At 38.5% G+C, this 203310-nt stretch overlaps 3 protein-coding genes across 8 annotated transcripts; all 3 read left to right on the top strand.

The window, feature by feature from the left end:
- Positions 1 to 1093: 1093 nt before the first annotated feature.
- On the top strand, positions 1094 to 162690 carry pitpnm3 (PITPNM family member 3). Of its 5 annotated transcripts, none has more exons than XR_013195945.1 (20): positions 1095 to 1403; positions 18923 to 19018; positions 30741 to 30845; positions 58423 to 58490; positions 58581 to 58801; positions 70583 to 70772; positions 72096 to 72203; positions 73700 to 73872; positions 76322 to 76479; positions 76620 to 76790; positions 148297 to 148497; positions 148967 to 149115; positions 151604 to 151720; positions 154559 to 154675; positions 155437 to 155585; positions 155819 to 155968; positions 156311 to 156494; positions 157758 to 157886; positions 157992 to 158380; positions 159961 to 162690. XR_013195945.1 is itself a non-coding variant. In XM_077208299.1 (19 exons), exons 1-19 carry the CDS (start codon positions 1379 to 1381, stop codon positions 158310 to 158312), a joined length of 2829 nt encoding a protein of 942 aa, XP_077064414.1. In that variant the 5' UTR covers positions 1094 to 1378; the 3' UTR covers positions 158313 to 158972. The 5 variants fall into 5 exon arrangements, 2 of the variants coding, with proteins under 2 accessions (XP_077064414.1, XP_077064413.1); XR_013195946.1 differs by having other exon boundaries at positions 160387 to 162690; XR_013195947.1 differs by having other exon boundaries at positions 58584 to 58801.
- Positions 162691 to 176079: 13389 nt separating this feature from the next.
- slc47a5 (solute carrier family 47 member 5) lies at positions 176080 to 185949 on the top strand. 2 transcript variants are annotated; one of them, XM_077208310.1, is made up of 17 exons: positions 176080 to 176316; positions 176532 to 176633; positions 176859 to 176927; positions 177196 to 177344; positions 179496 to 179538; positions 179675 to 179719; positions 179976 to 180073; positions 180854 to 180951; positions 181055 to 181168; positions 182427 to 182494; positions 183148 to 183256; positions 183353 to 183428; positions 183525 to 183594; positions 183897 to 184029; positions 184314 to 184408; positions 185402 to 185473; positions 185549 to 185949. In XM_077208310.1, the coding sequence occupies exons 1-17, from the start codon at positions 176176 to 176178 to the stop codon at positions 185828 to 185830; spliced, it is 1764 nt and encodes a 587-aa protein (XP_077064425.1). In that variant the 5' UTR covers positions 176080 to 176175; the 3' UTR covers positions 185831 to 185949. The 2 variants fall into 2 exon arrangements, with proteins under 2 accessions (XP_077064425.1, XP_077064426.1); XM_077208311.1 differs by having other exon boundaries at positions 176188 to 176316; positions 176519 to 176633.
- A 2221-nt stretch (positions 185950 to 188170) lies between these two features.
- Positions 188171 to 199751, top strand: slc47a4 (solute carrier family 47 member 4). The gene is made up of 17 exons (XM_077208308.1): positions 188171 to 188682; positions 189187 to 189288; positions 189416 to 189484; positions 189868 to 190016; positions 190145 to 190187; positions 190311 to 190355; positions 190451 to 190548; positions 190642 to 190739; positions 195431 to 195544; positions 195951 to 196018; positions 196121 to 196229; positions 196334 to 196409; positions 196577 to 196646; positions 197310 to 197442; positions 197558 to 197652; positions 197765 to 197860; positions 198736 to 199751. Exons 1-17 carry the CDS (start codon positions 188542 to 188544, stop codon positions 199036 to 199038), a joined length of 1809 nt encoding a protein of 602 aa, XP_077064423.1. The 5' UTR covers positions 188171 to 188541; the 3' UTR covers positions 199039 to 199751.
- The last annotated feature ends 3559 nt before the right edge of the window (positions 199752 to 203310 follow it).

The following is a 203310-nucleotide window of genomic DNA, read 5'->3' on the forward strand; positions in this document are numbered from 1 at the left end:
AGATTATGTATGTGCTTGTGTCACACTGAGCGCCTTCTAGCCGCTCTGTATTTTTCCCACATATAAAGCTCGCCTCTGCCGGCTAGTTGGATGATAACTTTGCTTTTCAGCTCACGCACCTGCCTCTGGCTATCATAAGGCGAAGTTCAGCACGCACGGCGTTTTGCATGGTGTTCCCATAGCGTAAGCTACTTACGCAATAGGAGAGACCTCTCGAAAGGGAACGACTCGGTTACTAACGTAACCTCGGTTCCCTGAGAGGAGGGAACGAGTATTGCGTAAGCTGCCGTGCTTGTGCTTGGTTAGTTTGCTTCAGTCGTTTTAACCTAAAGAACTCTCATGACGAGGCGCCCAATAAATAGCTCTTGGCCACGCCCATCTTGGCGGGCTCTGACGCGCGCGGGCGCGAAGCACGCTCATTGGTCGCGCATTCAGAGTCGCCCCGTCATTGGTTCGAGCAAGTTGCCGCAGCACAGCCAATGACCGAGCTTCCTTCGTTCATTGCTGTCAGCTGTGCAGCTGCAATGCGTTTTACATAAAGACTTCAATATTCTCGAGAAAAGGAGTTTTCCCCATAGCGTAAGCTACTTACGCAATACTCGTTCCCTCCTCTCAGGGAACCGAGGTTACGTTAGTAACCGAGTCGTTTTCATTAATAGGTGTTCATTTTTTATTATACCGTTTTATAGGGATACATATATACTTTTCAGCATTAACATCATCAAGCCTGCATTTATTTGATATTTTAAAGTAGGCCTATATTCAAATAAATAAATAAAAAACGTTATTTTAAATTGCAATAACATTACTGTTATTACTGTTTTTTTCTGTAGCCTATTTTTGATCAAATAAATGCAGGCTTGATGAGTATAAGCGAGTTTTCAAAAACATTGTCCTGATGTTTCCAAACTTTTGACCGGTATTCATATGGCTATATATAACTGTGAAACATACTTAAGGATGCGCTAGACAAATTATTATTATTATTATTATTTCTTATCTAAATACGTTCATGAATAATAAATAACTATCTACCATATGAAGGCGGGTGTTTCTGAAACCTGCATTAATGCGCTTGGCGGTTTCCAAGTGGACTGCATCTCGCGCAGAGCCACTGGAGGCAGTCGAACATCACACGAGCTCAACAGGAGAGGAGGACAACAGCAAAGTCTGCACACATGCAAACAGCCCCAAGTCCGCGCTTACTTCAACACAAGGATTTCTCTCAGCGTTAATGGATACTCTCACCTTCGCATGTCATTTCCACTGCATCTTAGAACATGAAACGCGCATAGACTTTAAATCGCTTGTTCCGCGCGCAGACAAGGACAGAGGGAAGAGACGTGCGTACTGTCCAAACTAACTGCAAAGACGCAGGATGGCTAAAGAGACCAGAGGGAAAGGTGAGAGATGTCTGTGTGCTGCATGTATGTGATGTGACATCTCCGGGATTGACGTGTAGCTGCGGTATCACAGCAGAAAGAGTGGACAGTCAGTTTGCTCTCTTCACTTTCCGCGTCAATCTGTTGGAATGCGTGAGATGATCTAGGTCTGTGTTTCAAAACCTAGTCTGCTGCCTACCTAGACAGCGTTTTTTGGGCGTCATGGGCTCATTCCAATGCTTATGGTTTTGAGAACCAGTCCAAACGTTGACGTTTTCTTATCTTCATCTTAGCATGTTCTCTCAACAAATTTGCCTTTTTCTGAAATGTAGAATGTTTTTAGGATATAGGCAGGAGTTGCCACCCATATCTGAGCCAGGGACCCTTACCCAGACTTTCAGGCAATCCAGGGAGCACTAATACGATATAGATTCTAGGTTTTATTGGTAACGCTGAATAATAACTTTTAGAAACCGATTTGTATTTTCATGACTTCTATATTAGCCTACTAATATGACTATTCTAATTAGTTTTTGGTTGCTCTTTTACATAATAATAATACCATAAATCATTAAATAACATTCTTTTACATATTATTATTATTATTATTATTATTATATTTTATTATTAACAACAATAGAGTTATAATTATATTGATAAACAATTAAGTTAAGTTAAGTGATGCTGTTTTTTTCTGACTTGAAAATGATTATCTTTAAAATGAACTTTTTATTCAAGCAAAAGTTATTTACTTGTGAACAACACTTTCATGTTAAAGGCACAGAGGTGTTAGTATGTTGGGGCCTATAGAGACACACTGATTTATTTGTAGACCTGATATTAAAGGGGACACGTTATGCTCCTTTTTACAAGATGTAATAGTAAAGTCTCAGGTGTTCCCAGAATGTGTCTTTGAATTCATTTTTGAGTAGAAGGAAAAACATGCCATTTTTGTGCATGTATCTTTAAATGCAAATTAGGTGCTGCTCCCACCCTGCTTTCCATAAGAGGGCGGAGCCTGTATGGATACTCTGCCAAAAACTAAAACATCTGTTTGGTTTTGATTATCATCTCTATTGCGGTCACGCTCACGTGACATTTAAGTTCTTCATCATCATGAAAGTTTATTATCTGCATGTGTTTTAAAGCCATATAAGTCTAAACTTCTGATATGGTTTTATAAAAGCACACATCCAAAGCAGTATTAAACTAAGTTCTCTTTCACATCTTATTGCGCTTAAACTTTCAAATACACTGAAGGTTAGGGCTGGGACGGTTACTACATTACCGCAATACTGCGGTCATGTGACTCCGACCGCGGGTCGGAGCTTTTCACCGTCATCACTGCAAAAAAAACACACACAAAAAAAACACATTGGCCTGCACATGTTTGCGCGTTGTGTCTAATGACTTGGATTCATTGATTCTAATGACATGGATTCATTGATTCTAATGACAGGGATTAGCCTATGTCTAATGATATTGTGTCTTACATGGATTCTAGGTTTTCTAAACAAAACTTATCATCAAAAGATGGAGCAAATCCGACCTTTCGCGAGCTGAGGAGCGCAATGTTCCATGACACATAATAACATTCCATTCGTATTAGAGATGCGCGGATGGGCTATTATTATTTCATTCGCAACCGCATCACAAAACTCATCATCTGTCCGCCATCTACCCGGACCAACGTTTTTTGATCAATTTTTCGAAACCGCATCCGCTGACTGTTTTAAGGTCTATGAGCAATGCGAGGCGCTGCTGCCGCGAGGCTAGAAAGATCTTGGCTGTTCTAGAAAGAACACTGATCCAATGCAGCAAAGATATTTAAAGGCTAAAGTCCCTAGTATATTGGCTAAGTTGTATCAGCAGTGAACTCCGTCTCCGATCGGCGCACAGGGATAAATATAAATAAGTAAATAGCCTATAACGCACATCGGCAAACCTGACCTTACCTGACTAGGCTACTGTAGCCTAAAATTTTATCATTTTGTTTTGAATTTTGTTTAAAAGTAGACATTTAGGCCTAGCCTACGCCGAGTTTCGGTTCATTAATGAGACGAGCTCCAGTTCACGCGCAAGAGACCGCACCGGCGCTTCCACGTCCTCCTGATTATATGTCTGCTATATTTGCTTCTTATTTATTAATTCCAGGCAATTAGTTAATGAAACAGTGATTAAAATTAAGGTACAATTTATACAAAACGAAATTTAATTTAAAGTAAGGCTTTCTACAAAACAAAACTTAATAAAGTGGTCAAAATCGTGTCTGACCCATCTTATGATCCTATCCTACTCATGCTGTTCACTTTTCATATAATCGACATAGATTAAATAAAAAATAACATATTTAATATTGGGGATATTTAAAGCGGTTTACCGCCATATCGCAGGAAAATCTTGCTTTTCAACCGCGGTTACAAAAAATCCATACCGCCCCAGCCCTACTGAAGGTTATGTCAAAAACACATGAAAAACTCACAGTCGGTTATGTCTGTGAACGTGAACAGCAAGTAAAGAAATCCCATGTGTATATTAGATCTGTGTATTAAGGTGAAAGCAGCATAATATAATGTACCCAGTGCTATGCTGTTAATAAGAATCAAACAACAAAATAAAAACAGAAAATCACTCACTGCTCTTAATTGAATAGCTTTAGTAGCTTTAATAAGAATGCATTTCTTACTTGAAAGATGCTGCTAAATGCTCTGGCGAGGAGATAAACATGTGTACAGCTTACTCAGGGCGGGGTCTATGCTAATCGGGCAGAGTCCGTCAGCAGTCGTGGATAATATTTTGCATAATAGGTCCAATTCAGAACCGATTAAGTAGAAAAATCTGAATATCGGTAAAAAGATATCAGTCAAATTCTCTTTGGTCCATCTATAATAACTTTCCTTCCTTGACATTAACAAATATCAAGTTTAAAGTTTCTTTGTTTTGTATTTCAGCTTACAGACCCCTGCAGTAACTTTATGGACCCCCAGTAGATCTAGCAAATAATATATTTGGGTTTTTATGAATAGTGTCGTAAAATAGTGTAAGGAACAAAAATAAAGCTTACAAGGAAATTAATTTTTGACATAATAAGAACCCAGCTGGAGAGTGATGATCCATTGGTCAGCCTTTTTCCTACTCCAATATGCTTTAATCAGGGCCATTTAATAAAAACACTGTTGCACTGAACATCTCAACATACATACATCCAATGGCAGCACATTCAGTCCAGCATGTCAGAGCAATTATTGATCTGAAAGAAAACTTACCCTTTGCATTTTATGATTCTAAATGTCAGGTAATGTGGTGCTTTGCATTTCTATAAGTTTATTGATTATGTGATTCACATTGGCTGCTGAGGTATATATGCAAGCAGAGATTTGTTTTGAGGAATCTAATTGTATTATTTTTTAATACGTATTTTTTTCCATAGCAACCTAGCTTAAAGGGCACCTATTATGCCCCTTTTTACAAGATGTAATATTGGTCCCGGGTGTCCCCAGAATGTATTTGTGAAGTTTCAGCACAAAATACCCCACAGTTAATTTATTATAACCATTTGAAAATGTCATTTTTTGGGCTTGTTTTAAAAAGAGCTTCTTTTGGTGTGTACCAACCTTAAATGTAAATGAGCTGCATATCCCCGCCCTGCCTTTGGATGAGGGCGTAACTTGCAAACCTATGGCAATAAACCTGCAATAAACAGTCGGTAGAAGCAGAATGGCTGAGAGTGAGTGAGAGACCCGCTGTTTTGTATGGCATTCAGCCATACATGTTTGAACTGGAATCAGACCCAGATGAGGAAGAGACCCTGGCAGAAGAAACACAAATGAGAATGGACCAGGACGTCTCGGAATGGTTATTTGATACAGTTATGTACTTATAGAGTTGTAATCACGTCCCCTTTGCAATTATGGATGTGCCACACACACACAGACACACACAAACTGTGATAACATTGGCACAATTTTTTGAAACTACAAACACAAATACTGTGATAACGTTTGCTACGTACAAACGAAATTACATTTATGTGATGTTACTGTCTGCACGCCAATATCCCTCGTTCTACAGCTTCGTGTCGATGTGTTGGCCTTTGTATAAACATAGCAATTTTAATGTCTTGTCTTTACAGAAAACATGCACAGTTTTTAATACAATATCTTTAAAAAATGTATTTGTACCGTGTGGTTGGTTACACACTATACAAACAAGGTTCAAATTATATACAGGTACACAGACATCCTACGACGACATTGGCTGACATCGACTGATTTGCTCAAAAATCATAAAATACATCTACTGGAGGTGACGTTGGATCGCGAACAGTAGGCAATGATCCACACTTGAGGATTAACTTCAACTGCTTTGAATTGACCCTCGTCCACAAAACAGTCTGTCAGAAAATGATTTGCGCAAACATAAATGTATTTTGGAAGTTTAAGTGGCGCCTTTCCTTCCTAAATAAAATCCATCCACTGTGTTTTCAGTGGCTCTGATGTCAGAAGTAAGTGAAAACTGCTATGAACATTATTACATCCCACAACAGAACAGTTATGTTTCTTAGGAGACATTTTCGACAAGGCAGCACAAATCGTTAGAACAAAAATGATAATTTACTCTCCCTCATGTTGTTCCAAAACTGTATGACTTCTATGATGACTTCTGTGAAAACATACAAGAAGAAAAATTCTTCAAAATATATTATTCTGTTCATCAGAGGAACGTAAGGCGTATACAGGTTTGGATTGGAATGACTTGAGGGCGAGTAAATCATGGCAGGATTCTTATTTTTGGTAGAACTATACCTTTAATATGCAGAGACAACTATAAGTATCATCAACAAATGGTGTGATTTTTTTGGGGGGGAGGCGGGACTATCTGTTTTATGACCAATGTCAGTTGAGGGGAGTGTTCAAGAAAACCTGTTTAAAAACAAAATTTAGCACAAAAAAAAATGGTGAAGCTGGTGGTCCAAAAATGACACTTCTGCTTTTATTCAATAACAATTTTACAAGGGATTTTTTTTTAAACAAGAATATGTAGATCACTGATCAGTCTCTTGGGATCAGGAAACCGGTGGAGAGAACGTCAGTTCTTCTTAGCCTCGAGTTATCCTGTCAATATGTTTTGTAGCTTATGATCATTAGCCTTTTTTACCGTTTTAAGTGGTTGGTTAGGATGTGAAGCTCATAGCATGTGTCATCTGTTGTTTTGAATTTGAAGCTCTATGAATCTCTCTGGGATATTGATGTGACTGCCTGTCATCCATGTTGTATTTAATTTAAGTGGAAGAGTTTCCGTTTTAAGTTGAGTAGCGGTAATGACTAGACTGCTAATAAGCTGCCATAGGCATCTTATTACTCCTCAGGCATGTTTCTAAATCAGCCAAAAAGTTCTCCTCTCTCTGTCATATAGGTAGTCAAGGTATATTTGGTTTTGTAAATGGGGATGTGCTATTTTACAGACTCCTTTGGTTTGGTTACAAAATTTACCACAACATTTCAAGATTCTAGTTACTGAATCAGTGTTGTTGGCAGTGTGACGGATGGTGGGAAAGTCGACTACATATTATTGCCATTGCATCAAAGTGCTCACTGTATTTTTGAACAAGCAGAAATTCATCACTGGAGCAAATTTAGTTCCTTTACATTTGTCAGAACTGGTTGCCAATCAGCAAACACTTGGCACTATTTGGTTGGCTTCATAAATAGCAAGGATTCTTCATGGATGCCTTAAGGATTTAGATTTTTTTCTTCAAGATTTTTATATGCATATTTTTCCAAAGTCAAAACTCATTAACAGATCAATCAGTTAATCTGTTATGTTACTATACTGTAGATCAAAGATCACAAATTAGTCCCCAGTTAGCATCCAAATGTAAAAAAAAATAAAAAAAATAAAACCAGACAAAAAATAGTAACATATATATATACCACAAAAAAGAGCATGTCACAATGTACACTGTTATCTTAATCTAAGAAACAGTGAATCGGTTCTGTCGATTGCTTATTCGCATTCACAGCGGAGAGAAAACGTGCTGAATATCATGACAGCTACACAGTGTAGAGACCTTTAGAGATTTTTACCGTAGTTTCTCATATCGATCAGACTCACTTAAACTGGAATGCACATGCGTGGTAAAAATAAACGATGTACAGCAGAAAACTTGGAGGTAAGCGCTTTTAAATACCAACATATTTGGCATATTTGAGGGGAGAGGGACACGTTTACTTACTGAAAGAGGATTTTTCTCCATCTTTGGTAAAATCATGATGATAAGTGTGTTCATTAATTATTTGTGGTGCAACCATGAGCGTCGAAAGCAAAAAAAAAAAAGTTGGTTGGTCCTAGTAGTAGATGTCATTTCCTGTATTCTGGTGCCTTTTAGTGACAGCACTCAGAAAAGTGAACAGACATATGGGCTGAATTAGAGACGGTAAAAGTGAATGGGTCCAATATCATTGGTCTTAAAAAGTGGGAGGGGGTTGTCCCAGTCCCACCCAGATACAATGGTTCCGACGCCCCGCTTTTTACTTTATTTTGGCATCTTTGATTGTTCAAACCAATGTTGGGAGGAACGTGTGGAGGTTGGACCTCTTCCAACAGTGTGTACCCCTGTTATATATTTTGTAGTTGATGCTCATTCACTACCATCCAGAATACAGACCACTAAAATAATTATTAGCATTTATTCTGTTATTTAGAAGTCACAGTGGTATTCCCTCAGCAAAAGAGCCCCAGTATGCATCAAAGGCGGTTTCAGTGAGTCAAACCATCATGTCATGTTTGTCTTTAAGTCTAGCTCTGCATGATCTCAAAGCTTCAAAAGGGTTCGATTTCCCTCTGCACAAAATTCATTTCATTGTGTGCACAATCCATCTATGTTGCATTTCTTGGGAAAAAAGAAGGCTTTCTGGAAAAAGAGATCTAAGAACTCATTGCTACTAGGAATTCAGGTCTCGAAATACACTTTCAGATACTACAGGTAGATGTTTCTTCACATTATTTATTGAGTAAAGCTCTAATGTGCTGTTGCATTATGTTTCATATGTACATATGGGGGTCATAGTGGATGTTCCAGTGTTACTGTATACATTTAATCATGGGCACAAAGGAAGTGACCTTTTAGTGGCAGATAAGCAAGTAGTATTTCTGTGTCCGTTCTCAAAAATTAATTTTGCTTGACTTTGGTTGAGAATAAAAACAGGGAATACTGAATGTGTTCTTTAGAGCACCAAGATTGAATTGCAAAGTTGGTTTGTTTTTGCCAAACCAATTAACGTGCACCTCAGTCTATGAGTTTTCCTGTGGCGTCCTGTGATGTACATTCAAATGAGAAACACTTTGCTTCCATTTGTTTTTCTTCCTTTTTTGTTTGGTTTTGTTTCCCGCTGAACTGTTTTTATACTGTTTTTTTTTATTGAAGGCATTGTGACACTATATCTGTGTAATGGCATTTCAGTCAATAGCAGTTTCTATATCTGTGGCTGTCAGACTGCGAGACTCAGATGATCTATTATTATCTCTCAGCAAACAGAATGTTTCACTTTTATTTTGTTTCTTGCTTATTTTTTGTCACTGAGAAAATGAAATTCTATTTTTATCCACACCCAATAATTCAGCACTTGCTGCACCCACGCAGTATAGTGCGAAATGACTGTTATTCCTGTTAAATACATCAAGGACGTTTTTACTTGATGACAACTCGTGAATCTATGTAACTGCGAAAAGCATAATAGATCATCAAGCATCTTGTAGACCATCGGATACAATTTTATTAAAATTTTAGTTTATATCTCTCTTATTTTCTTTTCTGTTCACATTTTTTAGATGCAGCTCTTAAAAGGTTCCTTCAGATCTACAAGGGACTGATATAGGGTTGCCATGCTTTACTATGATGTACTATATTCTACTACATGCTTTACTGTGTGTGCTACAATTTGGCAATACACATAGCTCAAAAGACGATGCATGATATTGTGTTCATGAGAATGAGACAAGACAATATTTTAACACTATTTTTAAGAAATCTTCAATTACGAAATATATGACTGGAAAAGTAGTCTTTTAATCGACTGAAAGTCACAAAATACAAAACTATGCAGGACAGGTACATTTTGAAAATTTTTAATCATCTTTTAATGAATTTAACCAGTTTCTACTTTCTGAGTATGAATCATCAAATGCAGTAAATGACAGAACAATATAATACAAGCACTGTAAATGCCACAAATTACTCAAAATAAAAATGTCACCTTGACGAGAAATATCGTCACGTTTTAATATCACGAGACCTCGTGACATCCCAAACAACTACCATTCAACTACCAATATGCTCAAAGATGGCTGTAAAAAAAAATCGGCATCGTTTATCATTTTGATCTTTCATTAAAAAAAAATCGCAAAAATCTAACCTTTCATTGAAGCAAAAGAATGAAAAGTAGGGGGGAAATCACATTAGATAAATGTTTTTCTCCAAAACATCATGGCCACAATTATTAGCACCCCTAGATTTTTTTATGAGTAAAATATACCTGAAGTATTTTCCCCATTAATACAAATTTTTTTTTTTAAGCACACCAGGGTGACTAGGAACATGATATTGTCTAGCTGTGACTTCTTCTTTCACAGGAGTAAATAAGGAAACACAAAGGCCACATTCCCTTAATCATCCATCACAATGGACCTGGTTCTATGGTCAGATGAAACTAAAAAAATAGCTTTTTGGCAGCAAATCCACCAGATGGGTTAAAAATCAGGCAAACTCATCAGGCATTATAGGAGAAAACTCGAAGCTGTTATCTTGGCAAAAGGAGGTTGCATTTAATAAAAGGGTGACAAAGATTATTGCCAACATGTTTTGGACCCCCCTACTTACAATTCTTTTACATCAATGAAAGGTAGACTTTTGCCATGGTGTGCATGTTCTCTTCATTGGAAGTTGTGAAACTATGGCATTGGCAAGTGATGGCAGGTTTGTCTTGGGTGGGTCAGCCTTCTAGAACATGCGTATCAACAAGTAGAAACCTTAAACCTGCCTGATATCTGCAAAAATTGTTTCCCTTGCTGAAATGAGAAAAACTAAATGTTTCAGTCCCATTTTTCTCATGCTCTTTAGCTGTTAATAAAATGCTTAGGAGCTACCTGACACCTCATTATAAACGGAGCAGTTCAGGGCAGATTCAGGTTTCCTTAGTAATAATGTTCTAGCAAACTTGCACAATGATTTAGGTTGAGCACGGACCACAGTGCTAAAAATAGCCTTGCACAAGAGGAAGTGACAGACTCACTGCTACCCTGTGGTCCTGTGAGAGAAAGAGAGAGTGACAGCCTTTCATGATCGTCTGTAGTACTGCAGTCTTTTGGGTGTTTACAGGCATTTCAGGTCTCTATTTTTTCATTGTTACTTTGATGCAATGTTTTTATAAGATGTCAGACTATAGCGTAAGACTGGAAAAACTTGCGCAACTCTCTGAGAGAAGCAATTTAACATTTGAATTTCTCTCTTGTGCACCATTCAAGAGCGTCTCGCAAGTCTCACCTAAGCAATCCTAATCTACATCTTTTCCCTTGACCCCCCATTCTCCCCCCACTCCTCCTCCCTCATGCTGAGATCACCTGAAATTCACCCAAGAATCTATATAGTTTAATGTGAATAATTATCATACAGTATCACACGTTTGATATTATTTGAAATGTCTCAGTGCGACTGGTACAAAGGTCTCATTCTCAAATGGCTCGTTTCCACTGAGCGGTACGGTACGGTACAGTTCGGTACGGTATGCAATTATTTGCGTTTCCACTGTCAAAAGTTGTGAATGGTACCAAAAAGCCGAACCGTACCGTACCACTTTTTGGGTACCCTTCCGTTGGGGTACCAAGCACAGTGGTACGGTACTAAAGGGAGGAGCTAGACTCACTGCAGAACGCTGATTGGTTGACAGAGTATCGTCACTTGCGCGAGCTACAAGGGGAATGGCAACATAAGAAGCGCCATTTTTTAATATACAGTTGGAATATAATACTACCGTTATTCTTTCACGAAATGTAGTTTTAAGAGTTTTTGAGGCGAGAATGTAGTTGTTTAAAGCTCCAATCTGCGGTTTATTTATAATGATTTATGATAATTTGATCCATTCCAGGCGATTAGCCGGGCGCTCGGCGCTCATGTTCCCCACCTGGAACAGCCTTTCCTCGGCTAGTCGTTCTGACGTTTGCCGCTGACTCTGTAGTGGTAATTCGTCTTGTGTATATCTAACGGGTGATCTTTGGTCTCGTGAATCAATAATTCGTTTCCTGGCCAATCGTTTTTGCTGAGGGCTAAGTGAAGTTTCATACATTTAGGCTATAACTTTTCCGTTGTAAAGTTAACGTTAGACTAGCGCTGAATTTGTATATTTGACTGAATTGTTTGCTTTATTTCTTATTGTATAGCTTCTTGTAACGTTACCTTTTACTTAAACTTGTATAATGGCTATTATTGATAGAACTGAAATTTAACAAGAGATAGGGTTGAGTTTTGTCATTTTTTATTACAAGATTATCACTGTAATGTTGTTTATTGCAACATTTGTACAAATGCACATATTGCCTGGAATATGTTTAATATTTTTTTTAAATTTAAACGAGCTGTGCAGGGTTGTGTTTTATATTTCGTTTTGTTATAAATAGGCTAACGTTAAACATGTATATAATCAGGTCTATACATTGCCTGAACCACATTTGTGTGCCTATAATGTTTACAATTTATTTAAATGAAAACGAAAAGAGGCAGAGTGGTGTTTTATAACATATTTCGTTTTATTGTTGCCTAAAATGTACATGCAGAGCGAGCTGAGTGATGCTTTCAAGAACACGCTGTTCCATTTGGAGAATTACCGGACTCGCGTCCTCAGGAGTCCTTCTGCTGAGAACTTTACATACTTGGTATTGAGAAATGCCTAATGTCGGCGCTTGTCTTCTTGTGACAAACATGCCGAGAAGCAAGGACAAGATCTGCTGTATGCCATCCAATGGTGTTTATTTTGTCGCTTTCTTCTTCGCGCGAAAATGACGTTGATCGCTTCTTTCCGGCAAACACCACGCCTATCAAGTAGGGTACTGTTGGCGGTGGAAACGCTAGCTGGATCATGGTTTACTGACCCGACCCGACCCGTACTGTACCGTACCGTACTGCTCAGTGGAAACGAGCCAAAAGAAGTAAACCAGAAGGTAATAAGGTATTTAAGAATTTAGAAATAATTCACATACATAGGAGGATGTGTCTTCCAGGCATATGGCCTCATGTTCTCAGGTGTTAACTCAAATTACATTCCCACTGTTAGCAAATGGGTGAATCAACTTCTGCCCACAGTAAGTCTGTGATGGTGATTAACATGAATTCCCACTGTGAACTTATGTTTACATATGAAATGAGGTCTGTCTATAATGAAATGCTACTAGAGCTCAGCGCGTTTTCTGTAATCAGATTAGCCTGTGATGCGAAGTGCACCAAAACACTTCGCATCATGTCGTTTTTATAATGTTAAGGTATTGCATCTTCTCTCTTTACTCTAGAGCATTTGATGTTTGTATCTATTATCTTTGAACTGATTATGTAATTGGTGTGATACATTTACTTTACATAATAAACTGTAAAAACATTTGATTTTATTCTAATCGACTCGGATATTATTTTAGGCTGTTTAAAACTAGTCTCATAGTCTTTCATAGTTCAACTATAGATGTTTTAACTAGATGAGTTTGGTTGTTTTAGACAGTTCTTCTAAAACATCTGCTTTAATAAATATAAAGAAATAAATCTCTTTTTAATTTAATTCATTATCAAACAGTGTTGCTTTTGGCAGTGGCAGTGGCAGCATTTTTGTATAGGGGGATTTAATGGAAAAAGATAAGAAAGAAAATGTCCATTTTTATTTTAAAAAATGAAATGAAATACATGTACAAATAACAAGGAAGTTTGGGTGGAATTTTTGTTCTCAAAATATAGTATGACAAAGGCATTTTGTTTTATTTTGGGGTCCACTATGATATTGCTCCTGCAAAGTGCTATTGTAAATTATTGATTTGGATTTGGTTTTGGATTTGTTGTATATTCTTTATAATTAAAAAAGCAGGCTACTTAATACATATTTTTCAACCGAGAAGAAAGCATTATATATTTAATAAATAGTAGAAAAAATGATTGAAGATTCTAACTTAATAGTCATCATTGAACAGTACAGAAAAAACATGCCATTTTTGTGGTTCAAATGAGGGTGTTAACAAAAACAAATTATCATAACTGTATTTATTTATGCATGCCACTGAGTTGATGGTGAAACATTTATGTTATACAACAACATGATCAAAAAGGAATAAGATGATGACATTTCAGAGAGCACTTTTACACATAATGCCGTGTCAAACAAACACTTCCTTTCGCTGTGTGCAGATGTGCTTTATTGAACAGTCTCACCACAGTAGAAATGTGACAAAAGAAGGTGATAAAAACTGATCACGAATCGGAAGCCAAACGACAGCACTGTCTTGTTAACAGTGTCTCGATTTTGTGTTTGTATACATAACCGGGTTATGTAAAGGCACAATTAACGTCCATCAGAGCGAGCTTCAGTCTTCAGCTGAGCTTTGGCAGGCGGAGGAGGCGGCTCTCGAGTAACCCAGTCAAGTGGCTCTGTTCCCTGCAGTTTACTCACAATCCCCTCTTGATGTTGTGACCCTGATGAGATTTGCCCACTGTATTCTGCCCTGTTGCAAAGATTTTACACTCACTTTTGCATGTTGTTAATCATATACAAAGTCCTAAAATCATTGATGTTGCATAGTCTCCCTCGGCTTTTACCCAAGATGTGACAAGCAGCAATCGTAAAGGACGGAAAAGATTGCACAGTGGGATTTAACCTGAACTGTCTGGAAACACCTTTGTCAGTATTTGCATCGTCTGGCAGCATCAGCTTTTGCGTTTGTGGTCTTAGGCTTGCAGTATCACAGTTCTGCTTCGTAATGCAAAGTTATTTATCGCACTAGTGTTTATTGTGGCATATGTGCCGTTTCACAGCATGTGCACTGCTGCTTTGAGCTGCCAAACGGAGGTGTTTACAAGCTGTACGGCACATATGCTGCAAGCGCACATACTTTCTTTGGTAGTGCAGGCTTAAAGACGAGAGTATTCCTCTGGGTAATTTAATGCAACAACTGATTGAGAACTGGTGTTATTTTGTGCTGTTTCTCTCTCTCAAAAAAAAAGTATAAATGTCTCTAAGGTTTAAGTGTTAAGTGTGCAACGGAAAAGAATACTGCTGGTATAATTTACCTCCTTGGTGAGCATAAGATACTTCTTTCAAAAATATGTAAAAAAAAAATCAAGTTTCCAAAATTTTGACAGCTATTGTATATATGTATATACACACACACACACACACACACACACACACACACACACACACACACACACACACACACACACGCACACACACACACACACACACACACACGTGTATGTGTGTGTGTATACATATATATAATAACTGTCAGTGTCAACATTTTGGAAACTTGAATTTTAATTAATATTTTTGAAAGAAGTATCTATATATATATATATATATATATATATATATATATATTTAAATAATTTGATTCACATTTATGTATTTGGCAGATGTTTTTATCTATGGTGACTGATGTTGCATTCAAGTTACACTTTTTATCATTTTATGCATTCTCGGAGAATTCAACCTGTGACTTCTCATTATACATATAAAAAAGCTGATGTTTGATGTTAACCATCACTTGAAAACAGCACAGCTTTTTGATTTTCATAGTAATCCATGCCAGCCCCTCTAATCAAACCTCCAGACCTTGCAACCACAAAATAATGTTATTTTCCAACAAGTGTGTCATTATGGCCTTTGTTTATTTTCTTGCTCCTTTCAACAACAACAACAAAAAGAAAAACATACATGCACACAACCTTAAAACCAGTGCCGTGAGCCTATGGAATCCTTCTGATGCCATAATGGCCTTTACCTCAGCACATTTCTCTAATGCTGGGGGCTTTAACATGAGGCAGATGAGCAAATTAGTAGAAATGGTGGAGGAGCTTTTTGAGTGCGTGGGTGACAGGGTGAGGCTGAAGAAGAAGGAGAGGAAGAGGGAAAAAGTGCAAAATGGAGGTTGAGGAAAGCAGCTGCTATCTAGCAGTTATTATGTTTTTGATTAAGAGCGAGGCTCTCAGTGAGTCGTATCATGAGTGCTCAGGAGAAAATGCCATTTTTGTACTGTGCTGTCATCCAACCCAGATATCGACCCTAATCACGATCCCTAATCCAGAACCCATAACAAACTCTAAAATTAGATTAATTAGTTATATTGGTTATGGAGCATGCATACTGAAAAATTTGTTTAAATGGGTTTTATACAACAGTTCCATAAACAAGAAATGAATGTCAAGTAAGTTACATTTTTAGCAACACACAGTAGTGGTGTTCGTTCTTGAATGAATCAGTGCTTTTGAACGAAGTGGTTGAGTGAATGATTCAGTAATGGGTTTCAGTTTGGAGGGCTTTATTGGATTGACAAATATCTTTACATTCATAAAGCTTTTGCAGCACTGCCTGGAAATTCAACGCATGGTGAGAGATGTTGTAGTTGCTTAAAGGTTGTTAAGTCTTGTATGGGACTAGTATCAGTTTGATAAGTATTAGAATCTCCTTGTATAAGAAATCTTGGGATACATACACACACATAGGTAGCTACCTGAATAATAGCACTTCCGGTTTACTAGTGCAGATATCTGAAGGTAAAGTTAAAGTATGAATTGTCCTGAAATGAATTGTGGCTTTTTCAGCATGCATTCAATTTCATTTAATTACCATTTAAAGCGCACATGATATCCTGGCCTTGAAGAAGCTGGCCAAATTATTTGTTATTGTATAGATTTGGTTTTCATTAAATGTATCATTGAGACCATTTCAATTTCATGGATGAAGTACATCCTCTTCTCAGCCAGATTTATCGTGTTGCTGTTTTAGTGCAAAAGCATCACCTGCATGACTTGCTAGACTGAAGCCTGGCAAACGATGAAATTCATATCAGTTCAGCTATGCAGTGGTTTATAATATTTCTTTGATTATAGCTTGCGAAACCATGACCATCTCTGTTACTGGTTGAAAACATTCATGTTTTTTAATGCGGTTTTCCTTTCCCTTTCATCCCAGGTTGAATTATGGATGAATGTGATTAGAAATGTGAAAATGGGAATGCTGAATAGAGATGCTTTAGTGCAGGAGCTGAGGTTATATCCACCCTCCTGTCTCTGAAGACAGCCCTCACTGGACTCCCTAATTCTAATCTGCACCTCTTTATCTCCTCTGTAAATCTATTTACCAAGCTTTAAAAGCCATTTCTCAATGTTTAGACTGCATTAATGAAACAGTCCCAATGGAAAAAGCATTTCATCTCCATCAAAGTATTTACAAGAAAATACTGTATGTCTTTGTTCACTCTACGACTAACCGTAACTTATGTAAGATAGTTAGTTCAGTATTTATACGGTTACTGTATGATTGCAAAGCGGAATTTTAGGCCAATTATTAAATGTATAATCTCTTTCATCTTAAATCTTAATGAGATATTATAAATCTTATATATGTAGTTGGATCGAACATGTGGACACTTAATTTGGACATCATATTTTAAAATGTTATTGCATTAGATAAGAAAATATTAGTTTGAACAAAAATGTTTGGTTTTAAATGATAATAAAAAAAAACATTAAGTAAATGCTACAAAAAGTAAAGATGCCACTCATTTTGATATTGTAAGCAGTTTGTTATATAGAGATTGTCTGGCGGGATTTGGAAGGTGATACGGTCTCAGTAGGGTCCAGATAAAGGCCCCAGGAATGAAAAAGCTGATTGCTGTTAATGCTGCTGTCAAATGTGATGTGTGTGTTAATAGTGCACAACTTTTGACCTACTGGCTTTGTGGGAGAGATGAAAAGCTCATTAATTCCTGCATGGTGATGTGGGGTTCAGCTGTCACAGGAAGAGAATGAAAACCTTGGCGCTACATTCAGCACCAGTAATGGAAGGTGAGACGTTATTGTTGAGCAGGATCATGTGGAGGTCCAGACTCAAGACAGCAGGGGGAAGAAAACTCGACAGCTTAGGTGACACTTTTTGAGAAATCATTTACTGTTGCCCTGCTGATAATAGTTCTCCATTATTAATCTCTTGTGGTTGTATTTTTCTTCATTTGTAATGCTTATCTGCTAACAGAATCAATATAAATGAAATTCTCTCAGTCATTACAGTTGGTTTTCTTTGTTGTGTTTGTTTCAGTGTGCTTTGATTTTAAGCCATATGAATGCAGTGATCTTGCTAAGCCTGGCTGGATGAATTTCTGGATTTACATTACTTGTAATACAAAATGTTTTAATGCTTTGAGTAAAGAGGCAATTTGCTGAGCTATAAAGCGTCAAAAATCCCCATCGCTATATGTTCTCTCACAATGAAGCAGATCTATAATTATTAAATCATGGCCCACTTAATATGATTTGGAGAGGATAACTTTCGTTTGACTTACACTGATTTGTAATTTGCATTATTGCCGCTATCTTTCATTAGATTAGAAAGTTATTAACTTTAGATTTAAACAGCCCAGGGCTCCAATGATTATTAGAACGCGTTGTTCCAAAAGGCCCAGATTATTGTGACTATGCTTTGTGAGCATGTCATTAGTTGGAAATAATTTTAGCAACAAAAAGAAGTCATGTCACATACCAACATAACACAGAGTTGACAAGTACTAGTGTATGTCTTCAGCCATCAAATGGATGAATTTTCTAAAAGAGTTTTTGTATTTAAAGATTTTGAAGATCAGGGATGAGATACTGTACCTCAAGGTGCTTTTCAACAGCATAATGCCTATCATTCGTTGTCTATAATCATTGTAATACTATTTGCCACATTTTAGTCATCAAAACTATGTCCTCTCCAACATTATCTAATTTATATGTATATGGTTATGTGTGTGTATCTGTGTGTGTGTGTGTGTGTATATATATATATATATATATATACACACACACATGTGCAAATGTATAAATGTAAATAAATTAAAGTTTTAAGTATAAGTTTATTAATTTGTTGAAAATATGAAACTATAAATAAAATAGAATATTATATATTTACACAATTTTTATTTGTGTTACTAATTTCAAACATTTAAGTATAAACTTTTAAATCAAGAGGTTTTTAAGATAATTAGAAACAACCTTTTGACAAGTCATCTTAAGCATGTGCTGCACTCTCATTTAGATTCCCTGCATCTAGGATTTTACACTTTGATTTCCACGTTAGCCAGTCATACTTTCAATTAATTCCCGACCGCTGCATTCCTTTGAACGTCTTCACTTCGTAATATTAAATAACACTATCATCATGCATGTCTAATTATGTAGTCACACAATGCTCAGTAATTGCATGCAGAACTTGTAACCTTTGGTTTGATTGTATCTTTTTCATGTTCTCTCCCCTTAGCGACCCTGCGCAAACACAGCGCTTCTCACTGGCGCATGCAGAACATCGCACAGGAATCTGTTGACAGCTCGGATGATGAGTTTTTTGATGCTCGAGGTAAGTGTCACTTATTTTCTACCCTTTGTAATAACCTGATGGCTTCAGCTCTTCAGCACCTGTGCCCTACTCTCTTTCTCTTTTTTATGTCCATCATATATTCTGTCTATTACAGGAATCTCCTCACATTATGTGTGCACTAAAACAGCTGTAAATTTGTATACAGTAGATTTGTAGGCCTTTTTCATTCTGAACACAAATGCTAAACTGTGGCATTCTGTTATTGTGATGTGGATTGTTGCTATGTGACATAATTGAACAGCGTGGTGTTCCCTCCAAATTAGCACGTACCAGTCCTTGATATAACATTTGCATGCTTTTGTTTGTAATGGGGTCCAAATAACAAGCCTTTAAATCACAATGATGAAAACTGGAAAAACTGCTTGTCAGCTCATAAGTGTCCCTGCACCAGCGAGCCAGTTGAGGCCCATACAATAAATAGCTGAAGATTTGCATCTTCAGCAAAATGCCATGATTAAACAAAATCCTCTATATAAATGGACTGGGCTTCAATTTGCCTTTGTCAGCATTGCACCTCCATTATCTTTTTCCAAAATGTACAGCAACTTGAGGATATGTTTCATTCTCAAGCAACCCATTGCTACCCATTTTATTTCCTTTTGTGACTTATTTCCATACTGGATGTTTAACAAAACAAATGTATAGCAGGATGTTTTTCTTTGGAATACCGTTAACGCATACTTATATAATGTTGAGGAACACGTATTTGGCACATAAATAGGGTCAACATCGAATGGAGCATGTAAATAAGCAGATGAATAGATACAGGGAGTTTCCTGCTAGTTTATTGCACAATACTGTGTGCTTTTCAAATCTGTAGCAGTCGAGTTCTAGAGCAGCCACTTACATTTGGTCAAAGGATTTCCATAGATCCCTTATTAGCGGCTGTTTCTATGGGCCATGATACACATGTCATCCGCCATATTGGAATGGTCAAAGCTGCTCCGTGAACACTTAAGATCGATAAGACTGTGTGTCTGCTACCGTAGTTAGACGCATGGATGATTATATACAGTATATCTGCAATGGACTTCAGCAGATGATTTGCTAAACTAACACAAAAAAACAAGACGAAGGCGTTAGCTAACACAACATTAAAAAGTTACCATAGTTTAAAAACCTGTAATGGTGAGTTAATACATATAAAAACACAAACCAACAAATTCTCACCTGTGACCGATTATCCCAATTCTTTGGGAATTTAGATCTCTAAAGCTGTGAGTGACGTTGGCAGTTGACGTGACTGGAGGGGTCAAATGTGTCATCTACAAATAGATATCTATAAGTGAAGAAAGGTGAATCAAACGGGTGATTCTCCATTAGAGATGCGAACAAGATCACATTGTCTCTTGAGTTGCATCTTCAAATGAGTTACTTTGTTTTTTGTGTTGAAAATGAAACTAGCTTTATTTAGCGCTATAATTCATTCACATTGTCTATATGAGCTGTTGTGTTTGTCTCCCACACATTAGTAAAAAATTAGTTAAAGAATGGGTTGAAGCAGTGTATAATGCAATTGGTAACCTGTATGTTTCCACATCTGTCTTTCATGAGACACATTTCTCATTCATTCTTAATGAGCCCCCCGCTTAGCTACACCGCACAGAACCTCAATTAAAGTCCAGATGTTAGAGTGGCATGGATTGGGGAACATGCCAAATAGCTCCTTAATATGTCTTTGGCGGTTTTTTGTATTATATTTTTGTTTAGCCAAACAGCATTTTAGTAATATACACTACTGTTCAAAAGTTTGGGGTCAGTAATTTTTTTTGTAAAGAAATTCATTATGCAAGAATGCATTAAATTGATCAAAATTGACAGTAAAGATTTCTATTTCAAATAAATGCTGTTATTTTTCGATTCATCAAAAAATATGAAACAGCACAACTGTTTTCAACTTCAACTGCTTTTCCACCATCGGGTTCTAAGAACTGTAACGAATGGTTCCAGTTATATTTCCATTCGAGGTTGGTTCGGCTCAACACGATTACAAACCGTTCTCAGCCCAGAATTCTCAGCACGGTTGGCTAACTAGTAACACACAGGATTGGTCACTTGTCTGTTGTCTGGCTACCAGTTTCTCTGTTGCTGGCCAAGCACGCTATATGAGTGAAGTAAACACAAGTTAAAGGGGCATTCGGAAACCCTAGCTATTTCTTCGCTGATTTTCACGTTTGTTGTCGCATGTTTTTTCAACGAGCTCCCTCTACAGCTGTGAGGCGAATATTTCATAACAATGTCGTTAAAAAAAACCTCACTTGCGGCACCCTCCTCCCCCTTTCTACCACTGCTCATGTGCATTTGTTATTATCGGAGCCGGCCAACTTTATCATGTGGAGCTATGTCTACCGAGGTGGGTAATACCAAAGATTTTCTAATAGAAAGAGAATTGGCACTGTCTGGTTACTTCCGGTTTCTGGATTGGCTGCAGTAACACGTCTCTGTCCATGCGGGGGCGCTCGCAGGCGAGTGCAGAATGAATGGGAGTCTATGGGGTTTCAACCCCAGAAATCCACTTTTCCAGGGTGTAATTTTTTGTCGGGGCTAAGATAATACACTCAGCTGAAAATTGCTTTTTTAAGTTCACTTATCTGTTCTAAAAATCCGTTCAAAAATGTGATGACGTCACATAATAGCAGAATGCGAGCGTGTTCCGGCCAACAACGACCTAACCTGTAAGAAATCAAAAGGACATAAGTACTCGTTCATTCGACTTTTGGTCTATAATCTATATTGAACTTGCGGAATCAACAATAAAATCTTCGTTGATTCAACGACAAGCAAGAGAAAGGGATACATTTAGCCGTCTAGCTCCATAGACTCGCATTCATTCTGCACTCCCCCGCGATCACCTCCAGTGGAATTCTAATGGAACTATAACCAAGATGATATACAATTGGGCTAATAAGAAGTGCCAAGGCTCTCCGTTAGAAGGGCTCTGGTAATACATCATACACATTGAGGGCGGCGTGTGTGTTTATGTCGAATTGCCATAAAGCAGTTTGTGTTTCTCGCTCGTTCTCGCTTCTCACGAGACTTCCTATTTCCGATTTCCCGGGAAGTTAATCCTCATGTTGCAAGGTTGGTTTTCCGCCTAGGAACGTTGGGGGGAGCGGGGAAAGTCACCATTCTCACCAGAACAGGTTATTAAACCGTCCAAATGATTTCTAAACGGGTTTATTAAGCTGGAAGAGTTGCCGAATGCCCCTTTAATATAGCCTGGCTAACGCCAGACCCAATCTCGTTGAGAATTGGGTCTGGGAACCACATGCGCAATTTCTCGTATTTGAGGCGTGGTTTCAGAATGCCCGTCGCAGTTTATTGGGTGCTAAGAATGTCTATCAAATATGCCTGTACGTAGCTCATAGCCAATCGTTTCGATTATACCAGATGACGTATGTAGAGCGACAGAAATTAGACAAGGAAGAAGTCTACAGACATAATGACAATAAGATATTAATAAATACCACTTACCATTTATATGTTAAATGGACTTCATCTACAACGATGCCTATCAGGTTGGTTCTATAGAACTCCGTGGCTAACATGTCTTGCCACTTTGCGCTCATCCAGGCCTCGGGACTGCCGAACAGAAGTTGGTATCGACCATTTTTAATCGCATTTTCTTTATCAGGACTCAGCTGAGTGGCAGAAATTCCAAGCTTAACAGCCTCCTGTACCTGGTCATCCATTAAGGCGATTAATGGCGAAACAACTATGACGACTGGGGTCTCGCGAAGCCCCATTGCCTTAGCCACTAACGGGGCTAGTTGATATATCAGACTTTTTCCAAAGCCTGTTGGTAGCAGGGCAAAAACATCATTCTTGTTTAAGAAATGGTTTAACGCCGAAAGCTGTTCTTTTTTCAAAATGAACTTGCATTCTAAACTACTTAGACATTGTTCTAAGGCTGCATCAAAGAGTAGCTTCGCGTCTTCAGCCATGTTAAATCGATATAAACAAACTGTTTCCGTGTGTCGCATAGATGTCGTCATCGTCTAGCTGCTCCCTCCCCGTTCTGTGATTGGTTCCCTAAATGAGGCGAAAAATCTGGCCATGGTATCCAGACTGCCTTTCAGCGTGAATTGAATCGCGCTGCGGTAATGCAGTTTGGGGAAACCCAGGCTACCTTTAATAATAATAAATAATAAAATGAAAAGAAATATCTGATCATAATTCCCCATTACATGGTCGCTATTTACATCTCATAAATCTTTTAACTCTTGTGTTACTGGGCAAGGACTGAGACATATGTATTACATTCCAAAGAGCTGTGTGATCAGCCCCACAGTGGGAAAAGAAACCACCAGTCGGCACGGAATGGAATTATTTAAGACAGTGGAAATGGACAATTCCTGTAGGGCGACCGCAGAGGAAAAGTTCCTTGGTGTTGCTTTAAAGAACGTAGACGCAGCCTGATCATTTCCAAAATATCAACATAATCTACCTAGAGCAGAGCAAATTAACGTCTGGTCTAAGACGTGCTTTTTTTGGGTGGTAAATAATGGCGCTAAAACCAGTAAATTGACCAGCGCAAACTAGAGATGCACCGATTGATCGGCTGGTGACCGGAATTGGCTGATTTTCACGTGATCAGCCATGTCAGTCTGACATATGCCGATTTTAGGCCGGTCAAATGCACTCTGGCGCCGCATGATTAACATCGCGCAACATCAGCATCACACGTGCACACGGTACGCACATGTAGGAAACCTTGTGAATTACGGCCGTTTCACACCGCAAGCGTGAGCAGCACGTATTTTGTTCGCGTGCATGTTAATCAATGAGTGCATTCACACCGGGAGCAGGAGCAGCCCGTGAGCGTCGAGCAGGAGTTTCGCGTGAGGAGCAGTGAAGCGTGGGTTTTGGCGCAGAGTCTATTTTTGCTGCACTGCTGACGCTCAATTAAAGTGAAAGCACACTTTTGATGGACAAAAAAAAAGGATATTAAATAGTGATTACTGTTCAAAAATATTCTATGCAAAATGTAAAATGTTCTACTAAAGAAAAGAGAGAAAAGAAATATTTGTGTGTTCTGTAAAGTGGTTAGAAAAAATGAAATCGGAATATGTTAAAATCGGTATCGGCAGGTCAAACTCAATGAAAAATTGGAATCGGCCTAAAAATTGTAATCGCTAGCGTCTGAAAGGGAAATTCCTACAAATATGCAGGAGTATGTTAGTAGGCTAAATCTGGCCCTAAAATAGAAAACAGGTTCTTTTAAATAATATTTTACAATATTACTGTTTTTACTGTTGTTTTTTGATCAACTAAATGCAGCCTTTTTAAATAAAAAAAACCTTACCAACCCCAAATGTTTGAACAGTAGGCCTAGTATATATGATCTTGATTGATGTAAAGGGTTTTCTTACTATAGCAATTTGTCTGAACTTAGAGAAGAGTTAGCATGAAACTTGAATGAATCATTACTCAAGATGACTGCTGACTGAAAGGACTTTCCCTAAAGGGACTGTGAAGAAATGTATTATACTGCCATGTTGCATTATAGGTAATAACCGAGGTTGGTGGCACAGAGGGACCAACAGTATACAAAGCATTCTTATATTAATAAATCAATTTAAATCCTTACTTTGTGTGGGGGGAGTAGAGCGCAGTCTTGCAAGTACCCCCCGGCCTGCGAGGGGCGATGGGGGTTATGTGGCGAGCAGGACAAGGCCGAGGGATTTGAGAGAACGGCGCGAGGCCGGTGGTGTGAGTGTTAATGAATGACACCTGTGAGACGCACCGGTCTCGCATCTCTCACGGAGGAGCATAAGCATAAAAGGAGGAGCGACGACGCTGAAGATCGAGAGAGGAACAGGCCTGATTTTATGTTGTGTTTTGTTTCTCTTTTGTGTAGCCAGCAGTCGTCCGCCAGGGGCTGCTGGCTTATACTTTTGTTTTTGTTTTTGTTTTATTTTATATTAATGTGTTGAATGTTCGCCGGTTCCCGCCTCCTTCTTCCCATAACAACAAACCCTGTTACAACATCTTACCGACCGGTAGTTTAAACCGTACTGTAGTTGGACCAATGAGAATCCACTCTTGGTAGGGCCATCCAAAGAAGTTAACTTGTCAGTTTCATGATTAAAAGCATTGCAGATAATTGTCTCCACTGAGTGTTATTTTCAGACTTGTTTTGACTTGAGAACTCTATCAGAAACGACAAAAGAAATATGCACACTTAAATGTTGTTTTCTTGTGGCTGAGTGTTTGTTTAGCAATCTTTCTTGTCAGGAGAGCCACTGTCAAGTGTTTTGGCTCAGACTTGGGAGTGCAAACTTAATTGCTTTTTGTGTGAGTGACACCGCAAAGGTGTCTTTGTGAAATCACAGAGGTTGTGTCGTGTGTTTCTGTGGGTCTGTGTAGATACTTTCTGTGACTGGCTGTTGTTGACTCCTCTTCTCTGACCTGTGAGATTGACCCCTGTCAGTCAGTGTGTGCTACAGATGATATGAGCAGCAGAGAAATTGAGGCTCACCACGGTTCCAGCTTTGTCAGCCTGCCTTCTCCTCCATGACACTTGAGCCCCTTTCACGCATGTCAGACTCTCACTTGCCCTATTCATGCCTCTCATATCCGCTGGGTTGATCTCCTTCAAGCGGCATCATGGAGTGTCTCTCTAGAGGATATAGGGATGCGATTTTTCTGCATTTATTCTTTGCCATTACAGGAATAAAGTACGGAAATACAAAAAGTATTATTATTTCACTATATTACTGATTTTATTGTATTTGTAATCAAATAAATGCAGCCTTGATAAGCATAAGACTAAAAATCTTACTGACCTTAAACTTTTTGAATGATAGTTAAACATTTTTTTTAGTAAAAAGCACAATTTCATTAATTTATAATGAATATTAATTCATTAGCATTATTAACAATAATTAGTTTGGTCCAATTTTTTTTTAAAGTATTTAAAAATATAATTATAAACTTTTAAATACTTTACTTATACTTACACACACACACACACACACACACACACACACACACACACACACACACACACACACACACACACACACACACACACACACACACACACACACACACACATATATATACAAATGGCCTTTTTTGTCTTTATTTATTGAAACAGTGTAGAGCAGATAAGGGAGCAATGGGAGGAGGAGAGAGGGGAACAGGATCGGGAAAGGACCTCGTGCCAGACTCAAACTCTGGTCGCTCAAAGCTGTACTGTGCTATATTTTGGTGTTTTGAACTTCATGTTTTAATAGGAAAAACGTCAACACAACAGAGAAAAAACTGTACTTGTTAAGTGTTGTCATGGGGTCTTTAAGAATAAGGCCCTTGATTATAAATGAGGGCGTTTAAGATAATTTTTAACTGACATGTTGGCAAATGTCTAAGGAGGTTAATTCAGGTCTGTTATTGGAGTGAGTGTGTGCATTTGAGTAATGAGATTTGTCAGAGTGTGCCTAAACAGATCCCATTTGTACAACCTGCAATAAGATCGGACCCTCATTTAATACTGTGTAAATTTGAGCTGGAGACAGATTGCTGTATGTATTCGTATTCATTCATTGTGACTCTTAATGCTAATTGATTAGCATTACCTACCCAGGCTTTGCTTTTTGAGCTGAAGTGTTTTTCTGTTGCATTGATTGTTCTCTGCAGTCGGGTAGCCCTGGGCCGTTCGCACACAAGATTCATCTGCACTGACAAATCAACTAGGAAGTAGGCTATTTATAACTTCTATTAGATTAAAATGCATCTCTTAAATTTTGTTGCCTTAGATTTTTAATATAAAGACCGTGTTTCTTTGAAAATAGCATCTTAGCATTAGTTCTAGTTGCATGATTTGCATAAAGAGATTGTATGAATTTCATAAGCCATCTAAGACCTTGTCTTTTATTTTAATTTAGGCAATTTAAATGCATATAGCTCACAGTAATTGTCTTTTAAATGTTAAATTGTGACATACAAAAACATGTCCAAGTTAAAGTTTTTTTTCTCATTATTAAAGACTGTCACGGCCGATCACATAAGGCAAATCCATTTCTTCTTAGTGTTTGTGTTGAGGTTTTAAATCCGTGTTTTAACTCTGTATTAAGAAGGTCAAGGCGTATGATTGTCATAACCAAATATGGGCCTTCATTTGGAAGATTTTCCATGAAAAGCCTTTTTTCCTGAAACTGTGTCAGACAGACAATGCAGTCTTATGTTATTTGCCTCTACACAGTCACAGGCATCTACATTCATATTCTGGTCATGGAAAAAATATTAGTCAAACAAAATAAGCGCAAAATGACGATTGTGCACACAGTAAATGCTGCTGATTTTCCTACTTTTGACTTTTATTGAAGCTGACTATAGTTTTACACCTTTTTCCATACAGTGAAAGTGAATTGGGACTGAGGCTGTTATTTTGTGTTCCATTGAAAAAAGAAAATCACATGGTTTGGGTGTAAAACAACATGATCTTGCACATAAATCTAGTCATGGAGAAAAAAAAAATATGGTCCTTGTAAGTTTGTGTTGCAGATTTGGTTCATATGCTGAAGGTATTATTTCAGCCCACATGGACATGTCCTTTGACTCTAATCTCTGTCTGTAGCCCTCTCTATTTAAGAGAAAGATGAGTTGAAGAATGTTAATGGATAAACCCTGTGCCTCCATGAACTCATTACCTCCAGCCATTTCTACGATTCCATGAAATTGAGTTTCAGATCTCTCATTTTATTATTTAAAAAAAAAACTATTTTAAGAAATAAACTTGTTTCTTCACCTTGCTAGTCTTTTTTTGTTTACTCCAATCAATAACTGTTTCATGCACTTTTTAGAGAAAGTATTTTGAGTTTCTCACTCAAGGAAGAACGGGAAAGGAAGGAAAGAAAGAAAGGAAAACTGCCCCACCATTGTTCAGGGAATTTTTCATTCACTATCATTCACATTAAGGATGGGACAGGAAGTTTGATTAGTAAGTTCAACTAATTTATGTGGATTTAGATGGATAGGGTGCTAAGCCTTTTAGGAGGGTCTGATCATCCTTCCCCAGCATTTTAAAAAAATTTGTCATATATATATATGTATGAGAGAGAGCGAGGCTTAGCACCCTATCCATCTATTCATTAATTTCTAGTGACATCTCTGCTAAATACACATTACTTAGAGGAATTGATTAGAAAAAAGCAACAAATGAGTACAAAAGAAATGTAATCGTAATCTGTGACAAAAATATTAGTTTTAAAAAGTAAACAAGTTTAAAAAATCTAAACATTTAGCAAAAAAAAATGTATTGAGGGAAAATGTAAAAAGTGAATGTAAGTGAAGTGCTAAATATGTTAATAAAAACAAATTACTTTTTGTATTATAAAATGAATGAAATACAATTTCTAGACAAATGCTATAAAATAAGCATTTGTGTGGGCCCAGCTTTTTAGTGGGCCAACAAAATATGATAGATATGACAGAACAAGGTTATTAATAATCTTTCAGTGCGCAAAATTATAATAATATGAAAGGCTCCGATACAGAGCGGCATATAGCTACATTGCTTACAAGCATCGCGGGTGCAGAATGAAATACTTAAAGCAACATCACAGTGCTGCGGGCATAATGAGAAGAGATATTATGTGCACAACTCTTAGTGTACCACTATATATTTGTTCAGAAGTTTATTGAGTCTTATTTCTTCAGTTTTGAATTCCAGTCACTGTGCGTGTGATGCCAATTCATGGTCCTCTCTACTCCAGTGTTGTGATCTAGCAGACACCTGGTGTAGAATATCACATCCTTCAGCAATAAACTCGGGCAAGAAAAATCCTTTTTATGCAAATCCACATACTTTTATCTACAGATCAAGTATAATAACGGGAGCATTAAATAATCTTAGAGAATACCAATACTGAATATCGGATTGGTGCATCCCTATTAGTACAGGAGTGCAAGCCAGATTACTCTGCATTTAGACCTTCAAAGATTAAACGGGTCATGAACACTTTGCAAACGAAGCATTGCGATGTAACGCACAACAATAGATGATTGAATGCCATAAAACATCATTATGCTCCCAGTGCAGATACGTTGGATGGGTTTACTAGAAGCGAGGCACCTACTCAATTGTGACTGCTTTTACAGCCTCATTATGCTTATAATTGTGCTCTTACAGACTATTCTAACTTAAACTTCTGGGAAAACATCTTTTTTTTAGAAAAACTGTCGGAAGTTTAGTGATGGGGACGTTAAAAATTGTGGGACCATAGAGTTGCTCGTTTATAGCCTACCCTACCTTTTGCTTTTTACTTCTGGCGACTACATTCAGGCTACAAAATTCATAAAAGTTGTGTTCATCTCTGAAAATGACCAAACGTGTAAGTAGCATAAACTTTTGTTGATCACAAAGCTTGTTTTTTGCTTTAATCCAAAAGTCTATGGAAAAATCCTATTGGGTTTTTTTTGTCGAGGGGACCAATGTGATGCTATCTGCCGGTTGGCCTACAAAGTGTCATCTGTGATCTGTGTTGTGGTAGGTGCAACACACGAAAGGGCCGTTTACAAGGTTATTTGAAAATATGCTTTATTTTTGTAATTCTGCTAGGTGCCACTAGTGTTGCAGAAATTGCATAAGTTAATCTTACTTTGATAGTTCAAAAAATACTTTTCACAAAGTCTTCGTTTTCCCTCAAATTGTATGCAAACCCTTGTTTAGGCAATCCACTGACTAGTCGGGCATAAAAATAAAATATATTTAGCTTTGAACTAGTATACAGTCTAATTCAATATAGATTGCATGAGTGTTTTTCATAATGATGCAGATTACACTGAATACTTTCAAAGGAATTCTTCTGCTAAGCTCATCCCCTCAATGCATGTTCCAACATTTTTACATCGTTCGTTTTTATCTCTATTTCTCCTTTTAACTCCCACTTTTTATAGTCATCCTTTCACAGTGAGCCTCGCCGACAGACCCTTGTGCGTTAGCAGTTTGTTTCTTTTATTTACTGAAATAGGTGGTTGTCTCTCCTTCAGGAGCCGAGCTGCTGTTGTTGCTCTTCTTTATGCTAAGCACATTTCACACTTCAGAAGATCTATGTTCTTCCTGCTCTCTCTAAGCGCTGTTCCATTTGACACAACTCAGTAACTGCCAGTATTTGGATTATGATTTAAAACCCTTCGTCTCTCAACTCTGAGCTTCCCTCGCATTGTTTCTGTGAGCATGCACATGTTTGTTTGTCTACCTTTGTGTGAACCAAGTCAAAAAACAGTTCAATTGACAGTCTGGCAGATAGCATGCGACAAACGGCGACCGATCGGCTCAAGTGGGTGATGCAGACGAGCAGGCCTGACGGAGGCCTGTCACAACCTCTCTTCCACACTGAAATATCGCCCGGCGAGATCCGACACGGCAGAGGGCTTGCAGCTCACTGTCACACACTGTGAAGCGCGTGGCTGAGTCCTCCATCAAACACTCTGGCTGTCTCCCAAGGACCAGCAGAGTGGCTGATCGCTCACTCTGTGCTTATTAGTTGGACATCACTTTATGGCTTGAGCTGTATTTAAAGATAACTCGATGAATCCTAATAGTCTTTGATGTACTGCTGCATTCCATGTGATTTTTCTTAGCTGAAATGAACATAACATTATCTGTGTTTTCTTGATGATGAGCTAAATTATTGTCTCATCCTGAACAAATTCCAATCTCACTGAATGTATGTTTGTGTGTGAATTCTTTCAGAGGTTCTGGAAGGGAAGACGGCCATGCTTTTGGGGATGAGTCAGTGGAACTCTAATGATCTGGTTGAACAGATTGAAACCCTGGGCCACATTGACCAGACGCAGGGTAAGAGCTCATAAATGTAAATGTTATGCTTCCAATCAGAAATTGTATGAATATGATACATGATAACACTATAATGTTTTTGTGATTTTACAAAAGTTATTTACATGGTCTGCTGAGCGCACGTGTACCTGAGACTGATGGATCTAATATGAGTTTTGGAACAAATAATAAAAATTGCAGTGTTGCGTTCTTTCTACATTTTATGTTTGTTGGTGCATGCGTTTTTGTGCTTTAAACTGAAACATTTTGATTTCTGTGATGGATTTAGGATTGTTGTTGCAAAATCTGCTGATTTAAATATAGCACAGAGATGACATTGTCTAGCTGGTTTACACAGATGAAATTACTAGTTACTACAGAATTTCTGAATATTCATCATTTAAATGAGCTCCGTTAATGATAATTACAATCCCAGGATTGTTTATACTTTTTTACTCCTTACTCTATTTTTAGTGGAAGCATGTCAACTCAATCAACTCCATTTTGAGTTGCGTTTGTAATACTTTTAATTAATATGTTCATTATATTGAATGGGATGCAATAAAAATGCAGTCTACTGTAAACAAATGTATTTTCTATTGAGGTGCCCTTGCGGGCTGCATGCGAGAAAAACAAACTAGACTTGACAAATGTTGTAAACTTCTTTCTTCTTCAGTGTAGAAAAACTCAGAAGTGAAAACCAGGAGACTTAGGGGTATCTTTTAAGCAGGATTCGTTATTTGCTGTAGTCTGCTTCGTCCAAAATCTTACCCAAGTCAAGTCTAACCTAGGGAAATGTTCCCTTGTAATTTATAAACATTTTAGGGGCAGGGCCATGAACAAAGCATGTAAATGATGTATACCGGTTTAGGAACCGGCCCTATACATGGAGTGTTACCAATTCCAATCCAATCAGCATAACTATTCAAACAGTTAGACTACCAAAGTTTCAGTAATCTGCTTACAAGAGAAACGGGAATAGCCGGTTAGATAGAGAGAGCAGTATTCTGCCAGATACAGAAAAAAGGTTTTGCCGGACTCTCTTGCTGGAAAACTGTTTCACAGCAAATATCATCATCATCATAACCTTAAATGCTGAATTCAGTATGAAACTGTCTCAGTTTATATACTATTGTATTGGAACCTAAATTAAAACTTGAATAAATGACTCTTAATCACCCGTCCTTTTTTGTGGCTACAAAAAGTATAAAAGTAAAATGAAAGCAAATTAATCTTGTGAGTCGGTTCTTTTATTGAAATGTTCAAAAAGTTATTGTATGTTTTGAAACGCTGCCCTGTATATTTGCACTATTAGCAGTGAGGATTTCTTTCATATGAATTTGAATCAAAAGCTTGTGAATCAATGTTGATTAAGGAAACCTATGGATATCCAACCCTACTAGAAAGTATCAATTACATTGTGGTATAAAATCAGTAATGTTTTGCATCGTATACCATATATTCCCACAGAAGTATTTAGGGTATTTATTTGGGTAAAGAAAGCCCCCTCTTGTCAAAATCAACATTCAAAGGGCCCTAATATAAATGGTAACTATGCTGTAATGACTTAAAAACAAAACAAAAAATAAGAAAAAATTATGAGTGGAAGAAATAAAGTAAGTTATACATGTTTGGAGCAGCATAGGGGTCAGTAAATAATGATAGAATTTTAATTTTTGGGTGCACTGTCACTTTAAAGAAAAAATACTAGAATAAAAATAATATTTATAAAACAACTTGCTAAAAGTATCTGTATCATATTTCTGGTGGGGTCAATGAAAATGAAAGCAGGGAGAATAAACATCTGAATAATACCAAAAACAAATTTTAACCTGACATATTTGAAAATACATCGTTCATGATCAGACATTGACAAAAATACAGTGAAACATGATGCAATGACCAAAGACAAAATCTGACACATTTAAACATAGTCTAGCTACCCATCAACCTCACCCGAGTCCTCAAGCAGTCAAAATGACCCAAATGCACATCACTACCTCATCCTCGAAAACAAAGGAGACTGTAATCTGAAATGGCATTTTATAACACATCTCATTATGTTTTACATTAACCACCCATGTCACAAAAATTGTTCAACAGCTGCTTGCCAAACAAATCTGTAATTTTTCATTTCACCATGAAAACAGAGGAAACAGACGTCAGGCTTCATTAAGCAGCATCATGTCTCAGCTGTCTCCATTGATTTTTATGACTCTTTGTTCTTATCTGGTCTTTTCTTGTAATAATAAGAGTTAGCTAGCATGAGTCATTAGCGAAGTAAACATTGGATACTTCGCTTTCTCAGAATTATCTTTTTGAAGTTGCTTTCAGGCTTCGATTTTCATAATGTAGCCGTATTTACTAATATCTTGTGTTTGTGTAAAGGTCCATACATATGTGAAACTTAGAGGCTCTTAGCTTCACGCTAATTCTGCTGAGATGTATTCAGTTTTGCTTGTGTTATATTTAGTTTCTGAAAGCTCTGCTAGCATTTACCATTGTTGAGTGTAACGTGGAAGGAGGATAGTGTACATTTCTGCTGGGATTGCCTGTGAAGTAGCTGATATGTCTGAATTGAATTTATATATAGAATATTTCTCTCTCTCATGATTTATTGCCTGTGGCATATGCAATTACACAGCAATTACATATCGATTTACTTGCCCATATTGAGTCATACCAGTGATGTAAAGCCACCATATAAAAAAACCTCACACACATCCAGATGCTATTTCCATAAAAATGCCTGACATTCCCATATATTATTGAGTTCTCTGAGCTGTTTGTTGTCCTGTATTCCACATATTTTTTGTACCGGTTATAGAAAATGCGTTTTTACCTCAGATTGTACATCAAGATAATTCACCCTTCTTCACCTCAATAATTCAAGTGACCTTTTCTCACATTTTTTTGCCTCCTGTGTGAAATATGATTGCTCTACTGGATGGCACTCAGGGGGATGGAGACTTGAGCTGATGCAGCGGAGCGATAAATGAGCTAAGTGAGAGCCAGGCGTTGACCCCGCCAAGCCCCTATCAGCCTATCAGAAAGTGATGTTAGCTTTAGGCGGTCCCTTTAGTGAAATTGCTCACCATGCATAAATTCTCCTCTCAAGACCATGTGCTGTGATTAATTACTATGACTTAGTCTAAAAGAAATCCACTCATTATGTCGAAAAATATAATATATATTTTAAATGCATCATGCCTTCAGGATATTAGAATAAGTTTGTTAATGCTCAGTCTATTGAATATTCTTCAATTCCATGTATAATCTGAATTTTGACTACTTGAGGATTGTGTTGGCATTAGTACTAAACTGATGCATACTAGAGCTGGGTGAAATTTCGAATATTCACTATATTTTTGATTGTTTTGTTGGCAGTACAACTTTAAGCAACATTGTAATGATTTTTTATGTGTTTTATTTGGCCATTTTCTGAAAGATCATGTCATTAGACTAGTTTTGCAAAGATGCAAAAATTGCACCATTAAATCTATTTTTTCTTTTATTAAAATGTTTTAGAAAAAATCTATGTGGGGGAAATAGTAAAAATATATTTAGGTAAATATAAACATTGAAACTGTATTAAAATGTTGGATGAAATTGTACAAATATATTTAGTTAGAGGAAGCTGAAATTTTTACTTTGGGCTTCAATGACTGTTTAAATCTGGTTAACACTTCTAATTATATAATATATTTCACATCAAATTTATACTGATTCTGTGTTAAAAAAATATTTCTTATCACAGCTAAAATGGTAATTCTGCTAAACATTTTTTGTGGAAACGGATAATTTTTCAGAATTTTTTGATGAATAAAGTTCAAAAGAACAGTATTTATTTGAATAGATTGAAATCTTTTGTAGTGTTTTTAATGTCTTTACTGTCATTTTTGATTCATTATTTGCCACAAACTTTTGAATGGTATTCTATATATATTAGATGGATAGATTGATTCATCAAAATAACATTGACATCAACTATAACATTCAGCCTTATGAATCTCTTCATCAAGTGGGAATTTTCTATTTCTAAACTTTTTTATTGAATTATATAATTATATACTTTTTGAATCCCAGTTATTTCCCCATAGTCCATTATATTTGAGACATTTTATTGAAAGGAGTAAGTGTTGGAGGTACCCTGACAACTATAGACACTTAAAGGTACAATAAAGATTTTTGTAACAAAATATCCAAAAATCGCTTGCACAGTGTGGTATATTTCCCGGAGTTGTGTACTTACAATACCCCAAAAGTTCCCCAAAAATTTTTATTCCAGAGAAATTCCAATTTTAAATAATGGCTCGTCCCTGGTCATTGTCGCCTGTCAATGACGTAATATCCGTGTTATCCCTGGTTTCCGCTTGTACTGCCATAGTAACCATGGCGACAGACGTGGACAACTGCGTTCCGTCTAGCGGCACACTCACGCTGTTGTTGTTTCGTTTAAACATTATGGACCATGGCAAGCAGACTTTGGGACAAAAGGACAACTAAAATGAGGATCAATATCAGTGTGGCGTTTTCGAGATGCCGAGAGCACCACGTCCATGACAAACTTCGACTTGACAGAGATACTTTATTAGACAGGTTTGCAAATGTACATAAAACAAATCAATGTTATATAGCTCAACATGATGAAATGTTAGAATATGATCAGTATGTTATTCTAGTGTTGATCAAGCTTACTGCTAGTCTCATACAGCCAACAAACTAACACATATAATAACATTATAACTTTCAACACACTCAAATGCAGTTTAGTGTGATAGTGTAACATTAGACCAAGTGAAACAGCGCTGCGTTACCTCACAAGTTTCATTCGTCTAATAAACTGACCTGTGTGTGTAGTAATTCAGCACTTACGTGTAGTTCGGTAGAATCAAATGTCTTTATTGCTTTATATCCGCGGGACTCGCGTGTGGCGCTGATATCTGTCTCTCATTAGCAATCTCGCCCTGCTTCATACCACAGTCATGTTAAAGCATCAATGTATTCATTCATCCATAAACATTTTGTATAGCATGACAACAAGTTCCATAATTCTGCTTATGCGTCATCAAACTACGCCTTTGTTATTGTAAGAGGTTAGCGACCCCTAGCGGTGAAAAAAATTACATATTGTAGCTTTAAGGTTTCAGATTAATTAGCCTGTCAAATAGAGGGGTTTCTACCTGGTGTGCTAAAGACTGATGTTAATTAGAAAACAGTGCTGATCTACTTTCACATGCAGCTAGCGGGGGTCCTCCCATCCATTTTCCAGCCAGCTTGATCTCAGTGATGCTGTCTGAGTCTGTCGTGGAGTAAAATAGCGGGTTTCTTGATTGATCCGTGTACAATACTGAAACACTTGAATGACAGCAGTATGTTCCAGCCTGTAGCGTCCATCCTTCAAATATTACAATAACCTATCAGAACATTTGACATTTGTCTAACCTTTCTATGTAGGCAACATTTTGAGGCATTATGGATTCGCTCCATTCGTGAAAATTTTCACATTCTTATGACAGCATTACATTTAAACTTCACGGAGAAGACAATTCCAGAATGCACTGCAAAGGGCACAGTGGAAGGAGGCCTGAGAAATGTTGATTATAAGTAAACTTGTATTTCATTCATATTTTAATTGTTGCAGTGTAATGTAATTAAAATTGGATTATTAATTCATATACATTTTATTTGTTTCTTATTTGTATTTATTTTATTTTCTATAAATATTTGTGCTATGCATATTTTATGCTTTTTAACATGCTTAGCAAACTTCTATTGTCAAATTTATTTTTAAACCATTGTGTCATGTCTCCCATGTGGAGCGCAATTTGTTTGGCATGCAAAGTCGTTGTCTGAGTAGTGCGTTCAATGTCTTTGACTAAATGATGGATACTGTATTTATTTTATCTTTCACTGCATTAAAGGTAAGCTAGAGCTATTTTGATTGTCCTCTATATCAAGTCCATTGATGTCAAATCTAGTAAAATCAGCGATACTGCCAGTTAGATAAGCAGGAGACATGTTTCTCTTTTCTCTCTCTTAATGGTGCCTGTAGCTTTTATTCTTTGTTTCTGAATACAGTCTGGCTTTCCATCAGTCAAGCTTTGTTTCCTGCTGTACTTGACTGGGGTCTTAACTCATAGAGGTTGAGGGATTGCTTTTATTCCATCGACTTCACTTGATGTGAAAGCAGTAGTTACTTTTTAAAATCTGACTTATGCATTATCCATGCTACCATTTTTTTAATTTTCATAGCAAGATGATAATGATTCTATAAATCAATTTAATGGGGGCTCATTAGGACTTTTAAAGCAGACACTCCAGTTAATTGCAGTTCCTCCCAGGTAGAATTCTCATCAATCTTTGACCTATAGGATCTGGATTACCTTCCCTAAGGCCTACCAGATTGACTATCTAATTGACGACCTGATTATTTAAGGAATCACATGCGTGACTGATAGCTGGAGCCACATCAGACAGTTTAGGGATTTGGAGACTTTTGTGACGCTCTCTCAATTTATAAACTTGCGTCTTGGGTATGTCCAGGTATGTCTGGGCTGTGGTTTTGTTTTTGCTCATTTGCTATTTCAAGTAATTACTTTTCAGTCAGTGGCATGCCTAATCATCTTGATTACATGTGTACTGTATTAGCGAGGTGAGGGCGTTGTGCGGGCAGTGATTGTTTATTTATTTATTGCTCCATGGTAAAACACAAAACATTTAATTTTCTTCTTTACATAATTTAACTTCCCATGTGCAAAAGGGAGCAGAAAGAAGATAAAATCTTATAATATCTGTCCCCTATTCCAAAATACAAAATAACTTTCTTAAGCAGCTTACAGCCAAATTACAATGACAAAAAACAATGTTGGTTTAAATAACAGCAATTCATACAGTATAAAAAATCAGGCAATGCCCAGACAGCAAAACAAGTAATCCAATACATATAGAGAAAAACAAAACAAGTCAACAACATGGATTTCACCATATCAATACTAACCGAATTTACTTTGCTTATATCTCTGCTTATATCCTCATATTTTCATGTTTTTCAAGACTGATTCAATGAATCAGTGGACAGAAAAGGTACAAAGAGGTGCAGGGGGAAATTGGGGATCCAGAGACAGGAGGTGGCTGGCTTCTGTCTGGTGCTTCTCTTTGAGGCATCATCAGGCTGTTGCAATGGCTCTGCCAATGGGCACCCAAACCTCTTGGCTCCACAGGGATTCTGTGCCAACTTCCATCTGTGCTTACATAAACAATGTTTGTACAAACCTCTTTGTACCTTTTCTGTCCACTGATTGAATCCAATCACTGTACATATGATGTACTCCAGTAAGTTAGTACTTGAGATTTAAAGTTTGACCTTTTCTTAATTTATGCACTTTTATCATGATTATAAATCTGTGACACACATTTATGCTGCTTCTATGTAATTTGAAGCTTAGATGTGCCAATTACAGTGGCTCTCAACCAGGGGCCAAGGTCCACCTGGAGCCCACCTCACCAAACTTCCATCTAAAATTATTTATTATTAAAATTAGTTATTATATAACTGTTTTTTTTTTCTTTGAAGAACCAACAGTCTTGAAAAACATGAAAATATGAGGATGTATCATTTTAAAAGTGTGAATTCTAAACCTAGAAAACTCTAAATTAATAAAATCTTATTACGTCATGGTATTTTTATAATGAATATATTTTATTGGGTCAAAATTGTGAGTAAAAAATACTTCGCAAAAACAATCTTTATCTTTAATCTGTAAGGCACGCCCAGTCGGCCCAAATATGGTTTCCAATAGAGAGGGTGAAGGTTTCCTGCGTCTTTTCAGTATGTAAAATATTTTTATTCCAATTAAATTAGATCTGTATACACTTGAATTAAACAACACTATCTCTAGTCAGAGGTCACAGAGGTTACCACTACTACAGATATAAGCCAACCAACATTACTTATAGTAGTAATTATTACTTACTGATAGTAGCTATGGTTTGATCATGGCATGGTTTCCCATGTACACTTAGCTAGAGAAATATTACAATAAATGAAGTAAGGCTCATCCTATTTAGGTTGGTCGAGCAACATACTGTTGTCCTAAACGGAAGTTCCCTTTATTAGCTTTACAGTCTAAGTAAGTACACTTGAATCAGTGCCAAGTGTTAGCCGGAACTAAAATATCAGTTGGCATTCCCTATGCTCCACTCAAAACTGGACTTTAGTCCGTTACTAACCTGATGGAGATTTGCTGTAACAATGGATACAATGTAATCTACTAAAGTAAATAATTTCAGAGTAAGCCAGAATAAATTCAAATGCAACAATTTATTATTAGTCAGGTAAATTGATCATGCCAATTACATAATACATTTAAAGAATCAATACAAAACAACAAATGCTCTGAAATAAAGAGTAAAAGACGCATAACTGACCTCAGACAAATGCATTACCGGCTGATCTGACTTCAAATTGGGGGCATAGATCTTCTAGAGAGTTTGCACCTTTTTGAGGAACAGGAGGTAATTTGGAAGGAGATCCTGGGAAAGGATCCATCCTCCTCCATAAGCAAGATACCTCTAAAGTGGTTGAAATGGATACTGCAGTCCAAATTCAAAATATTGGAGAGAGTAGTTTCCCCCGCTCCCTCCTTCTCAGACTCAACACTCACGCGTGTTGCATGATTGAGCATGAGTTTGACAAGTTGATAGATGAATGTGGAGTGTTTTTATGTCAGGTAGAATCTGCGATCTCTGACCCAATTGCAATACGCTGTGTTGTAATACGCTGCTGTGTTTTCTGCCAACTGACAACCCAGGGTGACAAAATACTATAGGGTAATTTGACAGTGGGCGGGATTACACAGACCAAAACAAAAACAGACATTCTGACCTGGAACGCACATTTCAAAGTAGAATAACCGGCTGTAGCATTGTTTTTCAGTGAAACTTAGCATGTTTACTAAACATCTGCAAACATGTTATAGTATGTTTATGTTTTAGTACAGTCGAAATTTTTTTTACATACAGCACCTTAAACGATAATAATCCTGAAGTAAGATAAGAAAAGAGGATAATTTCATATTCTTGTTAGCAGTTTCATGTGATCATTTTTGACCAATGCAATTTATTTACTGGCACTTTCCCATCTAGAATGTGTATTTTTTTATCAGAAAGAGAATGGATTATTAAAGCTACAATATGTAATTTTTTTCGCTGCTAGGGGTCGCCAACCTCTTACATTAACAAAGGCGTAGGTTGATGACACATAAGCGGAATTATGGAACTTGTTCTCATGAGTGAACACATTGATGTTTTAACATGACTGTGGTATGAAGCAGGGCGCGATTGCTAATGAGAGACAGATATCAGCGCCACACGCGAGTCCCGCGGATATAAAGGAATAAGGACATTTGATTCTACCAAACTACCCGCAAGTGCAGAATTATTACTCACACAGGTCAGTTTATTAGACAAATAAAATTTGTGAGGTAACGCAGCACTGTTTCACTTGGTCTACACTATCACACTAATCTGCATTTGAGTGTGTTGAAAGTTATACTGTTATTCTATGTGTTAGTTTGTCTGTATGAGATTAGCAGTAAGCTTGATCAACCTTAGAATAACATACTGATCATATTCTAACATTTCATCATGTTGAGCTATATAACATTGATTTGTTTTATGTACATTTGCTAACCTGTCTATTAAAGTATCTCTGTCAAGTCAAAGTTTGTCACGGACGTGGAGCTCTCGGAATCTCGACAACGCCACACTGATATTGATATTGCTAGTTTTAAATTATTTTCCCCTCATATATTATCAGATCTTCCAAAGCCGTGGAAAGTTGTGCAGCCGGCAACAACAATATAGCCACCAGGGAACCGATAAAACTAATTGAAAAAAAAACTTGCTCTTGAGCTTATTGATCTCAACTTTTTTGACTGTTGATTCAGCCAGCATCTTAGGGTCCCAGAGTGTTTGTCTGGCACTATAACAGAAATGTACCGTCTGTTTCACTCCCCTTTAATATTTAATCCAGTTTTCAAATGTAAATCACCTAGTCGGCGGCATTGCGACAAGAGCAAACTCTGTGCAGTTCAGGTTCTGATTAGACCTCAAGCTCTGGCTGAATACATTTGAAAAGATTACTAATTAATGCAGAAAATAAGAGCCCTAGCCTCTTTTGGCTGATCGAATCACACACGTTATCGGCTCAGCTTATCTGACAGGCTCACGTCGCTTCTGGTTGCTCGCAGACACGGCCCCTCCGTGCCTTACCGCGGCCAGACACTCGAACATGCCTCATCTGTATTCTCCCCCTCGCGAGCCTCTGTCAAGTCGTTTTTTAAACATATGTCTCTTGTAGCCACAAATCTCCCTCACACACTAATTCCCATTTAATTACTTTTTCTTTCCTTTTCCTTTGCACGTTTAACCACATAATGCCCCAAGCAGGGAAAACTGAAGACACACAAAGCTAGGAACAATAAGATGACTCCACAGAGAGAAAGAATGAGAGAGAAGGTAGGAAAAGAACCATAATGATGTGATGATGGAGCGTAATGGCACAAAAGGAGAGCTCACGATTGTTGCATTGACTCGTATGTATCTGGCAGCACTGAAGGACACTGATTCCAGACTGTGACATATTCTGCTGTTCAGAGAATGATGTGCTCAGGGTCCAAAATTAACACTTGCCAAGCTCTAAGTCCAAGTAAATATTGTCTTTGACAAGTACAACTGCAACATTACATGGTTTAAAGTGAATGGAAATAATGATGGCCGACCCTTAAGTTAGTCATGCCTGCGAAAATATGTCGCGGCTCAAGCCTCTTTAGTACAAAATTACCCCCATCATAAGTTTATCTCTTAAATTTCCTCTTTATTCAGAGCTCCGTGTGATGACACATACTGTACAGTATGTGGATTATTTATTACATTAAGCCAACAAAATAAAAATACTGAACAAAATCATATTTTCATGTTTTTACTAAATAAATACGATTTGCTTCATCAAGCATTGATCATACCAGAGTATTTGGTATGACTAAAGTCTAATATCACTCATCACATACATTACATAACAGTATTTTATAATACTTAAAATTAAACGAACTTCATCTGTTTTTTAATTCATCCGTAATTTAAGTTTTATTTTATTTGACTATTTTAAAACCCTGCAGTAACACAATGCTTTGTTTTTATATTATTAATCTTTTTTTTATTTTATTTTATTTTGGGTCAAAAACCTACAGTAATTATTTTCATTTAATTTTTTAATTTTAAGTTAAAAACCTGAAGTACCATCCTTACACTGGACGATGGGTGTTAAAACTGATTCACTCCCATTATAATCAACAAAATTGTCTACACTTTAAAGTGAAGAGTAGTTGACCGAATAGACTATAGTTTTGACAAATTTTTAAATTGAAATGTGAATGTACTTAAGTCGAAATGTTACAGCAGAATCTCTAGCGGCTGACACATTTCTATCCTACAATGGGAGATGAATGCTGTTTGATGCATGCCAAAATAAATTGGCTTGTTCAGTGTTAACACCACACACCTGTTGTGATGTGCCCTCCCAGGTTGATGTGTTTCTGTAGTGTGATGGTGTTGGACAGGTGTTAGACCTGGACTCGTCAGTTGTGCTACGAGGGTACCCAGACTTGTCTACTCACAGAATGCCAACATACACACATCAGAGAGTACAGATGCTCTGCAGCAGTAACTTCAATCACATGCTCACATACAAAGACTTGAATTTGGGTGGAATTCAGAATTCAGATTATGTGCTCCTCACAGTGAATTTGTGGCGATATATTTGTTTGTGCGTGAGATTGTATTTTCCCTTCATATTCTCTTATCTGAGAGGGTAAGTGCTGGGGTCAGATTGTAAATGTATTTTCACTGAAAATATTGCTGTCCATAGTAAATTTGACGAGAAGCTGGAATGTGTTATTTTCAACATTCTGCATCTGGGATTTGGTACAGCCAGGTGTGTTCCCTGTCAAGCAGATGATCAGAAATGTCCTCTCTGCTCTTCCTGAAATTGCAACACTTTTCCCATGCGGCTGTGGCCACAACTCATTGCTATGTGTCTCACAGTAAAGTGACAGTATGTAACTATTTCACAAAACATCAATCACACCATGCTGAAGCAATCCATTTAAAGGGGTCCTATTATGCACTTTTACGAAGTCTTAATTTTGTTTTTGTGGTGTACTATGCTTTCATGCTTGATTGTTGAAAAAACAAACATTATTTTTCACATATTTTACAGCACCTATCTCCCCTGTCTGGCTTGAATGTTTCATGTTTCAATGAAGCCCCTCCTTCCGAAATACGAAATGTCCTGTGATTGGTTAGCTGGCCTAGAGGTCTGCACGGGCTTTAAACTGAAGCCCGAACCCGGCCCGTACCCGCGATCATTTAACCCGACCCGACAATTACATTTACATATTAAAGGAGAACTCCGGGCAATTTTTAAGTTAATCTTGATCGTTAGACCTTTGTGAGTACTGACTATAGAAAAAAAAACGAACCGGATTGGTGCTTGCTACGCGGAGCTGCGACCGCGAATGCCCAGAGCTCCGACCCAGCTAAAACGGCAGCTATGGGGGCATCGACAAAAAGAGCGTTTTTGAGCCTCTTAACAGACACAAAATGCAATTAAAATGTCTGTCCAACATGAACAGGGACCCTACATGTGAACAAGATGCGTTTAGCAACTTAGCCATTGTTTCAACTCACCTAATTAGTCTTTTAGACGGCAAGCTGTAGTCTCGCGCTGCAGTCCCGTGCTGTAGCCGGAAAAGGTAAACAATGTCCAGGTGGGAGGAGCGTTGATCATGTGCGACGAGTCTTCGTACATGGAATGGCATTTTTCTTCAAACGGCCCCGCTGTGTTGAGTGTGTGTAGTCATCCTTGTCAAAGTGTTCACTGCAAATGCGGTAATCTTTAGCGCATAGTACTTCTACGGGAGTTTGCACATCAAGTTGAAATACAACTAGCCACAAACTGCAGAATCTCGAGGTCATGGAAAGGAAGACGATGAAAATTTAAGCTCTTATATTTTCGCATTCTGTTGTCACAATTCGGAAAGGCACAAACACGAACCATTTCTTCTTCACTTGTAAGCAACTCTGATCATAACTCGTCGCACATGATCAACGCTCCTCCCACCTGGACATTGTTTAACTTTTCCGGCTACAGCAAGGGACTGCAGCGCGAGACTACAGCTTGCCGTCTAAAAGACTATTTAGGTGAGTTGAAACAATGGCTAAGTTGCTAAACGCATATTGTTCACATGTAGGGTCCCTGTTCATGTTGGACAGACATTTTAATTGCATTTTGTGTCTGTTAAGAGGTTCAAAAACGCTCTTTATGTCGATGCCCCCATAGCTGCCGTTTTAGCTGGGTGGGAGCTCTGGGTATTCGCGGTCGCAGCTCCGCGTAGCAAGCACCAATCCGGTTCGTTTTTTTTTTCTATAGTCAGTACTCACAAAGGTCTAACGATCAAGATTAACTTAAAAATTGCCCGGAGTTCTCCTTTAAGCCCGAACCCGAGGTCCATTCTGTTTCTAACAGCAAATACCATTTTTGCAATATGCAAGGATTCAGCGCCGTCCTCCTCTGATTGAAAGTTAGTCCAGCTGCACTGAATTTCCTCTCGCTGCTGCTGCTACTTGCAGGGATGCTGAGGATACTACGGGCCAGTTTTGACCGTAAGGGGAAACACCGCTGTTGTTTTTTCACCAACCCAAGAGATCCCGCTCTTTTTCCATGTCGTGGTTGCGGCTGGAGTATTGCGTAACTTCATCTGCGGTTTCACCGAGGGGCACGTTCACGCACTCCTCAAACTCTGCCACTATCTATATATATATCATTATCATTATATTTGAGAGAGAGAGCCTGTGTGTCTGACTGTGTGTATGCACATATTACACATCTGCGCACGTATGTACTTTCTCTCTCTCGCATGCCGGTCACCACAACACAGCAAGCAGGCAAAGCACACGGCACGCAAACTATATATAGCCTATTTAGTTTTTCTTAGTTAAACCCGAACCCGACCCGAACCCGAGGCTGTTCATTAAACATTAACCCGAACCCGACCCGAAACCCGAAAACATTTTTCGGGACCCGTCGGGCTCTGGTCGGGTTTAGTTTAATTTAGTTTAGCACAGAGGATGGACTGAGTTGAAGTTCGTCACTCATTTTCACCATCAGTAATTTGCCAGTAATTCCGGGTCACGTTTTTAATTCAGATTCTCAGGAGGGGCTGGATAAGGCTGAGCGCTCCATTACAATGAGAGAAGCTGTCACGCGGGCTTGTCATAAACCAGCTCCAGTCTTCAGACTAAGGTCTCGAGAAACCCAAAGGCCGCACTAACCTGCTTGGTCTAGACACACGAGTGGCAATCCTGGTAGGGTTCAAGGGCAGAGCTTTCATGCCCAAAGACAAAATCCTGCCACTTATCCCCAGAGGAGATTTCAGTCCCGTGGGGGAGCCCAACAGAGAGGTTCAGCCTGTCTTTGGCACCGAGAGTTTTTACTTGAGTGATCTCAGCCTCCCTAGCTCCCCTTTAGCGGCGCGGTTTCAAAATCCTGCCATATCTGGACAATTGGTTAATTTGTGCTCCTTCTCAAGAGCAGGTCATCAGGAACACAGCGGAGGTACTACCTCACATTCAGTCCCTGGGGTTCACGGTGAACTGGAAGAAGAGCAGTCTCCAGCCTCAACAACAGGTGAAATTCCTGGGGCTATATTTCAACTCCATAACAATGGAAGCATGTCTCACTCCCCAGAGAATTGACGGCCTGGAGAAGGCAATAGGTCACTTCCAGAGGGGAAGCTTGTGACAGCCCACAGGGTTCAGAAGCTGGTAAGGACTGATGGCGGTAGCATCAATGGTGATTCCCTTAGGCCTACTGAGGACACACCCGATACAGAGATGGTTCAATTCTTTTCGTCTTCATCCAAAAAAGGACAGAAGTACAAGGCTGTTTGTGACAAAGGCCTGCACAATTAGCCCGAGTAGATGGAGCTCTGGCGTTATTTAGTGTCTCGCGTACCGTTTCATCTAACTGTTTAGGGACGGACTTAGGCCTTACTCCATTGGAGGGACAAGGACTTTCTCCGTAGGGCAATCCCCACTGGGCAATCTCCCTCACAGAAGTACCCACTCAACCAGAAGTGTAGCTACTTCATGGACTGCACGAAAAGGAGTTCCAGTGGGGGAGATTTGTGCTGCAGAATCATGGTCATTCATCATGGTCACCATGTACATTTGCAAAATTTTACAGAGTTGACATAACTGGCACAACGTCTTTTGATGTCTGTTGCCCAGTAAGGTTTGAATAGTTCGGAGTCTGTAGTTCCTCGCGACCCTGTTGACATGAGTCATCCTATTAGACCGTAGTGACTGTCAGAGTGAGGTCGAAACAGATCATAAGTTATGAATACAACTATGGATCTGTGAGACCGAAGAATGTAACTATGGATCTGTGAGACCGAAGAATGACCGTCACTATCCTTGTCGCTCGGAACACTAGGGCGTTCAAGGTAAGAGAACGAGCCAGAAGTTTAACTCTCCTTTTATAACACGTGACGTTCCGCTTCCAGGGCCATGGGCATGACTTTGTTAACATAAGGTCTCTAGAGAAGGCGGAACGAATGTTATCATCCTATTAGACCGTAGTGACGGTCATCCTTCGGTCTCACAGGTCCATAGTTATATTCATAACTTATGTTCTCATACACTTCAGCATCACGGTCACTAGTTTAGACAAACACTGACACGCTGTGATGAAATAATGGCATATTTTTAACAGCAGCAGCTTTCTCAGATCGGCTTGGGTTGAATTAAAACTTCAATGCTGCAACTTGTTCCGATGAGTTTGGAAAATTCTGCACACAGTAAACATCGGAATATCCCATCTCCTGTCAATAAAAATGTCAAAAAATTTTAATCGTTTTGCGGTCACTCATTTTAGTTGCCGTTTGTTCAACTTTGTACATTGAATGTAAACATAACCGGAAATAAGTGAGATGTACTATTTCCAAATGGAAGTGCGTCATGAAGCTCAGTACAAGTGGTCCATTCAAGCCTGATTCAGACTTAAGAATGTTAACAAACAAGAGGATTGTCCAGAGTTAATTACATGCACGGACTTTAAAAGTACGTATTTCACTGGATGTTTCAAAGTGGTATGTTCTTTTTTTTTCTTATACATTTTAGATACAATATACACAATCATGATATATTTCATAAACTATGGTAATACAAACAGTAATCGATCACAAAACCATGGTTAATTTTCCTAAGGGGCGGTAAACTTACAAAAGGTACAAGAAACACTATAATCAACACTGATGTTGGCTGACAGGAGAGCAGAGCCAAACAGCTTTCCCTTTGTTTACATCATAGCAACTACATAAAACTTATAATTGGAACTGTCAATAGAAAATACTACTACAAATAATAAGACATACTTATAAGTTGTGATCCATAAATATTTGATTGTCACGACAAAGTGGGAACTGCTCCATTTCGGGAGAAGCTTTTGTGTGTAGCAGGTGTTGTGCTGGATTCTGACCCTCGCCAAATGATTACCCCCCTAGTATTGTTAGGTTTAGGCTTAGTTGTGGGGGAGGGGTTAGGATTAGCCAATCAGGTACTGACTTCAGCGAGGGGGGTAATAATTTGGCAGGGAGTGGAAATTCGACACAACACCTGTTTTGTATCTCTCACGGAGGAGCGGAGGCAGGGTGATTTCTTCATTAGGGCAATTAGGCGACGCACCAATCACATTGCGAAAGGGGCTTCAATCACATTCGCATTCAACCACAGAGTTCACGCTAGCTGTCACTGTTGTTCTGCCTCTGGATATACGGTAGTCCAATCAGCGTCAAGTCACGTACTGTGGAGTACCGCCTCTTTTTGGCCGATTTCACTCTGTCCGTGTTACCATAGACTTCCATACAAAGATTGTTTTTTTCTGAACTGCAGGCACTACAATGCATTCTCTATGGGTTCGGGGAGGGCTCGCACTAACGTGCTTTCGTCATCATATACCTCTATTAATAATCAGATATAGCTCTATTAATAATCTTTAGAAGTGACATCCAATAATTTCCTCAGTGCATAACTTAGATTTCACGGACATATTCTTCATCTGTAAATGTTAGAAAGTCAAAGCAAATATTTCCATTTTGCTGTCAGGAGTGGACGAGCCTTCTGTGAACGAGCGCCACCGCGTGCATGCTCGTCGAACAGACGGAGTGCAATAGAATAGGAGCGCAATAATTCTGACTAAAATATACATTAACGCCAAATTATGAATATATTTTGTTAAAATATTTGTTGGTGGTGAACATAAATGTGCTATAGAATTTCAAACCTGCAAGTGTATTTTTATGATATCAGTTTTCAGGGGCGGCGCCAGATAATTTTAAGGCAGGTGCTGAGGGGGTGCTAGATCATTGACAGGGGGAGCTGCGCAAATATATATATATAGGCTATATATATATGTATATATATATATATATATATATTAGGCTACACACACACACACACACACACACACACACACACACACACACACACACACACACACACACACACACACACACACACACACACACACACACACACACACACACAATTATTTAAATGAGCAAAATTTATGATGAGATGTGCTCCAGTTCACGTGCAATCGCACCGGCGCCTCCATATCATGATCATATTGTCTGCTATATTTGCTTCTTATTTATTATATCCAGGCAATTGGTTGATGATTTTTTTTTTTAAATTAAGATACAATTTATACAAAACGAAATTCACTTTAAAGAAAGGCTTTCTACAAAACAAAACTTAATTTAGTGGTCAAAATCATGTCTGACCCATCATATCTTCCGATATATTGCGAATCTTACTCATGCTGTTCAATTTCCACAATCAGCATAGATGTAAAAAAAAACAAAACATTATAATATTTTAATAAAAATGAAACTAAATGCGCTTATTAAATGACACATATAGTGGGGCTACAGACTCTCTAAATATTGAAATTAACATTAATAATGCTGTAGAAGTGCAGTTTATTAATAGTAAATGTTAAGTGATCTAATTGTCACGATTCCTGTCTTATGTTTTCCTTGTCTTGTGTTGACTTTTGTTATTTCCTGTCCTGTGCCATGTTTTGTAGTCCTTTGTAGTTTTTCTTGTTTATTAGTCTCTCCAGGTGTTTCTAATTAGCCCCGCCCCCTTGTTATCTTGTTGCCTGTGTATTTAAACCCCTGTGCTTCAGTTGTGTTTTGTCGGTCGTTGTTTAATGTTGCTTGTAGTCTGAGTACCTTGTTCCTAGTTCTGAGTTTACCCGGGATTACCTGTTTGTTGGATTATTAAAGTGCTTGCATTTGGATTCACTCTCCGCTTCATTTCTACCACATCGTAACAGAACGACCGACCATAAATATGAATCCAGCAGCACGGATCTCGCCTGATCTACACAGGCTAGACCGGGAGTTCGCTGGACAGATCGCGGCCTTGGGCCTGGAAAGCCTTGATCTGTTCCAGTACACCTGGGGGTTTGTTCCCCTCGCTGCCTCCTGCTCTCTGGGTGATGAGGCGATTAAGATGTGTTACCGGCTGGGGGCTAAGGAGGTCGACCCGAGGGAGCTCCCCGATCTCTCCGGTCTGGACTGGAGAGAGGCACTCTCCAGATGTCTGGAGAGCTTCCTCCCGTGGCACGCCACGTCATCACCTGTTCTTCACGTTCACCAAGACATGTCTGAGCTTCACCACGACATGCCTGAGCTTCACCACGACATGCCTGAGCTTCACCACGACATGCCTGAGCTTCAAGTCAGCCACGTCCGGCCAGAGCTTCACGTCAGCCACGTCCGGCCAGAGCTTCACGTCAGCCACGTCCGGCCAGAGCTTTACGTCAGCCACGTCCAGCCAGAGCTTCACGTCAGCCACTTCCAGCCAGAGCCTTCACCGCTGGTCCCGTCCAGCACAGAGCCTTCACCGCTGGTCCCGTCCAGCACAGATCCTTCACCGCTGGTCCCGTCCAGCACAGATCCTTCACCGCTGGTCCCGTCCAGCACTTCGCCCTCACCGCTGGTCCCGTCCAGCACAGCGCCCTCACCGCTGGTTCCGTCCAGCACAGGGCCCTCACCGCTGGTCCCGTCCAGCACAGCGCCATCACCGCTGGTCCCGTCCAGCACAGCGCCCTCATCGCTGGTTCCGTCCAGCCCAGCGCCCTCTCGCTCTCGGAGACGGAAGAGGAAGAGGACTTCCCGCGTCCCGCAATGCCTGGAAGTCCTCCCTGTACTTCCTGTCAGCCCAGAGTCCTCGCCGCTGGTCCCGTCCGATCCAGAGACTGTTCAAGTCACGTCTGCCGATCCAGAGACTGTTCAAGTCACGTCTGCCGATCCAGAGACTGTTCAAGTCACGTCTGCCGATCCAGAGACTGTTCAAGTCACGTCTGCCGATCCAGAGACTGTTCAAGTCACGTCTGCCGATCCAGAGACTGTTCAAGTCACGTCTGCCGATCCAGAGACTGTTCAAGTCACGTCTGCCGATCCAGAGACTGTTCAAGTCACGTCTGCCGATCCAGAGACTGTTCAAGTCACGTCTGCCGATCCAGAGACTGTTCAAGTCACGTCTGCCGATCCAGAGACTGTTCAAGTCACGTCTGCCGATCCAGAGACTGTTCAAGTCACGTCTGCCGATCCAGAGACTGTTCAAGTCACGTCTGCCGATCCAGAGACTGTTCAAGTCACGTCTGCCGATCCAGAGACTGTTCAAGTCACGTCTGCCGATCCAGAGACTGTTCAAGTCACGTCTGCCGATCCAGAGACCGTTCAAGTCACGTCTGCCGATCCAGAGACCGTTCAAGTCACGTCTGCCGATCCAGAGACCGTTCAAGTCACGTCTGCCGATCCAGAGACCGTTCAAGTCACGTCTGCCGATCCAGAGGCCGTTCAAGTCACGTCTGCCGATCCAGAGGCTGTTCAAGTCACGTCTGCCGATCCAGAGGCCGTTCAAGTCACGTCTGCCGATCCAGAGACTGTTCAACTCACGTCTGCCGATCCAGAGACTGTTCAAGTCACGTCTGCCGATTCAGAGACTGTTCAAGTCACGCCTGAACCTGATCGCTCTATGTTTGTTTCTGTGTTTACGCCTGTCCTTGTGGCTGTTTCTGTTCTGGTGTCTGTTCCAGAACCGGAGCCAGTGTCTGTTCCCGAGCCATTCTGTGTGTTGTCTGTTCCCGAGCCAGTGTGTGTGTTGTCTGTTCCCGAGCCAGTGTGTGTGTGGTCTGTTCCCGAGCCCGAGTGTGTGTTGTCTGTTCCCGAGCCAGAGCCAGTGTTTGTGTTGTCTGTTCCCGAGCCAGAGCCAGTGTGTGTGTTGTCTGTTCCCGAGCCAGTGTGTGTGTTGTCTGTTCCCGAGCCAGTGTGTGTGTTGTCTGTTCCCGAGCCAGTGTGTGTGTTGTCTGTTCCCGAGCCCGAGCCAGAGCGTGTGTTGTCTGTTCCCGAGCCAGTGTGTGTGTGGTCTGTTCCCGAGCCCGAGTGTGTGTTGTCTGTTCCCGAGCCCAAGCCAGTGTGTGTGTTGTCTGTTCCCGAGCCAGAGCCAGTGTTTGTGTTGTTTGTGCCCGAACCAGTGTGTGTGTTGTCTGTTCCTGAGCCCAAGCCAGTGTGTGTGTTGTCTGTTCCTGAGCCCGAGCCAGTGTGTGTGTTGTCTGTTCCTGAGCCCGAGCCAGTGTGTGTGTTGTCTGTTCCTGAGCCTGAGCCAGTGTGTGTGTTGTCTGTTCCCGAGCCAGTGTGTGTGTGGTCTGTTCCCGAGCCCGAGTGTGTGTTGTCTGTTCCCGAGCCCAAGCCAGTGTTTGTGTTGTCTGTTCCCGAGCCAGAGCCAGTGTTTGTGTTGTTTGTGCCCGAGCCAGTGTGTGTGTTGTCTGTTCCTGAGCCCGAGCCAGTGTGTGTGTTGTCTGTTCCTGAGCCTGAGCCAGTGTGTGTGTTGTCTGTTCCCGAGCCAGTGTGTGTGTGGTCTGTTCCCGAGCCAGTGTGTGTGTGGTCTGTTCCCGAGCCAGAGCCAGTGTGTGTGTTGTCTGTTCCCGAGCCAGTGTGTGTGTTGTCTGTTCCCGAGCCAGTGTGTGTGTTGTCTGTTCCTGAGCCCGAGCCAGTGTGTGTGTCTGCTGTTCCTGAGCCGGTGTCTGCTGTTCCTGAGCCGGTGTCTGCTGTTCTGCTTCGCCCTGGCCGCCCGATGGGTCGTCTGCTTCGCCCTGGCCGCCCGATGGATCGTCTGCTTCGCCCTGGCCGCCCGATGGGTCGTCTGCTTCGCCCTGGCCGCCCGATGGGTCGTCTGCTTCGCCCTGGCCGCCTGAACTGCCTGCTCCGCCCTGGCCGCCTGAACTGCCTGCTCCACCCTGGCCGCCTGCACATCCTGCTCCACCCTGGCCTTCCGTCCTGCCGCAGTCTCAAGGTCCTCTTCCGCTCCATGGGCTTGGCCCTCCATCCCGCCCCCGGGTCCGCCTCTGCTCCACCTCCCTCCTGGACTGTTCATGAGGAGCGTCTGGAATCCGCTCCTTAAGTGGGGGCTATGTCACGATTCCTGTCTTATGTTTTCCTTGTCTTGTGTTGACTTTTGTTATTTCCTGTCTTGTGCCATGTTTTGTAGTCCTTTGTAGTTTTTCTTGTTTTATTAGTCTCTCCAGGTGTTTCTAATTAGCCCCGCCCCCTTGTTATCTTGTTTGCCTGTGTATTTAAACCCCTGTGCTTCAGTTGTGTTTTGTCGGTCGTTGTTTAATGTTGCTTGTAGTCTGAGTACCTTGTTCCTAGTTCTGAGTTTACCCGGGATTACCTGTTTGTTGGATTATTAAAGTGCTTGCATTTGGATTCACTCACCTCTCATTTCTACCACATCGTAACACTAATTAAGTTACCGATTTTTTATTCACCGATTCAGAGGTCGGGTGAGTTCAGTGTTGGACAGTACAGTTGTTTTAACTATTCATTAAGGTGAATGGTTAAAATGAGTTGTTTGCGTATCGGACGTGTCATAGTGGACGTCCAGCCTACAGCACGCTTGTGTGATTATCTCGACAGTTTAGGACGATTTGCGTCAATACAGAAAACATTTAATCACTGGACTGGATAGGTTTTTTCGTTTAGTGAAATGTGGTTTATGTCAGCTGAATGGGCGGAACGCTTTTTAGAGAAGATAGGGCAACATGTTTTTTTCACACACCGCGGTAATTCAGGAGAAAAAAAATCTCCAAATGCTCCACGTGAAACTGCGGTCTTCCGACCTTTTACTATCGTGTCAATTGATTTTGATTAATATGCGCGAGGGAGAGAGAGCAACACAGCGCTCTTGAGAGTGAGCGCGCGCGGCAGGTCCGCTCTCTCTCTCTCTCTTTCTCTCTCTCTCTCTCTCTCTGCTCGTTTGCGCCCTGTCAAGAGCAGCAGTCATTCTATTCTACATCACTCACCGATCAAAAAAGGCTTTGCGGCACAAAAATTTGCTTTGGCAACCGCCAAAAAAATTCAATGCAGGAAAACCCCTGTTATTATGTCGAAATAAGGAGATATTATATTGAAATAACGACTTAATATCTCGAAATAACAAGATAAGTTTTCTTTTTTCTTCACCATGCGGCTTGCATAGAATACAGCCTGAATATAATTGATTCCAGACATTATGTTTGGGGGTGCTATCGGGGTGCTTTGGTCTTTCTTGGGGGTTTCTTAGGCACCTGCTAGCCCCTCCCTAGCGCCGCCCATGTCAGTTTTGTTTTTATTTATTTTCATTTTAAGTTTAGTGAATTTAACTACTTCTTTAACAGCATTATTTTGTTTTTAGATTGTATTGTTGTAATGTTTGAATGTAATGTGAGTTGACTCCTGTGATTACCCAGTGATTAGACTGCAAGATAGATAGACTGCAAGGTTACATTCACTAGGTTTGTTTTCATAACCTTCAATATGAACATTGTTTGCAGGCCAATATTGATCAGAATATATAATTAAAATTAAATACAGATTTTTTAAAATTCAAATAGAAAAAATCGCCATATAGCCCAAAAATTCTGATTTTTTTGGGGCAATTGGCTATTGCCCAACCCTACCTTATGGCATGCTTTAAATGCAGAATTTTCCATTTTTAGCTAAGCAGCAATTGGCAGTGGCTCAGTGGTTCATGTAGCTTTTCTACAAACTGGAAGGTTGGTCCATCCCCGGTTCAACCTGACCAAGTGTCGAGGTGTCCATGAGCAAGACACCTAACCCCAGCTGCTCCCAACGAGCTGGATGGAGCCTTGCATGGCTGACACCGCCGACGGTGTATGAATGAGTGAATGAATGGGTGAATGTGAGGCAATATGTAAAGTGATTTGGTGGCCATGGGTCTGTTCAAAGCGCTATCTAAATGCAGTCCATTTACCATTCAGTTCTGCATTAATAATTCAGTTTGTTTGAACCCTCCCAAATTTTTGTAGCACCAGCCGCTACTGAGCGGAGGCATATAAGGAGGAGCGTCTATCGTGTAGGACGAGAGAGGACCAGGCCTGGACTGTTTTATTTGATGTTTTGTTTTATTCTGTGTGGCGACATTCATCCGTGAGGGGCTGCCATCTTTACTTTCATTTCTGCCTCCTTCTTGCCATAACAAATAACCTTGCTACATTGGGGTTTTAATGTTCAGGAACAGTGTTTAAAATCAATTTTAACCACTCAAGTTCGTCAGCTTTAGGAAGGTCAAACAAATTAATTTTGGAAACGGGGTGGAAAGCGGCGTCTCTTTGACATAGCAACAAAACTGTCTTCTCTAATGCAGCTCAACCAGGCCTCGCACCTTTTTTTGCATATTCCATGGGCGGAAATTATTTAAATGAGTAACATTGTGACTTCATAAAGCCCAGAATAGCACGTTGTAGTCCTAACGAGTTGTTCGTTGTGGCTCTTGGAAAGTAGATTCTGTTAAATAAAATATCTTCCTTTCGAGTGGACTTCGAGCTTTGTAACCTTGCAGATCTTTTTTATGCTCAAACAGCAACATTACCCACTAACTAAAGTTGAAAAGTGAAAAAGCATAATAGGACCCCTTTATTATTGGGTAGAATGCCATACATCACTGGTTTGGGGTGTGTTTTTGTAAATGTTTTGAATGTTTTTCAAAGGCCCCCCTGTTATCCAACACAATTTTCAAAGCTCAGTTTTTAACCAAAATACAACATAAAAATATAAAATAAAAGCCCTCTTACTCTAGCATTTTTAAATAAAATAAAAGCACTTTAATATTTTCAGTATTTCTAATATTTCTCCTGTAAATATGACAAAACTTTTGCAGACTATTTTTTTATGAACAGAAACTGGGAGTATTGATATATTCAATTAATAAGTTCCAGAAGTGCCAAGATCTGTGTGTTCTTCAATAAATATGCACGCTATATGCATATATATGCAAATATGCATATGTTAATAAATAGTAACATTTAAAATCTGAATTAAATAATGTATAGCCTACATGGTTTAAGCACTGTATCCACCATAAACTCCAGCATTATCAACTAAGCAATAGGTATTTTTACATCTAATCTGCATAAGTTCTGCATTTCCAAGCATCCGCACCGTTGTCAATTCAGTTTTGGTATGTCTGTTTTTGGTTCTCTACACTATAGCATGTGATCAGAACAAAATTTCATTGATATCATCTCTAGCTCTCTTCAGTTGAGATATACTCGTAACTTCTCTGTTGAGACTCTGCGTGAGCTCAACATGGATCACCTGCAGCCACTGTCAACCTCGTGATATTTTTGGCAACACGTTCATGTTTATCTCCACTATAAATGCATATCTGCACTCTGAACAGTCCTCTTTCTATCTCTTTCAATCTCATTCTATTTCATCTGTCGCTTCTTTTCTTTTGTTGCTCATTCATTCTCTCTCTCCTTGATCCCTTTTTCTTTATATCTCTCTGTCTTGACATGCTTTAAAAACATTATAGACCAATCCTACTGTACCTTAGCAGCTGTTGCCTTCCATCAAATTATGAGACTTTATCTTTATCTAAGCTTTTGCTCTTTCCTAATGAGAGTCTATAGAGGTCATTTGTGATTGAAAAGTTTTACACAAAATTTTCCTGAATTGATAAAAAATATTGTAAATGTTCTCATTGGTGGACACAAGATAGTGATATTTTCTTCCTATCCAAATATTTCCATCCGGAATTTTAATTTAAAAATCTCCGTCCCCTTTATTATTTTAATATTTGTCTAAATAAGACCAAATATTTATGTGCAAAATAAGAGTATTATTTTATTTCAATATTATTTATTTGTATGACATTCTTGTATATTGTAAATATGACGTTTTTACATGAAAGTAGGTAAAGATTGATTTTAGTTTAATAGTTTTCAAGCTTACAAATGTGCATTTTAATGTTGCTGCTTGTAAAAATAACAAAAACCACGCTGAAGTTTTTAGATTCATTTTTAATCAAAATAACTGATTCAATCTATAATTCAGACTGTGCTTTTCAGGCTGGGTCTGTTTTGACAGGCGGGAGGGATGTCCTCACTGTAGTGTTATCCTGGCTCAGGTTTCCCTGGCAGAGATCCGTTTTGTTAAACTATATGATTGTGGAATCAAAAGGAGGAATGAGCTCAGTCAATACACATTTGACCCAGGTCCAACTTGTTGGTAGTGTTTTCTTCCTTTCTCTTTCTTCTTCCCTTCTACTTCCTTTCTCTGTCGCATTCTTCACTGTCTGTATCTCTCTCTCTCTAATTGCTCGGTCTCTCTCCCTGTCCATTGATTCTGTATTTCTCTACAGGATGCTATACATTTGCAGGGGTAGAGCTGGGTGTCTGGGCTGTTGTATGAAACAGAGGACATGAGCTAAAGCAACTCAAGAGCAGAGTGAATAAGAACAAAATGTCCCCATTGTCCCCCACCTTGTCATTTCGTTCTCCTGTCCTTTTTGCTTGTTATCCTTTTCTCTCCATCTCTTTGCCATCACTTTCTCACCTTTAGAGCCCAATTGAAAGTAAACTGTGGGAGTTCTCAGCGTTTCCCGCTCTGCCGCTCTGGCCGAGCATTAAATTCCTACTGTGGAATTTCATTAACCCACAAAGCTCATCTTCTGTCTGTCTGTCTGTCTGTTTGTCTGTCTGTCGATCCATATATATGGCTCATTACATAAGCTGAATTTGCTTGTGTCTTACATGCATCTGGGGATGTAGTCAGATAGGCTATAGTAAGAAAGTGGCACTGAGCCTGAAAATGCTGCGGCTTATTTGGCAGCATGCAATGTAAAGCACAGGAGAGAACACAGCTCTGCTCTTTGACTGTTTTCCTTATGGTGCGGCTGTGAATGAAAGCCTGCAGCTGGGATGAGCACAGGCTCTCACTATTGGGAGGGTTTTCTGCAGTCGGGTACAGCTTTTCAATGAACACAATTGCTCCTTGGAGACCTAGTGATTTAGAAGTGAATGAATATGCCATAAGAGAAGTAGTCTGGTCTTTCATCGGCTCAGTCTGTTTGATGTTACAGCAGCTCAGAGTTGTCATGACATCATCTTGATGGTCAAAATACATGCCGTTTCCCACACTTGTCTGCGAAAGGATGGATTATGAATCAGTCCAGTGCTTGTTTGTATAACTCTTAACTGGCTTTGTTTTTCAGATAATGCTGTCTCATTACATACCGATGGGATTGGATTTCAATAACTGTTGCAGATTAGATCATTGAAAAAACACCTGGAATTTGACAATAATGAGAGGGGCACTGAGTAATATGGGAAAAGAAAAGAAAACCAGACATTATTATGCATAAGTTCGCCATTGACAAATATCCAACTGGTTTTTAAAGGCATGTTGTAAATATGTGTAATCTTACCTTGAACAAACACTTGGGAATTGAATTCCTTGAAGTTTCACCTTGTGGGGTGTGAGTTTTCAACATTTCCCTCCTAAAAGCACATAGACTAATAAAAGGCATTGAGATGGCATTCGCAACAAGCTCCATGCTGTCAGAATGACTGGAAGCCAGCCAGATCAGGAACTAGATCATGAGAGTGTAAGAATGAGATGGCAAAACGGAGCGGGAAGCTACAAATGAAAAAAAAAAAAAATAGAGCATGCAATGGTGAAGGTGAGGTATAATGACTTTGGCTAAAGGCCAGCAGTCTTATTTGGAGATTCGGAGACACCAAAAAGCTTTTTGTTGGTCCTGTTCACTTCCTCTTGTGTGTAATTTGTTATTTTTTATGACACCAGCTGACATCAAAATGAAAGAGTTTGCCTTAAACAAATCCAACGCTCTGTCTGTTTCTTATTGACCTGTTTTAAAATATGATGGTACCAGTATGGTGTTTTGATGACAACACTACATTTTCTGTGTCGTACTATGAAGATAATAAATAGAAGGTAAAATCGTTAATGAGAGTCGTATGAGTGTGCTTTGAAGGATCAATAATCATTTGTGGTTTTGTTTTCTGTGCATCTGTGCAAAGGGGCTATAATCAACCTCTTTCTCTTTTTTTATATGTATCCCATCCATCCATCTCATGCTCTTTCCTTAATGGGCTCAGAGAGTCTGTACCGTGTAAGGAGGCAGAAATGTGTCCCTCAGACTAGCATTGATGGAGAGGAAGCTGAGGTAAGATTGTCCTTTTTAAATATTCAGTATTCCACTGATTTCTTTTCTATAATATTGTGCTGTGACTTTTCCATGTCCTTTGTCCACCAGAAGAAATGTCAAACACATCTGCTGGTGCTGGTGGTTCACGGGGGGAACATACTGGACACGGTGGGCGGAGAGCCAGGTGCAAAGACTGCAGATGTAAACACCTTGTCCTCAGTTTTGGAGAAAGTATCTCAAGCTCATTTCCAAGCTGCAGCTCAGCATGTCGTCATCAAGTTGGTGCCGTGCCCAGCTATATGCGCAGAGGCCTTCTGCCTTGTGTCCAAGTAAGCAGCTATTACTGAAAGCAATTTTAAATGACCATGTTTTTTGGGGAAATATGCCATGGTATTCTTTGAAGTAAATACCATTGTGTTTATAGGCTATCATCTATTACCATTACGGTTTCCTTTCAACGGTACTGTTTTGTAACTGGTTGGACTGCCTTCCTTTTCTGGTATGGAGGGTTTTGATCCGTTGCGCAAATACACTATGAAATGAGATCCCACATACATACAAGTCATGGGAACAGCCTTAGGTGAAACTGGCCGAATGCACAAAACTAATTTTATGGTAAAATGCTGACAGATTCATATACCAACAGTATATATATGTGTGTGTGTATATACCTGTATATATATATATATATATATATATATATATATATATATCATTTATATATATATAATTTATATTTATTTTACTTATTATTTGATAAATTACAAATAAATCGCTTGGAAATTATTTAAATAGAAACAGACTTATACTTAAGATGGCAACTTCACATAATTCACATTAATCCCATTTCAGTATTTCACAAATAAAGAAATTGTTGAAAAATATGAATACAAAGAAAGTAAACTGTAACCAACAGGGCACTATGTAGTCTGGTGCACTGGAATCATATTTTTTCAAATAAAGGCAAGGTAAATCTAACTTCTCTTACTCTTACTTCAAAATAACACAAATATGACATTGAACAACTATATATAGCTCAGCATAGTTTGAAATCAAGAAGTTAAAGTTTGTCGATCGTTCGTCTCCAGTAAAGGTTTGTGAAATTAAATGTTTAACAGATTTGTTTACTTCATTTATTTGACATTCCATTACCCGACAAAGCTGATTGAACATGTTAAAAGCATTGCTGAACTTTATTGAAAACAAGCACTGACTAACACTGTCAGATGCCGAACAAGCTGATCCAATAAAACTCGACGAAGTGTCTGTTGCTGTTGGTCGCTGTCTGTCGGTGCAGTGTGAATTGGCCTTAAAAGTCGAACACGCTATCGAAATAAATGTCCCTCTTCCGACAAATTGATTAAACAGAAAAACTGTTTTTTTGGCACCGGTGCTACTGCTCTCAAATGTTAGTCTGGAGCCCTGCCATTGCCCCCCTGGTGCAGAGAGACTATACCGATCAAACATTTGAAGTTGTTAATATTGTTTTTGCCATCATCTCAGCCTGTTTCCCTTTTTCCTAAAAGACTTTTACGTTGAAGTGTTTTATGTCCCCACTGGTCCTGTGTTCATTTCCTGTTTGTCTTCTGCCTTGCTTGTTTCCATAGTAACCCTGATTAGGTCCTGATTGTTTCCCAGGTGTGTCTTGTTTGCTCATCACCCCTTGTCCATTTATACCCCAGTGCTTCTCTTGTTCTTTGAATTGCCTTGCCTATACGCGTGATTTTTTTTCCCCAAACCACTTCAGTGGAAATCCCGCCCTGCAGCCGATTCTAAAGTTTTCATTGGTCATGTCAATCACTGTACTCATTGTCTACACCAAACACTGATCCCTAAACCTACCCCTCACTGTAACCTAAACCAATGAAATCGGCTGCAGGGCGGGATTTCCGCTGAAGTAGTTTGGGGGAAAAAATCACGATGCCTATACATGGTTTTATTGTGTGCGTTTGTTGTAGCGTCACATTCACATCTTTTTGATTGAGTTATTTCAGTTGTCCTGTTTCAATAAATTTTTATTGCACTTGGATCCAACGCCTAACAGCAGCCACGTTCCAGATTTAATTTTTTGAAAAGGAGAATCTTATGCTTACCAAGGCTGCATTTACAGTAAAAATGTTAATATAGCAAATTACAATTTAAAATAACTGCTCCATTCTTCAGTGTCACATGATCCCTCAGAAATCATTCTAAAATGCTGATTTGGTGCTCAAGAAACATTATTTATTATAATCATTGTTAAAAAATAGTAGTGCTGCTTAAAGTGGATGTCTAATGCTATTTCATGCATTCTGACTTATTTGCACTGTTAAAGAGTTGGCTTCTCATGCTAAACATGGCCAAAGTATGACAGTATTTCTGTGCCAAATACACTCCAAGAAAAGGTGCTAACACCAATTCTCGCCCAGGACAACTGGAAGCTGCTAGGGACTGGAAGATGCTGGCTGATCTTGATCAACGGCTTATTTTTCCACCTGAGATTGCCACCACTAACCTACGACCAGATATTGTTTTGTTGTCTGGATCAGCACGCATTGTTCAACTGATAGAGTTAACAGTGCCATGGGAGGATGCGGTAGATGAGGCATATGAGAGGAAGAAACTGCGGTATGCTCATCTGGCCACTGAAGCAGAACAGCGAGGATGGAGAGTCCAGGTTTATCCAGTGGAAGTGGGTTGTCGAGGTTTTATGGCACACTCTACAACCCGGTTCCTTAGAGACGTCGGATTCAGTGGCAAAGAGTTGCGTCGCACAGTAAAGAACTTATCTGAAGCAGCAGAAATGAGCAGCAACTGGCTGTGGTTGAGACGGAAAGATTCTAGCTGGCTGTGTACAGGCCGCCATGATACGGTTTCATAGATTTCTTTAAAACTTGAAGAGTCTGTTGGTTTATTTGTATAGGTTGTATAGTATTTACAGTCATTACGTTCCTGTGTATATTGCGTGAATGACGGGTGGTTGGGCAAATATAGTGTTTTGCGGTAGGTGGTATGCCATACGGAACCGTTGCCACTGAAACTGCATATTAACGCACCAGTGGGGCTCGACAGCCTTAGTCAAACGGGTTGGCGCGTATGGTTGGGTTGCGGAGAGATTGTGAGATTGTGGTTAGGTCTCAGCAGCAAGAGGGAAGTAGAGGTCAGTAAGCTGGGCTGAGTTGAGTGGGGGACGGAGGGGGGTGACTCTGGGACACCAGAGTCACTGTCAAGCCCTCTTGAGGTGTCGTGGGCTAGTCGACGAAACACTGAGGACGGTAGGTGCCCACTTGAAGACCCTAGAGATGTTCCCTCCGCTCAATCCAGAGGGTTGTTATGGGGGGACCGCACTGTGGTTGCAGCCGTTGTGTGTGCTGACGCGCAATACACTGCAGCTATTAACACCAGACAGAAGGAGATTCACGTCACCAGATGGAAAGAAGCGTAAATGGATGGAGAAGCATAGGTTACTGTAAAGCTACGTCTTAGTTGGTGTTTATCTTGGCGAAAGCCGAGTACAAATCAGCATGAAGTTTTGACACCTACTCTCGTGAAATGGAAATCTTCAAGATTCGTATAAGTTTCAGAAAGTTTTTTTCGAGTATGGCCCTGTGTGACGTCCTAAAGGGTGGAATTCCTTGTATGGATTCCTTCCTATGTAAGAGCGTGCGCACACATCAACCAAAGCGAAAGCAAGAGCGAGCCCATCAACGTGCAAGTTCAGGTTACGGAAGCCGTCTGCAGTTCTGCACGGCACCCCACCAGGAGCTCGACTGTTTTCGGAAAAACTCGGTACAGCTTATCTGTCTTTTATAAATCTAATAAAACTAAAGACTCTTCAGAGATATGAAGGATGGAATACTACTCTATAGGTACTCAAGATTAACATGAGATTGGCAGTAACTGCGTGTGTTATGTCCCCTTTAATATATTTGTGTTTACTGTGATACATATTTTCCAGGATTCCTCTATGAATAGAAAGTTCAAAAGAACAGCATTTGTTTGACATATTATAAATGTATTTACTGTCACATTTGATCAATTTATTCCATCCTTGTTAAATAAAAGTATAAATTCTTTCCAAAATTGTGAAGAGTTTATTGCAATGTAAATTCACCAACCTTGCGGCCACTGCTCTTATTAATTGTTAATTTTCACTCTGAAAATTCCAGAAGGGATTGCAGTATTTTAAATTATAAAGTTTATATTTTACTTTCAAATTTCCCTCTGAAAAGTCCTGAAAACAATTCCCTAGGTTAGGGAGAATTCATAATAATTCATATTAATTTGCATTGCCTTTTGCTCAGCATCTGTTCATCTCATGCAGGTAGAACAAGAGTTCAAATAAGATACAAAGCTTAGGCTTAGCATGATTTGTTTGCTTGACGGGACATAAGACTTTTTTTGTCGGTCCTCTTTGCCGCTGTTCATTTATAAGGGATGAAGCGAATAAGAATTAGAAGACAGCCCCAAGTAAGCATAAAACGCTAATACTTTCTGTGAGAATCAGCCTTTAAAATGAACAGAGTCCCTTTAAGCCGTGAAAGTGGATCCATCGCTTCAAGGGCTCAGTGGCTCAGGGCCCTTCTGAGTTATTTCTTCTATAGCTTTAGGTCTTTATTGTCGGTTTGTTCTGTCTTTGTCATCACTGGGGTGAAGCAATGAAAATGGAGGAGCTCCATAGAGTTGGAACAAACAGAGCAGAAGAGGATCTTTGATCACATGATCACAATCTCTGCCTGCTCCCATGGCGCACATAGTCTAATAAAAAAATGTCAATCACTGGGGTACCGTGGAGATTAACATGATAAACCCTGTTCATGAGTGACATACAAACTGCATTTGCTCTTTTGCTTGTGATTTTATGGTTCAGTGCTGGAGCTGCAGTGAGTATTAACCAACCTGAGCAAAGGACAAATGGATAGATGCAGAAACCATGACCAGTTTTATGCCTATCTGTCTGCATTTGTCCAGTACTGAGACAGGGGATATAATAAAAGTGATATAATAAAGAACAACAGCCTGCAGGGAGAAACAGTAGTAATTGTTGCAGGTCACAATCGTGCTCCCTGGATACAGAGTACACATAAACACACTTATACACATGCTTCAGAATCATACAATAGGGTTTTCTTTTCATCAGCACGACTTCCTTTTTCCTTCCCACATGGTTAATGAAGGCATTAGGCGGTCAGTTTACGCCGTTACTTAGCCCGAGATCAGCAAAAACAACATCAGTAGGCTCTGGTGCTCCAGGAAGAGACATGTGGCTGATTTTATCTCCTGCTGGGTCTTGCCTGTTGGACAGCAGCAGCGAGGACTAAACAATGGGGTGAATCTAACGAAACCTGTCGAAACCTGTTTTACAGTTTTTTTTACAGTTTGACATTATTCTTGCAGTTTGGGAATTATACACAGACATCTAATCTATTTGATCTCCTGGTTTTGTGTATTAATCTTCTTTTTTTTATAATATTTGAAAACATATTGGTGCTTGATGGTTTGCCCATATGAAAGTATATTTATTTAATAATTTGTCTCTACTTGTTGCACTCCACTTTGTGACTTCCAACTTTTCTTTTTTTCTGTGAATTTTTTTAATCATATTTTCATTATTGATTATTATTGATTTTATAAATTTGTTGTTTCAGCCCTAATTTATACTCTATAGCAGTATTTTGTACAGTTTTTCCCATTTCATTTATTTCTAAAAGTCATTATAATATAGTTATTGTTTTACAGTAATGAATTTAAAAAAATCCTGTATTGTAGTCAAGATAATCTACTGAGAATCACCATTCAGAATATTGAGAATTGCACAGGAACACTAAAGTAAAACATTTTGGTGATAATTAGAGATAAATCGTGTGAAAAACATAATGGTCTAAAAATCCTAAAAATTGTCCTAAAAATCTATATTTTATAAATTATTTTTAAAAATACATTTGTATAAATTGACATTAAAAAATGCATATTTTTAATATGTCTTTCTTTTTGGTATTAGGGTGAAATATGACCGTGGCATGTTTTTGTGAGAAGCACCCAGTCAAGGCTCACTGTTTTCTCCCCATTGACAGACAGTCCAGACCTTAACGGCTCACTGTCATGTTTAGAGCCCTTTTTATAACGCACACATCGTCTGTCAGTAGAGCTGCCATTGTATGTCCTCAGTTCCTCTGTTTAAGAGCTTTGGGAATTTTCCCGCCAAGCCATCATGGCTGATAACGAGTTCCCTCTCCTAATGAGGTGTGCATACAGATTCAGCTTTAGTGTGTGTGTGTGTGTGTGTGTGTGTGTGTGTGTGTGCGTGTGTGTGTGTGTGTGTGTGTGTGTGTGTGTGTGTGTGTGTGTGTGTGTGTGTGTGTGTGTGTGTGTGTGTGTGTGTGTGTGTGTGTGTGTGTGTGTGTGTGTGTGTGTGTGTGTGTGAAGCAGCGTCTTGCACACAGAAAACACTCAAACATGCATTAGCAAAGGAGGGGCGGAATGTTATGGAGCTTTGTGTTTGCCATCTCCACACTGGATTTCCAATTAGCAACTCTGGTAAAAAAGCTTCCACATTGATTTTCTCTCACCAAAGCACAGTGTGCAAGTCAATTCAATACGTGATTCCTCGAGTAAAACAATTTGGGTTTCTGTCACAGCTCAGTTAGGAAGGAAGTGTACACTGATTCGTCTCTCGAGGACAGCACCACCTGAGCGTTGATGGTGAAAGTCTGCTCCGAATTCCTAATCTGATTTGGGTTACAACTTGTAACTCTTCGTTAGCCTTAGGCCTGAATCTTGGCCACTTTAAACATTTTATTATAGGTCCATTTTATTATCTGTTGCTCGATTTTTGAACGGTCTGTGCATTAGTGGTGGAGATTTGATTGGCTTTTACCTGGTTGCATAAGTAGGTGGAGACAAGTGACTGTCAGTGATCAACTGATTCATTCAAAGATGCTGATTCATACAGGCACGAGTGAGTCTTTGAATTATTCACTCAACTGATTAGTTCAAAAACTTTGATTTGTTTATCAACAAGTGATTCATTGAATCATTCACTCAACCAGTTTGTTGTAACATACTGATTCATTCAGTAATGAGTGAGTCATTCGCTCAACAGATTAATTTATGTATGAGTGAACTATTTAAATATTTAGTTAAATTAAATTGTTTGTAAAAAACAAAAGCTGATTAATTCAGGAACAAGTTATTGAATTATTCACTCAAACGATTCGTTTAAAAACACAGATTCATTCAGAACACCATTACGGTGTGTTGCTTGAAGACGTGTGACATTTTTGCTGTGCATGCTGTGCATTTGTTTGGAACTATTTTCATTGGCAGAGCAAGAACAGACAAAGTAACTGCCAATAATTTGTCTAAAATGTAAGTAACTATATTTACTTTATTGCATAAAATCTGCATCACAAAGCAGGCATTGTTGTTGGTATTGCTTATTAACTTTAGTTTACTGGTAGGACAGTATTTTACAAATTTAAAGCTATTTTTGTTAACTAATGGATTTGTTTGTGGCCGATGCATCTTGTTAGGTCCCTAACATCATGGAAAGGAAGAGGAAATATTTACCATTTAACAGTCTTATGTTGCTTGAGAGATAGAAAGACGTAGCTTTGAGATGCAGATCTTTTATCTGAGCCCTAATGGTCGGAAGAGAGATCCCATTAATGAGAGCTAATGCTTTATAAACATAAATGAGACGTATGACTCCCCTGCAAATTAGATCTTCAGATGACTTTCTTACATGCAGCAGTGTTTGTGAATGTCCGGTCAGATTTCAGCTCCCACTTGTGCATTAGCAAAATGTTTTTTGGCACTCTAAAGGTGGGTTATTGATCAAAACTCCTTCCTCTCACCCTCCTCAGCTGGAGCTGGGTTATTTTGAGACCCAGAAGCCATCGCCTGTGGAGCAGGCTAGCAGGGAGTACAGGGGTCTTCATTTGTTCTGAGTAGGCTTGGAAGGTTTTGTCTTTGAAAGAAAAGGGGTCACTTCCCCTGTGTCAGTTTTACCAACATCGTTAATGAAGGCAGTAGGATTAGTATGCTAGGATTAGTAAGATGTTAGATCGATGGATTGGTAAATGCATGTGTTATTGATTAATGCTTGATATTCATAACAGATAGTTAAATATGTTAATGACTGATTTTATTTGGTAGATTTAAAATGTTGAACTACACTACCATTCAAAAATTATTTTGTAAGATTTATTTGTTTTTGTTTTTTTAAAGAAATGTCTTATGCTCAACAAAGCTGTATTTATAAAAACAGTAAAACATATTTTCTATTTTAATATTTTTTAAATGTATATTTATTTATTTATTCCTGGGATGGCACAGCTGATTTTTTTAGCAGCCATTAATTCAATCTTCATCCTTCAGAAATCTAAAATGCTGATTTGGTTTGGAAACATTTCTTATTATCAACGTTGAAAAAAAAAGTGCTGATAAATATTTTGGTGAAAACCGAGATAAAATTTTTGTTATTTTGGATTTGAATAGTAAGTTCAAAAGAACAGAAGATTGTTTTGTAACATTAAAGATGTCTTTACTGTAACTTTTCATCAATTTAATGCATCCTTGTTGAATAAAAATATAAATTTCTTTAATTACTTTAAAGTCAATTGCTTTGACTTTTGACATCTATAGGCCTTTGCTTTTTTTACTAGTCTGAGCTGGTCATTATCTCATCTGAGTTGGTTATTAGCTCGCCTGAGATAGTTGTTAGCTGGTAGACATCTTGGACAAACAACAAACCAGCTTCAAGCTGATCTCACTACTGTAACTTAATGTGGTCAGGCTGTTTTTTGTAACATAGTAGATGGTTATTCAGCTAATGTCCAACTTGTACCAAATTATGACCAGCTTGGATTAGCTAATGTCCAGTTTAGGCCGACTAGAATCTGGTTACCATGTTAAGATGGATTTTTCAAATTGCCGTCATTAAACTTGCTGATGTAGTGTATATATTAATATTAATAATATAATATATATTAGTGTATATAAAATATATATTTTTAAATCCACAATTGGTAGTAACAAGCTAACATGTTATTTTGTGTACAAGAGTTTAGTATTCACAGCTTAAGGGAGGAAAACTGGATCGTCTAATCAATATTTTATAACAAACAGCAAAGGTCATTGCTTACTCTCTTTCTTGGTCTCTCTGAATTTATATCCCTCTTCCTAACATTTTTTTTTTGTGGTGAGATTTTTTTTGTTGACAAGTTCCCTCAGGTAAAGAGTGTAGGCGACTCAAAGATAAAGACATTTTTGACAGAAAACAGTTCTTAAGATGCTATGGACATGAATAACACCTCAAATCATTCAGCTTACTGAGAGGAGGTGTGCTATTACTTTTCAAAGCAATCTGACTTTAAATTCTCACCTAGCGAAGAAGGGAACTGAGTTTCGCCTGGGCTTAATGGGCTCTTTTGACTGAAGTAACCACCTAGAACACTAGTATCCACCTAGCACACCCTAGCAACAATAACGGCATTTTGAAACTGCTCAGAATACATTAGCAACCGCATAACTAACACTCACAGCACAAAAAATATTTGAACAAATATTCCTGTATCATGTTAGTTTAGCCTAGGCCTAGTGTTTTCTTTATATTACATTTTGTAACATACTTTGTTTTTACAGTTTGTTGTTAATCTGTCTAACTATAGCCATTTGAATTTGTTACATCCATTTGTGATGGACAGCAGACAAAGCTACACTTGAGAGCTACCTATTGAGGGTAAACACTAAAAAGTATCAGAAAGCACAGTCATTACCCTTAAAAATTATGACAGGTTGTTAGACTTCATTACCCAGCCTGGCTTATTCATATTAGTGAGGTAAAACAGCACCTCAGCAACAATGCCAGCTGCTAGCATGCGCCAAATATTAATTACAGACTGTGTAAATAAATAATAAATTCGGTTAGGGGGCATACTGAGTGGTTTGGAGATGCTCCTCTCCTGCTGTGGAGCGCGTCTAATAGGGCTGGCCCCTGGTCTGCAGGCTTGTTACTGTAATGACTGTGTCCTTCTCCAGCTAGGAGAGTTCATGTAAACATGACAGGAACTACTGTTCACACTGGGTCATAGCGCATTAGCCTAGCCTTGTAAGGAGTCAGGGTAAAGATCATTGGCCAGAGCACAGTTTGGAGGAAATTTTTGCATGTTATCAGAAAAATACTACAAGGGATGATAGCAGTAGATCATAAGAGAGGGAGACTAAGGAGAAGCAGACTTTCTCTGTAAATGGACCTGCTTTTGTGGAACATTGGGCAATGTCACCGAAGACTGATTACAATGAGCTTATGGGTTATCATTATAATCAGAGAAGTGACTCCTCTGTCTTCCTTCAGCTACATAATTTCCCCCAGACAACAGGATTATAAAAGGAGCTTGACTACTATTTCAGGTCTCCAGCAGACAGATCCATTTGGGACTTGTTCATTTCCACTTGGAGGCATCACCTTCAACAATCATTTATCACAAGTAGCCTGTGCCACACTTTCCCAAGCAACAGCCTATCAAAACTAACTTTGTTAGTTTTACTTTGTTAACTAGTGGATTTGTTTGTGGCCGATGCATCTTGTTAGGTCCCTAACATCATGGAAAGGAAGAGGAAATATTTACCATTTAACAGTCTTATGTTGCTTGAGAGATAGAAAGACGTAGCTTTGAGATGCAGATCTTTTATCTGAACCCTAATGGTCGGAAGAGAGATCCCATTAATGGGAGCTAATGCTTTATAAACATAAATGAGACAGCCTATCAAAACTACACACTTGGGAAGTTTCAAATCTTCTCTCTGCACATCACTGCTATTTTGTCGTCAGGGTTTTGCACCATTCAGATTAGAATTGAGAATGCATGTTAAATTTCATATTATAGTACTTGAATGTAAATATAATTTGAATTGAGGTAGCAAACAGAATCCAGAAATGCAATTCGAATTTGAATTAAAAGCTTTAAAATTCTAACTATAATTCTTTTAAACTAAGGGCAGTTTTTCAAACCAGATAAAGCCATATTTGCAAGTTTTTACCTCTTAGACCACTGATTGTTTTTTCTCCTCAAACAGGCACAGGTATTTTGGAGCTCTTGCCCCAGTACTGCTGTGTCTCTCTGTCAGAGCCTTCGGGTCACTAATCACTTTGCTTGATCAATTGCTCTGGGGTTAGCACAGCTGTTCAAGGTGACAACGTTGGGCCAGGGCGATCTTTCACTTTTCTCTTTTTTTATGCTGTTGGCTCATTCAGACTCATGCAGTGCAGCATGATAAAGCACCTCGGCTTGCTCAGTGGTACTTGGACAAGCTCTGTAATTCCTCTTGTCGGGTTGCATCATCGTCATCTCTCTGATCTGAGTCATGCTTTTAATCATCTGTGCTGAAAAATCCAACTTTTTGGCGGTTAGCGGTATATTGGAACATGGTAATCTGTTTATAGTTGGTCTGAGCAGGTCATAGCTGGTCTAAGATGGTCATTAGTTGGTCTATAAGGTGATCATTAGCTAGTCAAAGCAGTTCATTAGGTAGTCAAAACTGGTCATCAGCTGATCTAAGATGGTCATTAGCTAGTTCAAGCTGCTCATTATCTGGTACAACTGTTCATGAGCTGGTCTAAGTTAGTCATTAGCTGGCCAAAGCTGGTAATTAGGTAGTATGAGCTATTCCAGCTTGTCTAAAATGGTCATTAGCTAGTCAAAACTGGTCATCAACTAGTCTGAGCTGGTCATTATCTCATCTGAGTTGGTTATTAGCTCGCCTGAGATAGTTGTTAGCTGGTAGACATCTTGGACAAACAACAAACCAGCTTCAAGCTGACCTTACTACTGTAACTTAATGTGGTCAGGCTGTTTTTTGTAACATAGTAGATGGTTATTCAGCTAATGTCCAACTTGTACCAAATTATGACCAGCTTGGATTAGCTAATGTCCAGTTTAGACCGACTAGAATCTGGCTACCATGTTAAGATGGATTTTTCAAATTGCCGTCATTAAACTTGCTGATGTAGTGTTTTTGGAACTAAATCTTTTAAAGTTCGGTAAGGTAGCAAAACAAAAATGTTTTGTGTCAGTTGCTTTGTCACGGGGCCATCAGTATGGACTCTTACATGCTTTTCTCTTCCACAGTCTGAACCCTTATAGCTACGATGAGAGTTGCGTGTCTAGCAGTGTAGACCATCTACCTCTGGCCGCTTTACCGCTACTCGCCATAGCTGCTCCACACTACCAAGATGCCGTCGCGACCGTGATTTCCCGGGCCAACCAGGTGTACCACAGCTTTCTGCAGTCTCCAGAGGGACAGGGGTTCACAGGGCAGGTGAGTTCAGGAGCGCCCAACTATATTAAGTTGCTTATTAGCCATGGGCAAAAGGTCCATGCATAAAGCATCGCTCACACAGAAGTCCCTTTCAAACCAAGCAGCTTTCTGTTGGTCAATGTGGCAAATTTGTGTGATAAATTGAACATGAGTGAAACATGCATGAGTGAAAACTTTTTCATCCTCTTGCAAAATTCCTGATTTCAACTTATTATCAGAATTGTGTTTAACAGTTTAACAACTACTCTCTCAAAATTCTTAATTGTTTGTATATGCATATTTTGCTATAAGCTTAAAATATATTGTTTCTATTGATATTATCAACAATTTTAAATTAATAATTTTTATTTCTTCATTGTTTTTAATTTGATTGGCTTTCACAATGTTTCATGGGATTGTAGTTCTTTCCCTCATTAAACCTGTTATTGTACCTTTGTGATTTTGTTGATTTTCCAACATATTTTTGCTTCAAATCAAAGTCTCTAAAGTTGTGATTTACCTTGTAGCTGGTTGGTTAAGTTCATGGCTTATAATATTTTTAAAAAAATCCCTATAGGAAAAATAAATGTAAATAATACTTCTGGAACCAACACCACAAAAAAAAGTGGGCAGGCAATGGCAAAAGTGACTGCATATGATCGCATTCAACCCACAAACCATTTTTGACTGTTTTTGACAGTCCATGACAATCGAGATTGGGCCACACAGGCAGATGAAAGCAGTCCCAGATCAGTATTAGGAAGGCAAATGCTGTCTGGAGCAGCAGTGGGAAGGGTGTGTGGGTCTGTGGCGGGGATAGTGACTCATCAGTGATGAGTCATTCAAAACAGACAAAAAGGAGGGGGTCTTTCCACTCATCTTACTCCATAATCTTACATGGTTAATACAATAACACACTCCTGTCAATTTAGGAGGCAAAATAATCTCCTAAAGTGGTGACCACAGTTTATGAGCTGTGTGTCAAGTGTTGACTCTCTAGGGAGCCGGACTATTCAAATAGCATATCAGCCCTCATGTTTTGCAGAAAAATTGGTGTGCTTTTTGACATAGCCATAGCCGTGTAGTTCATTTACAGTGTGGCGCAGACTCGTCTGTTGCTGACACTGATAATTAGACCTGTGGATTTGTTTGTTTTTGGAGCATCTATACATTATTTGTGCTCATCAACATCAAATAGGAAAGCGCTAGAGTTGCCGCTGTGTTATTTCTGTGCAATTAATTAAACGTGTTATTTACCGTCAGGCTGCACTGTAGATTGAGCTGTCATTATGCAATCCTGAGATTTGCCTGACGGTGTTGATTGTGTGTGTTTGTTTTGTACAGGTGTGTTTGTTGGGTGACTGTGTGGGAGGTGTGCTGTGTTTCGACGCTCTCTGTTTCAGCAACAGCCCACGACACAGCAGCCGACATAACAGCACAGAGAGCTTAAAGGTATGTTCTTAAACACTGAAACGTTCCGTTTTTAAACACATCTGTAACTTCATTCGTTCTTTTCTTTCTTGTGTTGTGGTTCTAGTAAAGAATCACTTTTAGTGGGAATGCACTGTTGACACACACACACACACACACACACACACACACACACACACACACACACACACACACACACACACACACACACACACACACACATATATATAATAGTGCATACTCAATGAAATGTCCAGTATCGGATACCGATAACATACAAATCTGATATACTGATATATTTAAAATTGAAATACCTTAAAATTGAGATCTCTTAGATTGCTATGAGATGTTATTGGAGAATAAATTTAGGCATTTGCTTAAAGGGTTAATTCACAAAAAAATGAAAATTCTGTCAGTAATTACTCACCCTCATGTTGTTCCAACCCAATAAGACTTTCGTTCATCTTCGGAACACAAATTAAGATATTTTTGATAAATCTGAGAGCGGACTCATTCTTTCATAGGCTGCAAGGTAATTTCATCTGGCAGCCCAGAAAAGTTAGTAAAGACATTGTTAAAATAGTCCAAGTGACTACAGTGGCTCAACCTTAAGTTTATCAAGCGACGAGAATACTTTTTGTGATTTGTCATCTTCTCAGTTCTCGGGCATGTGTCGTGGTGCTCTTGTGAACTCACGTCAGAGGCCCACACAGAAGAATATGAATAATTCTTAGTAGTAAAGTCGTTATTTTTGTTTGTTTTTTGTTTCGCAAAAAGTATTTTTGTGCAAAGGTTGAGCCAATGTAGTCACTTGGACTATTTTAACAGTGTCTTTACTAACTTCAGATCAAAATCTATGAAGCCTATGAAGGAGTGAGTCAGCTTTCAGATTTCATCAAAATATCTTAATTTGTGTTCCGAAGATGAACGAAGGTCTTACGGAGTTGGAACAACACGAGGGCAAGTAATTACTGACAGAATTTTCATTTTTGGGTGAACTATCCCTTTAAGTCTTCTGCTTCTCTGTTTTTCCCCTTGTTAGTATCACATTTTTAAGGTTGTAGATGAGATCTCAACAATGTTGCAAACTTTGCTCAGATATGCCAAGATGTCAAAGCCTGAATATTTAATATCTCAGTATCCAAAATGTTTTATTAAAATTCATAGCAAAATAATCTGAGCTATTCTATCCACATTTATTTTATAGCTTTAACTCTGAATGTCGACAGTTGTCTCATCAGTGTCTATTTCTATCTCTGAACGCTATGAGACAAAGTCGATGAAACATCACCAAGAGCTCAATTTAGTCCTCTGAGCTATGAAGGAGCAACTTCTGAGTAAATTCCTGTGGGTTTTTCAATCACATTTCTGTGATCTTCAGGGAGCACAGAACATCTGTCACACCAAGCAGACTTCATTTGACACTCTACTTACGAAGCACTCGCTTATATTATTTTCACAATTATATAAACAATGACTCTATTCAACCTGCTGTCTAACTTTTTCCACAAACTCAGGATAACCCTGAGGTCAGTCCGAGCCTGAGCTCCAGCAAACGTCTTAGCAGGAGCAACATCGACCTATCTGCCCCCATTGAGACCTGCAACAGGAAAACTCCATTCAGCCGCAAACAGAGCGACTCGTATGATGGAGACTCTTCTGGCAGCCAGCACCACTCATTCCTCAGCAGGTACAGCATACAAGAACAGAGACCAAATGCTGTTTTATCATGATGTAAGTGAGTGTTTCTATTGCATTATTTTCTCCATGCAGAGACAATCCCTGAAGAGGCATTTTCATCATTGCTCTTGTTTTTTTGAGTAGTCTGACATGTTAATATTGGTTTAACCAATAGCGTGAGTTTCAGGTGGGACTATTTTTTTGTTCAAACAATGGCAGAAGACAAGTAAACTGGCATTATTTTTTAAAAATCTTTTTGGAGCAGATCAGCATCCTTAGTCATTCTGTATTTTTTGGATTATCAATGAATGTACTTCTCTTCTGGTAAGAAGAAACGAGAACAAGATTACCCAGATGTGTCCCCCTAGCCAAGCCATCCATAAATCTGTCACTCTTTTTCCCATTTCTGTTTATCAATATTGGCTGCTCGATGGCATGTTGCGCGCTGCAGTGCTATTAATAGTCACAGCTGCAGTCAGTGTGCAAGTACTGTATGAGAGAATGAGGCGCAGACCATACGATGCCTTTTCAATGGAAGTTGCTCAATGCCACGGCGGCAAAGGTCCAAACAGCCAACTGTTTATCTTCTAAATTATCCTATTTAGGGTATTGATGTGTCAAGAGAGAATTCTCAGCACTGTTGTTGTCACAAACCTTCAGCGCAGCTATTTTATTAAAATAGTTACTAAAACGGAACCTTCCGTGTTTTTACCCTCAATTAGAGATGGCAATTTGTTATGTCATTGTGCATAAAATGACATATCAAATAAAGTAGTCTACTTGTGCAGATTTGAGGTAGGGTTAAGCTGTGTCATGTCGAGGGGTAAATTAAGTCACTGAAGAATAAATTAAGAAAAAATAAAATTTAAACACAAATAAGAATAAATACATTCTTTTAAAAAAGCTCTTTGCAATTTCCCAAAATCTTGAATCCTATAAGCCAGTCAGGAAAATGTAATATTGTATAATATTATAATATAAAATTATAATCAATATATTTATTTTAAAAGTTGTGAAACATTTTTTTAAACTAATTATTTACAGTATTTATGTATGTATCTATTAATGATGATATTATACCATTATCCTGAATATTTTAATGTTGTTAAACAATTTTCAACATATTTTGCATATATATTGTAATTTTTATTAAACTTCAGTTTTTTTAAATATTCAAAATGCAATATTTTATATTATGTATTATACTGTAATAATCAGTATATTTTATTGTAGTGATATTTTCAACATGTTTTTTACTTAATATTTTTTTATTTAATATATGTTTTTTTTTTTTTTTACTGGATGCAAAGATTTCTATCACTATTAGTTAATCAACATGCACAACTTATTTGGAAGCATCTGGCACACTTTTCCCCACAGGTGTCATTTTGGGAAAAGTGCTTCATTTGATAATTCATGCTTAATCTTTTGTCAAATGTGACATGATATATGTGCAACCTATTTTTGGATATTTATATGTATGTTTAAATATTTTGATAAATTTGCTGTAAGTTCAAACTAATTTTAAAATGCCATCTAGAAAATACATATTGATATGCAAAAATAAACAAAATAAGTAGGGATTTCATTTTACAAAAAAAATGCTTGCTTTAGGGCACCATGGTGCTGGTTGGTCCAGTGATTGATATTGATGATTGATCTAGCGACCTTCTCATTGCCAGCCCTTGCATTGCAATTTAACTTGCCATAGTTTTTTATATCTTGGGCTTTGTGCAGTCACTATAGAGCCGCTTAGAGAAATGCCGGACAAAAGCACTGACTCTCATCCAGGACTGATAGCGCTGGACCTGAGGGAGACTTATCACTTAGCTCATCCATACCCCTCAGCTCTACTACATTTCACTCCCAATCATCTGTCCCCGGGGCCCTGTACACCCCATCCTTTTCACACTCAGTCTTAGGTGAGATAGCCAGTCAGAGTTTTTAAGAGCTTTTCTGTCATCACTTGTAGAGTGATGATAATAAAGACAAACAATGTGCAAAAAGAGTGGAGATTTTAAAGGCAGTGAGGAAATACTTGTTGATGGTCTAACAGAAAGATTTTTGCTGTAATCCATATTTGCTGGAATCCATTTATTTTTTAAAGGGGCATTCAGAAACGATTTCAACTTAATAAAACCGTTTAGAAATCATTTGGATGGTTTAATAACCTGTTCCGGTGAGAATGGTAACTTTCCCCGCTCCCCCCAGTGTTCCCAGGTGGAAAACTAACCTTGCAACATGGGGACTACCATCACAGTAAGTTGGAAATAGGAAGTCTCGTGAGAAGCGAGAACGAGCAAGTAAACTATCCGTGAGCACAACTGTATATGAGATTTGTTTTGTCTGGGTATTCTGGGCGAGTTAACTCCCAGAAAGTTCAGTCGTCCAAAGGCAAAAACTCTGTGGTGTAACTTTTGAAGTAAATCTCATCTATGTATGTGTATATGTGTATTCAGTTTGATACAGGATGGAACAGACCTGAGACCAAGCAGCAGCACCAGTATAATGTTGAATCCAGGTCGCTTTGACTTTGAGGTGTCGGATTGTTTTCTGCTGGGCTGTCCTCTTGGATTGGTGCTAGCCATGAGACGCACTGTGCTTCCCACCGTCCAGGGTTGGTGTAGAAATTCTCCTATTAATGATCAGAACTCCTCTTGATACACTGGCAGGCATTCCCATTAGGGGAATTTTCCTCCTCCTCAGTCATATTTACAATTAATTTAGCCATTTCTATCCTTTCTTTTTATCCTGCAGTGTCTCAGCTCCGGCCTGCATGTTCACAGATCTTCAACCTGTTTTACCCCTCTGACCCGTCGGCCTCTAGACTGGAGCCCTTACTACACTCCGAATTCCACAAACTGCCTCCATTCCCTGTGCCTCGCTACCAGCGCTACCCTCTGGGAGACGGGCGCTCCACCCTTATCGGTGAGTGAGATATCCTGTTGAGAATCAATTAAACCGTTCACCGCTAAACCACATGCACAAATAAAGCGCAATATTCACTCATTTGTTCCATTTATTAGGTGTTCAAGCACGAAGTGCTGAAAACCTATTGTATTTGTACTGATTTTTATTAGGTGTTCAAGCACGAAGTGCTGAAAACCTATTGTATTTGTACTGATTTTTATTAGGTGTTCAAGCACGAAGTGCTGAAAACCTATTGTAATTGTACTGATTTTTATTATTATTATTATTATTATTATTATTATTATTATTTTCCCCTAAAACGCATCGTGCAGCCCAAACCGTAAGTGCTGGAGCTCTGAAACTTTGTCAGATGGTAGTACAAAAATCGAGGAGAGGTTCAGAGAGTATGACCCCGATTGGCCTATAGGTGGCGCTACAGCAATCAATTGCGCGTAACTGCTCATAACTCCTAAACCGTAAGGCGTAGACTCAAGTGTCTTATATCATTGGAAAGCTGGACTCTTAACTTAAAAAACGTATATCTCCGATTTCATTTCCGCCATGATAGATTTTCCGCCATTTTGAATTTTGTTAAAAAACGACTTTTGCGAACTAGTCCCTGGTTTTTTGCCCGATCGGAACCAAACCAGTGTAGAAATGTTCTCTGGAGTCTGAATATCAATAATCATTGAAAAAAAGTTGAATTTTCGATTTTCGGTTGCTAGGGGGCGCAAAATGAACGTTGTGGGAGGAGCCTATTTTACTAAAATGGATATAACTCGAGAAATAAATGAGATATCTTCACCAAAATTGGTCCACATATTTATGAGTTCAATTTGAGGTCACAGTAAAAAAACCGCGTCGATCTAACACTAGGTGGCGCTATAACATTAAAAAAACATAAAATGGGGTGTGGCCACCTGACCGTTAGTCCGATTGACCTGAAAATTGGTATGCAGTGTCTTGGTCCAAGGCCCCATGTATGTGTAAAAGGATATTGGCGTATCTAAAAAAACATGGCCGCCATCGGCCAATAAAGTTTGAGCACCTGTGAGACGAGGTTAACGGAGGCCAATCGGAACGAAACTCAATGGGCATGTTCGACTCATGGCCCAAAAGGTCTGTAAGAGTTTTGAAAGAAATCGGCCACTAGTTGGCGCTAACGAGTTTTACGGCTCTGTAATCACGTGGTGTTGCACATATCCCCACAAAATGCATATCATTTGATAGATCTCCTCATGATGAACAACTTTGCCTCTAGAACCATTGCTGTCAATCAAATCGTTCATTAAATATTCACGAATATGTTAAAAACCTACTTTTGCAAACTAGTCCCTGGTTTTTCGCCCGATCGGAACCAGACCAGTCTAGGACAATTCTCTGGACTCTCTAGATCAATAATCATTGAAAAAAAGTTGAACTTTGCCCTTTGGTTCACTGTAACAGGGTCATTTAGAAGAAGGGGCGTGTCAAAACACACTCAAAAGCCTATAAATCCTAAATAAAAACTCAGAACTTCACAAAAATGAATGAGCATATGTGACATAACATCATTAACAAGCATGCAAAGTTTTATGGAGATCGGACAATAGGTGGCGCTATAACAGTTGAAAAGGTTTAAAACCATGTATTTCCTATGGTAAATTGCCTGTATTGGCTGTAAATGGTGTGTTCCATCTATGATCATATAATATTTATATCACAATGTTCAAAATCAGTTCAGTACAATTCTCTGGACTCTCTAGATAAATAATCATCAGAAAAGTTATAACTTCTTCATTTGGATGGCTATAATAAGGTCACTTCAATATGAAGCCTTTACCAAGAAAGCCTATATCTCTTCAATGAATGCTCAGATCTTCTTAAAAACAAGTCAGAACATGTGACTCTAAATAAGATAAGAAATAATGCATCTATAACAGTTAAAAAGGTTAAAGTTATAACATAATGGCATATTAAGCCAATAAGTGGTATTCTACTGCCCCCTGCTGTTTAAAATAGTCATTTTGTCAAGCTACTAACTACTAATATTCTATAATTCTTATTTAGAGTTTATAAAGTCACTATTTTAACATTTACACTCACATTTTGTCAAAATTCATCTATTGAAGTATTACTATTGACCATTGTGTCACGGACAAATGTTAATCCTGAATGAGACACAGTTCAGATCACTTTATCTACAACAGAATGTGTGTGTGTAGTCCCATGTTTCTGAATAAATCCTGAATAATCTGATTAATAGCTTGCAAAGACATATTTTAATGGTCTATAAGCATTTCATATATTTTCATAATGACTTGTGTGTGTGTCTAGATATGAGTCACAAAAGCACCTGTGAAAACACTTTATTAATAAGTATAATGGCCAGCAAAGGGCAGTAGAAGACCACTTATTGGCTCACTCTCATTTTGACAGACTTGATTTTCACCAGTATATCATGGTAAATCATGCTAGCAATGTGACGAATCATAGTAAATCATGCTACAATCCTGATAAATCATTCTAGAATGTGGTATATCATGGTCAATCATCCTATAACATGGTAAATCAAGGTAAACTAAGATAAATCATGCTATAAACATATTAAATCATACTAGAATGTGTTCAGTTGTGGTAAATCATGGTGAATCATACTAGAACTTGGTATACCATGGTAAACTATGGTAAATCATGCTAGATTCATGGTAAATCATGAAAATCACACTGAAATGGGGTATATCATGGTAAATCATGCTAAAATTGCCTGTATTGGCTGTAAATGGTATTTTCCATCTATTATGTCAGTGTTTAAATGTATGCTAAATAAAACTTAATGTCTTTTGGTGCTTTTGTGCTTTACGGCCTTAAAGGCCTTAACTGCTTGAACACCGCTAAATGCTGCTTGCAGCTTTAATTAGGTGTTCAAGCACGAAGTGCTGAAAACCTATTGTATTTGTACTGATTTTTATTATTAGGTGTTCAAGCACGAAGTGCTGAAAACCTATTGTATTTGTACTGATTTTTATTATTAGGTGTTCAAGCACGAAGTGCTGAAAACCTATTGTAATTGTACTGATTTTTATTATTATTATTATTATTATTATTATTATTATTCTTCTGCCGTAAAACGCATCGTGCAGCCCAAACTGTAAGGGCTAGAGAGCTGAAACTTTGTCAGATGGTAGTACAAAAATCGAGGAGAGGTTCAGAGAATATGACCCCGATTGGCCAATAGGTGGCGCTACAGCGATCAATTGCGTGAAACTGCTCATAACTCCTAGACCGTATGTCGTACACTCAAGTGTCTTATATCATTGGAAAGCTGGACTCCTGACAAACAAAATGTATATCTCCGATTTCATTTCCGCCATGATAGATTTTCCGCCATTTTGAATTTTGTTGAAAAACTACTTTTGCGAACTAGTCCCTGGTTTTTCGCCCGATCGGAACCAAACCAGTGCCAAAATGTTCTCTGGAGTCTGAATATCAATAATTATCAAAAAAAAGTTGAAATTTTGATTCACGGTCGCTAGGGGGCGCAAAATGAACGTTGTGGGCGGAGCCTATTTTACTAAAATGGCTATAACTCAAGAAGTAAATGAGATAGCTTCACCAAACTCGGTACACATGTGAATGAGTTGATTCTGAGGTCACAGTAAAAAAATCGCGACGATCAAACACTAGGTGGCGCTATAATGTGAAAAAAACATAAAAAGAGCTCTGTCCACCTGACCGTTAGTCCGATTGACTTGAAAATTGGTATGCAGTGTCTTGGTCCAAAGCCCCATGTATGTATATAAGGACATTGGCGTATCTCAAAAAACATGGCCGCCATCGGCCAATGAATTTGCGCACCTATTAGACAAGGTTAACGGAGGTCGATCAGCATGAAACTCGTTGGGCATGTTCAACTCATGGCTCAAGAGGTCTGTAAGAGTTTTGAAAGAAATCGGCCACTAGTTGGCGCTAACGAGTTTTACGGCTCTGTAATCACGTGGTATTGCGCACATCCCCACAATATGCATATCATTTGATAGATCTCCTCATGCTGAACAACTTTGCCTCTTGAACCATTGCTGTCAATCAAATCGTTCATTAAATATTCACGAATATGTTAAAAACCTACTTTTGCGAACTAGTCCTAGGTTTTTCACCCGATCGGAACCAGACCAGTCTAGGACAAATCTGTGGACTCTCTAGATCAATAATTATCAAAAAAAAGTTGAACTTTGCCCTTTGTTTCACTATAACAGGGTCATTTATAAAAGGGGTGTGTCAAAATACACTCAAAAGCCTATAAATCATAAATAAAAAATCAGAACTTCACAAAAATTGATGAGCATATGTGTCATAACATGGTGAAGAAGCATGCAAAGTTTCATGGAGATCGGATCATAGGTGGCGCTATAACTGTTAAAAAGCTTTAAAACCATGTATTTCCTATGGTAAATTGCCTGTTTAAAACCAGTGCAGTACAATTCTCTGGACTCTCTAGATGAATAATTGTCAGAAAAGGTATAACTTCTTCATTTGGATGGCTATATAATAGGATGTAAATAGGGTGTAAGTTGGATGGTTATAACAGCTATAACAGCTTTGATGACTATAACAGCCAATTAATGGTATTTTACTGCCCCCTGCTGTCATTTCATCATACTACTCTCTAATATTGTTATATATAATTCATATTTAGACTTTATAAAATCATTATTTTAACATTTACAATCACATTTTGTTAAAATTCATGTATTATTCACAATTGTGTCACAGGAAGGCTGAAAACGAAAGTATAACGTTAGGCCACGCCCTCCCAGTACAAATTCACTCATAACTCGAAAACGGAAACTCCCTGCGCGCTCAAATTTGGATGGTAAAGTCCTCTATTGGGCCTTGATCGAAATCTATCGTCGCGGGCCTCGGGAGCGCCCCCCCGCGGATCGCTAATTCGAGAGACCCCCGAATTTGAACGGCTGTAACTCCCGACCTAGACCACCTAAATTCTTGTGGTATAGCTCGTTGAAAAGGGCTCGTCCTCACCTAGCTTCGATTCGAGTTTGGTGCGATTTGGCCTGGGCATTTCCGAGATATAAGCCCCAAAAGATATGCCTTTGAACGGGCAAAACTCCCGGCTCCGATCGGCCACCAACACCGGGATGGTCTCGTTCAACAGTACTCCTCGGACACTATCTAAGTTCTGAGTTTCAGATTTTTTCACTTTCTCGTTCCCGAGATATAAGTGAAAAACCAAATTTCCATTAATTCATTTCAACTCTATATAGGCTGTAATACCACTGTTGTCCACTAGAGGGAGCAGCTGTATTAGACATGTTTAATCTTTTTATCAGCTTTCAGCATTTACTTACAAACAAATGCTTAAAGCTATTTTTTTAAATTAGTTGTATATTATTACATCACAAAGAAATATGTGAAATGCTTATAGACCATTAAAAGAGATTTCAAAAATAACATATCCCACACGTGTGTGTGTGTGTGTGTGTGTGTGTGTGTGTGTGTGTGTGTGTGTGTGTGTGTGTGTGTGTGTGTGTGTGTGTGTGTGTAAGCATGCATTATGGAGTTAACATGAAAAAAATGGTTTGCTTCACTGGAGAATACTGGAGAAACAAAGTAGTTGAAAATGAAAGTGAGCCAATAAGTGGTCTTCTACTGCCCTCTGCTGGCCACTCTTCTTATTAATTGTCTTTTTTTGTATATAGACACTATTAAATCACTTAAATAACAATTACTATTATAACACATTCATATTTTGTCAGAGTTTATCACTTCAATTGTTCTTATGCTTCATATAATTGCTATCAACATGGTAAATCATGGTAAATAACGCCAGAAACATGGTAAATCATAGTAAAAAAGGTAAATCATGCTAGAATCCTGGTAAATTATTCTAGAATGTGCTATATCATGGTAAATCATCATATAACATGGTATATCAAGGTAAACTATGGAAAATCATGTAAGATTCATGGTAAATCATACTGGAACATGGTAAATCATGAAAAATCACACTGAAATGTAGTATATCATGGTAAATCATGTTTGCTACATAAAACTTAATGTCTTTTGATGCTTTTGTGCTTAACGGCCTGAAAGGCCTTAACTGCTTGAACACCGCTAAATGCTGCTTGCAGCTTTAATTAGGTGTTCAAGCACGAAGTGCTGAAAACCTATTGTAATTGTACTGATTTTTATTATTATTATTATTATTATTATTATTATTATTCTTCTGCCGTAAAACGCATCGTGCAGCCCAAACTGTAAGGGCTAGAGAGCTGAAACTTTGTCAGATGGTAGTACAAAAATCGAGGAGAGGTTCAGAGAATATGACCCCGATTGGCCAATAGGTGGCGCTACAGCGATCAATTGCGTGAAACTGCTCATAACTCCTAGACCGTATGTCGTACACTCAAGTGTCTTATATCATTGGAAAGCTGGACTCCTGACAAACAAAATGTATATCTCCGATTTCATTTCCGCCATGATAGATTTTCCGCCATTTTGAATTTTGTCGAAAAACTACTTTTGCAAACTAGTCCCTGGTTTTTCGCCCGATCGGAACCAAACCAGTGCCAAAATGTTCTCTGGAGTCTGAATATCAATAATTATCAAAAAAAAGTTGAAATTTTGATTCACGGTCGCTAGGGGGCGCAAAATGAACGTTGTGGGCGGAGCCTATTTTACTAAAATGGCTATAACTCAAGAAGTAAATGAGATAGCTTCACCAAACTCGGTACACATGTGAATGAGTTGATTCTGAGGTCACAGTAAAAAAATCGCGACGATCAAACACTAGGTGGCGCTATAATGTGAAAAAAACATAAAAAGAGCTCTGTCCACCTGACCGTTAGTCCGATTGACTTGAAAATTGGTATGCAGTGTCTTGGTCCAAAGCCCCATGTATGTATATAAGGACATTGGCGTATCTCAAAAAACATGGCCGCCATCGGCCAATGAATTTGCGCACCTATTAGACAAGGTTAACGGAGGTCGATCAGCATGAAACTCGTTGGGCATGTTCAACTCATGGCTCAAGAGGTCTGTAAGAGTTTTGAAAGAAATCGGCCACTAGTTGGCGCTAACGAGTTTTACGGCTCTGTAATCACGTGGTATTGCGCACATCCCCACAATATGCATATCATTTGATAGATCTCCTCATGCTGAACAACTTTGCCTCTTGAACCATTGCTGTCAATCAAATCGTTCATTAAATATTCACGAATATGTTAAAAACCTACTTTTGCGAACTAGTCCTAGGTTTTTCACCCGATCGGAACCAGACCAGTCTAGGACAAATCTGTGGACTCTCTAGATCAATAATTATCAAAAAAAAGTTGAACTTTGCCCTTTGTTTCACTTTAACAGGGTCATTTATAAAAGGGGCGTGTCAAAATACACTCAAAAGCCTATAAATCATAAATAAAAAATCAGAACTTCACAAAAATTGATGACCATATGTGTCATAACATGGTGAAGAAGCATGCAAAGTTTCATGGAGATCGGATCATAGGTGGCGCTATAACTGTTAAAAAGCTTTAAAACCATGTATTTCCTATGGTAAATTGCCTGTTTAAAACCAGTGCAGTACAATTCTCTGGACTCTCTAGATGAATAATTGTCAGAAAAGGTATAACTTCTTCATTTGGATGGCTATATAATAGGATGTAAATAGGGTGTAAGTTGGATGGTTATAACAGCTATAACAGCTTTGATGACTATAACAGCCAATTAATGGTATTTTACTGCCCCCTGCTGTCATTTCATCATACTACTCTCTAATATTGTTATATATAATTCATATTTAGACTTTATAAAATCATTATTTTAACATTTACAATCACATTTTGTTAAAATTCATGTATTATTCACAATTGTGTCACAGGAAGGCTGAAAACGAAAGTATAACGTTAGGCCACGCCCTCCCAGTACAAATTCACTCATAACTCGAAAACGGAAACTCCCTGCGCGCTCAAATTTGGATGGTAAAGTCCTCTATTGGGCCTTGATCGAAATCTATCGTCGCGGGCCTCGGGAGCGCCCCCCCGCGGATCGCTAATTCGAGAGACCCCCGAATTTGAACGGCTGTAACTCCCGACCTAGACCACCTAAATTCTTGTGGTATAGCTCGTTGAAAAGGGCTCGTCCTCACCTAGCTTCGATTCGAGTTTGGTGCGATTTGGCCTGGGCATTTCCGAGATATAAGCCCCAAAAGATATGCCTTTGAACGGGCAAAACTCCCGGCTCCGATCGGCCACCAACACCGGGATGGTCTCGTTCAACAGTACTCCTCGGACACTATCTAAGTTCTGAGTTTCAGATTTTTTCACTTTCTCGTTCCCGAGATATAAGTGAAAAACCAAATTTCCATTAATTCATTTCAACTCTATATAGGCTGTAATACCACTGTTGTCCACTAGAGGGAGCAGCTGTATTAGACATGTTTAATCTTTTTATCAGCTTTCAGCATTTACTTACAAACAAATGCTTAAAGCTATTTTTTTAAATTAGTTGTATATTATTACATCACAAAGAAATATGTGAAATGCTTATAGACCATTAAAAGAGATTTCAAAAATAACATATCCCACACGTGTGTGTGTGTGTGTGTGTGTGTGTGTGTGTGTGTGTGTGTGTGTGTGTGTGTGTGTGTGTGTGTGTAAGCATGCATTATGGAGTTAACATGAAAAAAATGGTTTGCTTCACTGGAGAATACTGGAGAAACAAAGTAGTTGAAAATGAAAGTGAGCCAATAAGTGGTCTTCTACTGCCCTCTGCTGGCCACTCTTCTTATTAATTGTCTTTTTTTGTATATAGACACTATAAAATCACTTAAATAACAATTACTATTATAACACATTCATATTTTGTCAGAGTTTATCACTTCAATTGTTCTTATGCTTCATATAATTGCTATCAACATGGTAAATCATGGTAAATAACGCCAGAAACATGGTAAATCATAGTAAAAAAGGTAAATCATGCTAGAATCCTGGTAAATTATTCTAGAATGTGCTATATCATGGTAAATCATCATATAACATGGTATATCAAGGTAAACTATGGAAAATCATGTAAGATTCATGGTAAATCATACTGGAACATGGTAAATCATGAAAAATCACACTGAAATGTAGTATATCATGGTAAATCATGCTTGCTACATAAAACTTAATGTCTTTTGATGCTTTTGTGCTTAACGGCCTGAAAGGCCTTAACTGCTTGAACACCGCTAAATGCTGCTTGCAGCTTTAATTAGGTGTTCAAGCACGAAGTGCTGAAAACCTATTGTAATTGCTATTTGAAAAAAAAAAAAAACCTAAAACGCATCGTGCAGCCCAAACCGTAAGGCCTAGAGACTTGAAACTCGGCCAGATGGTAGGGCCTCAGTTTGGGGAGAACCTATCAGAGTATGACCCCGATTGGCCCATAGGTGGCGCTACAGCAACCAAAAGTACTAGATTGCCCATAACTCCTCGACCGTTTGACCTAGAATCAAGGTTTTCACACCACTGTGTTCCTTGGCTCAAGACGGACAAGATGTATATCTCGGATTGTCGATTTGAGCGAAGAAAAATTTGTTATGGCCAATTTTGTCCAAAACCTACTTTTGCGAACTAGTCCCTGGTTTTTTGCCTGATCGGAACCAGACCAGTCTAGGACAATTCTCTGGACTCTCTAGATCAATAATTATCAAAAAAAAGTTGAACTTTGCCCTTTGGTTCACTGTAACAGGGTCATTTAGAAAAGGGGGCGTGTCAAAATACACTCAAAAGCCTATAAATCATAAATAAAAACTCAGAACTTCACAAAAATTGATGAGCACATGTGTCCTAACATGGTGAAGAAGCATGCAAAGTTTCATGGAGATCGGACCATAGGTGGCGCTATAACGGGCAAAAAGGTCCCCTATTATTAGGTGTTCAAGCACGAAGTGCTGAAAACCTATTGTAATTGCTATTTGAAAAAAAAAAAAAACCTAAAACGCATCGTGCAGCCCAAACCGTAAGGCCTAGAGACTTGAAACTCGGCCAGATGGTAGGGCCTCAGTTTGGGGAGAACCTATCAGAGTATGACCCCGATTGGCCCATAGGTGGCGCTACAGCAACCAAAAGTACTAGATTGCCCATAACTCCTCGACCGTTTGACCTAGAATCAAGGTTTTCACACCACTGTGTTCCTTGGCTCAAGACGGACAAGATGTATATCTCGGATTGTCGATTTGAGCGAAGAAAAATTTGTTATGGCCAATTTTGTCCAAAACCTACTTTTGCGAACTAGTCCCTGGTTTTTTGCCTGATCGGAACCAGACCAGTCTAGGACAATTCTCTGGACTCTCTAGATCAATAATTATCAAAAAAAAGTTGAACTTTGCCCTTTGGTTCACTGTAACAGGGTCATTTAGAAAAGGGGGCGTGTCAAAATACACTCAAAAGCCTATAAATCATAAATAAAAACTCAGAACTTCACAAAAATTGATGAGCACATGTGTCCTAACATGGTGAAGAAGCATGCAAAGTTTCATGGAGATCGGACCATAGGTGGCGCTATAACGGGCAAAAAGGTCCCCTATTATTAGGTGTTCAAGCACGAAGTGCTGAAAACCTATTGTAATTGCTATTTGAAAAAAAAAAAAAACCTAAAACGCATCGTGCAGCCCAAACCGTAAGGCCTAGAGACTTGAAACTCGGCCAGATGGTAGGGCCTCAGTTTGGGGAGAACCTATCAGAGTATGACCCCGATTGGCCCATAGGTGGCGCTACAGCAACCAAAAGTACTAGATTGCCCATAACTCCTCGACCGTTTGACCTAGAATCAAGGTTTTCACACCACTGTGTTCCTTGGCTCAAGACGGACAAGATGTATATCTCGGATTGTCGATTTGAGCGAAGAAAAATTTGTTATGGCCAATTTTGTCCAAAACCTACTTTTGCGAACTAGTCCCTGGTTTTTTGCCTGATCGGAACCAGACCAGTCTAGGACAATTCTCTGGACTCTCTAGATCAATAATTATCAAAAAAAAGTTGAACTTTGCCCTTTGGTTCACTGTAACAGGGTCATTTAGAAAAGGGGGCGTGTCAAAATACACTCAAAAGCCTATAAATCATAAATAAAAACTCAGAACTTCACAAAAATTGATGAGCACATGTGTCCTAACATGGTGAAGAAGCATGCAAAGTTTCATGGAGATCGGACCATAGGTGGCGCTATAACGGGCAAAAAGGTCCCCTATTATTAGGTGTTCAAGCACGAAGTGCTGAAAACCTATTGTAATTGCTATTTGAAAAAAAAAAAAAACCTAAAACGCATCGTGCAGCCCAAACCGTAAGGCCTAGAGACTTGAAACTCGGCCAGATGGTAGGGCCTCAGTTTGGGGAGAACCTATCAGAGTATGACCCCGATTGGCCCATAGGTGGCGCTACAGCAACCAAAAGTACTAGATTGCCCATAACTCCTCGACCGTTTGACCTAGAATCAAGGTTTTCACACCACTGTGTTCCTTGGCTCAAGACGGACAAGATGTATATCTCGGATTGTCGATTTGAGCGAAGAAAAATTTGTTATGGCCAATTTTGTCCAAAACCTACTTTTGCGAACTAGTCCCTGGTTTTTTGCCTGATCGGAACCAGACCAGTCTAGGACAATTCTCTGGACTCTCTAGATCAATAATTATCAAAAAAAAGTTGAACTTTGCCCTTTGGTTCACTGTAACAGGGTCATTTAGAAAAGGGGGCGTGTCAAAATACACTCAAAAGCCTATAAATCATAAATAAAAACTCAGAACTTCACAAAAATTGATGAGCACATGTGTCCTAACATGGTGAAGAAGCATGCAAAGTTTCATGGAGATCGGACCATAGGTGGCGCTATAACGGGCAAAAAGGTCCCCTATTATTAGGTGTTCAAGCACGAAGTGCTGAAAACCTATTGTAATTGCTATTTGAAAAAAAAAAAAAACCTAAAACGCATCGTGCAGCCCAAACCGTAAGGCCTAGAGACTTGAAACTCGGCCAGATGGTAGGGCCTCAGTTTGGGGAGAACCTATCAGAGTATGACCCCGATTGGCCCATAGGTGGCGCTACAGCAACCAAAAGTACTAGATTGCCCATAACTCCTCGACCGTTTGACCTAGAATCAAGGTTTTCACACCACTGTGTTCCTTGGCTCAAGACGGACAAGATGTATATCTCGGATTGTCGATTTGAGCGAAGAAAAATTTGTTATGGCCAATTTTGTCCAAAACCTACTTTTGCGAACTAGTCCCTGGTTTTTTGCCTGATCGGAACCAGACCAGTCTAGGACAATTCTCTGGACTCTCTAGATCAATAATTATCAAAAAAAAGTTGAACTTTGCCCTTTGGTTCACTGTAACAGGGTCATTTAGAAAAGGGGGCGTGTCAAAATACACTCAAAAGCCTATAAATCATAAATAAAAACTCAGAACTTCACAAAAATTGATGAGCACATGTGTCCTAACATGGTGAAGAAGCATGCAAAGTTTCATGGAGATCGGACCATAGGTGGCGCTATAACGGGCAAAAAGGTCCCCTATTATTAGGTGTTCAAGCACGAAGTGCTGAAAACCTATTGTAATTGCTATTTGAAAAAAAAAAAAAACCTAAAACGCATCGTGCAGCCCAAACCGTAAGGCCTAGAGACTTGAAACTCGGCCAGATGGTAGGGCCTCAGTTTGGGGAGAACCTATCAGAGTATGACCCCGATTGGCCCATAGGTGGCGCTACAGCAACCAAAAGTACTAGATTGCCCATAACTCCTCGACCGTTTGACCTAGAATCAAGGTTTTCACACCACTGTGTTCCTTGGCTCAAGACGGACAAGATGTATATCTCGGATTGTCGATTTGAGCGAAGAAAAATTTGTTATGGCCAATTTTGTCCAAAACCTACTTTTGCGAACTAGTCCCTGGTTTTTTGCCTGATCGGAACCAGACCAGTCTAGGACAATTCTCTGGACTCTCTAGATCAATAATTATCAAAAAAAAGTTGAACTTTGCCCTTTGGTTCACTGTAACAGGGTCATTTAGAAAAGGGGGCGTGTCAAAATACACTCAAAAGCCTATAAATCATAAATAAAAACTCAGAACTTCACAAAAATTGATGAGCACATGTGTCCTAACATGGTGAAGAAGCATGCAAAGTTTCATGGAGATCGGACCATAGGTGGCGCTATAACGGGCAAAAAGGTCCCCTATTATTAGGTGTTCAAGCACGAAGTGCTGAAAACCTATTGTAATTGCTATTTGAAAAAAAAAAAAAACCTAAAACGCATCGTGCAGCCCAAACCGTAAGGCCTAGAGACTTGAAACTCGGCCAGATGGTAGGGCCTCAGTTTGGGGAGAACCTATCAGAGTATGACCCCGATTGGCCCATAGGTGGCGCTACAGCAACCAAAAGTACTAGATTGCCCATAACTCCTCGACCGTTTGACCTAGAATCAAGGTTTTCACACCACTGTGTTCCTTGGCTCAAGACGGACAAGATGTATATCTCGGATTGTCGATTTGAGCGAAGAAAAATTTGTTATGGCCAATTTTGTCCAAAACCTACTTTTGCGAACTAGTCCCTGGTTTTTTGCCTGATCGGAACCAGACCAGTCTAGGACAATTCTCTGGACTCTCTAGATCAATAATTATCAAAAAAAAGTTGAACTTTGCCCTTTGGTTCACTGTAACAGGGTCATTTAGAAAAGGGGGCGTGTCAAAATACACTCAAAAGCCTATAAATCATAAATAAAAACTCAGAACTTCACAAAAATTGATGAGCACATGTGTCCTAACATGGTGAAGAAGCATGCAAAGTTTCATGGAGATCGGACCATAGGTGGCGCTATAACGGGCAAAAAGGTCCCCTATTATTAGGTGTTCAAGCACGAAGTGCTGAAAACCTATTGTAATTGCTATTTGAAAAAAAAAAAAAACCTAAAACGCATCGTGCAGCCCAAACCGTAAGGCCTAGAGACTTGAAACTCGGCCAGATGGTAGGGCCTCAGTTTGGGGAGAACCTATCAGAGTATGACCCCGATTGGCCCATAGGTGGCGCTACAGCAACCAAAAGTACTAGATTGCCCATAACTCCTCGACCGTTTGACCTAGAATCAAGGTTTTCACACCACTGTGTTCCTTGGCTCAAGACGGACAAGATGTATATCTCGGATTGTCGATTTGAGCGAAGAAAAATTTGTTATGGCCAATTTTGTCCAAAACCTACTTTTGCGAACTAGTCCCTGGTTTTTTGCCTGATCGGAACCAGACCAGTCTAGGACAATTCTCTGGACTCTCTAGATCAATAATTATCAAAAAAAAGTTGAACTTTGCCCTTTGGTTCACTGTAACAGGGTCATTTAGAAAAGGGGGCGTGTCAAAATACACTCAAAAGCCTATAAATCATAAATAAAAACTCAGAACTTCACAAAAATTGATGAGCACATGTGTCCTAACATGGTGAAGAAGCATGCAAAGTTTCATGGAGATCGGACCATAGGTGGCGCTATAACGGGCAAAAAGGTCCCCTATTATTAGGTGTTCAAGCACGAAGTGCTGAAAACCTATTGTAATTGCTATTTGAAAAAAAAAAAAAACCTAAAACGCATCGTGCAGCCCAAACCGTAAGGCCTAGAGACTTGAAACTCGGCCAGATGGTAGGGCCTCAGTTTGGGGAGAACCTATCAGAGTATGACCCCGATTGGCCCATAGGTGGCGCTACAGCAACCAAAAGTACTAGATTGCCCATAACTCCTCGACCGTTTGACCTAGAATCAAGGTTTTCACACCACTGTGTTCCTTGGCTCAAGACGGACAAGATGTATATCTCGGATTGTCGATTTGAGCGAAGAAAAATTTGTTATGGCCAATTTTGTCCAAAACCTACTTTTGCGAACTAGTCCCTGGTTTTTTGCCTGATCGGAACCAGACCAGTCTAGGACAATTCTCTGGACTCTCTAGATCAATAATTATCAAAAAAAAGTTGAACTTTGCCCTTTGGTTCACTGTAACAGGGTCATTTAGAAAAGGGGGCGTGTCAAAATACACTCAAAAGCCTATAAATCATAAATAAAAACTCAGAACTTCACAAAAATTGATGAGCACATGTGTCCTAACATGGTGAAGAAGCATGCAAAGTTTCATGGAGATCGGACCATAGGTGGCGCTATAACGGGCAAAAAGGTCCCCTATTATTAGGTGTTCAAGCACGAAGTGCTGAAAACCTATTGTAATTGCTATTTGAAAAAAAAAAAAAACCTAAAACGCATCGTGCAGCCCAAACCGTAAGGCCTAGAGACTTGAAACTCGGCCAGATGGTAGGGCCTCAGTTTGGGGAGAACCTATCAGAGTATGACCCCGATTGGCCCATAGGTGGCGCTACAGCAACCAAAAGTACTAGATTGCCCATAACTCCTCGACCGTTTGACCTAGAATCAAGGTTTTCACACCACTGTGTTCCTTGGCTCAAGACGGACAAGATGTATATCTCGGATTGTCGATTTGAGCGAAGAAAAATTTGTTATGGCCAATTTTGTCCAAAACCTACTTTTGCGAACTAGTCCCTGGTTTTTTGCCTGATCGGAACCAGACCAGTCTAGGACAATTCTCTGGACTCTCTAGATCAATAATTATCAAAAAAAAGTTGAACTTTGCCCTTTGGTTCACTGTAACAGGGTCATTTAGAAAAGGGGGCGTGTCAAAATACACTCAAAAGCCTATAAATCATAAATAAAAACTCAGAACTTCACAAAAATTGATGAGCACATGTGTCCTAACATGGTGAAGAAGCATGCAAAGTTTCATGGAGATCGGACCATAGGTGGCGCTATAACGGGCAAAAAGGTCCCCTATTATTAGGTGTTCAAGCACGAAGTGCTGAAAACCTATTGTAATTGCTATTTGAAAAAAAAAAAAAACCTAAAACGCATCGTGCAGCCCAAACCGTAAGGCCTAGAGACTTGAAACTCGGCCAGATGGTAGGGCCTCAGTTTGGGGAGAACCTATCAGAGTATGACCCCGATTGGCCCATAGGTGGCGCTACAGCAACCAAAAGTACTAGATTGCCCATAACTCCTCGACCGTTTGACCTAGAATCAAGGTTTTCACACCACTGTGTTCCTTGGCTCAAGACGGACAAGATGTATATCTCGGATTGTCGATTTGAGCGAAGAAAAATTTGTTATGGCCAATTTTGTCCAAAACCTACTTTTGCGAACTAGTCCCTGGTTTTTTGCCTGATCGGAACCAGACCAGTCTAGGACAATTCTCTGGACTCTCTAGATCAATAATTATCAAAAAAAAGTTGAACTTTGCCCTTTGGTTCACTGTAACAGGGTCATTTAGAAAAGGGGGCGTGTCAAAATACACTCAAAAGCCTATAAATCCTATACGAAAACTCAGAACTTCACAAAAATTGGTGAGCATATGTGACATAACATCATTAACAAGCATGCAAAAGTTTATGGAGATCGGACAATAGGTGGCGCTATAACAGTTGAAAAGGTTTAAAACCATGTATTTCCTATGGTAAATTGCCTGTATTGGCTGTAAACGGTGTGTTCCATCTATGATCATATAATATTTATATCACAATGTTCAAAATCAGTTCAGTACAATTCTCTGGACTCTCTAGATAAATAATCATCAGAAAAGTTATAACTTCTTCATTTGGATGGCTATAATAGGGTCATTTCAATATGAAGCCTTTACCAAGAAAGCCTATATCTCTTCAATGAATCCTCAGATCTTCTTAAAAACAAGTCAGAACATGTGACTCTAAATAAGATAAGAAATAATGCATCTATAACAGTTAAAAAGGTTAAAGTTATAACATAATGGCATATTAAGCCAATAAGTGGTATTCTACTGCCCCCTGCTGTTTAAAATAGTCATTTTGTCAAGCTACTAACTACTAATATTCTATAATTCTTATTTAGAGTTTATAAAATCACTATTTTAACATTTACACTCACATTTTGTCAAAATTCATCTATTGAAGTATTACTATTGACCATTGTGTCACGGACAAATGTTAATCCTGAATGAGACACAGTTCAGATCACTTTATCTACAACAGAATGTGTGTGTGTAGTCCCATGTTTCTGAATAAATCCTGAATAATCTGATTAATAGCTTGCAAAGACATATTTTAATGGTCTATAAGCATTTCATATATTTTCATAATGACTTGTGTGTGTGTCTAGATATGAGTCACAAAAGCACCTGTGAAAACACTTTATTAATAAGTATAATGGCCAGCAAAGGGCAGTAGAAGACCACTTATTGGCTCACTCTCATTTTGACAGACTTGATTTTCACCAGTATATCATGGTAAATCATGCTAGCAATGTGACGAATCATAGTAAATCATGCTACAATCCTGATAAATCATTCTAGAATGTGGTATATCATGGCCAATCATCCTATAACATGGTAAATCAAGGTAAACTAAGATAAATCATGCTATAAACATATTAAATCATACTAGAATGTGTTCAGTTGTGGTAAATCATGCTAGAACAGGGTAAATCATGGTGAATCATACTAGAACTTGGTATACCATGGTAAACTATGGTAAATCATGCTAGATTCATGGTAAATCGTGAAAATCACACTGAAATGGGGTATATCATGGTAAATCATGCTAAAATTGCCTGTATTGGCTGTAAATGGTATTTTCCATCTATTATGTCAGTGTTTAAATGTATGCTAAATAAAACTTAATGTCTTTTGGTGCTTTTGTGCTTTACGGCCTTAAAGGCCTTAACTGCTTGAACACCGCTAAATGCTGCTTGCAGCTTTAATTATTATTATTATTATTATTCTGCCGTAAAACGCGTCGTGCAGACCAAACCGTAAGTGCTAGAGACTTCATATTTGGGATTAAGGTAGCACAGAAATCGAGGAGAGGTTGAGAGAGTATGAGCCCGATTGGCCCATAGGTGGCGCTATAGTAACAAAAACGCGAAAGTGATCATAACTCCTAAACCCTATGTCGTAGACTCAAGTGTCTTATATCATTGGAAAGCTGGACTCTTGACTTAAAAAACGTATATCTCCGATTTCATTTCCGGTATGCAAATTTTTCCGCCATTTTGAATTTTGTCAAAAAACTACTTTTGCGAACTAGTCCCTGGTTTTTCGCCCGATCGGAACCAAACCAGTGCAGAAATGTTCTCTGGAGTCTGAATATCAATAATTATCAAAAAAAAGTCGAATTTTCGATTTCCGGTTGCTAGGGGGCGCAAAATGAACGTTGTGGGAGGAGCCTATTTTACTAAAATGGCTATAACTCAAGAAGGAAATGAGATATCTTCACCAAACTTGGTCCACATATTAATGAGTTCAATTTGAGGTCACAGTAAAAAAACCGCGTCGATCTAGCACTAGGTGGCGCTATAACATTGAAAAAACATAAAAGGGGGTGTGGCCACCTGACCGTTAGTCCGATTGACCTGAAAATTGGTATGCAGTGTCTTGGTCCAAGGTGCCATGTATGTGTAAAAGGATATTGGCGTATCTAAAAAAACATGGCCGCCATCGGCCAATTAAATTTGAGCACCTGTGAGACAAGGTTAACGGAGGCCAATCGGAACGAAACTCTATGGGCATGTTCGACTCATGGCCCAAGAGGTCTGTAAGAGTTTTGAAAGAAATCGGCCACTAGTTGGCGCTAACGAGTTTTACGGCTCTGTAATCACGTGGTGTTGCACACATCCCCACAATATGCACATCATTTGATAGATCTCCTCATGATGAACAACTTTGCCTCTAGAACCATTGCTGTCAATCAAACTGTTCATTAAATATTCACGAATATGTTAAAAACCTACTTTTGCGAACTAGTCCCTGGTTTTTTGCCCGATCGGAATCAGACCAGTCTAGGACAATTCTCTGGACTCTCTAGATCAATAATTATTGAAAAAAAGTTGAACTTTTTTATTTTTCTTATGGTATTAAAGGGTTATTTAGAAAAGGGGCGTGACAAAATGCACCCAAAAGCCTATAAATCATAAATAAAAACTCAGAACTTCACAAAAATTGATGAGCATATGTGTCATACCATGGTGAAGAAGCATGAAACGTTTCATGGAGATCGGACAATAGGTGGCGCTATAACTGTTGAAAAGCTTTAAACCCATGTATTTCCTATGGTAAATTGCCTGTATTGGCTGTAAATGGTCTTTTCCATCTATGATCGTATAATATTCATATCTTAATGTTTAAAACCAGTGCAGTACAATTATCTGGACTCTCTAGATCAATAATTATCAGAAAAGGTATAATTACTTCATTTGGATGGCTATAATAGAGTGTAAATCGGATGGCTATAACAGCTATAACAGCTTGAATGGCTATAACAGCCAATAAGTGGTATTTTACTGCCCCCTGCTGTCATTTCATCATACTACTCTCTAATATTTTTATATATAATTGATATTTAGACTTTATTAAATCATTATTTTAACATTTACAATCACATTTTGTCAAAATGCATCTATTGCTCTGTACTCTCTACAACAATAATTATAGGAAAATGTATAACTTCTTCATTTGGATGACTATAATAGGGTCACTTCAATATGTAGCCTTGACCGAAAGCCAATATCTTTTCAATAAATGCTCATAGCTTCTTAAAAAAAGGTCGAGAACAGCTATAACAGCTTGAAAAAGGCTAACAGCCAATAAGTGGTATTTTACTGCCCCCTGCTGTTTAAAAAAAGTCATTTTGTCACACTACTCAACTATAATTAATATTTAGACTTTATAAATTCACTATTTTAACATTTACAATAACATTTAGTCAAAAATCGTCTATTGAAGTGACAATTGAGTCACACTGGCTCCTGAAGTTCCAAATGTCTCTATCTACATCAGAATGAGCGTGTGTAGATTAAATGATATGAAAAACATGGCCTATTGTATAAGTAGGCTGTAATAGCACTGTTGTCCACTAGATGGAGCAGCAGCATTAGATATTTTTAATCTTTTTTTATCAGCTTTCAGCATTGGCTAACAAACAAATGCTTAAAGCATTTTCTTTAATTAGTTTTATATTATTACATTGCAAAGAAATATGTGAAATGCTCATATACCATTAAAACAGATTTTCACAATAACATATCCCAAAAGTGTGTGTGTGTGTGTGTGTGTGTGTGTGTGTGTGTGTGTGTGTGTGTGTGTGTGTGTGTGTGTGTGTGTGTGTGTGTGTGTGTGTGTGTGTGTGTGTGTGTGTGTGTGTGTGTGTGTGTGTGTGTAAGCATGCATTATGGAGTTAACATGAAAAAAATGGTTTGCTTCACTGGAGAATACTGGAGAAACAAAGTAGTTGAAAATGAAAGTGAGCCAATAAGTGGTCTTCTACTGCCCTCTGCTGGCCACTCTTCTTATTAATAGTCTTTTTTTGTATATAGACACTATAAAATCACTTAAATAACAATTACTATTATAACACATTCATATTTTGTCAGAGTTTATCACTTCAATTGTTCTTATGCTTCATATAATTGCTATCAACGTGGTAAATCATGGTAAATAACGCCAGAAACATGGTAAATCATAGTAAAAAAGGTAAGTCATGCTAGAATCCTGGTAAATTATTCTAGAATGTGCTATATCATGGTAAATCATCATATAACATGGTATATCAAGGTAAACTATGGAAAATCATGTAAGATTCATGGTAAATCATACTGGAACATGGTAAATCATGAAAAATCACACTGAAATGTAGTATATCATGGTAAATCATGAAAAATCACACTGAAATGTAGTATATCATGGTAAATCATGCTTGCTACATAAAACTTAATGTCTTTTGATGCTTTTGTGCTTAACGGCCTGAAAGGCCTTAACTGCTTGAACACCGCTAAATGCTGCTTGCAGCTTTAATTATTATTATTATTATTATTTTTCTTCTGCCGTAAAACGCATCGTGCAGCCCAAACCGTAAGTGCTGGAGCTCTGAAACTTTGTCAGATGGTAGTACAAAAATCGAGGAGAGGTTCAGAGATTATGACCCAGATCGGCCTATAGGTGGCGCTACAGCAATCAATTGCGCGAAACTGCTCATAACTCCTAGACCGTATATCGTAGACTCAAGTGTCTTATATCATTGGAAAGCTGGACTCCTGACGAACAAAACGTATATCTCCGATTTCATTTCCGCCATGATAGATTTTCCGCCATTTTGAATTTTGTTGAAAAACTACTTTTGCGAACTAGTCCCTGGTTTTTCGCCCGATCGGAACCAAACCAGTGCCAAAATGTTCTCTGGAGTCTGAATATCAATAATTATCAAAAAAAAGTTGAATTTTCGATTTCCGGTTGCTAGGGGGCGCAAAATGGACGTTGTGGGAGGAGCCTATTTTACTAAAATGGCTATAACTCGAGAAGTAAATGAGATAGCTTCACCAAACTCGGTACACATGTGTATGAGGACAGTATGGGGTCACAGTAAAAAAACCGCGTCGATCTAACACTAGGTGGCGCTATAACATTAAAAAAACATAAAAGGGGGTGTGGCCACCTGACCGTTAGTCCGATTGACCTGAAAATTGGTATGCAGTGTCTTGGTCCAAGGCCCCATGTATGTGTAAAAGGATATTGGCGTATCTCAAAAAACATGGCCGCCATCGGCCAATAAATTTGAGCACCTGTGAGACGAGGTTAACGGAGGCCAATCGGAACGAAACTCAATGGGCATGTTCGACTCATGGCCCAAGAGGTCTGTAAGAGTTTTGAAACAAATCGGCCACTAGTTGGCGCTAACGACTTTTACGGCTCTGTAATCACGTGGTGTTGCACACATCCCCACAAAATGCATATCATTTGATAGATCTCCTTATGCTGAACAACTTTGCCTCTAGAACCATTGCTGTCAATCAAACCGTTCATTAAATATTCACGGATATGTTAAAAACCTACTTTTGCGAACTAGTCCCTGGTTTTTTGCCCGATCGGAATCAGACCAGTCTAGGACAATTCTCTGGACTCTCTAGATCAATAATTATTGAAAAAAAGTTGAACTTTTTTATTTTTCTTATGGTATTAAAGGGTTATTTAGAAAAGGGGCGTGACAAAATGCACCCAAAAGCCTATAAATCATAAATAAAAACTCAGAACTTCACAAAAATTGATGAGCATATGTGTCATACCATGGTGAAGAAGCATGAAACGTTTCATGGAGATCGGACAATAGGTGGCGCTATAACTGTTGAAAAGCTTTAAACCCATGTATTTCCTATGGTAAATTGCCTGTATTGGCTGTAAATGGTCTTTTCCATCTATGATCGTATAATTTTCATATCTTAATGTTTAAAACCAGTGCAGTACAATTATCTGGACTCTCTAGATCAATAATTATCAGAAAAGGTATAATTACTTCATTTGGATGGCTATAATAGAGTGTAAATCGGATGGCTATAACAGCTATAACAGCTTGGATGGCTATAACAGCCAATAAGTGGTATTTTACTGCCCCCTGCTGTCATTTCATCATACTACTCTCTAATATTTTTATATATAATTGATATTTAGACTTTATTAAATCATTATTTTAACATTTACAATCACATTTTGTCAAAATTCATCTATTGCTCTGTACTCTCTAGAACAATAATTATAGGAAAATGTATAAATTCTTCATTTGGATGACTATAATAGGGTCACTTCAATATGTAGCCTTGACCGAAAGCCAATATCTTTTCAATAAATGCTCATAGCTTCTTAAAAAAAGGTCAAGAACAGCTATAACAGCTTGAAAAAGGCTAACAGCCAATAAGTGGTATTTTACTGCCCCCTGCTGTTTAAAAAAAGTCATTTTGTCACACTACTCAACTATAATTAATATTTAGACTTTATAAATTCACTATTTTAACATTTACAATAACATTTAGTCAAAAATCGTCTATTGAAGTGACAATTGAGTCACATTGGCTCCTGAAGTTCCAAATGTCTCTATCTACATCAGAATGAGCGTGTGTAAATTAAATGATATGAAAAACATGGCCTATTGTATAAGTAGGCTGTAATAGCACTGTTGTCCACTAGATGGAGCAGCAGCATTAGACATTTTTAATCTTTTTTTATCAGCTTTCAGCATTGGCTAACAAACAAATGCTTAAAGCATTTTCTTTAATTAGTTTTATATTATTACATTGCAAAGAAATATGTGAAATGCTCATATACCATTAAAACAGATTTTCACAATAACATATCCCAAAAGAGTGTGTGTGTGTGTGTGTGTGTGTGTGTGTGTGTGTGTGTGTGTGTGTGTGTGTGTGTGTGTGTAAGCATGCATTATGGAGTTAACATGAAAAAAAGGGTTTGCTTCAGTGGAGAATACTGGAGAAACAAAGTAGTTGAAAATGAAAGTGAGCCAATAAGTGGTCTTCTACTGCCCTCTGCTGGCCACTCTTCTTATTAATAGTCTTTTTTTGTATATAGACACTATAAAATCACTTAAATAACAATTACTATTATAACACATTCATATTTTGTCAGAGTTTATCACTTCAATTGTTCTTATGCTTCATATAATTGCTATCAACGTGGTAAATCATGGTAAATAACGGCAGAAACATGGTAAATCATAGTAAAAAAGGTAAATCATGCTAGAATCCTGGTAAATTATTCTGGAATGTGCTATATCATGGTAAATCATCATATAACATGGTATATCAAGGTAAACTATGGAAAATCATGTTAGATTCATCGTAAATCATACTGGAACATGGTAAATCATGAAAAATCACACTGAAATGTAGTATATCATGGTATATCATGCTTGCTACATAAAACTTAATGTCTTTTGATGCTTTTGTGCTTAACGGCCTGAAAGGCCTTAACTGCTTGAACACCGCTAAATGCTGCTTGCAGCTTTAATTATTATTATTATTATTATTCTGCCGTAAAACGCGTCGTGCAGACCAAACCGTAAGTGCTAGAGACTTCATATTTGGGATTAAGGTAGCACAGAAATCGAGGAGAGGTTGAGAGAGTATGAGCCCGATTGGCCCATAGGTGGCGCTATAGTAACAAAAACGCGAAAGTGATCATAACTCCTAAACCCTATGTCGTAGACTCAAGTGTCTTATATCATTGGAAAGCTGGACTCTTGACTTAAAAAACGTATATCTCCGATTTCATTTCCGGTACGCAAATTTTTCCGCCATTTTGAATTTTGTCAAAAAACTACTTTTGCGAACTAGTCCCTGGTTTTTCGCCCGATCGGAACCAAACCAGTGCAGAAATGTTCTCTGGAGTCTGAATATCAATAATTATCAAAAAAAAGTCGAATTTTCGATTTCCGGTTGCTAGGGGGCGCAAAATGAACGTTGTGGGAGGAGCCTATTTTACTAAAATGGCTATAACTCAAGAAGGAAATGAGATATCTTCACCAAACTTGGTCCACATATTAATGAGTTCAATTTGAGGTCACAGTAAAAAAACCGCGTCGATCTAGCACTAGGTGGCGCTATAACATTGAAAAAACATAAAAGGGGGTGTGGCCACCTGACCGTTAGTCCGATTGACCTGAAAATTGGTATGCAGTGTCTTGGTCCAAGGTGCCATGTATGTGTAAAAGGATATTGGCGTATCTAAAAAAACATGGCCGCCATCGGCCAATTAAATTTGAGCACCTGTGAGACAAGGTTAACGGAGGCCAATCGGAACGAAACTCTATGGGCATGTTCGACTCATGGCCCAAGAGGTCTGTAAGAGTTTTGAAAGAAATCGGCCACTAGTTGGCGCTAACGAGTTTTACGGCTCTGTAATCACGTGGTGTTGCACACATCCCCACAATATGCACATCATTTGATAGATCTCCTCATGCTGAACAACTTTGCCTCTTGAACCATTGCTGTCAATCAAATCGTTCATTAAATATTCACGAATATGTTAAAAACCTACTTTTGCAAACTAGTCCTAGGTTTTTCACCCGATCGGAACCAGACCAGTCTAGGACAAATCTGTGGACTCTCTAGATCAATAATTATCAAAAAAAAGTTGAACTTTGCCCTTTGTTTCACTATAACAGGGTCATTTATAAAAGGGGCGTGTCAAAATACACTCAAAAGCCTATAAATCATAAATAAAAAATCAGAACTTCACAAAAATTGATGAGCATATGTGTCATAACATGGTGAAGAAGCATGCAAAGTTTCATGGAGATCGGATCATAGGTGGCGCTATAACTGTTAAAAAGCTTTAAAACCATGTATTTCCTATGGTAAATTGCCTGTTTAAAACCAGTGCAGTACAATTCTCTGGACTCTCTAGATGAATAATTGTCAGAAAAGGTATAACTTCTTCATTTGGATGGCTATATAATAGGATGTAAATAGGGTGTAAGTTGGATGGTTATAACAGCTATAACAGCTTTGATGACTATAACAGCCAATTAATGGTATTTTACTGCCCCCTGCTGTCATTTCATCATACTACTCTCTAATATTGTTATATATAATTCATATTTAGACTTTATAAAATCATTATTTTAACATTTACAATCACATTTTGTTAAAATTCATGTATTATTCACAATTGTGTCACAGGAAGGCTGAAAACGAAAGTATAACGTTAGGCCACGCCCTCCCAGTACAAATTCACTCATAACTCGAAAACGGAAACTCCCTGCGCGCTCAAATTTGGATGGTAAAGTCCTCTATTGGGCCTTGATCGAAATCTATCGTCGCGGGCCTCGGGAGCGCCCCCCCGCGGATCGCTAATTCGAGAGACCCCCGAATTTGAACGGCTGTAACTCCCGACCTAGACCACCTAAATTCTTGTGGTATAGCTCGTTGAAAAGGGCTCGTCCTCACCTAGCTTCGATTCGAGTTTGGTGCGATTTGGCCTGGGCATTTCCGAGATATAAGCCCCAAAAGATATGCCTTTGAACGGGCAAAACTCCCGGCTCCGATCGGCCACCAACACCGGGATGGTCTCGTTCAACAGTACTCCTCGGACACTATCTAAGTTCTGAGTTTCAGATTTTTTCACTTTCTCGTTCCCGAGATATAAGTGAAAAACCAAATTTCCATTAATTCATTTCAACTCTATATAGGCTGTAATACCACTGTTGTCCACTAGAGGGAGCAGCTGTATTAGACATGTTTAATCTTTTTATCAGCTTTCAGCATTTACTTACAAACAAATGCTTAAAGCTATTTTTTTAAATTAGTTGTATATTATTACATCACAAAGAAATATGTGAAATGCTTATAGACCATTAAAAGAGATTTCAAAAATAACATATCCCACACGTGTGTGTGTGTGTGTGTGTGTGTGTGTGTGTGTGTGTGTGTGTGTGTAAGCATGCATTATGGAGTTAACATGAAAAAAATGGTTTGCTTCACTGGAGAATACTGGAGAAACAAAGTAGTTGAAAATGAAAGTGAGCCAATAAGTGGTCTTCTACTGCCCTCTGCTGGCCACTCTTCTTATTAATTGTCTTTTTTTGTATATAGACACTATAAAATCACTTAAATAACAATTACTATTATAACACATTCATATTTTGTCAGAGTTTATCACTTCAATTGTTCTTATGCTTCATATAATTGCTATCAACATGGTAAATCATGGTAAATAACGCCAGAAACATGGTAAATCATAGTAAAAAAGGTAAATCATGCTAGAATCCTGGTAAATTATTCTAGAATGTGCTATATCATGGTAAATCATCATATAATATGGTATATCAAGGTAAACTATGGAAAATCATGTAAGATTCATGGTAAATCATACTGGAACATGGTAAATCATGAAAAATCACACTGAAATGTAGTATATCATGGTAAATCATGCTTGCTACATAAAACTTAATGTCTTTTGATGCTTTTGTGCTTAACGGCCTGAAAGGCCTTAACTGCTTGAACACCGCTAAATGCTGCTTGCAGCTTTAATATTATTATTATTATTATTAGGTGTTCAAGCACGAAGTGCTGAAAACCTATTGTATTTGTACTGATTTTTATTATTAGGTGTTCAAGCACGAAGTGCTGAAAACCTATTGTATTTGTACTGATTTTTATTAGGTGTTCAAGCACGAAGTGCTGAAAACCTATTGTAATTGTAAGGATTTTTATTATTATTATTATTATTCTTCCGCCGTAAAACGCATCGTGCAGCCCAAACCGTAAGTGCTAGAGACTTGAAACTTTGTCAGATGGTAGTACAAAAATCGAGGAGAGCTTATCAAATTATAAGCCCAATTGGCCCATAGGTGGCGCTATAGCAACCAAAAGCGCGAAACTGGTCATAACTCCTAGACCGTAAGTCGTAGAGTCAAGTGTCTTATATCATTGGAAAGCTGGACTCTTGACTTAAAAAACGTATATCTCCGATTTCATTTCCGGTATGGAAATTTTTCCGCTATTTCCGGTTTTGTCCAAAACCTACTTTTGCAAACTAGTCCCTGGTTTTTCGCTTGATCGGAACCAAACCAGTGCAGAAATGTTCTCTGGAGTCTGACTATCAATAATTATTGAAGAAAAGTCGAAATTTTGATTTCCGGTCGCTAGGGGGTGCAAAATAAACGTTGTGGGAGGAGCCTATATTACTAAAATGGCTATAACTCGTGAACAAAATGAGATATTTTTACCAATCTCACTACACATATGTATGAGCTCAATCCGAGGTCATAGTAAAAAAATCGCGTCGATTGAGCTCTAGGTGGCGCTATAACATGAAAAAAACATATGGCCACCTAGTGGTTAGTCCGATTGACTTGAAAATTGGTATGCAGTGTCTTGGTCCAAGGCCCCATGTATGTGTATGAGGACATTGGCGTATCTCAAAAAACATGGCCGCCATTGGCCAATTAAGTATAAGACAAGGTTAACGAAGGCCAATCAGAACGAAACTCGATGGGCATGTTCGACTCATGGCCCAAGAGGTCTGTAAGAGTTTTGAAAGAAATCGGCCACTAGTTGGCGCTAACGAGTTTTACGGCTCTGTAATCACGTGGTGTTGCACATATTGCCACAACATGCATATCATATGATAGATCTCCTCATGCTGAACAACTTTGCCTCTAGAAACATTGCTGTCAATCAAATCGTTCATTAAATATTCATGAATATGTTAAAAACCTACTTTTGCGAACTAGTCCCTGGTTTTTCGCCCGATCAGAACCAGACCAGTCTAGGACAATTCTCTGGACTCTCTAGATTAATAATTATCAAAAAAAAGTTGAAATTTGGCATTTGGTTGGCTATAACAGGGTCATTTATAAAATGGGCGTGGCAAAATATAGTCAAAAGCCTATAAATCCTATACGAAAACTCAGAACTTCACAAAAATTGGTGAGCATATGTGACATAACATCCTTAAAACCCATGCCAAATTTTATGGAGATCGGACCATAGGTGGCGCTATAACTGTTAAAAAGCTTTGAAACAATGTATTTCCTATGGCAAATTGCCTGTATTTGCTGTAAATGGTGTTTTTGCATTTATTTTCATGTAATGTTCATATCATAATGTTCAAAACCAGTGCAGTACAATTCTCTGGACTCTCTAGATCAATAATTATCAGAAAAAGTTGAACAACTTCATTTGGATGGCTATAATAGGGTCACTTCACAATGTAGCCATGACCTAGTGTCCCCAAAAGCTTATATCTCTTCAATGAATGCTCAGATCTTCTTAAAAACAAGTCAGAACATGTGCCATATGACTCCAAACAATCATGACAAATTTCAGACAGATCGGACAAAATTTGCCTCTATAACAGTTAAAAATGAGAAAATTAAATGAATATAATGGCACATTAAGCCAATAAGTAGTATTTCACTGCCCCCTGCTGTTTAAAATATGAATTATAATTGAGTAGTGTGACAAAATTACTATTTAGACTTTATAAAATTACTATTTTAACATTTACAATCACATTAAGTCAAATTTCATCTATTGAAGTATCACTATTGACAATTCTGTCACATTGACAAATGTGAATCCTGAATGAGACATAGTTCAAATCTCTGTATCTACAACAGAATGTGTGTGTAGTCCTATGTTTCTGAATAAATTCTGAATAATCTGATTAATAGTTTGCAAAGACATGTATGAAATACCATTCAAATATATTTTCATAATGATTTTGTGTGTGTGTGTGTGTGTGTGTGTGTGTGTGTGTGTGTGTGTGTGTGTGTGTGTGTGTGTGTATAAGCTTGCATAAAGGAGTTAAAATGGAAAAACTGGTTTGCTTTAGTGCAGAACAATGTGTTATATTTTGGTAAACCATGCTAGAAGAGGGTAAATCATAGTGAATCATACTAGAACTTGGTATATCATGGTAAACTATGGTAAATCATGCTATATTCATGGTAAATCATACTGGAACATGGTAAATCATGAAAAACCACAATAAAATGTGGTATATCATGGTAAATCAGGCTAAAACATGGTCTATTCCATCTATGATGTCAGTGGTTAAATGCTTGCTACATAAAACTGAATGTCTTTTGATGCTTTTGTGCTTAACGGCCTTAAAGGCCTTAACTGCTTGAACACCGCTAAATGCTGCTTGCAGCTTTAATTAGGTGTTCAAGCACGAAGTGCTGAAAACCTATTGTTTCTGTACTGATTTTTATTATTATTATTATTCTCCGCTAAAACGCATCGTGCAGACCAAACCGTAAGTGCTAGAGACTTGAAACTTTGTCAGATGGTAGTACAAAAATCGAGGAGAGGTTATCAAATTATGAGCCCGATTGGCCTATAGGTGGCGCTATAGCAACCAATTGCGCGAAACTGCTCATAACTCCTAGACCGTATGTCGTAGACTCAAGTGTCTTATATCACTGGAAAGCTGGAAACCTGAAGTAAAAAATGTATATCTCCGATTTCATTTCCGCCATGATAGATTTTCCGCCATTTTGAATTTTGTCGAAAAACTACTTTTGCGAACTAGTCCCTGGTTTTTCGCCCGATCGGAACCAAACCAGTGCCAAAATGTTCTCTGGAGTCTGAATATCAATAATTATCAAAAAAAAGTTTAAATTTTGATTAACTGTCGCTAGAGGGCGCAAAATGAATGTTGTGGGCGGAGCCTATTTTACTAAAATGGCTATAACTCAAGAAGTAAATGAGATAGCTTCACCAAACTCGGTACACATGTGAATGAGTTGATTTTGAGGTCACAGTAAAAAAACCGCGTCGATCTAACACTAGGTGGCGCTATAACATTAAAAAAAAATAAAAGGGGGTGTGGCCACCTGACCGTTAGTCCGATTGACCTGAAAATTGGTATGCAGTGTCTTGGTCCAAGGCCCCATGTATGTGTAAAAGGATATTGGCGTATCTCAAAAAACATGGCCGCCATCGGCCAATAAAGTTTGAGCACCTGTGAGACGAGGTTAACGGAGGCCAATCGGTACGAAACTCAATGGGCATGTTCGACTCATGGCCCAAGAGGTCTGTAAGAGTTTTAAAAGAAATCGGCCACTAGTTGGCGCTAACGAGTTTTACGGCTCTGTAATCACGTGGTGTTGCACACATCCCCACAAAATGCATATCATTTGATAGATCTCCTCATGATGAACAACTTTGCCTCTAGAACCATTGCTGTCAATCAAACCGTTCATTAAATATTCACGAATATGTTAAAAACCTACTTTTGTGAACTAGTCCCTGGTTTTTTGCCCGATCGGAATCAGACCAGTCTAGGACAATTCTCTGGACTCTCTAGATCAATAATTATTGAAAAAAAGTTGAACTTTTTTATTTTTCTTATGGTATTAAAGGGTTATTTAGAAAAGGGGCGTGACAAAATGCACCCAAAAGCCTATAAATCATAAATAAAAACTCAGAACTTCACAAAAATTGATGAGCATATGTGTCATACCATGGTAAAGAAGCATGCAACGTTTCATGGAGATCGGACAATAGGTGGCGCTATAACTGTTGAAAAGCTTTAAACCCATGTATTTCCTATGGTAAATTGCCTGTATTGGCTGTAAATGGTCTTTTCCATCTATGATCGTATAATTTTCATATCTTAATGTTTAAAACCAGTGCAGTACAATTATCTGGACTCTCTAGATCAATAATTATCAGAAAAGGTATAATTACTTCATTTGGATGGCTATAATAGAGTGTAAATCGGATGGCTATAACAGCTATAACAGCTTGGATGGCTATAACAGCCAATAAGTCGTATTTTACTGCACCCTGCTGTCATTTCATCATACTACTCTCTAATATTTTTATATATAATTGATATTTAGACTTTATTAAATCATTATTTTAACATTTACAATCACATTTTGTCAAAATGCATCTATTGCTCTGTACTCTCTACAACAATAATTATAGGAAAATGTATAACTTCTTCATTTGGATGACTATAATAGGGTCACTTCAATATGTAGCCTTGACCGAAAGCCAATATCTTTTCAATAAATGCTCATAGCTTCTTAAAAAAAGGTCAAGAACAGATAAAACGGCTTGAAAAAAGGCTAACAGCCAATAAGTGGTATTTTACTGCCCCCTGCTGTTTAAAAAAAGTAATTTTGTCACACTACTCAACTATAATTAATATTTAGACTTTATAAATTCACTATTTTAACATTTACAATAACATTTAGTCAAAAATCGTCTATTGAAGTGACAATTGAGTCACATTGGCTCCTGAAGTTCCAAATGTCTCTATCTACATCAGAATGAGCGTGTGTAGATTAAATTATATGAAAAACATGGCCTATTGTATAAGTAGGCTGTAATAGCACTGTTGTCCACTAGATGGAGTAGCAGCATTAGACATTTTTAATCTTTTTTTATCAGCTTTCAGCATTGGCTAACAAACAAATGCTTAAAGCATTTTCTTTAATTAGTTTTATATTATTACATTGCAAAGAAATATGTGAAATGCTCATATACCATTAAAACAGATTTTCACAATAACATATCCCAAAAGTGTGTGTGTGTGTGTGTGTGTGTGTGTGTGTGTGTGTGTGTGTGTGTGTGTGTGTGTGTGTGTGTGTGTGTGTGTGTGTGTGTAAGCATGCATTCTGGAGTTAACATGAAAAAAATGGTTTGCTTCACTGGAGAATACTGGAGAAACAAAGTAGTTGAAAATGAAAGTGAGCCAATAAGTGGTCTTCTACTGCCCTCTGCTGGCCACTCTTCTTATTAATAGTCTTTTTTTGTATATAGACACTATAAAATCACTTAAATAACAATTACTATTATAACACATTCATATTTTGTCAGAGTTTATCACTTCAATTGTTCTTATGCTTCATATAATTGCTATCAACGTGGTAAATCATGGTAAATAACGCCAGAAACATGGTAAATCATAGTAAAAAAGGTAAATCATGCTAGAATCCTGGTAAATTATTCTAGAATGTGCTATATCATGGTAAATCATCATATAACATGGTATATCAAGGTAAACTATGGAAAATCATGTAAGATTCATGGTAAATCATACTGGAACATGGTAAATCATGAAAAATCACACTGAAATGTAGTATATCATGATAAATCATGCTTGCTACATAAAACTTAATGTCTTTTGATGCTTTTGTGCTTAACGGCCTTAAAGGCCTTAACTGCTTGAACACCGCTAAATGCTGCTTGCAGCTTTAATTATTATTATTATTATTATTATTCTGCCGTAAAACGCGTCGTGCAGACCAAACCGTAAGTGCTAGAGACTTCATATTTGGGATTAAGGTAGCACAGAAATCGAGGAGAGGTTGAGAGAGTATGAGCCCGATTGGCCCATAGGTGGCGCTATAGTAACAAAAACGCGAAAGTGATCATAACTCCTAAACCCTATGTCGTAGACTCAAGTGTCTTATATCATTGGAAAGCTGGACTCTTGACTTAAAAAACGTATATCTCCGATTTCATTTCCGGTATGCAAATTTTTCCGCCATTTTGAATTTTGTCAAAAAACTACTTTTGCGAACTAGTCCCTGGTTTTTCGCCCGATCGGAACCAAACCAGTGCAGAAATGTTCTCTGGAGTCTGAATATCAATAATTATCAAAAAAAAGTCGAATTTTCAATTTCCGGTCGCTATGGGGCGCAAAATGAACGTTGTGGGAGGAGCCTATTTTACTAAAATGGCTATAACTCAAGAAGGAAATGAGATATCTTCACCAAACTTGGTCCACATATTAATGAGCTCAATTTGAGGTCACAGTAAAAAAACCGCGTCGATCTAACACTAGGTGGCGCTATAACATTAAAAAAACATAAAAGGGGGTGTGGCCACCTGACCGTTAGTCCGATTGACCTGAAAATTGGTATGCAGTGTCTTGGTCCAAGGCCCCATGTATGTGTAAAAGGATATTGGCGTATCTCAAAAAACATGGCCGCCATCGGCCAATAAAGTTTGAGCACCTGTGAGACGAGGTTAACGGAGGCCAATCGATACGAAACTCAATGGGCATGTTCGACTCATGGCCCAAGAGGTCTGTAAGAGTTTTGAAAGAAATCGGCCACTAGTTGGCGCTAACGAGTTTTACGGCTCTGTAATCACGTGGTGTTGCACACATCCCCACAAAATGCATATCATTTGATAGATCTCCTCATGATGAACAACTTTGCCTCTAGAACCATTGCTGTCAATCAAACCGTTCATTAAATATTCACGAATATGTTAAAAACCTACTTTTGCGAACTAGTCCCTGGTTTTTCGCCCGATCGGAACCAGACCAGTCTTGGACAATTCTCTGGACTCTCTAGATTAATAATTATCAAAAAAAAAGTTGAGATTTGGCATTTGGTTGGCTATAACAGGGTCATTTATAAAATGGGCGTGGCAAAATATAGTCAAAAGCCTATAAATCCTATATGAAAACTCAGAACTTCACAAAAATTGGTGAGCATATGTGACATAACATCCTTAAAAACCATGCCAAATTTTATGGAGATCGGACCATAGGTGGCGCTATAACTGTTAAAAAGCTTTTAAACAATGTATTTCCTATGGCAAATTGCCTGTATTTGCTGTGAATGGTGTTTTGCATTTATTATCATGTAATGTTCATATCATAATGTTCAAAACCATTGCAGTACAATTCTCTGGACTCTCTAGATCAATAATTATCAGAAAAAGTTGAACAACTTCATTTGGATGACTATAATAGGGTCACTTCACAATGTAGCCATGACTTAGTGTCCCCAAAAGCTTATATCTCTTCAATGAATGCTCAGATCTTCTTAAAAACAAGTCAGAACATGTGCCATATGACTCCAAACAATCATGACAAATTTCAGACAGATCGGACAAAATTTGCCTCTATAACAGTTAAAAATGAGAAAATTAAATGAATATAATGGCATATAGAGGCCAATAAGTAGTATTTTACTGCCCCCTGCTGTTTAAAATATGAATTATACTTGAGTAGTGTGACAAAATTACTATTTAGACTTTATAAAATTACTATTTCAACATTTACAATCACATTAAGTCAAATTTCATCTATTGAAGTATCACTATTGACAATTCTGTCACATTGACAAATGTGAATCCTGAATGAGACATAGTTCAAATCTCTGTATCTACAACAGAATGTGTGTGTAGTCCTATGTTTCTGAATAAATTCTGAATAATCTGATTAATAGTTTGCAAAGACATGTATGAAATAACATTCAAATATATTTTCATAATGATTTTATCAGTGTGTGTGTGTGTGTGTGTGTGTGTGTAAGCTTGCATAAAGGAGTTAAAATGGAAAAACTGGTTTGCTTTAGTGCAGAACAATGTGTTATATTGTGGTAAACCATGCTAGAAGAGGGTAAATCATAGTGAATCATACTAGAACTTGGTATATCATGGTAAACTATGGTAAATCATGCTATATTCATGGTAAATCATACTGGAACATGGTAAATCATGAAAAACCACACTAAAATGTGGTATATCATGGTAAATCATGCTAAAACATGGTCTATTCCATCTATGATGTCAGTGGTTAAATGCTTGCTACATAAAACTTAATGTCTTTTGATGCTTGTGTGGTTAAAAATCTTAAATGCCTTAACTGCTTGAACACCGCTAAATGCTGCTTGCAGCTTTAATTAGGTGTTCAAGCACGAAGTGCTGAAAACCTATTGTAATTGCTATTTGAAAAAAAAAAAACCTAAAACGCATCGTGCAGCCCAAACCGTAAGGCCTAGAGACTTGAAACCTGGCCAGGTGGTAGGGCCTCAGTTTGGGGAGAACCTATCAGAGTATGACCCCGATTGGCCCATAGGTGGCGCTACAGCAACCAAAAGTACTAAATTGCCCATAACTCATCGACCGTTTGACCTAGAATCAAGGTTTTCACACCACTGTGTTCCTTGGCTCAAGACGGACAAGATGTATATCTCGGATTGTCGATTTGAGCGAAGAAAAATTTGTTATGGCCAATTTTGTCCAAAACCTACTTTTGCGAACTAGTCCCTGGTTTTTTGCCTGATCGGAACCAGACCAGTCTAGGACAATTCTCTGGACTCTCTAGATCAATAATTATCAAAAAAAAGTTGAACTTTGCCCTTTGGTTCACTGTAACAGGGTCATTTAGAAAAGGGGGCGTGTCAAAATACACTCAAAAGCCTATAAATCATAAATAAAAACTCAGAACTTCACAAAAATTGATGAGCACATGTGTCCTAACATGGTGAAGAAGCATGCAAAGTTTCATGGAGATCGGACCATAGGTGGCGCTATAACGGGCAAAAAGGTCCCCTATTATTAGGTGTTCAAGCACGAAGTGCTGAAAACCTATTGTAATTGCTATTTGAAAAAAAAAAAAAACCTAAAACGCATCGTGCAGCCCAAACCGTAAGGCCTAGAGACTTGAAACTCGGCCAGATGGTAGGGCCTCAGTTTGGGGAGAACCTATCAGAGTATGACCCCGATTGGCCCATAGGTGGCGCTACAGCAACCAAAAGTACTAAATTGCTCATAACTCCTAGACCGTTTGACTTGGAATCAAGCTTTTTGCACCACTGTGTTCCTTGGCTCAAGGCGGACAATATGTTTATCTCGGATTCTCGATTTGAGCAACAAAAAATTTGTTATGGCCGATTTTGTCCAAATCCTACTTTTGCGAACTAGTCCCTGGTTTTTTGCCTGATCGGAACCAGACCAGTCTAGGACAATTCTCTGGACTCTCTAGATCAATAATTATCAAAATAAAGTTGAACTTTGCCCTTTGGTTCACTGTAACAGGGTCGTTTAGAAAAGGGGGCGTGTCAAAATACACTCAAAAGCCTATAAATCATAAATAAAAACTCAGAACTTCACAAAAACTGATGAGCACATGTGTCATGACATGGTGAAGAAGCATGCAGAGTTTCATGGAGATCGGACCATAGGTGGCGCTATAACTGTCAAAAAGGTCGCCTATTATTAGGTGTTCAAGCACGAAGTGCTGAAAACCTATTGTAATTGCTATTTGAAAAAAAAAAAAACCTAAAACGCATCGTGCAGCCCAAACCGTAAGGCCTAGAGACTTGAAACCTGGCCAGGTGGTAGGGCCTCAGTTTGGGGAGAACCTATCAGAGTATGACCCCGATTGGCCCATAGGTGGCGCTACAGCAACCAAAAGTACTAAATTGCTCATAACTCCTAGACCGTTTGACTTGGAATCAAGCTTTTTGCACCACTGTGTTCCTTGGCTCAAGGCGGACAATATGTTTATCTCGGATTCTCGATTTGAGCAACAAAAAATTTGTTATGGCCGATTTTGTCCAAATCCTACTTTTGCGAACTAGTCCCTGGTTTTTTGCCTGATCGGAACCAGACCAGTCTAGGACAATTCTCTGGACTCTCTAGATCAATAATTATCAAAATAAAGTTGAACTTTGCCCTTTGGTTCACTGTAACAGGGTCGTTTAGAAAAGGGGGCGTGTCAAAATACACTCAAAAGCCTATAAATCATAAATAAAAACTCAGAACTTCACAAAAACTGATGAGCACATGTGTCATGACATGGTGAAGAAGCATGCAGAGTTTCATGGAGATCGGACCATAGGTGGCGCTATAACTGTCAAAAAGGTCGCCTATTATTAGGTGTTCAAGCACGAAGTGCTGAAAACCTATTGTAATTGCTATTTGAAAAAAAAAAAAAAACCTAAAACGCATCGTGCAGCCCAAACCGTAAGGCCTAGAGACTTGAAACTCGGCCAGATGGTAGGGCCTCAGTTTGGGGAGAACCTATCAGAGTATGACCCCGATTGGCCCATAGGTGGCGCTACAGCAACCAAAAGTACTAAATTGCCTCGACCGTTTGACCTAGAATCAAGGTTTTCACACCACTGTGTTCCTTGGCTCAAGACGGACAAGATGTATATCTCGGATTGTCGATTTGAGCGAAGAAAAATTTGTTATGGCCAATTTTGTCCAAAACCTACTTTTGCGAACTAGTCCCTGGTTTTTTGCCTGATCGGAACCAGACCAGTCTAGGACAATTCTCTGGACTCTCTAGATCAATAATTATCAAAAAAAAGTTGAACTTTGCCCTTTGGTTCACTGTAACAGGGTCATTTAGAAAAGGGGGCGTGTCAAAATACACTCAAAAGCCTATAAATCATAAATAAAAACTCAGAACTTCACAAAAATTGATGAGCACATGTGTCCTAACATGGTGAAGAAGCATGCAAAGTTTCATGGAGATCGGACCATAGGTGGCGCTATAACGGGCAAAAAGGTCCCCTATTATTAGGTGTTCAAGCACGAAGTGCTGAAAACCTATTGTAATTGCTATTTGAAAAAAAAAAAAAACCTAAAACGCATCGTGCAGCCCAAACCGTAAGGCCTAGAGACTTGAAACTCGGCCAGATGGTAGGGCCTCAGTTTGGGGAGAACCTATCAGAGTATGACCCCGATTGGCCCATAGGTGGCGCTACAGCAACCAAAAGTACTAAATTGCTCATAACTCCTAGACCGTTTGACTTGGAATCAAGCTTTTTGCACCACTGTGTTCCTTGGCTCAAGGCGGACAATATGTTTATCTCGGATTCTCGATTTGAGCAACAAAAAATTTGTTATGGCCGATTTTGTCCAAATCCTACTTTTGCGAACTAGTCCCTGGTTTTTTGCCTGATCGGAACCAGACCAGTCTAGGACAATTCTCTGGACTCTCTAGATCAATAATTATCAAAATAAAGTTGAACTTTGCCCTTTGGTTCACTGTAACAGGGTCGTTTAGAAAAGGGGGCGTGTCAAAATACACTCAAAAGCCTATAAATCATAAATAAAAACTCAGAACTTCACAAAAACTGATGAGCACATGTGTCATGACATGGTGAAGAAGCATGCAGAGTTTCATGGAGATCGGACCATAGGTGGCGCTATAACTGTCAAAAAGGTCGCCTATTATTAGGTGTTCAAGCACGAAGTGCTGAAAACCTATTGTAATTGCTATTTGAAAAAAAAAAAAACCTAAAACGCATCGTGCAGCCCAAACCGTAAGGCCTAGAGACTTGAAACCTGGCCAGGTGGTAGGGCCTCAGTTTGGGGAGAACCTATCAGAGTATGACCCCGATTGGCCCATAGGTGGCGCTACAGCAACCAAAAGTACTAAATTGCTCATAACTCCTAGACCGTTTGACTTGGAATCAAGCTTTTTGCACCACTGTGTTCCTTGGCTCAAGGCGGACAATATGTTTATCTCGGATTCTCGATTTGAGCAACAAAAAATTTGTTATGGCCGATTTTGTCCAAATCCTACTTTTGCGAACTAGTCCCTGGTTTTTTGCCTGATCGGAACCAGACCAGTCTAGGACAATTCTCTGGACTCTCTAGATCAATAATTATCAAAATAAAGTTGAACTTTGCCCTTTGGTTCACTGTAACAGGGTCGTTTAGAAAAGGGGGCGTGTCAAAATACACTCAAAAGCCTATAAATCATAAATAAAAACTCAGAACTTCACAAAAACTGATGAGCACATGTGTCATGACATGGTGAAGAAGCATGCAGAGTTTCATGGAGATCGGACCATAGGTGGCGCTATAACTGTCAAAAAGGTCGCCTATTATTAGGTGTTCAAGCACGAAGTGCTGAAAACCTATTGTAATTGCTATTTGAAAAAAAAAAAAAAACCTAAAACGCATCGTGCAGCCCAAACCGTAAGGCCTAGAGACTTGAAACCTGGCCAGGTGGTAGGGCCTCAGTTTGGGGAGAACCTATCAGAGTATGACCCCGATTGGCCCATAGGTGGCGCTACAGCAACCAAAAGTACTAAATTGCTCATAACTCCTAGACCGTTTGACTTGGAATCAAGCTTTTTGCACCACTGTGTTCCTTGGCTCAAGGCGGACAATATGTTTATCTCGGATTCTCGATTTGAGCAACAAAAAATTTGTTATGGCCGATTTTGTCCAAATCCTACTTTTGCGAACTAGTCCCTGGTTTTTTGCCTGATCGGAACCAGACCAGTCTAGGACAATTCTCTGGACTCTCTAGATCAATAATTATCAAAATAAAGTTGAACTTTGCCCTTTGGTTCACTGTAACAGGGTCGTTTAGAAAAGGGGGCGTGTCAAAATACACTCAAAAGCCTATAAATCATAAATAAAAACTCAGAACTTCACAAAAACTGATGAGCACATGTGTCATGACATGGTGAAGAAGCATGCAGAGTTTCATGGAGATCGGACCATAGGTGGCGCTATAACTGTCAAAAAGGTCGCCTATTATTAGGTGTTCAAGCACGAAGTGCTGAAAACCTATTGTAATTGCTATTTGAAAAAAAAAAAAAAACCTAAAACGCATCGTGCAGCCCAAACCGTAAGGCCTAGAGACTTGAAACCTGGCCAGGTGGTAGGGCCTCAGTTTGGGGAGAACCTATCAGAGTATGACCCCGATTGGCCCATAGGTGGCGCTACAGCAACCAAAAGTACTAAATTGCTCATAACTCCTAGACCGTTTGACTTGGAATCAAGCTTTTTGCACCACTGTGTTCCTTGGCTCAAGGCGGACAATATGTTTATCTCGGATTCTCGATTTGAGCAACAAAAAATTTGTTATGGCCGATTTTGTCCAAATCCTACTTTTGCGAACTAGTCCCTGGTTTTTTGCCTGATCGGAACCAGACCAGTCTAGGACAATTCTCTGGACTCTCTAGATCAATAATTATCAAAATAAAGTTGAACTTTGCCCTTTGGTTCACTGTAACAGGGTCGTTTAGAAAAGGGGGCGTGTCAAAATACACTCAAAAGCCTATAAATCATAAATAAAAACTCAGAACTTCACAAAAACTGATGAGCACATGTGTCATGACATGGTGAAGAAGCATGCAGAGTTTCATGGAGATCGGACCATAGGTGGCGCTATAACTGTCAAAAAGGTCGCCTATTATTAGGTGTTCAAGCACGAAGTGCTGAAAACCTATTGTAATTGCTATTTGAAAAAAAAAAAAAAACCTAAAACGCATCGTGCAGCCCAAACCGTAAGGCCTAGAGACTTGAAACCTGGCCAGGTGGTAGGGCCTCAGTTTGGGGAGAACCTATCAGAGTATGACCCCGATTGGCCCATAGGTGGCGCTACAGCAACCAAAAGTACTAAATTGCTCATAACTCCTAGACCGTTTGACTTGGAATCAAGCTTTTTGCACCACTGTGTTCCTTGGCTCAAGGCGGACAATATGTTTATCTCGGATTCTCGATTTGAGCAACAAAAAATTTGTTATGGCCGATTTTGTCCAAATCCTACTTTTGCGAACTAGTCCCTGGTTTTTTGCCTGATCGGAACCAGACCAGTCTAGGACAATTCTCTGGACTCTCTAGATCAATAATTATCAAAATAAAGTTGAACTTTGCCCTTTGGTTCACTGTAACAGGGTCGTTTAGAAAAGGGGGCGTGTCAAAATACACTCAAAAGCCTATAAATCATAAATAAAAACTCAGAACTTCACAAAAACTGATGAGCACATGTGTCATGACATGGTGAAGAAGCATGCAGAGTTTCATGGAGATCGGACCATAGGTGGCGCTATAACTGTCAAAAAGGTCGCCTATTATTAGGTGTTCAAGCACGAAGTGCTGAAAACCTATTGTAATTGCTATTTGAAAAAAAAAAAAAAACCTAAAACGCATCGTGCAGCCCAAACCGTAAGGCCTAGAGACTTGAAACCTGGCCAGGTGGTAGGGCCTCAGTTTGGGGAGAACCTATCAGAGTATGACCCCGATTGGCCCATAGGTGGCGCTACAGCAACCAAAAGTACTAAATTGCTCATAACTCCTAGACCGTTTGACTTGGAATCAAGCTTTTTGCACCACTGTGTTCCTTGGCTCAAGGCGGACAATATGTTTATCTCGGATTCTCGATTTGAGCAACAAAAAATTTGTTATGGCCGATTTTGTCCAAATCCTACTTTTGCGAACTAGTCCCTGGTTTTTTGCCTGATCGGAACCAGACCAGTCTAGGACAATTCTCTGGACTCTCTAGATCAATAATTATCAAAATAAAGTTGAACTTTGCCCTTTGGTTCACTGTAACAGGGTCGTTTAGAAAAGGGGGCGTGTCAAAATACACTCAAAAGCCTATAAATCATAAATAAAAACTCAGAACTTCACAAAAACTGATGAGCACATGTGTCATGACATGGTGAAGAAGCATGCAGAGTTTCATGGAGATCGGACCATAGGTGGCGCTATAACTGTCAAAAAGGTCGCCTATTATTAGGTGTTCAAGCACGAAGTGCTGAAAACCTATTGTAATTGCTATTTGAAAAAAAAAAAAAACCTAAAACGCATCGTGCAGCCCAAACCGTAAGGCCTAGAGACTTGAAACCTGGCCAGGTGGTAGGGCCTCAGTTTGGGGAGAACCTATCAGAGTATGACCCCGATTGGCCCATAGGTGGCGCTACAGCAACCAAAAGTACTAAATTGCTCATAACTCCTAGACCGTTTGACTTGGAATCAAGCTTTTTGCACCACTGTGTTCCTTGGCTCAAGGCGGACAATATGTTTATCTCGGATTCTCGATTTGAGCAACAAAAAATTTGTTATGGCCGATTTTGTCCAAATCCTACTTTTGCGAACTAGTCCCTGGTTTTTTGCCTGATCGGAACCAGACCAGTCTAGGACAATTCTCTGGACTCTCTAGATCAATAATTATCAAAATAAAGTTGAACTTTGCCCTTTGGTTCACTGTAACAGGGTCGTTTAGAAAAGGGGGCGTGTCAAAATACACTCAAAAGCCTATAAATCATAAATAAAAACTCAGAACTTCACAAAAACTGATGAGCACATGTGTCATGACATGGTGAAGAAGCATGCAGAGTTTCATGGAGATCGGACCATAGGTGGCGCTATAACTGTCAAAAAGGTCGCCTATTATTAGGTGTTCAAGCACGAAGTGCTGAAAACCTATTGTAATTGCTATTTGAAAAAAAAAAAAACCTAAAACGCATCGTGCAGCCCAAACCGTAAGGCCTAGAGACTTGAAACCTGGCCAGGTGGTAGGGCCTCAGTTTGGGGAGAACCTATCAGAGTATGACCCCGATTGGCCCATAGGTGGCGCTACAGCAACCAAAAGTACTAAATTGCTCATAACTCCTAGACCGTTTGACTTGGAATCAAGCTTTTTGCACCACTGTGTTCCTTGGCTCAAGGCGGACAATATGTTTATCTCGGATTCTCGATTTGAGCAACAAAAAATTTGTTATGGCCGATTTTGTCCAAATCCTACTTTTGCGAACTAGTCCCTGGTTTTTTGCCTGATCGGAACCAGACCAGTCTAGGACAATTCTCTGGACTCTCTAGATCAATAATTATCAAAATAAAGTTGAACTTTGCCCTTTGGTTCACTGTAACAGGGTCGTTTAGAAAAGGGGGCGTGTCAAAATACACTCAAAAGCCTATAAATCATAAATAAAAACTCAGAACTTCACAAAAACTGATGAGCACCTGTGTCATGACATGGTGAAGAAGCATGCAGAGTTTCATGGAGATCGGACCATAGGTGGCGCTATAACTGTCAAAAAGGTCGCCTATTATTAGGTGTTCAAGCACGAAGTGTTATTATTTGTTATTGCCAATTTTGTCCAAAACCTACTTTTGCGAACTAGTCCCTGGTTTTTTGCCTGATCGGAACCAGACCAGTCTAGGACAATTCTCTGGACTCTCTAGATCAATAATTATCAGAAAAGTTATAACTTCTTCATTTGGATGGCTATAATAGGGTCACTTCAATATGAAGCCTTTGCCAAGAAAGCTTACATCTCTTCAATGAAAGCTCAGATCTTCTTAAAAACAAGTCAGAACATGTGACTCTAAATAAGATAAGAAATAATGCATCTATAACAGTTAAAAGGTTAAAGTTATAACATAATGGCATATTAAGCCAATAAGTGGTATTCTACTGCCCCCTGCTGTTTAAAATAGTCATTTTGTCAAGCTACTAACTACTAATATTCTATAATTCTTATTTAGAGTTTATAAAATCACTATTTTAACATTTACACTCACATTTTGTCAAAATTCATCTATTGAAGTATTACTATTGACCATTGTGTCACGGACAAATGTTAATCCTGAATGAGACACAGTTCAGATCACTTTATCTACAACAGAATGTGTGTGTGTAGTCCCATGTTTCTGAATAAATCCTGAATAATCTGATTAATAGCTTGCAAAAACATATATTTTAATGGTCTATAAGCATTTCATATATTTTCATAATGACTTGTGTGTGTGTCTAGATATGAGTCACAAAAACACCTGTGAAAACACTTTATTGATAAGTATAATGGCCAGCAGAGGGCAGTAGAAGACCACTTATTGGCTCACTCTCACTTTGACAGACTTGATTTTCACCAGTATATCATGGTAAATCATGCTAGCAATGTGATGAATCATAGTAAATCATGCTACAATCCTGATAAATCATTCTAGAATGTGGTATATCATGGTCAATCATCCTATAACATGGTAAATCAAGGTAAACTAAGATAAGTCATGCTAGAAACATATTAAATCATACTAGAATGTGTTCAGTTGTGGTAAATCATGCTAGAACAGGGTAAATCATGGTGAATCATACTAGAACTTGGTATACCATGGTAAACTATGGTAAATCATGCTAGATTCATGGTAAATCATGAAAATCACACTGAAATGGGGTATATCATGGTAAATCATGCTAAAATTGCCTGTATTGGCTGTAAATGGTATTTTCCATCTATTATGTCAGTGTTTAAATGTATGCTAAATAAAACTTAATGTCTTTTGATGCTTTTGTGCTTTACGGCCTTAAAGGCCTTAACTGCTTGAACACCGCTAAATGCTGCTTGCAGCTTTAATTAGGTGTTCAAGCACGAAGTGCTGAAAACCTATTGTATTTGTACTGATTTTTATTAGGTGTTCAAGCACGAAGTGCTGAAAACCTATTGTAATTGTACTGATTTTTATTATTATTATTATTATTATTATTATTATTATTCTTCTGCCGTAAAACGCATCGTGCAGCCCAAACTGTAAGGGCTAGAGAGCTGAAACTTTGTCAGATGGTAGTACAAAAATCGAGGAGAGGTTCAGAGAATATGACCCCGATTGGCCAATAGGTGGCGCTACAGCGATCAATTGCGTGAAACTGCTCATAACTCCTAGACCGTATGTCGTACACTCAAGTGTCTTATATCATTGGAAAGCTGGACTCCTGACAAACAAAATGTATATCTCCGATTTCATTTCCGCCATGATAGATTTTCCGCCATTTTGAATTTTGTCGAAAAACTACTTTTGCGAACTAGTCCCTGGTTTTTCGCCCGATCGGAACCAAACCAGTGCCAAAATGTTCTCTGGAGTCTGAATATCAATAATTATCAAAAAAAAGTTGAAATTTTGATTCACGGTCGCTAGGGGGCGCAAAATGAACGTTGTGGGCGGAGCCTATTTTACTAAAATGGCTATAACTCAAGAAGTAAATGAGATAGCTTCACCAAACTCGGTACACATGTGAATGAGTTGATTCTGAGGTCACAGTAAAAAAATCGCGACGATCAAACACTAGGTGGCGCTATAATGTGAAAAAAACATAAAAAGAGCTCTGTCCACCTGACCGTTAGTCCGATTGACTTGAAAATTGGTATGCAGTGTCTTGGTCCAAAGCCCCATGTATGTATATAAGGACATTGGCGTATCTCAAAAAACATGGCCGCCATCGGCCAATGAATTTGCGCACCTATTAGACAAGGTTAACGGAGGTCGATCAGCATGAAACTCGTTGGGCATGTTCAACTCATGGCTCAAGAGGTCTGTAAGAGTTTTGAAAGAAATCGGCCACTAGTTGGCGCTAACGAGTTTTACGGCTCTGTAATCACGTGGTATTGCGCACATCCCCACAATATGCATATCATTTGATAGATCTCCTCATGCTGAACAACTTTGCCTCTTGAACCATTGCTGTCAATCAAATCGTTCATTAAATATTCACGAATATGTTAAAAACCTACTTTTGCGAACTAGTCCTAGGTTTTTCACCCGATCGGAACCAGACCAGTCTAGGACAAATCTGTGGACTCTCTAGATCAATAATTATCAAAAAAAAGTTGAACTTTGCCCTTTGTTTCACTATAACAGGGTCATTTATAAAAGGGGCGTGTCAAAATACACTCAAAAGCCTATAAATCATAAATAAAAAATCAGAACTTCACAAAAATTGATGAGCATATGTGTCATAACATGGTGAAGAAGCATGCAAAGTTTCATGGAGATCGGATCATAGGTGGCGCTATAACTGTTAAAAAGCTTTAAAACCATGTATTTCCTATGGTAAATTGCCTGTTTAAAACCAGTGCAGTACAATTCTCTGGACTCTCTAGATGAATAATTGTCAGAAAAGGTATAACTTCTTCATTTGGATGGCTATATAATAGGATGTAAATAGGGTGTAAGTTGGATGGTTATAACAGCTATAACAGCTTTGATGACTATAACAGCCAATTAATGGTATTTTACTGCCCCCTGCTGTCATTTCATCATACTACTCTCTAATATTGTTATATATAATTCATATTTAGACTTTATAAAATCATTATTTTAACATTTACAATCACATTTTGTTAAAATTCATGTATTATTCACAATTGTGTCACAGGAAGGCTGAAAACGAAAGTATAACGTTAGGCCACGCCCTCCCAGTACAAATTCACTCATAACTCGAAAACGGAAACTCCCTGCGCGCTCAAATTTGGATGGTAAAGTCCTCTATTGGGCCTTGATCGAAATCTATCGTCGCGGGCCTCGGGAGCGCCCCCCCGCGGATCGCTAATTCGAGAGACCCCCGAATTTGAACGGCTGTAACTCCCGACCTAGACCACCTAAATTCTTGTGGTATAGCTCGTTGAAAAGGGCTCGTCCTCACCTAGCTTCGATTCGAGTTTGGTGCGATTTGGCCTGGGCATTTCCGAGATATAAGCCCCAAAAGATATGCCTTTGAACGGGCAAAACTCCCGGCTCCGATCGGCCACCAACACCAGGATGGTCTCGTTCAACAGTACTCCTCGGACACTATCTAAGTTCTGAGTTTCAGATTTTTTCACTTTCTCGTTCCCGAGATATAAGTGAAAAACCAAATTTCCATTAATTCATTTCAACTCTATATAGGCTGTAATACCACTGTTGTCCACTAGAGGGAGCAGCTGTATTAGACATGTTTAATCTTTTTATCAGCTTTCAGCATTTACTTACAAACAAATGCTTAAAGCTATTTTTTTAAATTAGTTGTATATTATTACATCACAAAGAAATATGTGAAATGCTTATAGACCATTAAAAGAGATTTCAAAAATAACATATCCCACACGTGTGTGTGTGTGTGTGTGTGTGTGTGTGTGTGTGTGTGTGTGTGTGTGTGTGTGTGTGTGTGTGTAAGCATGCATTATGGAGTTAACATGAAAAAAATGGTTTGCTTCACTGGAGAATACTGGAGAAACAAAGTAGTTGAAAATGAAAGTGAGCCAATAAGTGGTCTTCTACTGCCCTCTGCTGGCCACTCTTCTTATTAATTGTCTTTTTTTGTATATAGACACTATAAAATCACTTAAATAACAATTACTATTATAACACATTCATATTTTGTCAGAGTTTATCACTTCAATTGTTCTTATGCTTCATATAATTGCTATCAACATGGTAAATCATGGTAAATAACGCCAGAAACATGGTAAATCATAGTAAAAAAGGTAAATCATGCTAGAATCCTGGTAAATTATTCTAGAATGTGCTATATCATGGTAAATCATCATATAACATGGTATATCAAGGTAAACTATGGAAAATCATGTAAGATTCATGGTAAATCATACTGGAACATGGTAAATCATGAAAAATCACACTGAAATGTAGTATATCATGGTAAATCATGCTTGCTACATAAAACTTAATGTCTTTTGATGCTTTTGTGCTTAACGGCCTGAAAGGCCTTAACTGCTTGAACACCGCTAAATGCTGCTTGCAGCTTTAATTATTATTATTATTATTATTATTATTATTCTGCCGTAAAACGCGTCGTGCAGACCAAACCGTAAGTGCTACAGACTTCATATTTGGGATTAAGGTAGCACAGAAATCGAGGAGAGGTTGAGAGAGTATGAGCCCGATTGGCCCATAGGTGGCGCTATAGTAACAAAAACGCGAAAGTGATCATAACTCCTAGACCCTATGTCGTAGACTCAAGTGTCTTATATCATTGGAAAGCTGGACTCTTGACTTAAAAAACGTATATCTCCGATTTCATTTCCGGTATGCAAATTTTTCCGCCATTTTGAATTTTGTCAAAAAACTACTTTTGCGAACTAGTCCCTGGTTTTTCGCCCGATCGGAACCAAACCAGTGCAGAAATGTTCTCTGGAGTCTGAATATCAATAATTATCAAAAAAAAGTCGAATTTTCGATTTCCGGTTGCTAGGGGGCGCAAAATGAACGTTGTGGGAGGAGCCTATTTTACTAAAATGGCTATAACTCAAGAAGGAAATGAGATATCTTCACCAAACTTGGTCCACATATTAATGAGTTCAATTTGAGGTCACAGTAAAAAAACCGCGTCGATCTAGCACTAGGTGGCGCTATAACATTGAAAAAACATAAAAGGGGGTGTGGCCACCTGACCGTTAGTCCGATTGACCTGAAAATTGGTATGCAGTGTCTTGGTCCAAGGTGCCATGTATGTGTAAAAGGATATTGGCGTATCTAAAAAAACATGGCCGCCATCGGCCAATTAAATTTGAGCACCTGTGAGACGAGGTTAACGGAGGCCAATCGGAACGAAACTCTATGGGCATGTTCGACTCATGGCCCAAGAGGTCTGTAAGAGTTTTGAAAGAAATCGGCCACTAGTTGGCGCTAACGAGTTTTACGGCTCTGTAATCACGTGGTGTTGCACACATCCCCACAATATGCACATCATTTGATAGATCTCCTCATGCTGAACAACTTTGCCTCTAGAACCATTGCTGTCAATCAAACCGTTCATTAAATATTCACGGATATGTTAAAAACCTACTTTTGCGAACTAGTCCCTGGTTTTTTGCCCGATCGGAATCAGACCAGTCTAGGACAATTCTCTGGACTCTCTAGATCAATAATTATTGAAAAAAAGTTGAACTTTTTTATTTTTCTTATGGTATTAAAGGGTTATTTAGAAAAGGGGCGTGACAAAATGCACCCAAAAGCCTATAAATCATAAATAAAAACTCAGAACTTCACAAAAATTGATGAGCATATGTGTCATACCATGGTGAAGAAGCATGAAACGTTTCATGGAGATCGGACAATAGGTGGCGCTATAACTGTTAAAAAGCTTTAAACCCATGTATTTCCTATGGTAAATTGCCTGTATTGGCTGTAAATGGTCTTTTCCATCTATGATCGTATAATTTTCATATCTTAATGTTTAAAACCAGTGCAGTACAATTATCTGGACTCTCTAGATCAATAATTATCAGAAAAGGTATAATTACTTCATTTGGATGGCTATAATAGAGTGTAAATCGGATGGCTATAACAGCTATAACAGCTTGGATGGCTATAACAGCCTATAAGTGGTATTTTACTGCCCCCTGCTGTCATTTCATCATACTACTCTCTAATATTTTTATATATAATTGATATTTAGACTTTATTAAATCATTATTTTAACATTTACAATCACATTTTGTCAAAATGCATCTATTGCTCTGTACTCTCTACAACAATAATTATAGGAAAATGTATAACTTCTTCATTTGGATGACTATAATAGGGTCACTTCAATATGTAGCCTTGACCGAAAGCCAATATCTTTTCAATAAATGCTCATAGCTTCTTAAAAAAAGGTCGAGAACAGCTATAACAGCTTGAAAAAGGCTAACAGCCAATAAGTGGTATTTTACTGCCCCCTGCTGTTTAAAAAAAGTCATTTTGTCACACTGCTCAACTATAATTAATATTTAGACTTTATAAATTCACTATTTTAACATTTACAATAACATTTAGTCAAAAATCGTCTATTGAAGAGACAATTGAGTCACACTGGCTCCTGAAGTTCCAAATGTCTCTATCTACATCAGAATGAGCGTGTGTAGATTAAATGATATGAAAAACATGGCCTATTGTATAAGTAGGCTGTAATAGCACTGTTGTCCACTAGATGGAGCAGCAGCATTAGATATTTTTAATCTTTTTTTATCAGCTTTCAGCATTGGCTAACAAACAAATGCTTAAAGCATTTTCTTTAATTAGTTTTATATTATTACATTGCAAAGTTAAATGTGAAATGCTCATATACCATTAAAACAGATTTTCACAATAACATATCCCAAAAATGTGTGTGTGTGTGTGTGTGTGTGTGTGTGTGTGTGTGTGTGTGTGTGTGTGTGTGTAAGCATGCATTATGGAGTTAACATGAAAAAAATGGTTTGCTTCACTGGAGAATACAGGAGAAACAAAGTAGTTGAAAATGAAAGTGAGCCAATAAGGGGTCTTCTACTGCCCTCTGCTGGCCACTCTTCTTATTAATTGTCTTTTTTTGTATATAGACACTATAAAATCACTTAAATAACAATTACTATTATAACACATTCATATTTTGTCAGAGTTTATCACTTCAATTGTTCTTATGCTTCATATAATTGCTATCAACGTGGTAAATCATGGTAAATAACGCCAGAAACATGGTAAATCATAGTAAGAAAGGTAAGTCATGCTAGAATCCTGGTAAATTATTCTAGAATGTGCTATATCATGGTAAATCATCATATAACATGGTATATCAAGGTAAACTATGGAAAATCATGTAAGATTCATGGTAAATCATACTGGAACATGGTAAATCATGAAAAATCACACTGAAATGTAGTATATCATGGTAAATCATGCTTGCTACATAAAACTTAATGTCTTTTGATGCTTTTGTGCTTAACGGCCTTAAAGGCCTTAACTGCTTGAACACCGCTAAATGCTGCTTGCAGCTTTAATTATTAGGTGTTCAAGCACGAAGTGCTGAAAACCTATTGTATTTGTACTGATTTTTATTATTATTAGGTGTTCAAGCACGAAGTGCTGAAAACCTATTGTATTTGTACTGATTTTTATTATTATTATTATTATTATTATTATTATTATTATTATTCTGCCGTAAAACGCATCGTGCAGACCAAACCGTAAGTGCTAGAGACTTGATATTTGGGATTAAGGTAGCACAGAAATCGAGGAGAGGTTGAGAGAATATGAGCCCGATTGGCCCATAGGTGGCGCTGTAGTAACAAAAACGCGAAACTGCTCATAACTCCTAAACCGTAAGGCGTAGACTCAAGTGTCTTATATCATTGGAAAGCTGGACTCTTAACTTAAAAAACGTATATCTCCGATTTCATTTCCGCCATGATAGATTTTCCGCCATTTTGAATTTTGTTTAAAAACGACTTTTGCGAACTAGTCCCTGGTTTTTTGCCCGATCGGAACCAAACCAGTGTAGAAATGTTCTCTGGAGTCTGAATATCAATAATTATCGAAAAAAAGTTGAATTTTCGATTTCCGTTTGCTAGGGGGCGCAAAATGAACGTTGTGGGAGGAGCCTATTTTACTAAAATGGCTATAACTCGAGAAGTAAATGAGATATCTTCACCAAACTTGACACACATGTGTATGAGGACAGTCTGGGGTCACAGTAAAAAAACCGCGTCGATCTAACACTAGGTGGCGCTATAACATTAAAAAAACATAAAAGGGGGTGTGGCCACCTGACCGTTAGTCCGATTGACTTGAAAATTGGTATGCAGTGTCTTGGTCCAAGGTGCCATGTATGTGTAAAAGGATATTGGCGTATCTAAAAAAACATGGCCGCCATCGGCCAATTAAATTTGAGCACCTGTGAGACGAGGTTAACGGAGGCCAATCGGAACGAAACTCAATGGGCATGTTCGACTCATGGCCCAAGAGGTCTGTAAGAGTTTTGAAAGAAATCGGCCACTAGTTGGCGCTAACGAGTTTTACGGCTCTGTAATCACGTGGTGTTGCACACATCCCCACAAAATGCATATCATTTGATAGATCTCCTTATGATGAACAACTTTGCCTCTAGAACCATTGCTGTCAATCAAACCGTTCATTAAATATTCACGAATATGTTAAAAACCTACTTTTGCGAACTAGTCCCTGGTTTTTCGCCCGATCGGAACCAGACCAGTCTAGGACAATTCTCTGGACTCTCTAGATCAATAATTATCGAAAAAAAGTTGAACTTTTTTATTTTTTGCATGGTATTAAAGGGTTATTTAGAAAAGGGGCGTGACAAAATGCACCCTAAAGCCTATAAATCCTAAAGGAAAACTCAGAACTTCACAAAAATGGATGAGCATATGTGTCATAACAGGCTGAAGAAGCATGCAAAGTTTCATGGAGATCGGACAATAGGTGGCGCTATAACTGTTGAAAAGCTTTAAAACCATACATTTCCTATGGTAAATTGCCTGTATTGGCTGTAAATGGTCTTTTCCATCTATGATCGTATAATTTTCATATCTTAATGTTTAAAACCAGTGCAGTACAATTATCTGGACTCTCTAGATCAATAATTATCAGAAAAGGTATAATTACTTCAGTTGGATGGCTATAATAGAGTGTAAATCGGATGGCTATAACAGCTATAACAGCTTGGATGGCTATAACAGCCAATAAGTGGTATTTTACTGCCCCCTGCTGTCATTTCATCATACTACTCTCTAATATTTTTATATATAATTGATATTTAGACTTTATTAAATCATTATTTTAACATTTACAATCACATTTTGTCAAAATGCATCTATTGCTCTGTACTCTCTACAACAATAATTATAGGAAAATGTATAACTTCTTCATTTGGATGACTATAATAGGGTCACTTCACTATGTAGCCTTGACCGAAAGCCAATATCTTTTCAATAAATGCTCATAGCTTCTTAAAAAAAGGTCAAGAACAGCTATAACAGCTTGAAAAAGGCTAACAGCCAATAAGTGGTATTTTACTGCCCCCTGCTGTTTAAAAAAAGTCATTTTGTCACACTACTCAACTATAATTAATATTTAGACTTTATAAATTCACTATTTTAACATTTACAATAACATTTAGTCAAAAATCGTCTATTGAAGTGACAATTGAGTCACATTGGCTCCTGAAGTTCCAAATGTCTCTATCTACATCAGAATGAGCGTGTGTAGATTAAATTATATGAAAAACATGTCCTATTGTATAAGTAGGCTGTAATAGCACTGTTGTCCACTAGATGGAGTAGCAGCATTAGACATTTTTAATCTTTTTTTATCAGCTTTCAGCATTGGCTAACAAACAAATGCTTAAAGCATTTTCTTTAATTAGTTTTATATTATTACATTGCAAAGAAATATGTGAAATGCTCATATACCATTAAAACAGATTTTCACAATAACATATCCCAAATGTGTGTGTGTGTGTGTGTGTGTGTGTGTGTGTGTGTGTGTGTGTGTGTGTGTGTGTGTGTGTGTGTGTGTGTGTGTGTGTGTGTGTGTGTGTGTGTGTGTGTGTGTGTGTAAGCATGCATTATGGAGTTAACATGAAAAAAATGGTTTGCTTCACTGGAGAATACTGGAGAAACAAAGTAGTTGAAAATGAAAGTGAGCCAATAAGTGGTCTTCTACTGCCCTCTGCTGGCCACTCTTCTTATTAATAGTCTTTTTTTGTATATAGACACTATAAAATCACTTAAATAACAATTACTATTATAACACATTCATATTTTGTCAGAGTTTATCACTTCAATTGTTCTTATGCTTCATATAATTGCTATCAACGTGGTAAATCATGGTAAATAACGCCAGAAACATGGTAAATCATAGTAAAAAAGGTAAATCATGCTAGAATCCTTGTAAATTATTCTAGAATGTGCTATATCATGGTAAATCATCATATAACATGGTATATCAAGGTAAACTATGGAAAATCATGTAAGATTCATGGTAAATCATACTGGAACATGGTAAATCATGAAAAATCACACTGAAATGTAGTATATCATGGTAAATCATGCTTGCTACATAAAACTTAATGTCTTTTGATGCTTTTGTGCTTAACGGCCTGAAAGGCCTTAACTGCTTGAACACCGCTAAATGCTGCTTGCAGCTTTAATTATTATTATTATTATTATTATTTTTCTTCTGCCGTAAAACGCATTGTGCAGCCCAAACCGTAAGGGCTAGAGAGCTGAAACTTTGTCAGATGGTAGTACAAAAATCGAGGAGAGGTTCAGAGATTATGACCCCGATTGGCCAATAGGTGGCGCTACAGCGATCAATTGCGCGTAACTGCTCATAACTCCTAGACCGTATGTCGTAGACTCAAGTGTCTTATATCATTGGAAAGCTGGACTCCTGACGAACAAAACATATATCTCCGATTTCATTTCCGCCATGATAGATTTTCCGCCATTTTGAATTTTGTTGAAAAACTACTTTTGCGAACTAGTCCCTGGTTTTTCGCCCGATCGGAACCAAACCAGTGCCAAAATGTTCTCTGGAGTCTGAATATCAATAATTATCGAAAAAACGTTGAAATTTTGATTAACTGTCGCTAGAGGGCGCAAAATGAATGTTGTGGGCGGAGCCTATTTTACTAAAATGGCTATAACTCAAGAAGTAAATGAGATAGCTTCACCAAACTCGGTACACATGTGAATGAGTTGATTTTGAGGTCACAGTAAAAAAACCGCGTCGATCTAACACTAGGTGGCGCTATAACATTAAAAAAACATAAAAGGGGGTGTGGCCACCTGACCGTTAGTCCGATTGACCTGAAAATTGGTATGCAGTGTCTTGGTCCAAGGCCCCATGTATGTGTAAAAGGATATTGGCGTATCTCAAAAAACATGGCCGCCATCGGCCAATAAATTTGAGCACCTGTGAGACGAGGTTAATGGAGGCCAATCGGAACGAAACTCAATGGGCATGTTCGACTCATGGCCCAAGAGGTCTGTAAGAGTTTTGAAAGAAATCGGCCACTAGTTGGCGCTAACGACTTTTATGGCTCTGTAATCACGTGGTGTTGCACACATCCCCACAAAATGCATATCAGTTGATAGATCTCCTCATGATGAACAACTTTGCCTCTATAACCATTGCTGTCAATCAAACCGTTCATTAAATATTCACAAATATGTTAAAAACCTACTTTTGCGAACTAGTCCCTGGTTTTTCGCCCGATCGGAACCAGACCAGTCTAGGACAATTCTCTGGACTCTCTAGATTAATAATTATCAAAAAAAAGTTGAAATTTGGCATTTGGTTGGCTATAACAGGGTCATTTATAAAATGGGCGTGGCAAAATATAGTCAAAAGCCTATAAATCCTATACGAAAACTCAGAACTTCACAAAAATTGGTGAGCATATGTGACATAACATCCTTAAAAACCATGCCAAATTTTATGGAGATCGGACCATAGGTGGCGCTATAACTGTTAAAAAGCTTTGAAACAATGTATTTCCTATGGCAAATTGCCTGTATTTGCTGTAAATGGTGTTTTGCATTTATTATCATGTAATGTTCATATCATAATGTTCAAAACCAGTGCAGTACAATTCTCTGGACTCTCTAGATCAATAATTATCAGAAAAAGTTGAACAACTTCATTTGGATGGCTATAATAGGGTCACTTCACAATGTAGCCATGACCTAGTGTCCCCAAAAGCTTATATCTCTTCAATGAATGCTCAGATCTTCTTAAAAACAAGTCAGAACATGTGCCATATGACTCCAAACAATCATGACAAATTTCAGACAGATCGGACAAAATTTGCCTCTATAACAGTTAAAAATGAGAAAATTAAATGAATATAATGGCACATTAAGCCAATAAGTAGTATTTTACTGCCCCCTGCTGTTTAAAATATGAATTATAATTGAGTAGTGTGACAAAATTACTATTTAGACTTTATAAAATTACTATTTTAACATTTACAATCACATTAAGTCAAATTTCATCTATTGAAGTATCACTATTGACAATTCTGTCACATTGACAAATGTGAATCCTGAATGAGACATAGTTCAAATCTCTGTATCTACAACAGAATGTGTGTGTAGTCCTATGTTTCTGAATAAATTCTGAATAATCTGATTAATAGTTTGCAAAGACATGTATGAAATACCATTCAAATATATTTTCATTATGATTGTGTGTGTGTGTGTGTGTGTGTGTGTGTGTAAGCTTGCATAAAGGAGTTAAAATGGAAAAACTGGTTTGCTTTAGTGCAGAACAATGTGTTATATTGTGGTAAACCATGCTAGAAGAGGGTAAATCATAGTGAATCATACTAGAACTTGGTATATCATGGTAAACTATGGTAAATCATGCTATATTCATGGTAAATCATACTAGAAAATGGTAAATCATGAAAAACCACACTAAAATGTGGTATATCATGGTAAATCATGCTAAAACATGGTCTATTCCATCTATGATGTCAGTGGTTAAATGCTTGCTACATAAAACTTAATGTCTTTTGATGCTTGTGTGGTTAAAAATCTTAAATGCCTTAACTGCTTGAACACCGCTAAATGCTGCTTGCAGCTTTAATTATTATTATTATTATTATTCTGCCGTAAAACGCGTCGTGCAGACCAAACCGTAAGTGCTAGAGACTTCATATTTGGGATTAAGGTAGCACAGAAATCGAGGAGAGGTTGAGAGAGTATGAGCCCGATTGGCCCATAGGTGGCGCTATAGTAACAAAAACGCGAAAGTGATCATAACTCCTAGACCCTATGTCGTAGACTCAAGTGTCTTATATCATTGGAAATCTGGACTCTTGACTTAAAAAACGTATATCTCCGATTTCATTTCCGGTATGCAAATTTTTCCGCCATTTTGAATTTTGTCAAAAAACTACTTTTGCGAACTAGTCCCTGGTTTTTCGCCCGATCGGAACCAAACCAGTGCAGAAATGTTCTCTGGAGTCTGAATATCAATAATTATCAAAAAAAAGTCGAATTTTCAATTTCCGGTCGCTATGGGGCGCAAAATGAACGTTGTGGGAGGAGCCTATTTTACTAAAATGGCTATAACTCAAGAAGGAAATGAGATATCTTCACCAAACTTGGTCCACATATTAATGAGCTCAATTTGAGGTCACAGTAAAAAAACCGCGTCGATCTAACACTAGGTGGCGCTATAACATTAAAAAAACATAAAAGGGGGTGTGGCCACCTGACCGTTAGTCCGATTGACCTGAAAATTGGTATGCAGTGTCTTGGTCCAAGGCCCCATGTATGTGTAAAAGGATATTGGCGTATCTCAAAAAACATGGCCGCCATCGGCCAATAAAGTTTGAGCACCTGTGAGACGAGGTTAACAGAGGCCAATCGGAACGAAACTCAATGGGCATGTTCGACTCATGGCCTAAGAGGTCTGTAAGAGTTTTGAAAGAAATCGGCCACTAGTTGGCGCTAACGAGTTTTACGGCTCTGTAATCACGTGGTGTTGCAGACATCCCCACAAAATGCATATCATTTGATAGATCTCCTCATGATGAACAACTTTGCCTCTAGAACCATTGCTGTCAATCAAACCGTTCATTAAATATTCACGAATATGTTAAAAACCTACTTTTGCAAACTAGTCCCTGGTTTTTTGCCCGATCGGAATCAGACCAGTCTAGGACAATTCTCTGGACTCTCTAGATCAATAATTATTGAAAAAAAGTTGAACTTTTTAATTTTTCTTATGGTATTATAGGGTTATTTAGAAAAGGGGCGTGACAAAATGCACCCAAAAGCCTATAAATCATAAATAAAAACTCAGAACTTCACAAAAATTGATGAGCATATGTGTCATACCATGGTGAAGAAGCATGCAATGTTTCATGGAGATCGGACAATAGGTGGCGCTATAACTGTTGAAAAGCTTTAAACCCATGTATTTCCTATGGTAAATTGCCTGTATTGGCTGTAAATGGTCTTTTCCATCTATGATCGTATAATTTTCATATCTAAATGTTTAAAACCAGTGCAGTACAATTATCTGGACTCTCTAGATCAATAATTATCAGAAACGGTATAATTACTTCATTTGGATGGCTATAATAGAGTGTAAATCGGATGGCTATAACAGCTATAACAGCTTGGATGGCTATAACAGCCAATAAGTGGTATTTTACTGCCCCCTGCTGTCATTTCATCATACTACTCTCTAATATTTTTATATATAATTGATATTTAGACTTTATTAAATCATTATTTTAACATTTACAATCACATTTTGTCAAAATGCATCTATTGCTCTGTACTCTCTACAACAATAATTATAGGAAAATGTATAACTTCTTCATTTGGATGACTATAATAGGGTCACTTCAATATGTAGCCTTGACCGAAAGCCAATATCTTTTCAATAAATGCTCATAGCTTCTTAAAAAAAGGTCGAGAACAGCTATAACAGCTTGAAAAAGGCTAACAGCCAATAAGTGGTATTTTACTGCCCCCTGCTGTTTAAAAAAAGTCATTTTGTCACACTACTCAACTATAATTAATATTTAGACTTTATAAATTCACTATTTTAACATTTACAATAACATTTAGTCAAAAATCGTCTATTGAAGTGACAATTGAGTCACACTGGCTCCTGAAGTTCCAAATGTCTCTATCTACATCAGAATGAGCGTGTGTAGATTAAATGAAATGAAAAACATGGCCTATTGTATAAGTAGGCTGTAATAGCACTGTTGTCCACTAGATGGAGCAGCAGCATTAGATATTTTTAATCTTTTTTTTTATCAGCTTTCAGCATTGGCTAACAAACAAATGCTTAAAGCATTTTCTTTAATTAGTTTTATATTATTACATTGCAAAGAAATATGTGAAATGCTCATATACCATTAAAACAGATTTTCACAATAACATATCCAAAAATGTGTGTGTGTGTGTGTGTGTGTGTGTGTGTGTGTGTGTGTGTGTGTGTGTGTGTGTGTGTGTGTGTGTGTGTGTGTGTGTGTGTGTGTAAGCATGCATTATGGAGTTAACATGAAAAAAATGGTTTGCTTCACTGGAGAATACTGGAGAAACAAAGTAGTTGAAAATGAAAGTGAGCCAATAAGTGGTCTTCTACTGCCCTCTGCTGGCCACTCTTCTTATTAATTGTATTTTTTTTGTATATAGACACTATAAAATCACTTAAATAACAATTACTATTATAACACATTCATATTTTGTCAGAGTTTATCACTTCAATTGTTCTTATGCTTCATATAATTGCTATCAACGTGGTAAATCATGGTAAATAACGCCAGAAACATGGTAAATCATAGTAAAAAAGGTAAATCATGCTAGAATCCTTGTAAATTATTCTAGAATGTGCTATATCATGGTAAATCATCATATAACATGGTATATCAAGGTAAACTATGGAAAATCATGTAAGATTCATGGTAAATCATACTGGAACATGGTAAATCATGAAAAATCACACTGAAATGTAGTATATCATGGTAAATCATGCTTGCTACATAAAACTTAATGTCTTTTGATGCTTTTGTGCTTAACGGCCTGAAAGGCCTTAACTGCTTGAACACCGCTAAATGCTGCTTGCAGCTTTAATTATATTTATAATTGCTTTGTCACAGTAATGCGCTTATCTTGGGCTGCCAAATTATGTGCTATTTTGAGGAATGATTCTTGTTCGGTTGTTAACAATGTTTTCTTGGGAAGAAACTACAGTCTTTCTCACTGGATTTTTTCGGTGACTTTCCTTTTTTTTGTATGCATCCTTTTCTTGACAGATAACCACTAACCTGAGCAATGCTGTGCCTTACATTATTTTACTCCGTGTCAGATTCCCTGGAGCTTTACCAAGTTCTGCAGGCTGGTGTCTCGCCCTGTAATGAGGTCCTGATTTATTTAGAGCATATTTTATCCTGCTTTGCAGACATATTTAATTTGTGTATGTAATCCATTTTAGGCTCAACCTATATTCTAGACTAGGCCTAGAACTATAACTAACGAAGTAAACAGAGATCTAAAGTGAAGTGAAACTAATAACAGTGTCTGAACTGAAACAAAAAACATACTAAGATGAAAACATTGATTTAACATAATGAACTGAAATAATGAAATGTAAACATCTGAAAATCTTGAAGATAACCTCGGAAAACAAAAAACTCTACTCCAAATATTTTGTGTAAATAAGCTGTTTTAAAGATCATTTGACAGGAAAGCAAATATATACAGTATTAGCTGTGCAATCTTCCTGATAAAAAGGGATTATACCCCTTATCACCACAATGCAACAGAGAGAGGCATCAGCCATTGACAGGAAAGAGTCTGTGTCTCACAGGAAATGTGACACTGACTTTTAATTATATCAAGTCTCACTCTGCTGATCATAAGCGAAGAATGTCACAATATTTGTTAGATACTGAGGCGTGGATGTGTCTAATTTAATGCATGCACTCACACACCACTCACACATGCTCTGTTTTAATGCAGTAGTTAATAATTGCCATTAATGGAGTATCTCTGGAACGGCCTCCCATGTGTAAGGTTCTTTCATTATGAATCATTACAGATTTACTCAGCGGGCCTTTAATGTGAGAAATGTATCTGATATCCATCTGTTTTCCTGTTTATGCTGTTCCTGTGCATTTGGATTGATTCATTTCATTTGGCGGCCGGAAAATCCGGAGCCATTCATTTCAAGTAGTTGAAAGCTGGGGGGTGAAATTCTAAAGCCATATGTGAAGCAACATCACTGAGTTCTTTTTCTCATTACGCTGAAGAGCAACATGATTTTTTTCCACTGAACTCTGTATTCCTCTCCATATTGCCTTCAGCCCCTCATGCACAGAGCTCATATACCACCTTGGCCTCATCTCAAAGGTCTCTCTTGTGTTATTCTACAGCGCAGTAAATGCTGTATCCTGCCGTGCCTTAGTCTTCAATCTTCTCTGAGTCGCCCGATCCCTTTCAAGTCCAATAAGCCTGTATTTTGAGCAAGACCTCTCGCTCAATTGAACTCTCTTATTGCGTTCTAGTGCAAAGTTTCCATTTTTTCCCACCTAAAAGTTGAGTGTTGCGCCCCTGCCATCATGTCTCTGAACTTCAGCCAGGGTTGCAGACTAAAACTGTCTCCTAAAGTGTTTTAAATATTATAGAATCACTCAATATAGATGGATATTCTGAAATGCTGTCTTGCTCTGACTGCAGTGCGTAAATAGGAATTTTATATGCACTTCAGTTCATTAAATGTATAGTGTGTATAGTGTTCTTCAAGTGTATACCAGGGGTGAAAAACTCAGTTCATGAGGGCCACAGCCCTGCAGAGTTGCAAGAATATGCCAAACCTATGCATACAATTTTACTTCTCTGGAGAAAATAATACAATTGTGTATCTTTAAATTACATGTTGGTAAATGTAGGTCTGCATAAGCTTAAATGAACAAACTTGACTGGAAACGATTCATGGTTGTGTATTGTTTACTCAGTTACTGATTCAACCGATTCAGTGATTTGGGGAGTCGTTAGACTGAATCAAAGCAAACTATTAGAATAATCTGCGATATTGATTAATTAAAAAAAATGTCGGGTTCACTGTGTTTGTTGATTTAAGCCAAATAGAACAGAATGATGCAGAATAGGGGGGAAAAAACACATAGAGAAGACCTCATTCACATAGATCAGTGAAAATGAGTTACATTGTATAGAAACATACATTTCAGGATTCTTTGGATAGAAAGTTCTAAAGAATAGAATTTATTTTAAATATATTTTTTTGGAATGCTGTAAAAGTCTTTGCTGTCACTTTTGATCAATATAAGTGTCTTTGGTGAATAAAAAAAAAAAATTGTACTCACTCCAAACTACTCCAAACTATTGAACGGTAGTGCACATGCCCTCTAAAGATGACCAAGTGACATCTAATCACACTACTTTGATGGTAATGAAATGTACCTGTAATTTTGAATAACATTTTATATTTTGTTTTGCACTTGCAACCATTTTGGTCACATTCTGGAGCACTGTCACTTTCACAGCCTCGGTTTCACTTTCTGTCCCCTTCATTTATCCCCTATCTCTTATTCTCTCTGTTGCTCATGTCTTACTTGTCAATTATAATTGAATGGATGACTCATGAGCATGGAAGTGGCTATTTAATTATATGTTTTTGGTTATCCTCTTTGATGTATTAGCACTGCATCTATCTACTCTTGCTGTACACAAGTCAAGTGTTTGTTCATTTGTCAAACTAATCTCTAACACAAATGTTTTCTTCAGTGTCGTGATCACAACAGAATATGTTTGCTACCATTTATATGCATTCTTCTTGGTAAGACTGAGCAGAATTTTTGTAAAAAGCCCATCGCTCACATAAAAATAGATGGCTTTGGGTAAAGCTAATGAACTCTGTATCGTAAATGTGATCAGTCTCCCTGTCCGTTCCTCATGTCTGCATAAAGAGCAGTCTTTTTCCTGTATTCATCCAGGATTGCTGTAATGGTGCTGTCTGATTCCAGTCCACGCTTTCTGAAGAGAGAGCTCCTGTGAATTTGTATTCTGCGTCTGGCTCTGGGGTCTTTAGTGACATGAGAAATTAAGCAGAGCAGCCATGCATCCTTTGGCCAGCAAAAACTCCTTGGAAAAGGTCAAGCTGAAAGACTGTGGGGGTTAACTATACAAAAACGTACCCAGATAGGAGAGCAGAGCGCTTGGCTCTCTGGAGCTTTGCAGATTTGCGGTTACGATTGGAGCGGGCATAAGCACATTCTGAACACGCCTTAGCCCAGCTCTCAGAGATGTCAGCATGACTGGAAAGCAATAAAATCGCAGGACCTCGTTCTGATGACCAGCACTGATAGGGCTTCCTCTGTTTAGAATTCACACACAGCCTCAGGATTGTGCTCCCTGTCTACCAGCCCTCCATCTTGCTCATCTCCCAGCCCTCTGTTTCCCTTTTTCCTGACCCCTATTACCATGGGTGTTGCAATCATTATTACTCATCCCATATCCTTTTTTGTAAGATTTCCACCAACAGAAAAATATAATATATTTATATTAATGTATCAATATTTTCAGCCTTTCAGAAAATCAGTTTAAATTAAATATTGCATCATATCAAGTGTAGCGTCAGTTCTGGCAGGTCACATTAGTCAAGCTCGCATCAGCTGATTCTCAGGTAATCCACGTCTACTATAGGAATATGAATCACTGTATACATAGGCTATATAAGCTCCTTCAGTATTATCAGCAACTATCGCGTTTCTCAGGAGCTAATAACCCTCCTCCATCCCCAGCTCCTCTCGCCCAGTCAGGATTTGGCATTCTAATTGCCCTTGAATAAGAATAAATTCTCAAATTAGGGGAGCGCGGGGCACAACCTAACGCGGGGTTAAATGTAATGCGGACCTTTTACATAGTTAGTCAGGATCAAGCAGATTGTGTTTCCGCTCTTTTTCTCCTGGTGCCAGAAGACTCTCTCGCGCGAATTTGTAGAAAGTTTTGATAAGATTTCGTGAAGATACTGGACAAAGAGTGTTTTGACACCATGCAAGTAAATTTTTTCATCATAGGTTTTTTTCGGTTTCTGAGTGTGGTGTGTACGTCACCAAATCTAACTTTATCTGACATTAATCACTGTCTTGTTGGCTAAAACATAGCACCATTTTGAAACATGTCAGCAACTCCTAGCAACTGTTAGCTAGGCTTAAAATATTTTTACACAGCGGGGTTAGTTGTAGCACAGTGTTACAACTAAGCCGCCAAGTGTACAATGATAATCAAATGAAAACGAGAGCCACACAACGTTTCAGGTTTGAGTATTTATTTATATATTTAACTTTGTTGGACTTTCACAAACAATGTTGGAATTATTTTTTTTTAGTTTACTATCCATTGATCATGCCTGATTGTTTGATTGTCATTGATTGTTTAGCCTGTTTTTAATGCAATAAACCATTAAAAAATTTATTTTAAGCTCGTTTTTATTATTTTTACTGTTATTATTATTAATAATAATAATTTTACATGCAGCTGCCACACACAAATGTAATTAAATTGCAATTACAATATTTGATGATTTTATTGATTTATTTATTGCAAAACTGTGCAGCCCTTTCCTATATCTCTATCCATGATATTGATCCATAACAGAATGATGATTGGATGAGGGATGGATGTATGGATATCTATCTATACAGATGCACAAACAATATCAAACTATACAGATACAATAGTACAGAATGATGTGTGTTACAACTAACCCCTCTGTCTGTTACAATTAACCCCGCATATGGGGTAAGTGGTAACATTTAGACTTCTGTCACTTTCAGTGCAACTGTATGGAAATGGTAGGTCCTAGAAAAAAACTTTAAGTGTTCATTTGTAGCAGAGATGTGAATGTTGCTTGTGTAAAAAAAAGATGAATCTAACTTAATTATTTTTTTAATAATTAAGCCAAAACCAAAATGTGTTAGGTTGTGCCCCGCTCTCCCCTATGTAGTACTTTAAAATCTTGAATTAATGATATCTGCATGCATTCATGTTGGTTCTGTTCTGTTTACCCTCATTGCTGCTCTCCCTGCTCTTATACATGCCAGGCTACATGGATGCGCAGGGACTTCTCACCCAGAACGGAACCATACCGCCAATCCTAACTGTATGCTAATTGTCAATCGTATTTGATGATAGTGGTCCTGACATAATGTTATAAAAATTAATATTGCCATGATAATATACAGGTCCTTCTAAAAAAATTAGCATATTGTGAATAAAGTGCATTATTTTCTATAATGTAATGATAAAAATTAAACTTTCATATATTTTAGATTCATTGCACACCAACTGAAATATTTCAGGTCTTTTATTGTTTTAATACTGATGATTTTGGCATACAGCTCATAAAAACCCAAAATTCCTCAAAAATCTCAAGAAATTAGCATATTTCATCCGACCAATAAAAGAAGTGTTTTTAATACAAAAAAAGTCAACCTTCAAATAATTATGTTCAGTTATGCACTCAATACTTGGTCGGGAATCCTTTTGCAGAAATGACTGCTTCAATGCGTCGTGGCATGGAGGCAATCAGCCTGTGGCACTGCTGAGCTGTTATGGAGGCCCAGGATGCTTCGATAGCGGCCTTAAGCTCATCCAGAGTGTTGGGTCTTGTGTCTCTCAACTTTCTCTTCACAATATCCCACAGATTCTCTATGGGGTTCAGGTCAGGAGAGTTGGCAGGCCAATTGAGCACAGTAATACCATGGTCAGTAAACCATATACCAGTGGTTTTGGCACTGTGAGCAGGTGCCAGGTGGTGCTGAAAAATTAAATCTTCATCTCCATAAAGCTTTTCAGCAGATGGAAGCATGAAGTGATAAAACACAGTGGACCAACACCAGCAGCTGACATGGCACCCCAGACCATCACTGACTGTGGGTACTTGACACTGGACTTCAGGCATTTCCTTCTCCCAGTCTTCCTCCAGACTCTGGAACCTTGATTTCCGAATGACATGCAAAATTTGCTTTCATCCGAAAAAAAGTACTTTGGACCACTGAGCAACAGTCCAGTGCTGCTTCTCTGTACCCCAGATCAGGCACTTCTGCCGCTGTTTCTGGTTCAAAAGTGGCTTGACCTGGGGAATGCGGCACCTGTAGCCCATTTCCTGCACACGCCTGTGCACGGTGGATCTGGATGTTTCTACTCCAGACTCAGTCCTCTGCCTCCGCAGGTCCCCCAAGGTCTGGAATCGGTCCTTCTCCACAATCTTCCTCAGGTTCCGGTCACCTCTTCTCGTTGTGCAGCGTTTTTGCCACACTTTTTCCTTCCCACAGACTTCCCACTGAGGTGCCTTGATACAGCACTCTGGGAACAGCCTATTTGTTCAGAAATTTCTTTCTGTGTCTTACCCTCTTGCTTGAGGGTGTCAATGATGGCCTTCTGGACAGCAGTCAGGTCGGCAGTCTTACCCAAGATTGCGGTTGAGTAATGAAACAGGCTGGGAGTTTTTAAAAGCCTCAGGAATCTTTTGCAGGTGTTTAGAGTTAATTAGTTGATTCAGATGATTAGGTTAATAGCTCGTTTAGAGACCCTTTTCATGATATGCTAATTTTTTGAGATAGGAATTTTGGCTTTTCATGAGCTGTATGCCAAAATCATCAGTATTAAAACAATAAAAGACCTGAAATATTTCAGTTGGTGTGCAATGAATCTAAAATATATGAAAGTTTAATTTTTATTACATTATGGAAAATAATGAACTTTATCACAATATGCTAATTTTTTGAGAAGGACCTGTATATACTATTTCAGATGCAAAAGCTGCTAAACCACCTCCTTCAAAAATGAGATGACGATATTAAGCCAAACGCTCTCTGCACATACTATACATTCATCGAATACGTTTGCTTCAAACCAACTAAATCCCTGTCTCAGCTTATTCAGCAATACTGGTTCACTGGCAGAAACTTCTAAACGTCATTTCTCTTTGCCAGCAAAAGCCTCTAAGTTCACAGAACCAATTTAGAAGATGCAAATCAAATCATATGATTTTCATACGGACAATTGTCGAGTTTTTATCCTATTTAAAGAGATTTTTATCTAAACAAGATGAAGGATTATGTTGAAATGGATGAACCTTGTGGTAATTTCAATAAATACATTTCAAAATTAAAAATTTTTTATGCACATTTTGGGATATCGCATAAAAAACTGGTGGAGATGTGAAATTGTCGGAAATGTTTTTATCCGATGAGAAAACGTGTGCATAACCTACGATGGAAACGCATTAACGGAATAAATTCCTCGATGCGCATCAAAACAATCATGTGACTTTGGGACGGGATGGCATAACTGGACTAACCAGTGGACCGATCTTGTTGCACAGCATCTAAAATGCTATTTGGGTCATTCTGAAATGCCTGAGCAGTCTGTCATTTAAAGTGGTGTGGTATAATTCCCTCTCAGAACTTTTTTACACGACTGCATTTCCAAACAGCAGCATCTGCCTCTGAAAGCAAGAAAACGTGCTTATTTTGTTTCGTCTGTGCGCTCTGAGATGCAAGTTATTTATTATATAATTATATATATAATTATTATATACAGTGACTTCTCCTATTTATTTATTTTTGGTGATATTTAGCTCTAGTTTTGTCACGGTGTGGAATAAATCCGTGGATTCAAGTGCAGAGTAGAAGTATTTAATAAAGACCAAAACATAAAATAAACAAAAGAAAACTACAACGTACAAACTAAATCCAGAACAAACAAGGCAGGGCAAAACAGAACTCAACACGACGAATACACGTAACAAATACAACGAACGAGCACAGGACAGCAAACACAGGAAGACTAAATAGGAAGGCAAATAAGGCGGGTAACGAGGATAACAGGTGGGACAAATAAACCAATAATCAGATAACAAGGGGGAGGGACCAGACAATAACAAGAGCACATGGCCCAACATAACAAAACACTCATGTGCATAACCAAGACAGGACAGACATGTGACACTACCCCCTCCCTACGGAGCGGCTACCAGACACTCCATAAAACCGGGGCGGGAGCAGAATGTCAGAATGAAACACCAGGGCGGGACGGGAGGGACAGACCAGGGCGGGACGGGAGGGACAGACCAGGGCAAAACAGAGAATCCATCGGGCGGCCAGGGCAACACAGAGTCCCTCGGGCGGCCAGGGCGGTGAAGACCCCTCGGGCGGCCAGGGCGCTGAAGACCCCTCGGGCGGCCAGGGCGGTGAAGACCCCTCGGGCGGCCAGGGAACAGCAGACACCGGCTCAGGAACAGCGGACACCGGCTCAGGAACAGCGGACACCGGCTCAGGAACAGCGGACACCGGCTCAGGAACAGCGGACACCGGCTCAGGAACAGAGGACACCGGCTCAGGAACAACGGACACCGGCTCAGGAACAACGGACACCGGCTCAGGAACAGCCACAAGAACTGTAACAGTCACAAGAACAGACACAAACACAGAAACAAACACTGGCTCTGGCGCTTGAACAGGCACCGGCTCTGGAACAGACATTGGCTCCAGCTCTGGAACAGGCTCTGGAACAGGCACTGGCTCTGCCTCCGGCTCTGGAACGGGCACTGGCTCTGCCTCCGTCTCTGGAACGGGCACTGGCTCTGCCTCCGTCTCTGGAACGGGCACTGGCTCTGCCTCCGGCTCTGGAACGGGCCTTGGCTCTGCCTCCGGCTCTGGAACGGGCCTTGGCTCTGCCTCCGGCTCTGGAACGGGCCTTGGCTCTGCCTCCGGCTCTGGTACGGGCCTTGGCTCTGCCTCCGGCTCTGGAACGGGCCTTGGCTCTGCCTCCGGCTCTGGAACGGGCCTTGGCTCTGCCTCCGGCTCTGGAACGGGCCTTGGCTCTGCCTCCGGCTCTGGAACGGGCCTTGGCTCTGCCTCCGGCTCTGGAACGGGCCTTGGCTCTGCCTCCGGCTCTGGAACGGGCCTTGGCTCTGCCTCCGGCTCTGGAACGGGCCTTGGCTCTGCCTCCGGCTCTGGAACGGGCCTTGGCTCTGCCTCCGGCTCTGGAACGGGCCTTGGCTCTGCCTCCGGCTCTGGAACGGGCAATGGCTCTGCCTCCGGCTCTGGAACGGGCAATGGCTCTGCCTCCGGCTCTGTAACGGGCAATGGCTCTGCCCCCGGCATTGGAACGGGCACTGGCTCTGCCCCCGGCTCTGGAACAGCAGACACTGGCTCCGGCTCTGGAGCAGACACTGGCTACGGCCCTGGAACAGACACTGGCTCCGGCCCTGGAACAGACACTGGCTCCGGCCCTGGAACAGACACTGGCTCCGGCCCTGGAACAGACACTGGCTCCGGCCCTGGAACAGACACTGGCTCCGGCCCTGGAACAGACACTGGCTCCGGCCCTGGAACAGACACTGGCTCCGGCCCTGGAACAGGAGATACTGGCTCCGGCTCTGGAACAGCAAACACGGGCATGTCCAGGATCCGAGCCAGACGCTCCAGATAGTCCAGGTCCATGAAGGCAGACGGCACTGGCTCTGCCTCCGTCTCTGGAGCGGGGACTGGCTCTGCCTCCGGCTCTGGAACGGGCACTGGCTCTGCCTCAGGCTCTGGAACGGGCATTGGCCCTGCCTCCGGTTCTGGAAAGGGCATTGGCCCTGCCTCCGGCTCTGGAAAGGGCATTGGCCCTGCCTCCGGCTCTGGAACGGGCATTGGCTCTGCCTCGGGCTCTGGAACGGGCATTGGCTCTGCCTCGGGCTCTGGAACAGCAGACACTGGCTCCGGCTCTGGAACAGGAGACACTGGCTCCGGCTCTGGAACGGGCATTGGCTCTGCCTCGGGCTCTGGAACGGGCATTGGCTCTGCCTCGGGCTCTGGAACAGCAGACACTGGCTCCGGCTCTGGAACAGGAGACACTGGCTCCTGCTCTGGAACAGGAGACACTGGCTCCGGCTCTGGAACAGGAGACACTGGCACCGGCTCTGGAACAGCAGACACAGGCATGTCCAGGATCCGAGCCAGACGCTCCAGATAGTCCAGGTCCATGAAGGCAGACGGAACGTGAACAGTCTCTGACTGGGCAGACGGAACGTGAACAGTCTCTGACTGGGCAGACGGAACGTGAACAGTCTCTGACTGGGCAGACGGTACGTGAACAGTCTCTGACTGGGCAGACGGAACGTGAACAGTCTCTGACTGGGCAGACGGAACGTGAACAGTCTCTGACTGGGCAGACGGAACGTGAACAGTCTCTGACTGGGCAGACGGAACGTGAACAGTCTCTGACTGGGCAGACGGAACGTGAACAGTCTCTGACTGGGCAGACGGAACGTGAACAGTCTCTGACTGGGCAGACGGAACGTGAACAGTCTCTGATTGGGCAGACGGGACATGAACAGTCTCTGACTGGGCAGACGGGACGTGAACAGTCTCTGACTGGGCAGACGGAACGTGAACAGTCTCTGACTGGGCAGACGGGACGTGAACAGTCTCTGACTGGGCAGACGGGACGTGAACAGTCTCTGACTGGGCAGACGGGACGTGAACAGTCTCTCGCTGTGCAGACGTGACGTGAACAGTCTATCGCTGTGCAGACGTGACGTGAACAAGGGCTGGCTAAAACCATCGACGGAGTACCAACACTGGACGGATCCAGTGACGATGATTTTCTTCCCGAAGAGACCAGTGTAGAAGACTCTGCTGCCCTCCTATCCTCATTCCTTTGAGCGCACAGGGAGAAATATTTTAAAAGAGAAATCCCATTCTCCCTTTCTGCAGGACAAAGTTCGCCCCGCTGAATCCACATAATGGCTCGTTAGTTCTGTCACGGTGTGGAATAAATCCGTGGATTCAAGTGCAGAGGAGAAGTATTTAATAAAGACCAAAACATAAAATAAACAAAAGAAAACTACAACGTACAAACTAAATCCAGAACAAACAAGGCAGGGCAGGAACAGAACTCAACACGACGAATACACGTAACAAATACAACGAACGAGCACAGGACAGCAAACACAGGAAGACTAAATAGGAAGGCAAATAAGGCGGGTAACGAGGATTACAGGTGGGACAAATAAACCAATAATCAGATAACAAGGGGGAGGGACCAGACAATAACAAGAGCACATGGCCCAACATAACAAAACACTCATGTGCATAACCAAGACAGGACAGACATGTGACAAGTTTATCAGGAAGTGATGTTTTTGTTCTCTTTGACTAAATGAATGGAAACGGTGCTTTATTCGCAAATGTTTTATGCCATATTCCAATTTTGCGCCAAAGTTAAATTTGCAACTTTGGATGGAAACTTAGCTACTGACAAAAGGAAACGTCGGTCGTAAACCTCATAATGCCTGTTATAAGACTAAAGAAGTGTGGCCGAAGAAAGTGGCAATGACGGGATTTTGCGAGCAGCGTGTAACACAACAGTTTATTATGCAAGTGTTTACTATGTCTTGTCCAATGAGGTGGACAAGAGTGTAGTGTGTCTGTGGCAACTAGGCATTTAAACCAAGTTATACTTCTGAAAGGAGGCTGATATAATGTATAATGTGTCCTCCCCCTCTCTTTTCTGATAGTTCTTACGCTCCTGACATCCAACCATCCCTATCCCCCACATTTCAGTGACTTTCGTCATAATGGAAGCCCTGGATATTTGTGAGCCAGTGGCAAATCAGAGAGAAGCCTATTGATAGAATGACAGAGGAGAGGTGCTCTTTAGTACATGTAGAGGTCAGTGGCACACTGGTGCCAAGGTCACACATCGATATTCAAGCTCATACATGCATGTGGTTGAGCCAGTAATGTGGGCCAGCCTAATGGGATGTTTTCTGCACAGGCTGCTGGTCAAATGAAAACAGATTCAATTTTCCCCTGTCAGAAATAACAGGCCATGTGTGCACGAGGCAGCAGGCATATAAAAGGACAGATTAGCCAGGACGGTCACTTAAAGAATTTGTGCCTGTATGTCATTCTGTATTCTCAAAGAGGGAGAAAAAGAGATCTCTGTCAGGAAGCATTTACATCCCTTGCACAAACATAGTTTGACGTTATGGTGAGTTATATTGAGAGTGAAAGGGAGGCTTTTGTTGTTTGGTTTAGCAGTGGCTGAAGGTTTTATAAATTCAATTTAAACAGGCTCTTCTGGGGTCATGATGTGGTGTTAGCTATAATCAATCCAGTTCTCTTTATTTCTGTCTCTCACACACACACATGCAAACACACATTCATATGAATTCAGATTTACAGTCTTTCCATTAAATCAAAGAGATTCTCACATATGTGTGTGTGTGTGTGTGTGTGTGTGTGTGTGTGTGTGTGTGTGTGTGTGTGTGTGTGTGTGTGTGTGTGTGTGTGTGTGTGTGTGTGTGTGTGTGTGTGTGTATGAAAAAGTAATGTGGAGACCTGTGGTATTATTTAAGCTTTGTTTCATTTGTAGTTTAATTTTGTTTTACTTCATAAGTCACCCAAGACTGTTTGTTCTGCCTAAGGTATTGATTTGATATTAGTAGCAGAGGTTGATATTGTACCAAAGCCAAAATGGTTATATCGTTTCAACCCTAATCTGTCTACATTTCCAACTTTCACTATCATGATCTGTTTTCCCTCCAGTCAACGATATCCACAGCTACCCTGACGTGTTCCTTCCCGGTAGTACGGTTCCAGTGGGCGCTTCGCAATCCACCTCTCTCCAGAAGGAACAAAGCACAGGTGGGCGGGTGGGCGTTGAGGTCCGCAGGTCCAGTTTGACCAGCATGGACAGCCAGTTATCAGGCTGCTGGGAGAGCAGGCTGAGCGGCACCATCGCCAACAGTGAGTGGGCAGCGGGTGGGCGGGCTTCGGGCACAAAATTAAACTCTCACTAAGTTTATCTAAAGCTCTTTTATCTTTTCGTCAGACCTACTCTTTATTCCATACTGAACAAACCTCATAATTAGAGATGCTTTTTGCTCTCCAGAAAACAATGCAGTGTAAAGAGCTCGCTATGCTGCCAAAAGACCTGCCGCAGTGTATTTAACCCTGTTTAAGTTGATCGTATCTCAGCGTGCAGAGAAAGGACATAGTGGCACTTATTAGTCCAATATGTCAGTTTTATTTACAGTGCTTTATACTTATAAGACCTGTCTCACGATTATGAGAAATATATAATGGTACAATAGAGGCGAGTGTGCCTTTTGATCATTATTTATAAAAACAGACTTAAAAGTGGGGAAACATTTAATAAACATTACTGACCCCAAACTTTTGAACTAAACTGTGTAAATGTATGTGTGTGTGATAGTCTCCAGCACATGGTGGGGGTCTAAGCGGTTGGATTATTCTCTGTACTGCCCGGACGTCCTGACGGCGTTTCCCACAGTGGCTCTGCCTCACCTGTTCCACGCTTCCTACTGGGAATCAACCGATGTGGTCGCCTTCCTTCTGCGACAGGTACATTCACATCAACTCACAACCAAGCCCCACTCAGATTTGGTTAAACTGTATTTTGGGGGTTTTATTGTGCATCTTTAAGGTCAAAGAAATGGTGCCAGAGAAATCAAATTAGTACAACATTACAAGACTGAAGGAAGAAAGATTTTCGAGACCCTGTTCCCAGAATTTCTGTCTGTTCTCTTACTGTCTGTCTGTTACTCTTACTCATCCCCTTACTTCCTCTTGGTCTTTTGTGGTGGATATTTCGATTCACCCGAAGGGCTGTATCTTATTCTAATATGCCTTTTTTATTCATATCAGCCGAACCTCTGGCTGAGAGACAAATGAATGTGGCACATCCTTCACTTTCAGAGACTTTTGAAGATCAAATCACCGATGTACTTCGTAATGCAGATGTACGCAGGCTTCACTTCAGAGTGTCAAAAGCAAATGGCACCTCTTATTAAATTCATTCTTAAGAAGATGTCTCGGCACAGGTGGAGAGGAAGTAGTCAATTTAGGCAAATCATAGACCAATCTATCTTTCTGAATTTCTGAATGTTCCTCCATAATTGTCTTTGCCTGCATGAAAGAGAGATAGAGCTGACAAGAGTTCCGGCTGCAGTGTTCGTTTTAGGTGTCACTCGCCAGATAGTGTTGTTATCTATGTGGAAAGTTTGTGCTTTGGTTTCATGTTTTATGTATTAATTCTGATCTATTTGTGTTAACTCTCCTTAGCGTATTATGCGTTCCTCAGGGCCTGAGAAAGCTATTATTGTAGACACAATTATGACATGATCATGTCATTACACACCACTTATACATTTAGATAAGTTTTCACAGTGTCATGTGAAAGGATGGAGTCTTGCTGAAGTGTGTAGAGTCATTCAGAGATTTGAATACGGGTAGTTTGGTATGAGAAATTAGGGATTTTTATCCATTTATGGTCGCTTCAAGCAACGTGGCACAATGTTATTTTACTAATACAAATTTTTACAAAAGTTCATCCAGATTTTTAGTTTTCATTTTAAATTTGGTAATTTTGTTATGTGCTTTTGACATTTTTATATACAGTATATATATATATATATATAATTTTAGCACAAAAACATACTTTCAGTTAGTTGGCAGGGCAACAATTCCAAATTTCAGAATCTAATATTTATTAAGGTTCTTTTCAGTCAGAGAAAAAAAATGCTTTTATATTCAGTTAACAATAAAACATTGACATGAGACTTGCAGCTTGTCTTAACAGACGTGATGTGATTTCTGTTTCTGCAGCATCACTAAAATATCTTTGTTCCTACCACCTGTTCCACATAGCTGTATATTAAACAATTAAATATATTCTGATTGGCTGGCACTGTCATTTGAACATAAAAATGATGGATCTTGGATGGATCACTTGGATCTTTGTCTTAAGATGGGTCTGGTTTAGGTTTCAGTGTCACCTGTATTCAGTTAGTGCATTCCCTGACAAAACAACTTTATCAAAGTCAAAGATTGACATCATTTATGTCCTCAAATGCAGCTTTCGTCTCACATTCAGCAAATCCTCAAGCCTTAAGAGTAACACGAAAGACTAGTAAACATGATCCCCTTGATATGGCTCAAATATTTCAGCAACAAAGACGTTTCATCTACACCCGAATCCACCGAGTGAACTTTTCTTGAAATACCAGAGGTCATAAAAACGCTTTTGATTGTTGGTGTATTTCTCATAGTAGCAAGCTATGTTGCTGCAGGAAACAGAAAAAAATACCAATTATGAGACTCGTATTTCATTTGAAGTTTTTATACCTGCACTTTGATTCAATCAGACCAGCTCAGTTGCAGCATTTAGATAATGTTTTGTTGTTTATCCTTGAGGAAAATAGCATTTATTATTATCTGCGCTTGGATGGAAAATGATTACAGCTTGATTTGTCATTCCTTAAGAAAAAAGGACAATATTGCTGATTCATAGTTGGATTAACACATTACTACACATTTTAAACAGTTATTAAACTGAACTGAACCAACACTGAACTGACTTGAGTTAAATAATTACAGTATTATCCTTTTAGAGCCGCTTTACAGCAAAATATGAATGAATTCATAGATGAAGTTTGCATCATTGATTCTGTTCTTTTCCTTATAACTGTGAAGCTGCTTTGAAACAATCTGTATTGTATAAAGCTATATATAAATGTATGACTTGACATTTTATTGTCCATTTTGAATAATTTCTATCCAAGTATAATGTGTAATACTACTAAAAGCAATTTGTTTTCTAACATCTCTGCATCTGGCTTAACCAGTGGCATACATTTAGGGTGGGATTATATGTTTTCCAACCAAGGGCAAGCAGGAAACTTATTAACTATTGAAAAACAATTGCAATTGCTGTGTGCTGTTTCTAGTGCCGCAGAAATGACACACTTTACCTCTAATCTCCCTTAGAGGTTGAACAGCCTCTTGATGATAGTAATGGTTGGTTGCTAATATCTTTGTGATTGATTGACAGGTGATGCACTGTGACTTTGCGAAAGCCCAAGAGACAGACAACTCTGACTCCGCCCCCTTCTCTCCTTCAAGCCCAAGAGAGAAGTGGCTACGCAGGCGCACGCACGTCAAACTTAGGGTAAGGACAAACACGGCCGTGCTGACAAAAACACACCCTCACATGCATTGGAAGATCTCCAAACACCATTAAGCTTTGCTCTTTAGCCCAGGCCTGCTGATGACGTAATGCAAGATCAACTTTTTCTTCATTATAAGTGTCTGTTGTGATTTAATTGTAGACCTCTGTGCATGAAATCTGCTGAGTAGGGCTAGCCATCAGTTAGATGTCAATGTGATTGAAGTATCTGTTTGCAGCAGGGTCATATCTTTATTAAGAGGTAATAGACTTGATTTTCAGAATCTAATATGTGGAAATGTTTTTTCTAGCCTTATAAATTGCACTGCATGATATATTGGTACTATTTTGCATATCGGCTGATACTTTTTTTATTGTATCTGTCAATGTTGGATCCTTATTGCAATGTAACGGAAGTAGCTGCAGATAAATTTTTTTATAATTTTGTGACATAGTGAAATGGATTATTGAATAAGAAAAATGGAGACAAATCTGAATGCGAGCTTGCAGACGATTGTTAAGAAATGTGAGGATGAAATTATTGGAAATGTCTGGCATACCATATGTTAATAGTTTTCACCAAATAATCCCCTTATGATTAAAAAATTATGAGATCAGAATTTAAAAAAATTGAAACGTACATGAATGGTTCACAATATGCATTTAGAAAATAGAAAGGGTAAATTTCCATTTCTTGCCAACTTGAAATGGCGCATTAAAATTATTTATCTGTATTGTTAGTGGTTTATTTTTTTAATTGTTAGTGGAATATTTGACTTTTTTTAAATGTAATGTTTTATTTTTAGAATATTATCAGCCATAACATTAAAATATTTATCAGCTTATCGATATGCGGCAGAATTTTAATATCAGTGCTTAATGTAAAATAATTGTCTGGTCTCAATGTCAGATTGTAAAGTATACTGTCTGCTGTCAATGTAAATTTGGTGTAATAGCTGTTTCTATTGGGGACATTTTTTGGCCCCTACATTTAAATATTCATAGCGTTTACAGTATGTCCCTTTCAATGGCATTTCCACCCAGGAGCCCTGACTAATTTCAGATTCTGGTCTGCAGACAGTCGTACACTCACACACTCATATCACTCAAGTAAAAATGTGGACTGCAGCAGTCCTGACATTGTAGAAGAACTAAAAATATCCCCTCTCTGCCAATGCTTTGAGTTTCTCAAATGCGCCACAATAGCTCAGTGCGTGTGGGCAGAAATCTGTGCTTTACGAAAATAAGCATCACAGTCGACCTTGATTTAGTGCTCGGAGGCACATCAACACAATTACCTAACAGTGCTGTTGAAAACTAGTGCCTGTGCAGGCTTACTTGGGTATGTGTTAGGCTCACGTTCAAAAGAACCCGCCATAACAAAGACTAGTTCTTCCCAGTCCTTCAGTGAAATTAAGTATAGCTTACAGAAACACTTCTGTGTATTATCACTGCTACCTTTTCATTTCACAGGGAATGGTGTTTTGATAATTCAGGACCTTGATCTGCATGCATTTCTTCCGCCCGCTGAGCCCTTCTCAATGGCCTCAATAGAGTTTGATCAGAGCTCATGCTAGCCTTTCAAAGGCGTTTCTATGTGGTTGTGTTGTTTTCGAAAGACTGATTCCCGATTCTGTTGTGAGTGTCTTTATATGCTTGTGCATTTGTGTATATATGCTGCATAATTTTGGCTCAGTGAACGACCTGCAAGGCATAAAGTTGCCACCTACCTAAATCCATGCTTTTCCTACATAGCAACATGCTCCCATGTTGGATCAGTCTTGTGTCTGAAGATCCACTCAGGTGTGTCACCAGCACATATGCTCTGCTACTCATTGGCAGTGTGCGCACATCGCATCAGTACGTGTCTGTTTGGATAGCCCATCAAATGGCAATCATGTATAGGCCAGTGCCAAGATGATTTATTGGCTGACTTGATCAATATGTAAATGGCTGCAAGCTGGGTAATGTTTAACTGCTTCATTAAATGATAAATCTGCACAATCAGTCTCATTAGCTTGTGTGGTCTAATTATTTACAGGGCTGTACAGCTCTGTGTGGGCTCATGCCATACTAACATGATAGCATAATATTAACAAAGTCACAGTACTTAGCTTCTGATCCTAAAGAGACTATGCTAAGTAGTTATTTTTTAAAGTGACATTCACACTAACATGACTAAATGACCTGAAATTATTAATTTTACAAAATGAGTTGGCGATTTCTGGTTGTCAATGTTTACATGACATGCTAACTTAAACTGATATTTTTTAGTGGGGCTTGCTAATTCAAGTATCAGTATGACGATCTCTCATGCATAGAGCATTAGTTTTACTATAATAGCTGGTATGTGAATGGGACGTTTACTTATGGGAGAAGCTTTTGTGAATTCAGACGCTGTCTCAAAAGTCTTGCCTTTGCTCTATAAAGCGGCAGAGTAAAAGCTTCTTGTGTTTATCTTCCTCTCTATGTTTGTCTGCTTCCTCCGCTGGCATGAAGGTGACTGCGGACAGTTATTCTCAGGATTTGCATAGCTCTGTCTTTTGCTTGCTTTAATTTCACATTTCACTCTCAGCAGGGGCTGTAGGATTTTTCTTCACTGGGTTCTGTGTAGAACAGCGTTATCATTAAAATGAAATTTATTGAAGAAGGGAAGGATTAGAGTGTGACACCCTCTTTTGGAAGGACTTTGTACTGCATACTTATGAAACTGCCCCTTTCTCTTTTTTCCCCCATCTATCAGTAATGGTGTATTATCAGTTTAATTTAAAAAATGTTGTATTATTTGCCACAATAAGAGTAAAGAAGAGACAACCTAATATCTCCACTTTCTGTCTGAAGAATGTTACTGCCAACCACAGAGTCAATGATGTCATTGCGACCGAGGACGGGCACCAGACCCTGGTTGGTCGTTTTATGTATGGTCCTCTGGATATGGTAACCCTGACTGGTGAAAAGGTGAGAGAGCACTGGTCCATTATCATTTAATATATATTTAAACAAGCTATTTGCATGCATAAATGTCAGTGGAAGGTTTTTGGGGTTGTTTTTTAAACAGTGCAACAGTACTCAAAAGTACTGGCACTTCGACCCCAAGTTGTTACTAAAATAAAATCATGCTCCCTTACCAGTATCTTTTACAGTATCAGTACCCACTCTATTCTCTGGAAGAGCACTTGCATACTTGGAAAGTATTTATCATTTACATTTTGAAGCCAATAACTAAAATATTGGCCATCTTGGCGAAGTTCTAATGTAAACATTATCGTTATACTTTAAGAGGTTGGAAAATGTTGAGTCAAGAAAAAAATCTAATATTGTTGTTAAAATATCGATTTATGTTGTAAATATTAATCAAATCAATATTGAAAAGGAAAAAAACAAAACCACTTCTCTTTATTTAATTCCGAATGATTTTTAATTACAATTTAATGTTATTGACAAATACTTGAATACCAGTTTATATAAATGCTGTTCTTCATGTAGGATCATGTAAAACTGAAGACTTGGTGTAATGATGCTGAAAGTTCAGCTTTGCATCACAGAAATAAATTATTTTTTAAAGTATATTAAAATATAAACTATTTAAATATAGAATTATTTAAAATTGTAATAATATTTCATAATATTGTCGTGATAACCCTAGTATACCTCAATAATCTCCCTACATCTCATTCGCTCCTTCTCACTGTCTGTTTCTTTGTTGTTTTGTCTCTCAGGTCGATGTGTACGTGATGACCCAGCCACAGTCTGGTCGCTGGGTGCACTTAGACACAGAGGTGACCAACAGCAGTGGCAGAGTGACCTACACCATTCCCAAAACCAAAAAGCTGGCCGTGGGAGTCTACCCCATTAAAATGGTTGTCAAGTAAGTCAATGGGACTCTGAAGATTACTTGTAATGTATCCAAAAGTGCTGTATCTCAAGGTTGTCTCAGCGGGGATAATTTGCAAGGATACCAAGAAGCGTTCAATTGGCACTCGTAAAACTCTCACCCTGAGGGCTGAAGGAGAACAACTCCTCGTTGTTAAATTGATCTCGGGTTTGATCAAGAGCCGGATCTTTGTTCTCCTCGCACTTCATGTCACTCTTTCCTTGCAGGGGTGACCAGACGAGCGCAGAGGCCTTCCTGACGGTGTTGCCACGGGGGATGGAGTGTGTCGTCTTTAGCATCGACGGTTCATTTGCCGCTAGTGTTTCTATTATGGGCAGTGACCCTAAAGTACGGCCCGGAGCTGTGGATGTGGTCAGGTAACAAATTCACTAGGTGGCTTTGTGTGTAAATGTGTGTGAGAGAGAGAATCGATGCTTTCATTTCATGCCATAGCAATATTGAAAAGAACTGGCCTGCCGGTGAAACACAATTGGATTTCATTTAATAGACAGATAGGGAAGTGCTGAAACCAGATATCAGATGGGGTTTGGGATTCACAAATGGACAATCTTGGGTTGTTTCCCAGACTGTCCTTGGGCAAATTTACTGCTTTGTCAAATGCAATCTGTTGTTGGAGGACCGGGCGCTATGACTATCCTGAAATCAGTCCCCAAATCATGGGATTGTGCAGAGGGTAAATGATAGTATTTTGCATGCAGGCACTGGCAGGACCTGGGCTACCTGATTATTTACATCACTGGCCGTCCAGACATGCAGAAGCAGAGGGTTGTGTCCTGGCTGTCTCAACACAACTTCCCCCAGGGAATGATCTTCTTTTCAGAGGGGTTGGTGCACGACCCACTTCGCCAGAAAACCATCTTCCTCAGGAACCTGGTGCAAGAGGTAAATCTATCTGCTATCCTGTCCACACATACTATATACAGTAGGCCATTCCTGTTCTGCAGTACTTTTTTTGAACTATATATGAATATGGCTGTGTTGTAGTTTAAGTAAGTGTTTCTATAAATGGGTACACTAGACTTTCAGAAATGTGCTTTGAATCATAACGTCATCTTATGTACACGGTGGAAAATGAACAGGAAGCCAAACAGGATGTAAATAAAATGCTGAATTTAACCATTGCTCAGTGAGGGATTAAAATGAGGGTGTCAATTTGATTATTGTTTAATTAACCATCTTTCCAATTTCCTATTATATAGATTTTTTGATTTTATCAAAAATAAGAGTAAAAAAGAGAACCAACTAATTCATCAAAACATCACAGATTTCATCAAATACATTCCTAATACTTTGTGGTGTTTTTGCTGTTGTCTTGCCACCAAAAACAATGTCACTTGCTGGAGGATGATGGTAGACTTTTGGTAGACTAACATAAAAGAAAGTGAAGTTGAGGACCTATATTTTTTAAAAATAATTACCAATTGAAACAGTTTTCTTCAGAAAACATGCATTGATTTGAAATATTGTAATTTAAGAAAAAATAAAGAGACACCTCTATTGTTTATTAAACTGCCAGATTCTCATGTCAAAAGCACCTGAGAAAATGGCAGAATTTGAAACATCGATTAAAACCAGTGAGATTATTTAAAATTCTGAAATTACTCACAATTCAATTAATTGTGTTTTGGGATTAGTTACATTTTTTAAAGAAATTAATACTTTTATTTAGCAAGAACACATTAAATTGTTCAAAAGTGACAGTAAAATCATTTATAATAAAAAAAACACTGTTCTTTTGAACTTCAATACATTAAAGAAACACCCCAAAAATCTGTCTCAGTTTCCACAAAAATATGAGGCAGCAATTTTTTAACATTGAAAATAGTAAGAAATGTTTCTTGAGCATCAAATCATCCTATTAGAATGATTTCTGAAGACTTCTTGCAAAAAAATGTTAGACACCAAATTTTTGAACAACAGTGTATATTAGACATATGATGGGGACATAAAAGTATACCATACCCCATAGTAGGAATGAAAATCACTTTTCTTTTCTTTTTTTCCTTTTTTGTATCTCTTAGCCTAGTTCTCTCATGCTCACTTCCCCTGTCTCACGCACGAGTAGTCACACTGGAAGAACTGAGGTGTTTTCGTAGTGTATCCTCAGGCCGTCTATCACACTTTGACCTTTTCTCATGTTGGCAGTGTCACATTAAAATCAACTGTGCCTACGGCTCCATGAAAGACATTTCCGTCTATAGCATGCTGGACCTCAACCCCAACCAGATATATATAGTGGGACGGCCCTCCAAGAAGTACCAGAATCAGTGCCAGGTTAACTTTGATTCTTCCTCGTCTTTCATTCAATTTCCACCATAACCGGTCAAAAATGATCAAGTTTTCTCTAATAATTTTCTCATGTCTTGTGATCCATCACAGTTCCTGAGCGAGGGCTACGCGGTACATCTCTCCTCTCTGCAGTTCAGTCACAGAGCCCGGACCAAGAAGACCTCTTCAGTGCGAATGGTGCTTCGAAAGGGCTCATTTGGTCTTTCGGCCAAACCGGACTTCTTGTGTAAGCGCACACACCTTCGTCGCACGATGTCGGTGCAGCAGCCTGAGCCACCCATGACACCCAACCCTAAGCCAGAACGAGCACAGAGCCAACCCGAGTCGGACAAGGACCACGGGGGTGGAGGGGGTCCAGGCAATGCCATGTGGGCACGGGGGTCCATTCACCGTGGTGACACCACTCCCTGACCCAAGAGAAACATAGCAGGGATGAAAAAAGGACACATGGGAATGATCTCTCGGTGGACAGAGCCTAGGTAAGCCATTCACACAAAACACATTTTTGCATTTCATTGTGATTCTATTTGAATGTAAACATGCTGTTCACCAGTGGCTCTCAATCAGGGGGATTGGGACCCACTAGGGGGCCTCAGAACACTTCCAAGGGGGCCACAAGATCACTTAAAATTATTTAAAATAAGACAAAAAAGATTTATAATAAACTACAACCAAAAAAACCTATGAAACAAAATGTTATCTGAAATCTTTCATGTCATGGAAAGTTATGGAAAGTCATGGAAATTAATAAAATCTTAATCTAAATCTTAATGCTAAATAGAAGTTTTTTATATACAAACAAATGTATATACATTAAAATGTATATATTTTTTTTTACATTTTATTGGGTAGAAATAGCTTTTTGTGAGTAGATTTTTTTGAATAACCCTGTTATCACAAAATAGAAAAGCCATTTAACTTTATTGGTAATAAAAAATGACAAATTAATAGACAATACAATGTATAAAAATTGTATAATGGTTGAAAAAAATATTAAATTGAAATCCCTGTAATCACAAAATGTAAAAGTCATGTAAATTCATTGTTAATAAAAAGTGTAAACTATAAAAACATTTAGTTCTTGAATTTAATAAATTAAAATATTTTAAATATTTATAATTATTTACTGTACTTATTTTAATATACTGCCATTCCTAGTTTTTGTGAAAGAAAACCGTTTGTAAATGAACAGCTTTGTATATTACTCGGGGGGGCTTCAAATTAGGGGTCTTGGAGTTAAAAAAAGGGTTGAGAATCACTGTTCTAGACGGACGTCTTCTGTGATTTTTATTTTTTTTTCATTCAGTTTTTTCCCCATTTTTAAACACTCAAATGTATCCTTTATCGAACAGCATTTTAGGCTGTTTTGATTTAGTCTATAATCATTATAAATAGATTTTTATTGAAGAATGGAGCATGTTCATATTTGAAATTTTGATTTAAATAAAAATTTCAAATGAGCACAAATCTGATATTCTCATCTCATCGCAATTGTGCTGTAAAATATTCCTAAATTCAATTTCAACAAACCCAAATTTTGTATTCAGACTCCAGTAAGACGTCACCCCCCACGGTATCGGTTTTCTCCTTGCATAATTTAGCGGCTTTATCCTGTCAAATTGGGAAAAAAGTGATTAGGGACAGTACAAGTGGCTCGACATCCTTCCAGACATCTACATTAAATCAGAGGGTACCCCTCCTCCAGCTCCACCTCATTCATAATCAGGACTGTAGAAAAGGCTGAAGGATTATTAATAGAGCCTGGGCCTCCCACCGCCTCATATCCCATCACGCTGCGCAAATCTGAATGCAAATGTGCAACTGGGAGGCTTCTCTGCTGGGCCCGGTGATCCGCAAATAGAGTGCACAGACATGCCCCGACTCCAGTGCTCTTCCCTTTTGCAAAATAATGATTAGATAGATGCCGTCCGAGGCCGTTTGTAATTTTCTCTGATGATTTTCATACTGGAATAGATATTTATATGGGCGCTCATTGGAGCGTGACTGCTGTGCGAAGCATTCCTTAATTCACAATCTCTCTCCTCCCTCAAACTCACAGCATCTTTACTACTTCTGCCGATATTACACACCATTTAATTAGACAGATCCCACCTGAGCTGATAAAAACTCCTCAGTGAAGTGCCGCCCGAATGGATCTGACACAACGGCACACAAACTTTGAGTCCTGATGCTCTGTTTCAGCAGCAGGAGCAGAGGAGCCTTGTTTCGAAATTCAATTTCATCCATGTTTCATCCGTCCGTGATGCTTTTGAGAGTTGTACGTAAGGAGCTTCTGGATTTATTTAGCATCCTCTGAAGGATTCCTTTTATCACCTGTCAGGAAGAAAGAGGATATCTGATAAGGGAAAACATCGAATTTCTTCGTGCCTAAGCAATATGGAGGAAAAGGGAGGGCGAGCATCTCGCTGCTCGGACAGGTGGCAGCGCTGACTCTTGCAATAATCCCTCTGTTTTAATATTGCAGGCATTTGTCTGCTCTCTGGGCGGCTGTCTACGGCCAGCTTGTGGCCAGATGGACTTGCAAAACTGTACATTAACCTTTTGTGCCAGTGTGGCGACCTGCTCTGAACTCTTGTCGCCCCGTCTCTGTTCAGCCACTCAGCCAGAACAGAGTCTGACAGCGATGGCCACTCCGCCCACTCCTCTGACGGGTCACGTCACAACTCGCAGATCTCTGGTACACTGCAGAAGCATATTTATACCTATCGATGTTTTATCTGTGCCTGTCTCTATAACCCATGTTGTAAATATAAGTGGCACTGAGACAAACATACTGCAGTATGTTTGATGTTTATGAGTGTGGCAATAGCTGACTGCAGCAGTGCTCACACTGCAATAAAGCATTTTCTTAATCAGTATTTTGTCTCTTTTTCCAGTACAAATATTTAAACATCCTTAAAACAAGATACATTTACTTGAAGCATTATAGTTATTTTTTACAGTATATTGGGAATAGATAAATAAAATAAACATTGTTAGATTTGAATAAAAATTCCAATAGGGTAGGACAAATAATTATTTATAAAAACATATACATTTTATTAAAGAACATACACTACCGTTCATAAGGATTTTTTATTATTTTTGAAAGAAATTTATGAGTCCCCCCCCCCCCCTCTCTTCATTAAAGAATCCTGAAAACATCACTGTTTCCATAAAAATATTATGATCATGTGACACAGAAGACTGGAGTAATGGCTGCTGAAAATTCAGCTTTGCCATAACATGAATAAATCACTTAAAACATTTTTTTTAAATAATATTTTATAGTATTACAGTTTTTATTGTATTTTTAATCAAATAAATGCATTGGAGAGCATAAGAGACTTCCAAAAACATTAAAATATCTTACTGACCCCAAACTTTTGAACGGTAGTGTGTATATTCTCTGAATACGTCTTAATATTTTATTTTTATTTTGTTTCTTAAGCAAATGCATCTTGTTAAGAATATTTATATAATTTGACTGAAAACCAAAAATAAAAAATCTGATAGCGAAAATATTTTTTGTAGTGCACTGGCCAAATTACTGTTTTAAATTTGTATTGTAACGTGACTTTGGTTGTCAAGATGTCTTTGTCACATTAATCAGTTTTATTGGTACAACGACTTGCGCAAACCGACATTTGATATTGTTTACATGTAAATCGGGTGTAAAATCGTAAATAGGGGTGGTGATGGCGCAGTGGATAAGACACATGCCTTTGGTGTGAGAGACCCGGGTTCGAATCCGCTGTGAGACACCAATGTGTCCCTGAGCAAGACACTTAACCCCTAGTTGCTCCAGAGGCGTGCGACCTCTGACATATAGCAATTGTAAGTCGCTTTGGATAAAAGCGTCAGCTAAATGAATAAATGTAAATGTAAATCCATCTCACTGAGTATGATGGTCTTGTTGAAGAACATACTATATTAGTATTTGATGCTTTACTTGAGGATAACAATTTGGTGTTACAATAAATACATGTAAATAAACTACTGTGTTTGAAGAAAAGACACTATCAGACCGTTATAATGCTGGTGTCAACATGACTCTGCCAGAGGTTGTCCACAGTCAGTAGTTCTTGTAATGTCACATTTTTTCCTATTGCAATTACTGTTTTTTTTTGTTTGTTGGTATTTTGTATGGGGCTGTCTGTTGAAAATTGCAATTTCACAACTTAAATATTTATTATTTTATTGTATAATTAACTGTAATTATTTATATTTCCCTATAAACTGTGTGAAAGTGGATAGGCATGAGTGTTTTGGTCTGTGTGGATCTGTATCTTTATGTCTATGTACATTACGTGTATGCAAGTCTTGTGTGAGTGTTAGTTTGGAGATTTTTGTATTTATTGTATATATTTTTAATCAGAGATTGTGCTAGTGGCCTTTTGATCCTCTGATAGTTCAAGTTTTAAACTGAGCCTGTAATTTGTGTAGATTTTATAGGCAGACTTTTTAATTCTTTTGTGTGTGTGATCATTGAAACGACATTGCTGAATTGTCAATATACGGTATATGGACTTGTTTTCAGCCTTATCAAGAGGTATATTTATTTGTCTAATATCTATATTCTTGGATGGTGTGTGAAAAAGTATATTTGTATTTTAAAACAATTAAAGGACATATTCAATACGTAACTGTGTCAGTGGCCTCCCATAAAAGGTCTCTTGACAACATGTATTATTGTGGTATATGGTCCAGTCAGTCTATTTCAGTGAATGTGCTTCTGTTGGGCCAATACCGAGCTGTATACTAACTAAATAAACCATTGTAAAACCTGTTTGATATATCCATTTAAACTTTGGCTCTGTCAGTACTGTGAAGACGTGTGGAGTTGTGGCCTTTTTTTCTGACCAGCCTGAATGGTGAGTACAGCTCTATCAATTCACACACACATACAGGAAGCAGCTCAGTGTTATTATAATACTTACTCTGTCAAGAGTCACAACACTTTAGATGGACTGACCTATTCTTTAATATGTATACAAATCTCTTTTGCGCTGCTGTAAATTATCCCTGAGCAAAAAGTGAGTGATTTTGAACCAAAACACACCAGTCGGTTTTGTCTTCAGCATTCATTGTGTCCGCCACTCTGAGTAGATTAAACCGAGCTCAATAACTTATATCCTTGAAAGGGACAAATGTGCAGACAACAGGTTTCTAGCGAACTTAACTTTTTCTTTCCCTCTCAAGGGACAGTTTTCAGGATATTGTCACATGTCTTTCAGGGTGTATTCACACCTGCCTTGTTTGGTTCGATTGAATCGAACTGTAGTTCGTTTACCCCCTTGGTGCGGACCTTTTGGGCAGGTGTGAATACAGCAACCCAGATAGCAAAATCTTCCGGGCCGTTTCTGGATTCTTCTGGCATTTGTTTGGTTTGTGTACGATGTTGGCAAATGGATGGCAACCCTGAAGAGTTCCGGAATCGGTGGTGGCGCCTCTAGAGGTGGTGGAGGGATATATGGCGTGAATATGGGCCAGTTTAGGGTCTTCTGGATCTCGTCTGGTAAGGCATTGGCATTTTTCTGGCAGCTTTCTGGCGTGCTTTTGGCAAAACTGTTTGGGCCGGTTTTGGCCCTGCATTCCTGGCGGTATGATTGCCAGTTTTTGGGCCATAAAAGGCCCGGAACAATTTTGCTATCTGGGAATCGAACTCGGGTGCGGACCAAACAACCGAACCGAGACCCAGCTGAAGAGGTGGTCTCGGTACGGTTCCAAACGAACTCTGGTACGGTTCGTTTACGGTGTGAACAAGAACCGACCCAATTGCAAGAAAGCACTGCGCCTTTGAGTTAACAGGCTTCCGTAGTCGGAGTTGCATTATGGGAAAGTGATCTGTTGTAGCCTACATTCCATTCCGGCGCGCTGTCTGGCCACAAGATATTGTTGCGCGTCTTTCTACGCGTCGTGTGTGCATCATTGGAATATTGAATGAATGAATGAATGAGTGACAGGGCTCTCAAGTGTCACGCATTGAGCGTGACAGTCACTCATTTCGGTCTTTTGTCACGCTCTCCCGCCACACATTGTATTTCTCACGCTGAAAAACTATTTGTAATATATTTAATATGCCGCAGCGCCCAAAACTCTGGCCGCGCCGCTCTCACTGTGGAACCGAATCAATCGCGTCTCCTCTGGTGTTGTTAGCCAATCAGAAAATAGGACTATTGTATCTGGGTAAGATTTAACGCAACAACCAATGACACCGCGTCGGCACGACACACGTGTGGTTTTGTTTACAAATTGTGGTTCACTTGCAAAAAGAGCAGTGTGAAAGCGAACCGTACCAAATATATATATATATATATATATATTTGGTCCGGACCAAAGCAAGTGAACTATCGGACTTTCCTGGTGTGAATACACCCTTAAAGTCAACGGGTGAACATATTCTCAGTGGCTATTATTGTTAAAATTACAATCTGTGTATCATTCGTTCAGTCATTATTTTATTTAAAATTGAAAGTAGAAAAATTAGAAAACAGTTCCTTTTTCGTTTTTTCATTTTTTTCTAGAAAAAACGATAAACAAGAATTCGGCTTGATTTTTCGTTTTTTGTTCTGACGTAGAACATTTAAGCGGGAATGAAACGCCCCTTTCCTCTGACTTGTCTCCGTCATCAGTTCTTCCTCAGTTCCGCACAGCAGAATAGGAATCCTCTGCTGCAGTTGTGCGGATTCTTGACGCATTTATTGCAACTACATTTCATCTTTTTCTTATCAAACAACCAGACTAACGAATGGCTCGACACAACCCGTACAAGGAAAGAGCCTAGACAGGGCTGTAGGCTTTGTGTTTTATTCAAATTTATTAGCCTATTATTTATATCTCAAGGATGCGCGCTTGTGCGCGGCTCACTGGGTCTTGTTGAGAGGGAAACGTCCGCGTCACATCGCTGTAAAAAAACACATTTTATTATTAGCCTATTCAGAAACGGTGTAAAAGACAGGTTAAAAAAAATACAACATTAACATTATAAACACTATTTATAATACGTATAATAAGCCACGTATAATAAAAATATACATAGCCTATAAAAATAGCCTATTGTTGTCACGGTCTTCGTCTGCACCTGTCTGTCTTAGTCTGCACTACACTCCCCAGAATCCTCCTTGTCTCCACACCTGTACTCACTCCCTCACTTACCAGCCTGTTCATCGTTATATTCATCCGTGTCACCTGTCTTCACCTTGTTATGTTTGATTTTTGCTTGTATTTAGTTTGCTTCTGTTCAGTCTGTCCTTGTCGGTCCTTGTTGATGTTACGATTTGTTTTCACCGGTGTGTATCTCCTGCCTGTTTGTACCCGGAGTATTATTATAAGTAAAAGTTTTTTGTTCTTGGAAATTCGACTTCTCGTCTTCCTCTGCATACACCCACTCGTGACAATTGTGCCCTTTATTACAGACAACATTTAGTCTATTTTAAACGCCAAGCCTGAACGAATTTATTTTAATCAAAACTGAAACTGTACCGACTTGGGTTCGCGCATCTTTCATTCGGTCCAACATTTGCATATTTGCAATGTAATGTTTGGAATTTGGATGCTAACTATTAATGCGAAGATGGTTTTGTACTTTAGTCGAGTCCCTTATAAATCAGCATCTTCACTGTTAGGGAAATTAGTTTGGAATAACAGCAAGTAGCTAGGTGGTGACTGACGGCACAACTTTTAGATTGTACAACAGACAATTAAATTAAGCAGAATAACTTTTTATATGTTTGGTTGACTCTGTTTTATTTTAATAATGAACAGGCTGCGATGTCAGGTTAGCAATGCCAGAAGTGAACGGATACTATGTTGTGTGAGCGTGAGATGCTTGGATTTGTTCCTCAGCAGGGGAAATAACTTAATACTCTGTCATTTAATACTCTGTCATTCGGAACAGTAAACATGTAAGAACATGATGTGCGTCTCGGTCTCCTTAAACATCTTTCTGGTGCACACCAAAAATGAACCAAAATACAGTAAATAGCCTTTTTGGCACCCTTACTTTTGAAAGTCAACATTTAGATTATTTTAAGTAAAATGCATTATATAGGCTTAAGTCACTTAGAAATAGCAAATTATTTCACGGACCCCCTGCCACTTGAGAACTGCTGGTCTATACAGAAGAAAGCCCTGTCTAGGCTCTTCCCCAGAACGGGTTGTGTCGAGCCATTCGTTAGGTTGTTTGATGAGAAAAAGATGAAATGTAGTTCAGTTGCAATAAACGAGATAAGAATCCGCACATCAGCTGCAGCAGCGGAGGACTCTTATTCTGCTGTGTGGAACTGAAGAATAACTGATGATGGAACAATTTGATCTTCAGCTGACTAATCAGAGGAAAGTGGCATTTCATTCCCACCCACGTGTAGAAATCGAATATTCAAGCTGTTTATGCATTGTTCTACCTCAGAACGAAAAACGAAAAATCAAGCTGAATTCTTGTTTTTCATTTTTTTGCTTTTCTAATTTTTCTACTTTTAATATTAAATCAAAAAAACAACTGAACGAATGATACGCAGATTAATTACTCACTCTCATGTTGTTCCAAACCTGTAAGACTTTCATTCATCTTCAGAACACACATGAAGATCTTTTTGATGAAATCTGAGAGCTTTCTATAACTCCATAGATAGCTAAATGGTAGCTCAAGCATGTTCGCTTGACGTGCGAGAACCAATGAAGTTCATTCTCATGTTACGTAGCACGTTTGAGCTTCAGCAAGGACCAATGAGGTTCATTCTCGTGTTACGCAGCACATTTGTGCTTTAATGAGGTTCATTCTCGTGTTACGCAGCACATTTGTGCTTTAATGAGGTTCATTCTCGTGTTACGCAGCACATTTGTGCTTTAATGAGGTTCATTCTCGTGTTACGCAGCACATTTGTGCTTTAATGAGGTTCATTCTCGTGTTACGCAGCACATTTGAGCTTTAATGAGGTTCATTCTCGTGTTACGCAGCACATTTGAGCTTTAATGAGGCTCATTCTCGTGTTACGCAGCACATTTGAGCTTTAATGAGGCTCATTCTCATGTTACGCAGCACATTTGAGCTTTAATGAGACTCATTTTCGTGTTACGCAGCACATTTGAGCTTTAATGAGGCTCATTCTCGTGTTACGCAGCACATTTGAGCTTTAATGAGGCTCATTTTCGTGTTACGCAGCACATTTGAGCTTTAATGAGGTTCATTCTCGTGTTACGCAGCACATTTGAGCTTTAATGAGGCTCATTCTCATGTTACGCAGCACATTTGAGCTTTAATGAGACTCATTGTCGTGTTACGCAGCACATTTGAGCTTTAATGAGGCTCATTCTCATGTTACGCAGCACATTTGAGCTTTAATGAGGTTCATTCTCATGTTACGCAGCACATTTGAGCTTTAATGAGGCTCATTCTCGTGTTACGCAGCACATTTGAGCTTTAATGAGGCTCATTTTCGTGTTACACAGCACATTTGAGCTTTAATGAGGCTCATTTTCGTGTTACGCAACACATTTGAGCTTTAATGAGGTTCATTCTCGTGTTACGCAGCACATTTGAGCTTTAATGAGGCTCATTTTCGTGTTACGCAGCACATTTGAGCTTTGATGAGGCTCATTCTCGTGTTACGAGCTACAAGAACCAATGAGGTTCATTCTCGTGTTACGCAGCACGTTTGAGCTTCTACAAGAACCAATGAGGTTCATTCTCGTGTTACGCGGCACGTTTGAGCTTCAGCAAGAACCAATAAGGTTCATTCTCGTGTTACGCAGGCGGTTTGAGCTTCAGCAAAATCCAATGAGGTTCATTCCCGTGTTACGCAGGCGGTTTGAGCTTCAGCAAAATCCAATGAGGTTCATTCTCGTGTTACGCAGGCGGTTTGAGCTTCAGCAAAATCCAATGAGGTTCATTCCCGTGTGTTACAAAGTACGTTTGAGCTTCTCTTGCATCAAGAAAAGATCTTCATGTGTCTTCCGAACATGACGAAAGTCTTGCGGATTTGGAACGACATGAGGGTGAGTAATTAATTACAGAATTTTTTTTGGGTGAACTATCCCTTTAATAAATGTATCCTGCTCATTCTATTGCATGCTATGGATATAGTCCTTTAATCACACTTTAGCAGATTAATGCTCCAGATATGTGCTGGAGAGGTCGACAGGTTCAATTTGTGTGAATTTATCGCTGGGATTATTGATGAGCCCTCTTTAATCTATTGTTCTCGACGTGCCAGCATTGTTGCACATTTTTAATTGAATGCATCTTTATCATACTCGCTTGGTAATTCCTCTTTGCAAATATTGCTGATAATCACTTGTTTTATCACCAAAATGAGCGTTACTATTAATCATCTTCTCTGCAAATTCATGTTTATATTTTCCTGTCATTGGGTTGCTTTGATTAGAAAATGTCCCATCCTATTTTTACACCTTGCAATTTCATTTGATCTGATCCGAACTCTATTCAAAGGCAGGGACCATATTTTGAAACCTCACACCGAGCCTATTTCAATCTGATATACTGTAGATTTAACTTGGTAGTTTTAAAAATCAATAATTATTAGAGCCTTTCGTAATGAAGATTTATCCCAGGCCGGCAACATAATTTAGTTCATTTTTTCCAACACAAATCAAACACATAGTAGATATGATTCCAGTCAAGAGGGCCCTTAAGACCAGTAGTTCCACTACAGTAGAACACTTTCAGTGTTCATTATGGTGCACATTGATCCGGAGCTTTGAAAACTTTGAGACTGCAATTTAGTTTCAGATGACTTCCTGGACAATTCTGGTATAAGTATAGGACTTGTTTTGACCTGACAAGCAAAAACCAAAAAACTTCTGCAAAAATAATAAATACACACTAGTGTTCTCTTGCACAAACTGTTACATGCAGCGACTAGTCTGTCAGAATTCATATCCTGCTACAGAACATTCTTCAGCTGCAGGGTCAAGCCCATGAACCCCCTGGGACTAGTTTTCAACTCACTGTTGTTCATGGGAAAGTCGTGTAGGATCCAGCAAGCTCCAGCAGTGTCTCAAGCAAGCTCCTGTTAAAGGCACTGTTAATATGTCCAGACTCATCATTGCTGCCTTAACGGTTGTGAAATAGCAGAAAATAGTTTAGGATTATAAAAATATTCACAATGCAAGAATATACAATTAGAATTTTTAGGATTTGCATATCCTAAGGACCTTATAAATGTGAACAGGCCGTTTTTGGGGTTTTAAGTTTCCTTTGTTTTCTACTTTAGTTCTTTGTGTGTTATTTTTTTTGTGCATCTGTTTTTTTTGTTTTTGTTTTTTTTGTGTGTGTGTGTGTACTTAGAAACTTTTTTTCAGTCTTGTTTTCTTTTTCTTGTTTTGTTTAGTTTTTTGCTGTTCTTTTTTTTGGGGGGGGGGGTTATGTTGTGCTTTGTTGCAGTTATACTTGGTTTTCTTTCTTGTTTAGTTTTTAGTTTGGTTTGGTTTGGTTTTTGTTATTTTGTCCTAGGGTTTAGATTTGTGCTTTTTGTTTTATATATATATATATATATATATATATTAATTTTTTTAAATTTCTTCTCTACTTTTCTATTACTCATTTCCAGGCATTCATGGTATTGTAGGCTAGAACACCTTTTCTCTTTTTGTCCACAGACACCACAATGGACTCTGCCTTCAACCTAATCATCAATATTTAACTTAAATTCCCTGTCTTTTGTGGGTTTTAGATGACATTCAGCCTTACTGTAATGTGTAACCATTCTATTAGATGCTGAATCATTCAGATGATTCAGTCGTGCTTCCTGTGATAGCCTATAATTCAATATCTACCCCATCCAGAAAAATAACTATTACATCATCTATTCCAACTATTGATGCCTGGAAATGATAAAAGGAGTTTTATTTTAAGATTCACGAGCTATACGATCTTGGATTTTGAGCACATCTGGAAAACAAATCATGAAATTTGATGTTTGAGGAGGAGGTAATTTACTGGATAATAATCTGACCTGGTAACTTCTATGTTCTTTTTTTCCCCATTAAGGCTCAAAAAAAGCAGTTTGACCTACTCCTGCTTTTGGTCTAGTGTATAAAAAGTCAATTTGGAGAAGAAAGACGCAGCTGAAAAAAGTTCTATTGAGGGTTTTGTTCCACAGTTGAAAGCCTCAGGGGATTTAGCGAGACACGTGACCACCCTGATGTCCTGGTTCAGAGCGTAACCATCCTCCAGCCTGACATTGAGGGTTAGCATGTACCGGACAGCCTCAATCACTGTTACCGCTTTCATTGCTGAGAGAGGATGTGCACTATGTACTAGATTTTTTGATTGCGTAACGATCAATATATTGCAGTGTAAACCACAAAGCAACGTGGCTGTTTTTACATTACTGAAACCAATTATTGTTGAAAGTACATTCTCTCTAAAATGGTCGAACAATACTTCATTAGACTGTGAACTCTGTGTTTTAAGTATTTGAGTATTAGGCTTCATGGCACAACAACACTTTCTTTCAACAAAAACAAATAAATATTAGATGACTGACTTGAAATTAAACCATTTGAGTGTGTGTGGCATGCGTTGTTTTTTATTTTTTATTTAGGAGTTGTGAAGAGTTTATTCTGTCTGACTTTTATACTTGCATTATGGCTAATAGAGGTATTTTATAATTTTTTCATAGATGTGCTGTAATTTATTATTAACTTTCCACACATAGCTTTTTTTTTTGACAAGATTTTTTAGGTGAGGCTAAAGTGATTTGTTACATGGTATTTATAATTCAAATGATTGGCTAAAAATACTAACAAAGTTCAAGATTCAGGGAAGAATGAGGCAGCCTACTAAGCAAAATTATGTCCAAAAGACGTCTTTTCAACGTCTTTGTCACAAAAGCGTATGTGGAAAAGACGTCCACTGAGGTTTATATGACGTCTTTTTTTGACATGTTCTGCACGTCCGATATAGACATTCATGGAACCTTCGTACAAGGTTAAAAACTAGTTCAAATGTGGCCATTGTGGACATATTTTCAATAGATCATAATTTATGGTCTCATTTAGGAATCATTTATACTGTTTCTGGACCAAATAAACACTCTCAGGATGCATTAAATTAAAACTCATGTTTATTTCAATATAATTTCCTTTTGTAATTGCAAAGCAACTCACAGTTTCTGTCGTCACCATTGTGGTGATCAGTGTTTGCTTTAGTTGGGCTCTTGGTCCCCTTTCTTTTTGCTTTAGCTTTTCTTTGGTTGCGGTAACTGTGTGTTTGTATAACACAATTGTTGTGGCAGTGAAAGCCAAGAAAAAATAAGATCATACTCATCACAAAAAAAGTGACATAATAATTACAAACAAGCATATGATGTTGTGTTTAAAGTTTTGTGTTTATATTTGGCATTTATAACTGCCAACCTTGTAGAACTGCAATATTGGCACCAATATCTTTAAAATTATCACTTATTTGAAGGTGGATAAAAAGCGTGTGCACACATGTTTTGAGCAAATGTATCATGTAGTCACACACACACACACATCAAGATTTTGGATATGAATCACAACAACAGTGACAATCAAAACAAAAAAGCTTGGGAATCAAAGATGAGTTTTGTACTATGAAAGCTACCCATCATGCATTGCAGCATGAAGCTTTGTTTTCTTTGTCACCATTGTTGTGAATCATATGCAAAATCTTGATGTCTGTGTGTGACTATTCACTTCCTAAAAACATTGTGTGCACATCCTTTTTATCCACCTCTAAATAAGTGATAATTTTAATGCTATTGGTGCCAATATTGCAGTTCCACAAAGTGGGCGGCTATAAATGCCAAAGCATCTGACGACATTAGATGCTTGTTTTGTGATGATTTTCTCACCATCAACAAGGAGCTGATATCAGCTTATCTCGCTTTATCTTGGCTATCTCTGCCACAAAAATTGTGTTTTATAAACATAGTTGCAGCAGCCAAAGAAAAGCTAAAGCAAGAAGAATGGGGACCAAGTGCCCAATTAAAGCAAACACTGATCAACAAAATGGTGACTTCAAATGAAACAAATATCAACATCTAAACCTCTGTTAATTCTCACTAAGATCTTATATGTCTGACGGAAATAGTCAAAGTATCTGTATTTTATGTCTGTGATTACTGGCAGCAGTGTCTGAACCAGAAAGTCTTTCCTTCAGATCTGGTTTCTCTCATGATTCAAAGGTGAGTGATTTACAGATGTGTCTTTTATGTTCATGATTTTTGGACAAACACAAACTGTCTGAGTTGCTTTGCAATTACATTGAAATAAACATGAGTTTTAATTTAATGCATCCTGAGAGTGTTTATTTGGTCCAGAAACAGTATAAATTATATCTAAATAAGAGCATAAATGATGTTGAAAATATGTTCGCAATGACCTCATTTGAACTAGTTTTTAACCCTGTATGAAGAAGGCTCCATGAACGTCTATATCAGACATGCAGAACACGTAAAAAAAAAAAGACATCATAAAAACTTTAATTCTGGGTCCGCAGTGGACGTCTTTTCAACATATGACTTTTGTGACAAAGACGTTGAAAAGAAGTCTTTTGGACATCACTTTGCTTAGTGGGGGAAACCTGTAAGCGTAACTTTAATAACAAAATAAACATAATCAACAAAACGAAAGTAAGCGGCAGCTGCCTCACTGCCAACTGCTGCATAAACTTAAACAAAACCTTGCTGAATTATAATGGGAAAGTGCATAAAAGTCACATTCGCCATCTCGTTATTGCTACAAATGTGTCATAGAGTTTGTGCGGATAAATTATGCTGTTATTTTCCTATACCTGCAACCGTCTCAAATAGAAAGCACAAGAGGTGAAAGGCTCTTCACATTTGGATTATTTTCATTCCAGACTGCCAAAGCTAAATGCAGAGGACAATACATTATACCTGACAGAAATAGCCAAAAGTGGGCTGAGAGTGTTTTGAAAGCCCACTTCTGGTGAGGAACAGGAATAAACCAGCACCTGACACATAAGTCACATACTGTACGACAATGAAATTGATGCATCTGTGTGGTAATCAAGCCGTATTTATTTGGACTACCAGCAAACTAAATAACAGTTGTGTAGACTCAACATAATTGGCAGAATTTCATTAGCCCTATCATTTGCTGTCACCCTCACTGCTCTCTAAAGCAATTAGTTTGGTGATATCGGGATGTCTATGTGGAGTGAATACCGACAGAGATCATCATTAAATCGCTATTTAAGTCTGGGCTCCTCGGAATTTAATTGCTGCTAAAACTACATAGAATCGTCTTGTTAGCTGTCTTCAACAACCTGTTCAAACGTGTTGGCAAAACATGACGACGCAATCTACACCATGTCACCCTAAATCATGCATTTCAGTGTGCTTATAAATCAAGACATTTTAGCATAGTTATCCTCCGATTACCATGGAGACCCCTGTTCCTCTGTGCGCCACATCCTGAGTAATTAGTGGATGATCACACCTTCTCGATGCACTACATTTGGTGCAGAAAATTAAATCTGCAGAATTAAGCATATGTAAATGACATATTACAAACAATTAGTGAGGTTAACCCCAAATTAGCCTGCTGCTTTGACTCGGAATGATTCTAGGAATCTAGAATCAAGTGGTGTTTTTTTTTTTTTTTTTTACAGATATAAAATGCATTTCATTAAATTCTGTCATGTGTTATTTTAAGTGAATAATCAATTGCATCCTGACACTGGTTTTCAGCTAAGGTCAAGCAAATCAATATCAAACATTCCCTAAATGATGTTTCCTTGTCAGAAAACTATCACGGTGGCGCTTTGTTGTGTAAGAATTGATTTTCCTGCTAAGACAAAACTGAGATAATACTAATCCTGCAATAAAACAATAAAATGCACCCTGGACAGAAGATCACAAAGAAAGAGCACAGGACATTGTCCTGTCCAAACGTTTTTCCTTCCTTATCTCTGCATCCAGCTAGAGTCATCCTCAATCACCCCATCAAGGTCGGTCAGAAATCTTGGAGTAATATTTGATGACCAGCTGACCTTCACAGACCAAATTACAAAGACAGCTCGATCATGCAGGTTTGCAATGTATAACATCAGGAAGATCAGGCCTTTCCTAACTGAGCATGCAACACAACTTCTCGCCCAGGCCCAGGTTATTTCTAGGCTTGATTACTGCAATGCTCTTCTGGCTGGAATTCCATCATGTGTTACTAAACCTCTACAAATGATCCAGAACGCTGCAGCCCACCTTGTCTTCAACGAGCCCAAAAGGGCTCACGTCACTCCTCTGTTCATCTCACTGCATTGGCTACCACTCGCTGCTCGCATCAAATTCAAAGCTTTGACGCTTGCTTACAGATCTACCACAGACTCAGCTCCGTCCTACTTTCACTCCCTACTACAAGTCTACGTCCCGACCCTACGATCGCCCAAGGAGCGACGGCTCGTGGTGCCATCACAGCGAGGCACTAAATCACTCTCCAGAACATTCTCATTCACGGTTCCATGCTGGTGGAATGATCACCCCACCCTCGTCCGTAATGCAGAATCCCTGACATCATTCAAAAGACAACTGAAAACTCATCTCTTCCGTGAGTACTTAACATAATAAAAAATAATAAAAAAATTATTCTCTTTTAAATCTTTCCTTCCCTTTTAAATCTTCCCTTGTCTGGCTTTTGCTACTCTGAGCAATGCCTGAACTTTGTATTTTGAGCACTTCTTGCGTCGTTCTTCCCTCTTCACGATGACTCGCTTGCTTTAGTCCTCAGATGTAAGTCGCTTTGGATAAAAGCGTCTGCTAAATGACTAAATGTAAATCCCCCTCTCCCTCCTACCTTCCGTTCCCTCTGATTCAAGTCACTAAAAGTTCACTGATAATGTCTAAATATCACTTATAATGTATCTTGTGAATCTATTGTTTTTCCTTCTCATGTTTGATATCATTTTAAATGTTAAAATGTCTTGGTAAAATGGTCTTAATTTCACAGTCATTGGTATTATGAGAAAGACTGAACGGTGGTGTCTCTTCAAGATATCCGATAGGCCTAATCCTCCCCTCTCCTCGGAAACCAGGTGCTACCCACTGGGGTACATGAATTGACCCAAAACAACTCTAAAAAACATTTGTACAAGCCTTTTGTTCTGGTCTGGGCTCAACGGCTTTTCACTTCTTGAAAAAGTGTTACAACCATCCCCTATCATACAACTGATTGGATCGGAAGTTAATCAGACAGTCTGTTCCAGAGAGGGTGTGAGACTGTTCTTTTATGTCAATAAACCTGTTTTTGAAGCATATCATATATTGTGGCATCCATTTTAGCTTCTTTTTTGTAATTGTTACGACTTACCCCAGCATGTGTTACAACCTACCGCGGTATTGGGGTAGGCTGCAATGAAGGTACAGTATGTATTTGACATCAACTCATGAGGTCTGTGATATTCTTGTAGGGGATTGAATTGGTGCCATTTGTAGTGAACAAATGTGGGTACTTTGTATACAAATTTGAGAACTCTAGCTATAAAATTCAGTGAGTTATAGTTACTGAAGCAAAAAGTGTTACAACCATACCCGGTCTCCCCCTATCATTTGAAATTGGAGTCAGATTAACAGAGCTAAAGTAATACTGAAACTAAATTCTAATGAATAAGGTGAACTTCACCGAAGCGCTGAAACGACATACGCGCATCATACCTTAAGCCACACCATTGGAATCCGTCGTTGGGTCAACGGGTGGCCCAGTTGAAAACTTGCTTTTCATAAAAGGACAATAAATTCTGAATTCTAACATCTGCATCATCCATATATACCTATAATTAAAGCACGGTATTCCCCTCTTGTATGCAGTTCTTGCTGTGAACTCCAATCTTTGGCCTCATGTTAGTTCATATAGAATCACATTGACGTAATAGGGATAGAAATCTGGAAACATTCCAGTTGCTTATGATTCCATTAACGAATCGTTTAGCACTTTTAAAGACTAGCCTAAAGGCTAGCATTAAAATGGCACAAAAAACATGCATATATTGTTAATCATATCTAAATCTATGTCATCTATTAAAAGTCCTGACTGTAATGGCACATGCTGAACATATTTCTCAAATTCTCAAGAAACGAGAATTGTCTTCAGGTCATCTAAAAAGTTGAACACATCAGCTCACAGTATTGAAAGTGGCTTCATCTAATCAGTAAGCTTTTAAGATGGTGAAACTTTGCCACATTGACCTGTGAGCAACACAGCTGCAGCAGCAGGATCGTTCCCTGTTGTGCCTCTGGCCTCACTGCAGATCAGGTCGAAGAAGCTCATGGATGTTTCAAGTCCCAGGACTGACGCTTTGTCAATGGAGCCTAGTTCCAAGCTTTTTTGCTGTAGATCCGTGAGACGTTGCATCCCTCTGGTATATAGACAGGAGCTCTACAACATCCTGCGCATGACCGGACCCCTGGTATGAACTCAGCTTCTTTCTCTCACTTATACACTAATATATGCACATAATAACTATATAAGAATAAAATATTCACATATTCATATTAACATAACAGAAACTTTCACCTCATGTGGCAAGGACTGAATCCGCAAAGAACTCTCATTATTTCCTTAATTGGCTTAGTGCTCTCACACACTTCTCATTCACTGACAATTCTCAGGTTGTCATTCCAGGTTGCATCGCGCATTCTGAATTATCTCCTGCCGTTTGTCATAACAATGTTTTGTGGTCGCCTGGGAAACAGTGAGCTGGCTGGTTATGGAATGGCTTCAGCTGTGAGTTTGTTTCAGTCTGCTTATTATTCCTCTTGAGTGTTGCAACCTGTTTGCTTTGTGGTAAAAGAAACAATGGTGTATGAAATGCAAATGTTGGCACAATGTCAAAAAGTTCAGCCATCAGGGGTTTGACATATCATAAGCACTTGGTTTTGAAGCTAGTGTACTGAAGTAGTTCAGAGCATGGCTGAGAAGTAACTGATGCTTGTTATTCTGATTTATCAGACGATAAACATAACGACTGCAGCTACAGGTGGAGGTCTTGCGCTGGCAGCTGACACACTTATCTCTCAGGTATACAAAAGTTTCATACCACACTGAAGAGGATTCAAAAACCTCTAACAAATGTATTTATTTATTATTTTGTACAGACAGTCAGATGTGTATTAAATTAGGAAAATGCAAAATAAGCATTTGTGTACCCCACTGGAACTCCTAAAAAAAAGAAATACAGAATAGGGTTCTACTGAAATTCTGAATTTGGTACCACATGAGACATTTCAGGAATAAAGTATCAGTTTTAAAGTGCCATCCCTGAGATTTGGCCTTATGTTCCCCTCAGACCTTTGGTGGGAAGAACCTGTGTCGTGTTGGCATCATCTTGCAGAGAAGTGTCCTGATCCTCATGCTCTTCTGTTTGCCCTGTTGGGCTCTGCTCATCAACACACAACCCATCCTTCTTCTACTGGGTCAAGACCCAGAGGTGGCCAGGTGATTCAATAAACTAATAGACTGGTAACACTTTATTTTGATGGTCCCCTTTAGACATTGTGTTGACTATAAGTAACGTTTCACCTACATGTCAGTTAACACTCATTAAAGTATTAGTAGACAGTCTGCTCACACTTTATTTTGATCGTCCACTAACAGACATTATATTAACTATAAGTATCTTTGCAAGTATATGTCAACTTATTCAACTAACCCTACCAATAGTATAACCAATAAATTACTAATGGTATACATAGTATATATAGATAGTGCTTTTTCTTAAAGGTCCCATATTGTACACCTTTCTGAAGTTTTATTTTAGGTTTTGATGTCCTTAAGAATATATATTTGTGGTATAAGTACCAAAAACCATCTCAATATATTTTTACAGCTCCTTTCTCAGGAGCTCTGCCAAGAACAGGTCGATTTTGGCCTATCCACTTAATATTCATTAGGCTCTCTTCTGATTGGCCTGTTGTTTTCTGAGTGATACACGGCCAGGCCAACCACAGGTGACTAGGTCATGTATGGTGTAGCCTGCTGTGGCTTGGCGATGCTCACAGTCACAAGTAAGGTAAATAAAACACCTGTAATGATGGTGATAAATTATTTTTTATTAAAGCATAAACATTCACAAACCACTGTTAATTTAACATAAAAGCAGGCATAGGCTACTACGTGCATGGTTTGGCATGACAGAAATAGCGCAAAGTGCGCTCCCTTAATAATTCCTAAAAAGCTGATATCTCAGTTCATCCCGTTATTATCAGTGAAGCTGACTGTACAATAAATATTTCATAATGTCAACATTTTGTTTGTTATAATCCGAGGATTTGCCAGCATGCAGAATTCAGCACTGAACAAAAACTGCGGTGGATTCTATCTTAAATGCATCTCATTGGCCATTGCATTCAAGAAATCAACACATATTTCTGTAATTGGCTACATTGCTCAACCCTGCAAACGTGTTATTTAAATAGAAACTCGTTCTGACCTGTAAATATTTTTTATTTAGTTTTAGTTATGTTGCTTGTGTGCAACATATGAATTACAATTTATTTGTTTTTAGATGTTTTATTTTTAGATATTTCTATCTTGTGGGAGTCCCGTGAATCGTTTTATTCTCCTGCAACACGTAGAGACACGAGTGCCTTACGCCGCACTCGGCCGTCAGATCCAGTACCGCGCCACACTCTGGGGCGTTGGGTCCCGCTGGAGTGCAGTCTCTACATCCATCGACTGGACAGCATTTCTCAACTTGTGTCCGTGTTGTTGTTGCTCAGCGATGATGTTGTCTGGGGTTAGGGGGTTAGGCTAAAAGAGGGCGGACGGTAGGCAATGTTCAGGGGACTGAAGGCGGCAAAGTTCACATTTTTACGGAAGTCACAACGGCTCGTGAAAAGGCACAGCTACTTTATGCAGGCTGTGTGCATTTGTCTGTGGATTGACTGTATTGAAACTTTTATGGTAGTAACATAGCCCCTTGACCTCTGTTATCATGAAAAAAGCCAGGGAATTTCGTTTTTGACAATATGGGAGCTTTAAATCTAACAAAATCTTTTGATGTTTATGCTAAAAACAAGGAAAAACCCTCAAGATTTTATCTTGAAATTTTGCAGAAAATATTGTTTTTGTAGATGTTTAGATATTTTTACTGGATAAGAAAAAAAAAACTGATAAAATGTTATGGTGTGATGGCTTAAATTGCAACTAAACCAGGTTCAAACTGCAAGCCAGTCGTCAGCCTAACTCTAGGTTGATAAAAATATGTGCTGAATGACTTCTTGTTTAACATTTGAAATGAATAAATCCTTTTGACTAGAACCAAAAAACAAACAATATTTATGCATGTTAGTCTAAAGTCCCATGGTTTTAAGCAAACAAGATAGTGTCTTAGAATGACAATCCTCCCTATCTCTAGCAAACATATTTTGCGACTTCCTTTCCTAAATAAATGTCGACAATATTGTTAAATGAGCCGTTTTAATGTGCACAGAACATATTCTAATACTCAATTTAGATGCAGGCCAGGATGGAAATGACAGTGTGCAGCAGATTTATTCTGCTGTGTGATAACTCACTGCATTCTTTCTAAAATTATTCATGGTGCCTTTTCCTCTATATCACAGTTACAATTTTGTTCCTTTTCAGGATAGCTCAACTCTATGTGGTCTTTTACCTGCCAGCAGTCCCAGTGAGTCATAAAAAATAGCATAATTTTCCTCTTTCCTCACAGTCGTATAATTTACATTCTATATCTTGAAATATGATACACATATACACCACAACTCCAACCAGCAGTGTTTCCCTTTCTCTCTTTCTTCACACAGGCTATGTTTTTGCATCAGCTGCAAGTAGCCTATCTCCAGAACCAGGTTGGCAAGTTATAAGTATAAGCACCGAAGCTGAGCTCTTTTTAAAAACACTGTTGCATGCAAGATCTTAGAAACTGCAGATTATCATCTATCAAAGTCAGCGTCCAACTGTGATCTTTACTGGCAAATATCTTCTTGCTGTATGATCATTGATTTGTAAATGTAGCTTCATATCATATGTGTCACTCAATGTAATGTCACAGCAGTGACTGTAAATCCAAAGGATGCTTTAACAGTGGTTGTTTTGGGCCTGTAGGGTGTGATTCTGCCTCAGATGTATGCAGCCATTGCAGCCAACATTGCTAATGTGATGACAAACTACATCCTTCTCAACCGGTTGAACCTTGGGTTATAGTAAGTCGAGGGGCTGTCATCCCTGTCTCTCATTTACACACAATATGAATTGTGTTAGTTAATCATGCAACGGTTATAGTTACAGTTCTCGAAATTGATTGTTCAAGCACTGTTCCCTAATATTTAGTCCTGCAGTATAGGCTACAGGGATTTTTCACTGTTTATATCACTCTGAGTGTTTCATTCAAACGATTCATTCAAACAAACGGATTCATTAAGCGAATCAAGTGACTGTATGAATCCGAATTCACATGTTTTCCTATTAAATATACAGTAGTAGGTAAAAAACAGTGTATGTCGAAATTTAAAGTATTCATAAAACAGTAGGCGAAAAGTATCCGGATGAGATTCTGAAGTGCCCATCTGATGGACACTTTTATTTATTTGTGTATGGCAGTGAAACGACTCGGGCCATCATCAACACTGATGAGAGATTCATTCATTGTATCATTCACTAAACCGATTTGTTCAAAACACTGATAATTTAGGAATGATTTGAAATGCCATTGTGTGTTGTTTGGATACACACGGCGGGATTCTGCTGTGGCTTTGTTTGGGATTATTTTCTTTGGCTGAGCAAAAATACACGCAGTAACTCACCATAATGTGTCTAAAGTGTAAAATTAAATTGACAGGCAATCCATTCATAAACCAAAGGACATTCATTTTCGTGCCCTGACAGTTTTTCATTTGATATTGCTTATATGTCCATCCATACAATGATATAGAACTACCGTACCAGTTTTAAAGTCATGCATTTTTCTGATATTTGTATTTCAGTGGATCTGCTGCTGCCAATACCATATCTCAGATCTATATTTGTGTTTTCCTCTATTTATATATTCGCTGGAAGAAGCTCCACGTTCAAACATGGGGAGGTTAGCTAACTAGCTAGTTAAACTTACTGATAAACAATGTTTTAATAAATGCATAAAATACCACTCCATCTGTGTCTGCAATATCTTTCTCTGCCCACAACAGGCTGGTCATGTGACTCACTGCAGGAGTGGGATGGATATATGAAACTGGCCATCCCCAGTACCATGATGCTCTGCTTCGAGTGGTGGATTTATGAGGTTGGAGGGTTCTTAGCAGGTAATTTCTAAGGTCTAAAGTCAAAAACAAATCCTTTGTGCTTACATACAGAAAACGCTGCCTGTAAAATGTAATAGAATAATGCATTTTATTAGGCCTAATCATGAAGAATTTCCTCCAATGTTTGTTTGGATGTAGTGCTTAATGTGGTTTCAGGTTAATAATATTGGCAGCGGCTATTTGCACTAAGTGAAAATAGCGAAATATTGTATTTACACTATATAAAACTAACAGTTCTTTATAATAGGTGCATTTACTTATAAATAGTGGCAGATATTTGCACCTCAGTATTTTTGTACATTAACAGGATGCAGTAATAACAAAGAGTGTAAAAATGACTATATATATTAAAATTATTAAGTGAATGCCGCCTTATTGGGACAATAAAGCCATCCCTACACGTACCCCTAATCCTAACTGATAAACCATTCATTATTAAGCAGTCCTTAGGCACTTTATTTCCACTTTTCACATATTTGCTTCATTTCTATTAAAAATAAATGCCTTTCCAATCTGATATGTGATGGGAAAAGGGAGAAGAGCAAGTTCGGCAAAAGGCGGATTCGAACATGTCAAAAGCTACTTTCAGGAGCCACACTCCCTATGGCCTATGCCACTGTTAAATGTTAAGTGCTGTTGTCACGTTGCAGTTACAAAAAGTGGAGAAGAGGACTCAAGTGTAGCAATGGATGATTTATTAACAAAAGAAAACAAAACACAAAGCAAAAACCCACAAGGGGGAAAACACAATAAATGAGACATTAAACTAAAAATGAACTTGAAGAACAAACACTGACTCTGAACACGAAGACCATCACACGAAAACTGGGAAAACTTATGACAACGATCCGACAAAGACTGCAAACAAGAGGAGAATTAAAAAGGGAACAAATCAAGAGGGAACAGGTGGAAGAACTCAAACACTAATCAGGTAAAAAGGGGGAGGGATCAAACAATAACGAGAGCACATGGCCCAAAATAACAAAGATACACAAGTGCAATACAAGACAGGACAGACACGTGACAGCTGTGACCCAACCAGATATTGTTGGGTGGAGTTAGTGTAAACAGCCTTTTCCAACAAGACAGGCTATTTACACTATAGACACTGCGTTTAAATTTTAGCCTTAGTTTTCACTCATGATTGCTACAGGAAAATAGAAAAGGCTTGTGTAAAAACTTTAACAAGAAAGAGAAACCACTTAAATGCAACGTTATAATACCATCAAACACATTCCCCTATGTCCGTCTCTTTCAGGGATGCTGGGAGAGTTGGATCTTGCAGCTCAACATGCAGTCAATATGCTGGCTTTTATCAACTACATGGTAATTTAAGCCCCAATATTCCCCTAATTATTAAGTTCCAGAAGAAACATGGCACATGCTTCTCTACTCCTACTACTTATCAAACAATGATTTACTTTGTTTCACATAACCAGACAAACAAGTATAGGGTATAAAGAATCATAGAGAATAGAGAACTAATAAATTATGAACAACTAGCTGTACACATATACTATTGTTAAAAAGTTTGGGGTCATTGAGAATTCATTTTTTTTTTCATTTGCACTTTTACATTAAATTGATCAAAAGTGACAGTAAAGACAATTATAATGTTACAAAAGATTTCTGTTTCAAATATATATATATATTTTTTACTTTCTATTCATTAAAGAACCATAACTGCATACCTGTTTTCAAAGAACCATAACTGCATTACTGTTTTCAACATTGATTATAATAAGAAATGTTTCTTGAGCAGCAAATCAGCATATGAGAATGATTTCTGAAGGATCATGTTTCACTGAAGACTGGAGTAATGATGCTGTAAATTCAGCTTCACAGGAATAAATTACAATTGAATATTTATTCAAATAGAAAACAGTTATATTAAATCTTTCTAAAACATAAAAAAACGCCCTGACCCCAAACTTTGTAACAGTAGTTTATTTTCTTAACATGTTTTACCGGGATGTCAGTTTCCATTAGGGATTCAAGGTGCCGCATGTGTACGTGTTGGCAATGCACTTGGAGCTGGAGATATGGCCGGAGCGATCCGCACCAGCAAGGTCTCGCTGACCTGCACAGGTTTACAAACAGCCACATTCCTTTGAGACATTCATCTTTCAGTGTCTGCTCAAGTTTGACGTGTCTTTTTTATTTTCCTTTATCATCTGGATGCAGCTGTCTTGGCTGTTTTGCAAGGTCTTTTGCTAGCATCAACAAAAAACGTCATTGGTTTCTTATTTACATCAGACGAGTAAGTATTTTTTTTCCAAATCAGCCTGATTTTCTTTATCAGAAAGATGTAGTACTTTTGAAAGTACTGTACTGAAGATTGTGTCTTATTTTGTAGGCGTATTGTTGCGCTTGTCTCCAAAATCCTGAACATCTACTGTGTGCTTCAGTTCTTTGATGGTCTTGTTGTGAGTTCTTTGCATTGCTCTTACTTTTTCTGAGGAATTTATTTTATTTCTGGTTTTAGATGGGTGTTTTCCAAATGAATGTATGATATATATATATATATATATACATACATACATATATTATCTGCGTCTATATTTTTGAGATACTTTTTTTATAAACTATTTTTTGCAGCATGATCATTTCAGTATTTGTTTAGCTCAACTGGAAGAACACACAAACTGATAAAATGTATTCCTTAAATGCAAAGTCGCTATATAAAGTCTGTAAATGTCTAAATGTATTCTTTTACTCTCTCTTCAAGTGTGTCTGCATGGGTATTCTGTTGGGATCAGGGCAGCAGAAGATTGCAGCCGTAGCAAATTTCTTTGGGTATTACTGCATTGGACTTCCACTTGGCATCTCCCTCATGTTTGCTGCAAAATTAGACGTTGTTGGTTTGTTTTCCTTCATTTTTTCATTCTATGAACTTATAAACAATTTAAATTGTCACTCATTGTACTCGTTGATATTCTGCGAACTTGTCATCTTCTTTAGTCACCATGTTAGCATCTGCTTCATAAATCATAATATCATTGGGTTGAAGCACGTAGAGAACATGAGCACGGGTCCCTGCAGAATTGCATTAATACATCTTGAGCGCAGAGAACAGCATTCATTAAAACATTTCTGTAATGAGATAACAGCTGTCCTAGAGCAATGTCCTCTCTCACTTTCACAGGCTTTTGGCTGGGACTTCTCATTTGTGTATGTGTGCAGTCCAGTTTTTTCATTGCAGTCATTTTTAGACTCAACTGGGAGAGAGTGACCAAAGAGGTAGGCCAGCTTTATTTCTGCGCTTGCAAGGCAGCACTTTTGTAATAGTCCTCTTTTTTCTATTATCATTCTTCTACTTTGGCTAATTTTGCACACTACATGCTTTCTATTTTAGGTTTTTGTAAGCCTTTCACAATCCATTTTACAGTATTTCCATAATGTGATGTAATTGTGAGTGAAAATGTAGGATGGGACTAGATTTTGTCATTAGGATTTGATTGAATTATGAAAAGGGACTTTTATATATCAAAATGGAGCCCACTGTAAAAAATATATATTATCAGAAAGTTATGAGAACATATATTTTTTAATTGCCTTAACTATTTTTTTAAGTCAGTTTAATGTTATTTAAGTTGAAATGACTTAAACATCCAAGTTGATTGTATCAACTTTTTATTTTTTATTTTTTTTTACAGTGTGAATGCATTGCTAAAACAATGACTAAATATTTTTTTGTTTTATAAGTGAAGTGTGAATGCCAAGTATGGTAACCCATACTCAAAATTTGTCAGCTGCATTTAACCCATTCGAGTTAGTGTACACACACAGAGCTGTGAGTAGTAAACAACACTGAGTTTGCATCATCTGATGTCCTGTCAGGAATTGGGGCCGTCTCTTCACAGGTGTTTGGGCATCTGAAGTCTTCATAAGAGGCTGGATTCAGACTGGAGCTGATGTACTCTAAAGTACAAGGTTATGAGATGCATTATGTGAATGTTTGGCTAAAGAGATGTGTCTTTAATCTAGATTTAAACTGGGAGAGTGAATCTGAGCCCCGAACATTATCAGGAAGTTTATTCCAGAGTTTAGGAGCCAAAATCAAGTCCCTCCCTATATTTTCCCTTATTTGAGAAGCCGTTTCACTCAGATATAAATCACAATATGAAAAAAAAAAAAAACTATCACAGCTTCCTTTTCATGCTGTCTTTAATTAATTTCTGTTCTCATCTGAATTATATAACTAGATATAGAGTTACATATATAACATTTCAGGCAGTGGAACGAGCTGGAAAGAGTCAAATCTCTACGGTGTACCATGATAGTCTCACTACGAGGCACAGTGAGGTATGTCTATTGACTTTTACTATCTGTAACAACAAACATCTCTGAAAACTGAGCTTGTGCCTTGTCTGCTCTCAGAATGGGGAAGAGTACATGACTGTGAACTCAAATGATCAGGAAGGAGAGCCAAACGTGACACGCGTGGAGGAAAAGCCCACAGCTCTGCTCTCTACCTCTCAGCTGATCCTAAGGAGGGGTCTGACCACCCTCGCTGCTCTTCTCATCCTAGCTGTAGGGATAGCCATCCATCTCATTGTGCCTTTACCTGAGGTGTCTTATGCTCTGAGGTCAAATGCTACTTTGGAATCAAACTTTACCACACCATCAGCTCTCATCTATTCAACTTCAATCTCAATCTGAAAACAAGAGTGTAGAGCTGTGACTGTTCTTACAGATATATCCCAGGTATTTTATTAGCCATTTTTTATAAAGTTATACATTTTTTTAATACAAAAATAATTGTCGAAGCATTACCAAAACAATAAATTATATGGTAAATGATTTATATGGTATATTATATTATATTATATTATATTATATTATATTATATTATATTATATTATATTATATTATATTATATTATATTATATTATATTATATTGTTTTTATTCGGAAAGTAAGACAAACACTGAATATGAAAAGTATATTTTGAAATATCTATTTAAAAACATGCAGATTTGTCTCTTTTTTTCTGATTTTTAGAAATTTCAGCTCATTATTTGAAATTTATTTTATTTACATTTTATTATTCCCAGCTGGCTGTAGCAGTGATTACTAATGTTTTTTACTCTAATGTTTGACTGAGATTGTTCGGAGCCACAAGAAAGACATAATCCATTACCTTTTCCCCAGGGATTCATGGGTCAGAAACACATTTTTACAGTCACTTTAAATCAAGCAATCCTGCTGGCCATGTTCTGCAGTAATGAGAAAGGAAAATGCCACAATCCCTAGTAAAAATCAGGGATTTGTAGCCGTCCTCTGGCAAATTAAGCCTTTAACATGACTACATTAGCATTTCTGATGATTAAAAGAAACAAAATACAAAGCAAAACACTTTTAACATCTATTTTTAAACTTTATGCAAAAGGTAACAATTGCAGAATGTTCAATCAAAGCAATCTCTGAATCATATTTTGTAGAATTAGGCATTCCTGATTTGATTTGTTTTGATTAAAAAATGAATTAAAGTTGAAAATGATAAAACAGATGTTCTGATTTTCATTAATCTCTAGCACACATGCTTAATTTAATACACAATTAAATAAAAATAAATAAAAGGTTGGTGTATGGGCAAGATTTATTTGACAGATGATAGGAAACATTGTAATAAACGTTTAATTTATGACTTACATGTTTAAGAATAAGAGTAAGTTTTAAGCTCTCTGTTCACATTGTTACAGTTACAGTAGGCAGTTAGATTTCACTCACACATGTACATGTATAATTTATTACTCATCACATATTTACAATATTAAAATTCATAAGCCCAGTTTTGTGGAAACTCAGTGCAGCTGTTACAACACATTTTTTTCTCTCTCTTGCATTTCTTTATTCTTTTTCTTGAAATTTTGCCAGAATGTTCAGCTTTTTGAACATCACATGGTTCAAAGGTTCGTGTGAAGCACGAGTAGGATGTTAATGTTTATTTCTGTCCTTTAAAAAAGTAACCATTTTTCTGAAATCACATAAATATGATGATGCAACACATCTTGGGTCTAATGTACGTTAGTTTAGATATAAATTGGATTTTGGAAGCTGATTGATGATTCACTGATTTGTTTGTAAATGTTTGTGTGGCTGTGAGATGTACTGTATGCAGAAACAAAATAGATCTATAATTACAGTGACATTACCGGCAAAGGACAGTTGAAGGCAAGATGTAATGATAATCAATTCTGGGTTTCAAAATACTAAATTCAAAATGTTAAACTCATATTTGTGGTTCTAATTTGAAAACTGAAAGAGCAGCTGAATTAATCATTTTATATGGGTTTATATTTCGAATATTGCCATCATTGTGGGGACATTTTGTCCCCATAATGTAGGGTTTACCAGGACACACACTCACTTTATTAGGTACACCTTGCTAATACCAGGTTGGACCCCCTTTTGCCTTCAGAACTGCCTTAATGATTTATAGCATAGATTCAACAAGGTGCTGGAAACATTCCTCTGAGATTTTGGTCCATATTGACGTGATTGCATCACACAGTTGCTTCAGATTTGTTGGCTGCACATGATGTGAATCTGCCGTTTCACCACATCCCCATGTGCTCTATTGGTTTGAGATCTGGTGACTGTGGAGGCCATTTGAGTTTAGTGAACTCAATGTCACGTTCAAGAAACCAGTTTGAGATGATTTGAGACATGGTACGTTATCATAATAAAAAAAGAGGAAAATATTTCAATGTTTGATACTGAAAATGCTCATTATATTTCCTTTGTAAGTCTAAAAAAACTATTTAGGTCATCTGTTTCTTTCATTCAGGTATATTGGCATCCTGTGAGAGAGTCCTGTGTGCAGTTTTCATATACTCCAGAGTACACTACTCTAGTAAATGTTCCACCAAGCTGTGAGTTCAGTAACAATAAGTAATACGTAACGCTTTCCAGAAAAGAACGTTGTAACTTCTTAGTTGCGGTATAGAGCTAGGGCCTGGACTGTAATTGTGGCATGGGTTATGTAGAGCTGGGAGTCTTCTGCTGTTCACACAGTTACCGTAAGTACACCAAGAGTAGGCTATTCAAAGCAGCACTGGATATTTTCAATATCATTATGCTGATTACTTTAATGTGTTGTAAATACAGCTGTTAATCAACTTGTAATTCGATTTTTAAAAAGAACCGATTGATCTTGCAAAACAATGCAACTCTTTGGCAGGACTGCAAACATTCTCCTCCCATCCTGTGGATTAAATCAAAGCGTCTCATTGTCTTCACCTCAGTTAATCTGTAAGCCTTCAAAGGTTGTGAATGTGGACCTGAAGAATGAACAGCTGTAAGGGCCCCTAACAGTCTATGAAGCAAAACCCCTTACAGTGGCTTCAAGGATCACAACTGAGAAGATCATGGACATCTCGAGTCCCAGAACTGACATTCTGTCTATGGAGCCCAGTGCCAAGCTGTTTTGCTGTGGTTTTGTAAGGCGTTGCATCCCTCTGGTATACAGAGAAGAGCTCTACCACATCCTGCGCATGACTGGACCCCTGGTGAGGATTCTGTCACATACACATCATGATAATGTGCTATGCTTGTTCTTTTTGAATAGTGAAAGAGCTGGCAGAGAAATGCAGTGGCTTACATAGAAATTATCCATTCCTGAATAGACCATGATCTGTTTTGGGTACATTTTGTATCATGTCTTCATGTATGTCCATTTGAATACAAATTAATCCTGGATGAGTTGATTCTCGATTGTTAAATCTTGCATCCTGTATAAAATAAATGCTGTGTAAACATAAGCCAAAAACATTGTCTTAAATAGCTTGGAAATTATGTTTAAAGCAGATTTTACAGTATATTTCCAGACTAGATCTGTTAAATTAATTAATTAATTAGTTTAAAATAATTAGTAAAAGTTCTCATGAATCTCCAGATAAATAGGTGCTTTGTTTTTCATCCAAGTGACTGTGGACTTTAATAACTGCAGTCCATGTGAGTCCAGGACTTTCATCTTCATTTTGTGCTAAATATTTCTTTGTTTGTATTCTTAGCTTGTGTGCCGGTTCCTGAATTTCCTCCTTTTCTTTGTGGTGACAATGTTCTGTGGACGTCTGGGGAACACTGTGCTAGCAGGCTATGCCATGGCCTCAGCTGTACGTCTGCTTAAATAAAAATTTCTGCCGGCAAATATGTGTTATGTACCACATTATTGCGATGTGCAATCTTATAGAGCAATGATTCACAAGCCCACACAATGTGTCCGATACATTTATTTTTCAGACTATCAATGTAACAGCTGCAGCTACGGGGTTTGGACTTGCTTTGGCATGCGACACTTTGGTATCACAGGTGTGTTTTCCATAAAATTAGCGCTCCAACTGTGTATTAAAATAATAAACCAAAAGCTTGGACAATGAAATGCCTACTAAGAATCACTTAATGTTTAATATATTTTATTTTTAAAGAATACAAATGAATCATGGATGAGTGGATTCTTGGTTGTTATTACAAGAATAAAATTGTATGATGTCTTGCATTCCATATAAAAATATGGCCATAAATGGTCCTAAATAGCTTGCAACTCACATTAATGGGTTTTAGATAAAGATTCTTTCATGACATTATAGTTGTATGACAGTTTTTTAAAGGTTGATATCCCTAAGACCGTTCTCGCTTAGGCCTATATAGTAAAATAACTGATAGCTCATGGCAGTCTAACATCTTGCCCTCAGACATTTGGGAGTAAGAACCTTCTCCGTGTGGGCATAATACTGCAGAGAGGCATCGTAATTCTGACGCTCTTCTGTTTGCCCTGCTGGGCTTTGCTTGTGAACACCCAGCCCCTCCTTCTCTATCTGGGACAGGACCCCGAGGTGGCCAGGTAAAATGCCACTCTTCAACAAACACTGACTGAACATATTTGTATTGACATTGACTGTTGAATACTAGAGTACAAACCAGTCTGTGGTGTCAGACTGAAAACTAACAGTTTCTCTCTCTCTCTCTCAGGATTGCACAGCTCTATGTGGTTGCATATTTGCCAGCAATTCCAGTAAGGTCCACTAATGGATGATTATGGATTGCATTTCCAGTGCAGTTGAACTCAAATCCGATAATTCTTTGTATACATTGCTGTTCATCGTCATGTTGAGTCTGTCATGTGTCTATATTACAGGCCATGTTTCTGTATCAGCTGCAACTGTCATACCTTCAGAACCAGGTACATATAATGATCTTTTAAGGAAATAAACAACTTACTAACTGCATTAATTTCTTGTATGTTGTTGTTGTAATACTCATGAACCCACTGTATAGGGAGTGATCAAGCCTCAGATGTATGCATCTGCAGTTGCCAATGTTGCCAATGTGATAGTGAACTACTTTCTGCTGTACTGGTGGGATTTTGGAGTTTAGTGAGTATACATATTTTTTCCATATTTTGTGGGGTTTTTTTCATGTGTTTTTCAGTATTTTGATAATAAGATTTGTTTTCTGTGCACTTTCAGTGGGTCTGCTGCTGCAAACACCGTTGCCCAGGTCTTTAATTGTTTTGCCCTGTTTTGTTTCATTCGTTGGCAGAAGCTCCATGAGAAAACTTGGGGAGGTGAGTGTCTATCAATATTGGGGAAGTTACTTTGAAACTTAAAGGTATAGCGGAGGATCTTTCCGAATTTTAGAGAAGACCCGCCCTCTCCAATTTTTTTAAAAATGCACATGCGCAACACTCCCAAGAGGGAAACGCCTATTAAACGTGTGCACGAGAGAGCATGCACGAGCCTAGTTCACCTCGATACCATTTACCATTTGGTCATAAGGCTACTTTAGACAAATTGAGATGTTTACCGTGTCTACGCGGTGCATGACTTGTGCCAGGGCTAGCATCGCTAATCATAGCTTTTACTAGCAGTGATTTTAAATGGATTTCTGCAAATAGCATGACAAACTTTACCTGTCTAGTAGAATCTTCGCCAATGCGGCATCTGTGGGAAGCCCAACCTGTGCTTTTAGTGCACGCCAGCGTGGGAGATGTTCACCCAAAATCACTCTGGTCTTGTTTCAATGTTCAGCGGCCTGTCTCTTCTTTTCATACACTTCGTGTACACTTTTTCTTTTTCGACCCTCAGCCATTTTCAAAGGAATGGCTGAAAAAGTTAGAAACTCACACATAATACACCTGAAAGTGCGCATGCGCAGAAAGCTAAAACTACATAGGGACGAGCACGTACGACGGCCTTACGTAAACATATCACCAGAATGATTGACACTTAGGTGGACCAATAGTTTAGACTACCCACCCGGAAAAAGAAAATCCTCGCTATACCTTTAAGTTTGCCAAACTATCAACTCATATTTAAAACTTATAATTAATCTAGTCAAGCCCTTTTTGGGGAAAAAAGACTAAATAAAAACACTTCAAGATGCTAACAAAAACATAAAACTATTTTCACTATTTTCTTAAATGTTTAAGTTTCAGATTTGTATCTATTCTTTTTCTGGAATAAAATTTGTTTGTTTTTGAATAAAAAAATTCATAGTCTCGATCAGCTTCAAATTTGATAGATTTACACAAAACAATAAACAGACTATGTCATGAATTAAATAAGAGTATATAGTAGAGACGCACGATATACCGGCCACCATATCGGTATCGGCCAATATATGTTCATTAGGGGTGAAGACCCGAAGGGGATAGCCCCTATTGTATCTGTTAGTTTTCTTATTAGGGGGCAAGCACCGAAGGTGCTAGGGCACCTATTGTAATTGTTCATTTTCTTATTAGGGGCCAAGCACCGAAGGTGCTAGGGCACCTATTGTAATTGTTTGTTTTATTTTTCTTCTTCCGTATGGAGTGTCTATGGCAGCCTTTTCAACGGTACATAGGAAAATTATGAAATTTGGCACACTTGTAGAGATGGTCATGAAAAGTAATTGGACCAATTTTGGTCCTAGTCTCTAGACCAATTCTATAGCGCCACCACTAGTTCAAAAATCCAACATTGAAATGGTTATAACTTTTGAACCCTTTAATCTAGAAAAATTAAACGTAGTACACATGATTCCACTCATTATGGTAACCACAATCAATATCTTACATTAAGACTCCACCCATTTCAGTAGTGGCCATTTTGAAAAGTACAGTATTCGTTTTTTTTGCTACTCCTCATTCAAATTTTGTTACGAAAATTGTCTAAGATGAGCCGATTTTTTTAATTCATCTTTTTTCAAAAATTATTATGCCTCGAACTTAACAAGATTGACCCAAAATTAGTTCATAGGCTTTATCTCGGCCAAACTTTGATCAATCTAAACAAAAATTGGTACGCTTCATCGGAACCATGATCTGTGGGGCCATGCTAAATTTGGGAACAGCGCCACCTAAAGGTCATGAGATCTGGAAAAATGGCTTTTTTGGCAAAAATCTTTTGAACAGTTTGTCAGAATATCATAATGTGGTATCTATGGATTCCTTGTGTCATGCCGAATCCGTGGATACCAATTTTGTCAGATTTTGCCATTGGATGTACCACCTGTCCGCCATTTAGAATTTTGTTATAAATTGAAATATATTTTAAATTATTCGACATATCTCTATAAAATTTGGTAGGGATCATCAACAGCATGTCCTGAAGGTACATGAGAAGATTGACCAGAGCGCCACCTAGTGTTCCAAAGATATACTTTTTTTGTTGTCGCAAAAACGCCTATAACTTTTATAAACATTGTTCGAAATGTGATTGCTTTATTTCATTATGTTCTTTGGTTTATGCCAATTCTGACAATATCTCATTTGTCATTTTCCAACAACGGGTTCCAACTACTCCTCCTACAAATGTTGCTCAATTGTGTCCAAAATTTGATCAGATGATCTTTGGACCGAGCCAAACAGAAATGACTGAACGGAGTTTTGATATTCGCTACCATTCACGAGATATTCATCTCCAAATATGACCTAGCCTGTATTTGTATGCTAGTTAGATGCTAGTTAGCTTAGCATACTAATTGGTTAGCATGCTAACCAGATGCCATTATTTCTAATGTGGCTCTTCAGTTATCAAGCTAACCATAAGCTGCATTAGAAATAAGCTATATTAGCATGCTATTCGGGTTAACATGCTTTTGTGTGCTCATTATTACACTGAATCCTCTCCTCGATAGCTTGGTAAGTCAGCGTCCTCTGAGTGGCACAAAATGCTAAACCACGTGCCACAAACCCTGAAGCATTCCGGTTGTGGGCTTGAATCCCGTGTGGCACATGCCCAGTACGCAAGAGATACTGTGGCCTTAAGTGGTGGAAAAGTTGCTTCTGTTCCAGACAAGGTGTCTTTCTGAGAAGGAACTTGTTGAATAAAACATGTGGCACATTTATATAAAAAAGCAAAGTATTTATTTTTTGAAGTAAGGATACTTTGTAAGAACACAACATAAGAATACTTTGGTTATTAAAGTTTCTTTTAAAGAGTTGAAACCAAAGTATTTTTAACTACTTTTTGAGCCCATGCAACCATTGGAACGGCTTGGCCCTGTGATGGCTGCTTGCAGCTATATTTTTTAATGTTTTAATTATCGACCCTATAAGAAAAGTTGGCCAATATATTAAAGCAGATGAATAATGGATTATTTCCTTCAGCTGAGACACTTCAGATGCACAGTGTTCACCATGATGGTTTTGAATTTCTTGAAATATGATTAGAATCAAAAAAGAAAATGCTGTTGAGAGCAACATATACAATACAAGTCTGTCATTCAGGCTACATAAAATTATAATGAGAACATTATAATTGTGTGCTTGGGACATGGCTTTTAATGGTGAGACTTTTGTTTTTACAATCAGGCTCTCAAAAATTATATTATCTGCCAATATATTGATTATCAGTTTTCAAATATAAAGAATTATCGGTTATCGGTATCGGCCCAAGTTTTCATATCAGTGTATCCTTATAGAGTATAGAGAACATAGCAATGAGCAGCAGAATTATTCTGATAAAAAATACCTATAATACTCGATTCCGTGGACACAAATAGTTTTTTAGGCTATCTGTTCATTTGCCTGACAAATCCGAACTGATTCACTGATATTGGGGATATGAGAACTGTCCTCTCTTGATGTCCGATTCATTTTAGTGAGAAGTGTTAGTCCTGTTCATTTTAATTGAATCGGTTCATCATAGACAGTGCTTTCTGTTATGTGTGTAAGAAGTCTGAATTATTCTAGTGTATCAGTTTGTCCTAAACGGCCCTCTCCAGTCTCATATGTATAGCCATAAAAAAAGTAAAGTCTGATTCAATTTCATAAATCGGCTCATCCTAAACGATGCTGTCATATGCGTAAGAAAGCCCAAATTATTTTAGTAGTGAATCAGTTTTCTGTAAACAGTCCTCTCTTTCATATGCATTATGAATTCAGATTTGTTCTAGTGAATTTCTTTTTTCAGAGCTTGGGGAAAATAGTTGCTCCATGGCTAATCTCTTAGGCCCTGTTTACACCTAGTATTAAGATGTGTTTTAGTCGACTGATCACAAGTGAACAACACTAAATACAGGTGTAAATGGGCTCTAAAACAATTTGAGCTAGTCATATTTTGACCACTTCCAGAGGTAGTCGAAAACGCATTTGACCTGGTTGCTTTCGTAGTGTAGACACTCATGTGGTCAAATGTGTTCAAACAATCACAAAAGAGTGCCTACTCTCCACCTACTGACTTAATGTGTAAACATTATGGGAAGTGCACAAGTCAGAAAGGATTTAAACTTTGTTAGCTGAAGACCCAAGTTTGGTTTAAAGACAGTAAAGCATACCCATCACAATGTTCTCTCACCAGCTGGTTTTTAACACGCACTCACAGCGTCCGGCGTGAGCTTCGGAAAAAACGAAAACTTCCTGTCTCCATATGTTTTGTCTTCGTCTCTGGGTGCGTTCATATGTAAATTGGGTTGCACTTTATTTTACAGAGTACTTACCTAAGATAGTACTGGGTAATATAAGGTAACTACATGGGTTAAGGTTAGGTTTAGGGTTACTGTAGGTACCTAGTTTACCCAGTTATTGCAATTACTATAGTACGTACATAGTACGTACATGTGGAAAATTCCATTAGATCGAAAGACCTGAAAAAAAAACATACATTTACCCGCCCATAGACCCTCCCCTTGAAGAAATCAGGACAGAAGTGTTGAAAAGGGACAAAAGAGATGGCTAAAAAGACCAGGTGTCAACGGGAATGTGTGTCCCTCGTCTAGTTCTGATCCAATAGACCAAAACGTAAATACCAGGTGTAACAAGTTTTCCTCCAACAGGGTGGTCTTCTGAGGCCTTACAGGAATGGGGTTCCTACATGAAGCTGGCCATCCCCAGTACACTGATGACCTGTTTTGAATGGTGGATCTATGAAGTTGGAGGCTTCCTGGCAGGTACATTCAAGGGTTTTTATAGTTGACCAAAACTAAAACCATAAAAACACCTTTGTTGCATAAAATAGAATAAAACTTAACTGAAATAAATAAATATTTTTTATTTTATTTCTTTAAGTTATCAAGGCAACATTTCTTACTTATTTAGTTTAACTAGATGTAATAAAAAAAACTAAAACTAAAACTGAAATAACATTAATAAAGCAATACATAGGGCTGAACATTTAAAAAATAAAAATGACAAAAACACAACAAAATTACTAAAATCTCAATGATGCAAAAATAACACTGTTACACTCAGAGTACATAAAATAAATGTTTGTGTTTGTATATTTAACCAGTTTGATTTTACTATTGCTTTTCCGCTGAATTATCCCATTCCCACTGACTCTCCTCATCCCATCAGGAATGCTGAGTGAGGTGGACCTGGCTGCTCAACACGTGGTTATAATGCTGGCGTACATCAACTACATGGTGTGTTTGGATAATCTGAGAATATTCATATTATCATATAAAAGTCACCTTTATCCTTTTCATGATTGTGCTGTTTTTATCATCTCCATCTTGATATTCCAGATCCCATTAGGAATGCAAGGAGCAGCATGTGTTCGTGTGGGAAATGCACTTGGCGCTGGGGAAACAGCTGCTGCCATCGTCACCTGCAAGGTTTCTCTCATCAGTTCAGGTAAAACTCATTTAATTTGATATCAATCATTCCTAAGCTTGTCATGACGCTTAATCATATAAAGCACCAATTTATGTCTTATAAATGTTAATTTTGCTCCCCAGCTGTTATAGCAATCATTCAAGGTTTAGTCCTGGGCTCAACAAAAACAGTCATTGGCTTCATATTCACTTCGGATGAGTAAGCCACTTTCCTTATTATTTCAAGCATGTAAAAAAAAATGTTTGTTGGCTTAAGTACACTTGAACAAATCTGTAAACGCTCTTGTCTAAACATTAAAAATCAAGATTTAACAGAAATAATGTCAACAACAGCTGTTTCAAATTTCCATTGTGATATTTGTTTAGGACTATAGCAGAGCTTGTGTCTCAGCTACTTAACATCTACTGCCCTCTTCAGTTCTTTAATGGAGTATTGGTGAGTTCTGTACAAACTTTTATTCCTCATTTTCCCAGAGACAGTATATGGGGGAGGAGACGGACCACCCATATAAAAATAAATGGGAGATATTTCAGCGCTCAATACAGGCCCAATACATTTTATTTAAAAAAGCCAGTCTCCAGAAACTTTTTAGCAATATTTCAGCTAAAGAAGTACAACTTGTGATACTGCAGTGTCATTTTAATATCATTCATATATACTATTATAGTTTAGTATGTGTATTGTATAGAATAGTATATGTTTATTTATTAGACATTTTAGTTTGATAATTTCGTTTTAGCCTTTTTTGTACTTCAATTTGAACTAAACAAAAATGAGAAAAGTTGCCCTTAATGCAAAGGTAAAACAAAGGTTTAAATATTTTTATATTTTAGTTTACTTAAGTTAAAGTGTGTTTTGCTTCGAAGAAACAAACAAAAAAGTTAACGATAATAATTGTTGTCAGATTATATTGCTGATTTAAATTATGATATATATAATCATGTGTATTTATATGAATGAATATTCATATAATTGTGTGTATTTATATACATATTTTTATATAGTTATATTTATCTTGTCAAATGCAGTAGTGTTTTGAATCAAGTGTAGTATTTTGAAGTATTTTATTTCATTATTTCATTTCATCATTGATTTCAGTGTGTTGGCATGGGCATTCTCATTGGCACAGGGCAGCAGAAGATAGCTGCTATTGCTAACCTCTTTGGCTACTACTGCATTGGACTCCCATCGAGCATTGTTCTGATGTTCACGGCCAAGTTACAAGTTGCTGGTTCGCCTTGTTACAACTAAATGCATCATATTGACATCTGTCACAATTACTGATGTTTAATTAAAGAAATGATCAGGGAACCTTTTAATATATGATTTCTCTCCCGCTCTTTCAGGCTTTTGGCTGGGACTCCTCATTGCGGTCTTTTTGCTTGCAATTTTTTTTGTTGTGGCCATTTTCAAATTAGACTGGAAGAAAATTACCAAAGAGGTAGGCATATCAGACCTATTAAACCTGGACCTTTCTTCTAATTATACTGCTCATGATCATGTGATTAGTTGTTGACTTCTGTGACTGAAAGAGTTTTTTTTCTCTTTGCAAGGCAATTGAGCGTACAGGAAAGAGTGCAAATGGAACAGTGACCCCTGAGTTTTGTTCGAATCGCAACAGCTTCTATCAGGTGGTCCTGAATACAGAGGTATGTTGTTAATTTTATAGTTTTCAATTTATATAATCAGTAAAAAAAAAAAGTATGCATTATTTTACAACAATTAATTACAAAAATAACATGCTAAAAATGTATGCATTTAATTAAGTCAACCGATTTGTACATCGGTACATGTATTTTTAAAGGAATAGTTCACCAAAAATTGTAATTGTCATTTTCTAATCCTCGTGTTGTTCCTTTGATAACAATGACTTTCTTTCTTCATAACGGTTTTGAATGACATGAGGGTGAGTAAAATGATTTTTGGCTGAACTATCCCCTTAAAGGGGCATTCGGCAACCCTAGCTTTTTTTTCGCTGATTTTCACTTTTGTTGTTGCATTTTTTCTCAACGAGCTCCCTCTACAGCTGTGAGGCGTATATTTCACAACAATGTCGTAAAAAAAAACTCACTTGTGGCACCCTCCTCCCCGTTTTCTACCGCTGCTCATGTGCATTTGTTATTATCGGAGCCGGCCAACTTTATCGTGTGGAGCTATGTCTACCGAGGTGGGTAATACATCATACACATTGAGGGCGGCGTGTGTGTTTATGTCGAATTGCCATAAAGCAGTTTGTGTTTCTCGCTCGTTCCCGCTTCTCACGAGACTTCCTTTTTCGAATATACCGGGACGTTAATCCTCATGTTGCAAGGTTGGTTTTCCGCCTAGGAACGTTGGGGGGAGCGAGGAAAGTCACCATTCTCACCAGAACAGGTTATTAAACCATCCAAATGATTTCTAAATGGTTTTATTAAGTTAAAATAGTTGCCGAATGGTCCTTTAAGATACCCTTTTTTAAAAAAATGTGGCACCCATGGCACAGTTAAAACACTTATATTGGTGAAATTGTGTCTCACTGTATCAGAATGGGAATGGATACATGGTTGTGAGCTGTCATGATCAGGACGAGGGGCTCAACAGTACTGTGGTACATGAGGAGCCAAACGTGACACGCGTGGAGGAAAAGCCCACAGCTCTGCTCTCTACCTCCCAGCTGATCCTCAGGAGGGGTCTGACCACCCTCGCTGCTCTTCTCATCCTAGCTGTAGGGATAGCCATCCATCTCATTGTGCCTTTACCTGAGGTGTCTTATGGTGCCGGTGCAAATTTTACTTTGGTCTCAAACTTTACCACAGCCACTCCCATTTATTCAACAAGTATTGTTTGAAACTAGGACCCCAGGTAGATTCACTGTGAACATTTTATATCTGTAAGCTGTGAGAGGCAACAAAGAAATTGAATTTAATTAGAAAAATAAAAAACATTTTTACAGTGGTCTCAGCCACTATATTGTGACCTAGACAGATGATCATATTTTTTATCCTCAGTGCATTTGCTTTGTCCACATCATTAGGCTGAATAGTAAGAAAATCGATCAGCTTAGAAGAAAAAAGGTCTGTTCCCCAGTGACACAGTCGTATAATCTCTTCAGTTGACATTTCCTGTCTGGCGTCTGCTGGAGAAATACTGCTAAAAAGAATATATTCTACAAAGCCGCTGTCACATACAGAAAGCTGTATTATTAAACATGGCAGAACTGTGAGAACATGAAGCAAATGCTGCTTGAGGGGCCGTTCACACAGAATTCGATTTTCGTTTTAAAAACGCAAGTTGCAGGGCTGTGGAATAATAAATAATAAAAAAACAGCGCATGGCCTAGTGATGTGTTTATAAAAAGTCTTATTTTTACTTGAGCGCCATATTTTTTGCATTGTCATGCACAAGCTGTAAAAAAGCTTCTTTTCAGTTATTTTCTATGTAAACATGTGACGTGTCCTAAAGTCCTAAAATGCAGCGGGTAAGTAAAAAAAAAAAACTCTCTAGGCGTAGCGTTTTCTTCCATTTAGGGGCCATTCATACAGAATAGGTTTTTGCGTTGGAAAAAAAAACTTGTGTGTAGCTAGCAGTTGGATGGACAAAAAAGGTCTTGAGATCTTTTAACTTGAACGCATGCTTATTTAAAATCTATGTTATGCACTAGTCGCTGCAAAAGATGAGAGATGTGAGCACTACAGTCAAAGACATTTGACTAGTGCAAGTTTACATAGAAGAACAATAAAACACAGCGCAGTGGAATACAAAAATGTGTTCTTTGTGAATGGCCCTTTATACTGCCCTGCATCTCGCGCTTTCAAACGCAATAACGATTTCTGTGTGAATGACCCCTAAAAGGCTGTCTACACTGGACACGTCAAAGCGAACATTCCAAATCCATTTGTATTGTTGTCTGAAGTAGCAAAACCATGTTGAGTAATGTGCATCAGAAACAAAACGGGGCGTGCGTTTATTGTCGGTGACTCGTCATGACGCACTGCATCCAGTGTAGGCCGAATCACTGATTATAATGGTTTCTATTTGCTTTTGACGCTGCTTGTGTCTGCCGTAGACATGGTGTAAGACAAAAAACATGCAACCTTTTGTGAAATTGCTCACATGAGTTTTTAAAGGTTACAGTAAATATTCACAGACAACTGGTGAATCATCAAATATACTAGCTCCATCTGGTTAAGGTCATCTGTTGGTTGGACATCCATTATACTGTATATCTTTTCATTTTCTATTAAGGCTATCAATCAATGCAAGATTGTTCTTTGACCTTTCTTCTATCGACATATGACTATATCTGATAAGTTTTTGATTTAGATTTTTACATTTAAAGCTACAATATGTAATTTTTTTCGCCACTAGGGGTCACTAACCTCTTAACAATAACAAAGACGTAGTTTGATGACGCGTAAGCGTAATTATGGAACTTGTCGTCATGCTTAAGGATCTAATAATGTTTATGGATGAGTGAACACATTCATGTTTTTAACATGCCTGTGGTATGAAGCAGGGCGTGATTGCTAATGAGAGACAGATATCAGCGTCACACGCGAGTCCCGCGGATATAAAGCAATAAGGACATTTCATTCTAACGAACTACACGTAGTGTAGAATTACTACTCACACAGGTCAGTTTATTAGACGAATGAAACTTGTGAGGCAACGCAGCGCTGTTTCACTTGGTCTAAACTATCACACTAAACTGCATTTGTGTGTGTTGAAAGTTATGTTATTCTGTGTTAGTTTGTTGAGATTAGCAGTAAGCTCAATCAACATTAGAATAACATACTGATCATTCTAACATTTCATCATGTTGAGCTATATAACATTGATTTGTTTTATGTACATTTGCTCACCTGTCTAACAAAGTACATGCAAGAGAAGCTCCTCTGTCAAGTCGCAGTTTGTCATGGACGTGGTGCTCTCGGCATCTCGAAAACGCCACGCTGATATTGATCCTCGTTTTAGTTCCCCTTTTTCCAAGTCTGCTTGCCATGGTCCATAATGTTTGAACGAAACAACAACAGCGTGAGTGTGCTGCTAGACGTAAAGCAGCTGTCCACGTCTGTCGCCATGGTTACTAAGGCAGTACAAGCGGAAACCAAGGATAACGCGGATATTACGTCATTGACAGGCGACAAGTGAACATGGACGAGACATTATTTAAAATTGGAAATTCTCTGAAAAATTAAAAATCTTTGGAAACTTTTGCGATATTGTAAGTATACAACTGATGGAAATATATCACACTGTGCAAGCGATTTTTGGATATTTTATTGCAAAAATCTTACATATTGTAGCTTTAAATTCAAGTGTCTTTGTGTGCTGTACATAAACAGGATGGAGTACATTATATATATATATATATATATATATATATATATATATATATATATATATATATATATATACTATTTTTTAATCTACTTTATCTTTAATTTTGAATTTTTATCTTTAAAAATGCTGCCTCCTGTCTAAGCCTACACATATTTAAATATATCCATGCTGATATGTCCATCCAGAGCTTTGCTGTCATATTGTCTGTTGCTAACTTGTTATATGTAAATGTTTGATGCACCTATAGGCCATCAGGTTAGCATATTACAGTAATTTTGCTGGTTAAGCACATGATTTTATGCCCTGTTGTCTTGTCTTTATCACACAACCCCACCTTTAGAATTGTTGATTGTAAAAAGATAATCTATAATTCATTTAGTTTCTTATTTAAAACAGCTGCAAAAACTGCACATTTGATTCAGAGCAGCTTATCAAAATTTAATCCCTTGTGAAAGATTATGTGTATTTCAGTGATCTTTGGTCATATCTTTACTCATTTACATTGTGACTGTGCCTCAGATGCAATTTCACTGAAACTGTGTCTATAAAGGTGTGAACCAAATGGTTCATACAGTTAAAATAACAAAGGCACAGCATTCCTCAGGAACTTATGGGAAGTCCTAACAGTATTTATTGTTAGTAGCCCTTTTGTCTTTAGGTATAAAGTCCTGTCCCACAGACAGAACAATGGGAGAAGTTAAGATTCTTACAAGGGTTTAGATTCTTTGAAGACTGACACACTAACATCACTGCAGAAGAACTGCTACACTACTACCTTCAATAAAATCTGGTCAAGCTTACTGTGGCGAGTAGGACGAGGTCAAGGGCCGTTAGAGAATCGCGCGAGGCCGGTGCCGTGATTACACGACAGTGGAGATCGAGAGAGGCCAGGCTTGGATTTTATTTGATGTTTTGTTTTATTATGTGTGGCGGCAGTCGACCATGAGAGACTGCCGTCTTTACTTTCGTTTTTGTATTTGTTTTATTTTGTTATTAAATTCTTTGATTGTTTGCCGGTTCCCGCCTCCTTCTTCCCATACCATCTAGCCTTGTTACACTTAGGCCTACTTATTTTATGGGTTAGAGAAATCGAATAAATTGGAGTGTTTTAGGGGGGTATTTTTCTTCATCAGCTATATTTAGAGCCAGGTCATTTGAGGACGAAAAATGTAGGCTATTTAATAAAAAAAATCTCATCCCATGATCCTAGTGTGTTGATCGAACAAAATGTATGTGAAAATCATAGTTGCATAGTTGTGGCATGGTCTCAGCAATTATAGTTAGCATAAAACTGAAATTTTAATTATTTATTGTAGCATGGGCTATATACAAGTGAAATGACTTTTCGAATGAGGAACATTGGTGCGGGGCTTGATTTAGTCTATCGAGAATTAATTGGATCACTGTTTGCTAATTGCTGAAATCCCATGTGAGTGGCAGGTTGCTGGAGTAAAGGAATTATTGTCTCGCTCTCTCACCTTACCTTACATGTTTACTTTAATGACAACCAATATTTGTGGTTTTTTTTTTTGCATCAGCATGCAAGTAGGCTATATTTTGCGCCTTTCAACTTTTGAATGTTATTTCATGAACTTAAACATCTTTCCATTGTTCACATTTTTGTTTGCTGCAACACATGCTCTTTTTATTATAAATCCATGAGATGATAAAGATGTGAGAGCAAGTGGTACTGGTTTTATTGTAGGACTTGGGATTGTACAGGTTGTTCTTGTTTAACAGAGTCAGATTAATAAAATATATTTATACAAATAAATAT

The sequence above is a fragment of the Siphateles boraxobius genome, unplaced genomic scaffold (assembly GCF_051911475.1).
Source record: "Siphateles boraxobius isolate OS27281-9 unplaced genomic scaffold, OSU_SipBor_1 6, whole genome shotgun sequence".
In the NCBI taxonomy this organism is placed as follows: Eukaryota; Metazoa; Chordata; class Actinopteri; order Cypriniformes; family Leuciscidae; genus Siphateles; species Siphateles boraxobius.

Bases quoted from the DNA above. Each gene is read 5' to 3' on its own strand.
- pitpnm3 (XM_077208298.1), top strand. From the start codon at position 1,379: ATGGCTAAAGAGACCAGAGGGAAAG. The intron at 30,846-58,422 runs GTAAGAGCTCAT...TAATGGGCTCAG, and splicing joins CCACATTGACCAGACGCAGG to AGAGTCTGTACCGTGTAAGG. The intron at 156,495-157,757 runs GTAAATCTATCT...TCATGTTGGCAG, and splicing joins TCAGGAACCTGGTGCAAGAG to TGTCACATTAAAATCAACTG.
- slc47a5 (XM_077208310.1), top strand. From the start codon at position 176,176: ATGGATGTTTCAAGTCCCAGGACTGACGCTTTGTCAATGGAGCCTAGT. The intron at 177,345-179,495 runs GTGATTCAATAA...GTTCCTTTTCAG, and splicing joins CAAGACCCAGAGGTGGCCAG to GATAGCTCAACTCTATGTGG. The intron at 183,595-183,896 runs GTGAGTTCTTTG...TCTCTCTTCAAG, and splicing joins AGTTCTTTGATGGTCTTGTT to TGTGTCTGCATGGGTATTCT.
- slc47a4 (XM_077208308.1), top strand. From the start codon at position 188,542: ATGGACATCTCGAGTCCCAGAACTGACATTCTGTCTATGGAGCCCAGT. The intron at 190,188-190,310 runs GTAAGGTCCACT...TCTATATTACAG, and splicing joins CATATTTGCCAGCAATTCCA to GCCATGTTTCTGTATCAGCT. The intron at 196,410-196,576 runs GTAAGCCACTTT...ATATTTGTTTAG, and splicing joins TTCATATTCACTTCGGATGA to GACTATAGCAGAGCTTGTGT.